The sequence below is a fragment of the Schistocerca cancellata genome, chromosome 1, assembly GCF_023864275.1.
Source record: "Schistocerca cancellata isolate TAMUIC-IGC-003103 chromosome 1, iqSchCanc2.1, whole genome shotgun sequence".
NCBI classification, from domain to species: domain Eukaryota; kingdom Metazoa; phylum Arthropoda; class Insecta; order Orthoptera; family Acrididae; genus Schistocerca; species Schistocerca cancellata.
Genome location: NC_064626.1, coordinates 1,149,932,741 through 1,150,221,098, shown reverse-complemented (window position 1 = coordinate 1,150,221,098; position 288,358 = coordinate 1,149,932,741). Strand labels below are relative to the sequence as shown.

General features: G+C 43.4%; 1 protein-coding gene and 1 long non-coding RNA gene across 3 annotated transcripts; one reads left to right on the top strand and one right to left on the bottom strand.

Annotated features, from left to right (window-relative positions):
• Nucleotides 1–121,241: 121,241 nt before the first annotated feature.
• LOC126093080 (uncharacterized) lies at nt 121,242–122,914 on the bottom strand. The gene is made up of 3 exons (XR_007521390.1): nt 122,824–122,914; nt 122,555–122,665; nt 121,242–121,409 (listed from the first exon to the last, which is right to left on the bottom strand). It is a non-coding gene; the product is annotated as an uncharacterized LOC126093080 (long non-coding RNA).
• A 513-nt stretch (nt 122,915–123,427) lies between these two features.
• On the top strand, nt 123,428–258,387 carry LOC126093054 (inorganic pyrophosphatase). 2 transcript variants are annotated; one of them, XM_049908696.1, is made up of 10 exons: nt 123,428–123,523; nt 190,418–190,519; nt 190,854–190,969; nt 191,629–191,748; nt 199,741–199,827; nt 207,136–207,199; nt 216,098–216,160; nt 224,482–224,695; nt 236,240–236,349; nt 258,136–258,387. In XM_049908696.1, exons 2-10 carry the CDS (start codon nt 190,462–190,464, stop codon nt 258,165–258,167), a joined length of 864 nt encoding a protein of 287 aa, XP_049764653.1. In that variant the 5' UTR covers nt 123,428–123,523; nt 190,418–190,461; the 3' UTR covers nt 258,168–258,387. The 2 variants fall into 2 exon arrangements, with proteins under 2 accessions (XP_049764653.1, XP_049764652.1); XM_049908695.1 differs by lacking the exon at nt 123,428–123,523 and having other exon boundaries at nt 190,339–190,519.
• Nucleotides 258,388–288,358: the final 29,971 nt, after the last annotated feature.

Here is a 288,358-nt window from a genome sequence, read left to right as displayed (position 1 = left end):
CGCCAAACACGCATACGACCATCATTGGCACCAAGGCAGAAGCGACTCTCATCGCTGAAGACGACACGTCTCCATTCGTCCCTCCATTCACGCCTGTCGCGACACCACTGGAGGCGGGCTGCACGATGTTGGGGCGTGAGCGGAAGACGGCCTAACGGTGTGCGGGACCGTAGCCCAGCTTCATGGAGACGGTTGCGAATGGTCCTAGCCGATACCCCAGGAGCAACAGTGTCCCTAATTTGCTGGGAAGTGGCGGTGCGGTCCCCTACGGCACTGCGTAGGATCCTACGGTCTTGGCGTGCATCCGTGCGTCGCTGCGGTCCGGTCCCAGGTCGATGGGCACGTGCACATTCCGCCGACCACTGGCGACAACATCGATGTACTGTGGAGACCTTACGCTCCACGTGTTGAGCAATTCGGCGGTACGTCCACCCGGCCTCCCGAATGCCCACTATACGCCCTCGCTCAAAGTCCGTCAAATGCACATACGGTTCACGTCCACGCTGTCGCGGCATGCTACCAGTGTTAAAGACTGCGATGGAGCTCCGTATGCCACGGCAAACTGGCTGAAACTGACGGCGGCGGTGCACAAATGCTGCGCAGCTAGCGCCACTCGACGGCCAACACCGCGGTTCCTGGTGTGTCCGCTGTGCCGTGCGTGTGATCATTGCTTGTACAGCCCTCTCGCAGTGTCCGGAGCAAGTATGGTGGGTCTGACACACCGGTGTCAATGTGTTCTTTTTTCCATTTCCAGGAGTGTATATTAGAGTTTTTAGTTTTTGACGTTGTCCATTATGGACAAATCGTAGTTCCTTTTATTCTGAAGAAGGTTGGGTTATGCCAACTGAAACCTAGGTAAATCTAGGTTAACATTGTAACTGAGGCTGTTCTTAATTTAAATTAACAACAGAGCCACTTTAGCGACAAATAAAGTAAACAAAACCTGCATCACGACTTCCTAGTAATCAGGTTCGTCCTACATGTTTCCTTGTATGTACATAAACAGCACAGTACATGTAACCTTGCACACTTGTTAGTTGTCAATAAGCTAGAAAACAATAGCACTAGAAAAAGCGCTAGACAATTTTACTTCCATATATCCTTAAACTGGCTTCTCCGACCTGAGGTTCCCTACCTCAAATTGTTCAGTGGAGCATTCTCTAAGTCCTGTTACATTTTTGCACGCTCTTACGGAAACACCCTGTTTAGTGAATGAAGAATGAAATGAGACAATTAAATCGGCTTGAATGGGAAAAAAAATATTCCAAACACTCTTGCAGTGCATCAAGGAAACGGTAATCTCGTTAAAACATTTAGATAATACTACTGAGAATAATACGCATTAAGTGTTAAAAATGTGCGACTTGTTTAGCATAGCAAGTTTCTGGGATACCTTATCAAAATGTCAAGTTCATAAAGTTAATACACCACTAGAAGATATCAAAATATTAACTTCAAGAACTGGATAGCGGACTAATGTAGCCCCGGAACATGTGCTAAATAAATCATACAGTTTCGACAACTGGTGGGAAATATTCTCAGTACTGATTCCTGATAGAGTTGTACGAAGACTTCAAAACAGAGAATTCAGATGACACTCTGAAATGTATGTAAGGAGATGTACTAGCACCTCCCTCCTGGCCAAGTATACCTGTGCGGACAAACTTCCCCCAGCTCCGCCCTAACTAACTGCGAACAAACAAGTGTTCTTTGGCCGCCGAAGAGCCCAGCAAGTTTTGCCAACAACAAGTTTGATTGCCAACACCGGCAATAAAGCGCTTCTCAGACATCCTTCCAAGAGACTTGTGTGTGCAAAACAAAAATCAGAGATACATTGCGCAGTTTTTTTTTAAAGTTTGGCGGAGTTATTATAGGTCGCTAAGAGAAGAATGCAACTACGATCACCAGACTAGAAAGATGGAACAAGAAGATTCAAGAATGTGCTTTGAAGTCCACAAAATATTGGTCATTTCTGAAACTACCTTTTACAGTGAGTGGGAGTTTAATATGGCATTAGTTACGCTACTGGTTACAGTACATGCTTTGTTTGGACCAGTTGAAGCATGAAATGCATCGACGCAAGAAACGTCTTCATGCACTGGATGGCCTCATAAGGACCGCAGTGCAATAGCAGGAGGAGCTTGAGTTGCACCATCTCAGTCACCGCGTGGACAACGTTCCAAGCAGTATCCAAGAATCATACTGTGCAACACGGTATTGAATACCACCCAGCAGAAGCTTTGGATTCCAATGATTTGCACGTTCGAACATACTATCCTTATTTTGGCCACTGTTTTCTTTTTATTCCAGGATGAATTTATCTTTTTATGTTTCAGAACCCTTATTCTTTTGCTCTCTGTTCCTCCTGAGTCTAAACCCTCGCACACGTTAGCAGATATGCAGGCGGTGCAAAACTTCTAGAGCAGTTTAGTTACGTCGAGAAAGTAGGCCTATATTTTCCAAGTGTCTAATTTTGCGGCATGTCCTTTACTCTATTCTGCAATTCAAGAAACCTGTGCCCATTCCATCTGCCTTAAATTCCCCATGTAGAACATCCATTTAATCCTCTCGCGTTTGAAGTTAAATTTATGTTAGCGTTTTTTGGTGATAATCATAATAAAACACGTCGGTTTACATCGATAGAAAATAAGCACCCTAACCATAATCTACAACGCTCTATGGAACAGACTGTCCGTAACAGGAAGCAAAAGCCTAACTGGGGAGCGTAACTCAGTTACAACACAGAACTACCTTATGGTGCAGTGTCTTCGAAGTCGATGCACACATCCTTGACCAGTTAAATACACCTGCCCTTCAGGGCAGCTTCTAGCACGAAGTGCTCCATCATATGAGCTCTGATGATGAATTAGTCAAATACAGCAGCACTGTCTGAGAGGCTGATACAACCGTAAATGAACAGCAAAAAAAGTCTGGTGTATCTACATCTACATTGATATTCCGCTAGTCACCGTATGGTGCATGGCTGAAGGTATCCCGTATCACTACTTGTCATTTCCTTTCCTGATCCACTCGCAAACATTGCGAGGGAAAAACGACTACCTGTATGCCTCCGTATAAGCCCTAATTTTTCGTATCTTATCTTCTTTATCCTTAAGCGCAATATACTCTACTGGCCATTAAAATTGCTACACCACGAAGATGACGTGCTGCAGACGCGAAATTTAACCGACAGGAAGAAGATGCTGTGATATGCAAATGATTAGCTTTTCAGAGCATTCACTCAAGGTTGGCGCCGGTGGCGACACCTACAACGTGCTGACAAGAGGAAAGTTTCGAACCGATTTCTCATACACAAACAGCAGTTGACCGGCGTTGCCTGGTGAAACGCTGTTGTGATGCCACGTGTAAGGAGGAGAAATGCGTACCATCACGTTTCCGACTTTGATAAAGGTCGGATTGTAACCTATCGCGATTGCGGTTTATCGTATCGCGACATTGCTGCTCACGTTGGTCGAGATCCAAAGACTGTTAGCAGAATGTGGAAACGGTGGCTTCAGGAGGGTAATATGGAACGCCGTGCTGGATCCCAACGGCCTCGTATCACTAGCAGTCGACATGACAGGCACCTTATCCGCACGGCTGTAAGGGATCGTGCAGCCACGTCTCGATCCCTGAGTCAACAGATGGGGACGTTTGCAAGACAACAACCATCTGCACGAACAGTTCGACGACGTTTGCAGCAGCATGGACTATCAGCTCGGAAACCATGGCTGCGGTTACCCTTGACGCTGCATCACAGACAGTAGCGCCTGCGATGGTGAACTCAACGACGAACCTGGGTGCACGAATGGCAAAACGTCATTTTTTCGGAAGAATCGAGGTTGTGTTTACAGCATCATAATGGTCGAATCCGTGATTGGCGACATCGTGGTGAACGCACATTGGAAACGTGTATTCGTCATGGCCATACTGGCGTATCACCCGGCGTGAGGGTGTGGGGTGCCATTGGTTACACGTCTCGGTCACCTCTTGTTCGCATTGCCGGCACTTTGAACAGTGGACGTTACATTTGAGATGAGTTACGACCCGAGGCTCTACCCTTCATTCGATCCCTGCGAAACCCTACATTTCAGCAAGATAATGCACGACCGCATGTTGCAGGTCCTGTACGGGCCTTTCTGGATACAGAAAATGTTCGACTGCTGCCCAGGCCAGCACATTCTCCAGATCTCTCGCGAATTGAAAACGTCTGGTCAATGGTGGCCGAGCAACTGGCTCATCACAATACGCCAGTCACTACTCTTGATGAACTGTGGTATCGTGTTGGAGCTGCATGGGCAACTGTACCTGTACACGCCAACCAGTCTCTGTTTGACTCAATGCCCAGGCGTATCAAGGCCGTTATTACGGCCAGAGGTGGTTGTTCTGGGTACTGATTTCTCAGGATCTATGCACCGAAATTGCGTGAAAATGTAATCACATGTCAGTTCTAGTATAATATTTTTCCAATCAATACCCCTTTATCATCTGCATTTCTTATTGGTGTAGCAACTTTAATGGCCAGTAGTGTAGAAAGAACTCCGCAAACAGCTGTATCTTGACCCAATTTTTATTAGGGTACTACCAGTTTCGTGTCTTATATCTAAATCAACAAATGCACAAAAAAATATAAACCTGATGAACAACATTGCGAAGAATATAGAATACACAACCGTCATAATTAAAATCAGACAGTGCGTAGGACGGACAGTTAGTTAATATAAAGATGGACAACGGAAAGTATCCTTGATGCAAAAGCGGGTCAGGTCAGCACAAAGTCACCCATATGAGCCTCAGCAACCACCGGCTGTACTGCGCAGTTAGTTTGCATCCATGAAGTGACAACATACCGGGATTTTCATACAACGATTTACTTTCAAACAGTGACTAGTAAAACCTGGAACCCTTAGATAAGCTTAGTGCGGCTAGTTTCCGCTACAGATTCTCTAGCCGATGAATTCTGTTCCTTTTTTAACAGGGAAGTCATGGGCTGCAAAAGATCATCGAAAGGTGAGTAGACGTCTTATTCTGTAGACGAAAATAAACACAGCACGTCGCTGCTTGACGTCGTCGTCGAAATTGGTTACAATCACGTCAGTCATCAAATAACTGTACGCTACTTTATAAATACACGAAAATGCAGAAAGCATCTAAAAGAGTTTAAAAAAAGGGTTGTTTCTCATCATTAGTTTACTGCATGTAGCGTGTTCCAGAGCATATTAATTGTCGCTTGGTTCTGCATAATGAGAGGAGAATTGTTTTGACAGAATTATGTTTCTGATTAATATCATTTCTGGACGCTCTTTTTATCGGTCCGACACAGCACAAATTGATGGCGTTAATTAATTTCTGTTGATTAACAGCAATATGCTGCACTGCTCGCTATTGTGTGAACTCTACACTTCCTCTATGAAAACTAGCTTTGATGAAACCAGCAGCCGAGGGCCAATGAGACAAGAAAATAAACACAAAATGAAGAATATTTAAAGCCTGAAACCTGATAACATTAAGTTGTGCTACAAAAGCGCAGACACGAGTACAGACGTTAAACTTATGTAATTTTGAGTGCAGCATCAGTTCTGCAAGTGTTTATCCTACACAATGTTTTCGATCCAAGATATACAGAATTTTGTCTTCAGTGGTTCTTCAATAATCGCTCATTCAATTACATTTTAGTAACCTAGGATATATTCTGACTTCTGGGCCTGCAATAAAAGTATTATTTGGACCACTTGCGTTTCGCTTCATTTTAAAGCAACTTCAGTGGTCATTGTAACAATTTGGTTTCTCTTACAAATTTTTCTGTCAAGATCGTAAGCAATTCTCGTGTTTTACATTACAATTTATAAATAGTTTTAAATTGCAGTCATTACTCATAACTATTTGCTTCCTACCTCATTCCTAATGCTCTTTCGCACATAGGCCCTCGAATTTTAGGATATTGTACTTCACAGACACTAGATATATACTGGTGTCCAAAATCAAAGAAACAAACGGAAATTTTGCAAGGTTGTGTTTATTTTGCCACAAAACAGTATAAACAGGTGATAGTAAAGTAGAAACAATGTAAAGAATGTAGAACGTAAATACACTCCTGGAAATGGAAAAAAGAACACATTGACACCGGTGTGTCAGACCCACCATACTTGCTCCGGACACTGCGAGGGGGCTGTACAAGCAATGATCACACGCACGGCACAGCGGACACACCAGGAACCGCGGTGTTGGCCGTCGAATGGCGCTAGCTGCGCAGCATTTGTGCACCGCCGCCGTCAGTGTCAGCCAGTTTGCCGTGGCATACGGAGCTCCATCGCAGTCTTTAACACTGGTAGCATGCCGCGACAGCGTGGACGTGAACCGTATGTGCAGTTGACGGACTTTGAGCGAGGGCGTATAGTGGGCATGCGGGAGGCCGGGTGGACGTACCGCCGAATTGCTCAACACGTGGGGCGTGAGGTCTCCACAGTACATCGATGTTGTCGCCAGTGGTCGGCGGAAGGTGCACGTGCCCGTCGACCTGGGACCGGACCGCAGCGACGCACGGATGCACGCCAAGACCGTAGGATCCTACGCAGTGCCGTAGGGGACCGCACCGCCACTTCCCAGCAAATTAGGGACACTGTTGCTCCTGGGGTATCGGCGAGGACCATTCGCAACCGTCTCCATGAAGCTGGGCTACGGTCCCGCACACCGTTAGGCCGTCTTCCGCTCACGCCCCAACATCGTGCAGCCCGCCTCCAGTGGTGTCGCGACAGGCGTGAATGGAGGGACGAATGGAGACGTGTCGTCTTCAGCGATGAGAGTCGCTTCTGCCTTGGTGCCAATGATGGTCGTATGCGTGTTTGGCGCCGTGCAGGTGAGCGCCACAATCAGGACTGCATACGACCGAGGCACACAGGGCCAACACCCGGCATCATGGTGTGGGGAGCGATCTCCTACACTGGCCGTACACCACTGGTGATCGTCGAGGGGACACTGAATAGTGCACGGTACATCCAAACCGTCATCGAACCCATCGTTCTACCATTCCTAGACCGGCAAGGGAACTTGCTGTTCCAACAGGACAATGCACGTCCGCATGTATCCCGTGCCACCCAACGTGCTCTAGAAGGTGTAAGTCAACTACCCTGGCCAGCAAGATCTCCGGATCTGTCCCCCATTGAGCATGTTTGGGACTGGATGAAGCGTCGTCTCACACGGTCTGCACGTCCAGCACGAACGCTGGTCCAACTGAGGCGCCAGGTGGAAATGGCATCGCAAGCCGTTCCACAGGACTACATCCAGCATCTCTACGATCGTCTCCATGGGAGAATAGCAGCCTGCATTGCTGCGAAAGGTGGATATACACTGTACTAGTGCCGACATTGTGCATGCTCTGTTGCCTGTGTCTATGTGCCTGTGGTTCTGTCAGTGTGATCATGTGATGTATCTGACCCCAGGAATGTGTCAATAAAGTTTCCCCTTCCTGGGACAATGAATTCACGGTGTTCTTATTTCAATTTCCAGGAGTGTAACTGCAACGTGCATAACGGTAGACAAAAATGTTCTTCGTTTTATCCATCTTAGAGGATTTGCAGATACATCCCGACAACTGGTAAATGTGCTCTGTATGTGGTATTACTACCTCTGGCAGCAATACAGGTCAGACAACGACGGGGCATGTTGTGAATGATGTCATCAGTCACATGTTGAGGCAATATTGCCCATTCTTCCTGCAGCGCCGCCCGCAACTCTTGGAAAGTGGTTGGTGGATGCTGTCGTGATGCAACCCGTCTCCCTAGTGCATCCCAGACATGCTCTATGGGACTGAAATAGGGAGAGCGACCAGACCACGCCATGCGTACAGTATCTTCCGTTTCCAAGAAAACATCAACTACTCGTGCTCTATGAGGTCGAGCATTATCGTCCATCAACAAAAAGTCTGGGCCCACAGCACCTCGCAACAACTGCACACGAGGTCCCAAGGTCTCGTCACGAAACCTGACAACAGATAAACCTCGCCGATTCACCCGTACAATTTCATGAAGAGGTGATCGAGTGGTCAACATAATCCCTTCCAGCACCATTAGGGATCCTCCTCGATATCGGTCTCTTTCCACAATCTCTGGGTTCCGGAATCGCGAGAACAACATTGGCCCACTGTTCGGCCGTCTAGGCGGCATATTGATGACTCAACTCTAGACATTCCCTTGTGTGAAGACACGCCAGAGGTAAACAGACAGAGGTCTCCAACAATAAAGTCCACTCTGCTGAAGCCTTTGTACACCGTTAGCCTCGATACAACACTTCCAGTGGTTGCTGTTGGGTCAGATGCCAGTTGCTGTGCAGTACTAGTATTTTCGTTCCTTAGAACCAAGTAACGGTCCTCTCTTCTGAAGTCATACGTGCTCGGCCCTGCCTGGACTTCGGATACAGTTCCGGTCTCTATAAACTGTCGCCACATCCGAGAAACAACAGAACGATTCACACTAAGCCATCGGACGACATCAGTTTGAGACTGTCCTGCTTCCTTTCTTTCTCTGGCCCTCAAAAATGGTTCAAATGGCTCTGAGCACTATGCGACTTAACATCTGAGGTCATCAGTCCCCTAGAACTTGGAGCTACTTAAACCTAACTAACCTAAGGACATCACACACATCCATGCCCGAGGCAGGATTCGAACCTGCGACCGTAGCGGCCGCGCGGTTCCGGACCGAAGCGCCTAGAACCGCTCGGCCACCGCGGCCGGTTCTCTGGCCCTCCAATGCAAAGAGGCTGGTAGACATCTTCTCTGTGCCGTACTGCAACGTCTAAAAAATGTGTTTAAATTACTAATTACTGGTTAAAGCGCAGTGTAATATCGATCTTCACGGCAGACTGAAATGCATCAACACTATGTCCCATCTTCTGAAGCAAGTTCCGTCATTCACAACTTGAAATAGAAGGCTGGCAGACAGACGTTCGTTTCAGGTTCATAAACTGACTTCTTTCGTCATCTGGCAGTTTCGCATGTTTCTTCGTTTATTTGGCAATGATTCTCGCATAATTTTCATTGTTTGAATATTCATTTCGCGACTTACCGGTACTTATCGCTTTCTAGTAAGTATTCTCTGAGACTAGATTCAGCATAGACACAGTTAGGCGATTTGTGGCTTTACTTGAAGGGCTCATTTCAATAGTGGTACAAGTCCATTTTTGTTCATTGTGAGATGCAGAGTCCTAAAGTTAAATGAACGCTGAAAAATCTGCAGTGGAGATACCAGAAATATTCAAGCATACGGCTTCTTGCTAGAGATGACCCTTTCTTTCTCTTTGTTTGGATCATTAATTTCAGAAGCATTGTAGGCAGAAAAGTGGAGGTAATGGACTTGTACCACTATTGAAATAAGCCCTTCATTTGATACTCTGATTCAATATAGTCATAGGGTCTGCTTTGCGCCCCTTCGCTAAGACCGCTGAAAAAATATGGTCAAGTAGTATAGACACTGGTAACTTACGCGAATTTTAATAATAATAACAAATTGCAATGTCATGAAATAATAATAATAATAAAATAACAAGAAGGATTTTAATATACCGATAAACTGATGTAAGCAACACCATCAAATTTAAGCTGAACAAACCGATAATTTATTCAAGTAATCGTTTCAATGAAACTATAGAAATGGTGATCCTGCAATAATTTAATTTTAATAAGAAATGAATTCACAAAATATTCAGTTGCAGTTAAGCTCGCGTGAACACATATTCTGAACAGTAGTAGATTACCCGGTTATCATTCAGTCATCGTTCCATGCTTTGACCTAGGCACAGAGAGTCCCAGAACGGCAAGTAAACAACGTTAAAGTTCTACAGTGCACATTCTGTCATGATGGCGAACTCTTGAAGTACCTCTAACTCACTGAGTCGCAGGTTACCTAGCGCAGAATTAAAGTAACAGCGAATTTTAGGATAGTCGTGTTGTCAGCTATTTTAAATTTTAGGCTTGTGGTTATTTGTTTTGTTTTCTTAAAATTTTGCAAAATTAATTTTTAAATTTATCCTTCAAGCTTAAACACTGCGGCCTTCTGCCTGTAAAGATTATGGTAATATATTTTGAAGTTTGATTGTGGCCCTCAGCCGTTGGTATTGCACCTTGCGTATGTTGTTTCTTTAAATTATTTTATTGGTATCTTAACTGGATTTTTATCTTGTTAAGATTTCTTGTTGGAGGCCTTCAGCCGTGAAAGAGTTTCTAAATTACAATATATGACAATTAGAAGCAGAAACTGACTTGAACCCTTGGCCCTTTCCATAATCCTATTACCTTCTCTGCCCAGCCGGTTTAGCGGGCGTTTCAGGAGCTTCTAGGATATAGTATTACTACAGTATCCTGGTATCCAGTGCTATTACTGTGATTGTCATTGATCGTGATGAGACCTGTAGCATTTTAAGGCAGCTAACACGAGGCTATGATGCCAGACTCACTTTGTAATGACTGCCTGTGTCTTCCTCATTCACTACTGTGTCAGTTCCTTGCTATGTGCTCTTGTGAAAGAGATAGTTTCTTGCTAAATTAGCCAACGAATATGCTTCTCTCACTTCCTTTGATTTTCTGATGCGGTCTGCTTTCTGCTGAATGTGTATTCTCACTCGGCATATGGTGTGATATGTGTCGACGATTTGAACCGCTTATGACATACCGACTGGCTTCATGCTTCCACTTCTGCCTCTGGCATGACTTGATTTTGTCCATGGCAGTGTTAATGAGTTACGGTAACAATTTCTAATTTCCTACCCATTACTAATCAGTGCCATAACAATATCATGATCTGACACGTTTTAACAGAGAACAATACGTATCACCCGGCGTGATGGTATGGGGTGCCATTGGTAACACGTCTCGGTCACTTCTTGTTCGCATTGACGGCACTTTGAACAGTGGACGTTACATTTCAGATGCGTTACGACCAGTGGCTATACCCTTCATTCGATCCCTGCGTTACCCTACATTTCAGCAGGATAATGCACGACCGTATGTTGCAGGTCCTGTATGGGCCTTTCTGGCTACAGAAAATGTTCGACTTTTGCCCTAGCCACCACATTCGCCAGATCTATCACCAATTAAAAACGTCTGGTCAATGGTGGCCGAGCAACTGGCTCGTCACAATACGCCAGTCACTACTCTTGATGAACTGTGGTATCGTGTTGAAGCTGCATGGGCATCCGTACCTGTACACGCCATCCAAGCTCTGTTTCACTCAATGCCCAGGCGTATCAAGGCCGTTATTACGGCCAGTGGTGGTTGTTCTGGGTACTAATTTCTCAGGGTCTATGCACCCAAATTGCGTGAAAATGTAATCACATGTCAGTTCTAGTATAATATATCTATCCAATGAATACCCGTTTACCTTCCGCATTTCTTCTTGGTGTAGCAATTTTAATGGCCAGTAGTGTAAATTAAAGAATTAATTGTCTCATTTTTTTCCACCTTCTTTTTGCACTGACGCACATGGCCCTGAGTCACTTTGGCTGCGCTATGAGGTAATTAAATGTTTTCGTTCCTCTTGTATGTGTGCAGTACTTTTGTTTCGTGTGCTTCACTGCCCAATTAGCACGCTAGTAGTCATTTCTCCAAACTATATCACGATGGTTCAAATGGCTCTGAGCATTATGGGACTTAATTGCTAAGGTCATCAGTCCCCTAGAACTTAGAACTACTTAAATCTAACTAACCTAAGGACATCACACACATCCATGCCGAGGCAGGATTCGAACCTGCGACCGTAGCGGTCGTGCGGTTCCAGACTGTAGCGCCTAGAACCGCTCAGCCATACCGGTCGGCTGCCAATTTAGTGTTGATGGTGTGATCAGTTTATTTTTTTACGCATATCGTGTTATGAGTTCATGTTCCTTGTTCAGTGTACCATAAGATCAAAGTATGGTATGTGAGATATTCACATAATTTCTGTTATTACAGTCGTCAGTGATTTACTCGGCAACCATACCCTACTGCACTCTTCTGATAACATTAAAGGCCTGTTTTCCAAACGGTTTCCAGAAGAAGATCTCATTGTAGTTCCTCCTTTAAATCTCCGCACGAACGACAAAATGACAGACGTCGAAATAAGTGACAGAGGGATAGAAAAGCAACCGAAGTCGTTCAACAGCGGAAAGGCTACTGGACGTGACGGGATACCAACACGATACTACACAGAGTTCGCAAAAGTACTTCTTCTAGCAGCAGTGTGCCGTTCCTAGTCTATCTATCTATCTATTTCCATGTCCCGCTCCAGCTACTGCCGGGTCTGGGTGCTGACGAGTCCTCTCCATTTGCCTCGGTCCTCCCACCATTTTTCTTCCTCCACTTGCTGCCAGATCACACCCCTCCTTTCCACAGATATTCTCATTCCCGTTTTCCACCGCGTTCTTGGGCACCCTCTAGGTCTTTTCCCATCCATCTTTAGTTCTTCCATAATTTTGGGGAGTCTCTGCCCATGCATCCTCTTAACATGCCCATACCTTCTTAATCTCTTTTTTCAATTTCTTCTCTCATACTTTCTTGTTTAATGTCCTTTCTAATCTCTACATTCCTTACTCTGTCTATTCTTGTTTTTCCCTTAACTGCTCTGAGAAATTTCATTTCCCCTGCTTCCAGTCTGCTCCAGTCCCTTTCTGTCATTCTCCATGTTTCTCCACCATAGGTGACAATAGGGAAGTAATAATTCTTATACATAAGGAGTTTTGCTTCTTCTGAAACTTTCTTATCCCAAATCAGGTGTTTTATTGTTAGGTAGAAATTTCCTCCCTTCTGTAACCTCCTATTAATTTCTTTAGTTATTCATCCATCCCTAGATAGTTCACTCCCTAAATAAGTGAAACTTTCTACCACTTTGAGAGGTTCTCCATTCAAGGTAATATTTCCGTTGATCCGAATCTCCCTTCCAGATACCATTACTTCACTCTTATCTTTATTTATTTTTAATCCATACCTTTCCATTATTTCCTTCCACGCACCAAGTTGTAGCTGTACATCTACCTCTTTATCACTCCATATTACCATATCATCTGCAAAAATCATCTTTATGTCTTTTTCTTTTACTATAACTTTAACTGCCCTATTCATTCCCTTCATCACAACACTAAAAAGTGCAGGAGATAGAATACGTCCTTGTCTTATTGCGAAGTATTCAGAGTTCACCAATGGTGTTCTAATTCTGCAATTGTGTCCTCAGTACATTGTCTTTATTACATTAATGTATCCATCTTCTATACCTATCTTCTACATTTCTTCCCAGAGTCTTTCCTTGTTAACTGAGTCATATGCCTTTTCTATATCTATAAAAACCGTTATCACCCTTTTGTCATACTCCCAACTTTTTGCTATCAGTTGACGGATAGAAAATGTCGATCGTGCTTCTTCCTTTCCTAAACCCATGCTGTTCTTCACTCAGCTCCTTTTCTATCTTTTCAATTATTCAATTTAGTAAAATTCTTTAAAAATCTTGGCTGTATGACTCATAAGGGTTATTGCTCTGTAGTTTTTACAAATTCTTGTATTGCCTTTTTTGAAGATAAGAACAATGTCTCCTCTTCTCCAACCGTCAGGTGGTGTACTATTTCTCCACACACTTGATAGTACTCTATATAGCTACTACATTCCAACTGGACCTGCTGTTCTTATCATGTCCACTGACACTTCGTCAGGCCCTGGGGCTTTCCCCCCATTCATCTTCTTCACAGTTTTTTCCATTTCTTCCAGTTTAATTTGTCCTGATACTGCTTCCCATTTCTCTCAGTTTCTCCATTATTTGTTGTTTCCTCGTGTATCTGCTCCTCAGCGTTTAACATTTTCTTAAAATGTTCTTCCCAGAGACTTTTTATATTCCCTGGATCTTCAATCATGGTACCGTCCTCTGTTTCTATCTGTACTGATATTCCGAAGCCTTCTTTTTATTTGTCATCATCTTATAGAACATTTTCTTTTTGTTCTTCACATCTTCTTCAAGTTTTTTTGTAAACTCTTCCCATGCCTTTTTCTTTGCTGTGTCCACTGTTTCTTTGCACTTCTTCTTTTCCTTTATGTATCTTTTATGGTCTTCGTCATTTTTAGTTTTCCACCACTTTCTCCATGCTCCATTTTTTCTTCTAACTGCTTGGATTGTGGTGTCATCCCACAAAGGGATTGAAATAAAGTCTAGGTCGTTCCCACAAGTATCAATGTCGGGTCCATTACGTTTCTCATTACAATGAGCGGATAAAAATCATGGGATATCTCCTAATATCATGTCGGACCTCTTTTGCCCGGCGCAGTGCAGCAGCTGGAGGTGGCATGGATTCAACAAGTCGCTAGAAGTCCACTGCAGAAATACTGAGCCATGCTGCCTCTATAGCTGTGCATAACTGCGAAATCGTTGCCAGTGCAGGATTTTGTGCACGAACTGACCTCTCGAAACGGGCCATGAATGTTGGATTCGATTCAGGTCGGGCGACCTGGGTGGCCAGATCATTCGCTCGAAACGTCCACAATGTTCTTAGAGCCAATCGCCAAAAATTGTGGCCCAGTGACATGGTGCATTGCCATGCATTAAAATTCCATCGCTATTTGGGAAAATGGTCCATGAGTCACTGCAAATGGTTCAAAACTGATCCAATGTGTGTGAAATCTAATGGGACGTAACTGCTAAGGTCATCAGTCCTTAAGCTTACACACTACTTATCCTAAATTATCCTAAGGACAAACACACACACCCATGGCCGAGGGAAGACTCGAACCTCCGCCGGGACCAGCCGCACGGTCCATGACTGCAGCGTCTCAGACCGCTCGGCTAATCCCGTGCGGCTGCATATGGTCGCCAGGTACCCGAACACAACCATTTCCGGCCAATGTTAGGTTCAGTTTGACTACAGGTCACCGTCCATACCACATGAAAACAGCCCACACCATTATGGAGTCACCATCAGCTTGCATAGTGCCTTGTTGACAACTTGGGTCCATGGTTTCGTGAGGTCTGCGTCACACTCGTACCCTTCCATCAACTCTTACCAACACGAAATCTGGACTCATCTGACCAGGCCACGGTTTTCCAGTCGTCTAGGGCCCAACCGATATAGTCACGAGCCCAGGAGAGGCGCTACTGGCGAAGTGCTGATGTTAGCAAAGGCACCCGCTTCGATCGTCTGCTCCCTCAGCCCATTAACGTCAAATTTCGCCGCACTGTCCTGACAGATACGTCCCACATTGCTTTGTGCGGTTATTTCACGCGTTGTTGCTTGTCTGTTAGCACTGACAACTCTATGCAAACGCTGCAGCTCTCGGTCGTTAATTGAAGGCCATCGCCTTCTGCGTTGTCCGTGGTGAGAGGTAACGCCTGAAATTTGGTATTCTCTGTTGTGGGTTGGCAAGAGAGCCAACCCGGTATACTAGAGGAAGCCGAAAGGCTTTAGCTCGCGCAGACTGGCGTGAGGTCTGGAACAGGTCAAGGAAATTAGACTTTAGCAAAAAACGTACGTTGCTGCTGGAATACTTAACTTTAATCCATAAATGGTGAACATCGCTCTTGATGGTACATTATTTATAAGCTCAATAGTAACTGGCAATGGCGCCTTGCTAGGTCGTAGCAAATGACGTAGCTGAAGGCTATGCTAACTATCGTCTCGGCAAATGAGAGCGTATTTTGTCAGTGAACCATCGCTAGCAAAGTCGGTTGAACAACTGGGGCGAGTGCTAGGAAGTGTCTCTAGACCTGCCGTGTGGCGGCGCTCGGTCTGCAATCACTGATAGTGGCGACACGCGGGTCCGACGTATACTAACGGACCGCGGCCGATTTGAAGGCTACCACCTAGCAAGTGTGGTGTCTGGCGGTGACACCACATTCTCACCATACACTTGATACTGTAGCTCTCGTACTATTGAATTCCCTAACGATTTCCGAAATGGAAATGTGCCATGCGTCTAGCGCCAGCTACCATTCCGCGTTCGAAGTCCCTTAAGCCCTGTGGTGCGGCCATAATGACATGCGAAACCTTTTCACGTGAATCACTTGAGTACAAATGACAGCTCCACCAATGGACTGCACTTTGATACCTTGAGTTCGCGGTACTACCGCCATCTATATGTTTGCATATCGCTATCCTACGACTTCCGTCATCTCAGTGTGTTTGTAAATGACGTGTCTCTTTTCTCATTTGATGCTCGTATTCTTCAAGGACTTTTCTAACAGGGCTCACGCCAGCTGTAACTAGGGACGAAATCTTGTTTGTGATAACTTTGTGACGTTCGCTACTTCATCTATATCGCTCCTGATTACGAACAATTATCTTGGCTAAGTGCTGATAAGCGTAGAGGCTATCTTACTCTGTGTTTGCTCCATCGTCTCCTCAATCACTGCAGGCCCTATTACTAATCTTCAATTATTACACTGCTGTCTGGACAGCACAGTAGAAATACTCATTCTCAACAAATTACAATCTTCTCTATACTACATAAAACGGCCATCTATTAAAATACATTTTCTGTCACAGGAACTCGACTTAGAACGATCTCTCTCAAAATATCAAATTACTTTTTTTTTAGAACATTAAAAGGCACTAATTGTCCACTTTCATCACAATAGCTATATTTTCCATATAGCTATCTGCAGCTCCCCTACTCAGCTCTCTCCCAGACAACTTTTCGCTCCCTCTTATCTATAGCCTCCTCTATTGAAACTTTGTTCTTTCTTAACAGGTACTGTCACTGTCACTTGAGTCTTCTCCTCTTTCATTTTCCCTTTCTGATCTCATGAATTATGGCTTCAAATGAGCTAAAGTAATCAATACTTTTTATTGTTAAAGTAGTTTACTATCATTTTTATTAATGCCAGTTATTATTATCACATTATTTTTATTCACAGTTATTTCTGTTGGTAATTGTAACTGTTCTTAAAATAATTTCTCATATGGAAACAACTGAACCAGAAGTACGAAGAGAATTCGATGATGTTTTGATGTATGTGTTGCTCCTGGTCCGATGCAAGAGAGGACTTTAAGCGCCTAATCTGGTTGGTCTAAAGAGACAATAAACGAATAAATAACAACAGTAAATTTTTGAAAATAGTCGTACTGCACCATTACTTTCAAATGTTGACAGCTACATGTATTACAAGGAAAACTGGTTGTGTTTTGACAATAGGAAGATCTCCAGGGAATAATAAACTTTATGTATTAGCAATAATTGATCTGGGCTAAGTGTTGCATCCCCATGGTAAACTGCTAAAGGATTACAGTAGAAAATAATCACTGTATAAGCAGGATATAGATACTATTCTATTGCTTTAACATATCTACCAACGTGAATTTCAGAGAATTTTGAATCGTGCTTTCAATATTTTGTCTCAACTTATTGTGTTTTTGGTTAGAACTTCACTGATCGCTCGGGAACTACACTGCCTGAAAAAAAAAAATAAAGCAGCCGAAAGGGGAGGAAAAAACGAAATAAAGCTTCACAGATTGAGATGGGACGAGACATTAGTTCAGTGATTACAGAATCGAGTCAAATTTACGGAATACTTGTGTAAGGGATCCGTGATGCCACGAACATAGATATTAGTATCCGACACCCAGGTCGACAGCAGACAGGAGTCGATTGTCGAGCGCTGCAGGAGGCAGTGAGACTAGTGTCGAGTGAGAAATAGTACTGGAGAGACGGCAAGAATGGTGGTCGAGTGAGTAGTAGACGGTAAATTCACCGGAGTATGACGAGTGAGCGCGTCCCCCTGATCGTCGTGGGTTTGACCCTCATCGATACCGATTCGCGAGTGATATGAAACAGAAAGTGACAAGTGCCGAATTACGTGTTTCGCGCCAACCGCGTCGGCCAGGAACAGTCAGGGAGTAGAGTGAGGATTGTTGTGTATGTTAACTATCATCATTGCGTACGACGAAGTACTTAAAGTCAGCAACCAATAAAAAGATATAATCGTAATTAAACGTGTAAGGTGAAGGTACCAACTGCCTCAGGATTTGCGTGTTACTAGAAAATACATATCGGTTTGTATATCGCAACTTTTATGGTATTTCATAACAGACAAACTCTCAATCATTAACTATTCCGTCTCAGAACAGCCGCACTCGGTTGAAATATCCCCGAAACAACAGCAGAAAAACCGATAGCCTTTTATCCATTAAGCACACGGTCATATAATCATAATAATTAACTGTTTGGCGGCTTCGGTAAATCACACAAAACCCAATACAGGACAAAACGGGGGTGTTTCACTTGGAAGTATGACCCGAAAAATCAGCATGGCGTTGCTCCGTCTCTGGCCTTGACGCATGCACTGTTTCGCTCGGAAAGGGTGTCATAAAGACGTTGTACGTTCTCCTGACGGAAGCTGGCCACAGCTGTTGAAATGGGTCGTTGATATCCTGGTCACTGGAGCTTGGACGGAGTTGAGTCCGTGCTGGTCCCACACACGTTCTGTCGATGACGGATGTGGGGATGTTGCTGATCACGGACATACCTCAACATTACGCAGACAGTTTTAAGGGACACGTGTAATAAATGGATGAGCATTGTCCAGTTGAAAAACAGAATCATGATACCGTCGTATGACAGGTAACGCATGACGATGCAGGTTTCCGAGACGTAGAATCGTGCCGTCAAAGCCCCCTCAGTAGGCTGCGACCTGAAGTCATACCCGACGCCATGATTAACCTCTCCAAAACAATGCAATAATGAGAACTCTCTGCAGGTCGCCAGCATACTTGCCGACTCTCGTCATCTGGATGTTGTTGTTGTGGTCTTAGGTCCTGAAACTGGTTTGATGCAGCTATCCATGCTACTCTATCCTGTGCAAGGTTCTTCGTCTCCCAGTACCTACTGCAACCTACATCCTTCTGAATCTGTTTAGTGTATTCATCTCATGGTCTACCTCTACGATTTTTACCTTCCACGCTGCCCTCCAATACTAAATTGGTGATCCCTTGATGCCTCAGTATATGCCCTACCAACCGATCCCTTCTTATAGCCAAGTTGTGCCACGAATTTCTCTTCTCCCCAATCCTACTCAATACCTCCTCATTAGTTATGTGATCTACGCATCTAATCTTCAGCATTCTTCTGTACCACCACATTTCAGAAGCCTCTATTCTTTTCTTGTCTAAACTATTCATCGTCCATGTTTCACTTCCATACATGGCTACACTTCATACAAATACTTTCAGAAACGACTTCCTGATACTTAAATCTATACTCGATTTTAACAAATTTCTCTTCTTCAGAAACACTTTCCTTGCCATTGGCAGTCTATATTTTATATCCTCTCTACTTCGACTATCATCAATTATTTGGTCCCCAAATAGCAAAATTCATTTACTACTTTAAGCGTCTCATTTCCTAATCTAATTCCCGCAGCATCACCCAAGTTAATTCGACTACATTCCATTATCCTCGTATTGCTTTTGTTGATGTTCATCTTATATCCTCGTTTCAAGACACTGTCCATTCCGTTAAACTGCTCTTCCAGGTCCTTTCCTGCCTCTGATAGAATTACAATGTCATCGACGAACCTCAAAGTTTTTATTTCTTCTCCAAGGAGTTTAATTCCTACTGCGAATTTTTCTTTTGTTTCCTTTACTGCTTATTCAATATACAGATTGAATAACATCGGGGATAGGCTACAACCCTGTCTCACTCCCTTCTTATAACTGCCATCTGGTTTCTGAACAAATTGTAAATAGCCTTTCGCCCCCTTATTTTACCCCTGCCACCCTTAGAATTTGAAAGAGATTATTCCAGTCAACATTGTCAAAAGCTTTCTCTAAGTCCACAAATGCTAGAAACGTGGGTTTGCCTTTCCTTCATCTATTTTCTAAGATACGTCGGAGGGTCAGTTTTGCCTCACGTATTCCAACATTTCTACGGAATCCAAACTGATCTTCCCCGAGGTCGGCTTCTACCAGTTTTTCCATTCGTCTGTAAAGAATTCGTATTAGTATTTTGCAGCCGTGGCTTATTAAACTGATTGTTCGGTAATTTTCACATCTGTCAACGCCTGCTTTCTTTGGGATTGGAATTATTATATTCTTCTTGAAGTCTGAGGGTATTTCGCCTGTCTCATACATCTTGCTCTGGATACATACATATATCTGGAACACAATGAGACGGCATTCTTCAGCAGTCCGTGGTTCCCGGTAACGTAACCACTCCAGATGCAGACATTTGTGTTTTGGTGTTCGGCAGCCTACGCATGGATTGCCTAGTTCGCCCATATGACGGGCGACAGTCAAGTTGGTATCATACCGAGCGAGGTCGCGCAGTGGTTAAACACTGGACTCAGATTCGGGAGGACGACGGTTCAATCCCGCGTCCGGCCATCCTCATTTAGGTTTTCCGTGATTTCCCTAAATCGCTCCAGGCAAATGCCGGGATGGTTCCTTTCAAAGGGCACGGCCGACTTCCTTCACCGTCCTTCCCTAATCCGATGAGACCGATGACCTCGCTGTCTGGTCCCCTTCCCCAAAACAGCCCCAACCAAACAAAAAGTTGGTATCCCACCAGAGTTCGTCTTAGGCCTGAAATATCACTGACTGGGGTAGTACTGTCTTCAGTGATGAGTGCCGCTTAGATAAGAGCCCCGATGCCAGTGAAGACTTGTCTGGAGACGCACTGGACAGCGCTGGGGTGCCGACATAACCGTGGCCCACGACACGGCCTGACAACCAGAACTGATGGTCTGGAGCGAAATTTCTTTTCGTGGCAGTATCCCTTTGGTCGTCATCCGCAGCACCCTTGCAACGTAATGGCACGTTGACGATATTCTAGGCCCGGTTTTGTTGTTCTTCATGGCAATCCTTCATGGGCTTACATTTCAGCAAGATAATGGAAGCCCGCAGACCTCCAGGGTTTCTACTGTTTATCTTCGTCCTTGCCAAACGCAGGAAGGTCGCCGGCTCTCTACCCAGTTGAGAACGTTTGAAACACTATTGCCATCTCCCCGAGCCAGCTCTAGACTTTTTGACGGTGTAACGCGCCAGTGGGACAGAATTTGGCACAACATTCCTCAGGAGGACATCAACAACTGCGTCAATCTATGCCAAGTCGAACAACCGCTTCCTTAAGTTCCAGCGTTGGACCAACATGTTATTCTTTTTCCAAAGCTGATTCACAGAGGAAGACTGCACTGTACTTCCTTCTCTAGATTGTCGCACAGATGACAAAATGGTAGATATCGAAATAAATGACAGAGGGATAGAAAAACAATTAAAATCCTTCAAAGGCCGCTGGACCTGATGGGATACCATTTCGGTTTTACACAGAGTACGCGAAGGAACTTGCCCCCCTTCTTGCAGCGGTTTACTGTAGGTCTCTAGAAGAGTGTAGCGTTCCAAAAGATTGGAAAAGGGCACAGGTCAACCCCGTTTTCAAAAAGGGACGTCGAACAGATGTGCAGAACTATAGACCTATATCTCTAACGTCGATCAGCTGTAGAATTTTGGAACACGTGTTATGTTCGAGTATAATGACTTCTCTGGAGACTAGAAATCTACCCTGTAGGAATCAGCATGGGTTTCAAAAAAGCCGATCGTGTGAAATAGCTCGAGCTATTCGTCCACGAGGCTCAGAGGGCCATAGACACGGGTTCCCAGGTAGATGCCGTGTTTCTTGTCTTACGCAAGGCGTTTGATACAGTTCCCCACGGTCGTTTAATGAACAAAGTAAGAGCATATGTACCATCAGACCAATTGTGCCATTGGATTGAAGAGTTCCTAGATGACAGAACGCAGCATGTCATACTCAATGGAGAGAAGTCTTCCCAAGTAAGAGTGATTTCAGGTGTGCCGCAGGTGAGTGTCGTAGGACCGTTGCTATTCACAATATATATAAATGACCTTGTGGATAACATCGAAAGTTCACTGAGGCTTTTTGCGGATGATGCTCTAGTATATCGAGAGGTTGTAACAATGGGAAATTGTACTGAAATGCAGGAGAATCTGCAACGAATTCACGCATGGTGCAGGGAATGGCCAATTGAATCTCAACGTAGACAAGTGTAATGTGCTGCGAATACATAGAAAGAAAGATCCTTTATCATTTAGCTACAATATAGCAGGTCAGCAACTGGAAGCAGTTAATTCCATAAATTATCTGGGAGTACGTATTAGGAGTGATTTAAAATGGAATGATCATATAAAGTTGATCGTCGGTAAAGCAGATGCCAGACTGAGATTCATTGGAAGAATCCTAAGGAGATGCAATCCGAAAACAAAGGAAGTAGCTTACAGTACGCTTGTTCGCCCACTGCTTGAATATTGCTCACCAGTGTGGGATCCGTACCAGATAGGGTTGATAGAAGGGATAGAGAAGATCCAATGGAGAGCAGTGCGCTTCGTTACAGGATCATTTAGTAATCGCGAAAGCGTTACGGGGATGATAGACAAACTCCAGTGGAAGACTCTGCAAGAGAGACGCTCAGTAGCTCGGTACGGGCTTTTGTTGAAGTTTCGAGAACATACCTTCACCGAGGAGTGTGTGTGTGAAATATTATGGGACTTAACTGCTAAGGTCATCAGTCCCTAGGCGTACACACTACTTAACCTAAATTATCCTAAGGACAATCACAAACACCCATGCCCGAGGGAGGACTCGAACCTCCGCCGGGACCAGCCGCATAGTCCGTGATTGCAGCGCCTGAGACCGCTCGGCAAATCCCGGGCGGCACACCGAGGAGTCAAGCAGTCTATTGCTCCCTCCTACGTATATCTCGCGAAGAGACCATGAGGACAAAATCAGATAGATTAGAGCCCACACAGAGGCACACCGACAATCCTTGTTTCCACGAACAATACGAGAAAGGAATAGAAGGGAGAACCGATAGAGGTACTCAAGGTACCCTCCGCCACCCACCGTCAGGTGACTTGCGGAGTATGAATGTAGATGTAGATGTAGATGCAGATTCACTTGATCAATTTGTCAAGCTCTTTCTCTTGGATAAACCAACTAGTTTTTCTGAAATTGTACTTATTTGTTTGACTGTACATGCACATCACATATACCGATTTCTGTGATTTCTGTCCCATTCTGAAAATTTCTTTGTAATGCGTCTTTTCTGTTTCCTCTCCTTAGAATGTATTTCAGCCCTCTCATTATCTCGTCCTGAATCAGAGCCGATCAGCTGTCTGCATCTACATCTATAATCGGCAAGGCACCTCACGGTGTGTGGCGGAGGGTACTTTCTGTACCAGTGTCAGCTCCCTTCCTTCCTTTTACTGTCGCGAAAGTTTTGCGGGAGGACCGATTGCTCGTAAGCCTCTGCGTGAGCTCGAACCTCCCTGATTTTAGCTTCATGGTCTTTCCGCGAGACATACGTAGGAGCAAGCGACGTATTCCGTGTCTCTTCCAGGAACGTCATCGAGTTCCAGCGTCTTCCTCTTGGTTTGGCTTTCGCTCTTACTAAATAAACAGAGCAAGCTAGGTTTCACAACGTAGTTATTCCCGGAACCCATGTTGGTTCCTGAAGGGGAGATTTCGGCCTTCACAATTCTACAACGGACCGACGTCAGATGTTTAGGGCTCTAGTTCTGAGCTCTCAGCATCTACCGATAACCCATTCGCGGGAGAAACTGCCTCACACTCAAGGTATGCCACGTCTAACCAGCGTTGTGTAACTGTCGCGGAGGAGATTTCAGTGTAAAGGATTCAGTCACGCGATTTGTGACGCTAGGTCGTCTCTAGCCGTCAACGTTGCCTAAACCAATTATCTCTCTCTCTGCGTCTTATACAAGTGCTAAGTTTGCTACGAACCGTGTTCCCCGTGAAGTAGTGCTCCCACGGCATGCGCTTGCTGATGTATTGTGTAACATAAATAATTTAAATACTATGTATTGATCAAGCCGCTGGAAGTGCTTGCAAGGTCACAAAAAAATTGCTGTTTGTAGCAGTCGCCAAACATGGACGAAAGTTAGTTCACACGGGAAAAGAATAGAAGGTTTTAGAGTGTGGATATCCACAAGAATGCTGAAGATTAGGTGGCTAGATCGAATAAGTAATGCGGGAGTACTGAACAAAACTAAGCAACAAAGAAATTTATGGCGCAGTTCGACCTAAGAAAAGGTTCTGCTGGTAGGACATAGCCACATAAGAGACTGTTAATGATGTTTTCCAAAGTACACCCCTGGAAATTGAAATAAGAACACCGTGAATTCATTGTCCCAGGAAGGGGAAACTTTATTGACACATTCCTGGGGTCAGATACATCACATGATCACACTGACAGAACCACAGGCACATAGACACAGGCAACAGAGCATGCACAATGTCGCCACTAGTACAGTGTATATCCACCTTTCGCAGCAATGCAGGCTGCTATTCTCCCATGGAGACGATCGTAGAGATGCTGGATGTAGTCCTGTGGAACGGCTTGCCATGCCATTTCCACCTGGCGCCTCAGTTGGACCAGCGTTCGTGCTGGACGTGCAGACCGCGTGAGACGACGCTTCATCCAGTCCCAAACATGCTCAATGGGGGACAGATCCGGAGATCTTGCTGGCCAGGGTAGTTGACTTACACCTTCTAGAGCACGTTGGGTGGCACGGGATACATGCGGACGTGCATTGTCCTGTTGGAACAGCAAGTTCCCTTGCCGGTCTAGGAATGGTAGAACGATGGGTTCGATGACGGTTTGGATGTACCGTGCACTATTCAGTGTCCCCTCGACGATCACCAGTGGTGTACGGCCAGTGTAGGAGATCGCTCCCCACACCATGATGCCGGGTGTTGGCCCTGTGTGCCTCGGTCGTATGCAGTCCTGATTGTGGCGCTCACCTGCACGGCGCCAAACACGCATACGACCATCATTGGCACCAAGGCAGAAGCGACTCTCATCGCTGAAGACGACACGCCTCCATTCGTCCCTCCATTCACGCCTGTCGCGACACCACTGGAGGCGGGCTGCACGATGTTGGGGCGTGAGCGGAAGACGGCCTAACGGTGTGCGGGACCGTAGCCCAGCTTCATGGAGACGGTTGCGAATGGTCCTCGCCGATACCCCAGGAGCAACAGTGTCCCTAATTTGCTGGGAAGTGGCGGTGCGGTCCCCTACGGCACTGCGTAGGATCCTACGGTCTTGGCGTGCATCCGTGCGTCGTTGCGGTCTGGTCCCAGGTCGACGGGCACGTGCACCTTCCGCCGACCACTGGCGACAACATCGATGTACTGTGGAGACCTCACGCCCCACGTGTTGAGCAATTCGGCGGTACGTCCACCCGGTCTCCCGCATGCCCACTATACGCCCTCGCTCAAAGTCCGTCAATTGCACATACGGTTCACGTCCACGCTGTCGCGGCATGCTACCAGTGTTAAAGACTGCGATGGAGCTCCGTATGCCACGGCAAACTGGCTGACACTGACGGCGGCGGTGCACAAATGCTGCGCAGCTAGCGCCATTCGACGGCCAACACCGCGGTTCCTGGTGTGTCCGCTGTGCCGTGCGTGTGATCATTGCTTGTACAGTCCTCTCTCAGTGTCCGGAGCAAGTATGGTGGGTCTGACACACCGGTGTCAATGTGTTCTTTTTTCCATTTCCAGGAGTGTATTATTAAGTGGTTCTCTGAAAATGAGCTGTCCCAAAATTTTGAGAAAACACAGTTTATTCAGTTCTGTACAACAAATGGAGTAATTTCAAAAACTGATGTAGCACAGCAAATAGTAAACTCCAAATTTTTTGTGTACATTTTGATGACAACTTTAACTGAAAGAAGCATGTTTTTGAACATCTCAAACAGTTACGTTCGCCTAGTTTTGCTGTTCGCATAATTGCTAGTCTTGGAAACAACCTACTAATGTATTCTGTATATTTCCTCTCAATAATGTCTTATGGAGTAATTTTCTGGGGTAACCCACAGTTTTTTTCATAAGTCTTTTGACTGCTGACTGGTTTGATGCGGCCTGTAACGAATTACACTCCTGTTCTAACATTTTCGCCTCAAAACAGCACTTGCTACCTACGTCCTCAATTATTTCCTGGATGTATTCCAATCTCTGTTTTCGTCTACAGTTTTTGCCCTCTACAGCTCCTTGCACTACCACGGAAGTCGTTCCCTCGTGTCTTAACAGATTTCCTATCATCCTATCCCTTCTCCTTGTCAATGTTTTCCGCATATTCCTTTCCTCTCCGATCCTGCGCAGAATCTCCTCATTCCTTACCTTATCGGTCCACCTAATTTTCAACATTCGTCAGTAGCACCGCATTTTAAATGCTTCGAATCTCATCTTTTCCGGTTCTCTCACAGCCCATGTTTCACTACCATACAATGCTGTACTCCGGACGTACATTCTCAGAAATTTCTTTCAAAGGGTACAGTACCGCCCGACATTGAAAATAGGTACAACATTCTTCGTTATTCTTGTCAGTACAACATATTTTTTCTAATGATAACTCAATTTCAATTGATACAGCGAAGCCGGATACCAGTGTGGGAAAGAATGACAATTTATTTATTTAATTGATCACATGTGCACACCCACAAAATAAATCCCTACATCCAGGTTGGTGACATCTGTGAAATGAATGAATGTATGGTCGTCTGCTAACCGCAGATAGTGAATGTGAATATATGATCATCTTTGAGATGATCTCTTGGTCACCTTTGGTGGAACCAAAGTGATGAAATTTACCGGAGCTTTGAGCGCCTGAAATGTGGCTGACCACTGGGTAGCATGGTCTTAATATTACTTTGCGTGTTATGTTTCCGTGTGACGCTTGATTCAAACTATAATACTGTGATTATAACGTTGTGACTATTTCTTTGTATTGTATGTTGCCAGTGTGATGTTTTTCATTAAATTTAAGTATGTGTGGTTGGCATGATAGATAGTTTCAGAGGCAGTGGGTTGTGCATGTTCCTTTTTGTACCGCTCTGTACCGCTCATTATCGTAACGATGGGTGTGAGAGTCGAAGTGTGAGGTATAGCAAAAGATCCACCATCCTATCCAGAAAGTGCACTGTAGCGATAATAATTACGAGACCATAAGATAGAGAATCACCAATGTAAAGCCATGTCCACTGGACGGAATTTCTCATGTGTTATTGTTGTAGGTTATAGAATTTGTGTGTTTTGGTTATAGAATTTATCGGAATAAATAAGATAGTGAAAAGAAAAAGATTGGTGGCCTTTTCCTTCGAATAGTGTGTTGTCATGATACCCAGGATTTATAATGTGTGCGCCATTCATATTCAATGCGATGGCCACGTGTTGATCAAAGCCGTTAAATAAGAAAGAACATGTGGTATTGCCAGTGCGTAGTGAACAGTGAGAGTTGTGTAAATTACTAATAGTCAGATGTGCATTTCCGTATCCGTTGCGTAATATCCAAACAGGAGAATAACTTTTGACTTAATTGTGAGTACTAGAGTTCATGTTACTCGATAAATACGAATGAGTCCACTCGCTTGGCAGACCACTCATCTTGCAGGCCTGACTGCTTGATGCCACAGTATGAGCAAGGCATGTGGGTGCCTCTCATCTTCCCCAAATTAAGGCCTATTTCTGATACTAGTAGGCATCTCTTGGCCACGAATGTCCTTTTTGGCAGTGCTAGTCTGGTTTTGAAGTCCTCCTTGCTCCGTCCGTCACTGTTTATTTTGCTGCCTAGGTTGCAGAATTCCTTAACTTCATCTACTTCGTGACCATCAATCCTGATGTTACGATTCTCGCTGTTCTCATTTCTGCTACTTCCCATTACTTTCGTCTTTCTTCGATTTACTCTTAATTCATATTCTGTACTCATTAGACTGATCATGAAATTCTTCTTCACTTTCACTCAGGATAGCAATGTCATCACCGAATCGTATCACTGACATCCTTTCACCTTGAATCTTTCTTCAATTTCGATCATTGCTTCTTCGATGTACAGAGTGAACAGTAGTGCGAAAGACTGCATCCCTGTCTTACACCCTTTTTAATCCGAGAATTTCGTTCTTGGTCTTCCACTCGTATTGTTTCCTTTTGGTTGTGGTAAATATTGTATGTTACCCGTCTTTCCGTATTTTTCTTAGGATTTCTAACATCTTGCACCATTTTACTTTGCCGAACACTTTCTCCTGGGTGACAAATCCTATGAACGTGTCTCGATTTTTCTTCAGTCTTGCTTCCATTATCAACCGCAACGTTAGAACTGCCTGTCTGGTGCCTTTACCTTCCCTAAAACCAAACTGAATCCTCATCTAACAGACCCTCAACTTTCTTTTCCATTCTTCTATATATTATTAGTCTCAGCAACTTGGATGAGTGTATTTTTAAGCCGATTCTGTGATAATTAATCCACTCGGTTCTTAACGTTACCGCTGTTGCTTTTATTTTCACCGAAGGTAGTTTTAACGTTTCTATATGCTGAGTCCATCCTTCTGACTATCATTTCTTTTTCGATTTCTTCACATTTTTCATGCAGCCATTTGGCCTGCGCTTCCTGTTTATTTCATTCCCGAATTTCCATGCGGGACTGCTACGGTCGCAGGTTCGAATCCTGCCTCGGGCATGGGTGTTGTGATGTCCTTAGGTTAGTTAGGTTTAAGTAGTTCTAAGTTCTAGGGGACTTATGACCTAAGATGTTGAGTCCCATAGTGCTCAGAGCCATTTGAACCATTTTGAATTTCCATGAACATTTTTTTACTTCCTTCTTTCGTCGATCAACTGAAGTTTTCTTTCTGTTACCAACGGTTTCTTCTGTGACTGCTCTTTTAAGATCTCGATTCCTCTTCAACTGAACTGCCTATTGAGCTATTCATTATCGCAATATCTATAGCCTCAGAGAACTTTGGGCATATCTCTTCATTCCTCAGTACTTCCGGACCCCACTTTTTTGCGCATTGATTCTTCCTGACTAGTCTGTTAAAGCTCAGGCTACTCTTCATCTTTACTGCTTTGTGATCTGAGTCTGTACCTGCTCCTGGGTGCGCCTTACAATCCAGTGTCTGATTTCGAAGTCTCTGTCTGTCCATGATGTAATCGTTCTGAAATCTTCCCGTATCTCCCAGACTTTTTCACATACATCTCCTCCTCTTGTGATTCTTGAACAGAGTATTCGCTATTACCGTCTGAAATTTACTGCAGAACTCAGTTAGTCTCTCTCCTCTCTCACCCCTGCTAGTAAGCTCATATTCTGCCGTAACCCTTTCTTCTAGTCCTCCTCCTACAACCGCATTCCAATCCCCCATGACTATTAGATTTTCATCGCTCTTTATGTACTGATTACCGGTTCAATGACCTCGTCCACATTCCCTATCTCGTCATGTTCTGCTTGCGATGTCGGCGTGTATACCTGAAATATCATTGTCGGTGATGGTTTGCTGTCGATTTTGATGAGAACAACCCTGTCACTCAACTGTTCACAGTAACTCGCTCGCCGTCCTACCTTCTTATTCACAACGAATCCTAGTCGCGTTATACCATTTTCCGCTGCTGATGATATACTCATCTGACCAGAAATGCTTTATTCTTCCCATTGCACTTCGCTGACGCCCACTATATAGGACGAAGAAAAATTCACGCACTCTGACTTCGCAGCGCGATTCCTCGCATATTAGCAATATAAAAATGCTTCTCAGAAAATTTCGTCCTGCGCATATTTCGGGTAGTAAATGGACGTTAAATACCGGCAATCTGGCGACACGGTAATCACATGTACGGTAACTACATATGTTAAATTGTTCAAATGGCTCTCAGCATTATGTGACTTAACTTCTGAGGTCACCAGTCCCCTAGGACTTAGGACTACTTAAACCTAACTAACCTAAAGACAGCACATATATCCATGCCTGAGGCAGGATTCGAACCTGCGACCTTAGCAGTTGCGCCTAGAACCGCTCGGTCACCACGACTGGCACATCTGTTAAAAGACAGAGTAGTGTTGTGCAGTTGGTGCAGTAGCTAGCGTTTTGGGTTAGCATGCAGGAGGTCGAGTGTTCGATTCTTGGTTGTGGTACATTTGTTTTTATTTGCTAAATGTAGTCCAAGTGGTACGGTACCTGGAGTCTTAATCGCCATACAGCGATTACAGGAGGTCTTCTGCAAAACATTTGCAGTTACGTACTACAAACAGAGAAATGGAAGTACAATCATTTTCATTGGTCGAGTTTTAAAGAAGCCTTTCGTATTTCGTGGTCACGAAATGTTTCACGCCACTGCACCTGCTAGATTCCAAACCTGTTTTCTGTGTACCCTTCCCCAATGGTCCCATCTGAATTCTTTGCAAAGCACGTTGCTAGCCCTGCGTAAGGCCCTAACGAAATGTAATGGACCAGCACGTGACAAGAAAAATAATTTGTATTAACCGATGGGAGCAATAGGAGAGGGTACACACAAAACAAGTTTGGAATCTAGTAGATGCAGTGCTGCGAAACAGTTCGCGTCAACGATGAACAAAAGGTTTCTTTAAAAGCTGACCAATGGAAACATTGTACTTTTATTTCAGTGTTAGTAGTTCGTAACTGCAAATGTTTTGTACAAGACTCACTGTAATCGCTGTATGACGATTAAGACGCCAGATGCCATACCACGTGAACTACTCGTATATTTGGCAAATAAAAATTCATAAGACTCCACCCAGAATCGAACTCTTGTACTATTGTATACTAACCCACAACGCTCTCCACTGTACCAACTACACAATGATACTACATGCTCCTGACGAAGTTAGTTACCGTACATGTAATTACAGTGTTGCCAGATTACCAGTCTTAAGCGTCCATTTACTGCCCGAAATATACGCAGGACGAAATTTTGTGAGAGACATTTTTGTATTGGTGGTATGTGAGGTAGCGTAGTCCATGTGCGAGAATTTTTCTTCACCCTGTAAATCTAGTTTGAGCCTTTGCATTTCCCTTTTCAGATTTTCTAGCTTCCCTACCACGTTCAAGCTTCTGATATTCCACGCTCCGTCTCGTAGAACGTTGTCCTTTAGTTGGTCATTCAGTCTTTTTCTCATAGTCACCTCCGCCTTGGCAGTCTCCTCCCGGAGTGCCGATTGGTGGACTATTCCGGAATCTTTTGCCAATGGAGACATTCAAAAATGGATCAAATGGCTCTAAGCATTATGGGACTTAACATCTGAGGTCATCAGTCCCCTAGACTCAGAACTACTTAAACCTGACTAACCTAAGGCTATCACATACATCCATGCCCGAGGCAGGATTCGAACCTGCGACCGTAGCAGCAGCGCGGTTCCGGACTGAAGAGCCTAGAACCGCTAGGCTACAGCGGCCGGCCAATGGAGAGCTCATTATGACACTTTTTCTTATTATAGTCCACACGTCCTGTTATGTGTCTTCAGAGCAGTGGTTCCATTGCATTCTGCATCCTCATGCCAAGGACAAGATAGTGCCCTAAACCTCTGTCTGATCCTCCTTCCTCTTTGACAAGGACGGTGTCTGAAGGAAGGCGACTTCTTGTACCGGAGTCTTTGGCACCAATTGCTGATAATTTTTGTTCAAAATTTAAGCAATGGCGGGATTCGAACCCGGGGCTGAGGATGTACTGATTGCACAAGAGCGAACAGTAGGAATAACATGTGGTGTTCACCCGCTGTCGTCATATAGGTAGCTCTTCAAGGAGTTGGGTAGTGTATCTGTATCTTCAGAATATATTTATTCGCTAATGAAATTCGTCATAAATTACACATCACAATTTGAGAACAATAGTGATGTCCATATCTACAACTCTAGAGGGATAAATGGTGTTTATTGCCCATTATTAAAGGTGTCGGTGGCTCAGAAAGGAATTCAGTACAAAGCAAGAAAAATCTTTAATCGTTTGTCCAGTAGCATAAAATGTGTGTTATCAAAATGAGTTTTAAATGTAACCTAAGATAATTTTTCCTGGACAAATCCTTCCATTGCATGTACGAATTTTTACTTAAAAAGTGGTAGCCTGAAAGAAAATTGGCTGGAGCCGAGGAGGACTCACGGACTAAAAGTTCAGTACAAATGTAATTATGTATATAGATCTTTCGTCCACTCCGGAAATCGAGAATTTCGAGAATTTTTGCCTGTAATCGACGTTGACACAAACAAGATATCGGGCCTGGGGATTCCAAGACTTCACAAATTATTTTAATTGCAGGATGTATTTCAGATGGTAAATACCAAAAAATTATATTTTTCGTGTGTCATAATTACTGATTAACAATTTTCTGGTTTTTTCTTTACGTGTGCTTCTTGCCAAATTTGATGATTCAAAGTCAACGGGTAGTACCCTGTAGATTTTGATGAGTTGGTTTGCGAGTATCGAAATACTTGAAATAAATGACCGTGTATTTAGATTCCACTGCTTTAGATGTGCTCAATAATGTTCATGTCTGGGGACTTTGGTGCCAGCAGAAGTGTTTAAACTCCGAAGAGTGTTCCTGGAGCCACTTTGTAAGAATTCTGGACGTGTGGAGTGTCGCATTGTCCTGCTGGAATTGCCCAAGTCCGTAGGAATGCACAATGGACATGAATGGATGCAGGTGATCAGTCAGGATGTTTGCGTACGTGTCGCCCGTCAGAGTCGTACCTAGACGTATCAGGGGTCCCATATCACTCCAACTGCACACGCCCCACACCGTAACAGAGCCTCCACCAGCTTTAACAGTCCCCTGCTGACATGCAGGGTCCATGGTTTCATGAGATTATCTCCTGTACACGTCCATCCGCTCCTTACAATTTGATACGAGATTCGTCCAACAAGTCCTCAACAGTCCAATGTCAGGGTTCCCCAGCCCGGGCGGGACATAAAGCTATGTGTCGTGCAGTCATCAAGGGTACAAGAGTAGGTCTTCGGCTCCGAAAGCCCATATCGATGATGTTTCGTTGAATGGTTCGCACGCTGACCCTTGTTGATGGTCCAGCAATCAAATATGCAGCAATTTTCGGTAGGGTTGCACTTTTTTATTTTACAGGTCCGTCTTGATCACACAAATTTTTACACTTCACTATTACCGGTTTCGGCTACTGCCATCTTCAGAAAATAAAAGTGCATTTACTATGTACCTACACGTTGAGATTGACGTTGATACTACACCAGAATATTTTATGGTTTGAAGATGGCGGTAGCCTAAACCGGTAATAGTGAAGTGTAATAATTTGTGTGATCAAGACGGACCTGTAAAATAAAGTCCCAAAAATAGGATCACGGACTCATTTTCATACTTCATGTCTTCAGCTGATAAGGTTGCAGTTCTGTCACGTTAAACGATTGTCTTCAGTCGTCGTTGGTCCTGGTCTTGCCGGATCTACACTCCTGGAAATTGAAATAAGAACACCGTGAATTCATTGTCCCAGGAAGGGGAAACTTTATTGACACATTCCTGGGGTCAGATATATCACATGATCACACTGACAGAACCACAGGCACATAGACACAGGCAACAGAGCATGCACAATGTCGGCACTAGTACAGTGTATATCCACCTTTCGCAGCAATGCAGGCTGCTATTCTCCCATGGAGACGATCGTAGAGATGCTGGATGTAGTCCTGTGGAACGGCTTGCCATGCCATTTCCACCTGGCGCCTCAGTTGGACCAGCGTTCGTGCTGGACGTGCAGACCGCGTGAGACGACGCTTCATCCAGTCCCAAACATGCTCAATGGGGGACAGATCCGGAGATCTTGCTGGCCAGGGTAGTTGACTTACACCTTCTAGAGCACGTTGGGTGGCACGGGATACATGCGGACGCGCATTGTCCTGTTGGAACAGCAAGTTCCCTTGCCGGTCTAGGAATGGTAGAACGATGGGTTCGATGACGGTTTGGATGTACCGTGCACTATTCAGTGTCCCCTCGACGATCACCAGTGGTGTACGGCCAGTGTAGGAGATCGCTCCCCACACCATGATGCCGGGTGTTGGCCCTGTGTGCCTCGGTCGTATGCAGTCCTGATTGTGGCGCTCACCTGCACGGCGCCAAACACGCATACGACCATCATTGGCACCAAGGCAGAAGCGACTCTCATCGCTGAAGACGACACGTCTCCATTTGTCCCTCCATTCACGCCTGTCGCGACACCACTGGAGGCGGGCTGCACGATGTTGGGGCGTGAGCGGAAGACGGACTAACGGTGTGCGGGACCGTAGCCCAGCTTCATGGAGACGGTTGCGAATGGTCCTCGCCGATACCCCAGGAGCAACAGTGTCCCTAATTTGCTGGGAAGTGGCGGTGCGGTCCCCTACGGCACTGCGTAGGATCCTACGGTCTTGGCGTGCATCCGTGCGTTGCTGCGGTCCGGTCCCAGGTCGACGGGCACGTACACCTTCCGCCGACCACTGGCGACAACATCGATGTACTGTGGAGACCTCACGCCCCACGTGTTGAGCAATTCGGCGGTACGTCCACCCGGCCTCCCGCATGCCCACTGTACGCCCTCGCTCAAAGTCCGTCAACTGCACATACGGTTCACGTCCACGCTGTCGCGGCATGCTACCAGTGTTAAAGACTGCGATGGAGCTCCGTATGCCACGGCAAACTGGCTGACACTGACGGCGGCGGTGCACAAATGCTGCGCAGCTAGCGCCATTCGACGGCCAACACCGCGGTTCCTGGTGTGTCTGCTGTGCCGTGCGTGTGATCATTGCTTGTACAGCCCTCTCGCAGTGTCCGGAGCAAGTATGGTGGGTCTGACACACCGGTGTCAATGTGTTCTTTTTTCCATTTCTAGGAGTGTATTTCCTGCTGCAGCGATGTCGGAGATTTGATGTTTTACCGGATTCCTGATATTCACGGTTCACTCGTGAAATAGTCGTACGGGGAAATCCCCACTTCATCGCTACTTCGGACATGCTGTGTCCTATAGCTCGTGCGCCAGACATGTCCGAAAGAAAAGATGCCATCTTCATATTGTTTGAGGCTAACCGGCTGATGACCTTCTTCAGTGCGGGTGCACACTATTCGCCTGAACTCTTACGGGACTCGATTGATTGTCTGCCGCGAGTAATGGGTTTAATGGCAGGAACACTACGAATGTAGTGTGTGGACTATAAGTTGAGAATGTGGGTCTCACGGGGAGCGTGCCGGCGATAAATCCCTGCAGTCGCTCTATCCTCTGTGCCCTCCGTGGCTCAGATAGATAGAGCGTCTACCATGTAGGCAGGAGATCCCGGGTTCGAGTCATAGTCGGGGCACACATTTTGAACTGTCCGAAAGAACAGATGCCATCTTCATATCATTTCAAATTCTGTCAGGTGCTGATAATACTCTCTCATACGAGTACGCGTCATCTCCGTGTCCTTCACACTGGTCATTTAACATATGGCATTGTTCACTCCCATCAGAGCCACTTCAGTCTTTCTAAAGTTGCTTAAGTCTCCTGTTGTGATTCTGAAGTGGAAACGTCAAGGAACAACCGCACCCGACCGGAGAGCAGGTAAATCAGACCTTATGCACTGAGGGCCAGAGATCGTCAAGAACTACGGAGGGCTGTTGTAAAAAATCGCACCAAATCAACGGAAGGACTTACTGGCAGCATTCCAGCTACCATGATGAATGTGCACAGTGACTTAAAAAGAACGGTGTACGGTTCTTCAGAAACTACACATTTCCGTAGTGATGGCTTGCAGCGCTGGAAAGGGTGATTGATGACTGAAATAACTGGAAACGACTGATTATGAGCGATGAATCACTCTGTACCCTGCCGAAATCTGGTGGAAGGGTTTGGATTTGGTGAATGCTTGGCGAACGAATGCTTGTATAGTGTCAACGGTGGAGTGTAGAGGAAGTTGTGTTACAGTATGTGGGTGTTTTTCGTGGATAGGATGTGGTGACCTTATTGTCCTTAAGAAAACGCTGTATGCGGAAGGATATGTACTCAATTAATAGCACTGTGTACGACGATCATTGTACCAACACGACAATCTTCCTTGTCATGAAACGACATCTGTGACGCAATAGTTTGTGGACAATAACTCATTCCTGAAATTGCCTGCTCAGCCCAGGATCCCAACATGAACTCAACATAAGACCTTTGGGAGGATTTAGAACGTTGACTTCACTGCAGACGCCAGCATCCGACATCACTGTCTTCTCCGGTACCGTCTCTCAAGGAAGAATGGCCTGACATTCCTCCACAGACATTCAGACACATCACTGAAAGTATTCCCAAAAGTTCATGGGGCCATATATTAATGTCCACTAAAAGCTGTCCGGATACTGTAAATCACATCTCGAACATAACGTTAATTAAGTCTTAATCTGTTTCAGAAAATACGTGTAAAACATTATTGACATACTGCATAGACTAAAAGTGAATTGCAGAGAGGTAGTTGTAGTTTCAACTGTCACGATTCGTTACAGATGAAACTGTGACCATAACGAAAATAAATTGCGGGGTGGGATGAAGCTAGTGGGCCAAGGAAAATCTCGCGTAACTTTCAAAGGAAGACCATGGAAGATCTTTGGTGGATCCTAAATGAAAAGACCAACACGACCAGTTAATGACAGGTAAATGGGTGTCAGAAATGAGAACAACGAGAAACTTAACACCGGGATTGATGGGCACGAAGTAAATGAAATTATGGAATTCTGATACCTAGACAGCAAAATAACCAATGACGGACGGAGCAAGGAGGACATCGAAAGCAGTCTAGCACTGGCAAAAAGGACACTCCTGTCCAAGAGAAGTCTGCTAGTATCAAACATAGGCCTTGAATTGAGGAAGAAATTGCTGAGAGTATACGTCTGGAGTAAAGCATTGTATGGTAGTGAAACATCGACTGTGGGAAAACCGGAACAGAAGAGAATCGAAGCATTTGAGATGTGGTGCTACAGACGAATGTTGAAAATGAGTGGACTGACAGAGTAAGGAATGAGGAGGTTCCGAGCAGAATCGGCGAGGAAAGGAATTTGCGGGAACCATTGACAAGGAGAAGGGACAGGATGATAGAACATCTGTTAAGACATGAGGGAATGACTTCCATGGTATTTGAGGGAATTGTAGAGGGCAAAAACTGTAGAAGAAGACAGAGATTGGAATACATCCTGCAAATAATAGAGGACGTAGGTTGCAGGTGCTACTCTGAGATGAAGAGGTTGGCACAGGAGAGGAATTCGTGGCGGGCCGCATCAAACCAGTGAGAAGACTGTTGACAAAAAAAAGTGAGTGCCTAGAAAACACGGAGAGGCAACTTGGATCTTGATAATCGAGGACCATAATTCACGAGAATGTCTAGAGGGGACATTTATCAAGTAATGGATGTTAAATGGCTACTCTTGATGGCAATAATGAACTACAGTGTACTTTTGAATAATAAAATGTAATGTTTCTTGGAGTTTGTTTCACGCCCTCATACTTTTTAAACACTGAATGTCATAACTACCAATACAGACAATATAAAATTGGGAATACTTCCTAAAGTTCCACATAACTCGTGTGGAAAACTTAAGGGCGTAAGTACATTGCGCATGGTGAGTCTGCCAGGTAACACAGCTCGATGAAATTCCTGTTGTTACAACACGCATTAATCATTCAGAAGGTGTTGTATTCGGCCACTGATAAAATCTTGCTTAGGATGTACATTTGAAACTTTAATTTTGTACCTGATCAGAGTTTTCACGTCCATTGTTTTTTACGTTTCCCTCTGTTTCCATAATACATTGGTGTCCAAATGTCAAGGACGAAAGTAATTTTCTCATGATGCGTCACTCCCTGGTTGCAGAGCTCGATGGAACTTGTACCACGCACATAAGGAACTGCTACAGTACACTTATACAGAATACAATACAGAAGGCAACTGAAAGAAATACGCAATGAAAATAACAAAAACGACACTTTTATTCAAAGACAATAATGATACTGAAGTCACTGTATTTTATGATGCCATGTTCAAAGATTCGAAGGCCGGTCTGACCATGCAACATTACACCTCCCCACACCGTAACAGCCGGACGATCAAAACACTCATGTACTACATTGCCCCTAGGTGCATTACGTACCCTCATATGGCGAAAGGTGTGAACACTTATTGTAGCTATTCTTCTCTCCCTGTTTCTCTTGAAGTTTCCACCTTACTAACGTCATTAATTTAGGTGCTAACTTGACGCTCGTTATTTACACTGACTTCTCGATGGATATATGGAAACGAGCTTCAGCTGCTTATTTCTGGAGCTGGGTGGTTTGATTAGTCGTCTCTTCCAATGATGCCGACAAAATCACAATATCGTCTGCCAATGCCGCACTGTCTACCTGTACTACTTTTTTCTTGCATCCGACTTCCCCCCCCCCCCCCAATCATCCACTTCTTTCGTCCCTCGTCGCCTATCCTGATCACGTTATTAAGGGACACAGTTTAAGGGTATTGCAGGGTATTGCACTATTACCAATGAGCATAAAATGTAATGTCGTGTGACTAGGGCCTCCCGTCGGGTAGATCGTTCGCAAATCTTTCGATGTGACGCCACTTCGGCGACTTGCGCCTCGATGGAGATGAAATGATGATGATTAGGACAACACAACACCCAGTCCCTGAGCGGAGAAAATCTCCGACCCAGGCGGGAATCGAACCCGGGCCCTCAGGATTGACAGTCTGTCGCGCTCACTACTCAACTACCGGGGGGCGGACACCAACGAGCATCAAATTCTTACAGCAAGAAACGACGAAGTAATGTATTTTTACAATAGCTGCTAAAGATGATTCGAACATCGTTCAAATTTTCTGACTTTCTCTTGTTAATGTCATGTACGTCGGAATGCCTCTCACAACAATGCTATAGTTGCAAAAACGCATGGTTTGTACTGTGCGTATGGCGATGAACTGAATAGCATCAGCTCTAAATCGGAACATCCAAGCAAAGCAAATGGGTTGGTGGTTGATTTCCTTCGCTGTTTTAAATGTATCTTTGCAATGGCCGTGGAAATGCTTTATATCTGCAATATTTATCAAGCTTCGAATTTATACCTATATTTCCAGCTTAAAATTTATAACTTAATTTCATCCATCTTACATGATATTTTATAGATAGCTTACAAGTAAGTCAGTAACGTTGTAAATTATAAAATTAAGAAATGAAAATATAACTTGCGCAGTACGTAATTATTTTAATCATCAAACTTAATAGAAGGCGGTCTTAGAATGCAGCGCTTTAGACTGATGTTGAAATCCAGACATCTATGCCTACAGATTCACCTGTACTCCAAAAAGTGCTTCATGATGTGTAGCAAAGGGCACCTTATGCACCACTGTCGTCTCGCCTTGCACCTGTTCCATTTGCGAATTGTGTGCGCTGGAAAAACGACTGCACGTGTGCTTCCGTGTGAGCTCGATTGTGTCTGCTTTTACCGCCAACGTAATTTCGCAAGGTTTATGTAGGAGGAAGTAATACGTTGCTTTATTGTTCCTGGAAAGCATGCTTCCACAATTTCCACAGTAAAGTTGATGTACAGCACCTAAGTTTTATTTGCTAAGCTTTTGTTACTAGGAAACGCACTGCAGAAGAAATAAAACTTTTGAAAGAACAAAGTACTCCGGAGAACGAATTTCCGTCTCCGTTCTATGAACTATTGAACGCCACGCCGTTAGACTCAGGGAAATAACTCTGCAACTACTTCGGCGGTGGCATAAAAATTCGTCGCTTATTCCAGTCTCTCAGTAGATAACATTGTTACTGTAGATACCTACTTTTCATCTTCGGGCGAAGATGACAAGTAGGAAACTTGTTGAAACGTTGCCGCAGAACGACGCCTTCACTCGGCTGATAACCTGAGAAGACTTCATAATTGCTGAATTTACTCCATCCGTAGCTAATAAAGATTTCACAAAAAATTCATTGAAATAACAGATCGCTGTCTTTACACTGATGATGTCAAGTAACTACAAAATGTTCCTGTATTTCTGGAAAAAGAAATGAACAGCAGTGTGGATTACAGAAATAAGAAAAGAACTAAAGCGAGAACATCAACGAATCTGAAATAATAAAGAAACTTTTTATAAGAATAAAGAATAAAATACTAAATTTAGAACGATTTAAAGGCAGGAGAAATAAGAAATCTCTGACCTAACGGACAGAAGAAAGCAAAAGACAGCATGGGGAGAAGATGGGGAAGTTGTAACGTGCGCGTGGGGCACGCAATACTCATTAAAGCCTGTACTATGGTAAGTGAGCGCCCCCATGAACCATGGACCTTGCCGTTAGTGGGGAGGCTTGCGTGCCTCAGCGATACAGATAGCCGTACCGTAGGTACAACCACAACGGAGGGGTATCTGTTGAGAGGCCAGACAAACGTGTGGGTCCTGAAGAGGGGCAGCAGTCTTTTCAGTAGTTGCAAGGGCAACAGTCTGGATGATTGACTGATCTGACCTTGTGACAATAACCAAAACGGCTCTGCTGTGCTGGTACTGAGAACGGCTGAAAGCAAGGGGAAACTACGGCCGTAATTTTTCCCGAGGGCATGCAGCTTTACTGTATGATTAAATGATGATGGCATCCTCTTGGGTAAAATATTCCGGAGGTAAAATAGTCCCCCATTCGGATCTCCGGGCGGGGACTACTCAGGAGGACGTGTTATCAGGAGAAAGAAAACTGGCGTTCTACGGATCGGAGCGTGGAATGTCAGATCCCTTAATCGGGCAGGTAGGTTAGAAAATTTAAAAAGGGAAATGGATAGGTTAAAGTTAGATATAGTGGGAATTAGTGAAGTTCGGTGGCAGGAGCAACAAGACTTCTGGTCAGGTGACTACAGGGTTATAAACACAAAGTCAAACAGGGGTAATGCAGGAGTAGGTTTAATAATGAATAGGAAATAGGAATGCGGGTAAGCTACTACAAACAGCATAGTGAACGCATTATTGTGGCCAAGATAGATACGACACCCACACCTACTACAGTAGTACAAGTTTATATGCCAACTAGCTCTGCAGATGACGAAGAAATTGAAGAAATGTATGATGAAATAAAAGAAATTATTCAGATAGTGAAGGGAGACGAAAATTTAATAGTCATGGGTGACTGGAATTCGAGTGTAGGAAAAGGGAGAGAAGGAAACGTAGTAGGTGAATATGGATTGCGGCTAAGAAATGAAAGAGGAAGCCGCCTGGTAGAATTTTGCACAGAGCAAAACTTAATCATAGCTAACACTTGGTTTAAGAATCATGATAGAAGGTTGTATACATGGAAGAACCCTGGAGATACTAAAAGGTATCATATAGATTATATAATGGTAAGACAGAGATTGAGGAACCAGGTTTTAAATTGTAAGGCATTTCCAGGGGCAGATGTGGACTCTGACCACAAGCTATTGGTTATGACCTGTAGATTGAAACTGAAGAAACTGCAAAAAGGTGGGAATTTAAGGAGATGGGACCTGGATAAACTGAAAGAACCAGAGGTTGTACAGAGTTTCAGGGAGAGCATAAGGGAACAATTGACAGGAATGGGGGAAAGAAATACAGTAGAAGAAGAATGGGTAGCTTTGAGGGATGAAGTAGTGAAGGCAGCAGAGGATCAAGTAGGTAAAAAGACGAGGGCTAGTAGAAATCCTTGGGTAACAGAAGAAATATTGAATTTAATTGATGAAAGGAGAAAATATAAAAATGCAGTAAATGAAGCAGGCAAAAAGTAATAAAACGTCTCAAAAATGAGATTGACAGGAAGTGCAAAATGACTAAGCAGGGTTGGCTAGAGGACAAATGTAAGGATGTAGAGGCTTATCTCACTAGGGGTAAGATAGATACTGCCTACAGGAAAATTAAAGAGACCTTTGGAGATAAGAGAACGACTTGTATGAACATCAAGAGCTCAGATGGAAACCCAGTTCTAAGCAAAGAAGCGAAAGCAGAAAGGTGGAAGGAGTATATAGAGGGTCTATACAAGGGAGATGTACTTGAGGACAATATTATGGAAATGGAAGAGGATGTAGATGAAGATGAAATGGGAGATACGATACTGCGTGAGGAGTTTGACAGAGCACTGAAAAACCTGAGTCGAAACAAGGCCCCAGGAGTAGACAACATTCCATTGGAACTACTGACGGCCTTGGGAGAGCCAGTCCTGACAAAACTCTACCATCTGGTTAGCAAGATGTATGAAACAGGAGATATACCCTCAGACTTCAAGAAGAATATAATAATTCCAATCCCAAAGAAAGCAGGTGTTGACAGATGTGACAATTACTGAGCAATCAGTTTAATAAGCCACAGCTGCAAAATACTAACACGAATTCTTTACAGACGAATGGAAAAACTAGTAGAAGCCAACCTCGGGGAAGATCAATTTGGATTCCGTAGAAATACTGGAACACGTGAGGCAATACTGACCTTACGACTTATCTTAGAAGAAAGATTAAGGAAAGGCAAACCTACGTTTCTAGCATTTGTAGACTTAGAGAAAGCTTTTGACAATGTTGACTGGAATACTCTCTTTCAAATTCTAAAGGTGGCAGGGGTAAAATACAGGGAGCGAAAGGCTATTTACAATTTGTACAGAAACCAGATGGCAGTTATAGGAGTCGAGGGACATGAAAGGGAAGCAGTGGTTGGGAAGGGAGTAAGACAGGGTTGTAGCCTCTCCCCGATGTTATTCAATCTGTATATTGAGCAAGCAGTAAAGGAAACGAAAGAAAAATTCGGAGTAGGTATTAAAGTCCATGGAGAAGATATAAAAACTTTGAGGTTCGCTGATGACATTGTAATTCTGTCAGAGACAGCAAAGGACTTCGAAGAGCAGTTGAACGGAATGGATGGTGTCTTGAAGGGAGGATATAAGATGACCATCAACAAAAGCAAAACGAGGATAATGGAATGTAGTCGAATTAAGTCGGGTGAAGTTGAGGGTATTAGATTAGGAAATGAGACACTTAAAGTAGTAAAGGAGTTTTGCTATTTGGGGAGTAAAATAACTGATGATGGTCGAAGTAGAGAGGATATAAAATGTAGACTGGCAATGGCAAGGAAAGCGTTTCTGAAGAAGAGGAATTTGTTAACATCGAGTATAGATTTAAGTGTCAGGAAGTCGTTTCTGAAAATATTTGTGTGGAGTGTAGCCATGTATGGAAGTCAAACATGGACGGTAAATAGTTTGGACAAGAAGAGAATAGAAGCTTTCGAAATATGGTGCTACAGAAGAATGCTGAAGATTAGATGGGTAGATCACATAACTAATGAGGAAGTATTGAATAGGATTGGGGAGAAGAGAAGTTTGTGGCACAACTTGACTAGAAGAAGGGATCGGTTGGTAGGACATGTTCTGAGGCATCAAGGGATCACGAATTTAGTATTGGAGGGCAGCGTGGATGGTAAAAATCGTAGGGGGAGACCAAGAGATGAATACACTAAGCAGATTCAGAAGGATGTAGGTTGCAGTAGGTACTGGGAGATGAAGAAGCTTGCACAGGATAGAGTAGCATGGAGAGCTGCATCAAACCAGTCTCAGGATTGAAGACCACAACAACACATGGTAAGTGAGCGGGGTTCATCTTACGAGACAGTATTTTCGTATAGATATTGACCGCGTGTACCTGAATGGTGGCAAATCAGACTTACACCCACTCTGTAATAACAATGATCCGTCAAGTAAGTTCAAAATGCAATTACACGTCAGTATGGACCAAAAGCAATACTGAAGATGCTACCAATTTGATAATAATACGGTCGCCAGCCTAATTAGGCATTAACTGAGTTTCTTCCCTGTACATGTTGGTGTATATTCATGCAAAACAACACGTAGTAACACTGCATAATATAGTAAAATTTTAGAACCAGAAAATCTATTGAACTGATAGTTTCACGTTCTGTACTGATACGGGAAAACCATGAATACATAACACTACACTATAATGTATACTACAAAACTTCGTACTGTCTATTGATCTGATTAAAATCGGGCATAGGTTACCCTATAAATATCACTTTCGTGCCACACACAAAACGTCAATTTTGATAAAGATAAAACACTGATAAATTTTGACTTTTATATTGACTTAAACTTTTGCTGGTCAAACCAATGTGGAACACTTCAGAATTCAAATGAATAAAAGGGGGGAGGGACCCTGAAACTGTTATGATCACTATATTAAAAAAATTGATTACTGAAATTATCATGCGTTCAAGATTTCCAGTATATGAGTTACTACTCTTTTTATCCTATTTACTTCTCATTTAAATACCTTTATATCTGTCTCGAAATAATTAAACTTCATTACTATATCAATATTAAAGTTATCTTTCAACTTCGTTAGACCTTCGTTATTCATTTACTGGTTCATTAAGAAAATAGTTCTTTAAACACCATTCTAACATAACTAGGTATGCAAGTAATTATTATTAACACAAAATTTAATTTTTCATTTCGGGACACTCGGATTGCACAACATTTGGAAAGGACCCTGTCTGGGTTAGTTGTGAGGACAATTAAATGAGGGGGAAGTTCTGGTAAAATTTGGGTTATTATTGAACAGTTCACTCTACGGTCCATACGAATACAGTACTAAAAGTTTCAACCTGCTTGTATCGATGCGGCGGTTGGCGAGCGGCGAGATGGCGAGGCACAGAGCACACATACAACCACAGCTATGGATCTTGACGTACCGGCACTTTAATTCTTCTTAGCGTCGCAATACTTTTCCATTTAGTGCCTATGGAATTTTTGCCATGCTGTGAGGGCGTTGGAACAGCATACCCGAGGCTCAGTGAAACTACGTCTTCCAGGAGAGCCTCCTCGCTCCAACTACTACTGCTGAGCCCGTTGTGCCGTGCAGTGCCCGTGCGCATTTCCCCGCGCCCGCCTGCCATCCACCTTTTACCGCTCCCTTACAGACAGGGTATTCACCCGAGGTTTTGCATTCTACATATCCTAACACATTGCCTACGTATGGACCAGACGCACAATTACAATTTTAAACATCTTACAACAGTTTCAACATTTGTTACATTTCAATTCTATTACAATATTGCTTGACATTTGACGTAAACATTAATATTCACATTGAAACTTGTTTACAGTTTCCTTAACACAATGGCATGAAACAAAAAAGAAATGAAAGCAGAACATTAATTACACAAGTTTATTGAAAAATCAGAAGAAAAAAAATTACTTATTTGTACAATAGTACAGCGTTGTTGTTGTTACAAAGTACTGCAAAAATAGGAAACCACAAACAAAGGAATTAAATTTGTTAGGTTATCCTAGTTGGTCAGTACGAGAATAAAAAGAAAATTGCTAGGAAGGATAGCGGGTGAATTATAGCTGCACACAAAACCGTGAAACCACAGCTCAGCTCGTCACTGGGATAACGTTCGCAGGGCAATGTATCGGGTAAGTTGACAACATCTGCCAGCCACGTATCTTTCCGCCGGCTCAAATATTTGCAGACGCGGGGACCCGCAGCGAAGGAAGTTGTCGGGCGCGGGGATTTTGAGGCCACCAATCGAGTGCCCGTAACCGCAAAGTTGCCTAATGAGTTTGCAGCCATTAAACCTGCTCCGCTCGCGGCCGGCGAAGACGTAATCCCAGGCGATGCGACCGGCCGGCCGGCGTCGCAGTGCGGCAATTAGTCCGGCTTACGGCGAAGCCCGGTAGGGCAGCAGGCATCTGACGACGTCCGGCAGTGAGCCGAAGCGCCCCAGTAAGCGCGCCACTGTGTAGGAGGACGTGGCGCTCGGCGGTCGCCCGCGCGTGGAGGGGGTACAACAAAGGAGAGTCGGCGTGACGTCACACACCTCAAGCCGGGAGACGTAGGCGCGCTGCGGTGATACTTCTCCGTGACGTCACTATGAAGTGTCCATGCCCAGTTTCTACCTTTGGTGGATACCTATCGACTTTTGTGAGGTCGTGTCGAGTTTGATTAGGTCGTTGTTGTTCAAGCTCGTAACTGATGTTTTTATAGCTTATGCTCCATAAATATTAGTCCGCCGCTCGTGGTCTCGCGGTAGCGTTCTCGCTTCCCGAGCACGGGGTCCCGGGTTCGATTCCCGGCGGGGTCAGGGATTTTCACCTGCCTCGAGATGACTGGGTGTTTGTGTTGTCCTCATCATTTCATCATCATCCAGGAAAGTGGCGAAATTGGACTGAGCAAAGATTGGGTAATTATACGGGCGCTGATAACCACGCAGTTGAGCGCCCCACAAACCAAACATCATCATCTCATCTCCATAAATACGAGGTGCATTCAAGTTCTAAGGCCTCCGATTTTTTTTCTAATTAACTACTCACCCGAAATCGATGAAACTGGCGTTACTTCTCGACGTAATCGCCCTGCAGACGTACACATTTTCCACAACGCTGACGCCATGATTCCATGGCAGCGGCGAAGGCTTCTTTAGCAGTCTGTTTTGACCACTGGAAAATCGCTGAGGCAATAGCAGCACAGCTGGTGAATGTGTGGCCACGGAGAGTGTCTTTCATTGTTGGAAAAAGCCAAAAGTCACTAGGAGCCAGGTCAGGTGAGTAGGGAGCATGAGGAATCACTTCAAAGTTGTTATCACGAAGAAACAGTTGCGTAACATTAGCTCGATGTGCGGGTGCATTGTCTTGGTGAAACAGCACACGCGCAGCACTTCCCGGACGTTTTTGTTGCAGTGCAGGAAGGAATTTGTTCTGCAAAACATTTTCGTAGGATGCACCTGTTACCGTAGTGCCCTTTCGAACGCAATGGGTAAGGATTACGCTCTCGCTGTCCCAGAACATGGACACCATCATTTTTTCAGCACTGGCGTTTGCCCGAAATTTTTTTGGTGGCGGTGAATCTGTGTGCTTCCATTCAGCTGACTGGCGCTTTGTTTCTTGATTGAAAAATGGCATCCATGTCTCATCCATTGTCACAACCAACGAAAAGAAAGTCCCATTCATGCTGTCGTTGCGCGTCAACATTGCTTGGCAACATGCCACATGGGCAACCGTGTGGTTGTCCGTCAGCATTCGTGGCACCCACCTGGATGACACTTTTCGCATTTTCAGGTCGTCATGCAGGATTGTGTGCACAGAACCCACAGAAATGCAAACTCTGGAGGCGATCTGTTCAACAGTCATTCGGCGATCCCCCAAAACAATTCTCTCCACTTTCTCGATCGTGTCGTCAGACCGGCTTGTGCGAGCCCGAGGTTGATAAGGTTTGTTGTCACACAATGTTCTGCCTTCATAAAACTGTCGCACCCACGAACGCACTTTCGACACATCCATAACTCCATCACCACATGTCTCCTTCAACTGTCGATGAATTTCAATTGGTTTCACACCACGCAAATTCAGAAAACGAATGATTGCACGTTGTTCAAGTAAGGAAAACGTCGCAATTTTAAGTATTTAAAACAGTTCTCATTCTCACCGCTGGCGGTAAAATTCCATCTGCCGTACGGTGCTGCCATCTGTGGGACGAATTGATAATGAACGTGGCCTCATTTTAAAACAATGTGCATGTTTCTATCTCTTTCCAGTCCACAGAAAAAAAATCGGAGGTCTTAGAACTTGAATGCACCTTGTATATACTGTTTCAACTGAACAGTTGGCAAATGATGAACGGCGTTATAACTGACCGTGATCGCACATGTCTAACCAAATTTTACAGTGAGTAAGGCTATTGTTACCAAAGGATGAAGGAAAAATCTGTTCTAAACCTATTCTAAATACTGATGATAATTTTGAAATCTTTGGAATATACTGCAACCATTCAGGAACCACACAGGGCGGGATAGCGTACCACGTTATATTTACTACAAAAATTACTGATAATACAATGAAAACACTGATTAGCTAAAAAGGACATGATTAAATGGTCGGCAGCCTGCTACGGCAATGAATCTCCATAATCTAAGAAAGGCAATAGCTAAGAAATTTAAGCATAGCAACAGAAGATTGTCACGATTTTCCACAGCACAACAGTCACGAGAAAATAAATGAATCAGATAGGACTGTGTTTGCAGTTGCTTATTCTGAAATTCTAAATTTTGATAGTAAAGTTAAGTGGAATTACTGGTTATATAAATGTAACTAAAACTTTGTCATGTAAAAAAAATTAATTTCAGTGACTTCAGTGTAATGTCAAGCAAAATTTAGAAAAAGGCAAGCAATTTACTTTTCATTATTGAAAGAATGAACTGAATTTACTTTAACCAAATGACAGCTGATTTTACATTTAAAATAACAACAAATAAATACATACCAAGCCAGCAGAAGTCACTTGTTAAGCTAAAGACACGATAACTTAAATTGCGCACTTTTAATTTGTGCTGTATCTTTAGTTCTTAGTTTTGCCAGTGAAATTTTACATTAATTTACGTCAATGAAGTTAATATCCAGAAATGAAAATTAGTTGAGCCTCTCTTATGAAATGCAAGAATGAACAGTTCCTGTGGCAGAATGTTTAGACTGAAACTCCTCATTAGCAAACACGCAAAACTGGCAGTAAATAGTTAAAATTATCACATTCTTACGACACTGGGTGATTGCATGGAAAGGAGGGGGACGCTGCCTGATAATAATGTCCGAGAACAACGACAACACAGGTGCCCTACAAGTTTTAACTATTGCAGGTTATTATTGAAGTTAGTCATACTTTGTGAAAGAAATGGAACTGGGTAAGGCCTCTACAGTACCGTATCTGTCAGTTAACAGTCTGATGATGTAGCTGTGCGGACGACGAAGAATGTTGCCGACGACAATGCTGAGCTGCCGCTTTTGCTGTTGCTGCTGACTGAGTGCCACGAGTATTCTCCAGAGCCACGGATAATTATGGGACAGGCAACAGTTGGAATTGTAGCTTCCTCCGCCTGTGCACTAGCGCGTCTATACCGGCGCCATCATAGCTGCACACTGGGTCTGCAGGAGCGACCAACAAACACTTCTCACTCTTTCATGACTCGGGCTACTCTGCTACCTCTCTGCTCGCAGCACAACAAACACTCTCCTTATGTAAAGATGAATAACGGGACAGCTACTGCCATTTAGTCGTTCCTATTGATACATTTAAATAAAGCTCCCTTCGCTATTACATAGCAATTTACAAGATTTTTTATTATAATTACAATCAATTATATATAGTTAGAAATAAATACACTATTACATCGGTTACGTATTAAATATAGTTTCTGTAATAAAGATTATAGATTCAGAATGAGAAGTACAGTACAAGTTATCAACGGATATTAAACGTCGGAAATTCTGGATGGTGCACAAGGTATTTTATCCGCATTTTCGGTGTTGCAAGGGATCGTTGTGTCAAGAAGAAATCTAAGAATACCAGTCAGTGAATGCTGGCCCCTATTTTGACTGGACCAGAGGTGAGACTCTTCCTACACGTCAATTAGGGGACCTGAAGATGGCAAAATGTAGCGCTGAAACTTGTTGATCATATAAAATAACAACTGGTAATTTCGACGGCTGAACGTGTTTTCATCCGAGATTTTATACTGAACGACCGAGGTCCTACAACACCTGTGAAATGGAAATGACCGTTTGCCGTCATTGGCCGGGACGCCCCTTACGGGGCAGGTCTGGTCGCCTTGGTGCAGGTCTTATTGCAGTCGACGCCACATTGGGTGACCTGCGCGCCGGATAGGGATGAAATGATGATGAACACAACACAACATCCAGTCCCTGAGAAGAGAAAATCCCCGACCCAGCCGGGAATCGAACCCAGGCCCCATAGGATGGCAGTCTGTCACGCTGACCATTCAGCTATAGGGGCGGACAACATCTGTATAAAGATGGACTTAAAGTTAATTTTGTAAACTACTCCCGTTCCACCGTGGTTGTAGTATCTGTGCAGGGCGAAGATGGCTCATGACGTTATCCAAGATGTCCGATTTTGGCGGGAAGTTTGAATTTTGGCGGGAAGATAGGTCAATTGGGCTACCTCCACTAACCTAACCCTCCAGAAAAAAATTGGCGGGAAATTCAGTTTCCAGCAGGATAATGCTTCACACCACGAAAATCTCGGGAAAATAGACCAATTGGGCTACATCCTCTAACCTAAGTCACCCGACCGCCACCTCTTCCTACGAAATGGAACCAACTTTTAATTTTTGCAGTAAACAAAATTCAGTTCCTATATGTCTACTAAGCTAACAATATGGCGCCAAAGTAATGACACTTTACTAACCTCAGTCACCAGACTGCCACTACCTCCTAAGGATTCGTGGGAAAAGGATTTTGACATGACTTTATTTAAACAATTCCATGCAGGTGTGTTCACCACAAGGTCAGAACTCCAACTGACTTAGTACACATCGCCAACACCAGAGGGCACTCTCATCTGTGACTTAATCCAAGATGGCGACACCCAGCGTATACACCATGAGGTCTGGACACCAACTGACTTAGTGCATATTGTCGCCACCAGAGAGCGCCACTGTAGCGTCATCCAAGATGGAGACCGTGACGTCACTCAAGGTGGCTGCACCCAGTGTATCCACCATGGGGTGGCCTGTCTCCACTAACCTAACCCTATCCCCAAGAAAAATGGCGAGAAATTCAAATTCCAGCACGATAATGGCGGGAAAACCGGACTTGTCTTTATTATTGTTTAAACAATATCATGCAACTGTGTTCGCCACGAGCTCCGGAGTCCAACTGGCTTAGAGATGTGGTATTTTGGTGCGAAGTTTGAATTTCGGTGAGAACGAGCTGAGCTACGTCCACTAACCTAACCCTCCAGGCAAAAATTGGCTAGAAATTCAAATTCCACACACTAATGCGTAACACCTAAGAAAATAGGCCAATTGGGCTACATCCATTAACCTATGTTGTTGTTGTCGTCATCAATCCTGAGACTGGCTTGATGCAGCTCTCCATGCTACTCTATCCTGTGCAAGCCTCTTCATTTCCCAGTACCTACTGCAGCCTACATCCTCCTGAATATGCTTAGTGTATTCATCTCTAGGCCTCCCTCTACGATTTTTACCCTCCATACTGCCCTCCAATACTAAATTGGTGATCCCTCGATGTCTCAGAACATGTCCTACCAACCGATCCCTCCTTCTAGTCAAGTTGTGCCACAAGCTCCTCTTCTCCCCAATTCTATTCAATACCACCTCATTAGTTATTTGATCTACCCATCTAATCTTCAGCATTCTTCTGTAGCACCACATTTCGAAAGCTTCTATTCTCTCCTTGTCTAAACTATTTCGTCCACGTTTCACTTCCATACATGACTACATTCCATATAAATACTTTCAGAAATCGACTTCTTGACATTTAAATCTATACTCGATGTTATGAAATTTTTCTTCTTCAGAAACGCTTTCCTTGCCATTGACAGTCTACATTATATATCCTCTCTACTTCGGCCATCATCAGTTATTTTGCTCCTAAAATAGCAGAACTCCTTTACTATTTTATTGTCTCATTTCCTAATCTAATTCCCTCAGCATCACCCGACTTAATTCGACTACATCCCATTATCCTCGTTTTGCTTTTGTTGATGTTCACCTTATACCCTCCTTTCAAAACACTGTCCATTCCGTTCAGCTGCTCTTACAAGTCCTTTGCTGTCTCTGACAGAATTACAATGTCATCGGCTAACCTCAAAGTTTTTAATTCTTCTCTATGGATTTTAATTCCTACTCCGAACTTTTCTTTTGTTTCCTTTACTGCTTGCTCAGTATACAGATTGAATAACATCAGGGATAGGCTACAACCCTGTCTTACTCCCTTCCCAACCACTGCTTCCCTTTCATACCCCTCGACTCTTATAACTGCCATCTGGTTTCTGTACAAATTGTAAATAGCCTTTCGCTCACCGTATTTTACCCCTGCCACATTTAGAATTTTAAAGAGAGTATTCCAATCAACATTGTCAAAAGCTTTCTCAAAGTATTGCCTCACGTGTTCCAACATTTCTACGGAATCCAAACTGATCTTCCCCGAGGTCGGCTTCTATCAGTTTTTCCAATCGTCTGTAAAGAATTCGCGTTAGTATTTTGCAGCTGTGACTTATTAAACGGATAGTTCGGCAATTTTCACATCTGTCAACACGTGCTTTCCTTGGGATTGGAATTATTATATTCTTCTTGAAGTCTGAGGGTATTTCGCCTGTCTCATACATCTTGCTCACCAGATGGTAGAGTTTTGTCAGGACTGGCTCTCCCAAGGCTGTCAGTAGTTCTAATGGAATGTTGTCTACTCCCGGGGCCTTGTTTCGACTTAGGTCTTTCAGTGCTCTGTCAAACTCTTCACGCAGTATCGTATCTGCCATTTCATCTTCATCTACATCCTCTTCCATTTCCATAATATTGTCCTCAAGTACGTCGCCCCTGTATAGACCCTCTATATACTCCTGCCACCTTTCTGCTTTCCCTTCTTCTCTTAGAACTGGGTTACCATATGAGCTCTTGATATTCATTCATGTGGTTCTCCTTTCTCCAAAGGTCTTTTTAATTTTCCTGTATGCAGTATCTATCTTACCCCTAGAGAGATAAGCCTCTACATCCTTACATTTGTCCTCTAGCCATCCCTGCTTAGCCATTTTGCACTTCCTGTCAATCTCATTTTTGAGACGTTTTATTATTTTTTGCCTGCTTCATTTACTGCATTTTTATATTTTCTCCTTTCATCTATACTCGAGAACCTTGATATGTCTAAAAGCAGTCAGAAAGCCTGGCAGTTGCTGCGACGCCTGAACAACGACCCTGTCCACAATCATGGCCATGCAAACATTGCACCAGATCAAATTGCTCATCATCTAGTTCAGAATGGAAGGGTCAATTGTTCTAAAGATAGAACAAAACTCAAAAGAGAACCTGAACGTGAAAACAACCATCTATCAAATGACTTCATCTTACAAGAACTCAGAACCGCAATTCAGAAATGCAAAAATGGTAAAGCGCCTGGTCTAGACGACCTAATGATTGAGCAAATTAAACATTTTGGTCCCATCAAGGAAAGATGGCTTCTGCAATTCTATAATGGTTGTCTGAAGCGGAAACAGATCCCTGCCATCTGGAGGAAAACTAAAGTTATTCCCTTACTAAAACCTGGAAAGGGTGCAGCTGATCCCAAGAACTACCGACCGATCTCGCTCCTTTGCCATTTGTATAAAATCTATGAAAGAATGTTGCTAAATAGACTCACTCCCATTGTTGAAAAACAACTCATACCTCAACAAGCAGGTTTCCGACCTGGAAAGAATTGTACAGCACAAGTCCTTAATCTGACTGAACATATTGAAGAGGGATATGAAAAAGGATACATTTCCGGGGCTGTCTTCGTGGATCTCACAGCAGCATATGACACCATTCAACATCGACAATTATTGCACAAAGTCTACTACATCACTAGAGACATTAATTTCACCAGAACTGTGCAGACACTTTTGGAAAACCGGCGATTCTATGTGGAGTTCCAAGGAAGAAAGAGTAGATGGAGAAGTCAAAGGAATGGCTTGCCTCAGGGTAGTGTCCTTTCCCCCATATTGTTCAACATATTTACAAATGACCAGCCTCAACCTTCTCTTACAAAGAGTTTCATCTATGCAGATGATCTTGCCTTAGTCACACAAGCCAGAGATTTTGACACAGTAGAAAACCAGCTTACTGTTGCTCTCAAGGACCTATCTGAGTACTACAGAGTCAATAACTTAAGACCGAACCCTGCTAAAACTCAAGTTTGTGCTTTCCACCTACGCAATCGAGAGGCCTATAGAAAACTTACAGTGGTTTGGGAAGATCAAGAGCTTGAACATTGTTTCTACCCCAAATATCTGGGTGTCACCTTAGATCGAACGTTGACCTACAGAAAACACTGCACTAACACTAAGCAGAAAGTTGCTGCTCGTAACAACATCCTGCGGAAGCTCACTGGCAGCGTTTGGGGTGCAGATCCCAAACTACTAAGAACATCAGCCTTGGCCTTGTGCTATTCCGCAGCTGAATACGCATGTCCTGTATGGTACAAGTCATCTCATGCAAAGCAGGTTGATGTGGCCCTGAACGAAACCTGCAGGACAGTAACGGGATGCCTCAAAGCTACACCTATTGATAAACTCCATAAACTAGCAGGTATTGCTCCTCCAGACATAAGGCGTGAAGTCGCAGCCAAACTTGAGAGACATAAAGCAGATCATAACACCGATCACCTGCTACATGGATACCAGCCACCAATTAGTAGACTCAAATCTAGGAGGAGCTTCATGAGAACTACTACACCCCTCACCGGTCGGACTGGAGCAGCCAGACTATCTCAGTGGACAGCAAAATCTGACAGTAATGATTGGATGACTCCTTCTGAGACCCTTCCTCCTGGTGGAAATCAAGTCTGGACAGTGTGGAAGTCTCTAAATCGGCTCAGGAGTGGCGTCGGACGAACTAAGGACAATCTGTTTAAATGGGGCTTCATGAAGGAATCTTCCACCTTGGGTGACTGCGGAGAAGAACAGACAACCAAACATTTAATTAACTGTCCTAGATGTCCTGTATTCATGTTCCACACAAGAGCTTGTTGATGTTTCAGACAATGCTGCTGCCGTTGCACAATTTTGGGCTAATACCGTTTAGTTTGTTCTTTTATGATTTGACCTGATTTGTTATATTGTATATATTGTAAATATTGTTGTAATGTTTTTGACTCGAAATAAATAAATATTTCTTCTGTCACCCAAGGATTTCTACTAGTCCCCGTCTTTTTACCTATTTGATCCTCTTCTGCCTTCATTATTTCATCCCTCAAAGCTATTTATTCTTCTTCTGCTGTATTTTTTCCTCCATTCCTGTCAATTGTTCCCTTATGCTCTCCCTGAAACCATGTACAACCTCTGGTTCTTTCAGTTTATCCAGGTCCCATCTCCTTAAATTCCCACCTTCTTGCAGTTTCTTCAGTTTTAATCTACAGTTCATAACCAATAGACCGTGGTCAGGGTCCACATCTGCCCCTGGAAATGTCTTACAATTTAAAACCTGGTTCCTAAATCTCTGTCTTGCCATTATATAATCTATCTGATATCTTCTAGTATCTCCAGGATTCTTCCATGTATACAACCTTCTTTCATGATTCTTGAACCAAGTGTTAGCTATGATTAAGTTATGCTCTGCGCAAAATTCTACCAGGCGGCTTCCTCTTTCATTTCTTAGCCCCAATCCATATTCACCTGCTATGTTTCCTTCTCTCCTTTTTCCTACTCTCGAATTCCAATCACCCTCAACTATTAAATTTTCGTCTCCCTTCACTACCTGAATAATTTCTTTTATCTCATCATACATTTCATCAATTTCTTCGTCATCTGCAGAGCTAGTTGGCATATAAACTTGTACTACTGTAGTAGGTGTGGGCTTCGTATCTATCTTGGCCACAATAATGCGTTCACTATGCTGTTTGTAGTAGCTTACCTGTACTCCTACCTTTTTATTCATTATTAAACCTACTCCTGCTTTACCCCTATTTGATTTTGTATTTATAACCCTGTATTCACCCGATAAAAAGTCTTGTTCCTCCTGCCACCGAACTTCACTAATTCCCACTATATCTAACTTTAACCTATCCATTTCCCTTTTTAAATTTTCTAACCTACCTGCCCGATTAAGGGATCTGACATTCCACGCTCCGATCCGTAGAACGCCAGTTTTCTCCTGATAACGACGTCCTCTTGAGTAGTCCCCGCTCGGAGATCCGCAGGGGGGGACTATTTTACTTCCGGAATATTTTACCTAAGAGGACGCCATCATCATGTAATCATACAGTAAAGCTGCATACCCTCGGGAAAAATTACGGCCGTAGTTTTCCCTTGCTTTCAGCCGTTCGCAGTACCAGAACAGCAAGGCCATTTTGGTTAGTGTTACAAGACCAGATCATTCAATCATCCAGACTGTTGCCCCTGCAACTACTGAAAAGGCTGCTGCCCCTCTTCAGGAACCACACATGTTTGTCTGGCCTCTCAACAGAGACCCCTCCGTTGTGGTTGCACCTACGGTACGGCTATCTGTATCGTTGAGGCATGCAAGCCTGCCCACCAACGGGAAGGTCCATGGTTCATGGGGTGATCCATTAACCTAACCCACCATATAAAAAATTGGACGCAAGTTTAAATTCCAATACGATAATCGGTCACACCAACGAAAAAATGGTCTGAAATAGGCCAATTGGGTCACATCCACTAACCTAAGTTCACCTCATCCTACGAATTCTCGCTAAGTTTTAATTTTGGCGGTCACTTAAATGTTTTCGCTGCTAAGCTATGAAAATCGCGTCAAATAAAGTACACTTGTACTAACATAAGTCACCTTCTGTCGACCGGCGGGAAGAGGACTGAAGTCTTTATTTCAAGCAGTACGGTCATCACTTTTGCTCCAACAGACTTAGCACACATCTTCGAGATGGCAACACCCAGTGCGCTCACCACTAGGTCCAGACTCCAACTGACTTAATTCACATTGTCGCCAGTAGAGGAGGCTACCCCTGGCGCCACCGGTCAGCGGTAGCCCGCGTGCTCGCCATTGGTCCAGTGGCCACTCACGTCACAGCCCTCGGGTCGGACGGCGCCCAAGTTGTTTTGCTGGAGAGTAGAATCTGCCCTGACGTCAGAGCCGCCGGTCGGTCGGCTGGCGACCGTCCACATGGCTTGGTGGACAAAGATCACTCTGCCTCCGCCACGTGGTTTCGTACACACAAAGAACGTTCTCGCTAAGTGAACTGATCACGCAAGTCCCATTATTCAACCCACTTGCCTCGATTACCTAATCCAAGATCGTCGCGAAAACACACGCGCGTATGCGTGAGCCATCGCTCGCGTGAAGCTACCCACCTCCACAAGTCTGTCTAACACAAAGTTCCCAATTCAAATCACTATCTACAAAAAAATAAGAACTACATTGTCCCACAAATAGTTAACCTTTTCTTTATTCTTACAAAAATTCGCTCCCTACCATAAACTCTTTGGCCAGCCGCGGGGGTCTAGCGGTTCTAGCGCTGCAGTCCGGAACCGCGGGACTGCTACGGTCGCAGGTTCGAATCCTGCCTCAGGCATGGGTGTGTGTGATGTCCTTAGGTTAGTTAGGTTTAAGTAGTTCTAAGTTCTAGGGGACTTATGACCTAAGATGTTGAGTCCCATAGTGCTCAGAGCCATTTGAACCATTTGAACCATAAATTCTTTAACAAGAAAAATATCTAACAATATTCATCTCCAGACTTTCTAAAAATCATTTCCTTCATATAGGCAAGAAAAGGGGCTCGTCTCCACATAGCCAGCTGCGATTTGGTGTGTCGGATTTGGTGAACCGTTAGGAATGACGTGGAGTCTGCACGCTACGCTATTCTCGGGAAGTATTTTGAAATTTCTTTCTCCGCGCTGGAGACCCACCGCAGCTATACGTAACTGCACCTACATTGGTGCCTAGGTGATTTGTAAATAGGATCAACTTTTATAGTTGGTAATTTTTCTATGTTGTAGGGGTAGACAATAATGATGTATGATGTCTGGCTGATTGATTTGAATGGACGCAGATGTGTAGTACTTGTATCTAGTTTGGCCTCGTAGGACATTGCGCGCATTTCCTTGGAATGGACAAAACACGCTCCTGTTGGAGTAACTTTGGTCTTTGTGTTTTCTACATGGAGTGCCGAATGTCTTGGGTATGTGTTTCTCAGACTTCTGCTCACTTCCGACTTAAATTGGAACTAACACTAGTGGAAGGCTGTAGAAATGGGAGCGACTGCAAGATTTGTAGGGTGTGTCTAAAGGAGGTTGTAATTTTACTGTACCAGACAGGTTCGAGGATGTTGAATCGTTTAGAGATATGAGAGTGCGTGAAATATGATTGACATGTTGGTGTGACTCTATTCAAGTATGTGCTTGAATGAAGAGACCTCATTCCAAATGATGGATATAATTTCTAATATATAGCGTAACACTAGAGATCTGAGAAGCTGGTGAACATTTTTTCCCTTTAGCACCTCATCGACACATAATCTGCTACTACTGTTTGTTCTCCTTGTCAATCAGTCATCGCCTATAGCTCAGTGGATATATCGTGGAACGTCTGATATGGTCTCGAGACAGAATACGATGGAACTAGCATAGAATTATAAGTTTGAGGGAGTCGAAAATACCGCTTACAGATCGCGTTCCGTAGCCGAATCACTTCCAAAGTTCATTGATTTTATCACGAGGTTGAATCGTTGGATAATAATACGTATTCGTACGTTCACTGCCATGTGGAGGGTCGCCAGCCTGGAAAACACCACCTCATTCAGAGGTAGTGTGGTACCTCGATTTGTAAGGCGGGTATAGCATTTAACATGGACACATGTGTGCACCTGTAGAACGAAGACTGCTTACAGTAACATGCGGTAACTGTTGGGATAGAGTTTTTTGCTTTAACATCCGGTCGATTACGTCTATGACATGGTGGTAGGACTCGCAAGAAGAACTTAACACGCATTTACACGAATTGCTGATTTTGGGTCAGTACTATTTCGTATCATAGGCAAACACTTATTCACGAAATATATAATTTTTTCGAGTGCTATACAGGTATAAAAGATTACTGCACTGTTTCTGTAAAATGTGTTTATATTTTATTTTAAAGTTATTGTGGCTTACATTGTTTAAAATGTCTATATATTGCATTGTAAAGTTAATATGGTTTATTTTATGTCCTGACTAGAGAGTATGAGTGTGTCCTATCGTGAGGGATGTATAGATTGAGCACATCGATAAAGACTAGTGTATGAGAGAGAGTTTTTAGGTGAAAAATTATAAGCGCTACAGACACTGAAGCACAGTCGTCAAGAGGAGACATTACATGTATAATGATTGGTGTCAGACTGTAACAGAATTGGTGATATTTAATCGTAGTTACATTGGTAACTCTGCAGATGACGAAGAAATTGAAGAAATGTATGATGAAATAAAAGAAATTATTCAGATAGTGAAGGGAGACGAAAATTTAATAGTCATGAGTGACTGGGTAGGAAAAGGGAGAGAAGGAAACGTCGTAGGTGAATATGGATTGGGGCTAAGAAATGAAAGAGGAAGCCGCCTGGTAGAATTTTGCACAGAGCACAACTTAATCATAGCTAACACTTGGTTCAAGAATCATGAAAGAAGGTTGTATACATGGAAGAATCCTGGAGATACTAGAAGATATCAGATAGATTATATAATGGCAAGACTGAGATTTAGGAACCAGGTTTTAAGTTGTAAGACATTTCCAGGGGCAGATGTGGACTCTGACCACAGTCTATTGGTTATGAACTGTAGATTAAAACTGAAGAAACTGCAAAAAGGTGGGAATTTAAGGAGATGGGACCTGGGTAAACTGACTAAACCAGAGGTTGTACAGAGTTTCAGGGAGAGCATAAGGAAACAATTGACAGGAATGGGGGAAAGAAATACAGTAGAAGAAGCATGGGTAGCTTTGAGAGATGAAGTAGTGAAGGCAGCAGAGGATCAAGTAGGTAAAAAAACGAGGGCTAGTAGAAATCCTTTGTAACTAACCTGTTACTACGGGTTATTACGTTATTATTGGGAATGTAAATACTTATTGCTTATGAAATTAACGTGAGAAGATTAGGGTCGCCACCGACTCTAACCATACAACTAATCAAAGGTTTGGTCGAGTCGGAAAATAAATTAATTTGATCACAGACCAAAAACTCACAAAAAAACATACGTTGTGATGTCGCTCATAGGGGATACCATGTAATTAATAGTATTCCCCGTGCACTGCTCACGACAATCAAACATTTAAAATAAAATAGCACATGCAAGAACACTGTGCAGAAGATCAGCTCCCAGCAACACACCTGAAAATAAGACTTAATCTGAGGCATTAGTCTTTAAAAAAAGGGAAACTAACCACTGGACCTGTGCGTAAGGAAACGCGTTGGATGTGCTAACAGGAAAGCTACGAGGTAAGTGGCTTAGGTGCAAAAACGTAACCTCGGAATACAAGAGGAAATTGTGGATAAAATCATTTATTTGTCAGACATGGGTGTAAAGCATGTACACAATTCCTGATAACATTGAAGAAGAGTGTCGATACGTTCACCTCTATAATCTACACCTAAAATCATTGGTGTAAATCATTCATACAACTGCTGTTGCCTGATAACTGATCGCAGTAACTCGTGAAACGGTACACGTTTCGCAGTACACCCGCGTGCCCACGTGGTTTGTGGAGACACAGTTTCTAGGTACAGTGCCCAAATTGCAACAAATCACATCACACAATCATGTTAACATTATCTAAAACAAACATGCGATCGGACAGTTAGTGATGCCGGTAGCCCAACAAACTATAATGTTCTACCACGTGGTTGGCTCCCCACGGACGAAAGCAAGGAAAATTTACTAGAAGGCAAAGCTATAAATACTTAGAAAGATGAAAGCTTATACAGGCACAGCTGAAGGCAAACAAACATTCATACAGAAGTGAGTGCTCACTTATTATCGACACCTTTGTGTGGCGCTCTTCCGGCGGATCCAAGTCTGCTACAGAAATTTACTAAAAGAAAAATCTGCCAAAGTTTTGCATTCCTTGCTGCGACAAGGCAAAGCAATCTTTCAGATTTGAAAAGCGAGTCCAAAAGCTAACAGGTCTCCTCTCGCCAAGTAACAGCGCGCCCAGCGGTCAGTCTAACTCACCCTTCTTCGACTGGAGCACAGCTGTGGACGCTTCCCGTACCGGCGGCAGACTGCCTCCCTTTTTCCTCTCCAGCCTCCTACACGCTCCGCGTGGACCGGAGAGCCCATAGATGCCATTTCCGCCACCAACCTAACGCAGGTGGATTTCTCACAAGTAGTGCAAACCTTTTTGCCTACTTGACCACTACGAGCGTTGGCTATTCTGTACAACTGCTGCTGAATCTGTACGACTATCGCAGACTTTCTGCAGCAGACTACGCCACCGTTTAGCAACGTGACACACAACCACATTCATTCAATCACGCCACTACGATAATTATGAGAAAAGAGAAACAAGGAAAAGAAAGAGAAATGCTAGTGAAAATGAAAGAGACCTTTGGAGAAAATAGAACCACTTGTATGAATATCAAGGGCTCAGATGGAAACCCAGTTCTAAGCAAAGAAGGGAAAGCAGAAAGGTGGAAGGAGTATATAGAGGGTCTATACAAGGGCAATGTACTTGAGGACAATATTATGGAAATGGAAGAGGATGTAGATGAAGATGAAATGAGAGATACGATACTGCGTGAAGAGTTTGATAGAACACTGAAAGATCTATGTCCAAACAAGGCCCCAGGAGTAGACAACATTCCATCAGAACTACTGATGGCCTTGGGAGAGCCAGTCCTGACAAAACTCTACCATCTGGTGAGCAAGATGTATCAGACTGGTGAAATACCGTCAGACTTCAAGAAGAATATAATAATACCAATCTCAAAGAAAGCAGGTGTTGACAGATGTGAAAATTACCGAACTATCAGTTTAATAAGTCATGGCTGCAAAATACTAACACGAACTCTTTACAGATGAATGGAAAAACTGGTAGAAGCTGACCTCGGGGAAGATCAGTTTGGATTCCGTAGAAATGTTGGAACACGTGAGGCAATACTGACCCTACGACTTATCTTAGACGATAGACTAAGGAAAGGCAATCCTACGTTTCTAGCATTTGCAGGCTTAGAGAAACCCTTTGGCAATGTTGACTGGAAACTCTTTTTCAAATTCTGAAGGTGGCAGCGGTAAAATACAGGTAGCGAATGGCTGTTTAAAATTTGTACAGAAACCAGATGGCAGTTATAAGAGTCGAATGGCATGAAAGGGAAGCAGTGGTTGGGAAGGGACTGAGACAGGGTTGTAGCCTATCCCCGATGTTATTCAATCTGTATATTGAGCAAGCAATAAAGGAAACAAAAGAAAAGTTCGGAGTGGGTATTAAAATCCATGGAGAAGAAATAAAAACTTTGAGGTTCGCCGATGACATTGTAATTCTGTCAGAGACAGCAAAGGACTTGGAAGAGCAGTTGAACGGAATGGACAGTGTCTTGAAAGGAGGATATAAGATGAACATCAACAAAAGCAAAACTAGGATAATGGAATGTAGTCGAGTTAACTCGGGTGATGCTGAGGGAATTAGATTAGGAAAAGAGACACTTAAAGTAGTAAAAGAGTTTTGCTATATGGGGAGCAAAATAACTGATGATGGTCGAAGTAGAGAGGATTAAAAATGTAGACTGGCAATGGCAAGGAAAGCGTTTTCGAAGAAGAGAAATTTTTTCACATCGAGTATAGATTTAAGTGTTAGGAAGTCGTTTCTGTAAGTATTTGTATGGAGTGTAGCCATGTATGGAAGTGAAACATGGACGATAACTAGTTTGGACAAGAAGAGAATAGAAGCTTTCGAAATGTGGTGGTACAGAAGAATGCTGAAGATTAGATGGGTAGATCATATAACTTATGAGGAGGTATTGAATAGGATTGGGGAGAAGTTTGTGGCACAACTTGACTAGAAGAAGGGATCGGTTGGTAGGACATGTTCTGAGGTATCAAGGGATCACCAATTTGGTATTGGAGGGCAGCGTGGAGGGTAAAAATCGTAGAGGGAGACCAAGAGATGAATACACTAAACAGCCGGCCGGAGTGGCCGTGCGGTTCTAGACGCTACAGTCTAAAACCGAGCGACCGCTACGGTCGTAGGTTCGAATCCTGCCTCGGGCATGGATGTGTGTGATTTCCTTAGGTTAGTTAGGTTTAATTAGTTCTAAGTTCTAGGCGACTGATGACCTCAGAAGTTAAGTCGCATAGTGCTCAGAGCCATTTGAACCAATTCACTAAACAGATACAGAAGGATGTAGGTTGCAGTAGGTACTGGGAGATGAAGAAGCTTGCACATGATAGAGTAGCATGGAGAGCTCCATCAAACCAGTCTCAGAACTGAAGACCACAACAACAACAACATGGTAAATATATTCCGGGCTTCGATATTCTTGTCAGTCTGGTATGTATTTGATAAGGTGGAGACAATTTTTTGGGTTTAACTGTCAATGCAATTTAGCTATCTGTGTAAAATAACGACTGGAAGTCCGAGAAAGAGTAGGTCGATGGTGCTTCGATACCTGCGGCATAAGTAATTCAGCGTGTAAATTCAGTAAGAGCCAATAGAATGCTCTATTCCTTGACATCGTTTGTGCTGTGATATAGGAGTCTCTACATAGCGGAGGGACCGTTTGCGTGTGTTGAAATCTGGAAGGGTAAGACGTTAGGATCGCTGGGGAGACTGCATTCGGCGTTATTTTCGTAAACTGCTTGTGTTAGTGTAAGAATTTCCGTGTATACAAGCTGAGGCATCAACAAAGCGAGTGTTAACTATTTCTGGGATACTATACAATTCCAGAGAGGTCGACTTGGCTTTTTTTTTTTTTTTTTTTTTTTTTTTTTTTTTTTTTTTTTTTTTTTTTTTTTTTGCACACAAAGCGATGCGACGTAAGAATAAGATTGGGAACATTGTTAGTTGAGTTTCTAATTATGCGCGTGCACTTGGTCATGTTGCGTCGGCCACGCTGGGGCGGGTACGTGCGGTTGAACGCGTGTGTCAACACGCTCTGTGCTATTCTGCCTTCAATGGTAAAGACAGGAGGCGCCTGGAGATGCCTCGAATATGAGACTGGCGTGAACGCGCTATGGTTTCCTATGACACTATAATGGTGACTGTATAGAGGGCATGCAACTTTCACCGGTGTACGGTGGCGGCGGCTGGCAGATGCGGCGGAGCGCGCGTCCCTGATCTGTCGCGCCAGGAGCTGTGTCTAGGTGAGCACGTATTTGGATAGGAATTTCTCAGAAATGATGTATGAAAGCGATGTGGTCGCCTCATGCCCGCGGGACCCGAGCGGGAGCCTGTGCGTGGTTTGACAGCTAACGAACGCATCACTTCGCTGTCCTTTGGGCAGGGTGTGGCGGAGGTTGCTTGCGCGCTTTGATTGGATTATTTTGCGAGCATGTCTGTAGGCTGTGCTATGCGTTATTTGGACAGTTTACGTGTACTAAACGCGTCTACACATCACTGTACTGCATTATTTGGGGGAAGTCTGAATGTCTGTACTTAAATTATTTGCGTAAATTAAGAGTTGTTTGCGTGTCTGCAGACTGTGTATTATGACCCCGAGCATAACATGACGAGTGTTTTGTGTCGGTGTGATAAATATATTCGATCGCTAAATAAAATGTTTCAAAGTAAATAGAGTGCACTCCTTCTTTACTCCCCCCAGCAGCCCAGCGCAGGCTGAGTCGTTTTCCCACCATTTTCCCTCACCATCTTGGTTTACGTCACGAAACGGTCGACAGCGTCCTATGCTGGTGGTAGTGAGTACTAGACCACGTGGAGAACACACTGTTTGCCATCATCATGGGTAACTGTACTTGCGTCATCATCTGGTGTCACAGAGTCGTCCTCTGGCGGCGACGAAATGTACTAAGACAGTTGGGGCCTGGAGCTCGTGGTGAACCGACTACAGGCTCCCACAACCGCACGAGTGGTCGACTGTGAAGAGCGGACAAATTGAATAGCTGGCCGGCGGCCATTAGAGTGGTAAACTGAAGCGCGGAGTTCGAATGTTTATACATCGCTTTTGGTTATAAAATGACTTCCCTTGAGTTAGGTCACAAACACAATGCCTCATTTAAATACGACACTACAATACACTTTTTAATTTATGAACAAACAGCAACTAGTCACTGTTTATGAATTTATCTTACGTACTACATGGAATCTGCCGTAGCTTCAAGTTATGTACTGATCCCCTAGCATTTTTCGTAGTTCATTTACGATAGATGAACGCAAAATACTCGAAGATTTGCCCACTATATTAATAGATATTGTGCTTTAGATTTTATGACGAGAAGTGCGTTATATATGGCATAGTGCTTTGGCAACTCACAACCAAATTATCAAGTTTCAACCTAACCTAGACCATGAAAACACTACCGATCAGCCAACTTTCTTCAAAATGATCAGAACATATAAAATGGTTTTCTGTCGGTCGGAAATGTTGCCTCCTGACAGCGTGTAACCATTTTTGTAACAGCTGTGGTTTTCAGAAAGGAAACCTGCAAATTTAATACCGTGTTACAAAAACATTTATTAAGCAAGTGCATTGGCATACAAAACAACTTAAAATATTCACATACCTGTGAAATGTAATATTCGTTCGTTTCTCGAATTTATTTGTAAAATTAATCGCTGCACAACTCTTCGCCATTGTACTTCTTTTGATTGGAACGTACACACAGTACAATTACGAGTAACAAATACTGTATCTACACCCCCAACAAACATACAACGTTGAATCAGGGTCTTCATAAACAACAATACTACACAACACATTAGACTACAACCACTATAATGGTGTCCAGCCGAAGGTTCAAATTATCCCGCGACTGCAGCGCCATCAGTGAGTCTAGTTATTTTTTACAAGGTCTTTGACCGACTAGGTGGACCATCTTAGATTACGGTACGGTCACGGTAGAGCCCTCTGGTGCCAGTACTGTGTACTAAGTCAGTTGGAGTACGGACTGAGTGGCGAATACACTAGGTGATTGTGCTGCCTCTAATTATTTAAATAAAGGCTGGTGCATGATTTCGACAGTAGACGATTAGCAAGCAGAATCTTTTAGATGGATTATTAGTTTGACAATATACGAGTTGTTTGGCTATCTGGACGTAAATGAATTGCAGTATTTACGAGTGGATCGCATGTCTGTAGGCTGTGCAATGAGTTATTTTTGACGGTTTACAATTAGCAAGCGCGTGTATAGAGCCTTATAAATGAGCTATGTAGGAGTGGTATGCAGGTCTGTATGCTGAGGGGCTTGTCAGTGCGTGTGTTCTGTGATACATATACTCCATCCCTAAATAAAATGCCCCCAAATAAATAACGTACATTCCTTCCTCTCTCCATCAGCCTAGTGCGGGCTGAGTCCTTTTACCAGCAGCCCCTAGGAAGAGGTTGCGTTCTGGAGGCTTAGGTTAGTGTTGGTGAGCTTGGTTTGCAAAATTTTTGTTAGGATGGTAGCGAAAGGGCAAATGACCTTTCTTTAGTGCAAGAATCCAAACTCGGCGCCGGATCCTAGGAAGAGGTTGCGGTCTGGTCCTTGAAAAGTAGTTGAAACAAAGTAGTTGAAAACGAAGCGAATCCCTTTCCTTACCTATACGAAGGAAATGATTTTTAGAAAGTCTGGAGATGAATATTGTTAGCTATTTTTCTTGTTAAAGAGTTTATGGTAGGGAGCGAATTTTTGTGTGAATAAAGAGAAGGTTAACTATTTGTGGGACTATATAGAATTTGAGTGAGTTCTTATTTTTTTGTAGATAGTGATTTGAATTGGGAACTTTGTGTTAGATTCACTTGTGGAGGTAGGTAGCTTCAAGCGAGCGATGGCTCACGCATACGCGCGTGTGTTTTCGCGACGATCTTGGATTAGGTAATCGAGCCATGTGGGTTGAATAATGGGACTTGCGTGATCAGTTCACTTAGCGAGAGCGTTCTTTGTGTGTACGAAATCACGTGGCGGAGGCAGAGTGATCTTTGTCCACCAAGCCATGTGGACGGTCGCCAGCCGACCGACCGGCGGCTGTGACGTCAGGGCAGATTCTACTCTCCAGCAAAACAACTTGGGCGCCGTCCGACCCGAGGGCTGTGACGTGAGTGGCCACTGGACCAATGGCGAGCACGCGGGCTACCGCTGACCGGTGGCGCCAGGGGTAGCCTCCTCTACTGGCGACAATGTGAATTAAGTCAGTTGGAGTCTGGAACTAGTGGTGAGCGCACTGGGTGTTGCCATCTCGAAGATGTGTGCTAAGTCTGTCGGAGCAAAAGTGATGACCGTACTGCTTGAAATAAAGACTTCCGCCAGTCGACAGAAGGTGACTTATGTTAGTACAAGTGTACTTTATTTGACGCGATTTTCATAGCTTAGCAGCGAAAACATTTCAGTGACCGCCAAAATTAAAACTTGGCGAGAATTCGTAGGATGAGTTGGACTTAGGTTAGTGGATGTGACAACTCTAAGCCAGTTGGACTCTGGACCTCGTGGTGAACACACTTGCATGATATTGTTTAAATAATAATAAAGACAAGTCCGGGTTTCCCGCCATTATCGTGTTGGAGTTTGAACTTCCTGCCATTTTTCTTGGGGAGGAGGTTAGGTTAGTGGAGGCAGGCCAAGTATACAATCTTACACCCCGTGGTGGATACACTGGGTGCAGCCACCTTGAGTGACGTCACAGTCTCCATCTTGGATGACGTCACGGTGGCGCTCTCTGGTGGCGACAATATGTACTAAGTCAGTTGGTGTCCAGGCCTCGTGGTATATACACTGGGTGTCGCCATCTTGGATTAAGTCACAGATGAGAACGCCCTCTGGCGGTGGCGTTGTGTACTAAGTCAGTTGGAGTTCTGACCTTGGGGTGAACACATGCGCATGTAATTGTTTAAATAAAGTGTTATGTCAAAATCTTTTTCCCACGAATCCATAGGAGGTAGTGGCAGTCTGGCGACTGAGGTTAGTAAAGTGTCTTCCCTTTGGCGCCATTTTGTTAGCTTAGTAGGCATATGGGAATTGAATTTTGTTTACTGCAAAAATTAATAGTTTGTGCCATTTTGTAGGAAGAGGTGGCGGTCGGGTGACTTAGGTTAGTGGAGGTAGGGCAAATGAACTATTTTCTGCGATTTTCTTTGCTTAGTAGAAATAAGATCGGTGTGGTGCATTATCCTGTTGGAAATTGAACTTGCCGCCATTTTCTCGGGGAGAGTTAGTGAACGTAGCCCAATTGGTCTATTTTCCCGCCATTTTCGTGGTGTGAAGGATTATTCTGCTGGAAACTGAATTTCCCGCCAATTTTTTTCTGGAGGGTTAGGTTAGTGGAGGTAGCCCAATTGACCTCTCTTCCCACCAAAATTCAAACTTCCTGCCAAAATCTGCCATCTCGGATGTCGTCATCGCCGACATCTTGAATAAATTTGGCAACAATGGAATGTGGGGTCTTACATAATTTGTCCTACTAATAACCTTCCGTGAAGGTATTAGTCTCACTGTGGCTGTATCTAAATACAATCGGACTATAGTTTTGCAATTGTGTAGTAAGTGAAACAGTAACGACAGCAAAGCAAATGGGTTTTGACCTGACACTCTACTAATGCGAAAGAAACCTGCAGTTATATACACTCATGCTCATAAATTAAGGATAATGCTGATACATGGTGAAGCAATGCTCTGGTAGGCGGTTTGCGGGTTTAAATCACCTCGGGGCATGACCATGCAGTGCATTTGACCTGCGGTCGTCGCACGGTGGCGCTGGCAGCAGTCCACATACGCAGAGGTGTGTTGGTGCATGTCAGAGTATGGTGCAGCGAGTACGTGTGCAGACGTTTTCAGACGTGCTAATGGCAACTGTGCGTTGAAAATGGCTTAAAGAACACAAATGGTTCAAATGGCTCCAAGCACTATGGGACTTAACTTCTGAGGTCATCAGTCCCCTAGAACTTAGAACTAATTAAACCTAAGTAACCTAAGGACATCACACACATCCATGCCCGAGGCAGAATTCGAACCTGCGACCGTAGCGGTCGCGCTGTTCCGGACTGTAGCGCCTAGAACCGCTCGGCCACTCTGGCCGGCTCAAAGAACACAAATTTATGATGTTATGAGGAGTAGAATACTTGGGCAACTGGAGGCTGGTCAAACACAGCAGCCCTCCGTGTGCCACAAAGTGTGATTTCAAGATTATGGCAACGATTCCAGAAGACAGGAAAATTGTCCAGGCGCTACAGTATGGGACGTCCACATTGTACAACACCACAAGAAGACCAATATTTCACCATCACTGCCCACAGACGGCCACGGAGTACTGTAGGTAGCCTTGGTCGGGACCTTACCACAGCCACTAGGACTGTTGTCTCCAGACACACAGTCTACAGACGACTGAACAGACATCGTTTATTTGCCCGGAGACCTGCAAGGTGCATTCCATTGACCCCTCGTCACAGGAGATCCTGTAAAGACTGGTGTCAAGAACACTGTACATTGTTATTGGAACAGGGGTCCAACGTTATGTTCATTCCGGGTTTTCATCTGGCATGAACCAGGAACCTGATACCAAGCCCTTAATGTCCTTGAAAAGGACCTGTATGGAGGTCGTGGTTTGATGGTGTGGGATAGGATTATGATTGGTGCACGTACACCCCTGCATGTCTTTGACAGAGGAACTGTAACAGGTCAGGTGTATCGGGACGTCATTTTGCACCATTATGTCCGCCTTTTCAGGGGTGCAGTGGTGCCACCTTCCTCCTGATGGATGATAACGCACAGCCTCACCGAGCTGCCATCGTGGAAGATATCAGGCGAATGGAGTGGCCTGCCTGTTCTCCAGACCTAAACCTCATCGAGCACGTCTCGGATGCTCGGGTCGACTTATCGCTGCACGTCTCCAAACCCCTACGACACTTCAGGAGCTCCGACAGGCACCTGTGCACGAATGGGAGGCTCTACCCCAGCAGCTGATCCAGAGTAATCAACCCGTTGTGCGGCCTGTGTACGTGTGCATGGTGATCATATCCCATATTGATGTCGGGGTACATGAGTAGGAAACAGTTGCCTTTTGTAGCTCTTGTGTTTTGGGACGGTTTTCTCAACTTATCACCAATACCGTGGACTTACAGATTTGTGTCGTGTGTGTTCACCATGTGCCTATGCTATTAACGCCAGTTTTGTGTAGTGCCACGCTGTGTGGCACCACATTCTGCAATTATCCTTAATTTATGAACATGAGTGTATACATGCGGTCGCCAGCCTAATTAGGCAATGCGATATCAAATTTCAGGGCAAAGTGGAAATAAACTTCACCTAAGACAACTAACCTAACTTGATACCCCCAATTAATCTCTTCTAACACATTTTCTCTCAATATTATACAGTTACTTGCCCTAGCAAACAATACAACAGCTAATCCTTATACAGAATATAGAATGTCCAATAAATGCAGCAGTACTCACTGTCTCACAATAACACTATTCGCAAAAACTACTATGCAGTGTAACGAACAAATGTACAGTGAAGAGCCAAAGAAACTGGTATAGGCATGCCTATCCAAATACAGAGATAGGTAAACAGGCAGAATACGGTGCTGCGGTCGGCAACGCCTATATAAGACAACAAGTGTCTGACTCAGTTGTTAGATCGATTACTGCTGCTACAGTGGCAGGTTATCAAGATTTAAGTGAGTTTGAACGTGGTGTTATAGTCGGCGCACGAGCGATGGGACACAGGACCTCTGAGGTAGCGATAAAGTGGGGATTATCCCGCCAGACCATTTCACGAGTGTACCGTGAATATCAGGAATGCGGTAAAACATCAAATCTCCGACATCGCCGCGGCCGGAAAAAGATCCTGCAAGACCGGGACCAACGACGCCTGAAGAGAATCGTTCAACGCGACGGAAGTGCAACCCTTCCGCAAATTGCTGCAGGTTTCAATGCTGGGCCATTAGCAAATGTCAGTGTGCAAACCATTCTACGAAACATCATCGATATGGGCTTTCGGAGCCGAAGGCCCTCTCGTGCACCCTTGATCACTGCACGATAAAAAACTTTGCGCCTCGTCTTGTCCCGGCAACACCGACATTGGACTGTTGATGACTGGAAACATGTTGCCTTGTCGGACGAGTCTCGTTTCAAATTGTATTGAGCGGATGGACGTGTACGAGTGGAGACAGCCTCATGAATTCACGGACCCTGCATGACAGCAGGGGACTGTTCAAGCTGGTGGAGGCTCTGTGATGGTGTGGGACGTGTGCAGCTAGAGTGATGTGGGACCCCTGATACATCTAGATATGAGTCTGACAGATGACACGTACGTTAGCATCCTGTCTGTTCGCCTGGATCCATAAATGTCCGTTGTGTATTCCGACGGACTTCAAGAATTCCAGCAAGACAATGCGACACCCCACACGTCCAGAACTGCTGCAGAGTGGTTCCAGGAACACTCTTCCAAGTTTAAACACTTCCACTGGCCACCAGACTCTCCAGACAAGAACATTATTGAGCGTATCTGGGATGCCTGGCAATGTGTTGTTCAGAGATCTCCACCCCCTCGTGTTCTTGCGGATTTATGGACAACCCTGCAGCATTCATGGTGTCAGTTCCCTCCACCACTATTTCAGACATTAGTCGAGTCCATGTCACGTCGCGCTGTGGCACTTCTGCGGGCTCACGCTGGGCCTACTCGATGTTAGGCTAGTGTACCAGTTTACTTGGCTCTTCAGTGTAGAAGGGCATGTGAATCCACTAAGAGAGTCTGACTGGTAATAGCATGAACTACTCTTTTTTTAATTAACTATCTCAAAAAAGGTCATGACTCTGAACAGCGTGGGCTTCAGAAATTTGCACGTGAAGTTATTCTATACGAATGGGCAGTAGAGTTATTATTTATAAGAAAAGTTTCGATTGCTACTCTTCCTCAGAAGGATCCTTTACTTTGATTTATCACACAAGTTAACTAGCTTAGCGGGTCCCTTAAACTGATATGGTTTGAAGAACCAGAATCAGTTGTAAACAGTAACACACAAAGTTAAGAAAATGTCAAATACCTTTAGTCACAACTTTAAGTATAATGAATAAAGCAAAATTAAAACTTCCTGGCGGATTAAAACTGTGGTCCGGCACACAGTTTTAATCTGCCAGGAAGTGTCGGTTCGCAGAAGAGCTTCTGTGAAGTGTGGAGGGTAGGAGACGAGTTACCGGCAGAATTGAAGCTGTGATGGCGGGTCGTGAGTCGTGCTTGGATATCTCTGTTGGTAGAGCACTTGCCCGTGAAAGACAAAGGTCCCGAATTCGAGTCTGGGTCCAGGATACAATTTTAATCTGCCTGGAAGTTTCATATCAGCGCACACTCGGCTGCGGAGAGAAAATGTCATTCTGGAAACGGAAAATTAGTTTAACAGTTAACAAGGGGACCTAGCAACTGGTCTCTCATTAATTAATACTGACTTCTTTTACTTGGAGACAACCGATTATTTTAACGGCAGCTTCGTATTTAATAAATAGCTTTCTTAATGAAACACTTTAGGAAACTTTAAGATGAAAAATTATGTGGAGTAAATTATTGACTACTTTACAGAAAACTAAACAAACTAAACTTAATAAAAACTGCAAAATGTTTTACTGCTAGATTTGTCAGTTTAATGAGAACAAGATAGTTGGAATTCATTCACTTGGAAAGGACCCTGTCTAGGAATGTGACTGGAGATTGTCACAGGTGTGCACACGTAAGTTAGAAGTCCCACAAAACATTATTCAGTACACAATACCTGGTCCATTGGATGTACATATTTAGATAACAGTTCTTCTGACGGTAATGGCGCTTCTGACAAATTACAGTGGCTACATAACTGGCGGTAAAGCAATCGTGGTTCTTAATGTTAGCCTCGCTCTGATATAACTCTTATTGGCGTCGTAAATTGAACCAAACAGGACCAATAACGATACTATGGTCGATATCCCATTTTACATTGCTTCCAAGGCTAATTTAAATGCTCGCAAGCTCTTCTTGCCTCTATTTATACAACCAAATTAACCGCAATAGCTGACCAAGGCTGCCGCTGACCACTCAGCATCGCAGTCAGAACTTTAATACGCTACTCGCCACAAAGGAATCAAGCGCCTTGTTCGCCAAGATCACCTTTTCCAGTCCCACCAAACTATTCTCCGTAGCGGCGGGGCTTTACTACAGTTTTTAATTTAGCTTCCCTTCTTACGGACCAGTAAAATACACAGAGTTTTTACAAATTATTACTTTCAGTTGGTATTACATATAAAACCAGAGGTATACTTAAAATATAATTTCTTAAAATACTAAAAGAATTAACATAATTATTACATATTTAGACAACCAAAGATCTTGACTATGCAGATGCAATAGTGTACAATGTCAGCAAGAACTATTACGGAATGTACATAAATCTATTGAGTATTGGTGCTACACGCAGCAGGAGCGCGCTTCCTGTACCCACGCTGTTTGCTACTCATCGGCGACGAAGGCTGGAATCTGCACGCCAGTACCACAGCTGGACATCCACTGAGTGTCGACAGGGGGCCTCTTCAGATGAACCACGTTTTATGCTCCATCCAACAGACGGCTGTTGTCTTGTATGGCCCTGTAACAATCATCGTAAAGATCCAGGCGGAGGAGGGGGCATTATGGTCAGGGGAATGTTTTCGTGGCAGTCTCTGGCTGAGCTCGTCATTCTGGAAGGCACAATGGATTAACAAAAGTATGCATCTATCCTTGGACACCATGTCCACCCCTACATGCAGTTTGTTTTTTCCTCGGGAAGACAGCATCTACCAGCAGGACAACGCAACGTTTCGCACACCTCGCAGTATACGTGCTTGCTTCGAAGAACACCGGGACGAGTTTAACGTACCAACCTGGCCACCAGACTCCCCGGATTTAAACCCAATCGAGAACCAGTGGGGCCACCTTGATCAGGCTGTTCGCTCCTAGGGTCCTCAACTGAGAAACGTAGCTCAGCTGGACGGCGCACTGGAGTCGGCCTGGGTCCACATCCCTGTCGGTATCTTCCAGAACCTCACTGGCTCGCACTGCAAAAGGTGCTTACTCAGGCTTTTCACAGGTGGTTACATTATTGTCACTGGACGTGTACAAGGACAACGATGGAAAAATAAACAATGAATGACTAAGAACAAGGGGCCCGGATTTAAAGTGACGCAGGACAAAGTTGCAGTCTTTCGCTTCTACTGTTCAGTCAGCTCATGAGAGAACCAGCGGTGGAAGTAAAACAAAGAAAAAAAAAAAAAGATTCAGTAGTGAGATTAAAATTCAGGGTGAAAGAGTATCAGTGGTAAGATTCACTGAAGACATTGCTATCCTAAGTGAAAGTGAGGAAGGATTATCGCTTTCATGGGCACATTTTTCTGAGCTTATTACAGATGACAGTTTGTAGTTCAGTGACTTGCTTTGAACCACCAGTGCCATACCATACAAAAACAAAAAAATTTTAGGCACCCATTCTTTTGAAAATTTATGTGGGAAGATGGTTTCACACGGAGAACATGTGGAGACTGAACACACTCCATAGACTGAAAAATTGTCCCTACTGAAGGGTGGATGCTCAGTATATTCCTTTCCTCATCAGTTGAAACATCGTCTGGTTCAGTGTCGAAAACTGACTCAGTCCCAGGAAATGAGAAGAGATATTCTGGCACGTCTTCCTCTCTGACAAATTAATTCTGAACTGAGAGATACCATAGCTAAGTAAATATTCCTAATAACACATCGTTAAAAACAGGCCTTTTGTCTACATTTGAAATTGTGTCAGACGTGTGGCCAACTTGGGCCATAGGAGCAAATATTCCGACATTTACAACATATTTTTGATGTGTTAGTATCGACTAGAAAATTTCTTTAATGCGTTAACATGAATAAAATTGTATAAAATATCGAATAAGTACCGTGGAGTTACTTACAAATGCCACTGTCTGCGTATATGCAAACAAAAACACGAAATTACTTCAAAACGATTGTGCACAACAGACATATAATACTCCGTCAATTGTTGCCCAAGCGACTGCTGGCAGCGGCGGGAATTTTCACGTGCTTCTAATTCTAGTCTACAGATGGCAGCACCAGCTAGACATGGGGTGTCAAGTCCTTTAACCCCTGGAGGACATTAAAGTATGTGGGAAGATATCTTACTATTGCCCATGAAAGAGTTATAGGACCTGTAGAATGCAATGAACGGTCTAATGAGTACAGAATACAGTGTTACTGTAAACCGAACAAAGACAGTAACGATGAGTAGCAGAAACAAGATTATCGATATACTTAACATTAGAAATGGTCACAAATTATACGAAGTGAAGCAATTCTGCTACCTCGGAAGCAAAATAATGATGACAAAGGAACTAGGACATAAAAGGCAGACTATCACAGATAAAGGTAGTATTCTTGAAAAAAACAAGACTATTAGCATCAAGCATTGGCCTTAATTTAAGTAAGAACTTTCTGAGAATTTGTACCTGGAGCACAGAATTTTGCGGAAATGGATCTTGAACTTATGTGTGAACTTTGAAATTGTCCTGATCATAAAACCGTTTTAGAGTCCTATCCTAAACGTGCAAAAGACCGAGTATCCTGTATCTTAATAACCAATGAATTGTTTCTAATTTGAATGTGCCGAAGTTTCAGTGATACAGTGTATAAATGTGGCTAGTTAAACCACCCACTTCACAGGTAATGAAAAAGGCACATAATTTGACTTACAGGGAATTTGATTTTGTCTTCATTATTACCATAAACTAATTTCTGAAGTTTGATTTCAGAATAACATTTGAGTAAATTGCTATATAGTACGGAAATATAAACAAATTCAAGTGGAGTTACAAATTCACATTAGTGTAATGCAATTTGTCTCTGAAATAGTTACAGAATTTGCCTGTAGAGTAAATGACAGTTTATGGGCCCCACTGTATTCTTCTCTATAATGAGAAAGTTAAACAAATTTTGGATTTGCTAAAGGAATCTGAAGTATTTCCATAAAAGAGAGAGTGTGAAAAAGTTTTGTACAGCATTATTTTATTGCATTTGTGACGTTTATGGATTTGTTAAACCAGGACTCTTTTCATGCTTCACTTAGTCTGGTGATGTCTTCGATAACATTTTGGTACTGAATTAATTAATGATTGAGATGGTAATTATTATCAATAGAAGTAAAATGCCATTTATCTTTCAGTGATTGCCAGTTTATGCAAATGATAACTACTACTATACACTGTTCAGTTCGTCTGGTAGTTGTGTGTGTTTATTGCACTTTACAAAGAGAAAAAGAATTAAAATCCCTGTTGCAAAATTATATTTAAATTCTTTGGACTTAATGTTTCAAAATTATTATGCCTAATTAGGCTGGCGACCGTTTATTATTTCATTCAAGAAAACTTTCACTACTTTCATTATTTCCAAAATTAAAGTCGCCATTTATACTAAATTCATGTCTAATACCCTCTGTCAATTAGGTAAACACATGGACGAACGTTTCAAAATTGCTCCCAGAGGGTAACATTTATCGTATGTTAAGGTCACATTTGGCACTACGTACGTATAGGTGTTATATGACTTTCGTCCGAGTTGCGACTTAGCGCTTTTCCGCTACGCGGTAACAATCTTCGGTACAGTGCTCGTTAAAATACAAAACACTTAGACTACCTTGGTCACTGAAGCACCCACCATAAGTGACTTACCTCCGTGATGGAGCACCCACAACTACACAGAACACTGTCCAGACAACGACTGACACTTCCAAAGCACTGAGGACACTGCACAGGTGGCGTTCGAGGTTAAACATACGAGGGTCACTCCAAAAGAAAGCCACACTATTTTTTCTAATCCATTTTTCATTCTACATGTTTGAAAGTTTTACAGTGTGTAGATACATCCTTTAGGAACAATATTTTCATTTCCCCACATAATTTCCATCCCTCTCAACTGCCTTAAGCCATCTTGGAACCAGCGCCTGTATACCCGCACCGTAAAATTCTGGACCAACCTGTTGGAGCCACTGTTTGGCAGCGTGCACAAGGGAGTCATCATCTTATTTTATTTTTTTCTTGGGTGAGTTTGCATGATGCCACTTCATTGATTGCCTCTTCGTCTCTGGTGAAAAATGATGGAGCCATGTCTCATCACCTGTCACAATTCTTCCAAGAAATTCATCTCCACCATTCTCGTACTATTCCAAAAGTTCGCTGCATACCGTTTTTCTTGTTTTTCTGTGAGCCTCTGCCAATATCCTGGGAACCCACCTGGCAAAAACCTTTTTTAACGCCAACACTTTCAGTATTCTGCAAACACTTCCTTCCCCTATCCCAACGTAGCGTGACAATTCGTTCATTGTGATGCGTCTGTCAGCAGTCACCAATTCGTTTGTGCACATTGTCTGGAGTGTGTGCAGTACGAGGCTTGCCGCTGCGAGGACAATCCTCAATATTGCCGTGCCCTCTTTCATCACATAACCTACTTGCCCACCGACTAACGGTACTGCGATCGACAGCAGCATCTCCATACACCTTTTCCGACCTCTTGTGGATGTTTCCCACTGTCTCGTTTTCACAGCACAGGAATTCTATGACAGCACGTTGCTTCCGACTAACGTCAAGTGTAGCAGCCATCTTGAAGACATGCTGTGACGGCGCCACTCGCGGGAACAGGTTGAACTAAGCTTGTAAACAAGCGGGAAGGATGTATCTACACACTGTAAAACTTTCACACATGCAGAATGAAAACTGTATTTTTACAAAAATAGTGTGCATTTAGTTTGGAGTGACCCTCGTAGTAGTGCTATCTGCAGGCTTGTCTGGCATGTGTATTTGTGCTGAAGCTTGCATTTCTCACAGTAATTCAATATTTTTTCCAACCCTTGTATTTTCACGTGGGTCTCGACCCACTGGATGACTGCTTACCACCCACAGACGAAACGCCTCGCAGAAGGCATAAGACATTGGCAGATATTCTCTTGATGTAAACTGATGTCGACCGGAGAGACTGGGGCATAATACTGCCCATCTTGACATTTACATACAACACAGTGAAGCAATACCGTACAGGCTTCACAGCATTCTTTCTACTCCGTTGTCGCTTGTCATACCGAAGAGGATGTGACAACAGTACCAGAACGAGAGGATCCGGCAGATGATCAAAACAAATTGCGAAATGATTTAGACTGTCCAAAAAGTGACAATTGACGCTAAATAATGCAAAGTGTAAAGTCGTCCGCACGAGCACTAAAAACAATCCACTAAATTTCAGTTACACAATTAGTCACTCAAATCTAAAGCTATAGACTCAATTAAATACTAAGGGATTACAGTTACAAATAACTTAAATTGGAAAGATGACTTACGTAATGTTGTGGGGAAAGCAAACCAAAGATTCCGATTTATTGGCAAAACACAGAAAATGTAACAGGTCTACTGAAGAGACTGCTTACACAACACTCGTCCGCCCTCTTGTGTAGTACTGCTGCGTGGGTTGACACCCTCATCAAGTAGGATTGACGGAGGACATCGAAATAGTTCAAAGAAAAGCAGCTCGCTTTGTGTTATCGCGAAATAGAGGAGTGAGTGCCACAGATTCGATACACGAATTGGGGTGACAGTCATTAAAACAAAGACTTTTTCGTTGTGGCAGGATCTTCTCATGAGATGTCAATCACCAACTTTCTCCTCAGAGAGTGGAAATATTTTGTTGGCGCCCTTTTAGATACGGAGAAATGATCGTCATAATGAAATAAGAGAAATCAGTGAAAATAAGAGAAATCAGAGCTCGCACGGAGAGCTTTAAGTGTTCCATTTTCCTTTCCTACGCGCTGTTCGGGAGTGGAACGGTATAGAAGTAGCTTGAAGGTGATTCGACGAAGCCTTGCCAGGCACTTAATTGTGAACTGCAGAATAATCGTGTAGATGTAGACCTGTTGCTACATTTCAGATTTTCCTGACAGAGTGAACTATATGTACACTCTTGGAAATGGAAAAAAGAACACATTGACACCGGTGTGTCAGACCCACCATACTTGCTCCGGACACTGCGAGAGGGCTGTACAAGCAATGATCACACGCACGGCACAGCGGACACACCAGGAACCGCGGTGTTGGCCGTCGAATGGCGCTAGCTGCGCAGCATTTGTGCACCGCCGCCGTCAGTGTCAGCCAGTTTGCCGTGGCATACGGAGCTCCATCGCAGTCTTTAACACTGGTAGCATGCCGCGACAGCGTGGACCTGAACCGTATGTGCAGTTGGCGGACTTTGAGCGAGGGCGTATAGTGGGCATGCGGGAGGCCGGGTGGACGTACCGCCGAATTGCTCAACACGTGGGGCGTGAGGTCTCCACAGTACATCGATGTTGTCGCCAGTGGTCGGCGGAAGGAGCACGTGCCCGTCGACCTGGGACCGGACCGCAGCGACGCACGGATGCACGCCAAGACCGTAGGATCCTACGCAGTGCCGTAGGGGTCCGCACCGCCACTTCCCAGCAAATTAGGGACACTGTTGCTCCTGGGGTATCGGCGAGGACCATTCGCAACCGTCTCCATGAAGCTGGGCTACGGTCCCGCACACCGTTAGGCCGTCTTCCGCTCACGCCCCAACATCGTGCAGCCCGCCTCCAGTGGTGTCGCGACAGGCGTGAATGGAGGGACGAATGGAGACGTGTCGTCTTCAGCGATGAGAGTCGCTTCTGCCTTGGTGCCAACGATGGTCGTATGCGTGTTTGGCGCCGTACAGGTGAGCGCCACAATCAGGACTGCATACGACCGAGGCACACAGGGCCAACACCCGGCATCATGGTGTGGGGAGCGATCTCCTACACTGGCCGTACACCACTGGCGATCGTTGAGGGGATACTGAATAGTGCACGGTACATCCAAACCGTCATCGAACCCATCGTTCTACCATTCCTAGACCAGCAAGGGAACTTGCTGTTCCAACAGGACAATGCACGTCCGCATGTATCCCGTGCCACCCAACGTGCTCTAGAAGGTGTAAGTCAACTACCCTGGCCAGCAAGATCTCCGGATCTGTCCCCCATTGAGCATGTTTGGGACTGGATGAAGCGTCGTCTCACGCGGTCTGCACGTCCAGCACGAACGCTGGTCCAACTGAGGCGCCAGGTGGAAATGGCATGGCAAGCCGTTCCACAGGACTACATCCAGCATCTCTACGATCGTCTCCATGGGAGAATAGCAGCCTGCATTGCGAAAGGTGGATATACACTGTACTAGTGCCGACATTGTGCACGCTCTGTTGCCTGTGTCTATGTGCCTGTGGTTCTGTCAGTGTGATCATGTGATGTATCTGACCCCAGGAATGTGTCAATAAAGTTTCCCCTTCCTGGGACAATGAATTCACGGTGTTCTTATTTCAATTTCCAGGAGTGTATTTAGCGGAATATGTGTTAGTAATTCAAACGTTTATAGGGCTGAATAAATCGCGACCTAGGTAAGCAGCTTTCACGGGATTGGCCGACAGTGGGAAAACGCAAATCAGCCAGTCGTGTTACTTTAATACGATATTGGCCCTTGTGGATCGGCGACCGTGACGTATATCTCTTTTATTGCGCTCTAACTGCTTCGCTGACAGTATTTACTGCAAATCCTCGAGCACGCCACAGCTGCAGATACCGCCGTATCTCATTCTTCCAGCACTTACTGGTCATGAATTTTGGACGTTAAACTTCCTGCAGTAGTCTCTATCTTAAGATTTACATACATCTTGTTTCTACGGTTTAAGAAGTCAAAGCGAAATATTTAATTGTCTTGTGCTTCTCTTCTTCGTAGAAGGATGTTCCATCCGTGCACATTTACTTCAAAAGACTGTCTCTCTCCATTTTAAACCTCCATATTATAACAACGTTTACTAATGTTGGTAAAACTTGCCATGATGTCACGGAAACACAGCATAATACAACGTGTACGGTGGCATACAGTATCACTTGCTCATTACAGTTCATTAACTTCCGGTATTGGATAGCAAATAATCCATTATCAAGTTTCAAAAAGAGATGAAGCTACTACTTTGTCACTGAGATTTTACAATTCGCAGATGTTTTCCAGAGAGTTTACGAGGACTGTATACATTGTATTATACTGCATTGTATTATCTTGCGAGTAACTTATCTGATGTTATTCCTGTGGCTCTTGTTTGCTTATTGAAACTGACGCTCTAGTTAATGTTTCTTACTACACCAGAGAATTAAATGTGGAATAAAAGACACTTTGCAATCGTCGTGCTCATTTAATAGTGATGCAGGCTTTTGCCTTGTGGCAGCAAAATTTTCCACCTCCTCAGGGGCATCACGTGATTGTTTCTACTCTATAAATGTCCACTGTCGCAGACTAGGTTTTTGAGACGGCTGCCATACGTAGATTTTTCGGCTTCAATTGGGTTGTTTTGGGGAAGGAGACCAGACAGCGAGGTCATCGTTCTCATCAGATTAGAGAAGGACGGGGAAGGAAGTCGGCCGTGCCCTTTGAAAGGAACCATCCCGGCATTTGCCTGGAGCGATTTAGGGAAATCACGGAAAACCTAAATCAGGATGGCCGGACGCAGGATTGAACCGTCGTCCTCCCGAATGCAAGTCCAGTGTCTAACCACTGCGCTACCTCGCTCGGTTTCGGCTTCAATACTCGCTGTCTGCTCTGTGTATCGTATTCTAAATCTCTTCCCATTTTGGCCCACCTTATCTTCGAACACTTCCTTCATTTTACACTACACACGCCGGCCGGAGTGACCGAGAGGTTCCAGGCGCTACAGACTGGAACCGCGCGACCGCTACGGTCGCAGGTTCGAATCCTGCCTCGCGCATGGATGAGTGTGATGTCCTTAAGTTAGTTAGGTTTCAGTAGTTCTAAGTTCTAGGGGACTGATGACCTCAGAAGTTAAGTCCCATAGTGCTCAGAGCCATTTTACACTACACGCTCCAGTTTGTTGAAAAGGATAATCACCTCTCCTCTTCGCAGCATTCCGTATAGTGTCTAATTTCTAAAGAGTTTAGTTATCTTATTATAATCCGTTCATCATAAAAATAAACCTGATGTAAACATTGCACTATGTATTCTTCCGCGTTTGCTGGAACCTCATTGGATTTCCGTTTCACGTATGACTGCAGTCAAGCTGTCTCGAGTACTGTCAAGTACGATAATAAGGGAACGTTTTGTGCTGTGTGTTCTGCGCACATCGACTTAGCGATAATACGGGACAACAGCTTTACCGGCGCATTTAACTTGGACAGCACTGGCCTGTCAGCTGGTACAGTTAGCCCGCAGTGACGTGTGGCCAAAGAGACGAGCAGAGGAGCAATACAGCTTCGAATGTCATTTAATTTTTAAGCAGAATGATATAATACACTGCAAATCTCCCACAATACGTTCCTTAGACGACTAGTCGAAAACCGAAACACGTTATCGTTTTTAGCTAACGTACTATTGTAATTAAAAACAAGAATAATGAAAATTCCTGACTTAGCCACAGCGTAATTTTTCTGTATAAGCTGTGTTTAACCTAAGAGAGTACTGAAGGATTTCACCGTATAGTTAAATATTGTCCGCAGCTCGTGGTCGTGCGGTAGCGTTCTCGCTTCCCACGCCTGGGTTCCCGGGTTCGATTCCCGGCGGTGTCAGGGATTTTCTCTGCCCCGTGATGACTGGGTGTTGTGTGCTGTCCTTAGGTTAGTTAGGTTTAAGTAGTTCTAAGTTCTAGGGGACTGATGACCATAGATGTTAAGTCCCATAGTGCTCAGAGCCATTTGAACCATTCGAAGTTAAATATTGAAGCCACTGAAGGTATTACTTACAGCCGATAGCCTGGTAATCTCTTAGCTCCTTCCTTATCCGAATCCGAGAAATATATTTCAGTTCTGGAAATGTCATCTGCTACGTTGATAACGGGAATATCAACAACAGACTCCACAAAGTCAACCAAATGCAGCATTTTCTCTTCTTCTTTTACGACGAGCCGTTCTATATGCCGCCAGCGTTCGGCAGTGACGTGACTACGTCTGGCAGCTTAACTGTCTTGTTACTTCTCAAGCCAAATCCTGCAGCTTGGCTCCATATCAGTTCCGTTGGCTTCACATTGTAATGGTACAGTAACAAATAAAAAAATGCAGCATTTGTATGATGTGCTCGATGCTGTGAAGGTGATTGTTTTTCATGTTTCTATGATACCTATCGACCTCTGTGGTATAAAACGATGGACATAGTCCAGATAAAGAGGATTTGGTTTTTTATTTTTGCCTTAAAATTAAATTGCGTTTTCTTACTTTGAAAAACTTTTAGGAACAGCCTTTCATAAAACATCGATAATTTTAGAATTTGTATTTGAAATGGAAACAGGAATTTCGCGTCCAGTATGTAATTAGAAACAAGACGACATACATTATTCACGAAAAATTATGATGCGTTTTATAATTACGAGATGTAGGTATTTCAAATTGAACGAGAAAAAAAAAATGATAATTGGGAGATTTGAACCAACGCACGAATATCGGCTTTGGAAGCAGAGTCCAATACGCTACCAAGTGCGCTACACATTCAATTTTGGATTGTGTATGACTGTATTATATACAAGCTGAGAAAACTTAAAAAGTGTATTATCTCCATAAATTTACGAAAATCATTAAGAACAGCGTATTTCTCGGCACTTTTTAACCGTGTTCCACGTACATGTTTCACTACAGATCAGAAAACAGCCTCAGCCATTTTTATACTGCGCATTAACAGCGCGACAATCACAGCACAACACTACAGAGCTTGTGACTGTACACGATTTTTGAAATAAAAGCTACGTAGCTAAAGCATGATTAAGAAAAACGTTGATGGCTGTTAATACGTTTGAATGTCTTAAAGTTTCATTTAACGTGACTTAGTAATAATATATGTAATACATCAGTAGGATCAACTTCCAAGAGCGTAACAACACCTTTGTACGTGTGCTACGGCTTCTGAGCAGTCATCGTGTCTGTGTTTGTTTACATCAGGTTTATTCTTTTGATGAATGGATTATAGCCACCATTATTTGTTACTTGATAACGGATTCTTTACCAGCCGAGTCGCTCCTCAGTAAATTGTAACGTGCAAGTGAGACTGTATCGTCAATACTTCCCTATGTTTTTCTTTCCCACACGCGTAAAAAATGGGGTCAGGCGACATATCAGAAACAACGCTGGTAATTAGCTTTCTACATTCCACGAGGTTTCGGCTTTGCAGCCGGGTCACGTCGAGATCTTGCCACGATATTTCCGCTAAGAACCATTCACTCATCTTCAAGTGAATTTCACACTCATCTGAAGATAGCTGAACGGTTGTCAGCCGAAACATCGCCGCAAGACAGTCGTAACCAAGGCGATCCCGTGACTTGAACATGCCTGGGGCGCGCTTGAGAGACATCGCAGCAGCAGTAAAGCCTTCCGTGGTTGTTTCATTGCAACAGATCGGTTTTCTTGAGAGTTGCTGAAATGAGGTCACGATGCCGTCAATGATGTGATTGAATTGACATTACATTGCATTGCACCTATGGATATACACGCCTCTGAATGGTGTAGAAAACTAATACTTGAATTTTTACCGCCCTAATGAGTATTCCTTGAAGTTTCAGGCTGAAACCGGATGACGTGGATATTTTGCGATGTTCTCATCATCGGCCATAGAACTGTATGTGGGCTTGAAAAATTACAGGATGCAATTTGAAAGCCTTTTCTTGTGAACACCCCACGCCCGGGTTCCCGGGTTCGATTCCCGGCGGAGTCAGGGATTTTCTCTGCCTCGTGATGACTGGGTGTTGTGTGCTGTCCGTAGGTTAGTTAGGTTTAAGTAGTTCTAAGTTCTAGGGGACTGATGACCATAGATGTTAAGTCCCATAGTGCTCAGAGCCATTTAAACCAAACTTGTGAACATAGGAGTTGTTATCCCTCTGGGTTCAAATGGCTCTGAGCATTATGGGACTTAACATCTGAGGCCATTAGTCCCCTAGAACTTAGAACTACTTAAACCTAACTAACCTAAGGACATCACACACATCTATGCCCGAGGCAGGACTCGAACCTGCGACCGTAGCGGTCGCGCGGTTCCAGACTGAAGCGCCTAGAACCGCTCGGTCACACCGGCTGGCAGCCCTCTGAGCCTGTAGATATTTACACTAGCTAATGTGGCACAAATGATGAGCGAGACGTTCACCTGTAGACACCAGGTGGAAATACGTAGTTCTTACTGCACTTTTCATGACACCTACACCGGACAATGTCCGAGAGCTTTGCCATAATACACTTAAAGAGTGAATATCATCTTCTTTCGGAGTCTGTTGTCTCCATCTATGCCCCTTCCTTCTTCCACGTTTTTACCCCTCATATCACTGACAAGTTTACTCAGCCTAGAGCTCGTTCTCTTCGTGATGCACCCCCATCAAGTTTGCTAGAAAGTAACCCACGGAATTGTCGTCCACCGATCTGGTACTGGAGTGTTGCTACAAAAATTGGGCGTGGAAGGGAGGTAGTCACACATTTAATTATTTTTCAGGCATTTCGGAGCAATTTCAACGTTGAAACTTTGTGAATTTATTCTCCATGAGTTTTACTATAAATAAAAAATAAATAGAAAAGTGAAATTTTCATTAATGCCCCCCGTTAACTCGCTGCGCACAGTCATTGTACGAGGTGCATCAAGGTCTAAGGCCTCCGATTTTTTTTTCTAATTAACTACTCACCCGAAATCGATGAAACTGGCGTTACGTCTCGACGTAATCGCCCTGCAGACGTACACATTTTTCACAACGCTGATGCCATGATTCCATGGCAGCGGCGAAGGCTTCTTTAGGAGTCTGTTTTGACCACTGGAAAATCGCCGAAGCAATAGCAGCACGGCTGGAGAATGTGTGGCCACGGAGAGTGTGTTTCATTGTTGGAAAAAGCCAAAAGTCACTAGGGGCCAGGTCAGGTGAGTAGGGAGCATGAGGAATCACTTCAAAGTTGTTATCACGAACCCAGCACACGCGCAGCCCTTCCCGGACGTTTTTGTTGCAGTGCAGGAAGGAACTGTTCTTCAAAACATTTTCGTAGAATGCACCTGTTACCGTAGTGCCCTTTGGAACGCAATGGGTAAGGATTACGCCCTCACTGTCCCAGAACATGGACACCATCATTTTTTCAGCACTGGCGGTTACCCGAAATTTTTTTGGTGGCACTGAATCTGTGTGCTTCCATTGAGCTGACTGGCGCTTTGTTTCTGGATTGAAAAATGGCATCCACGTCTCATCCATTGTCACAACCGACGAAAAGAAAGTCCCATTCATGCTGTCGTTGCGCGTCAACATTGCTTGGCAACATGCCACACGCGCAGCCGTGTGGTCGTCCGTCAGCATTCGTGGCACCGACCTGGATGACACTTTTCGCTTTTTCAGGTCGTCATGCAGGATTGTGTGCACAGAAGCCACAGAAATGCCAACTCTGGAGGCGATCTGTTCAACAGTCATTCGGTGATCCCCCAAAACAGTTCTCTCCACTTTCTCGATCATGTCGTCAGACCGGCTTGTGCGAGCCCGAGGTTGTTTTGGTTTGTTGTCACACGATGTTCTGCCTTCATTAAACTGTCGCACCCAGGAACGCACTTTCGACACATCCATAACTCCATCACCACATGTCTCCTTCAACTGTCGATGAATTTCAATTGGTTTCACACCACGCAAATTCAGAAAACGAATGATTGTACACTGTTCAAGTAAGGGAAACGTCGCCATTTTAAGTATTTAAAACAGTTCTCATTCTCGCCGCTGACGGTAAAATTCCATCTGCCGTACGGTGCTGCCATCTCTGGGACGTATTGACAATGAATGCAGCCTCATTATAAAACAATGCGCATGTTTCTATCTCTTTCCAGTGTGGAGAAAAAAAATCGGAGGCCTTAGAACTTGGATGCACCTCGTACTATGTGGACTGCTGGTAACACTTCGGAACTCACTAGTGACTCCTTCCGTTGACTTCATGTGATTTTTTACAACCATCCACTGGAGTGCTCGACAATACTTGCCATCAGTACGTGAGGTCTGTTCGGTCACGGGTTAGCTGTGCTTCTTCTTTCGTGTTTCTGCCTCACATCATCTCCTACCGACTATCTACGAGCGTTTGCCCGGTTCAGTTCTTGCAGCGTCTCCATGACTCTCTCCCATAGGTCAGACTAACATATGGCTGTTCATGCTGCTGTTCTTCAATATCCTCAGTCAGTACTTATTTTGTACCGGTTCCAAACACTTTAGCAATGCTATAGGTTTGGTCATACGAGTGTTTTATAAGCGAGTTCCTTTCTAGTATGGTTGCGTTTCCCCCAACATTCTACTAACGAACTGAAGTCTGCCGCCTGCTTTATGTACGACTGAACCTATGTGATCGCTTCGCTTCATACCCCAGCAGGGTGTTACACCCAGATATTTGTATGAGTTGACCGATTCCAACTGATATTGTTTGTAATCATTTAATACTGAAGACCACCCAAGTTTTATATGCAGCTTATACACCGCAGGGCAACCACGAAAGCGTAGTGAGCAAGTGTTTCTTACACTCATGCTCATAAATTAAGAATAATTGCAGAATGTGGTGCCACACAACGTGGCACTACACAAAATTGGCGCTAATAGCAAAGGCACATTGCAAACACACGCAACACAGATCTGTTTGCAGTTGCTTGTTCTGAAATTCTAAATTTTGCTAGTAAAGTTAAGTGGAATTACTGGTTATATAAATGTAACTAAAACTTTGTCATGTAAAAAAAAATTAATTTCAGTGTCTTCAGTGTAATGTAAAGCAAAGTTTAGAAAAAGGCAAGCAATTTACTTTTCATTACTGAAAGAGTGAACTGAATTTACTTTAACCAAATGAGAGCTGATTTTACATTTAAAATAACAACAATAAAATACATACCAAGCCAGCAGAAGTCACTTGCTAAGCTAAAGACACGATAACTGAAATTGCGCACTCTTAATTTGTGCTGTATCTTTAGTTATTAGTTTTGCCAGTGAAATTTTACGTTAATTTACGTGAATGAAGTTAATATCCAGAAATGAAAATTAGTTGAGCCTCTCTTATGAAATGCAAGGATGAACAGTTCCTGTGGCAGAATGTTTAGACCGAAACTGCTCATTAGCAAACACGCAAAACTGGCAGTAAATAGTTAAAACTATCACATTCTTACGACACTGGGTGATTGCATGGAAAGGAGAGGGACGCTGCCTGATAATAATGTCCGAGGACAACGACAACACAGGTGCCGTACAAGTTTTAACTATTGCAGGTTATTATTGAAGTTAGTCATTCTTTGTGAAAGAAATGGAACTGGGTAAGGCCTCTACAGTACCGTGTCTGTCAGTTAACAGTCTGATGATGTAGCTGTGCGGACGACGAAGAATGTTGCCGACGACAATGCTGAGCTGCCGCTTTTGCTGTTGCTGCTGTTTGAGAGCCCCGAGTCGTCTCCAGAGCCACGGATAATTATGGGACAGGCAACAGTTGGAATGGTAGCTTCCTCCGCCTGTCCACTAGCGCGTCTATACTGGCGCGATCATAGCTGCACACTGCGTCTGCAGGAGCGACCAACAAACACTTCTCACTCTTTCATGACTCGGGCTACTCTGCTACTTCTCTGCTCGCAGCGCAACAAAGACTCTCCATATGTAAAGATGAATAACGGGATAGCTACTGCCATTTAGTCGTTCCTATTGATACATTTAAATAAAGCTCCCTTCGCTATTACCCAGCAATTTACAAGATTTTTTATTACAATTACAATCAATTATATATATTGTTAGAAATAAATACACTATTACATCCGTTACGTATTAAATATAGTTGCTCTAATAAAGCTTATAGATTCAGAATGAGAAGTACAGTATAAGTTATCAACGGATATTAAACGTCGGAAATTCTGGATGGTGCACAAGGTATTTTATCTGCATTTTCGGTGTTGCAAGGGATCGTTGTGTCAAGAAGAAATCTAAGAATACCAGTCAGTGAATGCTGGCCCCTATTTTGACTGGACCAGAGGTGAGACTCTCCTACACGTCAATTAGGGGACCTGAAGATGGCAAAATGTAGCGCTGAAACTTGTTGATCATATAAAATAACAAGTGGTAATTTCGACGGGTGAACGTGTTTTGATTCGAGATTTTATACTGAACAACTGAGGTCCTACAACATCTATATAATGGAAATGAGCGTTTGCCATCACTGGCCGGGACGCCCCTTACGGGGCAGGTCTGGTCGCCTTGGTGCAGGTCTTATTGCAGTCGACGCCGGATAGGGATGAAATGATGATGAACACAACATCCAGTCCCTGAGAAGAGAAAATCCCCGACCCAGCCGGGAATCGAACCCGGGCCCCATAGGATGGCAGTCCATCACGCTGACCATTCAGCTATAGGAGCGGTCAACATCTGTATAAAGATGGACTTAAAGAAAATTTTGTAAACTACTCCCGTTCCGCCGTGGTTGAAGTATCCATGCAGGTCAAAGATGGTCACAGACGTTATCCAGGATGGCGGATTTTGGCGGGAAGTTTGAATTTTGGTGGGAAGATAGGTCAATTGGCTACCTCCACTAACCTAACCCACCAGAAAAAAATTGGCGGGAAATTCAGTTTCCAGCAGGATAATTCTTCACACCAAGAAAATCTCGGGAAAATAGACCAATTGGGTTACATCCTCTAACCTAACCCTCCTCCCTGACAAAATGGCGGCAAGTTCAATTTCCAACAGGATAATACAACACACCGCTCTTATCTCTACTGAGCAAAGAAAATCGCAGGAAAATAGCTCACTTGGCCTACCTCCACTAACCTAAGTCACCCGACCGCTACCTCTTCCTACGAAATGGAATCAACTTTTAATTTTTGCAGTAAACAAAATTCAGTTCCCATATGTCTACTAAGTTAACAATATGGCGCCAAAGTAAAGGCACTTTACTAACCTCAGTCACCAGAATGCCACTACCTCCTAAGGATTCGTGGGAAAAGAATTTTGACATGACTTTACTTAAACAATTCCATGCAGGTGTGTTCACCACAAGGTCAGAACTCCAACTCGCCAACACCAGAGGGCGCTCTCATCTGTGACTTAATCCAAGATGGTGACACCCAGTGTATACACCACAAGGTCTAGACACCAACTGACTTAGTACATATTGTCGCCACCAGAGAGCGCCACTCTGGCGTCATCCAAGATGGAGACCGTGACTTCACTCAAGGTGGCTGCACCCAGTGTATCCACCACGGGGTGTAAGATTGTACATTAGGCCAGTCTCCACTAACCTAACACCATCCCCAAGAAAAATGGCGGGAAGTTCAAATTCCAGCACGATAATGGCGGGAAAACCGGTCTTGTCTTTATTATTATTTATACAATATCATGCAACTGTGTTCGCCACGAGGTCCAGAGTCCAACTGGCTTAGAGACGTGGTATTTTGGCGCGAAGTTTGAATTTCAGTGAGAACGAGCTGAGCTACGTCCACTGACCTAACCCTCCAGGCAAAAATTGGCTAGAAATTCAAATTCCACACAATAATGCGTAACACCTAAGAAAATAGGCCAATTTGGCTACATCCATTAACCTATGTTGTTGTTGTCGTCATCAATCCTGAGACTGGCTTGATGCAGCTCTCCATGCTACTCAATCCTGTGCAAGCTTCTTCATCTCCCAGTACCTACTGAAACCTACATCCTCCTGAATCTGCTTAGTGTATTCATCTCCTGGCCTCCCTCTACGATTTTTACCCTCCATGCTGCCCTCCAATACTAAATTGGTGATCCCTCGATGTCTCAGAGCATGTCCTACCAACCGATCCCATCTTCTAGTCAAGTTGTGCCACAAACTTCTCTTCTCCCCAATCCTATTCAGTACCTCCTCATTAGTTATTTGATCTGCCCATCAAATTTTCAGCATTCTTCTGTACCACCACATTTCGAAAGCTTCTATCTCTTCTTGTCTAAACTATTTATCGTCCACATTCCACTTCCATACATGGCTACACTCCATATAAATACTTTCAGAAGTCGACTTCCTGACATTTAAATCTATAGTCGATGTTAACAAATTTTTCTTCTTCAGAAACGCTTTCCTTGCCATTGACAGTCTACATTACATATCCTCTCTACTTCGATCATCATCAGCTATTTTGCTCCTAAAATAGCAAAACTCCTTTACTACTTTAATTGTCTCATTTCCTAATCTAATTCGCTCAGCATCACCCGATTTAATTCCACTACATTCAATTATCCTCGTTTTGCTTTTGTTGATGTTCATCTTATACCCTCCTTTCAAGACACTGTTCAGCTGCTCTTCTAAGTCCTTTGCTGTCTCTGACAGAGCTACAATGTCATCGGCTAACCTCAAAGTTTTTAATTCTTCTCTGTGGATTTTAATTCCTACTCCGAACTTTTCTTTTGTTTCCTTTACTGCTTGCTCAATATACAGATTGAATAACATCGAGGATAGGCTACAACCCTGTCTCACTCCCTTCCCAACCACCGCTTCCCTTTCATACCCCTCGACTCTTATAACTGCCATCTGGTTTCTGTACAAATTGTAAATAGCCTTTCGCTCACTGTATTTTACCCCTGCCACATTTCGTATTTGAAAGAGAGTATTCCAATCAACATTGTCAAAAGCTTTCTCAAAGTATTGCCTCGCGTGTTCCAACATTTCTACGGAATCCAAACTGATCTTCCCCGAGGTCGGCTTCTATCAGTTTTTCCATTCGTCTGTAAAGAATTCGCGTTAGTATTTTGCAGCTGTGACTTATTAAACGGATAGTTCGGCAATTTTCACATCTGTCGACACGTGCTTTCCTTGGGATTGGAATTATTATATTCTTCTTGAAGTCTGAGGGTATTTCGCCTGTCTCATACATCTTGCTCACCAGATCGTAGAGTTTTGTCAGGACTGGCTCTCCCAAGGCTGTCAGTAGTTCTAATGGAATGTTGTCTACTCTGGGGGCCTTGTTTGGAGATAGATCTTTCAGTGCTCTGTCAAACTCTTCACGCAGTATCGTATCTCCCATTGCATCTTCATCTACATCCTCTTCCATTTCCATAATATTGTCCTCAAGTACGTCGCCCTTGTATAGACCCTCTACATACTCCTGCCACCTTGCTGCTTTCCCTTCTTTTCTTAGAACTGGGTTTCCATATGAGCTCTTGATAGTCATTCATGTGGTTCTCCTTTCTCCAAAGGTCGTTTTAATTTTCCTGAATGCAGTATCTATCTTACTCCTAGTGAGATAATCCTCTACACCCTTAAATTTGTCCTCTAGCCATCCCTGCTTAGCCATTTTGCACTTCCTGTCAATCTCATTTTTGAGACGTTTTATTACTTTTTGCCTGCTTCATTTACTGCATTTTTATATTTTCTCCTTTCATCAATTAAATTCAATATTTCTTCTGTCACCCAAGGATTTCTACTAGCCCTCGTCTTTTTACCTATTTGATCCTCTGCTGCCTTCATTATTTCATTACTCAAATCTACCCATTCTTCTTCTACTGTATTTTTTTCCCCCATTCCTGTCAATTGTTCCCTTATGCTCTCCCTGAAACCCTGTACAACCTGTGGTTCTTTCAGTTTATCCAGGTCCCATCTCCTTAAATTCCCTCCTTTTTGCAGTTTCTTGAGTTTTAATCTACAGTTCATAACCATTAGACTGTGGTCAGAGTCCACATCTGCCCCTGGAAATGTCTTACAATTTAAAACCTGGTTCCTAAACCTCTGACTTGCCATTATATAATCTATCTGATATCTTCTAGAATCTCCAGGATTCTTCCATGTATACAACCTTCTTTCATGATTCTTGAACCAAGTGTTAGCTATGATTAAGTTATGCTCTGCGCAAAATTCTACCAGGCGGCTTCCTCTTTCATTTCTTAGCCCCAATCCATATTCACCTACTATGTTGCCTTCTCTCCCTTTTCCTACTCTCGAATTCCAGTCACCCATGACTAGTACATTTTCGTCTCCCTTCACTGCCTGAATAATTTATTTTATCTCATCACACATTTCATCAATTTCTTCGTCATCTGCAGAGCTAGTTGCCATATAAACTTCTACTACTGTAGTAGGCGTGGGCTTCGTGTCTATCTTGGCCACAATAATGCGTTCACTTTGCTGTTTTTAGTAGCTTACCCGTACTCCTATCTTTTTATTCATTATTAAACCTACTCCTGCATTACCACTATTTGATTTTGTATTTATAACCCTTTATTCACCTGATAAAAAGTCTTGTTCCTTCTGCCACCGAACTTCACTAATTGCCACTATATCTAACTTTAACCTATCCATTTCCCTTTTTAAACTTTCTAACCTACCTGCCCGATTAAGGGATCTGACATTCTACGCTCCGATCCGCAGAACACCGGTTTTCTTTCTCCTGATAACGACGTCATCTTGAGTAGTCTGCGCCCGGAGATCCGCAGGGGGGACTATTTTACCTCCGGAATATTTTACCCAAGAGGACGCCATCAGCATTTAATCATACAGTAAAGCTGCATGCCCTCGGGAAAAATTACGGCCGTAGTTTCCCCTTGCTTTCAGCCGTTCGCAGTACCAGAACAGCAAGGCCATTTTGGTTAGTGTTACAAGACCAGATCATTCAATCATCCAGATTGTTGCCCCTGCAACTACTGAAAAGGCTGCTGCCCCTCTTCAGGAACCACACGTTTGTCTGGCCTCTCAACAGATACCCCTCCGTTGTGGTTGCACCTACGGTACGGATATCTATATTGTTCAGGCATGCAAGCCTGCCCACCAACGGCAAGGTCCATGGTTCATGGGGTGGTCCATTAACCTAACCCACCCTATAAAAAATTGGACACAAGTTTGAATTCCAGTACGATAATCGGTCACACCTACGAAAAAATGGTCTGAATTAGGCCAATTGGGTCACATCCACTATCCTAAGTCCACCTCATCCTACGAATTATCGCCAAGTTTTAATTTTGGCGGTCACTTAAATGTTTTCGCTGCTAAGCTATGAAAATCGCGTCAAATAAAGTACGCTTGTACTAACATAAGTCACCTTCTGTCGACTAACGGGAAAAGGACTGAAGTCTTTATTTCAAGCAGTACGGTCATCACTTTTGCTCCAACAGAATTAGTACACATCTTCGAGATGGCAACACCCAGTGCGCTCACCACTACGTCCAGACTCCAACTGACTTAATTCACATTGTCGCCAGTAGAGGAGGCTACCCCTGGCGCCACCGGTCAGCGGTAGCCCGCGTGCTCGCCATTGGCCCAGTGGCCACTCACGTCACAGCCCTCGGGTCGGACGGCGCCCAAGTTGTTTTGCTGGAGAGTAGAATCTGCCCTGACGTCAGAGCCGCCGGTCGGTCGGCTGGCGACCGTCCACATGGCTTGGTGGACAAAGATCACTCTGCCTCCGCCACGTGGTTTCGTACACACAAAGAACGTTCTCGCTAAGTGAACTGATCACGCAAGTCCCATTATTCAACCCACATGGCTCGATTACCTAATCCAAGATCGTCGCGAAAACACACGCGCGTATGCGTGAGCCATCGCCCGCGTGAAGCTACCCACCTCCACAAGTCAATCTAACACAAAGTTCCCAATTCAAATCACTATCTACAAAAAAATAAGAACTACATTGTCCCACAAATAGTTAACCTTCTCTTTATTCTTACAAAAATTCGCTCCCTACCATAAACTCTTTGGCCAGCCGCGGTGGTCTAGCGGTTCTAGCGCTGCAGTCCGGAACCGCGGGACTGCTACGGTCGCAGGTTCGAATCCTGCCTCGGGCATGGGTGTGTGTGATGTCCTTAGGTTAGTTAGGTTTAAGTAGTTCTAAGTTCTAGGGGACTTATGACCTAAGATGTTGAGTCCCATAGTGCTCAGAGCCATTTGAACCATTTGAACCATAAACTCTTTAACAAGAAAAATATCTAACAATATTCATCTCCAGACTTTCTAAAAATCATTTCCTTCATATAGGTAAGAAAAGGGGCTCGTCTCCACATAGCCAGCTGCGATTTGGTGTGTCGGATTTGGTGAACCGTTAGGAATGACGTGGAGTCTGCACGCTACGCTATTCTCGGGAAGTATTTTGAAATTTCTTTCTCCGCGCTGGAGACCCACCGCAGCTATACGTAACTGCACCTACATCGGTGCCTAGGTGATTTGTAAATAGGATCAACTTCTATAGTTGGTAATTTTTCTATGTTGTAGGGGTAGACAATAATGATGTATGATGTCTGGCTGATTGATTTGAATGGACGCAGATGTGTAGTACTTGTATCTAGTTTGGCCTCGTAGGACATTGCGCGCATTTTCTTGGAATGGACAAAACACGCTCCTGTTGGGGTAACTCTGGTCTTTCTGTTTCTACATGGAGTGCCGAATGTCTTGAGTATGTGTTTCTCAGACTTCGGCTCACTTCCGACTTAAATTGGAACTAACACTAGTGGAAGGCTGTAGAAATGGGAGCGACTGCAAGATTTGTAGGGTGTGACTAAAGGAGGTTGTAATTTTACTGTATCAGACAGGTTCGAGGATGTTGAATCGTTTAGAGATATGAGAGTGCGTGAAATATGATTGACATGTTGGTGTGACTCTATGCAAGTATGTGCTTGAATGAAGAGACCTCATTCCAAATGATGGATATAATTTCTAACTTTTAGCGACTCACTAGAGATCTGAGAAGCTAGTGAACATTTTTCCCTTTAGGACCTCAATCGACACATCATCTGCTACTACTGTTTGTTCTCCTTGTCAATCAGTCATCGCCTATAGCTCAGTGGATATATCGTGGAACGTCTGTTATGGTCTCGAGACAGAATACGATGGAACTAGCATAGAATTATAAGTTTGAGGGAGTCGAAAATACCGCTTACATATCGCGTTCCGTAGCCGAATCACTTCCAAAGTTCATTGATTTTATCACGAGGTTGAATCGTTGGCTGATAACACGTATTCGTACGATCACTGTCACGGTATCTGCCTGGAAAACACCACCTCATTCAGAGGTAGTGTGGTACCTCGATTTGTAAGGCGGGTATAGCATTTAACATGGACACATGTGTGCACCTGTAGAACGAAGACTGCTTACAGTAACATGCGGTAACTGTTGGGATAGAGTTTTTTGCTTTAACATCCGGTCGATTACGTCTATGACATGGTGGTAGGACTCGCAAGAAGAACTTAACACGCATTTACACGAATTGCTGATTTTGGGTCAGTACTATTTCGTATCATAGGCAAACACTTATTCACGAAATATATAATTTTTTCGAGTGCTATACAGGTATAAAAGATTACTGCACTGTTTCTGTAAAATGTGTTTATATTTTATTTTAAAGTTATTGTGGCTTACATTGTTTAAAATGTCTATATATTGCATTGTAAAGTTAATATGGTTTATTTTATGTCCTGACTAGAGAGTATGAGTGTGTCCTATCGTGAGGGATGTATAGATTGAGCACATCGATAAAGACTAGTGTATGAGAGAGAGTTTTTAGGTGAAAAATTATAAGCGCTACAGACACTGAAGCACAGTCGTCAAGAGGAGACATTACATGTATAATGATTGGTGTCAGACTGTAACAGAATTGGTGATATTTAATCGTAGTTACATTGGTAACTCTGCAGATGACGAAGAAATTGAAGAAATGTATGATTAAATAAAAGAAATTATTCAGATAGTGAAGGGAGACGAAAATTTAATAGTCATGGGTGACTGGAATTCGAGAGTAGGAAAAGGGAGAGAAGGAAACGTCGTAGGTGAATGTGGATTGGGGCTAAGAAATGAAAGAGGAAGCCGCCTGGAAGAATTTTGCACAGAGCACAACTTAATCATAGCTAACACTTGGTTCAAGAATCATAAAAGAAAGTTGTACACATGGAAGAAGCCTGGAGATACTGACAGGTTTCAGATAGATTATATAATGGTAAGACAGAGATTTAGGAACCAGGTTTTAAATTGTATGACATTTCCAGGGGCAGAAGTGGACTCTGACCACAATCTATTGCCGGCCGAAGTGGCCGTGCGGTTAAAGGCGCTGCAGTCTGGAACCGCGAGACCGCTACGGTCGCAGGTTCGAATCCTGCCTCAGGCATGGATGTTTGTGATGTCCTTAGGTTAGTTAGGTTTAACTAGTTCTAAGTTCTAGGGGACTAATGACCTCAGAAGTTGAGTCCCATAGTGCGCAGAGCCATTTGAACCATTTTTGAACCACAATCTATTGGTTATGAACTGTAGATTAAAACTGAAGAAACTGCAAAATGATGGGAATTAAAGTAGATGGGACATGGGTAAACTGACTAAACCAGAGGTTGTACAGAGTTTCAGGGAGAGCATAAGGAAGCAATTGACAGGAATGGGGGAAAGAAATACAGTAGAAGAATGGGTAGCTTTGAGAGACGAAGTAGTGAAGGCAGCAGAGGATCAAGTAGGCAAAATAAAGAGGGCTAGTAGAAATCCTCTGTAACTAACCTGTTACTACGGGTTATTACGTTATTATTGGGAATGTAAATACTTATTGCTTATGCAATTAACGTGAGATTAGGGTCGCCACCGACTCTAACCATACAACTAATCAAAGGTTTGTTCGAGTCGGAAAATAAATTAATTTGATCACAGACCAAAAACTCACAAAAATGCATACGTTGTGATGTCGCTCATAGGGGATACGATGTAATTAATAGTATTCCCCGTGCACTGCTCAAGACAATCAAACATTTAAAATAAAATAGCACATGCAAGAACACTGTGCAGAAGATCAGCTCCCAGCAACACACCTGAAAATAAGACTTAATCTAAGGCATTTGTCTTAAAAAAAGGGAAACTAATCACTGGACCTGTGCTTAAGGAAACGCGTTGGATGTGCTAACAGGAAAGCTACGAGGTAAGTGGCTCAGGTGCAAAAACGTAACCTCGGAATACAAGAGGAAATTGTGGATAAAATCATTTATTTGTAAGACATGGGTGTGAAGCATGTACACAATTCCTGATAACATTGAAGAAGAGCGTCGATACGTTCACCACTATAATCTACACCTAAAATCATTGGTGTAAATCATTCATACAACTGCTGTTGCCTGATAACTGACCGCAGTAACTCGTGAAACGGTACACGTTTCGCAGTACACCCGCGTGCCCACGTGGTTTGTGGAGACACAATTTCTAGGTATAGTGCCCAAATTGCAACAATATCACATCACACAATCATGTTAACATGATCTAAAACAAACATGCTAGCGGACAGTTAGTGATGCCGGTAGCCCAACAAACTATAATGTTCTACCACGTGGTTGGCTCCCCACGGACGAAAGACACATAAAGCAAGAAAAAATTACGAGAAGGCAAAGCTATAAATATTTAGAAAGATGAAAGCTTATACAGGCACAGCTGAAGGCAAACAGACATTCATACAGAAGCGAGTGCTCACTTCTTATCGACACCTTTGTGTGGCGCTCTTCCGGCGGATCCAAGACTGCTACAGAAATTTGCTAAAAGAAAAATCTGCCAAAGTTTAGCATTCCTTGCTGCGACAAGGCAAAGCAATCTTCCAGATTTGAAAAGCGAGACCAAAAGCTAACGGCTCTCCCCTCGCCAAGTAACAACGCGCCACGCGGTCAGTCTAACTCACCCTTCTTCGACTGGAGCACAGCTGTGGACGCTTCCCGTACCGGCGGCAGACTGCCTCCCTTTTTCCTCTCCAGCCTCTTACACGCTCCACGTGGACCGGAGAGCCCAAAGATGTCATTTCCGCCACCAACCTAACGCAGGTGGATTTCTCACAAGTAGCGCAAACCTCTTTGCCTACTTCACACTACGAGTGTTGGCTATTCTGTACAACTGCTGCTGAATCTGTACGACTATCGCAGCCTTTCTGCAGCAGACTACGCCACAGTCTAGCAACGTGACACACAACCACATTCATTCAATCACGCCACTATGATAATTATGAGAAAAGAGAAACAAGGAAAAGAAAGAGAAATGCTAGTTAAAATGGGCTACCGGACTCAGCGCAGGCTGAGTCGTTTTCCCACCATTTTCCCTCACCATCTTGGTTTACGTCACGAAACGGTCGACAGCGTCCTATGCTGGTGGTAGTGAGTACTAGACCACGTGGAGAACACACTGTTTGCCGTCATCATGGATAACTGTACTTGCGTCATCAGCTGGTGTCATAGAGTCGTCCTCTGGCGGCGACGAAATGTACTAGGACAGTTGGGGTCTGGAGCTCGTGGTGAACCGACCTTTTTTTTTGTTTTTTTTTCTAATTTTTTTTTAAATTCATTTTGTTCGATATTGTTCGTTGCGTTTGGTCTGGGCGGACGTCACAAGACATCCCTTCATTCTTTGACTCAGTGTTTTTATTACAGAGAGCACGCAGCCCGCTGACCGAACACGCTGAGCTACCGTGCCGGCTATAAAGAAAGTAAACTTTTTCACTCCAGGGAAGACTTGAACCAAGCACCTCTCCCTCCGCAGTTGCTCATGCTAACCACGGGACCATGGCGCTCCCTTAAATTTTTCACTCGAGGGTAGACTTGGACTAGGGGGGCCATCTTAGATTACGGTACTTATGTCACGGTAGAGCCCTCTGGTGCCAGTACTGTGTACTAAGTCAGTTGGACTCTGGACTGAGTGGCGAATACACTAGGTGATTGTGCTGCCTCTAATTGTTTAAATAAAGGCTGGTGCATGATTTCGACAGTTGACGATTAGCAAGCAGAATCTTTTAGATGGATTATTAGTTTGACAATATACGAGTTGTTTGGCTATCTGGACGTAAATGAATTTCAGTATTTACGAGTGGATCGCATGTCTGTAGGCTGTGCAATGAGTTATTTTTGACGATTTACAATTAGCAAGCGCGAGTGTAGAGCCTTATAAATGAGCTATGTAGGAGTGGTATGCAGGTCTGTATGCTGTGGGGCTTGTCAGTGCGTGTGTTCTGTGATACATATACTCCATCCCTAAATAAAATGCCCCCAAATAAATAACGTACATTCCTTCCTCTCTCCATCAGCCTAGTGCGGGCTGAGTCCTTTTACCAGCAGCCCCTAGGAAGAGGTTGCGTCCTGGAGGCTTAGGATAGTGATGGTGAGCTTGGTTTGCAAAATTTTTGTTAGGATGGTAGCGAAAGGGCAAATGACCTTTCTTTAGTGCAAGAATCCAAACTCGGCGCCGGTTCCTAGGCAGAGGTTGCGGTCTGGTCCTTGAAAAGTAGTTGAAACAAGGTAGTTGAAAACGAAGCGAACCCCTTTTCTTACCTATACGAAGGAAATGATTTTTAGAAAATCTGGAGATGAATATTGTTAGATATTTTTCTTGTTAAAGAGTTTATGGTAGGGAGCGAATTTTTGTATGAATAAAGAGAAGGTTAACTATTTGTGGGAATATATAGAATTTGAGTGAGTTCTTATTTTTTTGTAGATAGTGATTTGAATTGGGAACTTTGTGTTAGATTGACTTGTGGAGGTAGGTAGCTTCACGCGAGCGATGGCTCACGCATACGTGTGTGTGTTTTCGCGACGATCTTGGATTAGGTAATCGAGCTATGTGGGTTGAGTAATGGGACTTGCGTAATCAGTTCACTTAGCGAGAGCGTTCTTTGTGTGTTTGTGTGTACGAAACCACGTGGCGGAGGAAGAGTGATCTTTGTCCGCCAAGCCATGTCGAGGGTCGCCAGCCGACCGACCGGCGGCTGTGACGTCAGGGCAGATTCTACTCTCCAGCAAAACAACTTTGGCGCCGTCCGACCCGAGGGCTGTGACGTGAGTGGCCACTGGACCAATGGCGCGCACGCGGGCTACCGCTGACCGGTGGCGCCAGGGGTAGCCTCCTCTACTGGCGACAATGTGAATTAAGTCAGTTGGAGTCTGGACCTAGTGGTGAGTGCACTGGGTGTTGCCATCTCGAAGATGTGTGCTGAGTCTGTTGGAGCAAAAGTGATGACCGTACTGCTTGAAATAAAGACTTCAGTCCTTTTCCCGCCAGTCGACAGAAGCTGACTTATGTTAGTACAGGTGTACTTTATTTGACGCGATTTTCATAGCTTAGCAGCGAAAACATTTAAGTGACCGCCAAAATTAAAACTTGGCGAGAATTCGTAGGATGAGGTGGACTTAGGTTAGTGGATGTGACAACTCTAAGCCAGTTGGACTCTGGACCTCGTGGCGAACACACTTGCATGATATTGTTTAAATAATAATAAAGACAAGTCCGGGTTTCCCGCCATTACGTGCTGCAATTTGAACTTCCTGCCATTTTTCTTGGGGAGGAGGTTAGGTTAGTGGAGGCAGGCCAAGTGTACAATCTTACACCCTGTGGTGGATACACTGGGTGCAGCCACCTTGACTGAAGTCACGGTCTCCATCTTGGATGACGTCACAGTGGCACTCTCTGGTGGCGACAATATGTACTAAGTCAGTTGGCGTCTAGACCTCGTGGTGTATACACTGGCTGTCGCCATCTTGGATTAAGTCACAGATGAGAGCGCCCTCTGGCAGTGGCGTTGTGTACTAAGTCAGTTGGAGTTCTGACCTTGGGGTGAACACACGTGCATGGAATTGTTTAAATAAAGTCTTATGTCAAAATCTTTTTCCCACGAATCCATAGGAGGTAGTGGCAGTCTGGCGCCTGAGGTTAGTAAAGCGTCTTCCCTTTGGCGCCATTTTGTTAGCTTAGTAGGCATATGGGAACTGAATTTTGTTTACTGCAAAAATTAATAGTTTGTGCCATTTCGTAGGAAGAGGTGGTGGTCGGGTGACTTAGGTTAGTGGAGGTAGGGCAAGTGAACTATTTTCCGCGATTTTCTTTGCTTAGTAGAGATAAGTTTTAATCTACAGGTCATAACCAATAGATTGTGGTCAGAGTCCACATCTGCCCCTGTGTGGTGCATTATCCTGTTGGAAATTGAACTTGCCAACATTTTCTCGGGGAGGGGGGGTAGGTTAGTGAACGTAGCCCAATTGGTCTATTTTCCCGCCATTTTCGTGGTGTGAAACATTATTCTGCTGGAAACTGAATTTCCCTCCAATTTTTTTCTGGAGGGTTAGGTTAGTGGAGGTAGCCCAATTGACCTCTCTTCCCGCCAAAATTCAAACTTCCCGCCAAAATCTGCCATCGCGGATGTCGTCAAAGCCGCCATCTTGAATAAATTTGGCAACAATGGAATGTGGGGTCTTACATACTTTGTCCTACTAATAACCTTCTGTGAAGGTTTTAGTCTCACTGTGGCTGTATCTAAATACAATCGGACTATAATTTTGCAATTGTGTAGTAAGTGAAACAGTAACGACAGCAAAGGAAATGGGTTTTGACCTGACACTCTACTAATGCGAAAGTAATCTTCAATTATATACACTCATGCTCATAAATTAAAGATAATGTTGATGCATGGTGAAGCAATGCTCTGGTAGGCGGTTTGCGGGTTTAAATCACCTCGGGGCATGACCTGCAGTTGTCGCACGGTGGCGCTGGCAGCAGTCCACATACGCAGGTGTGTTGGTGCATGTCAGAGTACGGTGCAGCGAGTACGTGTGACGACGTTTTCAGACGTGCTAATGGCAACTGTGCGTTGAAAATGGCTCAAAGAACACAAATGGTACAAATGGCTCTAAGCACTATGGGACTTAACTTCTGAGGTCATCAGTACCCTAGAACTTAGAACTAATTAAACCTAAGTAACCTAAGGACATCACACACATCCATGCCCGAGGCAGCGGTCGCGCTATTCCGGACTGTAGCGCCTAGAACCGCTCGGCCGCTAAGGTCGTCTCAAAGAACACAAATTGATGATGCTATGAGGAGTAGAATACTTGGGCAACTGGAGGCTGGTCAAACACAGCAGCCCTCCGTGTGCCACAAAGTGTGATCTCAAGATTATGGCAACGACTCCAGAAGACAGGAAAACAGTATGGGACGTCCACATTGTACAACACCACAAGAAGACCAATATTTCACCATCACTGCCCGTAGACGGCCACGGAGTACTGTAGGTAGCCTTGCTCGGGACCTTACCACAGCCACTGGGACTCTTGTCTCCAGACACACAGTCTACAGACGACTGAACAGACATCGTTTATTTGCCCAGAGACCTGCAAGGTGCATTCCATTGACCCCTCGTGACAGGAGATCCTGTAAAGACTGGAGTCAAGAACACAGTACATTTTTATTGGAACAGTGGTCCAACGTTATGTTCATTCCGGGTTTTCATCTCACATGAACCAGGAACCTGATACCAAGCCCTTCATGTCCTTGAAAAGGACCTGTATGGAGGTCGTGGTTTGATGGTGTGGGATAGGATTATGATTGGTGCACGTACACCCTTGCATGTCTTTGACAGAGGAACTGTAACAGGTCAGGTGTATCGGGACCTCATTTTGCACCAGTATGTCCACCTTTTCAGGGGTGCAGTGGGTCCCACCTTCCTCCTGATGGATGATAAAGCGCAGCCTCACCGCGCTGCCATCGTGGAAGATATCAGGCGAATGGAGTGGCCTGCCTGTTCTCCAGACCTAAACCTCATCGAGCACGTCTGGGATGCTCGGGTCGACGTATCGCTGCACGTCTCCAAACCCCTACGACACTTCAGGAGCTCCGACAGGCACTGGTGCAAGAATGGGAGGCTCTATCCCAGCACCTGATCCAGAGTATCCAACCCGTTGTGCGGCCTTTGTACGTGTGCATGATGATCATATCCCATATTGATGTCGGGGTACATGAGTAGGAAACAGTTGCCTTTTGTAGCACTTGTGTTTCGGGACGGTTTTCTCAACTTATCACCAATACCGTGGACTTACAGATCTGTGTCGTGTGTGTTCCCCATGTGCCTATGCTATTAGCGCCAGTTTTGTGTAGTGCCACGCTGTGTGGCACCACATTCTGCAATTATCCTTACTTTATGAACATGAGTGCATACATGCGGTCGCCAGCCTAATTAGGCAATGCGATATCAAATTTCAGGGCAAAGTGGAAATAAACTTCACCTAAGACAACTAACCTAACTTGATACTCCCAATTAATCTCTTCTAACACATTTTCTCTCAATATTATACAGTTACTTGCCCTAGCAAACAATACAACAGCTAATCCTTATGCAGAACATAGAATGTCGAATAAATGCAGCAGTACTCTCTGTCTCACAATAACACTATTCGCAAAAACTATATGCAGTGTAACGAACAAATGTACAGTGAAGAGCCAAAGAAACTGGTATAGGCATGCCTATCCAAATACAGAGATATGTAAACAGGCAGATTACGGTGCTGCGGTCGGCAACGCCTATATAAGACAACAAGTGTCTGACTCAGTTGTTAGATCGATTACTGCTGCTACAGTGGCAGGTTATCAAGATTTAAGTGAGTTTGAACGTGGTGTTATAGTCGGCGCACGAGCGATGGGACACAGGACCTCTGAGGTAGCGATAAAGTGGGGATTATCCCGCCAGACCATTTCACGAGTGTACCGTGAATATCAGGACTCCGCTAAAACATCAAATCTCCGACATCGCCGTGGCCGGAAAAAGATCCTGCAAGACCAGGACCAACGACGCCTGAAGAGAATCGTTCAACGCGACGGAAGTGTAACCCTTCCGCAAATTGCTGCAGGTTTCAATGCTGGGCCATTAGCAAATGTCAGTGTGCAAACCATTCTACGAAACATCATCGATATGGGCTTTCTGAGCCGAAGGCCCTCTCGTGCACCCTTGATCACTGCACGACAAAAAACTTTGCGCCTCGCCTTGGCCCGGCAACACCGACATTGGACTGTTGATGACTGGAAACATGTTGCCTTGTCGGACGAGTCTCGTTTCAAATTGTATTGAGCGGATGGACGTGTACGAGTGGAGACAGCCTCATGAATTCACGGTCCCTGCATGACAGCAGGGGACTGTTCAAGCTGGTGGAGGCTCTGTGATGGTGTGGGGCGTGTGCAGCTAGAGTGATGCGGGACCCCTGATACATCTAGATATGAGTCCGACAGATGACACGTACGTAAGCATCCTATCTGTTCGCCTGGATCCATAAATGTCCGTTGTGCATTCCGATGGACTTCAAGAATTCCAGCAGGACAACGCGACACCCCACACGTCCAGAACTGCTGCAGAGTGGTTCCAGGAACACTCTCCCAAGTTTAAACACTTCCACTGGCCACCAGACTCTCCAGACAACAACATTATTGAGCATATCTGGGATGCCTGGCAATGTGCTGTTCAGAGATCTCCATCCCCTCGTGTTCTTGCGGATTTATGGACAACCCTGCAGCATTCGTGGTGTCAGTTCCCTCCAGCACTATTTCAGACATTAGTCGAGTCCATGTCACGTCACGCTGTGGCACTTCTGCGGGCTCACGCTGGGCCTACTCGATATTAGGCTAGTGTACCACTTTACTTGGCTCTTCAGTGTAGAAGGGCATATGAATCCACTAAGAGAGTCTGACTGGTAATAGCATGAACTACTCTTTTTTTAATTAACTATCACAAAAAAGGTCATGAGTCTGAACAGCGTGGACTTCAGAAATTTGCACGTGAAGTTATTCTATACGAATGGGCAGTAGAGATATTATTTATAAGAAAAGTTTCGATTGCTACTCTTCCTCAGAAGGATCCTTTACTTTGATGTATCACACAAGTTAACTAGCTTATGGGGTCCCTTAAACTGATATGGTTTGAAGAACCAGAATCAGTTGTAAACAGTAACACACAAAGTTAAGAAAATGTCAAATACCTTTAGTCACAGCTTTAAGTATAATGAATAAAGCAAAATTAAAACTTCCTGGCGGATTAAAACTGCGGTCCGGCACACAGTTTTAATCTGCCAGGAAGTGTCATATCAGCGCACACTCCGCTGCAGGATGAGAATCTCATTCTGGAAACATTCCCCACGCTGTGGCTAAGCCATGTCTCCGCCATATCCTTTCTTCCAGGAGTGCTAGTTCTGCATGGTTCGCAGAAGAGCTTCTGTGAAGAGTGGAAGGTAGGAGACGAGTTACCGGCAGAATTGAAGCTGTGATGGCGGGTCGTGAGTCGTGCTTGGGTATCTCAGCTGGTAGAGCACTTGCCCGTGAAAGACAAAGGTTCCGAATTCGAGTCTGGGTCCAGGATACAATTTTAATCTGCCTGGAAGTTTCATATCAGCGCACACTCGGCTGCGGAGCGAAAATGTCATTCTGGAAACGGAAAATTAGTTTAACAGTTAACAAGGGGACCTAGCAACTGGTCTCTCATTGGACTCAAAGTGAAACTGGCTTTGTAAATGACTACCCAAATACAAAAAAAGTACTTTAAAATAACATAAACAAACAATTAAAAGTTTACAAACCTGTTCAAAGTAAATTAATACTGACGTCTTTTACTTAGAGACAACCGATTATTTTAACGGCAGCTTCGTATTTAATGAATAGCTTTCTTAATGAAACACTTTATGAAACTTTAAGATGAAAAATTATGTGGAGTAAATTATTGACTACTTTACAGAAAACTAAACAAACTAAAGTTAATAAAAACTGCAAAATGTTTTACTGCTAGACTTGTCAGTTTAATGAGAACAAGATAGTTGGAATTCATTCACTTGGAAAGGACCCTGTCTAGGAATGTGACTGGAGATTGTCACAGGTGTGCACACGTAAGTTAGAAGTCCCACAAAACATTATTCAGTACACAATACCTGGTCCATTGGATGTACATATTTAGATAACAGTTCTTCTGATGGTAATGGCGCTTCTGACAAATTACAGTGGCTACAAAACTGGCGGTAAAGCAATCGTGGTTCTTAATGTTAGCCTCGCTCTGATATAACTCTTATTGGCGTCATAAATTGAACCAAACAGGACCAATAACGATACTATGGTCGATATACCATTTTACATTGCTTCCAAGCCTAATTTAAATGCTAGCAAGCTGTTCTTGCCTCTGTTTATACATTCAAATTAACCACAATAGCTGACCAAGGCTGCCGCTGACCACTCAGCATCGCAGTCAGAACTCTAATACGCTACTCGCCACGAAGGAATCAAGCGCCTTGTTCGCCAAGGCCACCTTTTCCAGTCCCACCAAACTACTTCCGTAGCGGCGGGGCTTTACTACAGGTTTTAATTTAGCTTCCCTTCTTACGGACCAGTAAAATACACAGAGTTTTTACAAATTATTACTTTCAGTTGGTATTACATATAAAACCAGAGGTATACTTAAAATATAATTTCTTAAAATACTAAAAGAATTAACATAATTATTACATATTTAGACAACCAAAGATCTTGACTATGCAGATGCAATAGTGTACAATGTCAGCAAGAACTAATACGGAATGTACATAAATCTATGGAGTATTGGTGCTACACGCAGCAGGAGCGCGCTTCGTGTACCCACGCTATTTGCTGCTCATCGGCGTCGAAGGCTGGAATCTGCACGCCAGTACCACAGCTGGACATCCACTGAGTGTCGACAGGGGGCCTCTTCAGATGAACCACGTTTTATGCTCCATCCAACAGACGGCTGTTGACTTGTATGGCCCTGTAACAATCATCGTAAAGATCCAGGCGGAGGAGGGGCCATTATGGTCAGGGGAATGTTTTCGTGGCATTCTCTGGCTGAGCTCGTCATTCTGGACGGCACAGTGGATTAACAAAAGTATGCATCTATCCTTGGACACCATGTCCACCCCTACATGCAGTTTGTTTTTTCCTCGGGAATACAGCATCTACCAGCAGGACAACGCAACGTTTCGCACACCTCGCAGTATACGTGCTTGCTTCGAAGAACACCGGGACGAGTTTAACGTACCAACCTGGAAACCAAACTCCCCGGATTCAAACCCAATCGAGAACCAGTGGGGCCAACTTGATCACGCTGTTCGCCCCTAGGATCCTCAACTCAGAAACGTAGCTCAGCTGGCCGGCGCACTGGAGTCGACCTGGGTCCACATCCCTGTCGGTATCTTCCAGATCCTCACTGGCTCGCACTGCAAAAGGTGCTTACTCAGGCTCTTCACAGGTGGTTACATTATTGTCACTGGATGTGTACAAGGACAACGATGGAAAAATAAACAATGAATGACTAAGAACAACGGGCCCGGATTTAAAGTGACGCAGGACAAAGTTGCAGTCTTTCGCTTCTACTGTTCAATCAGCTCATGAGAGAACCAGCGGTGGAAGTAAAACAAAGAAAGAAAAAAAAAGATTCAGTAGTGAGATTAAAATTCAGGGTGAAAGAGTATCAGTGGTAAGATTCACTGAAGACATTGCTATCCTAAGTGAAAGTGAGGAAGGATTATCGCTTTCATGGGCACATTTTTCTGAGCTTATTACAGATGACAGCTTGTAGTTCAGTGACTTGCTTTGAACCATCTGTGCCATACCATACAAAAACAAAAAATTTTAGGCACCCATTCTTTTGAAAATTTATGTGGGAAGATGGTTTCACACGGAGAACATGCGGAGACTGAACACACTCCATAGACTGAAAAATTGTCCCTACTGAAGGGTGGATGCTCAGTATGTTCCTTTCCTCGTCAGTTGAAACATCGTCTGGTTCAGTGTCGAAAACTGACTCAGTCCCAGGAAGTGAGAAGAGATATTCTGGCACGTCTTCCTCTCTGATAAATTAATTCTGAACTGAGAGATACCATAGCTAAGTAAATATTCCTAATAACACATCGTTAAAAACAGGCCTTTTGTCTACATTTGAAATTGTGTCAGACGTGTGGCCAACTTGGGCCATAGGAGCAAATATTCCGACATTTACAACATATTTTTTATGTGTTAGTATCGACTAGAAAATTTCTTTAATGCGTTAACATGAATAAAATTGTATAAAATATCGAATAAGTACCGTGGAGTTACTTACAAATGCCACTGTCTGCGGATATGCAAACAAAAACACGAAATTACTTCAAAACGATTGTGCACAACAGACATATAATACTCCGTCAATTGTTGCCCAAGCGACTGCTGGCAGCGGCGGGAATTTTCACGTGTTTCTAATTCTAGTCTACAGATGGCAGCACCAGCTAGACATGGGGTGTCAAGTCCTTTGACCCCTGGAGGACATTAAAGTATGTGGGAAGGTATCTTACTATTGCCCATGAAAGAGTTATAGGACCTGTAGAATGCAATGAACGGTCTAATGAGTACAGAATACAGTGTTACAGTAAACCGAACAAAGACAGTAACGATGAGTAGCAGAAACAAGATTAGCGATATACTTAACATTAGAAATGGTGACAAATTATACGAAGTGAAGCAATTCTGCTACCTCGGAAGCAAAATAACGATGACAAAGGAACTAGGACATAAAAGGCAGACCATCACAGATAAAGGTAGTATTCTTGAACAAAACAAGACTATTAGCATAAAGCATTGGCCTTAATTTAAGTAAGAACTTTCTGAGAATTTGTACCTGGAGCACAGCATTTTACGGAAATGGATCTTGAACTTGTGTGAACTTTGAAATTGTCCTGATCATAAAACCGTTTTAGAGTCCTATCCTAAACGTGCAAAAGACCGAGTATCCTGTATCTTAATAACCATTGAATTGTTTCTAATTTGAATGTGCCGAAGTTTCAGTGTTACAGTGTATAAATGTGGCTAGTTAAACCACCCACTTCACAGGTAATGAAAAAGGCACATAATTTGACTTACAGGAAATTTGATTTTGTCTTCATTATTACCATAAACTAATTTCTGAAGTTTTATTTCAGAATAACATTTGAGTAAATTGCTATATAGTACTGAAATATAAACAAATTCAAGTGGAGTTACAAAATCACATTAGTGTAATGCAATTTGTCTCTGAAATAGTTACAGAATTTGCCTGTAGAGTAAATGACAGTTTATGGGCCCCACTGTATTCTTCTCTATAATGAGAAAGTTAAACAAGTTTTGGATTTGCTAAAGGAATCTGAAGTATTTCCATAAAAGAGAGAGTATGAAAAAGTTTTGTACAGCATTATTTTATTGCATTTGTGACGTTTATGGATTTGTTAAACCAGGATTCTTTTCATGCTTCACTTAGTCTGGTGATGTCTTCGATAACATTTTGGTACTCAATTAATTAATGATTGAGATTGTAATTATTATCAATAGAAGTAAAATGCCATTTATCTTTCAGTGATTGCCAGTTTATGCAAATGATAACTGCTACAATACACTGTTCAGTTTGTCTGGTAGTTGTGTGTGTTTATTGCACTTTACAAAGAGAAAAAGAATTAAAATCCCCGTTGCAAAATTATATTTAAATTCTTTGGACTTAATGTTTCAAAATTATTATGCCTAATTAGGCTGGCGACCGTTTATTATTTCATTCACGAAAACTTTCACTACTTTCATTATTTCCAAAATTAAAGTCTTTCTACTAATCGCCATTTATACTAAATTCATGTCTAATACCCTCTGTCAATTAGGTAAACACACGGACGAACATTTCAAAATTGCTCCCAGAGGGTAACATTTATTGTATGTTAAGGTCACATTTGGCACTACGTACGTATAGGTGTTACATGACTTTCGTCCGAGTTGCGACTTTGCGCTTTTCCGCTATGCGGTAACAATCTTCGGTACAGTGCTCGTTAAAATACAAAACACTTAGACTACCTTGGTCACTGAAGCACCCACCATAAGTGACTTACCTCCGAGATGGAGCACCCACAACTACACAGAACACTCTCCAGACAACCACTGACACTTCCAAAGCACTAAGGACACTGCACAGGTGGCGTTCGAGGTTAAACGTACGAGGGTCACTCCAAAAGAAATGCACACTATTTTGTATTAAATCCATTTTTCATTCTACATGTTTGAAAGTTTTACAGTGTGTAGATACAGCCTTTAGGAACAATATTTTCATCATCATCATCATTTAAGACTGATTATGCCTTTCAGCGTTCAGTCTGGAGCATAGCCCCCCTTATACAGATCCTCCATGATCCCCTATTCAGTGCTAACATTGGTGCCTCTTCTGATGTTAAACCTATTACTTCAAAATCATTCTTAACCGAATCCAGGTACCTTCTCCTCGGTCTGCCCCGACTCCTCCTACCCTCTACTGCTGAATCCATGAGTCTCTTGGGTAACCTTGCTTCTCCCATGCGTGTAACATGACCCCACCATCTAAGCCTGTTCGCCCTGACTGCTACATCTATAGAGTTCATTCCCAGTTTTTCTTTGATTTCCTCATTGTGGACACCCTCCTGCCATTGTTCCCATCTACTAGTACCTGCAATCATCCTAGCTACTTTCATATCCGTAACCTCAACCTTGTTGATAAGGTAACCTGAATCCACCCAGCTTTCGCTCCCATACAACAAAGTTGGTCGAAAGATTGAACGGTGCACACATAACTTAGTCTTGGTACTGACTTCCTTCTTGCAGAAGAGAGTAGATCGTAGCTGAGCGCTCACTGCATTAGCTTTGCTACACCTCGCTTCCAGTTCTTTCACTATGTTGCCATCCTGTGAGAATATGCATCCTAAGTACTTGAAACCGTCCACCTGTTCTAACTCTGTTCCTCCTATTTGGCACTCAATCCGTTTATATTTCTTTCCCACTGACATTACTTTCGTTTTGGAGATGCTAATCTTCATACCATAGTCCATACATTTCTGATCTAGCTCTGAAATATTACTTTGCAAACTTTCAATCGAATCTGCCATCACAACTAAGTCATCCGCATATGCAAGACTGCTTATTTTGTGTTCACATATCTTAATCTCACAATATTTTCATTTCTCCACATAATTTCCATCCCTCTCAACTGCCTTAAGCCATCTTGGAACCAGCGCCTGTATACCCGCACCGTAAAATTCTGGACCAACCTGTTGGAGCCACTGTTTGGCAGCGTGCACAAGGGAGTCATCATCTTCAAACCTTGTTCCACGAAGAGAGTCTTCAGTTTCCCAAAGAGATGATAGTCACATGGAGCCACGTCAGGACTGTAAGGCGGGTGTTTCAGTGTTGTCCATCCGAGTTTTGTGATCGCTTCCATGGTTTTTTGACTGACACGTGGCTGTGCATTGTCGTGCAACAGCAAAACATCCTGCTTTTGCCGACGTGGTCGAAAACGATTCAGTCGAGCTTGAAGTGTCTGCAGTGTCGTCACATATGCAACAGAATTTATGGTGGTTCCACTTGGCATGATGTCCACAAGAAAGAGTCCTTTGGAATCGAAAAACACCATAGCCATAATTTTTCCAGCAGAAGGTGTGGTTTTGAATTTTATTTTTTCTTGGGTGAGTTTGCATGATGCCACTTCATTGATTGCCTCTTCGCCTCTGGTGAAAAATGATGGAGCCATGTCTCATCACCTGTCACAATTCTTCCAAGAAATTCATCTCCACCATTCTCGTAATATTCCAAAAGTTCGCTGCATACCGTTTTTCTTGTTTTTCTGTGAGCCTATGCCAATATCCTGGAAACCCACCTGGCACAAACCTTTTTTAACGCCAACACTTCCAGTATTCTGCAAACACTTCCTTCCCCTATCCCAACGTAGCGTGACAATTCGTTCACTGTGATGCGTCTGTCAGCAGTCACCAATTCGTTAACTCTGTGCACATTGTCTGGAGTGTGTACAGTACGAGGCTTGCCGCTGCGAGGACAATCCTCAATATTGCCGTGCCATCCTTCATCACTTAACCTACTTGCCCACCGACTAACTGTACTGCGATCGACAGCAACATCTCCATACACCTTTTCCGACCTCTTGTGGATGTTTCCCACTGTCTCATTTTCACAGCACAGGAATTCTATGACAGCACGTTGCTTCTGACGAACGTCAAGTATAGCAGCCATCTTGAAGACATGCTGTGACGGCGCCACTCACGGGAACAGGTTGAACTAAGCTTGGAAACAAGCGGGAAGGATGTATCTACACACTGTAAAACTTTCACACATGCAGAATGAAAACTGTATTTTTACAAAAATAGTGTGCATTTCGTTTGGAGTGACCCTCGTAGTAGTGCAATCTGCAGGCTTGTCTGGCATGTGCATTTGTGCTGAAGCTTGCATTTCTCGCAGTAATTCAATATTTTTTCCAACCCTTGTATTTTCACGTGGGTCTCGACCCACTGGATGACTGCTTACCACCCACAGACGAAACGCCTTGCAGAGGGCATAAGACCTTGGCAGATATTCTCTTGATGTAAACTGATGTCGACCGGAGAAACTGGGACACAATACTGCCCATCTTGGCATTTACATACAACACAGTGAAGCAATACCGTACAGGCTTCACAGCATTCTTTCTACTCCGTTGTCGCTTGTCATACCGAAGAGGATGTGACAACAGTACCAGAACGAGAGGATCCGGCAGATGATCAAAACAAATTGCGAAATGATTTAGACTGTCCAAAAAGTGACAATTGACACTAAATAATGAAAAGTGTGAAGTCGTCCGCACGAGCACTAAAAACAATCCACTAAATTTCAGTTACACAATTAGTCACTCAAATCTAAAGCTATAGACTCAATTAAATACTAAGGTATTACAGTTACAAACACTTAAACTGGAACGATGACTTACGTAATGTTGTGGGGAAAGCAAACCAAAGATTCCGATTTATTGGCAAAACACAGAAAATGTAACAGGTCTACTGAAGAGACTGCTTACACAACACTCGTCCGCCCACTTGTGGAGTACTGCTGCGTGGGTTGACATCATCATCAAGTAGGATTGACGGAGGACATCGAAATAGTTCAAAGAAAAGCAACTCGCTTTGTATTATCGCGAAATAGAGGAGTGAGTGCCACAGATTCGATACACGAATTGGGGTGACAGTCATTAAAACAAAGACGTTTTTCGCTGTGGCAGGATCTTCTCATGAGATGTCAATCACCAACTTTCTCCTCAGAGAGTGGAAATATTTTGTTGGCGCCCTTTTAGATACGGAGAAATGATCGTCATAATGAAATAAGAGAAATCAGTGAAAATAAGAGAAATCAGAGCTCGCACGGAGAGCTTTAAGTGTTCCTTTTTCCTTTCCTACGCGCTGTTCGGGAGTGGAACGTTATAGAAGTAGCTTGAAGGTGATTCGACGAAGCCTCTGCCAGGCACTTACTTAATTGTGAACTGCAGAATAATCGTGTAGATGTAGATCTGTTGCTACATTTCAGAGTTTCCTGACAGAAGGAACTATGTATGTATTTAGCGGAATATGTGTTAGTAATTCAAACGTTTATAGGGCTGAATAAATCGCGACCTAGGTAAGCAGCTTTCACGGGATTGGCCGACAGTGGGAAAACGCAAATCAGCCAGTCGTGTTACTTTAATACGATTTTGGCTCTTGTGGATCGGCGACCGTGACGTATATCTCTTTTATTGCGCTCTAACTGCTTCGCTGGCCGTATTTACTGCAAATCCTCGAGCACGCCACAGCAGCAGATACCGCCGTATCTCATTCTTCCAGCACTTACTGGTCATGAATTTTAGACGTTAAACTTCCTGCAGTAGCCTCTATCTTAAGATTTACATACATCTTGTTTCTACAGTTTAAGAAGTCAAAGCGAAATATTTAATTGTCTTGTGCTTCTCTTTTTATAGAAGGATGTTCCATCCGTGCACATTTACTTCAAAGGACTGTCCCTCTCCATTTTAAACCTCCATATTATAACAACGTTTACTAATGTTGGTAAAACTTGCCATGATGTCACGGAGACACAGCATAATACAACGTGTACGATGGCATACAGTCTCACTTGCTCATTACAGTTCATTAACTTCCGGTATTGGATAGCAAATAATCCATTATCAAGTTTCAAAAAGAGATGAAGCTACTACTTTGTCACTGAGATTTTACAATTCGCAGATGTTTTCCAGAGAGTTTACGAGGACTGTATACATTGTATTATACTGCATTGTATTATCTTGCGAGTAACTTATCTGATGTTATTCCTGTGGCTCTTGTTTGCTTATTGAAACTGACGCTCTAGTTAATGTTTCTTACTACACCAGAGAATGAAATGTGGAATAAAAGACACTTACTTTGCAATCGTCGTGCTCATTTAATAGTGATGCAGGCTTTTGCCTTGTGGCAGCAAAATTTTCCACCTCCTCAGGGGCATCACGTGATTGTTTCTACTCTATAAATGTCCACTGTCGCAGACTAGGTTTTTGAGACGGCTGCCATACGTAGATTTTTCGGCTTCAATTGGGTTGTTTTGGGGAAGGAGACCAGACAGCGAAGTCATCGGTCTCATCAGATTAGGGAAGGACGGGGAAGGAAGTCGGCCGTGCCCTTTGAAAGGAACCATACCGGCATTTGCCTGGAGCGATTAGGGAAATCACGGAGAACCTAAATCAGGATGGCCGGACCCGGGATTGAACCGTCGTCCTCCCGAATGCAAGTCCAGTGTCTAACCACTGCGCTACCTCGCTCGGTTTCGGCTTCAATACTCGCTCTCTGCTCTGTGTATCGTATTCTAAATCTCTTCCCATTTTGGCCCACATTATCTTCGAACACTTCCTTCATTTTACACTACACACGCCGGCCGGAGTGACCGAGCGGTTCTAGGCGCTACAGACTGGAACCGCGCGACCGGTACGGTCGCAGGTTCGAATCCTGCCTCGGGCATGGATGAGTGTGATGTCCTTAAGTTAGTTAGGTTTCAGTAGTTCTAAGTTCTAGGGGACTGATGACCTCAGAAGTTAAGTCCCATAGTGCTCAGAGCCATTTTACACTACACGCTCCAGTTTGTTGAAAAGGATAATCACCTCTCCTCTTCGCAGCATTCCGTATAGTGTCTAATTTCTAAAGAGTTTAGTTATCTTATTATAATCCGTTCATTATAAAAATAAACCTGATGTAAACATTACACTATGTATTCTTCCGCGTTTTCTGGAACCTCATTGGATTTCCGTTTCACGTGGGACTGCAGCCAAGCTGTCTCGAGTACTGTCAAGTACGATAATAAGGGTACGTTTTGTGCTGTGGGTTACGCGCACATCGACTTAGCGATAATACGGGACAACAGCTTTACCGGCGCATTTAACTTGGACAACACTGGCCGGTCAGCTGGTACAGTTAGCCTGCAGTAACGTATAGCCAAAGAGAAGAGCAGAGGAGCGATACAGCTTCGAATGTCATTTAATTTTTAAGCAGAATGATATAATACACTGCAAATCTCCCACAATACGTTCCTTAGGCGACTAGACGAAAACCGAAACACGTTATCGTTTTTAGCTAACGTACTATTGTAATTAAAAACAAGAATGATGAAAATTCCTGACTTAGTCACAGCGTAATTTTTCTGTATAAGCTGTGTTTAACCTAAGAGAGTACTGAAGGATTTCACCGTATGGTTAAATATTGAAGCCACTGAAGGTATTACTTACAGCCGATAGCCTGGTAATCTCTTAGCTCCTTCCTTATCCGAATCCGAGAAATATATTTCAGTTCTGAAAATGTCATCTGCTACGTTGATAACGGGAATATCAACAACAGACTCCACAAAGTCGACCAAATGCAGCATTTTCTCTTCTTCTTTTACGACGAGCCGTTCTATATGCCGCCAGCGTTCGGCAGTGACGTGACTACGTATGGCAGCTTAACTGTCTTGTTACTTCTCAGGCCAAATCCTGCAGCTTGGCTCCATATCAGTTCCGTTGGCTTCACATTGTAATGGTACAACAAATAAAAAAATGCAGCATTTGTATGATGTGCTCGATGCTGTGAAGGTGATTGTTTTTCATGTTTCTATGATACCTATCGACCTCTGTGGTATAAAACGATGGACATAGTCCAGATAAAGAGGATTTGGTTTTTTATTTTTGCCTTAAAATTAAATTACGTTTTCTTACTTTGAAAAACTTTTAGGAACAGCCTTTCATAAAACATCGATAATTTTCGAATTTGTATTTCAAATGGAAACAGGAATTTCGCGTCCAGTATGTAATTAGAAACAAGACGACATACATTATTCACGAAAAATTATGATGCGTTTTATAATTACGAGATGTAGGTATTTCAAATTGAACGAGAAAAAAAAATGATAATTGGGAGATTTGAACCAACACACGAATATCGGCATTGGAAACAGAGTCCAATACGCTACCAAGTGCGCTACACATTCAATTTTGGGTTGTGTATGACTGCACTATATACAGGCTGGGAAAACTTAAAAAGTGTATTATCTCCATAAATTTATGAAAATCATTAAGAACAGCGTATTTCTCGGCACTTTTTAACCGTGTTCCACGTACATGTTTCACTACAGAACAGAAAACAGCCTCGGCCATTTTTATACTGCGCATTAACAGCGCGACAATCACAGCACAACACTACAGAGCTTGTGACTGTACACGATTTTTGAAATAAAAGCTACGTAGCTAAAGCGTGATTAAGAAAAACGTTGATGGCTGTTAATACATTTGAATGTCTTAAAGTTTTATTTAACGTGACTTGGTAATAATATATGTGATTAGATCCATTATAAATGGTTTTTGAAAGCCTGCGACTATTATAATAATATATGTAATACATGAGTAGGATCAACTTCCAAGAGCGTAACAACACCTTTGTACGTGTGCTACGGCTTCTGAGCAGTCATCGCGTCTGTGTTTGTTTACATCAGGTTTATTCTTTTGATGAATGGATTATAGCCATCATTATTTGTTACTTGATAACGGATTCTTTACCAGCCGAGTCGCTCCTCAGTAAATTGTAATGTGCAAGTGAGACTGTATCGTCAATACTTCCCTATGTTTTTCTTTCCCACACGTGTAAAAAATGGGGTCAGGCGACATATCAGAAACAACGCTGGTAATTAGCTTTCTACATTTCACGAGGTTTAGGCTTTGCAGCCGGGTCACGTCGAGATCTTGCCACGATATTTCCGCTAAGAACCATTCACTCATCTTCAAGTGAATTTCACACTCATCTGAAGATAGCTGAACGGTTGTCAGCCGAAACATCGCCGCAAGACAGTCGTAACCAAGGCGATCCCCTGACTTGAACATGCCTGGGGCGCGCGTGAGAGACATCGCAGCAGCAGTAAAGCCTTCCGTGGTTGTTTCATTGCAACAGATCGGTTTTCTTGAGAGTTGCTGAAATGAGGTCACGATGCCGTCAATGATGTGATTGAACTGACATTACATTCCATTGCACCTATGGATATACACGCCTCTGAATGGTGTAGAAAGCTAATACTTGAATTTTACCGGCGTAATGAGTATTCCTTGAAGTTTCAGGCAGAAACCAGATGACGTGGATATTTTGCGATGTTCTCATCATCGGCCATAGACCTGTATGTGGGCTTGACAAATTACAGGATGCAATTTGAAAGCCTTTTCTTGTGCACACCCCACGCCCGGGTTCCCGGGTTCGATTCCCGGCGGAGTCAGGGGTTTTCTCTGCCTCGTGATGACTGGGTGTTGTGTGTCTCGAAATTTGGCAGAAAATCCGAAGAAATTCTGGTCGTATGTAAAGTACACAAGCGGCAAGACCCAGTCAATACCTTCGCTGCGCAGTGCCGACGGTACGGTTACCGACGACTGTGACGCTAAAGCGGAGTTATTGAACGCAGTTTTCCGAAATTCCTTCACCAGGGAAGACGAATGGAATATTCCAGAATTCGAAACACGAACAGCTGCTAGCATAAGTTTCTTAGAAGTAGATACGTTAGGGGTTGCGAAGCAACTCAAATCGCTTGATACGGGCAAGTCTTCAGGTCCAGATTGTATACTGATTAGGGTCCTTTCAGATTACTCTGATACAATCGCTCCCTACTTAGCAATCATATACAACCGCTCGCTCACCGATAGATCTGTACCTACAGATTGGAAAATTGCGCAGGTCGCACCAGTGTTTAAGAAGGGTAGTAGGAGTAATCCATCGAACTACAGACCCATGTCATTGACGTCGGTTTGCAGTAGAGTTTTGGAGCACATACTGTACTCAAACATTATGAATCACCTCGAAGGGAACGATCTACCGATACGTAATCAGCATGGTTTCAGAAAACATCGTTCTTGTGCAACGCAGCTAGCTCTTTATTCGCACGAAGTAATGGCCGCTATCGACAGGGGATCTCAAGTTGATTCCGTATTTCTAGATTTCCGGAAAGCTTTTGACACCGTTCCTCACAAGCGACTTCTAATCAAGCTGCGGGCCTATGGGGTATCGTCTCAGTTGTGCGACTGGATTCGTGATTTCCTGTCATGAAGGTCAGAGTTCGTAGTAATAGACGGCAAATCATCGAGTAAAGGTATCAGGTGTTCCCCAGGGAAGCGTCCTGGGACATCTGCTGTTCCTGATCTATATAAATGACCTGGGTGACAATCTGAGCAGTTCTCTTAGGTTGTTCGCAGATGATGTTGTAATTTACCGTCTAGTAAGGTCATCCGAAGACCAGTATCAGTTGCAAAGCGATTTAGAAAAGATTGCTGTATGGTATGGCAGGTGGCAGTTGACGCTAAATAACGAAAAGTGTGAGGTGGTCCACATGAGTTCCAAAAGAAATCCGTTGGAATTCGATTACTCGATAAATAGTTCAATTCTCAAGGCTGTCAATTCAACTAAGTACCTGGGTGTTAAAATTACGAACAACTTCAGTTGGAAAGACCACATACATAATATTGTGGGGAAGGCGAGCCAAAGGTTGCGTTTCATTGGCAGGACACTCGTTCGTCCTCTGTTAGAATATTGCTGCGCGGTGTGGGATCCTTACCAGGTGGGATTGACGGAGGACATCGAAAGGGTGCAAAAGAGGGCAGCTCGTTTTGTATTATCACGTAATAGGGGAAAGAGTGTGGCAAATATGATACGCGAATTGGGATGGAAGTCATTAAAGCAAAGACGTTTTTCGTCGCGGCGAGATCTATTTACGAAATTTCAGTCACCAACTTTCTCTTCCGAATGCGAAAATATTTTGTTGAGCCCAACCTACATAGGTAGGAATGATCATCAAAATAAAATAAGAGAAATCAGAGCTCGAACAGAAAGGTTTAGGTGTTCGTTTTTCCCGCGCGCTGTTCGGGAGTGGAATGGTAGAGAGATAGTATGATTGTGGTTCGATGAACCCTCTGCCAAGCACTTAAATGTGAATTGCAGAGTAGTCATGTAGATGTAGACACGGATGGCCCGTGCTACAACCTGCTGTGTTTGACCAGCCTCCAGTCGCCCTAGCATTCTACTCCTCGTGACGTCATCAATATGTGTTCTTTGAGCCATTTTCAACACACAGTCACCATAGCACGTCTGAAAACGTCTGCACACTTACTCGCTGCACCGTACTCTGACATGCACCGAGACACCTCTGAGTAGTGGTGGGCAGGAAATCGCGTATCTGTTAGAAATCACAGTGACTGAGAAGTCACAGATATCACAGTAGCAACTTTACAGAATCTAACTGCGATTTCAGTCACAGTTAGCAGTCGCAAGTAGTATTTCATATTCAAAGACGTGAGCCATCTATTGGTCGAATTTAGCACTGCTTTCTGCGATTTCAGTGACAAGTCGCAACTAAGAGTCGCAAGTAGCAACTAAAAAGCGCGGTTAACAGTGGCATCTGTTGGCTAAAGTTCGTACTACGTCCATCTCTGCGGTACGCTATGGAGTCTAACAGCGATTTCCGTGACAAGTCGCAACTAAGAGTCGCAAGTAGCAACTAAAAAGCGCGGTTAACAGTGGCATCTGTGGGTCAAAGTTTGTACTACGTCCATCTCTGCGGTACGCTATGGAGTCTAACTGCGATTTCCGTGACAAGTCGCAACTAAGAGTCGCAAGTAGCAACTAGAAAGCGCGGTTAACAGTGCCATCTGTGGGTCAAAGTTTGTACTACGCCCATCTCTGCGATACACTATAGAGTCCCAACTGCGATTTCCGTGACAAATCGCAACTAAGAGTCGCAAGTAGCAACTAAAAAGCGCAGTTAACATACTTTTCCTAGTGTCATCTGTTGACCGACGTACGTACTTCGTTATTGAGGCCTTGTGCCTCACGAGATCGATGTGCTGTGTGTGCATATGAAGGCCTTATTTCAATAGTGGTACAAGTCCATTTTTGTTCATTTTGAGATACAGAGTCGTAAAGTTAAATGAGCGCTGACAAATCTGCATTTGAGATACCAGAAATATTCAAGCATATGGCTTCTTGCTAGAGATGAAGCTTTATTTATGTTTGTTTGGATCATTAATTTCAGAAGCATTATAGACAGAAAAGTGGAGGTAATGGACTTGTACCACTATTGAAATAAGCCCTGCACATTCAGCATCAGTTATGGTTGGTCAAATAGTGCTGTGACTCTGAATGTATTATATTAATAAGAAGCAACATTGCCTTTTTCTCCTGAAAATATCAAGTAACGTAACAAATGTGTTTGATTCTGCTTCCAATATGACAGTTTTGGTTAATACTCCACATGCCTACCGGACTTTGCAATGTTAACGCAGCAGAACTCAGACATCTGTATAAGTGTAGAGAAATGAAAACAGTCATATGAATGCCTCACTTTGGTTCCGACACAGTTCAAGACTCGGGAGAAAAGTTTTACACCTGGTGTTCTACATGGCAACTTCACACACAAGAACTTTTTGCCGACACTACTACCACCTACATAAGTAAGTTTTTCCTGTGTTGCTTTCAAGGAATTCACTTAAGCTATTCCTGATTTAACTGTAAGATCTGTACTTCCCACTTTCGTATCAACAGCCTCAAAATGCATATTGTAGACTTCGGGATATGTTACAGGTCAGTGTCACAACAAGATTGTGGAGAAAGAGGGGGGGGGGGGGGCGGCATTTCACTCTCCAACAAGTGTTTACCAATAAATATGTGGCGGAAAATTAAGGGTATAGGACGGCTTAACATGTGGAAAATGAGATTTTCATTATTCGCTCATTGTATTTAACATTTATTATTCCTTTAAAATCGCACAACAACTTCAATAAAACACAGTTTAATCACTCATCTGCACACTTATTTCGCAATAATGTCACTTTTAAACTGCAAATCCTCTAAGAGCTCTCTTGAATCTTCACGAGTCTCTCCCTACAGCCTTGATGTGGATAGATACGTACAGCAACCAGAACTGTGTCTGCAAAATCACAAGGATTATTAAACAATTTTTGCTGTCACTAATTACAAGCAATATAATTGGCAGAGTAGATTGCTAATATTTGCTGTAATGATAGCCACTCAATGGGGTATATTTCACATTTGCAAGAACGATCTCACTTAAGTAATTAAGTCCATCGAAACACTTACAAGGGAACATCCCCATCGCACCCCCCTCAGATTTAGTTATAAGTTGGCACAATGGATAGGCCTTGAAAAACTGAACACAGATCAATCGAGAAAACAGGAAGAAGTTGTGTGGAACTATGAAAAAATAAGCAAAATATACAAACTGGGTCGTCCATGCGTAAGATATGCAATATAAAGAGGACTGTGAAGCGACGAGCGCCGTGGTCCCGTGGTTAGCGTGAATAGCTGCGGAACGAGAGGTCCTTGGTTCAAATATGCCCTCCAGTGAAAATTTTGCTTTCTTTATTTTCGCAAAGTTATGATCTGTCCGTTCGTTCATTGACGTCTCTGTTCACTATAATAAGTTTAGTGTCTGTGTTTTGCGACCGCACCGCAAAACCGTGTGATTAGTTGACGAAAGGACGTGCCTCTCCAATGGGAACCGAAAACATTTGATCGCAAGGTCATAGGTCAACCGATTCCTCCACAGGAAAACACGTCTGATATTTTGTATACGACACTGGTGACAGCATGTGCGTCACATGACAGGAATATGTTGTCGACCCACCTAACTAGTACACTTGGCGAATGGGTGAAAAGTTTCTTCTATCTTGCCCGATTTAGGTTTTCTTGTGGATGTAATAATCACTCCAAAAAAAAGTGATGAAAACATAAGAGTTTTTCACATAAACTGAAAATAAAAAGTTAAAATTTTCAGTTGAGGGAAGATTTGAACCAAGGACCTCTCGTTCCGCAGCTGTTCACGCTAAGCACGGGACCACGGAGCTCTGCACTTCTCAGTGCCCTAAATATTACCTATGTTACTCATGGACGACCCAGTTTGTATATTTTGCTTATTTTTTTCGTAGTTCCACACAACTTCTTCTAGTTTTCTCGATTGATCTGTGTTCAGTTTTTCAAGGCCTATCCACTGTGCCAACTTATAACTAAATCTGAGGGGGGTGCGATGGGGCTGTTCCCTTGTTAGAAACTAACCTCTCGTCTGACGAAAACGGTCTAAAGACGCAGTGGCAATTTCTCCAGATCTGCTGACAATGATATTTTGAGTTATCAGTTTACTGAGTGACTGAAATGTAGTTCGGGTACCTGGGAACATAACAATACGTTAGAATTCATTTTCTAAACACGAACTATTACGGTACTGTATGGCTACTTACATATTAATTACACTATTAATATTTTCACAGTTGTTTCTTTAATACAAGATTAAAGCCAACGGAAGAACAAACGTAAAACATACTTACCAATGACATGTTTGTTGAGATGCAATTTTCTGTGTGGACAGATGTAGCTTTTTCATGCGGTGGTAAGTCGCAGAAATCGCAGAAGTCACAGAAGTAGCAGAAGTCACAGAAATCGCAGAAGTAGCAGAAGTCACAGAAATCACAGAAGTAGCAGAAGTCGCAGAAATCGCGGAAGTAGCAGAAATAGCAGTGGCGGAGGGATACGCGACTTGGTTCCTTAACTGCGACTCTTAACTGCGACAAATCACAGTTAAGAATAACAGATACTGAAAAGTAGCATTCACAGAAATCACTGATATCGGAAAATCGCAGTTTAGCCCATCACTACCTCTGAGTATGTGGACCGCTGCCAGCGCCACCGTGCGACGACCGCAGGTCAAATGCACCGCATGGTCATACGCCGAGGTGATTTAAACCCGCAAACCGCCCACCAGAGCGTTGTTTCACCATGTATCAGCATTATCCTTAATTTATGAGCATGAGTGTATTTCTGACACTTTGCGAGACGACAAGTTTAGCTCGGAACCAGAGCTGCGGTATGCGGAAGGTAGCCTTGTTGGGCGGGGTATTGAGAGAGGAAGGGGGGACCGGAGAAATCGGCTGAGTGCCGAGCGAACGGTCCACAGATGCTTCCCCTCTCACAGCTGCAGTCAGCTGCGCACAGAGCCACGTGAACACGCGGACCCAACAGCTGTAGCAGGTGAGTAGCCATAAGCACTGGTGATTGTGTGTTTTTAAAGATGCCAATCGATTTGCAAAAAGCAGTACACTTTCTTGATGACTGTGCTGCTGCATTGATAGTGCATATACAATCGTTTCGTTCGTAACAACAAAACCGCAAAATAAATTCAGTATACGTATCAACACATCGCACCATTGTTTTCAGCAAGAGACAGTATGTTCAGACAACAGAAGTTTGCTGTATTTCTATTTTTTTAACTTACTGTTGATTGAGATACTGAAAAAATATTATTTCTGTGAAATGGAACGACGCATTTTTCTTAATACCTTTTGAATCCAGTATTGTAACAAAATCCGCTGTGAACCGTTTCGTAAAAGTAACTAAGGAATGCTAAAACGTGAAGCCTAAGTAAGAAGGTTTAGCGCAAATTCAGCACTGTTATTCCGCATTTGCGTGGGAATTGTCGTTAAATGCTCCTCTTTGTTTCAACCTCTAATTTTTACGAAACTGTATAGCAATTTTTGTGATATGATTAACTACACCCTGATAAGGGTACATCAATTTTCCTCACAAGGCTTACTGAATACCGGTTTTAAAAAAAGTTACTTTATTGTCTCTGTAATAAAAATGTTACAAATATTAAGCAGTTTCATGGAGGGAAATAAATATCTTTATTCGCTGTTTCATCTTTATATATCCAGCTTATACATTCAACTGAATGTACAGTTTTTCAGTTTAAATGCTATCGATTTGGAAGCAACAAAGCTCCTCTTCAGACACGAGGATGCGGGAAGCGATGTACATCTGTAACATACCTAATGTGATCGAGAGATGATGGAAACTTTTCAACTGTCCATGTATCACCTATGAATGCACAAGAATTCTGTCTGGACCTGCCAGTAATGTGTATTCCTACCTGTTACATGCTCTCAGATGATATACGAAGCCTTGTAGCAAATGGCTCAAATGGCTCTGAGCACTATGGGACTTAACATCTGAGGTCATCAGTCCCCTAGACTTAGAACTACTTAAACCTAACCAACCTAAGGACATCACACACATCCATACCCGAGGCAGGATTCGAACCTGCGACCGTAGTAGCAGCGCGGTTCCGGACTGAAGCGCCTAGAACCGCTCGGCCAAAGTGGCCGGCCCTTGTAGCATTCAACAGCATTTAAACTGGAAAACAATAAATATAGTACTAAAATGTAGACTTTCACGGCCGGAAATATCATGTCCATTATAATTATACGACCGCTTACTTCAAGTGGAATGAACAGTTTTATGAGCAAACGGATGGCGTGGCTATGGGAAGCCCCCTAAGTCCCGTAATTGCAAACTTCTTTGTGGAGAAATTCGAAGAACAGGCCTTAGGTACTGCCAGCAAAAAACCAAATGTATGGTTCCGATACGTGGATGACACGTTTGTGCCGTGGAGACATGGTAGGGAGGAACTAAATCGGTTCCACGAACATCTGAACAGTATAAACTCGAGAATTCAGTGTACAATGGAGGAGGAGGTAGACGGCAAGTTACATTTCCTCGATGTGCTTGTTTTTAGAAACGAAAATGGTAGTTTGGGCCACTCAGTATACCGCAAACCCACGCACACGGACCGTTATTTGCACCGGGATTCGAACCACCACCCGCAACGTTATCAAGACGCTAGCGGACAGAGCTAGAAATATTTGTGAACCTGAGTTGCTCGACGCTGAGATGGAACATCTCCACAATGCACTAATGAAGAACGGATATTCGTCCGCCGAAATAAAACGTGCGTTGAGGCAGCCACGCAGAAATCATACTGACGTACAGGCTACTGCAAAATCTAAGGTTTTCCTGCCGTTTGTTAAAAATGTAACGGAAAGAATAGGGAGAATCTTGACGAAGCGGAATATTACCGTAATTTACAAGCCCACCAGGAAGATACAGGAATACCTTATGCCTGCCAAGGACGCTCGCAAACCACTGGAAAAAGCTGGAGTGTATAGGATCCCATGCAGCTGTGGTGATGTTTATGTGGGTACCACTGAAAGAACTGTTTCTAAACGTTTGGAAGCGCCTAAGGGAAATTGCAGAAGAGGAGAAACGGAACGATCAGCTGTTGCGGAGCATGCTTTCCAGCCAGGGAACCACAATATTCGTTTCGAGGAGACGCAAGTACTATCGGTCACAAGCGGATATTACGAAAGGCTCTACAGGGAGGCAATCGAAATCGCTAAACACCCAAATAATTTCAACCGTAAGGAGGAGGGTGTGAAATTAAACGGCATATGGATGCCGGTGTTAAAGATGTGTACTGCTGGGTGATGGCAACGGCGATCGACGGCGACGGACAGCGGCCAATTGCACTGACGTTTTCAAAACACGTGACGTCACGCCGCGGCGTGGGAGCGCGCGGACACGGAATTTAGCGGCAGTCAGTAACGAGCCAGTGGGTGTGTTGGACGTTCCATTGAATTACGGACCCCCTTGAAGATGTCTCCCGCAGTCGGAGACGAAACGTTGGGAATCGACACAGAATTCATCAACCGACCACGGCATAACAGCCCGGATAATTATAATGGACATAATAAATATAGTCTAGTGAATCGAGGAAAAAGCATTTATTTTCTTCCACGAACTTTTAGCAGCCGATGTACCCTCCATCCTCCATCACTATGGAAGCAACATGCCGCAATTTACTCGCACTGTTACACACTTGCAGTTGCAGAATACGTTGCCTCTATAACAAGCACCGTTAGTGAAATATTAGCAGAATCCGTGCTACGTCTGATGTGCTATAGAATTTCCTCTTTGGAGAAAACGGAATTATCAGCCAAAAATCATTTCTAATTGCTTTTAAAATTGTTTTGACTGTTTATCATTACGTGAAGCTGCTCTTTTCTGTACAAAATTCAGCATACATTATGACTAGTGAAGTTCATTATTTTATACAGCGTTGTATTCGCGAACACTAGTGTATTCTTCAGACTGTGACCCCAACCTTAGCGCCATAAATTACACTGGGGTAAATGTACTGTGAAGTTGGTCTCAGTATTTCCAGTAGAAATTAACTGAACTTTAGGGTTTAACATCATGTCGGCACAACAGAGTCCTAAGACATGACCACAAGGTCGGCATGGACTAGATGAATGAGGAGGAAAATCGGGCATGCCCTTTTCAAAGTTCTGAAGTGGTTCGGGATAGCGGGTCTTGCTGTCGAAAGGGAATTTTGTTGTTTGAGTTAACAGTGACAGCACACGCCACATTCGTGTATGTGAATGTAAAAGTGCTTCCAGAAATTTAAATTTCAGTCTTCTTATTTTCTTATTGAATTGCAGTGAGTGTATCAAGGCAATACTGTCTGTAGCAAGACTATACTGCTTGAGCTAAGAGCAGTTAGGTGCAAAAAGTTCAAGGTGGTCCCACCGAATGGAAAGGTCACGCGTTCCACTGTGAGACAAAGCCTACATTTTCTTATTGTAGCTGTCACAAACGATTAGAAAACACAACTTTCACGATTATATCACGGAGGCTGCAGTAATAAATAAATGCGTTCCAAGGCTAATTTCATTCGCCCCTTCATTAGATTCTGGTTCTTTCACGAAAAATATATTGTTTAGGAACTGTAAATTAATATGAATTTCAAATATTCTGTATCAGATACAAATTAAAATCAGTTACTAATTAAAATAAGTTTAAGTTTTAGCGGAACTCGTGGAGCAATATTTCTTATGCTAAACATCAGACAGTCTGATTACGAACTCTGGACGTGAATATGACCTTTGTCGTGAGTGCCACTTTATAACGTTCCCAATGGAACGATTCGACGCTAGTCTTTTCATCTACGCGTAACAACCTCATCCAACGTTCTGGATGACATCTGTTACACATTCCAGTCTTCGTCGGGCGTTAAATATGTTTTCTTCTACTGCTCTATCTTCCCTAATTTTTATATCTTCTTCCGATTTCGTTCTTCGCTTTGTCGCATCATTTTTAACTGGTCTCGTGGTTAACGTTTGAACTGAATACTGTGCTGTACTCCAGTACTTCCTCCTCCTTTTTACCACAGTTTTTTTTATCACTAAACCTATTTTCTTGAGAGAGGTTATTATGTGATTAAAGTACTTAAAAATCGGTTGCTGTTTCAGTGGTTCATTTCCCATTACAACGCTAATTTCTATTAGTCTAAGCTTAGTAAAAACTAATTTTAAATTTCGTAATTTCTATTTCAACTTATTAGTGCGGATTTTACATTGGTTGATAAATGGAACTGACATCACTTCTCTTCTAATTATCACTTTTGCAAGTATCATTTTGATGTTTATTTTTAATCATATCATTTGTGACCCTAATACTAACTTGACTTAATCGCTTCTTTAACAGGTATACTGTTCGTCTGTGTTAGAGTTCTATTGACATTATCGTAACAAGTAATTTTACGAACATCGTCTTCTTCGCACTGTCGTTTCCATGTATTTATTTCACAGCTTGGAGTACATGCCTGAGTGGGTTAACTTTTAATCATAAGTTTCCATAAACCTTCGGCCACATTAATGGAACATTTTCACTCCCCATTTCCATAGATATTTAACCTAAGAGCTCAGTGCCGTGTTCTATATACGTATGTCTGGGAGGTACACGAGTTTAAGTAAGGTATCCACTTTTTTAGAGTGAAGCTATTTTGCAACGCTGGTGAACTTCGGAGCACAGAGAAGCGCGTTTCTTATTGTGACTTAACTGAGAAGGTACTCACATTACTTTAGACTCACTGGAAAGAGAGAAGCAAGAAGCGCTTCCCAGGAGTACCGACAGAACTAATAAACGGAGCTGACACGAGGGTTTCCGGTTTATGAGAGCGAATCCGCTGCGTTGTGCTCTCTTTTCCTTCTTCTTGTGACTGCATTGTAAGCCTGCTCTGTTTGTCGAAGGTCACGGCTGCCCCTGAAAATGAGTCAAGACAAGGCAACGGATCAATGCCGTACACAAAAAAAGAAGACATTTCCCGTGAGCTGCCTTTGCTTTTCTTTCATTTTTCTCGTTTTTCACCTTGTATATAAGCAGCATTGTCTTCTGATACAATGGCAGTAGGCCGGGTATTGTCATAATGGCTCTGTCGGAAAGAACAGTTCCGCGACGAAGAAGTCCTAAGTGACACAGGATGACACACCTTAACATTTCGGCGCGCAGGGCCTAACCTAACCTAACCTAAAACCACACTGACAAAGGAAGCGTATATCCAAAGGGACACCGAGTTCTTTCATTTTTCGCACGATTGTAGTGGATACTTAGATGTAACGAACGCTGCTCTAGAGGCTGTTCGAAGTTACTTTAGGATTGACATATAGCTGGGCATTAGATATCGATTTATCAAAATACCGAGATGTTTTCATAATAATATCGATGCGTATAGCCCTTATCTAAACTGTATACACACCGATTGATCGATGTCATATACTGCGTATGGAAAAAAAAATTATTGTCGGTCTTTTCTTGACTCATAGGCACTATAGTTCTCATTGGTAGATTTCTTGCAAATTCGAGGTACGGTATCTTTACAATATAACAGTAAATATCTTACAATGGGCTTACTTCAGTTTCATACTGAGTACTAAAATGTGCGCCAGATTTGAACATGAATGTATCTGCACAGCATATTCACGGAAGTTGGTTACTTCTATCATTTCTACCATTGCAAATGATAGGTATCAGGTGTAAAACGAACACGTTTGGTGACAGCACTGTATGAGAATGGTGGAAATTACCACTCCAGGCTCCTAACTATGAGGCATAATCTGCTGTCTCCTTACCTCCTGAATGCGTGGATCAAGTAATGACAGATTCACGGTAGAAATAACGTAGACTCGGCACAAACTCACACACATTACTGCAATGGTATTTAATGGAAAATAGATTCTTCTTGTCTGAAATGTTATGGGAAGTACAATATTTCATGCTCAGAAAACGTATCAGAAGACTTCTCTCAGGTAGGCATGGGCCAAAAATATCGTTGTATCAAAATATCGATATTTTAGTCGCCATAATACCGATGTCTTATAAATACCTACAATGTATGTCGCTATTTTTAAATGTTTGAGCATCCCTAAATTGACAGTTCGGCAGGAGCACATGGAAGCATAGCAGAGTTGTGGCACTTGACGCACAGAACACACATGTAATCATACATTCCATTGAATTCGCTAACTATTCAGTGTACAGTTAAGGACCTGGCATTAGTGTGGTCTGGGATTGTTCCACTATGTTTTCGTGTTAGTTTTATTCACGGCAACAAATTATTAAGATGGTATACAGACAGTTTACGAAAATGCGTTTTCGGAAGCCGTTATCGAATTTTCGACATGCAGAGAACCTTTTTTGTTACTGAAGACAGGAGAACATATTATACAAACAAGATCTGTAGAATACATCATATTTGCAGGTACTCCAAACTGTAACTCTGTCAGAGTTAGAACTCGAGATAATTTCAACTACAATAATGTCATTTATTCTCAACACTTTGGAGAGATTCATTGACTATTACATTCAGGAATTTATTTTTGTTGAAGTATACATTATAATTTGTCGCAGACTTAGAGGATACATGCCCTAATATCCGCTGTTTGAAAATTTGGGTTAAAATATTACTCTCCAATGCTAGACAAATAGCAAAAATATCCACACCACATCTTGCAGTTCTTGAAGAAACAATGAATCTGTTGTCTAGTGCTCTATCAAAGGCAACTCAAATTGCTTAAATAACCAAAATACCTCACTACATACAATATAAAGACAAATCTGTGTTATCTGGCAGCCCAGCACAAACTGAGTGCTTCCCCACCAATTTCCAGACAGGGTATGGGAGGATTGGGCAAGAGAGGGGAGGGCAGGGGAGGTGACAGGAAGGGAAAGGGCTGTGGGGGAGGGTTAACAGCACCCTCTGGTTGTGGTGTTGCAAACTAGGCCAGCTGGTCTCTGGATCTCAAGGCGAACACACAAAATTTAATATTCTTGCCAATAAGTTTGAATTTCTCAGTATTTTTAAATTTCCCACGAAAATTTAAATTCCCCACCATTTTCAGGGGTGGGGGAGAGGGGTAGGGAGGGGGAAGAGACCCACGTACCATCTGGGAAAACTCATAATGACATCAGGAGTGAGGAGGAGGAGGGAGGGGCTGGATGTTTGCTTGGCTCTGATGTAGGCAACCTGCACTAACAAATGTGCTAGAACGAACTTTATCCCATTAATGGTAGCAGTGGCGACGGTTGCGGAAATATGGGCGAACAGATGTGCAGCTGTTGGACCAGTGACCGCCTAGATCAAGCAACAAACATTTTGCGTACGGGCCTTCTCAGAAGATGTGTGGTTCACGCACCCATGCTGACTGCTGTTGACCAACGACGAAACCTGAAGTTTTCACGCCAGTACACTGAGTGGCGACAGGTGGTGTTTTCTGATTAATCACTTTTTATGCTTCATTGGACAGATGGCCACTGCCATGTAGAGAATGAAACATCTGGAAGCAAATACCCTGCAGTTATGGCCTGTGGAATATTTTCGTGGCATTTCCTGGGTAATCTCGTCATTCTGGAATGCACAGTTTACCACAGAGTATGCACCTATCTTTGGTAATCATGTCTATCACTAAGTGCAATGCTTTGTTTCCTCGGCACGATTGTATATAGCAACAGGACAATGCCACAGTGGTTCGAAGAGCACCAGGCATACTCCCCTGGCCACCAAACTGCCCGGATTTAAACCCGGTCGAGAAAATGTGGGATCGCCCTAATCGGACTTAACACGCCATGGATCCTCAACCTAGAAACCCTGTCGGCACCTTCCAGAACCTCACTGACTCTCTTCCAGCACGTGGCACAGTGGTCCGCACTGCAAAAGGTGGTTATTTAGGCTTTTTCTTTCCGTCGTTACAAGAAAATGCGTGTTTTTCTCACCAGAGGCGTTTCGTTTTATTCAGGTAAAGCAACATCAGTGGTGGTGATTTCTGGTTGGTTTCTCGCCTACATCAGGATATGCCATTTGTAGCACCTTCTTTGGTGTCTTTCTTCATTAGACACTCATATTTGGAGTCTCGCAGTCTCACTTTTCCCCGCTCTACAGAACTGTACATTTTTTTACGTTCCACGCAGCACACTTTTTTGTATACAAATGTTTACTTTTTATTTTTATACTTCGACTACACTTATCAGCGTATAATGAAGAAAGCCACCCAAGAAGTGCTAGCAGGCGGCATTTCCTGATGTAGGCGAAAAACCAAGCAGAAATCACCACCACTGACGATGCTTTACCCCAACAAAGCGAAACGCATCTGGCGAGAAAAACGCATTTTCTTGCAGCTGTAACGACGGAACGCAAATATCCTCAGCAACTGTAAAGCGGCTATGGGCAATAAGGTCACACAAATGAAGAATTGTGACAGATGATCACATTAATGTAACTGGACAGTGTAATTTTGTCGCTTCCAAAAATGCTGATCTTAGTCTTGTCGTTCCAAACGACCCAAGCCCAGTTTTCTTGGATCCGTTCCTGTGTCCAAACCCCGTTGACTACGTTTCTCCCTTTGCATATTGTTCAAATAAGGCATCTTTTCTAGATTCCCTGTTCGCAAACCATATTCACAAAGTTTTCGTTAAACTGTTCGATCAGAAACCTCAAAGCTTGGAGCTCTCAAGATGGCATTTAAATCCTTTCCGGCACGCCAACGATCTTTGCAGAAAAAGCATATTCTACGACAGTCTTTATCACTCAGTATTGGTTTTCTGCTGATTCTTGCACCAGTTTTTGTTTGACCGAGTTTCTTCATGTCACTCGCACACTTTCCTCAGCATACAGAAGTTGGAAATATTGGTCTGTAATTTGGCGGGACCGTTCTTTTACAATTTCTTATACATTGGAGTCACCTACGTCATTTTACCAGCCGATTGGAACTTTGTGCTAGGGAAGGTAATCCGAAAAGTACCAGCTACGTAAGGGGTCGATGCCGTATAGTAGTCTTTATAAAATCGTCGCTATCCCTGGAGCGTATTGTGACTATTTCTGTGGAAGTTTTAACATTCTCAATGCAATTTTATTGGCTTAGCCCTTTCACTTCGTAACCAGTCAGAACTTTCCGGTACAGGAGGTATTGTTTTCAATATTGCTTTCCGTCGCAGCGCACGTTAAACATATCTTATACCACAACAACAACAAAGTGCTGTTGACTACTACATTTACAACAATGAGCGGTATGGCTTTTCTCGCCGGATAAAGCAATATTCAGTGTTCGATCTGTAGGGGCAGACCAAATGAAAAACTTGCTTTGCAGCAGCACAAACATATATAATAGAGAAGTGTTCAAACCATTGTCAGTTGGGTCTATTTATTTATTTTTAATAAAAATATAACATACACCATTTTCTAAAAATGATAAATATCCAGTATACAAATCACAAGCAAAAAATACAACCATAATTTATTGATTTAGTATATCACAACATACGTACACCTCGTGACGTTAAAATGAACGAACATTTCAAGACTATGAAGAAACTGTAGGACAATTGCCTAACCCACAATCCTTTATTGGGTACATGTACGGTTTCGGAACATGGACAGTTCCATCATCTGGTGTAAACTGCAATTACAGAGATATTCTATTACAAGCGAAAGAAAGGGAATCTTCAAGTCTGAAATATCAGATGACAAACTATGCGGATGAAATTTCAAAAGTAAAACAAATTAAAAGAGAGAACAGAATATTACTTACAAACAAAATCCAAAAAAATGAAAACATTGTGGTTAGGATGACCCCAGATAATTAAGTGATTTTATTCGTAAGTAACATCCTGTTCTCTACCTTAATTTGTTTTTATTTTGAAATGTTAGCCGCATAGTTTCTTATCTCAAACAGTTTCTTATCTGATATTTCAGACTTGAGAATCCCCTCCCTTTCGCGTGTAAAAAAATATTTTTACTGTTCCATTTTTCACCAGATGATGGAACTGTAACTCTTCCAAAACCGGTCGTGTACCCAATAAAACACTGTGGATTAAGCAACTGCCCTGGGGTTCTTCATATTTCAAAATGGACTTGTACCGTTGCAGCTGCCCCATAACTATTGTAACATTCCTGGCTCTGTGAGCCATAGTACTCATTCCCAAACTTCACTTCATTGTTTAGAACATAAATGCTAGCTGAGGTTCAGACAAACTTTCATTTGTTAATTTTCTTTTTTTTAATAATTCAGATTCTGTTGATGATAGCGGCGATCCTCAATAGTAACCTGTCACATACAATATTCGTAATCTTTCATAACCATTTTTTTATTTAATTTCTTTAGAATTACGAAGCACTTCGTAAGCCTTCGGCTCACGCCAGTAACGCAGGCCCGTAACATATAGAGCGGCTGCGCGGTGCGATTGTAGGTCGATGACCGTACGTTTAACATCTTAGGTTAGTTGGGCGCCGACTGTGTAATTATCTGAAGCAATGCGGGGTGGAATGTCATTAGGAAGTTTATTTTCGTACATGACTGTGATATATGCAAAGTATTTTATGCACATTCTGTTATATAGCTGAACTGTATTACGTGTGACATTGTAGTCGAGCAGTTATTACATTATTTTTAGCAGTTCGTGGTTTTGTCTGCCTCGTGATTCGTTAATTAAAAGCCACTGGCATCCCCGATTGAAATTAGACTCATTTAGTAGCGCTGGAGAGCCTTACGCCACTCACTAGACGGTTTCTTAAATAAATAATCATTTCATCACAACTGCTTATTATATTTTGACTACACTTCGCCGCAAGTGCACCACAGTTATCTGGCTTGCTTTTTTCATGCGTCTGTCTTATAGGTGGTATCGACCAGATGCTGTTCACTTCTTCCTTAGTGTGCTCCTAACTTCATCCATTTTTAATATCATCCAGCACTCCAACACTTCCTCTTCTTCCTCTCAGTCTCTTCTCTGCAATGTTCCATTTCATCACTCTTCATTGAAATCAATTCGCGATATATATCTCCCAGTTAAGATGCTTTCATCATTCTTAGCATTTTCACTATTTTTTTTCTTTCCACTCTTATCCTTAGAAGCACTTTTTCATTCGTCATTCTATCAGTCCAGTTCTCTTTGAGTATTCTTCTCCACAACCACGTTCCAAAAAATAGCCAAGCATATTTGCCCTATTATTTTTGCTGTCCATGATTCGAGGTCATTTTTGACCACGCTTCAGAGAATATACTCGCTAGTCCTAATGAAATTCTATTTGCTGTCAATGAACTTTCCGCGCATTCAAAACTTCTTTTACTCATAGAAATTCTTTTCGCATTTTCCTCTACATAGCTTCCACTTTCTGTCTTCAAACATCCGAAGTACCTAACAGTTACTGTTTAGTCCAAGGTCTTTCCTTCCAATGATATTTTGATTTAATTTCACGTTTGTTGATTCTCATCACTGTGCTTTTCCTATATTTATCCTCTTTACATATTCTCTATCGTAAAGTATATTTTTTCCTCTGATACATACAACACTGATTGATCATAATTGTCTTCATCATTCCTCCTCCTACTACCATGCCTCTTACTTTTTCTAATGCTTTGTCTACTATTTTTAAGGAGTTGGGCACTCTGGCTACTGCTTCACAGTATTTTTATTCCCCCATGAAATTCGTTGTAAATAATTCAATGCAGTTCAAAAGGAACAATGATGTACATAATTACAATACCAGAAGGAAAAACGACTTTCATTACGCCACATTAAGGCTGTCTTTGGTACAAAAAGTGTTGATCAATGCTGCAACTAAAATTTTGGATCACTTACTGGTCGATATAAAACGTCTGAAAGAAAGCAAAGTAAAATATGAAAACAACCTGAAAAAGTTTCTCCTTGACAACTCCTTGTATACCATACAAGAATTTCTATTACTCCAATATGTGAAAGTTGGTGGCTAGAAATTACTAACTCACATCATCATATTTAACAGTAATAATAAAAAAAACATAAAAATTAAAAACACTTATAAATTTTCAACTGTAGCCGTATTTACAAAATAATTTGGGATGTGGATGTAAAATAACTCGTTCATCGTCACTACGTTTCATCGTGCAAATGATCCATGAACATGAAAATAACTAGTTTTCTCAGTATATTGAAAAGCGTCGATGATAAATAACTTCCTTGTCTGGTAGCTCTTCCAATATATCTGTTTCCTCATCACCAATCATTACCTCTATCTCTCTTCATCTTCACCTGCATCTACATGACTACTCTGCAATTCATTCTTAAGAGCTTGGCAGAGGACTCATCGGCCACTTTCAAACTATTGCTCTAATGTTGCACACTCGAAAAGTACGTGGGAGAAACAAACACCTATAGGTTTCCGTGCGAGCGGTTATTTTATTACGACTGTAATTTCTCCCTACATAAGAAATAAAATATTTTCGCTTTCGGAGGATAAAGTTGGTTTTAATGATTGCAACCCCAACTCGCGATCATGTCCTTGACACTCTACCCACTATTTCACGACAATACGAAACAAGCTGTCCTTTCTTAACTCTTTCGATGGCCTCCGTCAGTCCTACCTCGTAAGGATCCCAAAGGCGCAGTACTACTCCAGAAGGGAACGGAGAAACTTAGTGCAGGAAGTCTAGTAGATTTGTTGCATCTTCTAATTGTAAGTGTTCTGCCATGTCCACAAGGACCATATGATCGTCCCAGTTTATGTAGTTCGTAACTGTAATTCCTAAGTATTTAGTTGAATTGACAGCCTTTAAACTTGTGTGATTTATCGTGCAACCAAAATGTAACGGATTCCTTTCGGTACACATGTGGATGACAACACACTTTTTATTGTTTAGAGTCAATTATCATTTATCGCACCATACAGATATCTTGTCTTATGTAGATTTCCTTCATCAATCTTCTATCCTTTCAGTCAACATCAACATCTGTCAAGGTCTTCAAGAGATTCCCCAGTCAAACCACCAAATGCTTTTTTTCCTACTCATTACAATAAACAGACGCCAGGTTTCCTACTCATTAAAATAAACAGACGCCAGGTAATCAGATAATATCTAAACGAAAATTCTTGTTTGTAGATAAATATCCATGTTATGAATGATTAACACGCGACTCTTGTGTAATATTGTGCAAGACTTATTGTTTAACTAATCGATTTCGACTGTTAGGCTGTTATCAGCTGTATGTAGCTGTTAATTTTTATGAGAGCAAGGATTTCAAACTAGTTGCATCCAAAAGTCTCTCAATTGGATGTCAAAGAAGAAAATAATTATAGTTCGATATAAGACTAAAATGAGAGCAGTCATTTGGATAAAAATGTGAAGCGTTCCCAGAAAAGAGTTTACATTGTTTGGACTTAAATAACTCGAACAAAAATAACAAAAACTCTTAATTTTTAACTCACGTAGATGGTCACGACGTTACTGATGATTTTTATGTTGAAAATGTTCAAAATGTCCTCCATCGGCAGCAGAATAGCGTCTGTAACGACGCGAAACAGAATGACACACATGTGTTATGGTTGCCATTGTGATGGATTCGCAGGCAGTAACAGTCGCCTCTCTCATGTTATTCAGCGTACTTCGCTTTGCGGGGCATACAGCGCAGTTGGTGAACAGCTGGTACAATTCGTTCACACATGTTCTTACAAAACAGAAAGGCCTTACAAATCCTCTGACAGACATACCACATCACATTGATAACCCAGGAAGATTAACAGTTCGTTCATCCGTAACACAGGGATTATCTCTTGCCCACTTCACACAGTTGTGGCGATCGATTGTTCCATTCAGGTTAAACGCCCCCTCTTCAGACCAGATAATGACATCAGTCAACTGTTCATTATCAGGAACACATTCACAATACTCGAGACGCCCTTCAGGATCGTCCTCATTCATCGCCTGAGGCAAAATGCAAATGTAGAGTTTCCACTCTGCTTGCTTTAAAATGAGGTGTACACTTGATTTGCTTCCACGTGATTCAAACGCAGCTTGCCGTGTGGTCTTCTTTGAGGATCTTGTGAAAGCATGCACCTCTGCATGCAACCCTCTTTCGTCCGCTACTGATTTCTTCCTGCCACACTGGCCCTTCTCCAGATCACGCACACTTCCTTCTGTCTCGGATTTTTGCGTAATTTCGTTATTGTTACTCGTGACGGTGGTGCAGTATCAAACTCTGCACGCCATCGCCTCCGTACTTGCTTCATGTTTTCACATTTCCTATAACACTTTAAAACCCGCTTTCTTTGCTCTAAGGACAAGCTTCCAGCCATATTGTTATTTACGTGTGGTTACTGGCAACAGAAAGTAAACAAAAGAAAAACAAATGAATGGCTACAGACGCTAGTCATGAGAGTATCATACAGTCACAACTGGATCAGGTTATCACTAATATTTCCTCAGTTTTTGAATTTCAAACTGTGTACGCCATTTTGTGGGACAGCGTGTGTTTAGCTTAGATAAAAGGCACATTGCGTTAATGAACTACATGACAAATTACGACAATTTATTCAGAGAAGAAAATAAACTGAGCAAAATGTCGTTAGCTTTGGGAACATGTTTCAAACAGATGAATAAACAAGACTGGTCTTAAATAAGTGTAATACTACAACTGAGACACATGATGAGACTAAACTAGGAAGTGAGACAACTGTAGTAACACAAAGTAAAATTGTAGGGCAAGTAACCACAGCACCATAACTGAAATGGAGTAAAATACGAGGCATAAAAGTAGGACAGGCAATTTAAAAAGTATTCTAGATAGTTGGATTTGCAGTACCTGCACTAAGAATTGATGAGTGAGGGAACTTTCAACATAGGATTAAACAGCCAACCGGTTACACACAAACGGTAGGTACACTGACGTAGGTTTCGACACCTACTAGGGGTGTCTTCATCAGAATAAATGTTGCTAAATCCTACAAAATAATACATAGGAAATGAGGTATAACCAAAAATACGGTAACTGAGATGACAATTTCCATGACGCACAAAGTCTACTTACGTAAAATTACATTTGTTGTGGATGGGTGCCAGGAGGTGCCGTATTAAAACTCGCCGAGAAGTTTCCAAATGATCTATTCGTTTCCACTACAGAGCTTCATTCACCTCAGTCCGCGTCACAGGCCCCACATTGCTGAGGAAGTACCCCAAGCGGCCTGTGCAACACAACGCTGTGTCGTGCCGGCCTTGTTCGACAGCTGTAGAGTTACGATTGCGTCAGGATGGCTGCGCCAGCAGCCGACTCGGCGACCACTGTTCCCATTGACTCCGCACTACTCTGCCCGGAGCCCTAGGCCGGCCCCGTTGCTGCTTCTTCCTCGGCTGGCGAAGCTGGGAACGCGGCAGCAACGACCGCCCCCGTTCCGGCGTCCGAACCGGTGGCCCTCGCCTTGTAAGTCTCCGGCCTGTGTCGGGAGACGAGAGGACTGCCCGCAGTAGCGAGCCAAAGAGTGGCCCGCCGCTGGCTGGCTGCGGACCCCGCACCGGCCTCAGAGGGTCGAACCAACGACTGGCCGTGAACTGGGATGTTGTTGCTCCATCTGTTGCCACGTGTAGCCTGGCGGTGTGACATGTGCTGCCGTCCAGGAGAGCTGCCACACTTGAATGAATCTCGTTAGACAATGGCACCTATTTATACACAGCTGCGTGCCTCTGTTTCGCTAACGCAGGGGCGGGCAAACGTTGCACGCGGCTGCTCGCGTGGAATCGTCAAACGGGACAGTGACGACAGACTGCAGGTTACGGCAGTGTAGTACCAGGCTAAGCTGCGGACGTTGAACCGAAGCGACCACTACGTACTGAACTTTGTATTTCAAGAACCGGAAAATGCAGAGTGAATCAAGGAAACGGAGAAGTGGAGAGATGCTATCTTTTAAAAAGGATTGGGAGAATCGCCGGCCGGTGTGGCCGTGCGATTCTAAGCGCTGCAGTTTGGAACCGCGAGACCGCTACAGTCGCAGGTTCGAATCCTGCCTCGGGCATGGATGTGTTTGATGTCCTTAGGTTAATTAGGTTTAACTAGTTCTAAGTTCTAGGGGACTAATGACCTCAGCAGTTGAGTCCCATAGTGCTCAGAGCCATTTTGTAATAGATTTTTGTCACGACTTTCCACAGCGAGAGTTTCCTCGTCTCCATCGTAAAGCCGCGAAGATAATGTCAATGTTGAGCTCGACATACGTTTGTGAGAGACTTTTTCTGTTATGAAAATTAATAAGTCTCGGTTAACTGCAAATATCAGTAATGAAAATTTATGTAACTGTTTGCGTTTCTCTGTATGTAGAAATTCTGTTCCAGACATTAAATGTATTGTAAACTCCACCTGTGATAATTAAATAAAACGTATCGTAGGTAATAGGTACTCTTTCAAACCACGATTTCTTTCAAGCACTCCTACTAACCTTATTCCTTCATTCAATAAAACAGGCCAGGAAACAAAACGCATTACAGAGGAAGAAACGGAGAGACGGTATGGTGGGAGTGGAGAGAAGCGGGTGGCCAGCTTGCCCCTGTGTGCACGCAGAACACCTGTTAACTGCACACGTGCAAGTGCATCGCACACGTGCTGGATTCCTGCCCGCCCCTGCGCTAACGGATCGCTCCGAGTCACGTACGCCCCGCCCCACACCCGGGTTGTGTCAGTGGGCCACTTCTGTCTATAGCTAGCAACATGCGAACCGCTGCGTTTACTCTTTTCAGCGGTTCCATAGCCCCTGTGGCCTCCATTCCATTTCGCAACTGCTGGTCAGAGTAACTTACTGCAATCCAGCCCGCACCTGACCGTAGCTTGTGCACTCCGAAATATTGCACCAAATTTAACTTCTCTATCTTAAACTGTGGTGCCGCTACACATTGCTAAAAAGCAATAGTCAGAATTTGCAGCAGCTATACTCCTGTAGAAAGTAAAATATAATGTTCTAGCCTGTGCCTAGCTGGGAACAATATCAGACCGAACGTCTGCCGGCCGCTGGTGGCCGTGCGGTTCTAGGCGCTTTAGTCTGGAACCGCGCGACCGCTACGGTCGCAGGTTCGAATCCTGCCTCGGGCATGGATGTGTGTGATGTCCTTAGGTTAGTTAGGTTTAAGTAGTTCTAAGTTCTAGAGGACTGATGACCTCAGATGTTAAGTCCCATAGTGCTCAGAACCATTTGAACCATTTTGAGCCGAACGGTCCAGGGGCTTACATTGCTGGCACAAAAACACGAGTTGCAACGCCTTTCAGGTGTGGACAGTAAAATATGAACTGTCTGATCAATCAGTAGCAACATTGTGAAGCAGCCGTATGTTCATTAATTTCCATTATCTCAAGAGGTTTGACCTTCCTCCCTTTTTGGGTGTTGCTTAGGACCTCATGCTGCACCTTGCAATTGTGGCCTTCATTAGCAGGTTGCCTGCAAAGGTAGAGTCTCCCTTTTACAAGTCTCCAGCTTCTGCGATATCTGTGGTGTTCTTTCAAGAGGGTCAGTGTGTCATACGCTGATTAGCCACAACATTATGACCAGCAACCTACTATCGATATGAACCTGTCCAGACGATAGCAGCGTCACCTGGCCAGGAATTACTGCTAGTCAGACACAGGTGCGGTGCATCTGGTAACAGTGACGTGCTGTCTGTGTGTAATCTACTGAGTTTGACTGAGGACAGATTGTGATGGCCCGAAAGCTCGGCACGAGCATTTCGGAAAATCCGTGACTTGTTTAGTGTTCGAGGAGTGCTGTGGTGAGTGTCTTCAACACGTGGCGCAACCTAGGTGAAACCAAGTCCAGACGCCGTGGGGTTGATTCGCCGCCCCTCACTACATATGTCGAACGTCGTGGGTTGGGCAGGCTGGTAAACCAGAACAGACGGCAAACTGTGGCGGAATTAACATCAGACTTTAGTGCTGAGCGGATTACAAGTGCATCTGAACACGCAGTGCACCGAACGCTTCTAACGATGCGCCTCTGCAACCGACGACCCACCAATGTTAACACCAGGACACCGGCAGCTAAGGCTGAAATGGACATGTGACCATTAGCACTGCACGCTGGCGCAGTGGCAGAGCGTTCTATGGTGTGATAAATCCCGATACCCATCATGCTGATGGGAGGGCGCGAATCCGTCGTCTCCCGAGGCAACAGCTCCATGACACCTGTACTGCGTGGAGCTCGTGCAGGGCACCGTGACGGCCAAGGAGTATCGTACACTGGTTGCAGACCAAGTGCACCCCTTCATGACAATCATGTTTCCGACAGCAGTGGCATTTTTCAGCAAGATAATGCGTCGTGTCACAAGGCTAGAAGTGTGATGGAGTGGTTCGAGAAACACAGTGGCAAGTTCCAGTTGATGTACTGGCACCCCAACTAGCCATATCTCAACCCGATCGAACACACCTGGCATTTGATTGAACGTTGCGTCAGAGCTCATTCCCCCCCCCCCCCCCCCCCGGAATTGAAGGGAAGTAAGTGACTTGTCTCTCCAGATGTGATGTCAACTCCCTCCAGCGACCTACCAAGGCCTCACTGCCTCCATGCCAAGGTTCTGAGGTCTGGAGAACAGCAGCAGACACGCACCTAAAAAAGATTCAGGGCTCTCAGGACCGTCACCGGCGCGCCCTGGTTCGTTTCTAACAGAGCCGTCCACCAAAACACAAGCATACTCACTATCACCCAACTCTTTCAACAGACAACTCAATCCTTCACCACATACTCCGGGACTTCGCCCCACCAACTTCAGTCTTCTCTAGGTAAATTACATGAAAATTACAAACACCCCAAAAACACGCTAACTTGCCACCTCAGAGTATAAACAAATGTACACAGGAACAAAACACAAACACAAAACACACTTAAAGGTAACACAAGCATTAACAACGTCACTTCAAAACCCCTTAGCTCAGAAAGAAGAAATAATGGGAAAGTCCACTGACCCTTCAAATAATACAAGCATAATTGCCCATCATGAAAATGGCAACTGACATCTGGCAGTCGTGTAAGTGGACAAAATTTTGTCGCATCCTGGCACGGCTCTGCCGGCCTCAGTTCTAAGAATCCACCACCCAGGTCGCTGGTTTTTGCTCCCAACCGGTTATATTTGACCGTAGCATTCCCTGCTCGTTTGTTGAAATGCAGCGCGCTGTATATTTGCTTGCACACCAAAAATATGCACTAATCAGTGAGCGCGTCAACGTGTTAATAAAGGAAAGAAAAGAAAATTTTACATAGAGCACCGTAGTACCAGTCACCATGATTCCATATCGTCAATAAACATTCTCATTCAGTACTGCCGTCTTGTTACTCTCTGAGTTACAAAATCAGGCTATAATTTTGATGAAAACGGCATGAGGAATTGCCTGCCACATTTCTGATTATTCCAGTGAATCTCATTTCGACTGCTGCCTTTCTTGGAATTATTTTACTGTTGTCTTATCAGTTTAAGTAGCACGGTTCGCTATTTTCCGTGCAAAAGGTGGACATACCGCCTATTATGTAGGTGGTCACAATGTTCTGCCTGATCAGTGTATATTTTTTGTACACTAAGCTTTGGATGCATCTCTTGTGAAATCTTTGGTCCCACAAAAATTCGCTGACATTCACACTCATCTTTGAACCCCATGTTGGCCCTTTTTTTGTGGTCATCAGTCTACTAACTGGTTTGATGCGGCCCGCCACGAATTCCTCTCCTGTGCTAACCTCTTCATCTCAGAGTAGCTAAAACGCTCACATGGTCACTCGGTCTCATTTGCAGGTTACATATCTACCGACTTCCAGGACCAACACGAATTTGATTTTCAGTACCTAATACACAAAAATTGATGTTTTTTCGTTTTCCATGCGTTCCTATGTCATTCATCTAATTAAGACGAAACTTTGGTGAGTCGTTGCGCGCGCACACCCGCGAAGGTTTCTGTGGGATTTAAGAACTACCTATCGCCCAGAGGGGTGGGGGTGAAAAGGGGGTGACATAGAAGGTTAACTCAGTAACGTCTGGAGCAATTTCAGTCGCTGGCCGAAGTGGCCCATCGGTTCTAGGCGCTTCAGTCTGGAACCGCGCGACCGCTACGGTCGCAGGTTCGAATGGTGCCTCGGGCATTGACGTGTGTGATGTCCTTAGGTTAGTTAGGTTTAAGTAGTTCTAAGTTCTAGGGGACTGATGACCTAAGATGTTAAGTCCCATAGTGCTCAGAGCCATTTGAACCATTTGAACCAATTTCAGTCAAATGTTGTATATTAATGGCTCAATTATTCTGGGGATAATATAGCCAAAGCACCCCTAGGAATGGGAATAAGGGCGAGAATATTCGATGACATGAGAATATTCGTGACATGAGAATATTCGATAACGACCTACATTAGAATCAAATCTATAGTTTTCTGGGTCGCTGGACTTATAAGCGATTCTTATACGGTTGTAAGAGGTATGTGCTGCCTGCGATATGTAAGCTATAAGAGAATCTGAGACCAAAGAGCAGTGTTGACTGCAGTACGAACTGTGTAGCAGTAGCAGTAAGTTGTTGCTAGCGAGCAGTCGCCTGTCTGCGCTTGTCAGTCCTGTCTGGTGTATCGTGTTGGCTGGGCAGGTCGCGGTGCAGCGATGCCGGAGTCTGAGTATTATTGTATAATGTAAAAAAGCAGCCTCGCGCATATCTAGTAATATTATGTAAACTCACATGTAAATCTTTTAAAAAATGTCCTAAAAATAATCTTTGTCTAATTTCTAACAAGCATTCATTTCAATTTAAAGAATTTAATTTTTTTAATGCATGATCATTCCGATTGTTGCAAAAGAAAAATCATTTGCTTCCTTTCATAAATAACAAATGTATAGGCCAGCATTGCACAGAGCAGTGCCGGAAAAGAGCTTTTGTAAGAGCAGATAGTTGCCGACTTCATCGAGGTGAGAATTTTTGCTTTTTATTCAGAATGATCTTACAGGGCCATGACGCAGCACTGCTGTCGTCCAAATTTTACCAGGTTACTGAATTTATTTTTTATTACGAGGTTTAGGCATTTTTCTGTTTCGAGCTTATTCTAAATGAGAAAAGAATTTTGTGGGTACATTAAATGGGAACCAATTTTGTTCAGAAGTTACACAAAAAATAGAATCATATTATTATTATTATTAATTAAGTTTTTTTGTGAGGTTACACAAAAATTAGAATCATTAACCAAATAATATTCAATTATTTCGTGTGGGGAGGTTACACGGTTAATAACACCGTGCAGTAACATTGTGCCATGTTATCGGCGTTCTCCCTATACTGTTCAATAAAATTGTGCCAATAATATTGTGGTTCGGAATGTAGTCGACAAACACGCAGCTACTGTGATAACTGCTCTGCTTTGCTGCAAGTAGAAAAAAAAGGTGGCTGAAAAGTTGGATCAGGGAGCGACAATGATCTTTCACGACAACTTGTTGAGAGAATACAGGTTGACTTTTTGTGTGTTGATTGTCCAACATTTGATACATTACTGGACTTGGTTGTTAACATGCAAAAGCGTCGCTAAACTTCTCGCCTAGCAAAACGTAGCAACACGCGACTGATCGCAGGGGGACAATCTATGGATTCAGCATTTGCTGTATAATCGTTTATTTGTTGTTTTAAGTACGGTGTCGAAAAATGTACGCGTAACATATATTGAAGGGATAACCATCAGTTCTCTGAGATAAAATATTTTTGGCGTTGCCTATAAAATTTAGTTCTTCAGTGCATGATATGACTCAAAACTGGGGAACTCATTTACATCAAAAATATAAATTTTAGTTTCTTGCAACTTCCCTCCCCGTGGTTAAATTTCTGCAGACGCTCAAATCCCCATGAGAAAAAAACGAAAATACTACAATAAGAGACGTGATTCCACAAAGTGAGCGTTTACCTGTTACGCTACAGTGCCTCGCAACTGGGGGTCCTTTCGAAGACTTTCAATTTACAAGCGCAGAATTTCACCTTAAAGTATTTGACACATAGTTGTTGAAAACGTGTCATGCAGTATTAAGTGCAGTGAACGATTATGTTCGGGAAGGTAATGTACATACACACATAAATACCCACCAGTACTTATAGCGATGATTTTGCATTAATTAATTTTTAAAAAGCCCACCTGTACTTTTATTGATAATTCTGCATTAATTACTTTTTATAAAGCATCGTCCCTCATTATCTTTCCCCTTATTTTTTTGTGTAACAGATCACAGGGATTCATTTGTGTTTTTGTACTCATCTGCCCTAACATCCCACAATATCGGCAGTTATTTATATATTTCGATGCATCGCTCTTTCGTCTTGTTTTGAACTCATTTACAACACCGCACCACCAACGAACGGTGAATACAATGATTTCCATAGTCTGTAGCACAAGAGAGAAAATTGGAAATTTGTGCTAAGGACTATGGGTCTAAACTGCTGAGGTCATCGGTCCCTAGGCTTACGCACTGCTTAATCTAACTTAAGCTAACTTAAGCGAAGGACAACGCACACACCCATGCCCGAGGGAGGACTCGAACCCCCGACGGGGAAAGCCGCGCGAACCGTGACAAGGCGCCTTTGACCGCACGGCTACCCCGCGCGGCACAAGAGAGACTGGTCAGGATATAATCAATATCGCCCACAGACGGCAAAATATCTTCGGGCTGCGCAGAATATTTGAAAAGTTATTGCTGTCCTCAGTATTATTGTGCAACCTCTCAATCTCACTCCTAGACGCTTAATATTATTGCTCTTGAGGAAAAATTGTGCAGTATCATTGACCGCCTAGGGGGCGCTTTACTGGTGACAGCCACGATGTCGTTACACCCCTAGAGTTTGAGGTGGGTGAGTTTTGCAAAGACAGTGACGTATCGGCATACGTCTGAGATGCCTGAAGGAATTTCTATCATAACTGGCACACAGATCATTTGCTGCCTGGAAAATTTTACTGTGACAGGAAGACGCCTCTGGCACCCATATGGCTGAGGGTTTAGGGTGAATAGGCGTGCACAAAAACATAACTCAGCACGACTTGGAGCAATGTGAGCCAAACTTGGTTAATACATGACTTATTATTTGTATAAAAATTTCGTGGAAGTAAAATACACCTACTACAACGTTAGGAATGGGGGCGACAGTGAGAATGGGCGACATGCAGAAACGTGAGGAAACGACTGTTAGCTTTTCTTTCCCATGATTGACTTTGAATGGTTCAAAAGTTTGAAGTGCAATCTGTCCCTTACATTTGCGCCGTTCAGTGCATCAAACACATCGTGGGAATGAGCGCTGCAATGAACCAGTAACTTTGCCAGCGCGTTTCTGGGCCAAAGATCAAGCCGTACGGCAAAATACCGCAGATACGAACTTCCGTAGAATCACGTGGTGTAAAACAGCAGACAGTTGCCAGCGACAGTCTTTTTTTTTCTCGAAACGACAATCACTTACGGACAGAACTGCAAGTTTCCTCACAATTCGGATGAGACTACAGGACGAACTTTGCTACACACAGTGTTGAAATACACTACTGGCCATTAAAATTGCTACACCACGAAGATGACGCGCTGCAGACGCGGCATTTAACCGACAGGAAGAACCTGCTGTGATATGCTAATGATTAGCTTTTCAGAGCATTCACAGAAAGTTGTCGCCGGTGGCGACACGTACAACGTACTGACATGAGGAAAGTTTCCAACCGATTTCTCATACACAAACACCAGTTGACCGGCGCTGCATGCTGAAACGTTGTTGTGATGCCTCGTGTAAGGAGGAGGAATGCGTACCATCACGTTTCCGACTTTGATAAAGGTCGGATTGTAGCCTATCGCGATTGCAGTTTATCGTATCGCGACATTGCTGCTCGCGTTGGTCGAGATCCAAAGACTGTTAGCAGAATATGGAATCGGTGGGTTCAGGAGGGTAATACTTAACACGGTGCTGGATCCCAACGGCCTCGTATCACTAGCACTCGAGATGACAGGCATCCGCAAGGCTGTAACGGATCTCAGTCTGGAACCGCGTGACCGCTACGGTCGCAGGTTCGAATCCTGCCTCGGGAATGGACGTGTGTGATGTACTTAGGTTAGTTAGGTTTAAGTAGTTCTAAGTTCTAAGGGACTGACGACCTCAGATGTTGAGTCCCATAGTGCTCAGAGCCATGTGAACCATTTTTTTGTAACGTATCGTGCAGCCACGTCTCGATCCCTGAGTCAACAAATGGTGACGTTTGCAAGACAACAACCATCTGCACTAACAGTTCGACGACGTTTGCATCAGCTCGGAGACCGTGGCTGCGGTTACCCTTGACGCTTCATCACAAACAGGAGCGCCTGCGATGGTGTACTCAACGATGAACCTGGGTGCACGAATGTGAAAACGTCATTTTTTCGGATGAATCCAGGTTCTTTTTACAGCATCATGGTGGTCGCATCCGTGTTTGGCGACATCGCGGTGAACGCACATTGGAAGCGTGTATTCGTCACCGCCGTAGTGACGTATCACCCGGCGTGATGGTATGGGGTGCCATTGGTTATACCTCTCGGTCACCTCTTGTTCGCATTGACGGCACTTTGAACAGTGGACGTTACATTTCACATGTGTTACGACCCGTGCCTCTACCCTTCATTAGATCCCTGCGAAACCCTGCAATTCAGCAGGATAAGGCACGACCGCATGTTGCAGGTCCTGTACGGCCTTTCTGGATAGAGAAAATGTTAGAGTGCTGCCCTGGCCAGCACATTCTCCAGATCTCTCACCAATTGAAAACGTCTGGTCAATGGTGGCCGAGCAACTGGCACTTCACAATACGCCAGTCACTACTCTTGATGAACTGTGGCATGGTGTTGAAGCTGCGTGGGCAGCTGTACCTGTACCCGCCATCCAAGCTCCGTTTGACTCAATGCCCAGGCGTATCAAGGCCGTTATTACGGCCAGAGGTGGTTGTTCTGGGTACTGATTTCTCAGGATCTATGCATCCCAGTTGCGTGAAAATGTAATCACATGTCAGTTCTAGTATAATATATTTGTCCAATGAATACCCGTTTATCATCTGCATTTCTTCTTGGTGTAGCAATTTTAATGGCCAGTAGTGTATATGCACAAATATGTGTGGAGTACGTTAAATGTACGAGGGTTGGAACTTAAATAGTGGCGACTATTTATTCACAACCGATACAAAAGCGTTACATGTTTGCACCTGAATGGCTCTGAGCACTATGGGACTTAACATCTGAGGTCATCAGTCCCCTAGAACTTAGAACTACTTAAACCTAACTAACCTAAGGACATCACACACATCCATGCCCGAAGCAGGATTCGAACGTGCGACCGTAGCGGTCGCGCGGTTCCAGACTGAAGCGCCTTTAACCGCGTGGCCACACTGGCCGGCCATGTTTGCACCTGTTACTGTCCTTCATAGTAGTCACCAGCGTTGTGTAGAACCCGTTGCCAGCGATGTGGAAGGCGTAGTATACCGTTAGCAGAGCCTGTTCTGTTGATGGTACGAATGGAGCGGTCTACTGCCTGTCGAATGTCTGGAACAGTTCCGAAGCGAATGCCACGAAGTGGTTCCTCCATCTTCGAAATCAAATCAAAGTCACAAGGACTTGAGTCCGGGGAGTGTGGTGGATGGTACAGTACTTCACAGTCCCATCCGAACAGAGCAGCCACAGCTTGCCCTGTATGCGCTAGCGCATTGTCGCGCAAAATGATGGGTCGGTTGCGCAGAAAGCGTCGCCGCTTCTTTCGCAAAGCTGGTCGCAGGTGACACTCCAAAAAAAGAACAGTAATACTGTGCACTGAGGGTCAGTCGTGGAGGAACGTAGTGCTTGAGGATAACACCATCACAGTAGTACACGAGAATCATCGTAACTTTAGACCGCTCCAATCGCACCATCAACAGAACAGGCTCTGCTAACGGTATACTTCGCTTTCCACGTCGCTGGCAACGGGTTCTACACAACACTGCTGACTACTTTGAAGGACAGTAACAGGTGCGAACATGTAACTCTTTTGTATCGGTTGTGAATAAATAGTTGCCACTATTTAAGTTCCAACCTTCATATGTAACAGCTGAAAATGTATTTACTTTTGTTCGACTGTCTGACTGTGTGTGAATGTCTAAGGGCCGAAACTGCTGAGGTCATCGGTCCCTAGACTTACACACTATTCAAACTAACGTAAACTAACTTATGATAAAAACAACACACATACCCATGCCCGAGGGAGGACTCGAACCTACGGCGGGAGGGGCCGCGCAATCCATGGCATGGCGCCTCAAACCAGGCGGCCACTCCGCGCGGCATTTATTTTTGTGGAAGATGGAAAAACAAAAAATATTTTTTATTGCAAAGCACTCGAATAAACTTTTTGAAATTGAGTTAAATGCACTAAAAATCATTGTCTTCCACTTATTTTGTACCGTTAAATGTGTATGCTTTGTATGTGTGTATCTATTCAGAAAGAAAAGGAGCCAATGCACCAGCTTCAGGGGACAGCTAGTTCCATACAATTACTGAGCGAATTTAAAAAATTTAAAATGGTGTCACAATCTGCTCATTACAAAATACAGTCTTACGTTAAAGATTTACAACAAGGAGTCATGTATTAAAGTTAGAAAATGTATATATGTCCTGAGCGTGTGGCACTGTTGGCCAGGCCCCATCCGGGGAAGTTCAGCCGCCGAGTTTAAGTTTGGGCGACGTGCGTGTCGGTGATGAGGATAAAACGATGTTGAGGACAACACAACACACAGTCCATGAGTGCAGAAAATTTTGCAAAAACAGACATAATGTCTTATGGGATAACAGCAATCAGTGATTTTAAGTAACAGTGCAGAAAATCTCCAACCCAGTCCAGAATCGAACCCGGGCTCACTGCACAGAAGGCAGGTACACTCCTGGAAATGGAAAAAAGAACACATTGACACCGGTGTGTCAGACCCACCATACTTGCTCCGGACACTGCGAGAGGGCTGTACAAGCAATGATCACACGCACGGCACAGCGGACACACCAGGAACCGCGGTGTTGGCCGTCGAATGGCGCTAGCTGCGCAGCATTTGTGCACCGCCGCCGTCAGTGTCAGCCAGTTTGCCGTGGCATACGGAGCTCCATCGCAGTCTTTAACACTGGTAGCATGCCGCGACAGCGTGGACGTGAACCGTATGTGCAGTAGACGGACTTTGAGCGAGGGCGTATAGTGGGCATGCGGGAGGCCGGGTGGACGTACCGCCGAATTGCTCAACACGTGGGGCGTGAGGTCTCCACAGTACATCGATGTTGTCGCCAGTGGTCGGCGGAAGGTGCACGTGCCCGTCGACCTGGGACCGGACCGCAGCGACGCACGGATGCACGCCAAGACCGTAGGATCCTACGCAGTGCCGTAGGGGACCGCACCGCCGCTTCCCAGCAAATTAGGGACACTGTTGCTCCTGGGGTATCGGCGAGGACCATTCGCAACCGTCTCCATGAAGCTGGGCTACGGTCCCGCACACCGTTAGGCCGTCTTCCGCTCACACCCCAACATCGTGCAGCCCGCCTCCAGTGGTGTCGCGACAGGCGTGAATGGAGGGACGAATGGAGACGTGTCGTCTTCAGCGATGAGAGTCGCTTCTGCCTTGGTGCCAATGATGGTCGTATGCGTGTTTGGCGCCGTGCAGGTGAGCGCCACAATCAGGACTGCATACGACCGAGGCACACAGGCCAATACCCGGCATCATGGTGTGGGGAGCGATCTCCTACACTGGCCGTACACCACTGGTGATCGTCGAGGGGACACTGAATAGTGCACGGTACATCCAAACCGTCATCGAACCCATCGTTCTACCATTCCTAGACCGGCAAGGGAACTTGCTGTTCCAACAGGACAATGCACGTCCGCATGTATCCCGTGCCACCCAACGTGCTCTAGAAGGTGTAAGTCAACTCCCTGGCCAGCAAGATCTCCGGATCTGTCCCCCATTGAGCATGTTTGGGACTGGATGAAGCGTCGTCTCACGCGGTCTGCACGTCCAGCACGAACGCTGGTCCAACTGAGGCGCCAGGTGGAAATGGCATGGCAAGCCGTTCCACAGGACTACATCCAGCATCTCTACGATCGTCTCCATGGGAGAATAGCAGCCTGCATTGCTGCGAAAGGTGGATATACACTGTTCTAGTGCCGACATTGTGCATGCTCTGTTGCCTGTGTATATGTGCCTGTGGTTCTGTCAGTGTGATCATGTGATGTATCTGACCCCAGGAATGTGTCAATAAAGTTTCCCCTTCCTGGGACAATGAATTCACGGTGTTCTTATTTCAATTTCCAGGAGTGTACGTTACCACTCAGCTAAGCAGGTGGACTGCACAAATGTTCTGAGCGAGCATAAATCCAGCGGCGCTATACTCGTTCAGTATCTGGGAATGAGAGGACTTAGCGACATGCAATGACTTTACACATAATTTGAAACTTTTTTCGAAACTTTTACTACCTGACACCCCCGCAAAATAATGAAAGGAAAAATGGTTATCGGTTTCTACATTTTCGGTGTTCAGGCAGCAAAACTTCAGCTCAGATATGAGTTTTTAATTTCTTAATTCCTTACAGCTACCTATAATCTCAACACATTTTGCAGACACTATCCAATCATACCACTGAATGTCGCTCTGAAATCATATCACTACACGACAAATAGTTCAGGAGATATGGCGTCATAAACAATGAGATGCGTCTAAAACTGGATTTTCTTAAAACGGACTGGCAAATTGTTCCGGTGTAACGTCAAGCGCCGACACGTCAGGCGGGAACGTCAGAGCAGAGAAGGCTGTGAGACGGCGTCCGCCAATAGTACGCTGACCGACCCCTCTCTAGGACGGCAACTAGAGAGCCTGTATAGGGAGAGAGTGGCCAACCGGACGATACGGCGGCCACTTTTCTGCCAAACTGCGGGCGGGACTTTTGAATGGCCAGTAGTGGAGTACACACTCACCGAATCAAAAGCACGAGACAATATGGCGAAATCATCCGTTAAACGCCTTTCTTTACAGCTATAATATACTCATAGTAGCGTACTACGTACAGCACAGGACAATTTGATACAGTGGCTGTAAAAATTATTCGTTACTTGCATTTATCTCCTTTAAAGTTCGTTTACTACACATATTGCAATGAAAGTAACGTTAATAAAAAAATATAGTGTATATCATTTGTTTTGTATCGGAAGTGCATAACGCTAAAGATTTAACGTACCTGTATTACGCCAGATGAATGAAAGTCTTAACCAGTTGTTTACTTGGGACATGCAAAAAGTATGAGACGTATTAGTACTTCTTGTCACTTCAAACTTTTCGTATGTCACAAGTAAACAACTGCTTACGACTTTCTTTCATATATATACACTCCTGGAAATGGAAAAAAGAACACATTGACACCGGTGTGTCAGACCCACCATACTTGCTCCGGACACTGCGAGAGGGCTGTACAAGCAATGATCACACACACGGCACAGCGGACACACCAGGAACCGCGGTGTTGGCCGTCGAATGGCGCTAGCTGCGCAGCATTTGTGCACCGCCGCCGTCAGTGTCAGCCAGTTTGCCGTGGCATACGGAGCTCCATCGCAGTCTTTAACACTGGTAGCATGCCGCGACAGCGTGGACGTGAACCGTATGTGCAGCTGACGGACTTTGAGCGAGGGCGTATAGTGGGCATGCGGGAGGCCGGGTGGACGTACCGCCGAATTGCTCAACACGTGGGGCGTGAGGCCTCCACAGTACATCGATGTTGTCGCCAGTGGTCGGCGGAAGGTGCACGTGCCCGTCGACCTGGGACCGGACCGCAGCGACGCACGGATGCACGCCAAGACCGTAGGATCCTACGCAGTGCCGTAGGGGACCGCACCGCCACTTCCCAGCAAATTAGGGACACTGTTGCTCCTGGGGTATCGGCGAGGACCATTCGCAACCGTCTCCATGAAGCTGGGCTACGGTCCCGCACACCGTTAGGCCGTCTTCCGCTCACGCCCCAACATCGTGCAGCCCGCCTCCAGTGGTGTCGCGACAGGCGTGAATGGAGGGACGAATGGAGACGTGTCGTCTTCAGCGATGAGAGTCGCTTCTGCCTTGGTGCCAATGATGGTCGTATGCGTGTTTGGCGCCGTGCAGGTGAGCGCCACAATCAGGACTGCATACGACCGAGGCACACAGGGCCAACACCCGGCATCATCATCGCTGATAACCGCGCAGTTGAGCGCCCCACAAACCAAACAAACACCCGGCATCATGGTGTGGGGAGCGATCTCCTACACTGGCCGTACATCACTGGTGATCGTCGAGGGGACACTGAATAGTGCACGGTACATCCAAACCGTCATCGAACCCATCGTTCTAACATTCCTAGACCGGCAAGGGAACTTGCTGTTCCAACAGAACAATGCACGTCCGCATGTATCCCGTGCCACCCAACGTGCTCTAGAAGGTGTAAGTCAACTACCCTGGCCAGCAAAATCTCCGGATCTGTCCCCCATTGAGCATGTTTGGGACTGAATGAAGCGTCGTCTCACGCGGTCTGCACGTCCAGCACGAACGCTGGTCCAACTGAGGCGCCAGGTGGAAATGGCATGGCAAGCCGTTCCACAGGACTACATCCAGCATCTCTACGATCGTCTCCATGGGAGAATAGCAGCCTGCATTGCTGCGAAAGGTGGATATACACTGTACTAGTGCCGACATTGTGCATGCTCTGTTGCCTGTGTCTATGTGCCTGTGGTTCTGTCAGTGTGATCATGTGATGTATCTGACCCCAGGAATGTGTCAATAAAGTTTCCCCTTCCTGGGACAATGAATTCACGGTGTTCTTATTTCAATTTCCAGGAGTGTATATATATATATATATACACTGACTACCTCTTGTAGATAACAAACGAAAAAGATTACAAAAATCAGGTAATGTTAAATGTAGGCTACTGTAATAACGACCAAATATAACAAGAAAACTACCGTATCCCTTCTACCCCACAGTAAGTAGGCCTATTAAAAACTGTCTTCAAGAGTACCTACAGTTATTTACTACGAATAATGTCCCTGAGCACTATGGGACTTAACATCTGAGATCATCAGTCCCCTAGACTTAGAACTACTTAAACCTAACTAACCTAAGGACATCACACACATCCATGCCCGAGGCAGGATTCGAACATGCGACCGTAGCGGTCGCACGGTTCCAGACTGAAGCGCCTAGAACCGCTCGGCCACACCGGCCGGTCTACGAATAATGTTTCAGCAACCACGACAACTGCGGAAAACGTGCTTACCACGTGCCTGCGTCAACAGTCAGGCAATAATACTGAAACCAAAATAATGCCTAGTGTTCTGATTCGGAACGAAATAAAGTTTGACGCTATAAAGTCGAATGGAAATGCACAATTTCAGGACCTTACCGTTTCCAGTAAGGACTGTCAGATATTGGCTTCAGAAAAGCTTGTGATGCTACCAGTATGCACGAACTGTTAAAGAAATCACAAAACGCTTCATTATTTCAACTCGTATTTAAGATCGCAAACGCTAATTACGTACTAAAAACGATATACAACTAAATCGAACATGCATGCACAACGCATAACAAGTCTCTCAATAATTAAAACACCTTTTAATCGTTTCCAAAAGTCCTCTGAACTTCAATTCAACTCAAAAGCACGGCGAACATAGGAAGCGCGAGAGACATTTGGCAGAAAAATGGCGCCAAAGCTAATCAACCAATCACGAGCAACTTCACCTATGGCCACTCTCTCTGTATACAGGCTCTCTAACGACAACGAGATAGCAGCAGCCTCTAGGCGAAGAGGACATAAGCGCCGCGCCGCTTGGTCGCGTCCGAGTTGAAGACTAGCCGTTGTACGAGCTCTATAGCAGCGACTTGGTAACTGTATTGTTTCGCTTGTGTTAGATTCTTGATATGTCTGTTGCCCTTTGCTTGCGACACCTCCTTGTAGTTTTGCAAAGTTAAGTGTTGTCATTTATTTTCTGGAGACTAGAAATCTACTCTGTAGGAATCAGCATGGGTTTCGTAAAAGACGGTCGTGTGAAACCCAGCTCGCGCTATTCATCCACGAGACACAGAGGGCCATAGACACGGGTTCACAGGTAGATGCCGTGTTTCTTGACTTCCGCAAGGCGTTCGATACAGTTCCCCACAGTCGTTTAATGAACAAAGTAAGAGCATATGGACTATCAGACCAATTGTGTGTTTGGATTGAAGAGTTCCTAGATAATAGAACGCAGCATGTCATTCTCAATGGAGAGAAGTCTTCCCAAGTAAGAGTGATCTTAGGTATGCCGCAGGGGAGTGTCATAGGACCGTTGCTATTCACAATATACATAAATGACCTTGTGGATGACATCGGAATTTCACTGAGGCTTTTTGCGGATGATGCTGTGGTGTATCGAGAGGTTGTAACAATGGAAAGTTGTACTGAAATGCAGGAGGATCTGCAGCGAATTGACGCATGATGCAGGGAATGGCAATTGAATCTCAATGTAGACAAGTGTAATGTGCTGCGAATACATAGAAAGATAGATCCCTTATCATTTAGCTACAAAATAGCAGGTCAGCAACTGGAAGCAGTTAATTCCATAAATTATCTGGGAGTACGCATTAGGAGTGATTTAAAATGGAATGATCATATAAAGTTGATCGTCGGTAAAGCAGATGCCAGACTGAGATTCATTGGAAGAATGCTAAGGAAATGCAATCCGAAAACAAAGGAAGTAGGTTACAGTACGCTTGTTCGCCTTCTGCTTGAATACTGCTCAGCAGTCTGGGATTCGTACCAGATAGGGTTGATAGAAGAGATAGAGAAGATCCAACGGATCGATACAGGATCATTTAGTAATCGCGAAAGCGTTACGGAGGTGATAGATAAACTCCAGTGGAAGACTCTGCAGGAGAGACGCTCAGTAGCTCGGTATGGGCTTTTGTTAAAGTTTCGAGAACATACCTTCACCGAAGAGTCAAGCAGTATATTGCTCCCTCCTACGTATATCTCGCCAAGAGACCATGAGCACAAAATCAGAGAGATTAGAGCCCACACAGAAGCATACCGTCAATCCTTCTTTCCACGAACAATACGAGACTGGAATAGAAGGGAGAACCGATAGAGGTACTCAAGGTACCCTCCGCCACACACCGTCAGGTGGCTTGCGGAGTATGGATGTAGATGTAGATGTAGATTTTCTGTAAATAAAATTCATTAATACGATGTGATTGAAATTTTGTCCACCGATCCGAGAGAGCAGGTTTTCTACAAAAAAAAAAAAAAAAAGAAGGTGGGGGAGGGGGGGGGCGGGCCATATTTTTCGTGTTGTAGAATATTACACAAGTGTGGTGTGTATTTCACATGTAATGCATAAAATATCCTTTCAAGAACGAACAAGTCAGTTAAAGCAAACATCGACGGCTTGCTTAGTGAAATGTCTACGCAGCACCGCAATTTATTCTGTATTCTGGATGACTTTTCGGGAATATGCGTGGAAGAACGCTGCAAATTTTTGCAGTCTCGTCCAGTGTGCCGTTATACAAAGCGGACATTAATCTCTTGGCGGCCACTGAAGCCTCACGCCACTCGGTGTTACAGACAAATGCTAGGACGCCCATAGCGATGACAGTTTCATACGTTCTGTAACTGTGACCTCGTCCCACATCCCAACACGGCGCCGCAGGCATCACAAAGACATCAAAAAGGTCTGCCCGTCCTTTCGCCGACAGAAATAGAATGAAAACTCGCTGGCGGGCATCCATTTTGTGGGCTATATTTATGAAGCAATCTGTATGAATCGTCAATGAATTTCGTCGGTCGTGCGAGTGAGCTCTTCCGCGAATAACAGTCGATATTACTGACGGAGCCCTTCTGTCGGGCAGCCTTTGAAAGGACACGCCAATTTAAAGAGGACTTCTGCCTCAGGAGCGTCCGAGTGCCTTTGAATCAACGGACCTAATTACTTCGGAATAGGAGCTACGGGGGAAAGGACAGCGTAATTTTGTTCAGAATCGAAAGCCGCAATGACGGATTACGAAGTTCGAATGTAATTGCTCTTCTACATCTACATCTACATAAACAGTCAGCAAGCCACAGTACGGTGCATGGCGGAGGGTACCGTGTACCATTCGTAGTCATTTCCTTACCTGTTCGCCGGTTGGGGTGGCCGTGCGGTTCTAGGCGCTACAGTCTGGAACCGCGCGACCGCTACGGTCGCAGGTTCGAATTATGCCTCGGGCATGGATGTGTGTGATGTCCATAGTTTAGTTAGGTTTAAATAGTTCTAAGTTCTAGGGGACTGATGACCTCAGAAGTTAAGTCCCGTAGTGCTCAGAGTTATTTGAACCGCCGGCCGCGGTGGCCGTTCGGTTCTAGGCACTTCAGTCCGGAACCGCGCGACTGCTACTGTCGCAGGTTCGAATCCTGCCTTAGGCATGGATGTGTGTGATGTCCTTAGGTTAGTTAGGTTTAAGTAGTTCTAAGTTCTAGGGGACTGATGACCTCAGATGTTGAGTCCCATAGTGCTCAGAGCCATTTCAACCATTTGAACCAACCTTACCTGTTCCACTCGTAAATAGAACGACGGAAAAACAGCTATCTATTTGCCTCCGTATGAGTTCCAATTTCTCGTATACTGTCTTCGTGGTCCTTACGCGAAATGTACCGGGTGGTTATAATCAAACCTGGTAGCATTGATGTCCAGAGTATGGGGTGTATGATTTTCATGCGTCACAGCGCCACCGTCCAGTTCCAACTATGGCCACCAGATGGCGTGATCAGTCACCGTGATTCATAGCATGGGCGTACCCAGCGAGGGGCAGGGGGGGGGACAGGTGCCCCCCCCCCCCCCCCCAGAAGATATTCGAACTCGTTCGCGCAGTTCCGGGAGTAATTTTTTCGTCTTCAGCACGTTACTGTCGGCAGGGAAGTTCATAGAAATAATAAATTTAGCGATAAGCAATCCGCTCTGCTATTCGCAGCCATGTTACGTCGCCAAGGAACAGCGTATTCACTTGTAGGCAGTAAGGGATCATGACTATGTGAAGTTTCTAACGAACAACATCGTTTCGCCTACCATATTCAAATGCAAAATGCTTTTCTGTTCCTAGACTATTAATTTTTTAGTTACAGCTGACGCTAACTGTAGATTAATAGCGGTTGATGTGCAGTTTATGACAAGCAGTAGATGGCGCGACATTTAGTGCAAGTGATTTATAAAATAATTTTTAGAACGTTCCACAAAACTGGCCATCACCGAAAAAACTACCGGGCACTTCAGTAAAAGCCCCATTAGGGCTGCCTGAAGCCCTTGCTCACTTGCATAATTTAATGAGTCCATTTTCTGGATTTTTACTAAGTGATGAAGAAAGATTATTTACCAAGAAATTATCGGCGGCTAGAGTGCTAGTGGAACGCACGTTCGGATTTTTGACGAGCAAGTTGCATATTCTCCCAAAGAAAAAAAACTCCTTTAGAACACGAAGACATTGTTATTCAGTGCATCTCCTTCTTTCACAACATATTAATCGATAAAGGTAGACCCAAAATCTCCCTTCAGTTGAGTTTTTACCAGGACATAATCGAAAACAGCGCTTTGAAGCATGCTTTCAGAAGCAAACAGTGGAGTTTCAAGAAGGATGAGGAGCGGAGGAGATGTGTTAAAAAGCTGTCAACTGTCATTATTGTAAATTTACCTCATGAATCGTTTATTGAATACTGTAACTACTGGGGCTATCATTTCTTTATTAAAATGATAAAATTTGTACGTAACTCAAATACACTCCTGGAAATGGAAAAAAGAACACATTGACACCGGTGTGTCAGACCCACCATACTTGCTGCGGACACTGCGAGAGGGCTGTACAAGCAATGATCACACGCACGGCACAGCGGACACACCAGGAACCGCGGTGTTGGCCGTCGAATGGCGCTAGCTGCGCAGCATTTGTGCACCGCCGCCGTCAGTGTCAGCCAGTTTGCCGTGGCATACGGAGCTCCATCGCAGTCTTTAACACTGGTAGCATGCCGCGACAGCGTGGACGTGAACCGTATGTGCAGTTGACGGACTTTGAGCGAGGGCGTATAGTGGGCATGCGGGAGGCCGGGTGGACGTACCGCCGAATTGCTCAACACGTGGGGCGTGAGGTCTCCACAGTACATCGATGTTGTCGCCAGTGGTCGGCGGAAGGTGCACGTGCCCGTCGACCTGGGACCGGACCGCAGCGACGCACGGATGCACGCCAAGACCGTAGGATCCTACGCAGTGCCGTAGGGGACCGCACCGCCACTTCCCAGCAAATTAGGGACACTGTTGCTCCTGGGGTATCGGCGAGGACCATTCGCAACCGTCTCCATGAAGCTGGGCTACGGTCCCGCACACCGTTAGGCCGTCTTCCGCTCACGCCCCAACATCGTGCAGCCCGCCTCCAGTGCTGTCGCGACAGGCGTGAATGGAGGGACGAATGGAGACGTGTCGTCTTCAGCGATGAGAGTCGCTTCTGCCTTGGTGCCAATGATGGTCGTATGCGTGTTTGGCGCCGTGCAGGTGAGCGCCACAATCAGGACTGCATACGACCGAGGCATACAGGGCCAACACCCGGCATCATGGTGTGGGGAGCGATCTCCTACACTGGCCGTACACCACTGGTGATCGTCGAGGGGACACTGAATAGTGCACGGTACATCCAAACCGTCATCGAACCCATCGTTCTACCATTCCTAGACCGGCAAGGGAACTTGCTGTTCCAACAGGACAATGCACGTCCGCATGTATCCCGTGCCACCCAACGTGCTCTAGAAGGTGTAAGTCAACTACCCTGGCCAGCAAGATCTCCGGATCTGTCCCCCATTGAGCATGTTTGGGACTGGATGAAGCGTCGTCTCACGCGGTCTGCACGTCCAGCACGAACGCTGGTCCAACTGAGGCGCCAGGTGGAAATGGCATGGCAAGCCGTTCCACAGGACTACATCCAGCATCTCTACGATCGTCTCCATGGGAGAATAGCAGCCTGCATTGCTGCGAAAGGTGGATATACACTGTACTAGTGCCGACATTGTGCATGCTCTGTTGCCTGTGTCTATGTGCCTGTGGTTCTGTCAGTGTGATCATGTGATGTATCTGACCCCAGGAATGTGTCAATAAAGTTTCCCCTTCCTGGGACAATGAATTCACGGTGTTCTTATTTCAATTTCCAGGAGTGTATGATAATATACCAAAGTTTATGCATTTCTTGTCTGTAGTATTTTTGGTAGTTATTTATTTTAATTTTTTGTACTTATACAGTTCATTCCAAGCTCGGCATACGAGACCTCTGTCGTGGCAGTGCTTGTTTTTCTGTTCCCACAACACGGGATGTTGACGTACATATGGGACTTTCGATGTCCATCGCAAGAAATCGCATCCAACGATCGCACGAAACAAAACTCGGAGCTACCGTGCAGCACTGTTCTGCATCGCTCTGCTCAGCCCGCAGTCTAAACGGGCGCCTCGCTATGCTACTGTTCTTATATTTAAAATTTTTATTGAAAGCAGTTTTTCACTAGTTTACTGTTTTATTTACTAAGAAATGCTGTATGTTGTCTCGAGTCGTTTCCTGAGACTAGTATGACCTGCCCCCCCCCCCCCCCTCGTAGTTCAGATCCTGGGTACGCTCTTGATTCACAGTCTCACACACCTAACCGGTCGCAGTGCACTTGTTGACGTGTCAACATGAGCTGGGCAAAAGGAGCAGGACAATATTGGTGAAGCTCTGTTATCAAAACAACAGTAATGCTGCAGCTGCACTTCGAGAATATCGCCGGCTGAAAGGATTACGGAAAGGTCAGCTTTCTCCACCTGCTGTGAGAAGCACGATGAAGAAGTTCGAATCATCTGGAGAACTGGGCGTCGCTCCCGAAAGAAGTATCTTAGATGGTTGATAAAATCGCTGTTGCTGCGGCAGACAACACTGCGCACAATTCCTGATTGTCAGGCAGTGCGCGTGCTGTGTGAACATCCCTTCGTCCACTTTATGAAAGGTGCTTCGAACCATTCTCAAATGGTATCCACACAAGTTCCGTATCGCACAGCAGCTTGCACCACAGCACGCACAACGACGTGTCGACTTCGCTCTCCACTTTCTTGAAAGAATTGAAAATGACGAGGGTTGGCCCTGGACCATCCTATGGACAGATGAAGCTCAGTTTCCTCTGACGGATGAGGTGGACACACAGAATTCCCACCGAGCGGGGTGGCGCAGTGGTTAGACACTGGACTTGTATGCGGGAGGACGACGGTTCAATCCCGCGTCCGGCCATCCTGATTTAGGTTGTCCGTGATTTCCCTAAATCACTCCAGGCAAATGCCGGGATGGTTCCTCTGAAAGGGCACGGCCGACTTCCTCCCAATCCTTCCCTAATCCGATGAGACCGATGACCACGCTGTCTGGTCTCCTTCCCCAAACCAACCAACCAACCAACAGAATTTCCAAGTGTAGGGACCTTCACCTCCAGTCACGCTGCATGAAGTTCCTCTGTACGGTGAACGTGTCACCGTATTGTGTGGCTCCACGGCTACGTTCATCATTGGCCCATTCTTTTTTGAACAGCATGGTGCCCAAGGACCAAAGACGTGAAGTGCGAATGGCCAGCGTTACTGCGATATGCTTCGCCAGCCTGTAACACCCGCCCTGCAGGAGAGAGACACATTGGACTCAACAGTTTTCATGCAAGATGGGGCCACACCGCATATCGCTCTTGAAGTTCACTTACTTCTCCAAAACATGTTTGAAAACGATCGAATTATCAGCGGATCGTTTCCAAATGCTTAGCCGGCACGATCACCTGATCTCGCTCCTGTGATTTCTGCTTGTGCGGCTACGTGAAGGATAGGGTTTACCAGGGGAACATTCATGCATGTGCTGATCTGAATCGCAGCATATCAAGAGAGGTAGTCAGTATACCTACGGACATGCTTCATTCTGCTGTGCAGAATGCAATCCTGTGCATTCAGACTCTTCTGGATCCTAATGGGCGCCATATTGAGCCCTTTTTGTAGCAGTAATGGTACCGGTATATAATACTATGATGTATCGTAGCAGCACATTAAAAGTGTTTCAATTTAACCGATTCTGCATTATTTCTCTTCCCCGTGTATCCCAAAGAAAGCAGGTGTTGACAGATGTGAAAATTACCGAACAATCAGTTTAATAAGCCACAGCTGCAAAATACTAACACGAATTCTTTACAGACGAATGGAAAAACTAGTAGAAGCCGACCTCGGGGAAGATCAGTTTGGATTCCGTAGAAATACTGGAACGCGTGAGGCAATACTGACCTTACGCTTATCTTAGAAGAAAGATTAAGGAAAGGCAAACCTACGTTTCTAGCATTTGTAGACTTAGAGAAAGCTTTTGATAATCTTGACTGGAATACTCTCTTTCAAATTCTAAAGGTGGCATGGGTAAAATACAGGGAGCGAAAGGCTATTTACAATTTGTACAGAAACCAGATGGCAGTTATAAGAGTCGAGGGACATGAAAGGGAAGCAGTGGTTGGGAAGGGAGTAAGACAGGGTTGTAGCCTCTCCCCGATGTTATTCAATCTGTATATTGAGCAAGCAGTAAAGGAAACAAAAGAAAAATTCGGAGTAGGTATTAAAATCCATGGAGAAGAAATAAAAACTTTGAGGTTCGACGATGACATTGTAAGTCTGTCAGAGACAGCAAAGGACTTGGAAGAGCAGTTGAACGGAATGGATGGTGTCTTGAAGGGAGGATATAAGATGAACATCAATAAAAGCAAAACGAGGATAATGGAATGTTGTCGAATTAAGTCAGGTGATGCTGACGGAATTAGATTAGGAAATAAGACACTTAAAGTAGTAAAGGAGTTTTGCTATTTGGGGAGCAAAATAACTGATGATGGTCGAAGTAGAGAGGATATAAAATGTAGACTGGCAATGGCAAGGAAAGCGTTTCTGGAGAAGAGAAATTTGTTAACATCGAGTATAGATTTAAGTGTCAGGAAGTCATTTCTGAAAGTATTTGTATGGAGTGTAGCCATGTATGGAAGTGAAACATGGACGGTAAATAGTTTGGACAAGAAGAGAATAGAAGCTTTGGAAATGTGGTGCTACAGAAGAATGCTGAAGATTAGATGGGTAGATCACATAACTAAAGAGGAAGTATTGAATAGGATTGGGGAGAAGAGAAGTTTGTGGCACAACTTGACCAGAAGAAGGGATCGGTTGGTAGGACATGTTCTGAGGCATCAAGGGATCACCAATTTAGTATTGGAGGGCAGCGCGGAGGGTAAAAATCGTAGGGGGAGACCAAGAGATGAATACATTAAGCAGATTCAGAAGGATGTAGGTTGCAGTAGGTACTGGGAGATGAAGAAGCTTGCACAGGATAGAGTAGCATGGAGAGCTGCATGAAACCAGTCTCAAGACTGAAGACCAACAACAACATGTTGTTCACATTAATGCTACCAAGTCTGGTACTCGAACGGCAATCAGTTTCTGTATTATAAAATGTTATATAGGGAAAGTTTAATTGTAACCAGCCAGTATGTTGGCAGCAGTAGAATCGTTCTGCAGTCACCTTCAAATACCGGTTCTCTAAATTTTCTTAGTAGTGTTCCTCGAAAAGAACTTCTCCTTCCCTCCTGAGACATTTCGGTAAAACATGCGTGTTGTCTGAACCTGCCGGTAACAAATCTAGCAGCCCATCTGTGACTTGATTCAACGTCTTCCCATTTCATCCTACCTAGTGCCGATCCCAACCCAAACACTCGACCAGTACTCAAGAACAGGTCGCCGCAGCGGCACCACCGTTTAGGATAGGGAAAGTTAGTTTTATGCGATATTAGGAGCACGAGTTTGTGATGTTACAAAATAAAATTGATGTTGTTATTCAATGGAAAATTGGAAATTGAGATTTAGCTTACTGTTTTATCAATCACAATTGGCGTAAGAATCATGGATTGACCATTGTCATAAAATATTGCATTATGAGATGTGAATAGTTTTTACTTGCAGTTTCGCGTGGCTTGAGGCTGTCACAACTAGCGTGCTAGTGATTAAGAAATTGCGTTATCGTCTTTCTAATTACTTCATGATCGTAGATACGATCATACCCGGTTGTGAAGTTATTGTTATGACAAAACTATTTCCTAAGGGACCAGAAAGTTCTTAAGGGCGCAAAAACAAGTGTAACATCACACAAAAGGGAAATTCAATATTAAAGCTGATGCAAGAAGACGATAAAACAGTTTTCTTTTTATCAATGTAACACGCACATTGGACTGCTGATCTTGGTGTCTGTAATATTAGCAAAATACATAATTAAAATGAAAATAATACTGAGGAGATAATAGGAATGAGCACTGCTAAATGATTCAGTATTCCCAGAACAAATATTTATTATAACTAAAACCTATATCGTACCTTAAGCTTAGAACTACAATGACGGTAGATTTTTATGTCCGTATCATGTCCATTGAGCGTTCTTTTATATAGCCATTGTCTTCTTTGAGTCGCTCGTGCGTCGTCACGGTAAGTTATAACAGTTCTTTACACTTCACTCAAACTTAGACATAACACGTTTTTATACATTTAGTAAAAATTAGATCAGACTTCCACAAATCTGCGTCCGTCTTACTTGAGAAAAACAGTACAAGTCTTTAGCGCTCAAGGCTTCATTTGTTCTCCAGCGAACAAAATAGTGAAGGCTCGCATATCTATCCGTATTTTTCTGTTTATATTGCAGCCCAAAGACGACGAATTACATTATTTAGAAAATTCCACCGTCGCCATGCGACGCCTCATTATACATTAATCATTATTTATAAACAAGTATTTGCCTTCTGGCTGAAAGTATTAACTACTCGTATTTGCTGTTTTAATGAATTCAAAAATAGCGAATATCACAAGTTACAGTCAGGCGCAGGCCGGATTGCAGTAAGTTACGCTGACCAGCAGTTGCAAAGTGGAATGGAGGCCACAGGGCCGTCGAACCGCTGAAAAGAGTAAACGCAGCGGTTCGCATGGTGCAAGCTATAGGTAGAAGGGGGCAGACTGGCGCAGGGGGTGTGTGGCGTACATGACTCCGAGCGGTGCGTTCATGAAACAGAAGCGCGCAGCCGAGTATAAATAGGTGTCGTTTTCTAACGAGATTCATTGAAGTGGGACAGCGCTCCTGGACATCGGGGCGTGTCACTCCTCCAGGCTACTCGCAGAAACAGATGGGCGACAGTATCCCAGTCCGTGGCAGGCCGTTGGTTCGACCCTCTGAGGCTGACACAGGGTCAACAGCTAGCCAGGGCGGCCCACTCTTCGCCTTGCTACCGTGGGCAGTCGTCTCGGCTCCCAACACACGCCGGAGATTTCAGTGGCGAGGGCCGCAAATTCGGACGCCCGATCGAGGATAGTCGTTGCCGCCGCATTCCCAGCTATGCCAGCCGAGGAAGAAGCAGCAGCGGGGCCGTCCTACAGCTCCTGGTGGAGCAGTGCGGAGTCAACGAGGACAGTGGTCACCGAGTTGTCTGCTGGCGTAGCCATCCTGATGTAATTGGAACTCTGCAGCTGGCGTACAAGACCGGCTCGACACAGTGCGTTGCACAGGCCACTGGGGTGCTACCTCAGCATTGCAGGCCCTGTGACACGGACCTTGGTGAATGGAGCTCTGTTGTGGAAACAAATAAATCATCTGCAAAGTTCTCGCCGAGTTTTAATACGGCACCTCCTGGCACCCACCCACTACATTTGGTGTCTTCACACCACATTTGGCGTCGGGCACCACAACAGTCACACTAGCATCCTATATGCGGTCTCTTTTGCAGATGGACCACACTTTCCCAAAATTCTCCGAATAAACTGAATTCGAACATTCGCCTTGCCTGTCACAATAGTCACATGCTCATACCATTTCTCATTCCATTTCATATCGCTCTGCAACGCTACGCCCAGATACTTGAACGTGACTGTGTCAAACAGAACACTGCTAATGCTGTATTCGAGCTTTACGGTTTTTTTTACCCGTTCATGTACATTAACTTATATTTTTCTACGTACACAGCTAGCTGTCGTTCACCAAACAACCAGAAATTTTGTCTAACTCGTCTTGTTTACTCCTACATTCACTCCACGACGACACCATCCGCTGCACCACAGCATCAGCACACAGCCACACATCGCTGCACACTCTGTCCGCCACATAATTTTTGTATCGTGTGTTCGTAATTAAAGTTCGTTTCAAAATGCTGTAGAAAGAGAACCACTGCTCAGAGTGACGTCAAGTTTCAACAGCATATTATTGATGCAGAGAGAAACATCATGGAACAAAGCAATAGACGTTGCTGTAAGTGCCGGCCGCTGTGGCCGAGCGGTTCTAGGGGCTTCAGCCTGCAACGGCGCGACCGCTACAGTCGCAGGTTCGAATCCTGCCTCGGGCATGGATGTGTGTGATGTCATAAGGTTTGTTAGGTTTAAGTAGTTCTAAGTTCTAGGGGACTGATGACCTCAGATATTAAGTGCGATAGTGCTCAGTTTCTTTTTTTTTCTGTAAGTGTGAGAATACACTCCTGGAAATGGAAAAAAGAACACATTGACACCGGTGTGTCAGACCCACCATACTTGCTCCGGACACTGCGAGAGGGCTGTACAGGCAATGATCACACGCACGGCACAGCGGACACACCAGGAACCGCGGTGTTGGCCGTCGAATGGCGCTAGCTGCGCAGCATTTGTGCACCGCCGCCGTCAGTGTCAGCCAGTTTGCCGTGGCATACGGAGCTCCATCGCAGTCTTTAACACTGGTAGCATGCCGCGACAGCGTGGACCTGAACCGTATGTGCAGTTGACGGACTTTGAGCGAGGGCGTATAGTGGGCATGCGGGAGGCCGGGTGGACGTACCGCCGAATTGCTCAACACGTGGGGCGTGAGGTCTCCACAGTACATCGATGTTGTCGCCAGTGGTCGACGGAAGGTGCACGTGCCCGTCGACCTGGGACCGGACCGCAGCGACGCACGGATGCACGCCAAGACCGTAGGATCCTACGCAGTGCCGTAGGGGACCGCACCGCCACTACCCAGCAAATTAGGGACACTGTTGCTCCTGGGGTATCGGCGAGGACCATTCGCAACCGTCTCCATGAAGCTGGGCTACGGTCCCGCACACCGTTAGGTCGTCTTCCGCTCACGCTCCAACATCGTGCAGCCCGCCTCCAGTGGTGTCGCGAAAGGCGTGAATGGAGGGACGAATGGAGACGTGTCGTCTTCAGCGATGAGAGTCGCTTCTGCCTTGGTGCCAATGATGGTCGTATGCGTGTTTGGCGCCGTGCAGGTGAGCGCCACAATCAGGACTGCATACGACCGAGGCACACAGGGCCAACACCCGGCATCATGGTGTGGGGAGCGATCTCCTACACTGGCCGTACACCACTGGTGATCGTCGAGGGGACACTGAATAGTGCACGGTACATCCAAACCGTCATCGAACCCATCGTTCTACCATTCCTAGGCCGGCAAGGGAACTTGCTGTTCCAACAGGACAATGCACGTCCGCATGTATCCCGTGCCACCCAACGTGCTCTAGAAGGTGTAAGTCAACTACCCTGGCCAGCAAGATCTCCGGATCTGTCCCCCATTGAGCATGTTTGGGACTGGATGAAGCGTCGTCTCACGCGGTCTGCACGTCCAGCACGAACGCTGGTCCAACTGAGGCGCCAGGTGGAAATGGCATGGCAAGCCGTTCCACAGGACTACATCCAGCATCTCTACGATCGTCTCCATGGGAGAATAGCAGCCTGCATTGCTGCGAAAGGTGGATATACACTGTACTAGTGCCGACATTGTGCATGCTCTGTTGCCTGTGTCTATGTGCCTGTGGTTCTGTCAGTGTGATCATGTGATGTATCCGACCCCAGGAATGTGTCAATAAAGTTTCCCCTTCCTGGGGCAATGAATTCACGGTGTTCTTATTTCAATTTCCAGGAGTGTATTATTGATGCAGAGAGAAACATCATGGAACAAAGCAATAGACGTTGCTGTAAGTGCCGGCCGCTGTGGCCGAGCGGTTCTAGGGGCTTCAGCCTGGAACCGCGCGACCGCTACAGTCGCAGGTTCGAATCCTGCCTCGGGCATGGATGTGTGTGATATCATAAGGTTAGTTAGGTTTAAGTAGTTCTAAGTTCTAGGGGACTGATAACCTCAGATATTAAGTGCGATAGTGCTCAGTTTTTTTTTTTTTTTTGTTTTCTCTCTGTAAGTGTGAGAATATGTACACCAACAGTCGCGCGGCACACGGTGTTCCTCAGTTTGCGTCCGAGAGGCCCAACTTGTCTCCATGGAGGTTTTCGCACTGCTGCTAAAGCTCCTTTACAAGAGTAGTGACTGTGCACCAGTAGCCCTGCAGAAGTTCCGGTCTCTCAAAGGTATGAAAAAAGGGAATTGGTCCTATGTCGACGATGGGGTCTGGAGAAAAAAACTACAAAATTTCAAAAGACAGTGAAATGTCCCCTTTGAAGAGTTATGAATGACAATGTTATTTGATATACAAACAGCTGAGTAATACACAACGTACTCAGACAGGTCTCTCTTTACTAATTCTGATCATCACTAAGCTGACACACAATATCTGTAGCGCAACGCAATCTGACTTTCAATAATCCCTACAAAAGAAAGGCCCTGATTAACAATAACCTATACCTTTCATGAATCACTTACATCACAAAAACCTTCGTTACTCGAAGTACTGCAATACAGCGAGCAGCATTACTGCCAGCTAAATAAAAGTTTCTAACGACTGAAGGCACTAACTACTGATAGGCATAGTTAGCAAATGAAAGTTTTTGATAGAGAACAAACAATGTATTTACCTTAATTGCGTTCAAAAGTGTGACATCCAATTTTAAAAATTTCCTTTTTCTGATGGACACACGTCAAGATCGTCGGCTCAAAACTCTTGCATCTCTCTCCCCACATCCACCACTGCTGGCGGCTCACCTGCGACTGCCCAACGCTACGCGCTGTTCACATCCAGCTGCCCAACGCTACAATAGCGAATATTCCAACGATGAGTCCAACCAGCCACAGATTGCACACAGCGCAGTCAGCGATTTTCATACAGAGCACTACGTGGCGTTACCAACATGAAAAGCTAAACAGCCTACTTACAACAGGTTCTTTTGAATTGCAGTGTGGCAGAGGGAGGAAATCAGTTCATGCGACATCTGTCGAAGATGTGGCCACAGCATTACAGAAGGGTCAAATGGTGATGTGCAAACAGGCAGTGCACGGGGAATTACCCGTACGATGGACATGTCTGCGAGTACATTGTGTAAAATCCTACGAAACATCCTGCGTTGCAATCCACACAAAATCGCCCAAGTTCAGGTGTTGCTTCCTGCTCACCTGCCAGCAAGACAGACACTTGCTTTGGAATTTCTTGCTCGCATGGAAACGAACAATAAATGGCCATGGAACATTCTGTGAACAGACGAAGCGCATTTCCATCTCCAAGGGCATGTCAGTACTCAGAATTGCCGAATATGGCAACGGAAAATTCACACGCTGGTCAACCGGTACCACTTCAATCTGCGAAGGTGACTGTGTGGTGCGGGTGGGCGGCATCGGTTTTCGTAGAGCCGTAATTTGACCGGCACTGGTAAACACTATGAGGGTCTTTTGCGCCCAACGTCTTTTTAACCCCTTCAACAGAGTGGGTGTGTGCTTAGGTTCATTTTTATGCAGGATGGCGCTCCTCCACAAGTTTCACAGCGACTGCTGCAGAGGCATTTCGGGAATACTAGAATTATCAGCAGTCATTTCCTTACAGCCTGGCCATACACTACCGGCCATTAAAATTGCTTCACCAAGAAGAAATGCAGATGATAAACGGGTATTCAATGGACAAATACATATTATACTAGAACTGACATGTGATTACATTTTCACGCAATTTGGGTGCATAGATCCTGAGAAATCAGTACCCAGAAGAACCACCTCTGGCCGTAATAACGGCCTTGATACGCCTTGGCATAGAGTCAAACAAAGCTCGGATGGCGTGTACAGGTACAGCTGCCCATACAGCTTCAACACGATACCACAGTTCATCAAGAGCAGTGACTGGCGTATTGTGACGAGCCAGTTGCTCGGCCACCATTGACCAGACGTTTTCAGTTGGTGAGAGATCTGGAGAATGTGCTGGCCAGGGCAGCAGTAGAACATTTTCTGTATCCAGTTAGGCCCGTCCAGGACCTGCAACATGCGGTCGTGCATTATCCTGCTGAAGTGTAGGGTTTCACAGGGATCGAATGAAGGGTGGAGCCACGGGTCGTAACACATCTGAAATGTAACGTCCACTGTTCAAAGTGCCGCCAATGCGAAAAAGAGGTGACCGAGACGTGTAACCAATGGCACCCCATACCATCACGCCGGGTGATACGCCAATATGGCGATGACGAATACACGCTTCCAATGTGCGTTCACCGCGATGTCGCCAAACACGGATGCGACCATCATGATGCTGTAAACAGAACCTGGGTTCATCCGAAAAAATGACGTTTTGCCTTTCGTGCACCCAGGTTCGTCGTTGAGTACACCATCGCAGGCGCTCCTGTCTGTGATGCAGCGTCAACGGTAACCGTAGCTATGGTGTCCGAGCTGATGATAGTCCATGATGCTGCAAACTTCGTCGAACTGTTCGTACAGATGGTTGTTGTCTTGCAAACGTCCCCATCTGTTGACTCAGGGATCGAGACGTGGCTGCACGATCCGTTACAGCCATGCGGATAAGATGCCTGTCATCTCGACTTCTAGTGATGCGAAGCCGTTGGGATCCAGCACGGCGTTCCGTATTAACCTCCTGCACCCACCGATTCCATATTCTGCTAACAGTCATTGGATCTCGACCAACACGAGCAATAATGTCGCGATACGATAAACCGCAATCGCGATAGGCTACAATCCGACCTTTATCAAAGCCGAAAACGTGATGGTACGCATTTATCGTCCTTACACGAGGCATCACAACAACGTTTCACCAGGTAACGCCGGTCAACTGCTGTTAGTGTATGAGAAAGCGGTTGGAAACCTTCCTCATGTCAGCACGTTGTAGGTGTCGCCATTGGCGCCAACCTTGTGTGAATGTCTGAAAAGCTTATCATTTGCGTATCACAGCATCTTCTTCCTGTCGGTTAAATTTCGCGTCTGTAACACGTCATCTTCGTGGTGTAGCAATTTTAATGGCCAGTAGTGTAGATATCATTGTTGTTGTGTTGGAAACTTTTCAAAACTAGACGAAAGAGCATTATTATTAGAGTGCATAGAAATATGTAAATCAATGCAGGAGTTGTGGAATGTTAGAGCAAATAGGTACAAAAATAGAAACACTAGGAATGAATAGTATGAATTGTCACTTGGATGCTGTCTTACAGCCAAGAAGGAAAATGTTTTTAAAAATTTAATTAACGCGAAGCTATGAATATATATTTCGATATTTGTCTGTACATATACATTACTTACCCGAATATAACCCTTTAGTGCATGTGTTATTGTGTGACACGTCTCCACAACTATGTTTCAGATATTGTAAGGTGAAACTGCGCTTGTAAATTTCAGTTGACAGAAGCTTATTATATCCCAAAGAAGTGACGTTTATCTACTCAATATTTGTTATAGGTAATTATTTTGATACCTAAAACCTTAAAACAAACATTGAAATGAAATGAAATGATCGTATGGCATTGTTGGCCAGGAGACCCCGTGCGGTGGAGTTCGGCCGCCTTATTGCGAATCCTTTTTAGTTGACTCCACTTCGGCGACTAGCGGGCCAATGATGATTGTACTGCAACTGCTGTATTATTGCCTTAGTATTGTCTCGCTGCGATCAGCCACACAACGCTACATTGGACTAAACGAAAGGTTTAGCGGAATCAAGGGAAATGACTTCCAGAACTGTATGTTAATATTTTTATGCATATATTGTACTCCAGATTTCAGGGGAGAGGGACAGGACTAGTGTTTTTGTATGAGGACGACCATTTCCGATAATGTATTAAATGGTGGACCATCAACACGTAAACACCTGACGCTCCTTGAACCAATTATTCATCCATATTTCTTTTCTGTTTGCGACAAAGTAGAGCAATTAGCGCAGCAGCAGTGTCTTCATCGTCCATCATACCAAACCACAATGTTAGTACACAATGTTACTGAGCTGTGTATGGGGCACTCTATTTCATGCAGCATAATGCAACAGCGCACACCATCAATGAGTCCATGGCAGCATTACGAAACGTTTTCCGTGAAAGGATAGCTGATTGCCTTCCTCGTTCCGCATAACTAAACCCCCATACTCTCGAACAGTTAGAAGACGTATCAAGAATTTCAGTAGCCAGAAGTCAATTAGCGTTCGATAAGCCGATCGGAGGGGTCAGGCTGCTCTTGCCACAGAGGGAAGCCATCAGCCGGCCGGAGTGGCCGTGCGGTTCTAGGCGCTGCAGTCTGGAGCCGAGCGACCGCTACGACCGCAGGTTCGAATCCTGCCTCGGGCATGGGTGTGCGTGATGTCCTTAGGTCAGTTAGGTTTAATTAGTTCTAAGTTCTAGGCGACTGATGACTTCAGAAGTTAAGTCGCATAGTGCTCTGAGCCATTTGAACCATTTTTGAAGCCATTTTGACCGTAAGCTGGAAATCGAAGTTACGCTGAATGTAACAGCGTCTCAATTTTTGCTCAACAACCCAGGAAAGGCGCGCCGTGGCAGTTATACGGAGGTGGCAGAAGTGATGATGATGACGATGATGTTTAGTTTGCAGGGCGTTCAACTGCGCGGTTATCAGCGCCCGTACAAATTCCCAACCTTCGCTCAGCCCAGTCTCGCCACTTTGATGAATGATGATGAAATGATGAGGACAGCACAAACAACCAGTCATCTCGAGGCAGGTGAAAATCCCTGACCCCGCCGGGAATCGAACCCGGTGAGGTGTAGCGCCGTATACCGATCCTGCCTTGGAGGTGGTTAAGCCGGAGATGTGACTCACAAGGGAACCTTCCCATCGCACCCCCCTCAGATTTAGTTATAAGTTGGTACAGTGGATAGGCCTTGAAAAACTGAACACAGATCAATCGAGAAAAGAGGAAGAAGTTGTGTGGAACTATAAAAAAAAATTAGTAAAATATACAAACTGAGTAGTCCACGCGAAGATAGGCAACATCAAGGACAATGGGACTCTAGGAGCGCCGTGGACCCGTGGTTAGCGAGACCAGCTACGGAACGAGAAGTCCCGGGTTCAAGTCTTCGCTCGAGTGAAAAGTTTATATTTTTATTTTCAGTGTATGTCACAAACTCTTATGTTTTCATCACTTTTTTGGGAGTGATTATCACATCCACAAGAAAACCTAAATCGGGCAAGGTAGAAGAATCTTTTTACCCATTCGCTAAGTGTACAAGTTAGGTGGGTCGACAACATTTTCCTGTCATGTGACGCACATGCCGTCACCAGTGTCGTATAGAATATATCAGACGTGTTTTCCTGTGGAAAACACCTATGACCTTGCGATCAAATGTTTTCGGTTCCCATTGGAGAGGCGCGTCCTTTCGTCTACTAATCGCACGGTTTTGCGGTGCGGTCGGAAAACACAGACACTAAACTTATTACAGTGAATAGAGACGTCAATGAACGAACGGACAGATCAAAACTTGGCGAAAATAAAGAAAGTAAAATTTTTAGTTGAGGGAAGACTTGAACCAAAGACCTCTCCTTCCTTAGCTGCTCACGCTAACCACAGGACCACGGTGCTCGTGAACTCAACGTTTCCTTGATGTTGCTGATCTTGCGCATGGACTACTCAGTTTGTATATTTTACTAATTTTTTTCGTAGTTTCACACAACTTCTTCCTGTTTTCTCCATTGATCTGTGTTCAGTTTTTCAAGGCCTATCCACTGTGCCAACTTATAACTAAATCTGAGGGGGGTGCGATGGGGAGGTTCCCTTGTCAGAGACTGGACGCGCACGTAGTTTATGAATCAGCCGATAGAGGACAATATTGGATAGGGGACTGATTTAGTTTCGATTGTGCCCACTAGAGTGCACTAAAGTAATAGAATGTTTTTCATAAACTGTTCTAGTATTTTCATAAAGTGTTATTATGTCTTTTTTGTGTAGGTAGAATGTTATATATGTGTTTTAGCGGTATGAATGATGCGTGAGTGTAGTTTAAGGTTAATATGAAGACAATTGTTTAACGAGTTATGTAGTGTTATTTAGTGTGGGAACATTACGAAGAAGTATCTATGTGGACAAAGGGGATTTTTGTAGAATAGATTTGTAAAGTAAGTTTATGGTAAAGGGAAAGTTCATTCAGGTATAAATAACAATAGTAAATAACTTTTTGGTTATTGATGAAAAGCGCGGACTGACGCGGGAGAGTGTTGTTTTGCTATTGGCTGTTGGGTAAACGGACCAATGGTAAAGCAAATTCTTCGCGCGCCTTTCTCTGCTGGTAGAGAAGACTTAACGTCGGGACACACATGTCCGGACCGTGTCCGTGCCGAGACACGTCCGAGTATCGGCCGTCACCCGGACTACGAAATACATCATTAAAACAAATGAAGCGGGCCCCACTTGACCGGGCCGTGCACGGGGAACGTCAACGGGCCGGGGCCGGGCCAGGCGGGATTCGCCGTGTTTAATTTTTCACGTGACGGACACGGCCTGACGGTAGAGTTGTGTTGTGAACTGTGCAACTGCGCAAGACTGTTATGTGTACAAAACACGGATGTGGAACGACTAATAGAAGAATTTCATAAGTTTCCTGTTCTTTACGATCAGGGAAGTGAAAACTATAGGAATATCGAGTACAAAGACAGAGTTTGGAAGACAATTGCAACAGATCTACAAGCCAAAGGTAAGATAAAAACTATACAAGTTTTAATACCCGAAAGATATTTATTTACTTTTTATTTTACAAACAGATGTTTGGTTTATGTCATCGTTACATTGCCAAGGCGACATGTTCTTGCCATTCCACAGTCCCTTGTGGAGAATTCAGTAATTTTTTGAGTTGTTCTCGTACAGCAAATGCAGCATCTGTTGAGCTCCCACGAATTCGAGGTAGGTTTCGAAGATTTGATGATCTTCCAGATCACTCAGCAGTTTCCTTTTGCCTCTGTTCGGGCACCCTATAATCTTCCATTTTTCGAATAAAGTTGTACAGGACACACGCAGCCGTCACAATCATTGCAAGGTTATTAGGATCTCCCTGAAGGATTCTTTTAAATAATCGAAATTTCTGTTGCAATATACCGAATGCATTTTAAGATATTCTTCTTGCCCGACTCAAACGATAATTAAATATAGACTTATCATTTGTTAAGTTCCTGCCAGGATATGGTCACATCAAGTATGTTTTGAGAGGAAAAGCTTCATCGGCTACAATTACCATTGGAAATTCAACATCAGTTCCAGGCAAAGTTTTACTCTTTGGGACGCTAAGCGTATTGTTTTCCAGTGACTTTCCAAGGTTTGAATTTACTGGAATGCCACCATGAGAATTTTTTCCGTACGCTCCCACGTCTATTGGAATAAAATTATAACATGGGTCAACCAGAGCAAGAAGCACAATGGAATATGTTTTTTTGTAATTCCAATAGAGACTTTCTGAGTTGTTTGGAGCCTGTATTGTTACTTGCTTTCCATCTAAAGATGAGATGAGAAAATAATGTTCGAAACTCTCCCTGTACTGGTCTTGTTCTCCACGCACTGTGGTCCATAAATTTCTTCTTCTTGTTTGCCTTCGTTCTTTTTCCTCTTCGTCTAAACCAAGTGCTGTAAGTCTGAATTGACTATTATGAAAATTAGTGAATATGTTTTACAGCTTTCACAAAGAGAAACACAGATCAGCGCGTCCGAGTCACTACAAGGAACAACAAAGACACGGACGTGCCCCGGTCATGTGTGGCCCCTGCAGGAACGGACCGGAGCACGGCCGTCACTCGTCCGACGCTCGGCCCTGACACGGCCCGGACGTGTGTGTCCCGACCTTTAAGGTCGGGACACACATGTCCGGACCGTGTCCGTGCCGAGATACGTCCGAGTATCGGCCGTCACCCGGAAACGAAATACACCATTAGAACAAATGTAGCAGGCCCCACTTGACCGGGCCGTGCACGGGGAACGTCAACGGGCCGGGGCCGGGCCGGGCGGGATTCGCCGTGTTTGATTTTTCACGTGACGGACACGGCCTGACGGTAGAGTTGTCTTGTGAGCTGTGCAACTGCGCAAGACTGTTCTGTGTACAAAACATGGATGTGGAACGACTAATAGAAGAAGTTCGTAAGTCTCCTGTTCTTTACGATCAGGGAAGTGAAAACTACAGGAATATCGAGTACAAAGACAGAGTTTGGAAGACAATTGCAACAGATCTACAAACCAAAGATAAGATAAAAACTATACAAGTTTTAATACCTGAAAGATATTTATTTACTTTTTATTTTACAAACAGATGTTTGGTTTATGTCATCGATAACGTTCTTTTTGCTCTTCGTCTAAAGCAAGTGCTGTAAGTCCTAATTCACTATTACGAAAATTAGTGAACATGTTTTACAGCTTTCACAAACAGAAAGACAGGTCACCGCGTCCGAGTCACTACGGACGTACCTCGGTCATGTGTGGCCCCTGCAGGAACGGACCGGAGCACGGCCGACACTCTGCCCTGACACGGCCCGGACGTGTGTGTCCCGACCTTTAGAGTATTCTAGAGAGGAGTCAGAGCCGAGCCATGAAGCAGTTCGGAAATCATTAGAGAATTCAATATTCCGAGATACGCAATGTCAAGAGTTTGTCAAGAATATCAAATTTCAGGCATTACCTCCCACCACGGACAACGCAGTGGTCGACAGCTTTCTCTTGACGAGGGAGAGCAGCGGCGTTTGCGTTAAGTTGTCAGTGCTAACAGACAAGCAACACTGCGTCAAATAAGCTGTGGGACGTACGACGAACGTATCCGTTACGATAGTGCGGCGAAATGTGGCGTCAGTGGGCTAACGCAGCAGACGACCGATGCGAGTGACAGACTCTCCTGGGCTCGGCCACATCGTTGGACCCTAGACGAATGGAAAACTGTGACCTGGTCACATGAGTCCCGATTTCAGTTGATAAGAGCTGATGGCAGAGTTCGAGTGTGGCACTGACCCCATGAAGCCTTAGACGAAAGATGTCAACAAGGCGCTGTTGACATCTCCATAATGGTGTGGGCTATGTTGACATGGAGTGGACTGGGTCCTCTGGTCAAACTGAACCTACCATTGACTGGAAGTGGTTATGTTCGGCTACTTGGAGATCAGCTGCGATCACTCATGGATCTCATGTTCCCAAACAGCGATGGATTTTTTTATGGGTGACAATGCGCCAGGTCGCCGGGCCACAATTGTTCGCTATTGGTTTGAAGAAAATTTTTGGCGATTTGGGCGAATGGTTTGGACACCGAGATCGCTCGACGTGAATCCCATCGAAAATTTATGGAACATAATCGAGAGGTCAGTTGCACAAAACCCTGCACAGGTGGCTCGATATTTCTGCAGGAGAGTTCCAACGGCTTGTTGAGTCCATTCCACGTCGAGTTGCTGCTCTATGTTGGGCAACAGGAGGTCCAACACGATATTAAGAAGCATCCCATGACTTTTGTCACCTCAGCCTTTGCTCAACCCATAAAATTGAGGGCATGCGTTTGCACCATACGTAAAAACCCTGTATGGCGTGAAGCAGATATCGAAGTACTAAGTTTTGAACAGGTTTGGGAAGTATGCGTTCTCCACTGGTATTGGTTAACGCCGTAACGTTATTAAGGAATGTCATCAGCCTCGGCAATCGCACTATGACATGTTAGTCGCGCATTTACGCGATGTACACTCCTGGAAATGGAAAAAAGAACACATTGACACCGGTGTGTCAGACCCACCATACTTGCTCCGGACACTGCGAGAGGGCTGTACAAGCAATGATCACACGCACGGCACGGCGGACACACCAGGAACCGCGGTGTTGGCCGTCGAATGGCGCTAGCTGCGCAGCATTTGTGCACCGCCGCCGTCAGTGTCAGCCAGTTTGCCGTGGCATACGGAGCTCCATCGCAGTCTTTAACACTGGTAGCATGCCGCGACAGCGTGGACGTGAACCGTATGTGCAGTTGACGGACTTTGAGCGAGGGCGTATAGTGGGCATGCGGGAGGCCGGGTGGACGTACCGCCGAATTGCTCAACACGTGGGGCGTGAGGTCTCCACAGTACATCGATGTTGTCGCCAGTGGTCGGCGGAAGGTGCACGTGCCCGTCGACCTGGGACCGGACCGCAGCGACGCACGGATGCACGCCAAGACCGTAGGATCCTACTCAGTGCCGTAGGGGACCGCACCGCCACTTCCCAGCAAATTAGGGACACTGTTGCTCCTGGGGTATCGGCGAGGACCATTCGCAACTGTCTCCATGAAGCTGGGCTACGGTCCCGCACACCGTTAGGCCGTCTCCCGCTCACGCCCCAACATCGTGCAGCCCGCCTCCAGTGGTGTCGCGACAGGCGTGAATGGAGGGACGAATGGAGACGTGTCGTCTTCAGCGATGAGAGTCGCTTCTGCCTTGGTGCCAATGATGGTCGTATGCGTGTTTGGCGCCGTGCAGGTGAGCGCCACAATCAGGACTGCATACGACCGAGGCACACAGGGCCAACACCCGGCATCATGGTGTGGGGAGCGATCTCCTACACTGGCCGTACACCACTGGTGATCGTCGAGGGGACACTGAATAGTGCACGGTACATCCAAACCGTCATCGAACCCATCGTTCTACCATTCCTAGACCGGAAAGGGAACTTGCTGTTCCAACAGGACAATGCACGTCCGCATGTATCCCGTGCCACCCAACGTGCTCTAGAAGGTGTAAGTCAACTACCCTGGCCAGCAAGATCTCCGGATCTGTCCCCCATTGAGCATGTTTGGGACTGGATGAAGCGTCGTCTCACGCGGTCTGCACGTCCAGCACGAACGCTGGTCCAACTGAGGCGCCAGGTGGAAATGGCATGGCAAGCCGTTCCACAGGACTACATCCAGCATCTCTACGATCGTCTCCATGGGAGAATAGCAGCCTGCATTGCTGCGAAAGGTGGATATACACTGTACTAGTGCCGACATTGTGCATGCTCTGTTGCCTGTGTCTATGTGCCTGTGGTTCTGTCAATGTGATCATGTGATATATCTGACCCCAGGAATGTGTCAATAAAGTTTCCCCTTCCTGGGACAATGAATTCACGGTGTTCTTATTTCAATTTCCAGGAGTGTATTTGTGGAATGTTTTAGTTCCTGTCGAAATATCGAATACATTCTTTAGCTTGTTCAGCTTTTAAACAGACTCTGGTGACCTAAAAAATCCAAGAAACTACCACACCGTACACGTCTCAAACACAGCGAAATATGCTCTGTTTTCGCATGTTTCTGTCAAAGTGAATGTCGGAAAAGAGCACACAATTTTTTGTTTTCTCTGGGAAAAGTTTTGTTGAAAAACATAACATCTACGTACCTCAATTTGCTCTCTGTATGCATCAGAAGATTAAAACACTTCAGCTGTCGTTTCCAAAGCTCTAATCCTTCAAAACATTTGAGCTAATTGATCTAATTGCCGTACACATTTTTTATACTTTTAGTCACACTGATACCCGTCCGATTTTTTATCAAAGTGAGGAGAGAATATTGATCCAAGGTTCTTAAATTCACGCATACAGGTTGTAAAGGGTATAGTGCAAATATTTCTATCGGCGACTGAAGACAGTGTGCCAAACAACATTACATTAGTATTCACATAATTTTCAGACTAATAATTATAACTATTAAGAGTAGTATGTTTTTAGGTTGGTTAGAACCTCCAAGTACGTGTTGCAAGAGCAAGCCATTAATACTTATTTTTCCCTTGGCAGCAGGTCAGGTGATGTAGTGCGACTTGGGAACCCAAAACGGTTAGCCTATACTAACAGGTGCACTTAACGGAGCAGTTACAATCATGCAGAAAATATGAAGTAGTAAATTAAGTGACGTGTTGTTTGTTAGAAGAGTGTTAGACGCAGAGAAAAAACAATCATGACACTGACATGTGTACATGTTAGTGTACCACATACAAAAATACTTGCACTTAACACTCCTTACAGCCAGTATGAAAGGGAATTAACTCGAGAAATTAAAACTCCACAGAGTTGTTTATCTTCTGTCAGTAATCTACGTTGCAACACAACTTAATTTACATAAAAATAGCTCAGTTCTACTCTAAAGCGAGGACAAACGCCACTTCCCTGCTTTCTGATGGTGAACTGCCTGTGCTTTCTTTGCCTTGCCTTTTAATGACAGCCATTGTAAATGGATAAATCGTCGAGTTCTGACGTAAATTTTGATTATTTCTGGATCAACAATGTCGCTAGCAATTCTATTAACTATCTTTTTCTGAGGAATACAAACGACTCAAAAATGAAATCGACAGGAAGTGCAAAATGGCTAAGCAGGAATGACTAGAGGACAAATGTAAGGATGTAGAAGCATATACCACAAGAGGTAAGATAGATGTCACCTACAGAAAAATTAAAGACATCTTTGGAGAATCTGTACGAATATCAGTCCTAAGCATAGAAGGGAAATAAGGAGGTTGGAAAGATCTTTATAGGGTAGATAGATCGCCCTTGTATAGAGTGTCTATACAAGGGCGATGTACTTGAGGGCAATATTACAGAAATGGAAGCGAACGTAGATGGAGATGAGATGGGAGACATGATACTGCGTGAAGAATTTGACAGAGCGTTGAACGACCTTAAGTCGAAACAAGCCCCCAAGAATAGACAACATTCCGTAAGAACTACTGATAGCCTTGGGCGACCCAGCCACGACAAAACTCTTCCATCTGGTGAGCAAGATGTATGAGATAGGCGAAATACCCTCAGACTTCAAGAAGAATATAATAATTCCAATTCCACAGAAAGCAATTGCTGATGGGTGTGAGAATTACCGAACTATCAGTTTAATAAGTCACGGTTGCAAAATACTAACACGAATTCTATACAGGCGAATGGAAAAGCTGGTAGAAACTGACCCCAGGGAAGATCAGTTTGGATTCCGTAGAAAAGTAGGAACACGCGAGGCAATACTGACCCTACGACTTATCTTAGAAGAGAGGTTAAGGAAAGACAACTACGTTTATAGCATTTGTAAACTTAGAGAATGCTTTTGGGAATGTTGACTGGAATACCCTCTTTCAAATTCTGGAGGTGGCGCGGGTAAAATACAGGGAGCGAAAGGCCACTTACAATTTGTACAGAAACCAGATCGCAGTTATAAGAGTCGAGGGATAGTTATGAGACATTTTTTGGAAATTTGTGGTAAGTTCCCATGGGACGAAACTGCTGAGGTTATCGGTCCCTAGGCTTACAAACTACTTAATCTAACTTAAGCTAACTTACGCTAAGGACAACACGCACAACCATGCCCGAAGGAGGACTCCAACCTCCGATGGAGGGAGCCGCTCGAACCGTGACAAGGCGCCTAAGACCATGTGGCTACCGTGCGCGGCGGCAGTTACAAGAGGCGAGGGAAGCGTGGAGGGTCAAAATCGTACAGGGAGACCAAGAGATGAATACACTAAGCAGATTCAGAAGGATGTGGGTTGCGGTAGTTACTCGGAGATGAAGAAGCTTGCACAGGATAGAACAGCATGGAGAGCGGCATCAAAACAGTCTTTGGACCACAACAAACGACAACTTTTTCTGAAGTTAAACGAACAACTTCATCAGTAAATGTACATTTATTAGCAGTCTCTTTTCGGGGTGAAAGCTTTTCGTTCCTTCTTTTCTTCATTTGCATGTGTCGTTTTCTACTACAACGAATATTAAACGATGGAAATGCATCAACGGTAAATTTAGAAAGTCTCTCATACAGCTTCTCTGAAATGGCAAGGGCATATTTGAGCGTTTACAACGTCCACAGAGTTTTTTCTACAACTTTTCGACAGCTAGATAATTGCATATTGCATCGCAAGAGAAGTATGAAGAACTACTTAAGTTCGTTTTGTATTACGGTTGTTGGCATTACAGCTAACAAAATCATAAAATCTGGCATCGCTTACATACACGCAAAACGCCGGTCCCTGAACAAAAGCGACTAAACGAAAACGATGACACTCACAAAATAAGTCCTTCAACACCCTAGTGTGGGCGCCAAGAATTTCTCATGTATTTTAAAGTGGTAATATCCGCTCGCTTCTCTTACATGAAGTGAAAATTTTTTCCAGGTCATGGCAGATAAAGTTTCTTCTTTCCAGGCTTCTATCTTGGGCAACAACGTCGCCGCTAGCAAACATCACTTGTCCCATTAGGCAGCCGACCTTGAAGTGTATTTGAAGTCAACAGAAGTATGACGCTACCTGGAATCGAAAACAAGGCTGAGTTTCTTCTTTCAAAACACACTGAAAGGCCCATCCAAATTCATAACGTGACGCAAATATGATGCCTCAGTTCGGGATGCTATTACAATTTCTTCGCAGTCTTAATCTAGTCTTGTAGTCTGCAAGCCACTGTGTGGAGTGCGGCGTGTGGTGGAAGGTATTAGAAGGTATATAACACCTTTCCTCCTTCTCCTCCTATTTCATCGAGCGAGGTCTCACAGTGGTAAGAGACACGATTCGCAATCGGGAAGACGTCGGTTCAAATCCCCGTTCGGCAATGCAGAATCAGGTTTTCCTCGGTTTCCGTAAACTGCTGGTAACAAATGCCGGGATGCTTCGTCTGAAAAGGACACGGACGGTTTCCATTCCCATTCTTCTCTAATCCGACTTTATGCTCATTCTATAATGACTTCGTCGTCGACGGAGCGTTCAACACTAATCCTTATTCCTGACTGAATCTTGCACTCTGTTGTGCAGTGTGCTCTCTTATGAAACTGCCTGGTAGCCGTAAAACTGTGCCGAACCGGAACGGCAAACTGGAACCTTGCCTCGACTGAGCTATTCAGGCCGGCCGGAGTGGCCGAGCGGTTCAAGGCGCTACAGTCTGGAACCGCGCGACCGCTACGGTCGCAGGTTCGAATCCTGCCTCGGGCATGGATGTGTGTGATGTCCTTAGGTTCGTTAGGTTTAAGTAGTTCTAAGTTCTAGGGGACTGATGACCTCAGCAGTTAAGTCCCATAGTGCTCAGAGCCATCTGAACCATTTTTTGAGCTATTCAAGCACGACTCACGATCCACCTTCATAGCTTTCCTTTTCCAGTACCTCTCTCGTCTTTTCCAAGCCACGCAGAAGCTGTAATCTTCCTTCCTTGTTTCTGTCTATTCCGTTGGACGGCCACGTAAAATACCGAGAGTAATTCTTGCTGAGAAACGAAATGCAGCTATCAACTGTTTCTAAAACAGATGATTCACAGCTAATATCAGTCTTTATATCTCTGGTATTGGTCCCACTCTGAGGCTGAAACTGGTTGTAAAATAAAGGTTTGCTAAACAGCTGAAAAGAGTGAGCTGAAAAGAGTGCCTGTCGATACATCTCGGTACAAACACTCGTTTTCTAGGACTACATATATAATTCTCAAGTCACTGTACAGTGATACAGTAAATGTGGGTCTGCGCTTATTGCTCCCATTACGCACTTTTCTCTCACAACTGAGTTAAAATAATTGCATCGGCCCGGCACAAAGTTTTAATCTGCCAGGAAGTTTCATATCAGCGCACACTCCGCTGCAGAGCGAAAATTTCATTCTGGAATTGCATTATTGTTGTTAATCCTAGCCGCGCGGAGTGGACGTGCGGTCTGAGGCGCTATGTTCAAATGGTTCAAATGGCTCTGAGCACTATGGGACTTAACATCTGTGGTCATCGATCCCCTGAGGCGCTATGTCACGGACTGCGCGGCCCCTCCCGCCAGAGGTTCGAGTCTTCCCTCGGGCATGGCTGTATGTGTTGTTCTTAGCATAAGTTAGTTTAAGTAGTGTGTAAGTCTAGGGACCGGTGACCTCAGCAGTTTCGTCCCTTAGGAATTCACACACACACACACACACACACACACACACACACACACACACACACACACACACACATTTGTTGATCTTAGGATGCTACCTACTGAGTCCGACTAACAGTTCAGCAGTGCGTTCATCTATGGATTGTAAATAAATTGTTTCTAAATGTCGAAATTTCTTAAAAGGTAATTTTTGTCATGCTGATATCTCAAGCGGCTTTATAATAGAGCATGTCTGTTTACTCGGTTTCACCGTCCACATGATCGTCCTCTGCCAAAGGGTCAACATGTCCAGGTCCAGATCCCTGAAGCGAACTTGCAGTTTTCAGTTGGTTGAAGAAAACTCGGTGCACCGGAGGGATGTACAGGAGAAGTGTCATCATGGCTTTCGTTTTTGCCTCGGTTTTTGCTCCCGGGTTCGATTCCCGGCGGGGTCAGGGATTTTCTCTGCCTCGTGATGACTGGGTGTTGTGTGATGTCCTTAGGTTAGTTAGGTTTAAGAAGTTCTAGGGGTCTGATGACCATAGATGTTAAGTCCCATAGTGCTCAGAGCCAGGTCGCACAGCATTGTTGAGAGGGATGCGTTTTATGGTTTATGTATTTAATGTGGGATATCACTGCTTGATTTGTCAAGGCTTTAACCTAGACTTCAACATGAAGTGCAAACTCCCCTTTTAAAGACAATTTCTAGTTTAATAACATCTGGATATTACCAATCTAAAGAAAGAAAACAATGCTAATACTTACTAGCACTGTTACAATGCCTTTTTGATTTTAGACCATAAGTAAACAAGCAAAACAACACGGAACAACAAGACCACGTGGCCTTGCCGCTTCACTTATACCACAATCCCCGCGAACGCACTTCACTTTAGCGTGAGAGGAAGAATGCATTTGGAGCTCTAAAGAGGCTCCAGTAGGAGTTATCGTTATAACACTTCTCCTCAACAGATTTCCGTGCATTGTGAATAAACTGAGTGGTATAATTCAAAAACTAAATTTTTTTTTTACTTTGATTACTTTGGTTCTCAGCGGCTCGTATGCAAGTCCGGCCTGTCGAGGTTTTGTAAGGCTTTGTAGGTAGAGAACGCACAACTAAGGTCCAGTCAAAACCAATGACCTTCATTTTGTGTAACTTAAAATTATTCCGTCAAGAGTTCCACCTAATGATTCCCAAGAAAGTTATGTACTTGATAAAGTCGGTTCAAATGAGAAATATTAATATTCAGCTATAGATTACTGGTATTTCTTTGTAAGTATGACCGAAATTACCACAGTTATTGAGTATCTCTTCATTTTCCAGCCCAGAAAATGATCGTTTTTTATTTTGTTTAACAAGGACCTTTTGGTTTAATCTGACGTGAGACTTTCCTAGGAAGGAGACTGAGCAATTAGGAAGACTGAACACTTATTTACTATCAAAACTGCCAAATTCTAAGGCTGTTTATTGACTGTATTTTTTTCGTTTAAGCACATTTAAGCTTGACCTGACAAGAAACTGACTGCAATTGATTGATAATGAATGACTGAAAATACCTATTTGTTTTATTTCCATTCGATACAGGAAGTCTGGCTTTTAGGATAAAATGTCCCGCTAAATACAACGCCAAGTTCGGCTTTTCTACTTTTGGACCTGACAACCATAGCGCGGGTATCTATCGTGCAAGCCCTAATCTTATTCTTATCGTACCTACTCGAGATATAAACTAAATTCGTTCGACGTATGCTACCACGCCTAATTGGAAGAGTTTCAACCGCTAGAATAGTACTCTAGAACTGCGTGCACTGGCGATTTCGTTACAAGGATCATGCCACTGCTGCAGAACACTTCTCCTCTCCTACTACTTATTTTCGGTGTTCGTTCCAATGCATACTACTTCTTAATATTACCACTGAATATTTATACAACGTGACGAGCTCTGGAAGTTTATCACTAACTCTCCTTCTGATTTCGCGTGTGTCTGTGGAAGTAAGTAACAAGTTTCTTGACTTTAAGAGTAAGCCCTTCTGATGTACGCCGGCCTGAGTGGCCGAGCGGTTCTAGGCGTTACAGTCTGGAACCGCGCGACCGCTACGGCCGCAGGTTCGAATCCTGCCTCGGGCATGGATGTGTGTGATGTCCTTAGGTTAGTTAGGTTCTAAGTTCTAGGGGACTGATGACCTCAGCAGTTAAGTCCCATAGTGCTCAGAGCCATTTTGAACCTTCTGATGTACAATACCTTACCTTGAAATGTTTGTAACATTAGTTGTTGACGATTTTAGTGACGCTCTCGCAAGACTACGTAATCTCGTGTCGAATTGGGCATCCATTCTTCGAATCTCGCCTGTCCCTGTTCTGTCAGTCCAACAAGAGAATTTTCCTGCATTGACGATCAGTACTCAACAAGGCGCGCGATCTGCCTGAGTTTGACCGGGAGCAGATTGTAATGGCCCGGAGGCTCGGCACGAGTATTTCAGAAACTACACGACCTGTCGGTGATTTTATTTATTTATTTACATGTCAAGTTCCGTAGGACCAAACTGAGGAGCAAATCTCCAAGGTCATGGAACGTGTCAGTACATGAACTTATAACATAAAAGTAATAACAGATAAAAATAAATGTTCATGAACCTGAAAGAAAATCAGCCCATAAGTTTAAGCAAACGCTATCAGCAATACAAAGAGAATCAGCTTAATTTTTCAAGGAACTCCTCGACAGAATAGAAGGAGCGACCCATGAGGAAACTCTTCAGTTTCGATTTCAAAGCGCGTGGATTACTGCTAAGATTTTTGAATTCGAGTGGCAGCTTATTGAAAATGGATGCAGCAGTATACCGCACACCTTTTTGCACAAGAGTTAAGGAAGTCCGATCCAAATGGAGGTTTGATTTCTGCCGAGTATTAACCGAGTGAAAGCTGCTTATTGTTGGAAATAAACTAATATTGGTAACAAGAAACGACAATAAGGAATATACATATTGAGAGGCCAATGTCAAAAGACCCAGACTCGTGAACAGAGGTCGACAAGAGGTTCGTGAACTCACATTACTTATTGCCCGAACCGCCCGTTTCTGAGCCAAAAATATCCTTCTGGAATGGGAAGAGTTACCCCAAAAGATAATACCATACGACATAAGTGAATGAAAATAAGCAAAGTAGACTAATTTACGTGTCGAAGTATCACTCACTTTCGATACCGTTCGAACAGTGAAAATGGCAGTATTAACTCCTTGAACAAGACCCTGAACGTGGGCTTTCCACGACGGCTTACTATCTATCTGAACACCTAGGAATTTGAACTGTTCACTTTCACTAATCATATGCCCGTTCTGTGAGATTAAAAGTCAGGTTTTGTTGAATTGTGTGTTAGAAACTGTAAAAACTGAGTCTTACTGTGATTTAAACGTTAGTTTATTTTCTACAAGCCATGAAATGAGGTCATGTACTGCACTACTTGAAACCGAGTCAATGTTGCACACAACATCCTTTACTACCAAGCTAGTGTCATCAGTGGTGAGTGTCTTCAACACGTGGCGAAACCAAGGTGAAACCACGTCCAGACTTCGTGGGACTGGACGACCACCCCTCATTACGGTCATCGGACGTCTTAGGTTGGGTAGACTGGTAAACCAGGACAGGCAGCCAACTGTGGCGGATCTAACATCAGACTTTAATGCTGGACACAGTACAAGTGTGTCCGAACACACAGTGCGCCGAACAATCCTAACGATGGGTCTCCGCAGCCAGCGAATCATGCATGTGCCAATGTTATCACTACGACTTTGGCAACTCCGACTGAAATGGGCACGTGACCATCGGCACTGAAGGTTGGCACAGTGTCAGAGCGTTGCGCGATCTGATGAATCCCGACACTATCTTCATCATGTCCATGGGAGGGCTCGAATCCGTCGTCTTCCAGAGAACAGCTTGACATCTGTACCGTAGGACGGTGACAAGCTGGCAGCGGCTATATTTTCGCTCTGGCAAACATTCACGTGGGTATTCACGGGCCCAATAGAGATCGTGCAGGGCGGCATGGCGTACTCAGGTTGCAGACCACGTACATCCCTTCATGACGATCGCGTTTCCCGAGGCAGTGACATTTTTCACCAAGATAATGCGCCATGTCACAAGGCCATGAGTGTAGTGGAGTTTCAGTTGATGAGCTGGCCCTCCAACTCTCCAGATCTGAACGCGATCGAACACATCTGGGATGTGATTGAACGTGGCGTCAGAGCTCGTCGGCCCCGTTCCCGGAATTTACGGGAATTAGGTGACTTTATGTGTGCAGATGTGGTGCAAGCTCCTTCCAACGACCTACCAAGACCCGACGTATCGCCGCTGTTATTCGTGCCAAAGGTGGACATACCGGCTATTACAGGGAGGTGGTCATAACGTTCTGACTGATCAGTGGAAATGCAGTAGAAGGATACTCGTGGATATTTTTACTATTGTGTCTGATTCCAGTGAGTGATCGGGTCTGCACTCCTTCCATTTACGTTTATCAAAATTACTCATATGTGACCATATTCTGTGAAAATTCCTCACGGTACATAAATTATAAACCCAGCTGTCTGCTCCTGCAGCTATGATCTCCGTTTCACTGTAGGTTGTCCACTTGGTTAACATTTTATTAATGTGGCAATACATTGATTATTCTCAAACGAGTATCAAGAGAGGAACGAGATTTAGACCTCAACCAATAAATCGCAAAAAAAAGTTCACGCATCAGTGTCACATAGCTTACTGCGTGATGGTTAAGTACTATCCAGACGACGATAAGGATGACATTGACCAGAGTGCCATTTACGTACTGGGCCATCACGAAGATTTTATCGCTGCAACAATTTTATCTCACTGATAACACTGCTATTCTCTGACACCGTTCCATCTTCCGGATTTAGTGACTGTGACAACGAGTCGTGCTTTCCGGTAAGATCTAGCCGATTTTAGTAAAACTAGGTATTGTCGAGAGAAAATATTTTACAATTTGTTTACTTAAAGAATTATCGCTATCTAAGTACGCAGATATAATGAAACATTGTGTACTTACAATATTAGTATGCAAAAAGAATGACTTCCGTTTTCATTTAAGCCGCAGATATGTAAACTGGCGTAAATTTACACATAATTGTTATTATTTTTAATAGGACCATTGAAACATACAAAATCCTATTACGTTACGTGAATAATAATTAAAATCATTTGACAATCACAGTGACAGTTTGTGGACCAGGTAACAACAATTGTGAGTCCATTAAATTCCCGTTATCTTAGTAAAAATCATAGTTAAATGAACTTTAGATTTACCTGCAGGGAATGGAAGTTTTCCGCGAAAATATTCTCTAAGTCGAACTAGAAACTATGACAGGTGTCAGTAATGGCTTAATGGAATTCCGCGTCGTTACTGCTTTTTAACAGTTCCATGTGGTACCCTGATGTTGATTCAAAAACTCTCCTGCATGTTCCGTCGTGAGTTACAGAGCGTCACGATTGGATTCCGAATCCTCAGAGTGGTGAAAGTAAAATACTGCATTAAAAATTAAGGCCGTCGTAGGATGCTTACACTACTTTAAAGAATTAAATAAGCTGCCGGAAGGAGTAGAACAGAAAAACAAAGACTGTAATGATATTTGAGTGAGACGCCTTACATGCAGCATCATTCGCAACTATACTTCTCGGAAAAGATACACGTCACATTAAGGATAACACTCGTTTTCTCGTGGGTAAACCTGTTGTCGTGATATGATATCGTTTGTTTCTAACTCTAGTAATCAGGTTCGACAGATCAATTTGAGATGCTAAATTGTATGCAACTACTGACAAGAAGATAACGAATCAATTCCCATTGGTCGGTCGATGTTACAGCTGTCGGTCGACCTTGTGAAGCAAGATAGTGCCACTAGATGGCAGGATGCTCAGAACTGTTACGCACGTGTTAGCGGACTGTGCTAAACAGCGGTGTGTTCATTTGTCCGCAGGTGGTGCTGTGGCTGGTGTACTTGTAAATTCGTTGAGAAGAAAAATGTATTCTACAGTAGAACGAGGAGCTCCAAACAGCTTGGAATATAGGATATATTTCAGTAAGTATTAACGTTGCTTGGTCATACGGGATAAGTGTTATCATATGGAACCCGGTCTTGACAAGTAGACCAATATGTACATTTTGATAAAATATATAGTTCAAGGCCATATGTACTCAGATGAAGGACATGACTTGACAGAGCTCGTAAAGTTCTGCTCTGAAAATATCGACTTACTATTAATATTTGGTAACACAATGAAGGTGTGTACATGGTTCTATTGCCGTTTTAATATTCATACTAAATTCTAGTGCACCGATGTGACTGTTGTTAGTATAATGTAGTGAAGTATAAAAACCGTAATGCTATACTAAAGTTGTAAATTTTTTTGCAGAAAATGAGAAAGGCCCTATTTCTCCGTTGCATGACATTCCTCTTTATGCCGATGCCGGTAACAAAATATTCAACATGGTTGTGGAAGTTCCGAGGTGGACAAACGCGAAAATGGAGGTAATTATTTCTGTGCCAAGTTAGATATCTATCTAACTAAAGAGTGACTTTAATACAGCAGCTATACCGTGTGGATACAGGTTTGCAGAATACAGTGCTGATCCTTAGTTAACTTTTTGTTAAAATTTCAGATGTAATCTTGGAGTAATAAACTAGCAGAGTTGGAAGAACACAAAATGTTAACTCTATATCCAGAGGCTTGTCAAAATATACCTAATTTCGTTGGTGTTCGTGAAGTTCATTTATGTATCTCAGAGTAGCTTCGCTCTTCATTAAATACTTGTAGTATGTAAACTAATAAATTAGACAGCTATTTAATAATAAAACAGTTTAATAGTGACATTGATAGCCTATAATTAAGGCTAATAAGTTCTTAAACATGTTACTTGCTAGTAGTTTGCCAGCCCGAGTGGCCGTGCGGTTCTAGGTGCTACAGTCTGGAACCGAGTGACCGCTATGGTCGCAGGTTCGAATCCTGCCTCGGGCATGGCTGTATGTGATGTCCTTAGGTTAGTTCTAAGTTCTAGGTGACTGATGACCTCAGAAGTTAAGTTGCATAGCGCTTAGAGCCATTTTGCTAGTAGTTTCAAATGACACACAATTCTCTAATTTGTGACTGACAAGATTCGAATGTATAAACAAAACTCTTATTTTTGTAGATCAATCTGAAGGAAGTTCTGAACCCTATTAAGCAAGATGTGAAGAAAGGGAAACTCAGATATGTGGCGAACTGTTTCCCCCACCATGGTTATATATGGAATTATGGTGCACTTCCACAGGTAATTCTTCCATTCCACACATAGAAGCTACACACAATAATGAGGTGGTACTGAAACTGGCCATCTACTTTGTGACAACATAGTTGCAAATATCAGTACGACATGTAACCTTAGTATGCTGTTTCTGAATTGCTGCTTAAGGCCATTCAGTAATCGTAACAAAGGATCTTATGTCGTAGGTCAGTTGACTGTGAATGATTCAATTGCCATAACTTTATACATGCTGCCATAATCCGTTGTTACTGGTCAAAGCTGATGGTCAGTTTGAAGTCCATTTGCTCTCTTGCATGACTAGTTCTAAATAAAGGGAATCTGTTTGAAATGCTGTGCTGGGTTATAAAGTAAAAATTTATTTTTTGTGTGGTACTGAATTATTTTGTTGGGCAACTGCTCCTATTCCATTGCTGAGAATCTTCATAGCAACTGAATGTTTGGGGTGGCTAAAGTACATTTATAGTGTTCACATCTCGTTCATTGCATGCGGCTATTGGCAGTTTTGTTGGTTATGGCCATTAAGGTACTAGTATATGCTAGCCATTTACTCACCCAGTCATATAATGTTACCACAAATATTTGGCTGCTCTTTCTAAATATTTCAAGCTCTTCAGAGTTGTGATTTAGTTTAGATTGTTGTAAGTGATACAAAATACCAGCTAACTTTATTTACTAATCGTGAGAAACTACAAACAGTGTGATTTGCTGCCCACATCAGACTCATGCCTTCAGTTATTCACATCTCACAACCTATGCCAACAGCAGAAAACTCTAGCGTAAGCTGCAGACACTGTACGTGCATTTACACCTGCGTTATGATTTACATGGTCTCTGCAATACACTAATTTCATTATATTGCATTTAAATGAAATGTACCTCTATCACCAGAATATGGATACAGCTCAGATGAATGATTTAACTGTGGCATTGTTAAAGATATCAGTACTGTCAGAATTTGCTGGAATTATTCAGAGACCATAGAAACCTGAATTAGCTGGAAAGTGACCAGAATCTTTCCAGCTCAATAAATAGTTTCAACTGCTTATGGTCTGAAATTTGCACATCCACTGAGATTCAGTACACTGTGTTTCTGACCAGGGAAACACCTCATTGCACACACACCCCCCCCCCCCCCAAATTTAGTTGTAAAATGGCCCATTGAATAGTCTGTCAAAAACTGAACACGCATCAAGCATGAAAACTGGCAGATGTACTGAAACATGATAAAAGAAGCAAAATATAAACAGTGAATGGTCGAAGCTCAAGGTCTGCAACATCGACCACATTGCAAGAATAATGGTGTCAGTGTTGTATGGTCACGGTGTTGGACTGCAGAGTGGGAGTCTGGGTTCAATGTCCCTCATGCCCAAGTTTTTTGTCACTATTTTATGAACCGCCGGTGCAGTCATTGATGGGTCTGTTCTGCTCTTATTGTCTTGGAAATGTCATACTGTACACTCAGTATAAAATGTCATGTAGTAAGAATATGTTACCACTGCAAGTAAATGTATTGAATAGTGAGAGCAGGCAAGAAGCAGCTTACCTCTCCCACAGAAATGAAAACTATGTTACAACAAAGGAATTTGTCAAAACCTCCAAAACAGACTGCAAAACTCAAGTGTTACTTGTGTGGGGTCGACAGAAGCGTCCGATCCCACGCGTCGGCTTTGACCCTTGACGTAAGGGTGTTGTGTGTGACGTCATGACGGCGCGGAGTTTGGTTTGAGTGTGGCTGTCTCCAGTTCTGTTTTATCTTATTTTATTTATCTTTCTGATCTGTTCGTTCTATCCCGTGAGATTTTTTTAAGAAAGACAAAAAACACTAATCGGCTACTGAAGCATCTTTATCTTCTATGGGTTGCAGGGGTTACGACCCTTGGGGAGGTGGGTGGGTATTCATGCATGGCTGTCTTCACCTACACGTTGTAGCTACGCAAGGCGTATAAATTTATTTATATTTAGTTTTCCCCCCACCCAAAACACCCCATTTCCCACACTTGTCCTGTTAGTGTCATTAGGCTTCTTGTGGAAAGTGTGTGTTTTTGTTTCCGCCATATTTGTGACGTCATGGGTCAAAGCAGACGGGCGGGATCGGACGCTTCCATATTTCCGTTGTGTGGAACAAATGGAGGTAAGTACAGCTCGTGGTCCCTTCCTTAAATCTCACTGTTGCAAACAGATGTTGCACCACAGCGTACACACACAAATTTGAATACAGTGAACACACACGTCAATGATGGACAGCTCATAATTTTAAGAAAAGAGTAAAAGGCAGATATGAAGATTTCCTTCGCAGTCGAACAAAGTGACCACATAACCACAATGCCATGGTTATTCAGATTTCCTCTGCTGCACATTTTGAGCTTGGACCATTCACTGTTTATATTTTGCTTCTTTTTTCACATTTCAGCTCACCCACCTGTTTTCATGCTTGATGTGTGTTCCATTTTTATGGGCTTCCCACTGGGACATCTTGCCCTAAACCTGAGGTGTTGCGATGGGGAGCTACCCTTATGAGTACTTACATCCACAATTACATTTTTGTAATAATTTGTCACTAAATGAGTTATTTTCTTGTTCCAACCTTCCAGTCCTTGTCGGGGTTCAGCTGAGTAAAATTTGTATTTGATTTTTGTACTGTGTGCAAAAAACTGTTGCAGTAATAGTGATTTTGAGGACAGTATAATAACTTTCTGCTCCGGTACTCAGTTTTATGATTCATAAATATTCACATCATATAGGCTGTTGAAAAAGACTTGTTGACAACAATGGAGAAAGTAATGAGGTGAGGTGCACAAAGGGGAACAGCTTGGACTAGAGGCTGCAGCAGCCATCTGCAATTACCAGACCTTCACCCCCAGAACAGCAGTAACCATTTGCTCTTTGCATCATGCAGCTTGCTGTCCTGTGCCACTGTTGTGCGCTGAGATCTTGTTTCCATTTATTAGAGTCCCAGGGTCAGTATTTTATCTGTAACGACTGTTGTGTATTGTGTGATACAGAACAGCATCAAAAGCAGTTTCCTCAAATGTTGTTCAGTGGAAAAATTTGCCTTTATTGTCTTGACCAGGGGATTGACGTACTGGGTCAGCTAACAAAAATGGTTTGGGCGTTACATGCCTACAGTATCAACAGTTCTTGGTAACGCTCCTAAACACTGTTATTCACAAGATGTGCACAGTGGCACAGAAAGGAGGAGATGATTAGTGTCGTAATGTCCAAGTAAGTGATGAATTTAAAAACTTAGCTCCTACAACTAGGATCCCACCATAAACCATGCTTAACCATGTGCGAAAAAGAAGAGCTGGCAAAACCATATAGGCATATTCATTAGATTGTCACTTTACCACAACTATTTCAACACAACGGAATATGGCTCAAAATAAAAGGTTGTGTTGCTACAATAATAAAAATATTATTGTGCATGCAAACTTCTTGGCTGGTTAAAACTCCACGCCAGTCCTGGACTCTAACCTGGGACGGTTATCCTTTGCAGGCACATACTGAGCTATCCAAGGGCAACTCGAAACCCACCCTCGCAGCATTATTTGTGCCAGTACCTCATCTTGTACCTTCCAAACTTCACAGTACTCCTGCATACCTTGCAATATTACTACTCTTGGAAAAAAGGTTACTACAGTGACAAGAGGATGATTTGAGTCGTGTTTGGATAGCTGTCAGTAGAGCATTTGCTTGCTAAAGACAAAAGTCCCAAGTCGGAGTCACAGTCTGGCACACGGCTTTAATCTGTCAGGAAGTTTCAGAGCAATGCATACCTGCCATAGAGTGAAAATTCATTCTGGAAACTCTGCAGGTGACTTTCTCATCAAAAAAACTTGTAGCAATAGTCACCTCTGAAGACTGAGAGAAAGCTAGTCACATGTTGTCCATCAAGGGAAAACTTCACAGAATGGAGTTGTTTTAGGAAATTCAGTAGAAGAATGACTACATCATAAACATAAAGTTTTTACCAATAATAAGAAAGCTATCAGCAACAGTCAAAATGAAATTGTCTGTATCACAAAATAAAGCTCTCTGTTCACAAAATAATTGCTGTAATACTGAGGTGTATGTAGTATTACTGTTCTTCTTTCTTCCAAACTGGCAAGTTTCTTCTTGATTACAGACTTCTTTCCATGTTAGAAATAAATGGGAAGTTGATCTGAAGATGTTTAATTATGAACCCAGTGATCAGTGCCTCGTAATGAAACTTCATAGTTATGTCCTACAGTAGTTAAATCTGGATTTAGTTTGAGATACCTGTGGTTCAAATCATTTTCCTGGGCATCTTGATCTAAGCCCTTTCAATACATCACACTGAACACACTACCATTTTTAGGCGTGCTTCCAGAATGTCATCACTCCCTATTGCTCTGTCTCATCTCTAATGACAACAGTATCAAAATATGAAATAATCATTGGTAAATTATAAAAGGAAAACGTATCATATTGAGCGTCACCTTGAAAGTTTGTTCACTTCACATATTGTCAGTCGTGGCATGTAATAAGTAATTTTCAGTTGATGTAATACACTTCCTTCAAATAAATATGATCTTATGTAGGAAAATGTTTAATTTGCTAATTTTTGATGTCTTATGAGACAGCAGAATGAGATGATAGTGTTCAGCTTAAAGCTCTGTTTCGTTAGAGGAATCAAACTCCAGTCTGGCTATCATATGTTATATAGGTTATCTAAACCAACTAAGGCAAATACTGCAAAGACCCTTCAGATAGCGAATTTGTAAGTTGTGCCCTCCCAGATTTCTTCTGAAATCCAAGCTATTGCTTAATCTCCAATGACAGTAGTGATGACCCATTACTCATTCCTTACTTGTGAAACAAAGAATTTGACACTGGTTTTATCAGAACTTAAATCTAATTAAGAGGACATTCTTTGCTAAAAGTATCTGTAATGAGTACCTGCGCCTTCTGAAGACAAAAATGTAACTAAAACCTAAACAGAATCATGAGTTGCAAATGGAAATGAATGAAAGGCAGGGAAATGTTGAGAAATTTACGGATAAATGGTGAAAAGGTAATGAGGAAAGATTAGGTGATACTTAGTAATAAAGTTTTAAGAGAACAGAATTGATAATACTGAGAATGCAGATTGTAACTGGAGTAATATAATACGGGATGAACAAAGAAGAAATACACAAAAATAGCAGTGGATGGCCATAGCAGCTCATGCTGCAAAGTGTTGACTTGCTAGAATTTGTAAAAATTGTTTTTGGGATGGTTAAGAGTGGCGGCACAAGCACAGCCTCACTGCCCATATTTCAACAGGTGCACACCCTATCATTTTCACTATCAAGAGTCTTAATTATTATTGTGCTGACCCCCACTACATAAGGCCTTCAGAAGAGGCAGAAGGGCTCCTCTCTTGGTCCTGTTTCCAGTAACCTTGATGCTCTGGCTTACTGCATAGCAAAACACCTTGCTGCTATTGTTTTCTTCTTCTTCTTTGATACTGTTATTATGTGGCATCATGAAGGTGAAAATTAAGTGGATTTTTAGAACATTGGAATTAAATCCACTTGAATGTTAGTTTTTCATGATGAAAATGCTGCAGGGTGGCTGCCTTACCATCCTTCATGTGTTTGCTAGGGGGAAGGTTGGTGGTACAGGGAAACATGCCATTCATAGGAAGCCAATGCATACTGATTTGTATCTACAGGCTGGTGGTTGTCACCATCCGGCTCAGCAGGGATGGGTATTCCGGACCATGACAAAGAGGGCCCACATCATCTCAGACCCAGAAATTGTCAACGGAGTTAGACCGTTTTTCCTTAGAATGGTTGTTATAAAAGATAGATGAGATGTACATTATATTATTGACCAACCATGAATCACGAGTGATAATAGGGCACCAGAGTTTGTGGTACTTTATCGTAAGCAGGTGTTATTTGCAACTGGAATGGCCATATTCTGTGAAAATTTTATAAAAAATGTGCTTTTCAATCATTATCAAAATTTAGGGACCTTTTAGGAATGTACAGAAATACCTTGGTTTGCGTGAGGTGGATGTCTATCGTATCCCTTGGAGTTATTGCATGTTGTATTCATCAGACCATGAGGACTGTGAAAGCCTGGTGTATTGAGCATGAATGTCACACAAGATTGAAGTTTTTGCTTGATTCTGTGCATGCACACCCTGAAAATGACAGGCTGTGCACCTTTCGAAATATCGGTAGTTGTCAGACATCCCCATGTGACAATTTTGTGAGAAGGAAAGTTGCCACTCATCATACAGTGGAGATGCTGAGTCACAGATAGGCACAACAAAAAGACTCACAGTTCTAGATTTCGGCCATTAAGGCCCCGTCTGTTGTTCACGAGGGCCTTAATGGCCGAAAGCTACAATTGTGAGAGTTGTTTTGTTGTGCCCATCTGCGACTCAGCATCTCTGCTATATGGTGAGTAGCTTCCATGCTGGATTTCCCATTGTTTGACATCCCCATGTGAGGTATTTGGAAATCAGTAGTTTCACATTCCCCACTGTTTTGCAACTTTCTCAGAAACTAGTAGATAGGGCATTGTTGATAGTTCTTAGTTCTTAAGTGGCAGCTCATTACATGTGGGAGTTGGCTAATGGTCATCTATCCTACTAAACCGTTATCTGTCCAAACAAGCTAATCTCCAAAACTACTAGACAAATCTTCATAGGGTTTTTACAGGTTGTTAGTGTAGCTTGGGGTAATGTGCAGGCTTTATTTCATCAGAATAGGGCCATGGGAAAAAATATAACTTGAAGTTTCACTGGAAATTCTCTCCTCAGCTTAGTGGCTTGGATGTTTAATCATAAAGGCATAATACACCAGAGGACCAATGGATGGCAATGTTAATTTCTTAACTCGGTGTCAGATGCATTTTCAGAAGTTCATGTCAGTGGCAGAAATAAGTGCCACAATCTTAACTTTATAAATACAAACTAGCAGTGAATTTACTTGGCTAGGACACACAGCTTAACTTATTTTTGCTTTGTTGTAAAAATTTGACATTGCCTTGGGTCCTTTGATTCTTTATTTATATTCTTTGCTAGGAAAAAGACTTTATTAAGTTAGCTTTGTGATTTGGTAGCTATTCATTACATTTTGATTTTGTTTTGTTTATGAATTAAAAAGGCTAGAAAATAGTAGTCTTTCTGAATGCACCAGCGTAAAAAAATGCTGAAGATGTTGCCCTCTGATGAATCCAGTGAAAATATCGAGGTGAGACTTGCTGTGAATTGAGAAAAGTGAGGCTTCAAGTAACTTTTTTGAAACACTGTCGGAAAGTAAGGCATGACATAAATCTTATCAAGAGTGTCATGCATTATCTCGCTCATCAGAATTCTTCACTCGCAGAGCCTTAATTTTCCAACAAAACATCATAGAAGTGGAAATTTTGACAGGAAGTGACCCAGGTATTAGATATTTTATAGTATAAGTCCTGTTTCTTTCTAACAATTCATTATTTCACTTTAAACATGTACAGTACCTGGTAAACTTAAATTCATGAGGATAAATAAAGCACCAGGCTGCATGTTGTAGATGTGAACCTTAGTGTCGGTTACTTTTTGCACAGATAGCTTTAAATAGCTCTCCCCCATGTTTGTGAAGCAAACTAGCGCTTCATGTCCTCGATTGTACTGCGTGAAATGTTCCATAGAAAGAAGCTTTGAGTCAAAAATAAAGTCCACGCTTACCAAGTCTCGACCACAACTCTAAATACCTGTGTAATGCCGGGTTTCTCAGTTAGCAATTAAATGAAATGTAAAAGTAGCCTTCTAAATCAGTTGCTCTCTCTCTCTCTCTCTCTCTCTCTCTCTCTCTCTCTCTCTCTCGTGAATGCTTCTGTCATGAATAGCATTTTTATCACTTTGCATTCTTAGTTTTTTTGTCATAAATAAATCCCAAAACGTGAATTAAATGACATACTATAATAATAATAATCTATATTGCTTCTCTCTGACATGTGGAACATTGTGTTATTACACCTTCTGATTTTTGTTTTCAGACATGGGAAAATCCAGAAGTCCTAGACGAATCTACTGGCTGTAAAGGAGATAATGACCCAATAGATGTTCTAGAAATAGGTTATAGGGTGAGTAACTGCTGTGTAGCGCTTGGATACTTTGCAGACAATTTTTAATGTTTCAGTAACTATATTTCCTATGTTCAGCATCACTATTAATTTTTAAATCAAAGATTAAACTTAAATATAGGTTGTCCCATTAGAATACTGTTTCAGCTCTTCATATTCACATAAAATGTAATTTATGCATCACATTTTTTGTGTTTAGCATTAAATTTTTGTAGATAAGACTGTGGCTCTTCATATCCTCAGTGCTAAAGAGACTAAAGTTTGGGACAGCAGAACCATAATGAACATTCACAACTCCGTGCATGCTTCAGCATTCATGATGAAAAGTGGTGTGGCATATTGTAATGTGAAGTAAATGTTCAAACATAAAGAAGCAAATCAGCAACAGATATTTCATTTATGTTGAGCTTTCATTGGTAAGCTTGTAGAATGCTGTGAAAAGTTACAGATTTGCGATAATTTGACTGTTAACCCACTACCAGTGTGTTTTTTTTAATTTAACTTTTGTAATTTAAAGCCTACCCTTGTTACAATAAAATGTCAACTTTTCTTGCCACATAAAATTGCAGTATGAGCACAAGCAGCTTTGCCACAATACAGAAGGCTTTCTGAAACGTTATTCACACTGACCTAATGCCACTTGAAATTCTTAAGAGATTCTGTTGCACTGACATGACGCGAAACCTTTTGTAGACACTCATATTTGTTTTAATATCTTAGACGGAGACTAGCTTCATTCAGCCTATGAAGTATGTCATGATAAAATCTTTTCTATAATAACTATGTTCCTTATGTTATTCATTAATACAGGATTAAATTAAATGCTGTTCTGTGTGAGCAGTTTTGCATATAGTGCACAGATTAAAAGCACAACAGGTGGCTGAAACTGCCATAATGCTTTCGATCATTGAGAATAATTTTGTCAATTGTATTCAGTACATAGTGCCATACACCATTTTATTATTATAAAGACTGATTTTTACTCACCCTCGCCATGAAGAGATGACAGACACACACACACACACACACACACACACACACACACACACACACACACACACAGAGAGACAGAGACCTGTACATTTAACAGTTTGTATATGCCACAGGACATACAGGAAATCTGGAGAAAACCCAAGAATTTTTTTCATCCAGAAGGAAACTAGGAAAAACCTCAAATTTTTAGAATTCCAGGTAGCTTTCAGTGGTTTAGCCTTCAGTTACATTTTTGGCATTTTGAAGGGTAAGAACTGATAAACAGCAAAGTGTATTAAAAGTGTTAAGACTACTACTGGAATACTTCATAACAATAAACTGCTATCGTGAGTGTGATGTCAAGCTCTTTTGAGCTGTTGCTCACGTGCATGCGCAGTTGAATTGCATATGGGTGTACCTTCTTCTGCTTCCGGCTATTTGAAGTGTGGCTATTAGATGGATCAGCAGTAGCAACAAGAAGCCAGATGCTATCCGGGAAAAATTTTTGTGGTGTGCTCGAGCTGCCAGAATGCCACATGCACATAGCAGTTTGGGTTGTGGTGGGGAAGGGATTAGTCTCCACGTAAGCCATGTTTACGTTTAGTGATTTTGCTATTACACTTCTCACATCAAATGAAAACAAAACAGGTTTCTGAGGTTGGAAGCTATCAAGTGAATAAAAATACATTCAGATAATTACAGAAGACTAACATGTTAGTTTATTTTCTGATTTTTATTTTGTTTCCACATTTTTGACAATCTCCTTGCAGTACAATAGAGTTATTTTTGCCAATTTGTAAATAAATGCGGCTTTTACTAATCTTTCCTAAGAGACAATAAATTTATTAGGAACGAAATGTTTTATTCCTCACTATTGGCTAGTTTAAACTGTTCACTGAATTTAAAGTGCACGTTTTCGTCTTCTGGCACGTATGGCATTATACTATAATAAAGAACCAAACATGAGACAATATAGTACTGGTACTCCAAAAAATTTGCATCTTGAAAACGCATTGAAATCTTATCAGAATGGGACCTATTTCATTGCGAATCTGGACATATGAATGTGCACTTTGACGAATTATGCATTTTAGTATGGTGTAAGAAATTCTGATGCTCTTGGAATATCCTATTTGTTTTGACGTCATGTAAGATCTCTTAATACTACATATGTACGAACATATGGGCTTCCTTCGTCATTGTAGCTGCCCACGTGCACTACTTACCACGGTAATAAAATGATATCATTTAGGTATAATTTGTAGCTTTCACTGCTCATTCTTTGTAAGTCGAATAATACAGTGTTGCTAACTTTTCAAATTTTTTACTACAAAATTTGTAAAATTTGTACATTACTTTTCCCTTCAATTATTAGACAGACATGGTGGTCCAATAGTTATTAGACATTATTTGCTGTTGCTTGTTCATGATAAACATTAAACTTCTGAGTGTTTAAAGTTTGGGATGGGTTTAGGATGTGTGAATTCCTTTTATTGGCCATATAAAGGTTGAAGCCTACTCTTCCCCATGAAGGGACTTTCAACTGGTAGATCTTGTGGGGGGGGGGGGGGGGGGGGGGGGGGGGATAAGCATTTCAGAATTTCTGACTTGGGGGGAGGTCTAATCTGTAAAGTGCATTAATTCCTTGGTCCTACTTTTTTGTCATTGTGTTGTCTTTCAGATTGCCAGGGGTTGGAAACCATAACATCTCCTCTTCCCTGTCTTTCCATGTTTCTCTCTCATCACACATTGTCACTCCAACGATCCATTTGTCTCTCGGTCTTCTTCTAGTCTCTGGCCTGTTATTGTCATTTCATGGGCCTGTCTTGGTACCCCAAAAACTTGCATTCTTCTTACATGCCCATATCATTTTAATCCTGTTTTTTTTTTTCTATGCTATATTGCCTGGGCTTCTTTCACTATTTCTCTGCTGCTTTCTTTACTAGGTACATTCTATTCTACTTCTATGAAATTTTATCTTGCAAGACTGCATCCTGCTCACCTGTCATCTTCATTGCCCATGTTTTGGAAACTTAAGAGAAGGTTGGAGAATAAAACAGTTGACACAACATTTGCTTGAGTTTTGGCAATACCTCCTTGCTCCACATCAGGCTTCCTGCGCTCTGCAAGAAACCATGGGCTTACCTCCTTGTCCTACCATTCTGCTGTCTTCTATTATCCTCCCTAAGTACTTGAAACCTTCCACCTTCTTTATTACTTAAAAAAACTACCACCACCACCATTGCTTTCATATTTTCATTTCTTATTTGCACTGTCATCCTTGTCATAATCTCATCCATTATGGTGATGGAAAGTAGAAGAAATTGTACACTCCCTTGGTTCAGACCATTTTTCTGTTTAAACAAGCCTGTTTTCTGACCTACTTCTACACAACTCATATTTTCTTAATTATTTAGAGTCAGCATTCAAATTCCTCTTTCCTAAAGGGTCCCACTATTTTTCACACTATCACATGCCTTCTCAGTGTCAAAGAGCACTACTATTAAATCTTTATCAAATTCTTTGTCTGTTGGTGCTGCCTCACAGTAGTAATTAGATCAATATTTGACAAGGTCTAAACTGGGGATGGCCAAGAATTCTGCACACATGCAATGCTTTTGCTTATATGCAAATTTTCACCCTCTGCACATCCCTCCCTCCCACCCCCCCCCCCCCCCCCCCTCCTTCTCCACTATTGTCACACTAAGCGGGAATGGGGAAATAGCAAAAGCACTGCATTTAAGAGGCAGTGCAGTCGTGCAAGGAACACTAAATGCCACGCATGTGAAACTTCCTGGCAGATTGAAACTGTGCCAGACTGAGACTTGAACTCAGGACCTTTGTGTTTCACAAGCAAGTGCTTTACTGACTGAGCTACCCAAACATGACTCACGACCTGTCCTCACAGCTCTATCAGTACCTTGCCTCCTACCTCCCAAACTTCACAGCACTCCTGCGAAACGTGCAGAACTAGCACTCCGGGAAAAATAATATTGTGGAGACATGACTTAGTCACAAGCTGGGGATTTTTCATTCTGGAGCCATGCATTTGGCTTTGTTTCCTGTTCTGTAACAGTGTAGATCAGACTGAAAAAAATTTCAGTATTCAAAAAATTTTAGTCCACTGAAGACGTAATAAAATTCACATCTGGTACAAAAGGTCAGCATATGGGCAAGTGCAGACAATTCCACAGATTTTTGTCGTTTGAGTTTCCACATAACTGTGATAGTTAGTTCCATAATCGAAAGTCTTTCACACAGATACATAAATTAGTACATTGCAACAAGTTTGTAACCTTATTTTGGAGACCAGGAAACTCTTCCCTGTTTTTATCATAAAAGAATTTGTATTTTAAACAGGAACTGTGTTGCAAATCAATCAATTTCATCTGCACATGCACTGATAAGCCAAAACATATGACCATTGCCCATCGCAAAGTTGGGTGCTGCCTGGTGGCATTACGGGCACATGAGGTAACAAAAGTAAGAGAAGGCATAGGTGGGTGATCACCTTAGTGAAAAATATGGGCTCAAATGGGGAAATCCATTGAAATAAGTGACTTTGAAAACAGGCAGTTTGTTATGCAGAGCCTGTGAACAAATATCTCAAAAATGGCAAAGCTGGTCAAATGTTTGCGTACTACTATCCAGCATCTACAAAAAGAGGTAAGACAGTGAAAGTACTCCTAGGCACTACATGGTTGGACGTCCACAACTCTTCGCAAAATGTGAGGTATGAGACTTGTCTGCTCTGTAAAGTGAGGTAGATGGTGATCTGTGACATCTTGTCTGAAAGAGAACAATGCTGGTGCATGCACAAGTGTTTCGGAACATACTGTTCATTGTATATTGTTGAACGTGAAGCTCCGCAGATGATCACACCTACATGTTCAAATGTTGACCCAAAGACATAATCATTTAAGATAGCAGTGTCCACACAACCATTGGGATTAAACTGTCGATAAATGGAAACTTGTCAGCTCTTAGAGTTCTTCTACACTAGTTTGATAGTCAACTCAACTAATGCTGTTTACCAATGACCTTGCTGTTTGGTCCTGTCCCCTGAATCAACCAACAAATGCCATCATCGAGGTGAACAGCAGCTCGAAACGTGCAGCACTCCATGGACGCAGGCTGATGGGGGCAGTATTATGCTGTGGGAGACTTTCTCCTGCAGTTGCAAGGGACTGTGGTATTAATCGAAGACACTGACATCTGCGAACCACCTGCATCCCTTTGTGCTTGATGTTTTCCCCAATGGCAATGTCGTCTTCCAGAAGTATAATTGTCCGTATCTTGGAGCCATGCTTCATTGGTTTGAGGAGAATTATAGTGAGATCGTGTTGATGTCTCAGTGGCCAAATGTGCCTGATATGAATCGTATGGAACCCATCCCGGTTGTTTTCGGGTGCCATCACAACATATGCGAATCAGCAGTCTGTTGTTTGCACAAATTAGATGACCTGTGCGTAGATATTCAGTGCTGCTTACCTCCACAAACCCACCAACAAACTCAGATCCCTGATACACAGAATCAGTGATCTTCCATTCCAATGATGGACAAATAAGCTATTAAACAGGTGTTCTAAAGGTTTTGGCTTAACTTGTATCCAGGGGTGCTTTCAGCAGAAACGGCAAACCTGTCTCGGAAACAGCTCAGAAACAGTTGTAAAACTGGCATTATCCTCGGTGTTTAGAAAACTATTCCTATTATTCTTTCAGTGCAGCAGTGAATTATTCAAAGTTCATGTTTCCCATAATACCAGTGAGCTCAAGGAAATTGATGTTTTTGCGTCAGAAGTTGCTACTTCCCTAATTTGTTTTGCTTTTTAAATACTTTCTCACAAAATCAAAAATAAGATGTTTCTCACCTTGCAGTGCCCTACTGTGATTAGTGTGCAGTCGAGTCCACTTGAAGTGAGGTCTGCAATCCATTTTTAACAATTTCTTGCTTGCTATTTCTGCTATCCTTCAGAACTCAACAGTAGTGGATATTAAATCAAAAAATCATTACAGGCACACCTCTTGGCTTAACCAGCATTCTTTGCCGTAATTTACTATTCATACCACCAGTTTCGTAAAGTACTATGTGCCTGCTAATTCAGCATGAAGTGCTTCTTGATGTACAGAACATTCTAGCCCGTATAAATCGTTCATCAGTAATTTTTTTTCTGTTTTATAGTCAGTCTTTAAATTCTTTCTGCATGGTATTGCAATGTCATTCCATAGCAAATCTGCAGTACCCACCGATTGTGACTGCACCCTTCCCTTCTGTGATTCTCATTCATTTTTAAAGGATTGTATTTCCAGCATGCAAGTAGCAACTTTGGCTGTTTCTATATTGAACTGCTCAGGTTTCACTTTATGCCAGGTGCTGAACTTGTATGTTCACATACAGTATGTACATTAATAGTACTTCCAGCTTAATTCCTTGTATGTATTGGTGAAGTGAAGAGTGCTATGCAGAATGAATTACATGAAACTTTCTGATGTCCAATTTGACTGTACTTCGAAGTCAGTACTCCATTCCCATTACACCCTAGTTTGCAGGTCAGTTGAAGAGGCAGTCAGTCATTTTCTAGTGCACCAAAGAATTGTTTCCAGTAAATACTTACTGGCCAAATTGCAAATATTGGCAAGTGTTTCAGAGAGTTCCATTTAATATAGATTGACACAAAAGAATAGAATTGGAGAACCTGTAGAATAGCACGCTAATGCATATTTCTGCCATAATATAACAATGTTAGATATATTCAAAATTCATTGATCTAATACAATGGAATGAACACTGTTCAGTGTGGAGTAACTGAATGATATAGTTCCATAAGCAAGAGCTGAAACATCTGCTTTTTGCATGCATGTGAGAACTTGAACAAGGATCTAAAAGTTGGGCTGCTGTGTTAGTTGTTTGTGGTAATCTACTGCTCAGTGTATCCTGTAAACATTTTTAGTGTGTGTGGATGTGCCAGATTACCTAAACAGCTTAGTGTAGAAGGTGCTAGTCACGCCAGTAACAGAGGTTTCAATTTTAATTTTTCTTTATTTTAAATTATGTATCTTACAGACTTAGTAATGGATACTCACTGTGAAATGTTCAGAATGTAATGCTGTTAAATTTAAACATGTTCTGTGAAAATGAAGTCTGCAGTGACTATACTTGTGTGAGCACCCATATTTGTTGCTATGAAAGTGTAGATACCATTATGTGAGAATGTAGCACCAACTTCCATAACTTTTGAGGAGTTGTTCATATCTACATGCACTTGTTACACTGAAGTAATGTTTTGAATGGCCAGTTTCCATTTTCCTTCAGTTTGCAATTCCTTTCACTTGCAGGTGGCAAAGAGAGGAGAAGTGCTGCAAGTGAAAGTTCTGGGTGCCATCGCACTTATCGATGAAGGTTAGTAAAAACATTAAAGTTTCTTGAATTCCTGTGCTTGTGACTACTTCGCCTTACTTACTGGACACTATTAACTCCAAATAACAGCCTCTGTACAGAATGCGCCTTTCACTCTGCAATGAAATGCCTACTATAATGGAACTTCATGGACAATTACACTCCTCGCCCTTGCATTGAGGGCAGTATAAAGTAAGGGAGGTATGGATATATTGATATGTGGGGTTGGATGATGATACTTCCTGCTCAGTGAAGTTGGTAAAGGCAATGTACAATATGACTACGTCATAGTGGTGTGCTTGTTTGAAGGTGGCTCAGTGCTACGGACACACTGGAGGGGAGGGGGGGGGGGTGCAGCAATGTTGCTCTCTGCATACTGACAAATAGTATATAGATTCTGACTATCTGGATCTCAGTTGACATTTTATAAAAAGCAGTTTTTGAAAAAACTAAAGAAAATCAAAGACTCTTCATTTAAAAGTAGACCAAATAAATATTTCAGAGAATAAATTATCACATGTGTAAATCACGTTCTATTGTGCACGTAGGGTGACTGAGATGTGTTGATCAATTATTAGAATATATGTGATAAAAGTAGCCTACATTGAGGCCCTGTCTGTCACTAAAATAACTGCTGTCAGGATAGAGTGAATGAATAAGAGAAATGAAAATGATAATTTGAAATAAAATTGTACAAACTAGACCTTTTAAGTGTAAACAACTTGGCCGAAAAGAAATTGCAAAGAACTAATTTTGGCGAAAAACACCTTGACAAATACATTCACATAAACAGCAAATGTGAAGCTATGTAGTAATTGATTATTGTGTAATAACTCTGAAAAATGTCTGGCTCAGAGTATAGACATTTTGTGTTGCTGTGGACAGTGTGCATATTTATTTATTCGGAAATAATGCAATTTTATAATCCATGCATGTGCTTCATATATTCAAATGAATCTTTGTAACAAGTTGGCTCTGAGTATTATTGTGGAAAATAACCTGTTTTTGTAAAATAGATTTTAAAGTGCACTCATATGACACTATTGAAAATTAATTCGCCTCTACATGAACAGAAAAAATTTTGTGACAACTATTCCTTAAGCACTACATGGGATGCATTGGCTGTCTGTTTCACTCTTTCACAGAAATTACACGTAGATCATGGTTCTGGATTGTTCTTGTAATATTTGATTCTCCCTCACATTCTGTAATGCATACAAAACAATAAAGCTATAAACACACATGCACAACAGTGAAAATCCCACTTAATGTTCAAAGCACACTCAATTACCAATAGAACAGGCAGAAGTGGTATAATGACACTCCTAGTTGTGGTGTCATACGGTGTACTTCTCCAGTTATTGCACATTGGAGGCAGTATGCCTTGTTTTCCTCTGTTTACTGAACAAACTTAGAGATATTATAAGCAGATCTACAGTTTAATTTGATCACCAAATCAGAATGCAACTTAGTGCTTCTGTGCTATATAAACAGTCACTCCCTGTCCCATTCATGAATGTAGAGTGAGAAGAATGATTGGCTAAAAGGCTGTCTGCTTTCTATAATTAGTCAAATCTTACGTTGGTGGTCTTTATGAGGACACCTTGAGTGTTCCCCAGGGGGGTCTCAACTCATTTGTGGCTTCTTGCTTGGCTACCACAGGGCCTCAGCCTTTGCAGCATTTGTTCCTTTCCAAGCTGCAAGCTTACATTTCCACAATTCTTCCTCCCCCCCCCTCCCCCTCTGCCTCTCTGTTGGATGTCCCCCCCCCCCCCCCCCCCCAGATCCTGCTTGGACCTGGTTTATGATGGAGACATGGATTTCCACTCCCCACATTTCCTAAAACTTTTCATTCAATAAACACAAGGTCCCCATTGATGTGTGACCTGCCACCAATTTTCAGAATTCTGCAGAAGTGCGAACCTTGTAGGGAAGATCACCCAGTGTGGTGCCTGCTGCATCTTTGAGCATTTCCATTTTTGCAGTGTTCCCTTAAATAATGTAATACATCCAAAACCCAGCACAGTAGTCATTGCATTGTGGGGGTCATAAAGTATCTGCACAGTAGTAGCTCCCTGACCACGCAGTGCTTGCACTGTTGGTGCCTGAGGAGCTGAAAACTATCTACGTACACCAAGGAGTATGCCTTGTTTGGAGTGGGGGCCCCATGGTGGATAAGCTGCAAATGAAACAGATGTTTCCCCATTAGGCTGCGTCCTACGTAAGCGACAGAAGTGACAGACAGCACGCGGCAGCTCCAAGTGACAAAACAACCGCAGGTGTAGTTACGGAAGTCTCATACATGAGTAACATCTGTGTCACTGCCTGTCTCCTGCTGCAACTGGAGATGTTTGTATTCAAACATGTTTGAATCTTGCTGCTGCAGCACGCGTGACAGAGAGCGACAGCCACGTGTCTTCTCACAAAGCAGTGGAGCGGACAGGACAGCAGCTATGAATTACTTAACATCAGATGTTAAAAACGTGTTCGGTAAAAAAATTTGATTCTTTCACAACCTGTAGCTTGAAATCTTTAAACGATAAAGTTCTGAATTTATTTTCGTTATTCGTCATAGTTACTGTGCTGCACAAAATTAAGTACATGCGTGCATGAAATTTTTAAGAAACTGCAGAGGTAAAATCACATAGTGTAGACTTTCTGTATAGTTCATTTAAGGCCATGCATTATTGGGTATGAAATGTAACCAATATATGTGAATTGTATTTAAAGTTTAGACAGGAATGCTACCTCTCTTCATTCTTAAGATATTGGTTGTTATATCCGTGGACGGGTTGTTCACGGCACATACGAACCTTTCCTGCACTTCAGGAATAAAGTTGTCATAAAAATAATTGTATCTCAGAAATGGTTCAAGGTATCGAAGCGGATTTTTGGAAATGATACCATGCAGAAACAACTCTTTTATCGTATGATTAACACTAGATACGTTTTTAAATGCATGAGCAGAGTGAAAACAAGACTCCCTATAAATTACACTGAGATTTTGTCCAAATTTTCATAGTCAAACAGAGAGAAACAAGTAAACAGGGTATCAAAGTGACCAGTGTGAGGTCTAGTTTTGCATGAAAATACTTAACTGCTTAAAAGTTATCAAGTTAATTGACAAAAAATTAATGAGTTCAGTAAAATTGAAATATTTCACAAAAAGCTGCTGCCAAGCTATGTAAATGAAGTGTCAAAAATTTCAACTGTTCAAGACCTACTTATTTTGCACACAAAAACACACATTGGTGCAGTATTTAAATGTCGAAAAGGCTTCCTTCGATTAAAGTACGTTAGGAAGGCAAATGAAGAGTCAGGGAAACCATGCTTTCTGAAAAAAATCTTGAAAATAAAAACTGGAAGAAATCAAATATTTTATGAAATGAAATGATTTGTGTAAAAGAAAAAAAGTAGATCAGAGGAACATTCTGCATGTCTTTCAGTGATGCTTGAAATCATGAACAGAAAATGAGGTGCACCAAACGTTTCTCTAATATTTTTAATTCATACTTACAAATCATTACACAAAACGTTTGACTTTCTTTTCAAAAATTTTGTATGCTTTACTATTACAGACTATTTAGAGTAATTGAAACACTTTGGCTTACACACTGCTGATGAATAACGTTCATAATTTATTAAGAATTTAATGGGATAGGTGTGTGTACACTTACAGATCGATGCAGTGTAAACAGCATACATATAACTTATGTATACAGAATTGTAACTGAGTCATTTAAAATATAAGAACAACGCTGAACCGAACCCAGTACCTTAATGCAGCATGGAATTACAATCTGTAATGCTACAGCTACACCACAGATACTTATTATAGTTGGTTCACAATCTGTGTTTATAAGTGTATTTAGGGTAGTTAGTCATGTAGTCAGCCATTCTTCCTCATTTATTGGCTATTAAAAGTTCTTGATCATGTAAAAAAAGCATTCATATTTAATTTATTGTGAGGTAGTAGTGCTCCTCCGCTCATTCATGTGTAATCTAAGAATTTCTGGTGATCTTTGTTGTTCGTCATATTTATGAAATTCTCCATGGAGATTCCTCCCTTTCTAAATTTCATGCACAACATTTGCTTTCGCTTTATTTTCTTAAACGTAATTTTGTAGCCTTACTCTTCAGCTACAGTTTAGGGCAGTCGTTTTGTAGAAACACCTGGTTGGCTCCAAGTAGCCATCTTGTAGTGCGACATGGTCACTCGCACACGACACCTGAGCTTTTCGCCCATTGCTGTTGCTTGTTGCTGGAGTGTCACGTATGCAGAAGTTATCCAGAAGTCGCTCACTGTCTGTTGCTTCTGTAGCTCATGTAGGACAAGGCCTTGGTGACCACATGGCCCCAGAAGTGTCTGTGGAAGGATGGTAGTCCTTCAATGCAGAGTGATAAGACCCTAAAATGTTTGCTTCCCTGCCTACGCCATGGGACGAACATGGAGCTAAGTGGCAAACTGAGAAATACTCATACTTACCTTACACACAGACTGATGGGATTCCTTCCTGGCCACAAAACTGTTATTCCTTCTGGAGAACTTAGAAGACAATTATGGGAAGTGACAGCCATCTGTAAAATGAAATGTGGGTCAGTTTTGATCAAAACAGCATCCCCTCCTCAGTCATGGGCACTGCTAAGTTGTAACAAGCTGGATGATGTTCCGGTGTCTGTCGCTCCCCATAAGTCTAAATTTAGTTCAGGGCATCATTTTCCACTGAGACTTGTTCTTGCAATCTGATGATGAGCTAAACACAGACTTAAAGCGACGGAGTGCATACTTCGTCATGGATGTAGGGGGCCAAAGGGCAATAGGGTTGCTACCAGTGCCTTCATCTTGGCCTTGAAGAGTGATTCAAATTTGCCAAAAATGTCAAGGTGATGGTATAATGTGTGTGTGTGTGTGTGTGTGTGTGTGTGTGTGTGTGTGTGTGTGTGTGTGTGTGTGTTGTAATACGGTTCTAAAGTGTTTGAAAATTGGGCACATGTGTTAAGAGTTGCAGTGCTAGGCCCATCCGTAGAGATTGGGGATGAATGCTGCATGCGAGTGCCCCTTGTGTAATTTATGCAGATTTTTAATTAAGGGCTTATTGAGTGAATGGTATCTGATTCAGAAAAATTTGGGCAACAAAAATGTACAGACAAATCCTGAAATATAAAAAGCATAATAGTTTAAGTTGAAAAAGTAAGCTTGTGAAAAAGATAGGCTGCTATTCACTATACAGTTTAAACTTGGAGTTGCAGACACACAACAAAAAGGCGACTAAACATGTTTGCTTTTGGCCAGAAGGCCTCCTTCTCAAATGGGCCACATACACATGTGCGCACCCATGCGCTTGTGGCTGCCAAGGCCAGATCCACAAGGCTGTGATCATGTGTGTGAGAGCTGCATTTACATGAATGTGAGTATCTGTTCAAGTGGTGGTCTTTGGATGGAAAGATAATATGTTTAGTACCTTTTTGTAGTGCCTGTGTGCAACTCTGCATTTCCATTATATGGTTAGCAACTATCTACCCTTTGCATAATACTCTCATTACACCATCCTCGATTTTCCATAGTTTGTTAAAAGTAAGTTTATATGTGACCAGTCTGCAATAACTGCAAGGCTCTTTATCCCTGAACTACTGCAACCTACATCCTTCTAAATCTGCTTGCTGCATTCCCATGATGTCTGAGGATGTCATTTCAACTAATCCCTTCTTTTAGTCAAGTTGTGCCCTGTATTTATTTTCTTCCCATGTCTATTCAGCACTGTCTCATTACTTGCATGATCCTTTCATCTAGTCATCAGCATTTTTCTATAGCACCACATTTCAACAGCTTCTATTCTTTCCTAGTCTATCGTATTTACTCAAATCTAAGCTGCATCTGAAAAATGAGACTCGAAGTCAGGGGAAAAAAGTGAGACAATTTACGTCGAATGGATGAAGATACAGCTACAGTAGGTTGGTTAGATTAGTAACCTTAGCAGTTAAGCTTTACCAAGTAGCCATTGCCATGTGGCAGGTGCTCTGTCCGTACTTATATGGGTACCCTTCCTTTTACACGTGCTTTGTCTGGTTTGAATCGATTGCTTGTTTTGCTTTGATCTGGTAAGTGCTGTTTTCTTTGTTATCGATGTTTGTCACTCTAAGCTGAAAATGCATTATTGTACTGTCCTGCGTTGCTTGTCGCATTCTGATTGAGAGTATTTATGGCCTGTTGCCACTTGCGGCATGGCTTGCTACACTGCTGCTTTCTTTGATAATGCTCAACAAAAACCAAATAATAGATTGTATGATAGATGATGATCTGAAGGAGAGTTTAGTGAAATTTTTTCGCCCTTTGAAAATCTTTGCAGGCGCCTCTTTAGTATATTACATTTTGCACAGAAATTAGTTATCTTAGATTTAAAAGTCTAGTCAGTTGCTGTGCTTCATTTCTGACCGTATAACTATTCAGCATAAGAATAATATGAATACAAACATAACATGATATGTATCTTGTTCCACGTTTGCTGTTGTCTTACTCTAGTTCCGTAGTGTATTAGGCAGACAGAATTTAAATAAGATAGCAGCAAACATGAAAGAATATGTGGCATAATGTTTACATTCATATTATTCTTATGGTGAAGAGAATACTGCATGACTGCATGTGATCACGATTCATAAGTTACTGTTAGCAACCATCTCTCATCACTGGTAGGAAAAAATTCAGAACGTAGAGTTGGCCATATTGACATACATCACAAATAGACTTGCCAGTCCTATTTTTGTAGTAGATTTTTAGTGATGACTTTAAATGCAGAGTGCGTTATTGTTGTCTTCAGTCCGTAGACTGGTTTCGTGCAGCTCTCCATGCTTTTCTATCATGTGCAGAGTAGCAACACTTACAAAATAAGAATGAACGTAACTTTGAAATTAAATGCTGAAATTTGAAACAAAATTTATTAGGTTTGTAATACATCTTAAATGAAATGTTTAAAATATCAGTCATGATTCTGAATCACTATCACTCAATTCTTTGTTGCTCATTTCTTTATACAGAGCATCGTCCTCCGTACCATCTAGTGCATCGCATATGGAACATTTTTTAAATGCTTGTTGCATAGTCTTATTTGGAATACACCTCCATGCTTCATAAATCCATTGGCACACTTGTGACAAACTTACACGTTTTACACGTCCTGTTGGTGTCGGTTGTCTGTCGCTTTTCGAAAGCCGGTCTGTGTACATGCGTTTAAGCTTGTCGTTAAATGGTTTATTCAAACAGACGTCAAGTGGTTGCAGAATTGACGTCATCCTGCCTGGAATTACTGGCAAGTCCATTTTGCTTTCCTCTAGTTTTCGTTTAAAATTTAGACGTCACAGGCAGTAATTTCTGACGCTATTGCTTAACAAATTCATTTAAGATCACTTCTAGTGCATGATATTGCCCACACTTCGGCCCACTAAATGCTCTCCTGCTACTGGAACATTCAAATAATTTGTCGTTCTGCAGTCGCCATCGCCTGACATTGCTCTCATCAATCCCGTATCGTAGACCTGCAGCAAGATTAGAACTTTGTGCCACAAAAGAAATAACTCCCCTCTTGAATTTGGCACTATAATGAAAGCGCTTCATTATGGTTCACTAAGACTGTCCAGCACTTCACAAAATTCCACGAAGCAATAGGTGCTGATACGTGAAATCTTAATGCGCCCCAGCATATCAACTTGTGGAACAATCCTAAAGCCTTGTGCATTGTTGGTATTTTTGTGTAAAGAAGTTTATTTTTGTTGCTACGAATATTTGAGACTGCTACACTCAAAGATGAACAATACAGAATTTCTATTTACTTTGTTGGATAATGTATGAAAATGCAGTGGTCGAAACTTGGGGTGGAGAAGAAAGCTCGTCTTATACCTTTTTTTAAATTTACTGATGCAGAGGTTGTGGCACCAGTATTTATCTTTGTGCCTGGTAAGCATGCCTGTGTAGCGTTACATATATTAGACGGCAGAAGTTAGTTGTAGCGGCACCTACCAACATTTCTCAGGACTTTGCACTTAATTCTAAGCCGCAGACGCTTTTTTGGATTACAGAAGCGGAAAAAAAGTGTGGCTTAGATTTGAGTAAATACGTTGAACTGTGTATTGTCCATGTTTCATTCCACACAAACAACTTCAGAAGAGATCGTCTAAAACTTCATTTTATATTTGATGTTAACAAAGTTCTCTTCAGTAATGCTTTCCTCGTCACAGCCAATCTGCATTATACATCCTCTGCTTCAGCCATTATCAGTTACTTTGCTGTCCAAATAGCAAATTTCATCTACTGCTTGGTCTTGTTTCTTAATCTAATTCCCTCAGCATCACTTGATTTAATTTTACTAAATCCATTTATCCTTGTTACTAGAAGTAATGAAATAAGAGCTTGTTGTCATTAAGACTGCTTCCAACGAAGCAAAATTCATCATTGTAATTATTGGATTGAAAACCACTGCCTTACTAGTAAATGGATGAGAAATGTGGTATGTTCAATATTTTGGTTAGTTAGCGAGTTCTGTTCGTGCAATGTGTTTTGTAACACAGTGGAATGTAAAGGAAAAGAATTATTATTGGACAGGAGCAGAATGATAGCAATTGGAATAGTTCAAGATTTCCATATTCTGACTGTAGATTAAAATTTAGATCCACTTATAGACATACATGTAATAACTGTGGGGGGGGGGGGGGGGGGAGAGAGAGAGAGAGAGAGAGAGAGAGAAAGAGAGAGAGAGAGAGAGAGAGAGAGAGAGAGAGAGAGAGATATACATTAAATGTTGTTTGCATAAAACGTTACATTTATGAGATGTTTGAATGTGAATGTGCAGTGACAGGTATATTGAAATCACATGCAAGTTTGATTGTTAATTTAAATGTTTGTATTGGCAGGTGAGACCGACTGGAAGATCATTGCAATTGATGTTAATGATCCTGCTGCTGATCAGCTGAAAGGTAGGCTTGTGTTGTATTGGAGTGTATTACAGAAATATGTGTAGTAAATATTTTTATTAATGTTACTACAAGGAAGTATCTAGAACAGTATAGAAATAATTTGATTTTGAGACTTAAAAGTGTTTTATTTTTTAGAATGTCATTGACTCGAGCATGGTTTTTGTGTGATACGTGGAGAATGTCTCATATACCCCTGTTTGCATTCTGTTTTGTTCTCCTTACTTTACCTTATAACAGCAAAAAAAGTCTCAGCAGTTAGGACATTTGTTCTTAATTCTGTTAAAGGGCATATTCCTCACAGTTCTTTTTTTACACGAATAGTGCTACACAGAACTTCCTATTGAAATAAATTTTGGCAAGCAAATTTGTAGTTTCAAATCTCTTTTCAATTTAGATCTCAAGAAAGAAAATGAATTTTTTGAAAATACAGTATAATTTGATAAACAAAAAAATCTGCTCACAAAGTGGTAGCAGGATAAAACAAGAGTCAGCGAAATGTGCAAGCTTTCAGAGCCACTAGATCCCCTGCTGGTGGAGGAAGGAAGAGGGATGAAGGAAAAGAACTGACAAGGTTTAGGAAATAAGAATTACGGAAAAATGTCCCAGAACCCTGGGTCAGGGCAGGCTTACCAGAAGGTTCTGCACGGCTGTCAACTATTACGGATTGTCCGTAATTGTTGTGGATATATCACCTTAATTACAGAGTTACAGGAAGTTACTGAAAAATTACACAAACATCTTACAATTTGACTTTCAAAAAACTTGAAAAAGGTACTGATTTGTTTCATTAATAGTAAGCTAATAAAATGATTTATAGTGTGTAACAATTTCCTTCCTGAGTATGCAATAAACCTGTCGGCGAACCATTTCGTCACCGCAGTTCACTAATGGTGGGTGTACATAGAGTTCGAAACATGCTCCGAAACATTGTTCGAAGCCAGTACTGGCTAACGATGTTTGCAATATGTTGTCAACATGTTATCAATGCAAAACAAGTCTTCTACGGCTGTGTCACTACAGATCAAAGAGACAATGTTCCTGGTCTGCTGTTGCCAAATGCTGCTGCCTGTAGTGTTGTTTGTTGTCTTTTCCTGTGTTCCTTTACAAAATAGTGGACAACAAGCAAAATTACAAATTTGCCACTATGGGGCAGAGCGCCCCTCCCCCCTCCAAATGAACCATGGACATTGCCGTTGGTGGGGAGGCTTACGTGCCTCAGGATACAGATAGCTGTACTGTAGGTGCAACCACAATGGAGGGGTATCTGTTGAGAGGCCAGACAGATGTGTGGTTCCTGAAGAGGGGCAGCAGCCTTTTCAATAGATTCAGAGGCAACTGTCCGGATAATTGACTGATCTGGCCTTATAACATGAACAAAAACGGCCTTGCTGCAGCTGAAAACAAGGGTAAATTACAGCTGTAATTTCTCCGGAGGGCATGCAGTTTTACTGTATGGTTAAATGATGGCATCCTGTTTGGCAAAATATTTTGGAGGTAACATAGTCCCCTATTCAGATCTCTGGACAAAGACTACACAGGATGTTATCACGAGGAGAACTGCGTTAACACGGGGTATAGATTTGTCAGGAAGTCCTTTCAGAAAGTATTTGTATGGAAGTGAAACATGGACAATAAAAAATTCAGGCAAGAAGACAATAGAAGCTTTCAAAATGTGATACTACAGAAGAATGCTGAAGATTAGATGGGTAGATCAAGTAACGAATGAGGAGGTACTGAATAGAATTGGGGAGAAGAGGAATTTGTGGCACAACTTGACTAGGAGAAGGAATCTGTTAATAGGACACATTCTGTGGCATCATGGGATAACCAATGTAGTATTGGAGGGAAATGTGGAAGGTAAAAGTTGTAGAGGCTGTAACGAAGCAGGGTTGCTCACTGCTATCTTGTTTTGGTTTTACACTCGTTCAGTAACTTAGTTACGCAATGAACTTCTTTCTTTCTTTCTTTCTTTCTTTCTTTCTTTCTTTTCTACTACTCAGATTCCGACTAATGATTCTGTGGCCTTCAGCCTCATAGCACAGAATTCAGAAATAGTTTAAATAAAATTCCCCTTGTAAAATCTGTTTATTTCAGTACATTCTAATGTCTATTCTGAAAGTAATGAGCTAATTAGTTTTATTGGAAATGCATCCTATTAAAAGTTACGAACAATGACGTATATTGTGCAATACATATTAAGTAAAATTTGAGTGAGCTAATAGATCAAATTCAGCTATAAGACTGCATCCAAAAGAGAGCCTAAATTTTACTGATTCCAGCAAAGTGTTCTAATTAACCCAAAGTCTATTAGTTAAATAGATATTAAGACTTGAAATTGCTCGCCTGTATGACTGTCAGTGCCAGTTGTGACAACTACTGAATAATTCCAAGATCTGTTTTGATACTTTTGCTACCTATTATTTTTCTACGTAAAATTACTCCAGTCTCAACTTCGTAAGTGCATTAATTAATAATTACGTAAATTTGAATAAGTAAAAATTAATGTTAAAGAGTGCTGCCATGGTTACATGTCGGGAATTCCCACTGCAGATGCATAAATTAGTTCTGCGTATTTAAATTGATACAGCTCACTCATGTTATTTAAGTAATAAAACCCAATGGGTAACTTCAAAAACAATTAGAAAGGATCATTTTAACACTGGGAAATTATAAAGTATAATAAACAGAAATAGTAAAATATTCAAGCACTCGTCTTAATAAGATCCGAGCTGGTTCAGTTCTCAGTTTTCGGTCAGATTCTCATGGAGCAAAAGTGCGGCAAGCCGGTGCTGGAATGTGATGTGATAATACTTGAAACAGAAGCTTAACTTTTCCGGTCAGTACCAAAAAAGTGTAATTGTATTCGGCTTTGAACATTTAACACGTATTGTGAACATTGTTAAAGACTGGAAGTTTTTGACCTACCTAATGTGACGATTATTAAGTGTAAGAGGCCTGGTCACATGAATATTGTGTGTGTGAGTGATAACAAATAAATCGCACTGTGGTTATCATAAGTGTTCAACAAGGAATATGGTCCTGACTTTTGATTTTGGAAAACATAATCTAGGATCCTGGCTTTTTAATTGCAGTGTGATTTAGGTGAGACGGACGCAGCTACTGAGAAGACAATATTGAATAAACAAAGCAAAGCAAGGTAGGTCAAGAACACTGCGCACTATCTACTGGGTGAGGAAATGTTTCACTGCATCCGGTTGTGACGTGAAGTTGCACTAATACAAGGATTCAGCCTGGCATGTTAAAAGGCACACTAAGGGATGAATACACTAAGCAGATTAGGAAGCATGTATGTAACAGTAGTTAATCAGATAAGCAGCAGCTTGCACAGGATAGGATAGCACAGAGAGCTGCATTAAACCAGTCTCTTGATTGAAGACCTTAATGAGGCAGAGGAGTGGCTCGGGAACTTTAGGAGTTGGTTTCCAAAATATTAAACAGAAATGTTACTCCCTACAAAAAAAATGCTGCGTTGCTTTGCACAGCAGCAGTGAAATAGATTAAAAAAGTAAATCAGTGGAAAATAACAGTCAATACTGTCACTGTGCAGTAGCGATCGAAATGTCACTGATCATGGTGTCACTAAAGCGGACTTACTAAATACAGTTTTCCATAATTCCCTCACTAAAGAAGATGAAGTAAATATTCCAGAATTTGATTCCAGAACAGCTGTCAACATGAGTGATATAAAAGTAGATACCTTAGGTGTTGCGAAGCAACTCAATCACTTGAGAAAGGCAAGTCTTCCGGTCCAGTTGGTATACCAATCAGGTTCCTTCCAGAGTATTCAGACCCAATAGCACCTTTCTTAGCAATCATATACAACCGCCCACTTGACGAAAGGTCTGCTCCTAAAGACTGGAAAGTATAACAGATCACACCAATATTCAAGACAGGAAATGGGAGTAACCCATTGAATTACAGATCCATATCACTGACCTCAGTTCGCAGTAGGATTTTGGAGCAAATGCTGTACTCGAACATTATGAATCACCTTTAAGAAAATGACTTACTGATACACAACCAACACTGATTCAGAAAATATCGTTCTTGTTCAACACAGCTAGCTCTTTATTCCTGTGAAGTAATGAGTTCTGTCGACAAGGGTTCTCAGATCGATTCTATATTCCTAGATTTCCAGAAGGCTTTAATACAGTTTTTCTCATCGACTATTAGTCAAATTGCGTGCATATAGAGTATCTGTTGTGTGACTGGATTCGAGACTTCCTCTCAGACGTCACAGTTCGTAGCGATAGATGTTAAATGATTGAGTAGAACAGAAGTGACATCTGGTGTTCTGCAAGGTAGTGTCATAGGCCCTCTGCTGTTCCTGATTTATATAAATTTTTAAATTTTCTGGTGCATTGGGAAGTTGGGGGCAGGCAGTGGAGGGGGTCGCATCTCCCATCCGTGTCTGCAATGTGATCACTAGCAGCCTCTTCTCAACTTTGACAGCTATGGTTCTGGGCGACTTCTCCATAAATCTGTTATTTTCTAAACATTGACGGTCCTTTTCCATCATCTTTCTTCTTTCCCTTTAACCCTTCTGCCAGGAGGAGGAGCCACCACTGGATCCGAAAGCTTGGAAAGCTTGCACATTTCAGTAACTGTGTGTGTGTCCTGCTGCAGTGTGATGTGTGGATTTATCTGCTAGTTCTATTATTAGACACTTTCACATGCATTTTAATGCATCATAATTTCCCAAATCATTTAAGTTTTGTAAATTACCAGGTCTTCAGTAACAACTCATAAAAATTTGTTTCTCTAAAAATACTCCATAAAAATGGATGTGACAACACATAAGGAGTAACCAGATTTGAATTTTCCCTTAAGTTACCCAGAAGCCAATCTCATAATATATGCTTTAGTGTTTGTAAGGTACAGAACATTTGTAACTCTGAATAAACCTTGTTGACACTGGGCATAAGCACACATGCCATACAAATATATAAGAAATGGTGCACAGTATAATTCCTAGTATCACATTGGTAAGAAATTACTTGTTATTAGTAAAATCAGTATTAGGTACAACTAGCTGTTGGCTTGTCAGATAATTCAAACATGGCTGTGTGGTTCAGATCACCCTGGCAGACTATTTTGTTATTGCTGTAGTGTGTTGCATATCTCGAGCATAAAATTGACAGAGCAAAGAGATTGCAGTTCTTACAATATTTTTGAGCCTGAAAAGGCCTTGCGCTTAAATGACTTCTGCATTTTGCAAGGGAGAAAAGTAGGAATAGGGTTTGAGTGACATTTCCAAGTTTCCTTGGAGTTCTCGGTGTGGGGTCAGGCCACTTACCGGGCATAGTGCTGCAGGTGGTAATTAGTCAAGAAAAATAACTTTATGATCTGAAAAGTATCCCTGCACCGTAACTGACTTTCGCACTGGACCTGGTTATGATGGGGATGGTTTCCTACCTCAGGACATAGTTCCCACATTGCTAATATTTTTGTTATTTCTGATCTTCCTCATGAACCATTGAGTCCACAAGAGGAGATCCAGCTCCACATTACCAAACACACAGGGTCAATGCAAGAAGACTTGTTCATATATTTAATGTCTAGACAGTCTCCGTCTACCCTGTATACTGTAAGATAATTGTCTGCTGAGGAAAATACTGATTTGTCAGAAAATGTTTTGTCAGTTACGATTAACATGGTCCCCTGCAAACAGGAGGTACCTGTCATTATTACTTTGATGACCATACTTTTCCTTGTAGCTCCATCTTTACCAAACCTTTATCCACCAACATGCAAAAAGTGGTTGTGTTCCTACTGTGCTTCATTTAACAAGTTTACCCCAATTTATTCACAACTTGACTATAAGTCAGTGTTGAAACAGGCCAGAGTCAGATTGTTGCATACCTACTGGATTCTCCAGTTTCAAGCTAAAATTTTATCTTCTAAAAAGCAGAGGTTTTAGAAATGCCATACCATGCCATAGACTGAACTCCAATGCCAAATAATTATCTCCTTCAAGAGCAGTGATGCGTTTGTGAATAGGACATTGATTCTAAGGTATGACTCAAGAATAAAGTGCCTGGAGTCTCAGGTTGAATGGGTTTCTCACCTGGACTTAATTACTTGTCATTTTCTACCATACAAGAATGATGTACTTCCACGCGTGTGTAATTCACCATGTTCCTGTGATAAGACCACCATGTGAGATACACAAGATAAATACACCACACTATTCTACAGGAAAACCCTGTGCAATTAAATTATTGTTTTGCCAAGGTGGCCACATTTTCTTTCACAGATCTGCAAAAACACACATTGACTACTTGCTTATCATTGGCTAGAGGCAGCAAACAAGTTTTGTGGAATTGTGTAAGGGAGCAGTGTTGGTTCTAAACTATATAAAGTTATGTGGTGGAATCCCTGCAGTACTTCATTTCTGTATTAAACTAAATGTTGTGTTGTGAAGGTTGTTAGATTGCTTTAAATAAACATTCAGGGTATGTTACTTCAGAACCGTTTACAAAAAAATTAGGAGTTGAATCTGGAAAATTTCACATAATTACTTTACCCTGCTTTTTCGTGTCCAGAGATGTCAATTTTTTGGCCCAGTACTGGGCTAAGTCAAAAGCTTCAGGCTTGCTTACTCAGATCATCTAAGGAGCAATGTGCAGGAAAATTTCAGCATGTTAAATGATGATCCATGTTTCATATTTCTCCGCTGTTGCACTTATCAGGTTCTAATAGGCCCCATTTTATCAGATACGTTTTCCAGGGGTTCGGATACAATTTTGCATTTCCCACGACACGTAGTGTCATTCAACATCACTTGGTGGATGTTCTGAAATAGGGTATCAGACAGGGGGTTCATCGAAGATGTAACTGAGGAACTGATGTCTTGATTTTAGTCTCTCTAATCCATAGAGGCTACCATAAAGTGGATAACACCATATGTCCCTTTGAGCTGCTCATTACATTCATGAGCTACCTTCGGGACTGCTGAAACCTAAAGCTTGGTAGAGTTTTTCCAGTGAAATGCACTTCACGTATTCTGTGATTAGCCTTGGGGTTTCATTAAGGATTATATCGATCTTCTTTGCATACGCTGGTCTAGACCAGACAGAGCAAGTGTAATTAGTTGTGGAAAAGTGCTAAAGCGATGGTTCTATGCACAGTAGGTTTGACGTCCCACTTAAGTGCCATTAGCTTTCTAAGAATTCTGCTTCGTTCAGTTACCTTATTTTATGTTTTATCACACTGATTATATATGAAGTACATGCCAAGCATCACTGAGAAGTATGTTAGCTGGTCTGTGTTCTTGAGGGTAGACACATTCCGGTTAATGTGCAGTTACTATGTTGTGCCTTCGGCTGTAGAGGGCACAAGCAAATACTCTCATATTCAGTTTGCTCCCCTCAATAACAATCTTGAATTTTATTTGGATGAAATTTTTGTGTTACTGGTATAGTTTTAGAACATTGACAGTATTATTTTCTCATTCCAAGTAAATTTTGTCACTGTTTCCTCCAGTCTGATACCTTACATGTTGCATTTCAGTTTTCAGTGCTGTGCTTGTCTTCAACTCAGTTGTCCACTGCTTTTTTTGTGTTGTGAAGGTGCTTCATGTATAAAAAGATGACAGAGAATAACTCCAAAGACTGTGTTTTAATTCATGCCTGCATCATAGTGTAATCAGGATGTTAAGGAGCTTTCTCTTGATGGCTCTGTGGTTTCTTGTGTAAATAAAAAAATTATTTTGATGTTCATGACAATATTACGCTGTAATAGTACATAGAATAGTAATACTTCAAAGTGAATGAGTAATATCTGAAATTTTCACTTTGCAGTGGAGTGTTGATACCAGTCCTCCTGGGAGATCAAAACTGCATGACAGACTGGAACTCAGGACCTTGGCCTTCTAAAGGGAACTGCTCTACTGACTGAGCTACCGAGGCACATTCTCTCTGCTTTGCTTCATCTCATACCTTCCAATCTTCACAGAAGCTCTCCTGTGAAGGTAGATGAGTTATGGGGGAAAGTATAGCTGTGAGGATGGTTCGTGAGTTGTGCTTTGGCAGCTTAGTCAGCAAAACTCATCTGCAAAAGGCAGAGGTCCCGAGTACAAGCCTGGCACAAAGTTTTAATTTGCCAGGAAGTTTCAGACTGACTCCTCATGTAGATCATTTGTCATTACCTTTAAAGCATTTGTCATTCTGCTACAGTTGTACCATATATCTATTTCTACTGATTATAACATATTATAATTATAACAAATTATGTTTCTGTGATTGAGGTTTTTTTTATCATGATGAGCTGAATAATGATAAATTCTAAATGTGTCCTAGATGTTGGAGATGTAGAGAAACATTTCCCTGGCCTGCTGAAAGCAACAGTAGAGTGGTTTAAGATTTACAAGATACCAGATGGAAAACCAGAAAATCAGTTTGCATTTAATGGTGAAGCAAAGAATCAAGAATTTGCTCATCATGTAATTGAGGACGTTCACAAATACTGGCAAGGTTTGGTGAAAGGGGAAGCTGAAGCAGGAGGCATATCATGGTATGTTCAAAGAAGTCGTATTTTCTTATGTATTGCACATTACAAGAATTGTTGTCTAGTACTTAGCTTTAGGAGATGAAATTTTTGTTATAGCTAAAAAATAGTTCCTTTTTAGGGCAAGAGGAAGGATAGGTAAAAAGGGACAGGCAGATCAGTTAGACCTCATAAGAGGGTCCTGTCTGTTGTGATTCTGAGGAGAGATAAAGATCTTCACTATGCATGGAAATATTGCAATATAAATTTCAATGAAGTGATCTTCCATTAGGTTTTTTTGTAGTGTTTCATGTAGATATGGCCTTGTTCCTCAGCTATCTTCTAAGTTCTTGATGTTCTAGTAATGGAATTTGTCTCGCTTACAAGGTCCATTGTATTAACTAACAGTGGTGCAGTTGTCATTAAAGTTTGTATGTCAGTGATGGCTACTTCCGGAAGACATAAGCCTTTAAGTGGTATATTCTGATGTTAGGGTAACCAAGCATACCTGCCCCCCCCCCCCCCCCCCCCGCCCTCTCTCTCTCTCTCTCTCTCTCTCTCTCTCTCTCTCTCTCTCTCTCTCTCTCGTGTGTGTGTGTGTGTGTGTGTGTGTGTGTGTGTCACAATATATAAATATAACAGAGGGAAACCTTCCACATGGGAAAGATATATCTAAAAACAAAGATGATGGGACTTACCAAACGAAAGTGCTGGCGGGTTCATAGACACACAAACATACACACAAAATTCAAGCTTTCGCAACCAACGGTTGCTTCATCAGGAAAGAGGGAAAGACGAAAGGATGTGGGTTTTAAGGGAGAGGGAAAGGAGTCATTCCAATCCTGAGAGCGGAAAGACTTACCTTAGGCCAGTATAACACTATCAAATTTCTTTGTCCAATTTCTTTGTTAAAGATATTTGATGGTGTAATAGGGACTTTGTCAAATGTCGTCCAATATTTGATCAAATCTAGGGCCTCGCTGTAAATTTGATCAAAGAAATTGCTTGTCTTCTGTTCACACTTCACTGCAATGTGACATGTTACCACATGGAGCGCTAGCATCGCTGTAGCGTTGTGTCGTCTGTAGTGTTTTTATAAACATTGCCAATAAATACAATTTGTGTGTGCCGACAACTACAAAATTAATAGAGATGTATGAAGCTGATGAGGCGCTTCAGAACGTGAGGCACCCTGAGAACAAAAATAGATTAAGAAGATTGGAGACTTGACCTGACCTGACCTGACCTGACCTAACCTAACATAACATAACCCTCTCCTGTAGCAAGGAATCGGAGTGTTACAGTGAGCCTGTCTTTTGAAGATGGGCAGTTCTTAAGTGAATATTGTGCTTTGTGATATGAGGATACACTTCATTGAGCACATACAGAAATGCATGCTCATCCATTCTTAAGTAATTGATGTACAACTTGACGTCATCCACTGTAAGCTCACATAAGTTTTGTTGAATGCTGTTATCGTGTCATCGTAAAACCCACGGCTTCACCCAGATTAGATTAGTTTTTCGTTCCATAGCTCCGTGCTGAGGAGATCCTCGTGGATGTGGAACATTTCCATTTTTTAAAGCTGAAATAACGATACTAATGGTATGAATAAATACATAATTTGTTTCTATTAAAAATTTCATCAATGGAGTAGAATGAGTTGGCCACTAGTAAGTCTTTCAGGCTACTTTTAAACTGATCTTTATTTGTAACTAAATTCTTTATGTTTGCTGGCAAATTATTGAAGATGAGTGTTCCTGAGTAGTGGACCCATTTTTGAAATAAAGTGCTTTCAAGTTCTTGTTCAGATCATTTTTGTTCCTGGTATTGTATGTATGAACTGAGTTGTTCGTTGGAAAAAGAGATATATTATTTAGGACAAATTTCATTAAGGAGTAAATATACTGAGAGGCAGTAGTTACCGTATTTACTCGAATCTAAGCCGCACTCAAATCTAAGCCGCACCTGAAAAATGAGACTCGAAATCAAGGAAAAAAATTTTCCCGAATCTAAGCCGCATCTGAAGTTTGAGACTCGAAATTCAAGGGGAGAGAAAAGTTTTAGACCACACCTCCAAATCGAAACAAAGTTGGTCCATTGTAATATGAGACACAATTTAGGTCGAATAAATGACGATACAGCTACAGTAGTTTGGTTAGAGTCATAAGCTTAGCAGTTAAGCTGCACCAGGTAGCCATTGCTATGCGTCAGTCGCCCCGTCCGTATTTATACGGGTACCCTTCCTTTTTCACGTGCTTCGTCTGGTTTGAATTGATTGCTTATTTTTCTTTGATCTGATAAGTGCCGTTCTCTTTGTTATAGGTGTTTACGTCACTCTAAGCTGAAAATGCGTTACTGTATTGTCATGCATTGTTTGTCGCATTCTGATAATGAGTGTTTACGACCTGTCACCGTTCGCGGCATGGCTTGCTTTTGTGCGCGCTACCGCCGCTTACAATTTTTAAAAAAAGAGAGAGTAATCGTCTCATTATCGAAACAATGGCAAGAGACTGCTATTTGTTGTTACTTACACTGCTGCTTTCTTTGGTAATGATCAACAAGAACCAAATAATAAGCTGCGTATGATAGATGATGTTCTGAACGAGAGTTTAGCGAAAATTTTTCTCCGTTTGAAAATCTTTGCAGACGCCTCTTTAGTACATTATATTCTGCACAGAAATTAGTCATCTTAGATTAAAAAATCTAGTCAATTGCCGTGCTTCAATTCTGACTGTATCACTATTAGGCATAAGAATAATACGAATATAAACATTACATGATATGTATATTCTTCCGCATTTGTTGTTGTCTCACTCTAGTTTCGTAGTTTATTAGGCAGACAGGATTTAAATGCGATAGCAGCAAATACGAAAGAATGCATGGCAAAATGTTTACATTCATATTATTCTTATGGTGAAGAAAATACTGCGTGTGATTCACAATTCATGAAAGTTCCTATTAGCAACCATCTCTTCTGACAGGTAGGAAAAAATTCAGAACGTAGAGTTGGCCATATTGACAAACATCCCTAACAATCTTGCCAGTCGGATTTTCGTAGTACATTGCAATTATGCTACATTCGAAGATGAACAATACGGAATTTGTATTTACTTCGTCGGATAATGTACGAAAATGCAGTGGTTCGAAACTCGGGGCGGAGAAAAAAGCTCGTCTTCCACCTGTTTTAAATTTTTTTACTGGTGCAGAGGTTTTGGCGCCAGTATTTATCTCTGTGCCTGCAAAAGCATGCCCGTGTAGCGCTACACATATTCGAAGGCAGAAGTTAGTTGTGGCGGCACCTACCAACATTTTTCAGAACTTCCACTTACTTTGCACTCGATTGTAAGCCGCAGGCGGTTTTTTGGATTACAGGAACCGAAAAAAAGTGCAGCTTAGATTCGAGTAAATACGGTAGTATACCCAGTTCTTTGAAGAGGTTTCTACAGGACGTTGGTGAATTTACTCCACAAACAATACGTATTACACGCTTTTGGACTCTGAAAACTTTTGTTTGACTTGAAGATTTACCCCAAAATATTATCCCATATGTCATTATGGAATGAAAGTAAGCAAAGTATGCAAGCTTTTTCATTTTTATGTTGCCTATGTCCGCTATTAACACCCGAATTGCAAATACAGATTTGTTAAGGCGTTTCTGCAGTTCTGTGGTGTGCTCCTCCCAACTGAATTTATAATAAAGTTGTAATCCCAGGAATTTAAGACAGTCAACCTCATATGTATGGTTCCTTTTTTTCCTCCACTTCTTTTCCGCATGTGCACACAATGCAATTGCGGTATGTGCAACTGCTGCGGTTAATAACAAGTTGTTGTCAGCCATCTTGAACTTTGACGAAAAATTTTATGACAGTGTAATACCCCTTCTAGCGCTACGTCAAAGATCTTTGTCAAATATATTTGACGGAATAATTGATCACATCTTTGATCAAATCTTTGGCAAAGAAATTTGATAGTGTAATACCGGCCTTAGGGGAAAAAGGACAGGAATACACTCTCACTCACTCGTGTGTGCGCGCGCGTGCGCATGCACACACACACACACACACACACACACACACACACACACACACACACACACACACAGACAGACATTTGTAAAGGCAAAGAGTTTGGGCAGAGATGTCAGTTGAGGCGGAAGTACAGAGGCAAAGATGTTGTTGAGTGACAAGTGATGTATGAGGGGCGGCAACTTGAAATTAGTGGAGGTTGAGGCCAGGTGGGTAACGGGAAGAGAGGACATATTGAAGGGCAAGTTCCCATCCCCGGAGTTCTGATAGGTTGGTGTCTCTGGGAAGTATCCAGATAACCCGGACTGTGCCAAGATGTGCTGGCTGTGCACCAAGGCATGTTTAGCCACAGGGTGATACTCATTACCAACAAACACTGTCTGCCGGTGTCCGTTCATGTGAATGGACAGTTTGTTGCTGGTCATTTCCACATAGAAGGCTTCACAGTGTAGGCAGGTCAGTTGGTAAATCACGTGGGTGCTTTCACACATGGCTCTGCCTTTGATGTACACCTCCCGGGTTATAGGACTGGAGTAGGTGGTGGTGGGAGGGTACATGGGACAAGTTTTACACCGGGGGCAGTTACAAGGGTAGGAGCCAGAGGATAGGGAAGGTGGTTTGGGGATTTCATAGGGATGAACCAAGAGGTTACGAAGGTTAGGAGGACGGCGGAGAGACACTCTTGGTGGAGTGGGGAGGATTTCATGAAAGATCTCATTTCAGGGTGGAATTTGAGGAAGTTGTATCCCTGTTGGAGAGCCACATTCAGAGTCTGATCCAGTCCCGGAAAGTATCCTGTCACAAGTGGGGCACTTTCAGGGTTCTCCTGTGGGAGGTCCTGTGTTTGAGGGGATGAGGAAGTGGCTCTGGTTATTTTCTTCTGTACCAGGTCGGGAGAGTAGTTGCAGGATGCGAAAGCTGTTTTCTGGTTGTTGGTGTAATGGTTCAGGGATTCGGGATTGGAGCAGATTCGTTTGCCACGAAGACCTAAGCTGTAGGGAAGGGACTGTTTGATATGGAATGGGTGGCAGGTACTGGAGGTACTGTTGCTTGTTGGTGGGTTTGATGTGGACGGATGTGTGAAGCTGGCCATTAGACAGGTGGAGGTCAATGTCGAGGAAAGTGGCATGGGATTTGGAGTAGGACCAGGTGAATCTGATGGAACCAAAGGAGTTGAGGTTGGAGAGGAAATTCTGGAGCTCTTCTTCACTGTGAGTCCAGATCATGAAGATGTCATCAATAAATCTGTACCAAAATTTGGGTTGGCAGGCCTGGGTAACCAAGAAGGCTTCCTCTAAGTGACCCATAAATAGGTTCGCATAGGAGGGGGCCATCCTGATACCCATGGCTGTTCCCTTTAATTGTTGGTATGTCTGACATTCAAAAGTGAAGAAGTTGAGTTAGGATGAAGTTGGCTAAGGTAATGAGGAAAGAGGTTGTAGGTAGGGTGGCAGGTGATCGGCGTGAAAGGAAGTGCTCCATCGCAGTGAGGCCCTGGACGTGCGGGATATTTGTGTATAAGAAAGTGGCATCAGTGGTTACAAGGATGGTTTCGGGGGGTAACAGGTTGGGGAAGGATTCCAGGCATTCGAGAAAGTGGTTGGTGTCTTTGATGAAAGATGGGAGACTGCATGTAATGGGTTGAAGGTGTTGATCTTAAAACTCACATCCTTTTGTCTTTCCCTCTCCTTCCCTCTTCCCTGATGAAGCAACTGTGGGTTGCGAAAGCTTGATATTTTTGTGTGTTTGTGTGTTTTGAGGGAAACGTTCCGTGTGGTAAAAATATATATAAAGAAACAAAGATGCTGTGACTTACCAAACGAGAAAGTGCTGGTAGATACACAAGAAAACACACACACACACACACACACACACACACAAATTTCAAGCTTTTGCAACGCAAGATTGCTTCATCAGAAAAGAGGGAAGGAGAGGGGAAGACGAAAGGATGTAAATGTTTTACGTGTGTGTGTGTGTGTGTGTGTGTGTGTGTGTGTGTGTGTGTGTGTGTGTGTGTGTTTCATTGAATTTATATTGTGCGCATGCTTTCTACCAGCTTGTATTTACTGTAAGTGGTATCCTGTCTTCGTAGCAATTAATTTTCTAATCCAACAACATACTGAAACAGGGTGTATACGACCCGGGACAATCGGGAGATCTGGGAATTTTTTCATCCAGGAGAAAACCGGGAAAAATCTGGGAATTTTTTAGAATTTCGGGAATTTTTCGTTGTTTTAGTTTTCAGTTAAATTTTTGTAATGTTGACTGGTAAGAACCGTTACTCTAACAATGGATATTACTGTATCCCACTACTGCAGAATGATACGGCAGCATTAAAACATGAACGAGAGGAAAAAAACTGAAATAAAACTTAAATTTCAAAGGAAATGCGCCACATGAAATAACACAGTGCTCGTACAAGCATCTGCCAGCAGCAAAACGTGTCAACGGCTTTCGGAAGACTATGCAATGCTTCATAACAACAAATTGCCTTCGATGAGCGTGGCATCACAACTGTTTACATTACTCATTTAATCAGTTACGAGCGGGCTCATGCACATGCACAGTTCAGAGTCGTATATGAGTAGTACCTTCTCCCACTTCTGGCTACAGGAATATGGCTGTCGGCTGTGTAAGCAGCAGCAGTAGCAGCTAGCCACATGGTACCCAGAAAAATTTTTTAGTGTCGCGCCCAAGCTTCGAGATTCACGTGTGTGCAGCAGGCCCATATCTAGTTGGGAGTGAGGGCAAACCGGGGTATCTGAACCGGGTGGCAATTTCATGGGGAGTGGGCGAATGCATATTCTTGAGAAAAAAAATCTTACTTCACAAAGCAGCTAGCATCCAGAGCATGTCTATCTATCGATTATTCAGATGATTTTGAAACACATCCCTGCTGGTTTTTGAACACATTCTAAGTTGATTTCTGAATGAATTATACATTTTTTGAATGCATGCATAGTGTAAACCATGGGAATCCTCGTCACATCTAGAAATAAACTTTCCTGCTGACAAAACGGGACGGGGGTATATGAGCTGAGCGGAATAAGGCCGAACCGGAGAATGCCAACTGCTGCTTGTTTATGTGGTTGATTCGGTTTGCGAATGGTCAGCGTTGTTATAATTACTAGCGAAATCCATAGATTCAGACTACCAGAGTGGAAATAAAAGACTAACAGGTAAGAAAGATCACGTATAATCTTCTCGGTGTATCCAAGAAAGTGAAATTTTGACAAATTTTTTGGCCAGATCGCTACATGAGACAGGGCCAGTTGTAGTCCCCTTCTAGCAGTCACTTAAGTTCTATTCTGGGCGTAGCGAGGAAAATAATCACTGGATAACTAAACCGGTGATTGTGGCAGGGTTAGTGAAGTTAACCAGAGAATGACAGTGGTAGGAATAGTTACAGAATTAGTGATAAGACTGTTTGTTAGAATGAGGAAGGAGAAGAAACGGGGACTTCACACAAATTATGGAAGAATATGATGATTCCAAATTTATACAAAAATTTCGTTCTACTGCTTTTCGGTCTCGTGCATGAGAAACTGGAGCGTAAGAATGAAATGTGAAACTATTTCCTAACGTAAAGCTTTTTGCTTATAATAGGCCAAATACGTATTTTGTATTGGTACTTTGTGACGTATAATAAAAATTGTTGCCAAAAAAGTCTCGCTTATTTGGTGTGTGTTACAATTGCTGAAATATTAGAAAGGCCTATTTTGTTTTCTCCAGCACACAGTGACAAAATAGACGTAATCAGACCGAGAATCCACACCAGTCTTGGGTACTATTTGTATTGACAGCTTTTTTAGTATTAGGCAACGACATTTCTATTTTTCATGTAGCGAAACATTTGACGAACTTTGATAAGGTAATAGTCCTTTTTCTGAAAGGAAAGCACGCCATGTAAAGCTATAGCAAGATCAGAGAGAAAAATCGCTAGGACCTAAGGATTGAAGAAATGTGTACTGTCTTGCCTGTCTCTTGTCTTTACTGGTTTTAGGTGTCCTATATTTAATTTTATGTCAGCAGGAGAGGCGTTACAGGACATTTTAATTTCCACTGTCCATTACGAAATATACACGTTTGAGTTCCACAGAGCGAAATACAGTGACTTGCGGTATAACAATGTCGTTTGAAGATGTGTGGCACCTCACTGCACACTTAAGACCAAATAACGTGTCTTAAATTTCCTCGAAGATACATCAGACTCTTCAGAAAGACGTGCTAAAGATGACTCTTTTAAAACGTTCGGACGTGCAGAACAGTCTGAGTTATAGTTGGGATTTTGGGGGGGGGGGGGGGGGGGTGTTGTCTCCACGTGACCCGTTTTTACATTTAGTGATTTTTCTGTTTCCTCTTCGTTTACTGCTCTCACGTCTAATGAAAACAAGACTGATTTCTGTGGCTGGGAGCTATCAAGTGAATTAAAATACATTCACATAATTACGGAAGGGTAAACTATGTTGCTAGTTTCAGATTTCATTTTATTTCCACCTTACTGACAGTCAAGCATTAATCGCCTTGCAGGACACTGAAGCTTTTTTGTCAGTTTGATAAATAAATTTGGCTTTTATTAAGCTTCCTGCTTAGGCTGTCAATTTATTCCACACTATTGGCTAGTTTCAACTGTTCGCTGCATTTCAGGTGCACGTTTTCATCTTCTAGCACGTATGGCACTATGCCATAATAAAGAACCAAACATGAGAATACAGTACTGGTACTCCAAGAAAATTTACGTCCGAAAACCACACAGAAAGCGTCATATCTGGTAGAGCCCTATGTCATTGAGAATCTGGACATACGAATGTGCACTGTAAGGTGAACTATGCATTTTAGTATGTTTCACGAAATTCTGACGCTCTGAGTACCCTCTGATGTCTTGTTTCTTTTATGACGTAATGTAAGATCTTTTAATGTTTTACACGTACGAACATACGGGCTTCCTACATCACCGTAGCTGCGCAAGCACGGTTGACGCCTCTTATCTGGCACACTCTGACAACTGCTGAAATGAATCATTTCTAACAGTTCACAAGAAAATATTGTGAATTGTTGTTCAGAAAGTGTTATTTTCAAAGCAAGGTGAACTATGTGCAAGAAAGTTCAATGGATTTCTTAGTGTTTGGTCTCTCTTAAAAAATCAGTTCTTTGATGACGAGCCATTTAGAACAACTTCGAGCCCAGAAGATCAGAGATTCATGTCGGTATTAAAAATTTTGCTAGCGTATTTGTGTGATGTATCTTAAAGTGTAACGTGCGCTAAACAGATCAACATTATAAGTGAAAGCTTAGCTTCTCTTGTAGCTTATTAATCTTGGAGACAAATATTATATGCGAAACCTTTGCTTTTCCTGTTGGTTGAATTCGAATTTAAACTTTTGTAATACGAGAATATGCAGCGTGCACATTGCTGCACATCAAAGATCTTCCCAAAACGTGTTCTTTTCCCCCGAGTATCGTTTTCTAAAGTTCCGGGAAATTCTACGCTGCTGTATAAAGCAATATCCTATAAAAGGATAAGTTTTACAGTTCCGAGGGAATGTATACTGTCACATAATATGGCAAAAGTGTATTTTCACCTGGGAGAAAATGTATTTTTAACCGGGGAAGATCAGTTTGGATTCCGTAGAAATACTGGAACACGTGAGGCAATACTGCCCTTAAGACTTATCTTAGAAGAAAGATTAAGGAAAGGCAAACCTACATTTCTAGCATTTGTAGAATTAGAGAAAGCTTTTGACAGTGTTAACTGGAATACTCTCTTTCAAATTCTAAAGGTGGCAGGGGTGAAATACAGGGAGCGAAAGGCTATTTACAATTTGTACAGAAACCAGATGGCAGTTACGAGTCGAGGGGCATGAAAGGGAAGCAGTGGTTGGGAAGGGAATAAGACAGGGTTGTAGCCTCTCCCCGATGTTATTCAATCTGTATATTGAGCAAGCAGTGAAGGAAACAAAAGAAAAATTCGGAGTTGGTATTAAAATCCATGGAGAAGAAATAAAAACTTTGAGGTTCACCGATGACATTGTAATTCTGTCAGAGACAGCAAAGGACTTGGAAGAGCAGTTGAACGGAATGGACAGTGTCTTGAAGGGAGGATATAAGATGAACATCAACAAAAGCAAAACGAGGATAATGGAATGTAGTCGAATTAAGTCGGGTGATGTTGAGGGTATTAGATTAGGAAATGAGACACTTAAGTAGTAAAGGAGTTTTGCTATTTGGGGAGCAAAATAACTGATGGTCGAAGTAGAAAGGATATAAAATATCGACTGGCAATGGCAAGGAAAGCGTTTCTGAAGAAGAGGAATTTGTTAACATCGAGTATAGATTTAAGTGTCAGGAAGTCATTTCTGAAAGTATTTGTATGGAGTGTAGCCATGTATGGAAGTGAAACATGGACGGTAAATAGTTTGGACAAGAAGAGAATAGAAGCTTTCGAAATGTGGTGCTACAGAAGGATGCTGAAGATTAGATGGGTAGATCACATAACTAATGAGGAAGTATTGAATAGGATTGGGGAGAAGAGAAGTTTGTGGCACAACTTGACCAGAAGAAGGGATCGGATGGTAGGACATGTTCTGAGGCATCAAGGGATCACCAATTTAGTATTGGAGGGTAGCGTGGAGGGTAAAAATCGTAGGGGGAGACCAAGAGATAAAGACACTAAGCAGATTCAGAACGATGTAGGCTGCAGTACGTACTGGGAGATGAAGAAGCTTGCACAGGATAGAGTAGCATGGAGAGCTGCATCAAACCAGTCTCAGGACTGAAGACCACAACAACAACAACCAGGAAAAATCCGGGAATTTTTTCTCCTTGTGGGAATTTTTTCTCCTTGTCCGCATATACACCCTGTGAAAATTCAAATAAGCCTTTGTGTATTTGGATTGTTTTTGAAGCATTTCTGGGAAGTTCGCAATTGTTTTACAATGTATAATCTTGATGAAGTTTGTAGTCTGAATTTAATGACTGTTTCCTGTTAGACATTTTTAAAGCAGTTGCATGTACAGTGTGCAGCTGTTTGTATAAACATTGAATGTCCTGGAATGCTGGTATTTATGCAAACATTCAACATTCCAGAATATACAAACATAAGAAAATAAATTCTAAATAACAAATAATTGGTGCTGGTTGGGTTTGAAACAATACACTAGCCAGCAACCGTAACCACTGTACTGCATGTGCCAAACCTTGCAGCAGTATCATTGACACTGAAATGTAAAGTTCAAAAAAAAATTTGTACGTTGGTTGTCAGATAATCCACAACAGGTTATAACTTGCTATATTTTAATATTTGGACATCTACAGCCCACTGATCTGTACCTTTCTCAAAACAGTATTTCCACCTGCTCCTGCAGATTTTTTTGAGTCTGCCTCCCTTACACTATTATTGTATATTATTACATGTAGAAAGTACATAAGTTTGTTAGATGTAAAAAATTATATGATAAATGATCCTGGAAGAATGGTTTTTGTGAACCATAGTAGAATTTCTGTTGTACATATTTTAATGCTATTTATTTTTTCTGTTTTTCAGTGTTAATGTTACGATAGCAGACAGTTCTTTCAGAATTGAAACGGAAGATGCTGAGGAAGTAGTATCGAAAAGCCCAGCACCAAGTGCGGGATCAGAACCTGAACCTATTGGTAAGAATGTTACATGGAAGTAAAACTATCAACATCATAAGGAAAAGGATAGATTGTTACTCACTGTGAAGATGACATGTTGAGCTACAGACAGACACAATGAATAGACTGTTACACATTTAGCTTCGGACCAAAGCCGCCTTCTACACACACACACACACACACACACACACACACACACACACACAGCCCATTACACCAGCAAGCGCACCTCACCTCGTGCACACATAAAGTAACTCTAGCAGCTCGTACTGGAATATAGCTGTCATGTTGAATGGAAGCAGCAGTCTGGAGGGGTTGGGGGAGGTATAGCAGGGTACGGATGGAAGGAGAGAGGAGCACTATCTGCAAGTGTGTCCAGGCACTAGACTGCCAACAGGAGCAGTGTCAGGAAACTGTGGATCAGGGGGTGGGGGAGGGGGAGCAGCGAACAAAAAAAGGAGTGGAGCAGGGAAGGGGAAAGACTGGTGGTTGTTTTGGCAGAGGGCAGGCCACAAGGGGAATGAGGAGACGTTAATAGGAAATATTCACATCCCCCTCCTTTTGTGTGGCCTTCTGCCAATGCACCAGCATGTCTTTCCTTGCTCATCTCCTTTTCCGTTCCCCCACCCCCCACCCCACGTCCCTGCCCAATAGCCTCCTGATGCCACACCTGGTGGCAGAGTTGGCATGTCTCCTAGTCCCTGCACACATTGCCTGCCACAAAGTGCTCTTCTTTTTTCCCACCTGTACCCAGCTATCTTTCCCTCTTCCCCACCCCCACCCCTTCACATTACTGCTTCCATTAAACATGACAATTGCATTCCAGTCAGAGCTGCTGGAGATAACTGTACTGTGTGTGTGTGTGTGTGTGTGTGTGTGTGTGTGTGTGTGTGTGTGTGTTTCCTTTTCTGAAGAAGGCTTTGGCTGAAAGATAAATGTGTAACAGCCTCATTGTGCCTGTCTGCAACTCATTGTGTCATCGTCACAATGTGTAGCAGTCTATCTCCGTCCTTACATTAATGTATGGAAAGTTCTGGTTCAAGATTAAGAATTATTTAGAAATGAAGGACACGACTCACCAAAGGCAGAACCACTGAGTCAACAGGTATACGAACGGAAAGGTACAGAGATGCATTCTGAAAGGTAGCCAAGTGCCGTACCTTTTGTTTGTGTACCTGATGGTGATGCAGCACTTCTGCCTTTCAGAGAGTTGTCTCCTTTATTCCTAAACAATTCATATATTTCCTTATATTGTTGAAATTCCAACTTGGAGTTTCCATCGTTTCATTTAGAACTAAAACTATCACATTCTACACATGGAAGATAATGTTGGGCTGGTCAAAATATTATTAACTGTGATAGAAACACCTTATTTATGGAGTTAGCTTACTTGTAACATAAAAACGTTCAGATTCTCTTTTTGTAATATATTGTTTCTAGACATGTACTCAGCCACCATTAAGTCTGTGTTGCCCTGATCCACTGTCCTGTCATACTATATGCAAATTACTACAGCAAAATATAAACTAAAATTAGTGAAATAGGTAGACATGGAAGGTCATTGTTGCCTATAGGAATAAGGAAAGTGACAGAAATTCATCTGCATCTACACAGATGTCCACAAGCCACCGTATGATGGTACCCTCCTGTATCACTACTGGTCATTCCCTTTCCTTTTCCACTCGCAAATAGTGATGGGAGACAACTATCTGCTTGCCTCCATATGAACCCCAATTTGTCAGATCTTATCTTCATGGTCCTTACATGCAATGCATGTTGGCAGCAGTACAATCACTCGGCAGTCAGCTTCAAATGTTTGTTCTCTAAATTTTCTCAATAGTATTCCTTGTAAAGAATGTCATTTTCCCTCCAGGGATTCCCATTTGAATTCTCAAAGCATCTCCGTAATGCATGCTGTTAAAACCTGCCAGTAACAAATTTAGCACCCTGCCTCTGAATTGCTTCAATGTTAGCTTTCAATCTGACCTGGTACGGATCCCAAATACTACAGCAGTACTCCAGAATAGGTCACACCAGTGTCTCATATGCAGTCTCCTTTACAGGTGAACCACCCTCCCTAAAATTCTCCTAATAAAGGTAAGTCGACCATTTGCCTTCCCTACCACAGCTCTCACATGCTTATTCCATCCCATATCACTTTGTAATGTTACACCCAGATATTTAAATGATATGACTGTCAAACAGGACCTTAGTAATAGTGAAACAAAACTTTATGGGTTTAATCTTCCTACTTGTCAACATTAACTTACATTTTTCTACATTTAGGACTAGCTGCCATTTATTACAGCAATTGGGAATTTTTTCTAAGTCGTCTTCTCTTCCTACCATCTCACAGCTTCAACACTCCTTATCATACACCAAGCCATCATCAGTAAACAACTGCAGATTGCTACCCACCCTGTCCCCCAAATCATTTGTGTATATAGAGACAGCAGTCCTATCACACTTCCCTGGGACACTCCTTACAATAGCCTTGTCTCTGAACACTCGCCATAAAGGACAACATACTGGGTGCTGTTATTTAAGAAGTCTTCCAACCACTCACATAACTGTGAACTTATTACATATGCTCGTACATTCGTTAACAGCCTTCAATGGGGGCTTATGTCAAATGCTTTCCAGAAATCTAGAAGTATAGAATGTGCCTGTTGTCCTTCATCCATAGTTGTTCTCAGTATACCACGTGAGAAAAGGGCAAGCTGAACTTCCCCATGAGCTATACTTCCTAAAACCCTGCTGATTCGTGCACACAAGCTTCTTAGTCTGTCAAGTTCATTATATTCCAACAACAGTTAGGGATATTGGTCTTAATCATTCGGATCCTTTCTTTTACCTTTCTTATATACTGGGGTCATCTGCACTTTTTTCCAGTCACTTGGGACTTTGTGCTGGGCAGGAAATTGACAGTAAATGCCAGCTAGATGAGGGGCCAGTGCCACACAGTACTCATTGTAAAATTGAACTGGGGTCCCACCTGAATCTTGTGATCTATTTGCTTTTAAATCTTTCAGTTGTTTCTCTGTACCAGGTATGCTTATTATTGTCGTTCACACGGGAGTCTGTTCAATGGTCAGACGCTATGTTTGTACAATTGTCCTGTGTGAACAATTTCTTGAACATGAAATTTAAAACTTAAGCTTTTGTTTTGCTGTTTTCAACTGCCACACCAGGCTGGTCAACAAGGGACTGCATGGAAGCCTTGTACCTGTTTAGTGATTTTACATATGACCATAATTTTCTGAGCTTATCTGCCAAATCTTTTGCTAACGTGTGATTGGGGTAATTGTTGTTTGCTTCGTGCATAGATCTTTTCGGATTCACAAATCTCTACTAACCTTAGATTGTTGTTATTTGTGTGTTCCTTTTGAACCAAGAGTGCAACAACCTCTTTCTCCTTAGCATCTTACAGATTTAGTTATTAAACCATAGTGGTCTTTTCCATACTCTATTCACTTACTAGGTATGTAACTCTGCAGACCACAATTTACAACCTGCTTAAACTTTGCCCATAATTCCTATGCATTCATCTTAGTGGTACTAAGTGATCACTATTTACTCACTAAGTGAGCTGTTAATAACTGCTTATATGCTCTATTAGCAGAAACACACTCCTAGCCTTCTCAGCTGATTCATTAACTTTTGAAATCATTGTTACTCTAATGACATCATGATCACTAATCCCTGTTTTTGTACTGACTGTGTTTGTAAGGTCTGGTGTATTCTGTTCCATGGGGGCTGCCAAGCTAGCTACTCAAGACAGTTATCAGAAAACACATTGAAAGTATTTCAAATCACTGTCTGTACCCTGCCCCCCCCCCCCCCAAACACACACACACACACACACACACACACACACACACACACACACACAGAATCCATAGACATCCCAATCTCTGCTCGGTATGTTAAAGTCACTTCCAACTAATGTTGCGTGATCTGGATATTTACACACTGTTATAGCACAAGCACGTGGCTGGTACAAAAATCAAGCAATTAACTTGGTTTAACCTACACCTATTGTAAGTGACAAGATAACTTCTGTCAAACTCAACTTCATCCTCACAAGACAGTTTTTTTCAACTGCAGTTAACACTCCCCTTCCTATGATGTCTAACTCATTTTTACGATACTCGTTCCGTGACTCACTAAATATCTCTCAGCTTTCCACTTCAGGTATCAGCCAGCTCTCGGTCCCAAGAATAAATTGAGTGCGAGAACTTTCATGTAGGGCAGTAAATTTGGCAATCTTATTACAAATGCTTAGACAGTTTACTGATAAAATTGACATCGAAGTGTGTCTATTCCGAATGCCATTTGATTTTCCTTGCTGCGTATCAGAACACTTCAAACTACCGCCTAGCCTAAAAAACCCTCATGTGCACTCCACAAGTACTCTGCTACCCAAGTAGCTGCTTCCTTTGTGTAGTGCACCCCTGACCTATCAAGGGGTATCCTACAAATCCCCACACAATAATGCAGGTCTAGAAACCTGCAGCGAAGATAATCAGTCGACGAAGCCTGTGATTGAGACCCTCCTCTTGGCTCCAAACCAAAGGACCCCGATCAACTCTGGGAACAATGATGCTAATTGCAAACTTTGCGTCCACCCCATGCACGAGGCCAGCAGTCACCACCACCTCTACCAGCTGCCTGTAAGAACCGAGGATCACCTCAGACTCCATGTGACAGGTGTCATTGGTGCCGACATGAGCCACAACATGCAGACTGCTAAAATAAAACTTAACTATAAACTAGGTACACCCACCAGTATAGTTAGTGCAAAGGCCACGATGACACTGATACCATGCACCTCACCCATCCAGTGCTAGAATGTCGCATACAACCAGTACAAAGTCTGAAGGTGCACTACATGTAACAAGGTATCATTACTGTTCAGTTGGAGTGCACTTTCTCAGGCACAGCAACTTTCTCTCATTAAATTGCTCATAATTGTATAAATTAGTCGTTCAGGATTCCAATTGTGTGATTTTTATCTTCAAGAGCAATATAATAAAAAGGACCAAGATTCAAGGTTTATTTTCCCTATGTACTTCAGTTCTTTGATAGATCACGAATTTTAGAATAATAATGATGAAGTGTAAAAGGTGTGTGAGAAAAGTAATGAGACTGACAACACTGCAAGCAATCTCTCAATGCTGTGTTTTACTTGTGTGTACCATGTGTTCTGTGTCATCCCTTCCAGATGCTCAGTTTCAGCTCCGTATAGCCATCAGGCGATTTTTGAGAGTGCCATCAGTGAAGTTATGTTTTTGTTGATGTTACAAAAAAGGAATGGTGGAATTTAGAGCAATTTTGTACAATCAGGTTTTGTGTTAAACTTGGGGAATTCACAAGTGCGACTTTTGAAAAGTTGAAACAAGCCTATGAGGAACATTCCTTATCAAGAGCACATGTTTTTGTCTGGCAAAAATCATTTTTTAGAAGGCCGAACACATTGAAGCTGAACCTCCTTCAGGGAAATGTTCAATTTCAAAAAATGTTGAATGTGTGCATGCTCTTGTGAGATCAGACTGACATTTGACAATAAGGCTGATGGGTTACCTACTAAGGTGATGAATCCTGGGTTCTTGAGTACGATCCTGAGACAAAGCAGCAAAGTGAGGAGTTGTGCACAGACATCTCCTCAACCAAAAGAAGCTCAAATGAGCAAGTCAAAGATCGAAACAACACTGACCTGATTTTTTTTGACAGTAGTAGTATCAGGCATAAGGAATTTTTTCTTCCAGGACAAGCTTAAAACCAAGTGTTTCACAGAGATGTCATTGAAAAAGCTCTGGAAACGGGTGAATTGATTGAGATCGGTCATTGCAGACAAGTCGATGCTGCATAATGATACTGTCCCATGTCATACTGCCATTACCGTCATGGAACTTTTGACCTCCAGAGGCAGTCCTGTTGTTCCAAAAACCCCTATTCACCTGATCTGTGTCCTTGTGGTCTTTCTTTTTCTGATGTTGAAAAATGTCTTCAAAGGATGTAATTTGCGGACTCTTGGACATTTAAAAGAATGTGACTGACATGTTACAAGGCCCTACCATTTGCAGATTATCAGCTCTGCTACCAAGACTGGGAAGAAAGACTGCCAGTGTATAGTTGCCTAAGGGAACTACTTTGAAGCTGATAATGTTGTTGTTTGAAAAAATAAGTTTTCCCTGAAAATTCCTCAGTTCTTTTTAAAAGAACAAGATGAAGTTAAAACAAACTATTATTAAAATGATAGTACTAGCTCAGGAAGAAAGTCTAATCAGATCTAGGGCTTTCTCTTATCAAAGTGGGAAATTTTCTTCAATCTTATCTCTTATCCAAAACCCAGCTCATTAAATTGGATCTTGATATTTATCAAAAACTAAAGGAACATTTTCAATTACAGAGTGAGGTGGCATGGTGCTTAGCACACTGGACTTGCATTCGGGAGCATGGCAGTTCAAAACTGCATCTGGCCATCCTGATGTAGGTTTTCCGTGATTTCCCTAAATTGCTTCAGGCAAATGCGAGGATAGTTCCTTTGAAAGGGCATAGCAGATCAACTTCCCCCCCCCCCCCCCCCCCTTCCCTCACTCGATGGGACTGATGATCTTGCTGTTTGGTCCCCTCCCCCAAATCAACTTACATTTGCAGTTAAGGCTTTATTGAAAGATAAGACATGAGTAAACACCATACAGTAAGAGGGACTCGTCCCAAGGAAATGCCTGTGATGTTTGCAACGGGCAGTTCTCACACACCAGTGCTTTGCTAAATTCCTCCAAAACATAATTCACAAATTAATGAATCGGTAAGTTACTTTTCCTTTTGATGCGAGGGCTTCTCCTCATGTGATGAATCAGTTTGGTTACAAACAGTCAAACCGGAGCTATCAAACAAATACTTCACATGTCAGCAAGTGGAGACATCCATCTAATAAATACCACATGCAGGCTACCAAAACAGACAAATTTAACATGGAATCACTGCCATGCTTTCACCACACTTGTATTCTGCAGTCGTAGAGGGGTGATGTAATACTTCCAGGCAGAAGTTGCGCAATAACAGATTCCAACATTTGACTATCACAACATAAGAGTAAATACAGCTGAAGCCACACCTGAATAGAAATAAATGTAACACATGGCCATAACTAAGTGAAGACACTTTATTGTTAGATTCCATGTTTGGCGACAAATCATTGAAACAGTGTTTATAGTAAAACACTCAGTTCTAAACTCAGGTCTAACCATTCAGTGTGACCTGAAGTCGAATAATCATATGTGCCAGCCTGAGATGTTTTTGGAGGGTCTTGGAGAAATGTAAGCCATTCACGAAAGGAGTGGCTTACAAACACTTGAGCAACTGAGTGTTGAGTATTGGCCATCAGTACAGGACCTTTAGATTCAGATTAACAACAGAGATGGAGAACATCTCTCGAAGACCCCCCAGGGGGTCCACAACTCTTTTGTGGATACGTGCGTAGCGAGCACGGGACCCCGAGCTAATGTGGCCTTCCTTCCTTTCCGGGCTGCATACCTTCCCTTTCCGCATCCTTCCCCATCCCGCATCTTCGCCCCTCCTCCCCTCACCTCTGGCTCTTTGCTTCCCTTTCTCCCCATCTGGGAGTATGGTGTGTGCCTATGTCCGGAGACGGACGCTCGAAACTGTTCAAACTTCCTTGCTTTCTACACTTGAAAGTCGTCGTCCTTCCTCTGTCCTTTTCTTTTCCTTTCCTCTTCTCTTTGCCCTTTTCTCCGCTGCGGCGTTTGAGACCCCTCTTCTTTCCTTTCCCTTTTTCTTTTTTCCTCCCTGTGCGTGTCTGAAGGCCGACCCACGCACTTCCATGCGTAGCCAGTGACGGGGTAACGCGTAATTCCCCGCCCCGGGTAGACAGGTAGGACACGTACGTACCACCTGGTAACGGCCAGGCCCAGGGAGGTGTGATTACCCGAGCTGATACCTTCCGAAAGTGCCGATTGGTCCCTCCGTCCGTTTGTCGGGAGGTGTGACCTGAGGTGTGAACAATCACATAAGGCGGGAGTGCCCTCAGTGAGGGCCCCCACAAGGGAGGAGCGCGCCATCGGAGACGCCGGTAATCATGGGGGATTCTTCCGCAATGGTTTCCTCACCTTCCACTATGTCTGCTCACAAACGTAAGTTCACTGAGTCTTGGCCACAGACAGTTCTTCCATCGTTGCCACAGTTCCTTGTTGTTTCTCGGTCTGACGAAGGTCACGACTTCTCCACGGTCAACCCTTTCATTATTCAGAAAGGTGTCGACGCAATTGCAGGTCCTGTAAAGTCTTGTTCCCGATTGCGGAATGGCACCCTGTTGTTAGAAACTAACAGTGCCCTCCAGGCACAAAAATTGCTGCATACTTCCCTGCTCCACACCTTGCCTGTCCGGGTGGAACCGCACCGTACCTTAAATTCCTCGCGTGGAGTCGTTTATACACGATCCCTCGATGGATTATCTGACAAAGAAATTCAGCACTACCTGTCTGACCAGGGCGTAACGGCTGTTCATAGAGTTATGAAAAGGGTTGACACGAACATCATTCCAACCTGCACTGTCTTCTTGACGTTTGACGAAGTTCAACTCCCATCGAAAATCAAAGCGGGCTATGAGATAATTTCCTTTCGCCCTTACGTCCCAAACCCTACGCGTTGCTATCAATGTCAGCGGTTCAATCACACCAGCCAGTCCTGTTCCAATCCGGCCAAATGTGCTACGTGTGGCAAGGATGCCCATGAGGGTGCTTGTCCACCTCCATCCCCTCGCTGCATCAACTGTATGGGTGACCACGCTGCTTCCTCTCGAGATTGCCCCGTTTTTAAGGACGAAAAGCTCATCCAGGAAATCAGAGTGAAGGAAAAGGTGTCGACCTTTGCTGCTCGAAAATTGTTCGCCAGTCGACAGCCCACCGTGCCTCAGACAGGAAAATGCAGCACTGTCCTTGCTTCTCCTCGGCCAACAAAGGAGGTGGCCACGCAGACTTGCGACCTCACCTTTAGTGCCACGGTCGTCAGATCGGCCAGCGCAAAGATCGCCCGTTCAACCTCACCACTTTCACCTGCCCACTCTATGGTTCACCTTTCGTCGGGTTCTGCTAAATCTCGAACCCAATTGTCAGACACCAAGTCTTCGAAAAAAGAGCATACTCGTGAAGAGTTTTTACGTACCGCAACTTCACAACCATCGGTTCCTCCTTCATCTAAACATCGTACTTCCAAGAAGGCTACAAAGAAACCCAGTTCCTCTCCTTCTCCGCCAAGGCGTGTCCCATCTTCAGCACCACCTGGCGGAAATCGCCCTCGGCCATCTTCTGTGTCGCCGAGGCGCACTGCTGGTGGCCGGTCAACTGGCCGATCGCTGGTGGCAGGAGCTGCTCCTGACCAACCTATGGATCAGGATCTTCTGCCTTCGGCTGAATGCCACTCCATGCTGTCGGTCGCAAGCTCTGAGCAGTCGTTGAGTTAACAGCACCCTTGGTCACATTCCTTCATTTTCTGTTCACCCTATGTCCATTATCCACTGGAATATCCACGGCATTCGAGCCAATCGGGATGAATTGTCGATCCTCTTACGATCCTACTCGCCGGTCATCTTCTGTCTTCAGGAAACAAAGCTGCGTCCCCATGACCGCTTTGTTCTCCCTCATTTTCAGTCCATCCGATATGACCTCCCCTCTGTTGACGGCACTCCCGCCCATGGAGGACTCATGATTCTTCCCCATGATACTCTCCATTATCACACAATCCCCTTAAACAGTTCCTTCCAAGCTGTCGCCGTCCGCCTTTCCCTCTCTGGATACACGTTCTCTCTTTGTACTGCATACATTCCATCGTCCACACCAATGGCACGAGCTGATCTCCTTCAACTTCTTGGTCAGCTTCCACCCCCCTATTTGCTGGTTGGGGACTTCAATGCCCACCACCCGCTTTGGGGATCTCCACATCCTTGTCCACGTGGCTCCCTATTGCTAGACGTCTTCCACCAAGCGGATCTAGTTTGCCTCAACACTGGGGTCCCCACATTTTTGTCTGCCTCCACGACAAATTTATCTCATTTGGACCTTGCGGTTGGTACTATTCCGCTAGCTCGGCGCTTCGAATGGGTCGCCCTTGATGATACACACTCGAGTGACCACTTTCCATGTGTCCTTAGACTGCAGCCTCAACTGCCATATATGCGCCCGCAACGCTGGAAGTTTGCCCAAGCCGATTGGACACTTTTTTCGTCTCTAGCGACATTCGATGACCGTCGCTTTCCCAGCGTCGACGATGAGGTCACACATATTACCGACATTATTCTTACAGCTGCGGAACGTTCAATACCACGCACCTCCGAATTGCCCCTGCGCCCCCCAGTTCCTTGGTGGAACGAGGCATGCCGTGACGCAATACGTGAGCGGCGACGTGCTCTTCGCATTTTCCGTCACCATACTACTTTGGCCAACTGTATCCGCTATAAGCAGCTCCGTGCGCGATGCCGTCGCGTCATCCGCGATAGTAAGAAGGCAAGCTGGAAATTCTTTATTAGCTCATTCAACACCTTCACTCCCTCCTCGGAAGTTTGGAGTCGGCTTCGACGGTTCTCAGGCGCGCCTAGTTTCTCCCCGGTCTCTGGGCTCACTGTTGCGCATGATACATTAGTGGACCCCGTCGCAATTTCTAACTCATTGGGTCAGCACATTGCTGAGATTTCGAGCTCTTCCAATTACCCGCCAGCGTTTCTCCCGAAGAAACGTGCAGCGGAAGTGCAACCTCTTGCTTTCTCCTCTCCAAATCGCAAAAGCTACAATACTGTTTTCTCCATGCGGGAACTTCAACATGCACTCTCTTCTTCTCGCTCCTCCGCCCCAGGACCGGATGGTATCCACGTCCAAATGTTGCTGCATTTATCAACCCATAGTCTGTGTTACCTCCTTCGCCTCTGTAATCGAATTTGGACCGATAGTACTTTTCCCCGACGATGGCGGGAAGCTGTCGTCGTTCCTATTCCGAAACATGGAAAGGACAAACATCTCCCCTCTAGCTATCGCCCCATTTCTCTCACGAGTAGTGTCTGTAAGGTTTTGGAGCGTATGGTGAATTACCGTTTAGCTTGGTGGCTGGAATCCTGCAGTCTTTTAACACCTGCCCAATGCGGATTCCGAAAGCATCGTTCTGCGGTTGACCATCTTGTTGCTCTCTCCACTTATATCATGAACAATTTTCTCCGGAAACGCCAAACAGTAGCAATATTTTTTGATCTGGAGAGAGCATACGATACCTGTTGGAGGACAGGCATCCTCCATACACTGTTCTCTTGGGGCTTTCGAGGTCGGCTGCCCCTTTTTCTTCGCGAATTTATGGCAGAGCGCACATTTAGAGTGCGGGTGAACACTACTCTCTCCTGTACTTCCTCCCAAGAAAACGGGGTACCCCAGGGCTCCGTGCTGAGTGTTGTACTGTTTGCCATTGCCATCAATCCAGTTATGGATTGTCTCCTTCCTGATGTCTCGGGCTCCCTCTTTGTGGACGATTTTGCGATCTACTACAGCTCTCAACGGACCAGCCTTCTTGAACGACGTCTTCAAGGATGTCTCGATCGCCTCCACTCTTGGAGCATCGAAACCGGCTTCCGTTTTTCTCCCAGTAAGACCGTTTGTGTTAATTTTTGGCGACGTAAGGCGTTTCTTCCACCCTCCTTACATCTAGGACCTGTCAACCTTCCGTTTTCAGACGTCGCTAAATTCTTGGGTCTTATGTTTGACAGAAAACTATGCTGGTCCTCCTACATTTCGTATCTTTCGGCTCGCTGTCTGCGATCCCTCAACACCCTCCGTGTCCTGAATGGTACCTCCTGGGGAGCGGACCGAGTGGTCCTTCTCCGCCTCTACCGCGCCTTAGTGCGCTCGAAATTGGACTATGGAAGCATAGTCTACTCCTCTGCTCGGCCGTCTATTCTTCGGCGTCTCGACTCTATCCACCACCATGGATTACGTTTAGTGTCTGGAGCTTTTTACACCAGCCCTGTGGAAAGCCTTTATGCTGAGACTGCTGAACCTCCGCTGTCCAATCGGCGAGCAGTCCTTCTGAGTCGTTATGCCAGCCATCTGTCTTCCATGCCTGCTAATCCAGCCCATGACGTATTTTTCGACGCCTCCTTTGATGTAGGATATGCAGGCCACCCCTCCTCCCTACTACCACAGGGAGTCCGTTTCCGTCAACTGCTCCATTCTTTTTCCTTCCGCTTTCCTAAAACCTTCTTGACAACTTGGGGTACAGCACCGCTTTGACTCTGTCCCTGGATCTGCCTGCTCCGTGACCTTTGTCGATTTCCCAAGGATGGTACCCCTTCATTTGTTTATCGTCGGGCATTTGCTGCTCTATGTGCACAAATGGCGGAAGCCACATTTATTTACACCGATGGCTCGAAAACATCGTTAGGTGTAGGGAGTGCCTATGTTGTTGGCGACACCCCAAATCACTTTCGGCTTCCCGACCAGTGTTCGGTCTATACTGCGGAGCTTCACGCTGTTCTCGAGGCTGTCCACTACATCCGCCGCCATCAGCGGATACAGTACGTTATCTGCTCCGATTCTCTCAGCTCTCTCCTCAGTCTCCAAGCTCTTTACCCTGTGCACCCTCTGGTCCACCGGATTCAGGACTGTCTGTGCTTGCTCCACCTGGGGGGCGTCTCGGTGGCGTTCCTCTGGCTCCCGGGACACGTTGGTATCTGCGGAAATGAGGCGGCCGATATTGCAGCCAAGGCTGCAGTCTCTCTTCTTCGGCCAGCAATTCAATCAATTCCCGTCGCCGATCTCCGGAGCGTTTTATGTCGTCGTGTTGTTCATTTATGGCGCGCGCACTGGTAGACACTTCCCCAAAATAAATTGCGGGATGTAAAAACTCTTCCTTGTGCTTGGACCTCTTCCTCCCGAACGCATCGTCGGGAGGAGGTAATTTTAACTAGACTCCGGATAGGGCACTGTCTTTTTAGCCATCGACATCTTTTAAGCGGCGATCCTCCCCCACTCTGTCCCCACTGCTCTCAGTTGTGGACGGTAAGACACCTTTTAATTGAGTGCCCCTATTTTACTCCGTTACGCGCCCGTCTACAGCTGTCGCCTGATATATCGTCAATTTTAGCAGATGACACGCGATCGGCCGATCGCATTCTAGAGTTCATTCGTGCCAGTGAAATGACGTCAGTCATTTGAATATTATTTTTTTTTTTTTTTTTTTTGGGACAACCAACCCCCTTCTGTAGTGAATTTTTAAGCCTTCCTTCTGCTTTTAGTTTCTCCAATTTTATGACTTTTGTTCCCATTGCTGCTGGTTTCCGTTTTCGGTTTTTTACTGCTTCCTAAGTCACAGACCGGGCGCTAATGACCATAGCAGTTTTGTGCCCTAAAACAAAAAAAAGAAAAAAAAAAAACCTCGAAGAGAGCGGCACATTTGAGACCAATCATTTCAGGAAGTATAGGACAACATACTTCTTGTTCCACATACCTCGCAAAACTGCTACGGGAGAGTGTCGGAGATAGTTGGAGCTTGTATGAAGGTTTACCAACAGTCGTGCCATCACACACGCTTCCTGAAAGGAACAGGGAAAGGGTAAAACTTACCTGAATGATCCTCTGCCACATGCTACAAGATGGCTTAAAATATAGATGTAGATTCTGCAAGTCCTCCAAAATAACTATTACAGCATACCATTGGAATGAACACATTTCCTTTTACAAATTATTCTAGATTTTGGAGTAATGGGAGTTGGAAGGTGCCAAAACTGTAAAAGAGTGGGTTCCCCCAAAGACTCAAAAGTTTCCTGTTTTGCCATTTCCAAAAACCATCCTTGTGGACAGGTGGTGATTGTCTGCTTCTCTTCTGCTGCACAATCTGTGTGTGTCTCTTTTTGTCCAGTTGTCGTAGTAGACACATGTAGTTTACAACAGTTGTTGCCCTTTGTAAGAAATTCATAATGAAGTCTGTTTTGCATATCAGAAAATATGGGCAACCTTTTTGGTATAAGAAATTCTCACTTTATTTGGTGCATGATGTCACCTGCTACTTCCTCCTGCTGTTCAATTTTTGGCAGGAGCTGGTGGACCCAAGTCATATTTGCAGAACTGAACTGAAACTATAATATTTTTTTCTTGTTGGAATGCCCATGCTCGTGGAGGGACTGGGTGTTACTATGTGCATTGTTAGTATATACCATTTTATGTACAAAAAATTACCGTTGAAGTTCTTCAGAGTATATTTGAATACCTGAAGATTTCTAAGCTTTCAGAATGAGTACTGATAAGTTCTGGAGGCAACATTCACAAAACTTTAAATTGGGTTTCTTGTACATTTATTTGTAAAGGCCACCTCAAATGGCCTGTCCAGCAGAGTAGTACCCAATTTCAAAATTAAATATCTCGAAAACTAAGATTGATAAATCAGTGGAACAAATGAAATGTTTATTTTGAAAGCTGTAAGAATTTCATACAGAAGTTTTGAAATAGTTCAGAAAGCTAACAGATAATAGCAATGTGTAATGCATTTAAAGTGTGCTGCAGCTCAGAGCAATGAGTTCCACTATGGAAACTTGAAAGAATGTTAGCATAATGGAAGAAGAGATTGAAATTAAGTACTCCATAGAACGTGTCTTTCTTGTAATGGAGTACTGTGGCTAGCACACAGTCCTACATCAGCAAGGTGCAGTTTTCAAACTATGTATAATGTTACAAAAAGACCCAATGTGAAAACCACTCGCAACCTCTTCACCAAATTCCAAGAGACAGGCAGTGTGGCTGATGACCTGGCGGGGAATGTTAGTCCCAGGGAAACTGTAGTCACTCCTGAAAATATTGGTGCAGTGTCCAGAATTATTCAGCAAAATCAAAGGAAATTAGTCTGGAGAATTGCAGCAGACTGATTGGAAGTGTTCCAGCATGAAAAAAAATACCAAGACAGCTTAAACATGTTTCCATTCAAAATCCAAAGCCGCCCGGCTATACCTCCATGAGCTGTGTGATTGAGGACCGACAGTTTGAAACATTCCCACAATTACTGATACGAAGCAGGTGATATTGGCTGCATATGGTTCAGACGATACACACTTCCACATGAATGGTGTCATTACTAAACAAAACTGGTGATTCTCTTATTTGAAGCAGAGGTACAATTGGCGCTCTTTTCATGCAAAAAATGATTACTAGTGAACAACATGTTGTAATTTTGGAACAGTTTGTCTCGACACATGTGGCATTGGAGGACCAACTGGGCACTGAGTTGTGCATGCTAGATGTTGCCAACCACATGGCACAAGTTAGGTGTTTCGCTCTCTTGATGAATACTTCGGGTATAGTCATGGTTGGATTATTGCAAATTTACTGGTGCAGGGTTAGAGTGGCCTCCATATTTGCCCGATCTGACTCATGAGTACTTTTTGTGAGGCACTTCAAAAGGCACTGCCTCAAAACCATGGCCACCCAACTGGACGAGCTCGAATTGACAATTTTTGTGACTTTGAATCCATTTCCATGATACACTAAAAGATGTGATGGCAAATCTTGTTAATTTGTGTCACCTCTGTACTGCAAGTGGTGGACATTTTGATAAGACTGTGATGAGATTGCAGGGACTGCTTGCATAAGATGAGTCAAATTATGCACACCGCTACTGTAAGAGCTTCACAGTGTACAGCACCATTTGTTAGCAACGAAACTTCCATATAAAATTCATACAGCTTTCACAATAAATGTACCATTTGTTCCACTCAATCTTTCGACCTTGGTTTTTTTGAGATTAATTTCGAAGAAAGTTGGTTGCTGGACATCCCATATAAACAGTGCAGTGTGTGTGTGTGTGTGTGTGTGTGTGTGTGTGTGTGTTGCTACAAAGGCTGTAATTTCATTTTTGGTGTCTGTTACTTGTGTGAAATACAGTCAATTGTAAATCAATGGAAAATGAACGATGGAATAGCAATAACATTATGGAAAAGACTGGCCCATCACCCTCTCTCTCTCTCTCTCTCTCTCTCTCTCTCTCTCTCTCTCTCTCTCTCTCTCTCCCTCTCTCTCTCCCTCCCCCCCCCCCTCCCCCCCCCCCCTCTCTCTCTCTCTCTCTCTCTCTCTCTCTCTCTCTCTCTCTCTCTCTCTCTCTCTCTCTCTCCCTCCCCTCTCTCTCTCTCTCTTAGTGTCTCTGGCCTCAGTGGCCCGTATTTCTGACTTCAGAAGAAGGTGTTTTGTCTGATTAAAGCTCAAATATGTAGCAGTCTTTTTGTTGTGCCTGTCAGTGACTCGGATTCCTATGAGATGAGTAGCAATCTATCCTCATAATATTGTCATTAGTCAATTGTGACTTGTAGATACATATATGGCTATCCATTTAATTAATTTTATCTTGGCTATTTTTGTGCATTGGGTATGTTCACTGCTATATTAATTTTGCTTCTTCTATACCTAAACACCTTAAAAATGTTATTAATGTGTTGTGGGACTGAATAAGCATTTGCGGAACAAACTGAATCATTTGTACAGAATGTCGTGATTGGAAGAGCTTCCTTCTTCAAAATATGTGGCATACTACCATGAACACTTAGTACCGGGTGGTTATAACTAAAATGCAGCTACTCGCAGAGGTCCAGTGTAGGCTGTAACTATCATATTGCAGTGAAACTTGGTAGATATGTTAATAAGTTAATGTGGAAATGATTTACACTGGAAAAAAATTAGTTTTGACCATCAGGTGTAAATCTGGTTCTGTACACTATTTGTATTGCAGTATGGCATCCACACTGTCATTTGACAAGCTATGACATGAGTGTATGGTATGGCTATCGAGAAGACCGTTTCACTGCTAGTGAAACTGTTCGATGTAAACAGTACCAATTTCTGTGCTGCATTGAGATAGCATTGCAGACTGCAAGGTCTGAGGAGTGGTCCGATGTACCGCTCGTGTGGTATTGCAAGAATTATCCATCCCATGGTCAGCAGTATGGAACTTTTTGTATTCTGTTTTACACTGGTACCCATAAAAGATCCAGGTGGTGCAGCAACTGAAACCTCACGATCCTCAGCAATGTTCTGAACTTGCTCTCCAGTTTCTGGTGTGGATTGAAGTTATGACTTATGGACAGGCAGTATTCTTTTGAGTGACCAGGCACATTTATCACTACAGGGTGCAGTGAATACACAGAACTGCCAAATATGGGGTACTGTTAAATCGCGTGTTGTGTACGAAGAGCCATACACCCACCATATGTGACAATGTGGTGTGGATTCATAAGCACATTTTGTCTCAATCCAACAATGTTAAGCAAAGAATAGGTTGCTACACGCTGTAAAGATTGCCCGTTGAGCTGCAGACAGGCACAACGAAAAGACTGTTACTCATTGTAGACATAGTAGCTTTCAGCTAAAGCTGCAGCAATCTATCCTTTTCATTACATCTTTGATATTCCAACCTGGAGTTTCCATTGTCCTGTTTTCAGTCTGTTGTTCTATGAAAGGAATACACCCAGGGAATCTTTATCAGGTGTGCCATGTTATCTGCACTGTATCAATATCTCTTTGTGCAGCATGTGATTCCTACTTTGAAAGAGTGCAGCTGTGTGAAAAGTACTGTTCGTTTTCATGCAAGATATGGTAACACCTCATGTCGCTCACCCAGTGAAAGGTATGTGTAATGCAACCTGCCACACATGTGTTGTCTCCAGAAGTTTCCCAGATGCATGGCCTGCAACGTAAACTGCTCTGAATCCATGTCACATTTGGTTCTGGAGACATGTAAAAGTTTTTACCAGGAAGTCACTTGGTCTCCAACTGACCTGAACATGGTGCCCAGTTTCTACCGGAACTGTTGTGAAAAACTGTTGATCACATTGTTTTAGGGATGCAGCATCACTTTGAGGTCTCTGGTGGCAGTTAATAATAAAATCAACAGTATGCCTTTCTCATGTTGGACGTTCCTTGCCCTTTCTTGCATTCAATGCCAGATTTGCACCTAGTGGCCAAAATTTGATGTAATTTTTGTTTCCATGCATATGGTTCTGCATTAACAGATTAGAATATCTAAAATGTTTCTCTGCTATACAATAATTACAGGCCACACTGGACCTCTGTGAGTAGCGGCAAACCACTGAGTAGTTCTAAGATTAAGTCTACTGCAACACTTGTAGCATTTTATTCCTGTACTGAGTCTTGTCTGTTTTGAATGATCATTTTTGTTTACTTGTCAGTGCTAAAACTGTGTATGTTGAGAGACCTGTATGCTGTACAATTTGGCATCTGAATAGTAAAGTTAGTTATGAGGCTACCCTTTTTGCAGAAAAAATTTGAAGTATAGAGACAAGTGATAATTATATAGTTCATTAATGACAGATGCAGAATTCATAGTGAAAATAATTTTCATAGTCTGTGTGGCAAATTCTTTACACTCATGAGAACTGAAAGAATAGGAAAAGCATCATCCAAATGCCTTTTGCTTTATCCTTTGTATGTGGTTTTCTTGTTGAGTGCCAAATAACAATGAAAGTAATTTTTCTCAATACAATTGACTTCCACTGTGAAACTATTTTCATTAAAAACATTTATCTGTTTACCTGAGGTGACAAGTCATGTGATATCTCCTAATACTGTGTCAGGTCTCCTTTTTCCCGGCCTAGTGCAGCAACCCAACATGGTATAGGTACAAGTCATTTGAAGTTCCCTGCTGAAATACTGAACCATGCTGCCTTTGTAGCCATCCATAATTGTAAAAATATTGTCATTGCAGTATTTTGTGCATGAAATTCCCTCTCATTTATGTCCCATAAATGTTTGATGGTATTCTTGTCTGGCAATGTGTGGGGCCAAATCAGTCGCAAACAGTTTTGGCTCGGTGCCATGGCACAGTTGTTAGGGAATATGAAGTCCATGACTGGCTGCAGATGGTCTTCATGTAATCAAACAACAATTTTCAGTCAATGATCAGTTGAATTGGACCCATACCATTATGGATCCAACCTCAGCTTGCACAGTGTGTTGTTGAAAACTTTGGTCCATTGGCTTGTGGGGTCTACACCACTCAAACCTTATCAGTTCTTGACAACTGAAATCAGGACTCACTTGACCAGGCCACAGTTTTCCAGACACCTTGGGCCAACTGATACAGTAATGAGTACAGGAGAGTCACTGCAGGTGATGTTGTACTGTTAGCGAAGGCACTAGAGTTGGTCGTCTGCTGCCGTAGCCCCTTAACGCCAAATGTTGCCACATTGTCCTAATGGATACGTACATTGTATGTCACGCATTGATTTCTGTGATTATTTCATGCAGTGTTGCTTGTCTGTTGGCACTGACAACTCCTCCCAAGTGTCACTGCTCTAGGTCATCAAGGGAAGGCCGTCGGCCACTGCATTGTCCTTGGTTAGAGATAATGCCTGTAATTTCAGACAGTGAAAACTCCAGGTAGGAATATCAACAATGTAGGGAAAGATAAATGGCTTCTTCCTGTAAAGAAGACACATCAGGTTGCAGACAGGCTTGATTAAGACACACTCATAAAGCTTTTGGCCACGCACACACAAGAAAGCAGGCACACGTTATGTGCACACAACTGCCAACTCCATTTTGGACCGGAATGCATGGCTATTCCACCAATTCGAAAACAAAAGCTTTTCCCCTTACCTGATGCTCCACCATCCCACTGTCAGTTGCCCTCTACCTGAGTCATCTTTTCTGGCACTAACATTTAGGTTCTCTTTTATCTGCATAACTACAAATGGAACAATTACCTAATATAACAACCTCTTCATGATTGGCCGTGCTATTTCATCAAAGAGTCTTCACACTACATTTTCAGGCTACTGTGAAAAGGCAGTGTGGCTCATTCATCCTTCAATCGTACAAGCATCTTGGGAAGCACTATTTCTTGAATTACTACCACTGTGTGTCCTACGAATGAGAATAAGGCATGGTTCTCACCAAGGCAATACAATATGAAATTTAACTCATTGCTGTGAAGGTCACATGATGCAATGGGACAGTTATCCATGTGACACTTGGGTCCCCACAGGATAACCAGCAAGACAAAGCAGGTGACAATATTGTCGCTTGTCACTGCCAGCCTTGCGGCAGAAAACTTCGGTATATTTTGCACATTTACTGGAGAGTGGAAAGTGGTATGGCCTTCCAGTGTTGAAAACAATTTTGTTATGTTAGCTGCATTTGGTATTCACCATTTATCGTAAAATGGGCCAAACATGAACTGGACAGTGACCGCATTTTTTTACTGCAGATTTCTCAAAAATAAGTCCTGTTCTATTTAATTTGGAGTATCACAATAACTGTGGGCAATGGTGAGAAGAAAACCAGTTCCTTATCAAACTTCCTGGAAGATTAAAACTGTGTGCCGGACCGAGACTCGGACTCAGGACCTTTTTTTGCGGGCAAATGCTCTGCCAGATGGTCCGGCACACAGTTTTAATCTGCCAGTAAGTTTCATATCAGTGCACACTCCGTTTCAGAGTGAAAATCTCGTTATAGTTCCTTATCAAGCTATCAGACTGTAAAATGCAAAAATTCACCTTTTTTATCAAGTACAGTCATGAAATTGTAAGAGAGAGACTGCACAGCAGACAACATGCACAAATCCCAGAAGAGTAGTTTTTGATGTTGTACATGAAAGGTAAAGTTTACTTCAAAGCTGACTACAGAGATGGATGTAGCATTGCATCATGTCCATACAACAGATTTTTTATGGACATCAGATGACTTGAAATCTACCTAGCCAAGTATTATATGATAGTTGTGTGGAGCAAAGAGCACTCCATTTTGTGCCAGAGGATTGTATTGGATTGTGTTGCTATTGTCCCAGTGTGAATTGTAACATACGTGGTTAGTGTGCACTCCACCAGTGTGGGTTGCTTCTATGTTGGATCAAGTTTTTTATTGGGGGGGGGGGGGGGGGACTTAAATTTCCCATTTTGTACAAGTTTTTGGTATCACTGATTTTGAAAGTGTCGTAAATTCACTTGGCCAAGAGCTTACATGTGATTACTACAGAGAGACTTGTGGCTACGGATTCTCTCTCTCTCTCTCTCTCTCTCTCTCTCTCTCTCTCTCTCTCTGTCTCTCTGTCTCTGTCTCATCAACTGGGAACTTCTATGCTAAAGAATTTACACATTACATATTGCACTTTTGGCCAAAGCCTTCTTCAGAAAGGGAAACACCCACGCATTCCCACAAGCAAGTACACCTCACACTCATGACCACTATCTCCAGCCTGTTGTTTCTGTTTCTGAAGATGATTTCGGTTGAAAGCTCAGTGTGTATCTCTCTCTTCATTTTACTGGTATGCAAACTCAGTGTGTCTACATTACAGTGAGTAGTAATCTATCTGTATGAGATCTGTGAAATGCTTGTGCCCAAACGAAGCACAGTTTGAGAATATGCAGTAGTTTTGAGTTGCTTATCAGTTCATAATAATTCATAGCGATAAAATGTAACAGAGAAGCAAATACTCAGAATTGTAAATCAGCGACAAGTGAATCAATAGGAAAAAATAGCGTAACATTCTGAAGTGTGTTACATGTCTCACTGTTTACTAATGCTACTCTTTCTTTTGCAGTTAATAAATGGCATTTTATACGCTTGCAAAGATTAAAATCCAAACTTTGAAGAAGCAAGAATTAATATAATCTATATCCATTTAATGAAAGAAGTTTTTATTAACTGTATCAAAGTTCCTGTATCATTCTTTCATAAGGAAAGTTGTAAAAATTGTCAACAAAAATTAAAATATTAATGAATTTTCTAATTCAACTTTTTTCTATTCCAGTTGATAAGTGGCACTTCATTCATCTAAAATGATTGCTTTGTGGTGTGTATATCGGATCCAGAGGGAGTGGTGGTGTAAGGTCGCCTGTGTAGCAACTTCTTGAAGGAACTCCGAAGATTTAATTTCAATCTGCCTGTGATTTTTAAAACTTGCATAGTTTTGCTGCCTGTGAAAAGAAGCAGTTTTGTATTATATACAATTTCTGTGTTTTTAAGAAAATTGTTTATCTAATACAATTTCATATGGACACCATTTTTTGCTTTTTTCATCTGTTCACCCCACCCCATTCCGTCTCGTAGTCCCTTCTTAACCTCAATATGTTAGTCACAAACCTCTTACAAGTTCCCAAAGTGTGATTCTTCTTCTTTCCCTTCCTCCTATGTCAGTCCTACTCTGCTCCGTCTCCAGCTGTTGGATTTGTTTTGTTACCTAGAATCTTCTTACATACTGTATTGCCATTGCATTATGGGTTGTTTCTGCAAAATACGATGTACTATTACCTTAATGTGGCTGGTGCAGTCAGCTATCACAAGTTTTTAGTAGCTGCTAAGAGTTTGTGTTGGAAGTGAGACTGATTGTGTGATCATTTCGACAATGGATATGCTTTATGAGAGTTGAACTGCCCTCTCCTGGTAATGGGGATCCCTTGTTTCCTGTATCAGTTCAGAGAACTCCGGGATAGCTAATTTTCAAAAAAGTTGTAGCCAGTAGCTTGCTATATCCTATTCCAGTTACATTGCTGTATGTCAAATGATCTCAGTGTGAATGAAGTGTTGATTGCAATCTACCTTTCTCAGTGTGTTGTATTCGGATAGCAGTTTTAACACTGTTTTGAAGTTTGCACTTGGTAGGAAATAGCAATTACTGTAGTACTTGTATAGCTACTGCCAAAATTTAGTTCATAAATGGTGGACAGTGTTCCATAAATTATTAATATGACATAATAGAGCTGGAAAGAATGACTGTGTTGTAAGAGGAACAGGATTTTTGTAAAAGTCATAACCTGTTGTAAATATACCTTGGAGAAGGAGCATGCAGTGACAGCTTATGCCTGTTAATGTATAATTATTCTTTCCATATCCATGACGGCTCTTCTTCGTGAAGATGCATACATCCCACTATGTGTGAATGAATGAGTATCTTGAGCCAGTATCTGAACGTACAATAGTAGTTCTATGAATTATAATGAAATTCACTAAATGTTTCTCAGGATATGTTACTAACAGCAAGGCTGAAATAGTTGTTCTGTCATTAGTGCTAGTGTTCTGTGTTTGCCTTAGATATATCCAAATAATTGGATTGTTGTTTTGAAGTGACCTACACTTAACAACGCTCTTGCCCTGTGCAAATTGAGGAACTGGGACATTAATTCTTATCGTGCTTAAAGTAGTGTTTTCTTGGTTTCCTTTTCCCATAATCTTTCAGGTGTCCCTGTTACTAGCTTCATGTTAAATGATGCTATATATAATTGGTATTTAATTCCATACATTTAACCCTTAAGTGGGCGCAAGTGTGTGTAAAGTGCGCCAGTCACAAACATTGTTTCGTTTTGTTACATTGTTGTTTTACAGTTACCAGCCTGTACCTATTCCTTCATTATTGCTTCTGCTAATGCAGTACTAAGTTCTGTAGTCATATGTGCAAATTAGCAGCAGTAATATAAAATAAACCGCAACCTAGGTGAGAAAAAACTGTGTTCTGTGCAAGAAAATGCCCAGATTTCCAAGCTAGCGATACAGTTCTGCCATCAGGCAGTTATCTAAAAGATAATTGGTAATCAAATAAATGGTGGACAGCAATCAGAGATCTGATCCATCTGTGCTGTTTAATCCATGAAGTGAAGTGGGTCATTACTGTGGGGTGACACTTGTATTCACCAACATTGATACAATGAAAGGTTTATTGTTTAATTAAACAATGGTTTATCTCATATAATGTAACTATCATTGCTTAATTAAACTAAGATTAAACTGTGACTTCAATGATATTATGTTTACATTGGTAACAGAAACACAACTATTCTTCACATTTGTCGAAAGTGTCACCCACCCTCTTGGGTTACGAAAATTGGCTCAAATGGTCCGCACAGATTTTTTGTTTCATTTAATCAAGTTTTTATGTCCACAAATTGCAACACCTTGTGAACTGTTCACACTAATTAAGGCCATAGGAGGATAGTCCTTCCCAAATATACTTCTGACCACAAAGCAATATTGACAGCTTGAATCAGGGGGGTGGGGTGGGGTGGGTAGGTGTGTCTTTCTTGATCATCTTGTTTGAGTTCTTGTGGTGATATTCCCATAGAAACTTCCATCGCGTAACACACATTTTCCTTAGAAGTCAAATAACAATTATCATAGATTTAGCTTCAAAAACGTTTGATCATATTAAACATTTCATAAAATGTTTAATCCCTTGTTTCACCCCGTTAGCAGTTGAATTTCTGAAAAAACCACTGCAACACATTTTTTATTTCTAACCAAAAAGTGAAATACAAATTTTCTCAGAGACTTCGTGTCAGAAATGTTTCCATAAATATTTTAAAGCCCTTTCTCATCCCCTCAGGAGTTTGGTATTCATAAACACTGAAACTTGTTTTTTTAATTTCTAAAACAGAAGTCAAATACAAAAACTCGTTTACTCACTTTTCACCCCCTTAGTAGTCGAATATACAAATATGCTGAAGTGTTTTTATTCATTTCTGACTGAGAAACTAAATACCAGTCTTCATAGTTCTAGCATCTCCAAAAAGTCTTCGGCGCCATATCACCTTGTAGGGGTGAAATTTCGAAAAGTCTCTCTTTAAACGATGCCTACACTAGAAGATCATGACCCTCTTCAAATTCAAAGTTTCTATCCTTAACAGTCCGGGCTGGGCGATGGTGAGTCAGGACATTCTGTATATACACACATCAAAAAAACATTTTGCATCGCCCTGGTTCCCAAAACTCCTGAAGATAGACGTTGACTATGGATATTGTATCTCACAGTCCCTTTGACTGTTCAGAGATATCACTAAACCTGCTCAAAGATGCAAACAACAATGCATGAGCAGTACCTGTGAGATGGAGGGGGTCCGACAGCCCACAATTAGTCATTTCACCAGGAAGGGGGAACATGGCTCGATTTGTCCGCAGTTCAATCCGCATTGTTACTTTGTGCCAGGAAGGGCTCTCAACAAGGAAAATGTCCAGGCATCTTGAGTAAACCAAAGCGATGTTGTTCAGTCATGTAGGAGGTACAGAGGCCGCCCAAGGGCTACTACTCCAATGGATGACTGCTAATGATGGATTATGGCTTGGAGGAACCTTGACAGCAAGGCCACCATGTTGAGTAATGATTTTCGTGCAGGACATCGTGTTATGACTCATACTGTGAGCAATAGGCTGCATGATGCGCAACTTCACTCACGACATCCATGGCGAGGTCCATCTTAGCAATGTCACCATGCAGCGTGGTACAGATAGGCCCAACAACATGCCAAATGGACCACTCACGATTGGCATCATGTTCTCTTCACCGATGAGTGCCGCATACGAAAGCGCAGTAACTGCTGTACAATACGTGAATGCCATTCTCAGACAGATGGTGCAACCATATCAGCAGCATATTGGTGAGGCATTTGCCCTCATGGATGACAATTCGCGACCCCATCGTGCCCATCTTGTGAATGACTTATGGTGATGTAACAGCATGCTTCAGAACATAATCAGTATTATGCTTTCCATTTATAGATTGATTCAGATTGTTGTTGCTTTCAATGTTCGTGGTTGGTAGAGCAAATAGTGATGCTACATAACAACTTATCAGGAGACACAAAGTTGCAGATAATGCATGCAGTGGAAATGAACATTATCAGTTCTGACTTCATAACGTGTTATGAATTACTACAGAACTCTGTAAACAGACACTGTACGTATTGGTTGAGTGAAACATCAGCTGCATTATGCACATGCATGAAAAAGTTTTGCATCGCCTCTGTTCCCAGAGTTCCAGAAGCTGTTTAGAAAATTTAAATTGAAATAGAAATCCACATAACATCATTTTTGCCCTTTTTATTGCTCATGAAAGCCAGACATTGCGTGTTGTACCACAAAACAGTGAGACCTTCAGAGGTGGTGGGCCATATTGCTGTACACACGGGTACCTCTAACACCCAGTAGCACGTCCTCTTGCATTGATGCATACCTGTATTCGTCGTGGCATACTATCCATAAGTTCATCAAGGCACTGTTGATCCAGATTGTCCCACTCCTCAACGGTGATTCGGCATAGGTCCATCAGAGTGGTTGGTGGGTCACGTTGTCCATAAACCGCCCATTTCAATCTATCCCAGGCATGTTTGATAGGGTTCATGTCTGGAGAACATGCTGGCCACTCTAGATGAGCGATGTCATCCTGAAGGAAGTCATTCACAAGATGTGCATGATGGGTGTGCTTATTGTCGTCCATGAAGACTAATGCTTTGCCAGTATGCTACCGATATGGTTGCACTATCGGTCAGAGGATGGCAATCACATATCGAACAGCCATTACGGCACCTTCCGTGACCACCAGCGGCGTATGTCAGCCCCACATAATGCCACCCTAAAATAATATGGAACCTCCACCTTGCTGCACTCACTGGGCAGTGTGTCTAAGGCATTCAGCCTGTTAGAGTTGCTCCCAAACATGTCTGATGATTGCCTGGTTGAAGGCATATGCGACACTCATCGGTGAAGAGAAAATGTCCATTGGACCCATCTGTACCGTGCTGCAAGGTGTCGTAGTTTCAAAGATAGACCTCACCATGGGCATTGAGAGTAGAGTAAAGTTGTGCATCATGCTGCCTATTGCGCACAGTTTGAGTCATAACACGATGTCCTGTAGCTGCACGAAAAGCATTATTCAACGTGGTGGCGTTGGTGTCAGGGTTCCTCCAAGCCATAATCCATAGGTAGTGGTCACCCACTGCAGTAGTAGCCCTTGGGGGCCTGAGAGAGGCATATCATTGGCAGTTCCTGTCTCTCTGTCTCTCCTCCGTGTCCACACGTCACTTTGATTCACTCAGACACCAGGACACTTCCCTCGTTGAAAGCCCTTCCTGACACAGTTACAATGCAGACGCAATCGAACTGTGGTATTGAACATATAAGTGTGATTGAACTACAGACAACACGAGCTGTGTGCCTCCTTCCTTGTGGAATGACTGGAACTGACCGGCTATCGGACCTCCCCCATCTAATAGGGGCTGCTCATGCTTGGTTGTTTATATCTCACCTTTGGGCAGGTTTTGTGACATCTCTGAACAGTCAGAGGGACTGGGACTGTCTGTGGTCTGTGATACAATAGCCACAATGAACGTCTATCTTCGGGAGTTCTGGGAACCAGGGTGATGCAAAACTCTTTCTGGTGTGCGTGTGCGGTTGAGTGTGTATCTGGCAGTGAGAACTGGAAATCTGGTCATCGGGGCAGCACTGTTGCGCTTTTTTCCCTGAGGAAAAGGGAGGGCAGCTAGTAACATCATAAAACAGTGTTCTTACAACTGGAGCATTTTGTCAACTTACATTTTCATATACCAACGCCCTGCATAGCATGAGTGATCTGCATGTTTGTATGACAGCATACTTCACCTGGTTTTAATGTGACCACATTTATCAACATTGCAATGTGTGTGAATAAACCTCTTACTACTTTCTGTTGCTTCGTTTTTCCATAAAAATCTGACTTCTTTGAAACTGACGTTGTTTATGCATAACGTCCTTATTCAGGTAATTTCTAAAACCAAATCCTGTAGAAGGAACAACTTTCATTGAGTTTTCCATGCTAGTGTTGTGGAACATCTGAAATTTTTTTTTGCAAAGTTGGTGGTTTGAGTTTGGCCAGTATTACACAGAACTTGGCAGGCAAGACTCTCACATAATGCCAATGGGATACTTAATATGTGCATTTTGCTGCTGCTGCTGCTGCTGCTGGTGGTGGTGGTTATGGTGGTGATTCTTTGGCATGCATACTGGAACAGCTCTTCAGTCGATATTGTTTTGCTCCTTCAGCAGTTTGCATACAGACCTACTAACTTTGAACATCTCGCCTGTACATTCCATCAATTCTCTCCCCCTCCCTCTCCAGTAATGTCGCTCGTTTATGCTTCTCATTCCAGCAAGCTATGTCAGCTGTCTGTTTGCAAGGTAACCATGTCCACTATGTGCAACTGGAATGAAGCAGGACCAGTCACAACACTCCTTTGTTAGACACAGCAACAGCTGTGAGCCAAGCAGACAGTAAGATACACTGCTGAAAAAGGTGCCGGATTAAACTGAACAGAATTGTTAATTTTTATTTGTAACATCACTCATAAACAGGGGAGAGTATATCACACAGATTGTAGCAATAACAGACTCCCAATTTGGCATTTTGTAGGTACCTAATCGCCACAAGAGATGTAAACAGCAAATTGCAGGATAGTATGGTTAAGATTTTCTTGTAATCTACAGGCATCTACTGAAGAGGACAGGATAGTAAAGGAAACATGACTTGCAGTAAGGCATCTTATATCTACACAATAATGTGAAGTTTCATTTACTATTATTAAAACAAACCAGTTTGCGAATGTGTAAAGTGGGAAACTGATACCAAATGCAGTACTTACTTAATTCAATATGCTAGATGGGTCAGTGTAAGTGTAGCTGATAAGAAGACTACCATACAGGTATGATAAAACAAAAATCAAACTATTTCCTGACTGAAAGGAATCCAATTCTGCAAGCCATAGCCACAAACAGAATTTTACAACAGACCTCTTTTGAAAGTAGTGATGAGATTAAACAATTACTTGTGAATTATAAAGTTCAATGGATGGTAACAAATAGCCAAACTTTGGAGGAAAGGGAAGAACCTTTGTGTCAAGAGCTCTGGTAGCTAGCCAGTGCTAAGCAAACGGAAGGCTGTAGGTTGGAAAGAATACATAAATAGTTTCTAAAGTGAAAGTAAAAAGTGAGAGTGCTGGTGGTCATAACAAGCAACTTTTACATAGCACCCCATGCCTGCATCCCTTAGTGTTCAGCAGTAGGTGTCATTTAACAGTGACACACAATGTAGAAGGTAGGCATACAAGCCACCCTCGGCCAAAATGGTTGCAAGTATTCCAGGTGGGACAACACCAGAGGTTCTTCCTGCATTTGCCGGGAAGTGAATGTGTTGTATCTGCTCGGCAGACGCATGTTTGATATGTCCCACAGAAGGTGGCATTAGTGTATGGTGCAGTGTCTGGCTCATATTACATTAGTAGGTCAGTAAACTGGGACACACTTTGTGTTTGGAACTGTGAGTAGTTGGTGGGAAATGGAGTGATTTTCTTAGGATTAAAAGGCTGACATGCACTGTGCTTATGGGGCAGCAGATGGAAATGCTGTCACACCTTAACAGGTGTACATTAAGTGGTTTTCAAATAGAGTGCCAGATTGAAGTACATTCACCGCCATCTGTAGGTCCCTAACAGAGACAGGTGAACTCGAGGTGTTGTAATGGCACATGTGCATTCATTTTGTGGCACATGTGCGAAGGCCGGACAGATGTGGTTGTCAGTGCATAGTGTGTACACCAGAGTTTAAGGAGGGGCATTAGCACTGCTGCAAAAAACTGTCAAGTTGTCGACTCTTACTTGAGAAAGAGGTGTAAGCCAATTGGTGGTCTTGCATGTACGGAATGATGATGATTTGCACTATTGTCACCTTCAGAAAGTTCAAATGATTAATCCAGAAGACTTTCCCTGTTGCAACTTCTGTTGATGGTTTCTACAGAAGTGGGCTATTCAGCCTCTGTTCCCACACTTCGTACTTTCTGCGAATGAGGCATTCGCTATGTGGGGGTGTGCGTCCAACAGCCACAATCAACGTGTATGAGCACATGAAAATCCGCACCCTGTATTTTGTCGTGCTCACCAAGAGCACTTCACCATCAATAATTGTGCTGGTTTGGTAGGCGATAATCTGATTGGACCGTCCTGTGGACGAAGAGGTGACATGCGAATCATGGCAGCTTGTGATGCAGCCCACAGGATATGGCAATCAATCTGGCATCATTGCAGGGTGTGCATTCAGGCAGGAGGGTGTAATTCAGAGCAGTTTTTGTAACTGTTTGCAAGTAAAGATCATGATACGTCAACCCACCCCTCTGCCCCTATGAGTTAGAAATTTAAATTGTTGCCCTGCAGACCTGCTACCATGTCAATTTGGATGGTGGGTTATAGGCTTGCCTTACCCACAGCGTGTGGTGGTGTTAAATGACACCTAGTGCTGAATGCTAAGGAGAGCCAGCTGTGACAAAATTACTCCACCTGGTGTGCAAAGTATGAGACAGATGAAATGCCCACAGACTTCAGGAAGACATATTAATTCTAGTTCCAAAGAAGGCAGTTACTGACAGGTGTAAAAACTGCCAGACAAGCAGTTTACTAAGCCATGGTTCCAAAACATTGACAGGAGCTATTTAGAGAGGAATGTAAAAGCTAATATAAGCCTACCTCGGAGAAAATCATTTTGGATCTCTTAAAACTATAGTGACACACAAGGTGGTACTGACCCTATGATTTACCTTAGAACATAGACGTTAGAAAAGCAGACCAAACAATAATGTCCAGGATGAAATAAGAATGTTATGAAAAGGTTGGATTGCTACTCACCACATAAGTGACATTAAATTGCAGACAGATACCATAAAGAGACTGCTGAACATTTAAGCTTTCGAACAAAAAGCCCTTCTTCCAAAATAGAAAACATACGTAGTCTCAAGGCTGCTGCTGGAGCCCAACTGTGCCTTTGCCTGAAGTGTGCAACAATCTTGGGTGAGTGGTGGGCTGTGAGGAGGCAGGATGGGGCACAGAGTGAAGAAAGATGTGTTGCTTGTGAGAGCATTGAGGGATGTGGTGGGAACAGGAGAGGCTGCTTGGAGCAGTCGGAAGGCTGTTCTGGAGGAGGAGGAAGAGAGAGAGAGAAGGTGGAAGAAATGGGGAGGGGGTGGGGGGGAGATGGAGAGCAGAGACACAGAGAAGGGAAATAGACTGCACGTGTGTTAGTGGAATGTTTAGTGTTGGAATGGGAGCAGGGGTGAGGACAGGTAGGGAGAGGACATGGACTAGTGAAAGTTGAGGCCAAGCGGGTTGTGGGAACAAAGAATATATCTACAGAGTTCCCACTTGTGCAATTTAGAAAAGTTAGTGTTCGTAGGAAGGATCCAAATGGAACATGCTGTGAAGCAGTCATTCAAGTGAAGTACATTGTGGTGGCAGCATATTTTTCAACTGGTGGTCCAAGTGTCATGCCCACAGTTTGGCAGTGACCATTCATGCAGACAGGCAACTAGTTAGTTGTCACACCTCCATAGAAAACAGCATGGTGGCAGCAGCTTAGTTTGCAATCACACAGCTGCTTTCAAAGTTAGCCTTGCCCTTGATGGGATAGGAGGACAGGACTGGAGTAGGCGGCGGCAGCGGGCTGTGGAATACGTTTGGAAGAGGTGTGGAGGATAGTGAGTAGGATATTCCTCATTTTTGGTCACAATGAGAGGTAGTCAAAACCCTTGCAGCAAATGATTCAGTTTGTCCTGTTGTGGTGACTCATGAGAGGAGTGCTCCTTTTTGACTGGACATTGGGTATGTGGGAGGTAACCGGAGAGACAGGGCACAGGACGTCTGTTTCAAGACAAGGTTGGAAGGGTAATTTTGGCCTGTGAAAGCTTCAGTAAGAGGCTTAGTATATTTGAAGATGGACTGCTCATCACTACAGATGCAAATAACGACAGGTGGCTAAACTGTGTTGGGGGGGGGGGGCTTCTAGGTATGGAATGCTTGGCAACTATAGAAGTGGAGGTATAGTTGGTGGTTGGTAGGTTTGATGTGGATGCAGGTACTGATGTTTCCATCCTTTAGGTAGACGTCAAGGAAGGTAACTTGTTTGGTTAAGGAGTCACAGGAAAAGCAAATTGGAGAGTGTCTTAAGGTTCCTGAGGAATTTGGATATGGTATCCTTATCTTCTGTCCAGTAGAAGAAAATATCATTATTGTCACTAACCTACTCACTGGACATCAAAACAATCCTTCCTAACCATCCAGAACCCAAACCCCTCACCTGATCCAAATTTATTGATGACATCTTTATGATCTGGACTGAGGGTGATGACACCCTGTCCACATTCCTCCAGGACTTTGAGACTACCTCCCCTATTGGCTTTCTGGTTCTCCTCAACCCAACAAGCCACTTCCTGAATGTTGACCCCGTCAGAGATGGCTACATCAAAATTTCCACCCATGCCAAACCTACTTACCACTAACAATACCACCTCTTTGACAGGTGTTACCTATTCCGTAGCAAGAAGTCCTTTTCATGCAGCCTGGACACCTTCTGACACGTTTAGTGATGATGAGCAATCCATTTCCAAATATGCCAAGGCTCTGAGGCCCTCAGACTGAAATTACTCTCTCAACGTAGACCACAAAGAGATCTCCCACACATTCTCTCTCCAGTTACCTACAACCTTTCAGATACCTATCGTCAAGCCACAAAGGAGCACTCCTCTTGTGACTCATTACTATCCATGACAGGAACAATTAAATCACATTCTCTTCCAGGATTTTGACCACCTCTCGTCATCCTCTGAAACAAGCAATATCGTATGCACCATCCTGCCCGCCCTTCCCTCAGTGGTAGTCTGCCATCTACCGAACCTATGCAGTATCCTCGTCCAACATTACTCCACCCTGCACGCCTCCCCTTGCCTCAGGGCTCTTAAACCTGCAATAGATTTCGAAGCAAGAATTGTCCCATATCCAATTTATCTTCTCACCACCACATACTCCAGTCCTGTCACAGGCATCTCCTATTCCATAAAAAGCAGAGCTACCAGTGAAAGCAGCCATGTCATCTACAAACTAAGCTGCTACCACTGTGCTATTTTCTACCGAGGCATGACAACTGACAAGCTGTCTCTGCATAAATAGCCACTGCCAAACTGTTGCCAAAACACAGCTGCATGACCCAGTTTGAAATGTTTCCTCTTTTGGCTGGGATCAAATGCTTGAGTTACGTGCTTTGTAGAGGTGATTTGTTGCTGTTGCTGTAGAGAAGAAGTAAAGTCCTGGTGTAACAAAGACTGAGCATGTGGGGAGTAGTGCCCACATTAATTCGGACCAGACGTGGTTCTGAGTTGTAATGTTTATTTCTGTGTTGAAGTCATTCCAATTGTAAGACAAGGCATGCTACAAAGCTGGCACAGCATGTGCCTTTAAGAATCTGATTACGTATTTACAAATCAGATCAGCACAGGGGCCACCTCAAAACTCTAAGAAAAGCTGGGGAACTCAAGTCGTTCTGCGTCAGCTTACATACATTATGCTACGACGACATGATTGTACTTCTGTAATTTTCTGTTTTTAACAATGAATTTTGACAGACACCAGGACAATTAATAACACTGTGTGAATTGAATTGTAAAATAAAATTACTTTATATAGTATATGAATTTGATTACAGATAGTCTCATCACAATGGAAATAGTCATATGTAAATGTAACAATACAAATTACATTTTAGTGGTTTATTCATATAAATTAATAAAAATGTGCTTCATTTCAGTAATAAGTCTTTCGAAAATGACCCTGGCAGACAGGATAATGCTTTGCAATTACGTAGTAAGGCCTATGTTTTTAATTTGATTTTTACACATTTAAAATATGTTAAAAAAAAATCGTAACCATTTTAGTTTGGTTTCGAACATTCCTACGGACAACAGTGTCTGCTTGAGTCATAAGGAATACATTGTATAGGCTTATGTCATGGTGGTTCAAAAGTATAGTTTTACTTACATGTCCATATTTGGCTATGCTTAGGATTGCTGTCTACATACTGTCAGCTTTTCTATTAGTTAATGTGAGATAGAATCTGTTTGTAACAGACCTTAAAGAAGTAGAAATGTCTTACACATTTTTGTAAGTTGCAAGTGGAAGTGACAATATAAATCTTCTGCCGTGTATTTATGATACAAATTTACATGATCAGAATACCACTGGCATAAAATTTTTTTGTGAAAGTTTACTGGTTGAACAAAAGATGGGTCGCATGTTTCTAACTTGGAACAAAGTTGCAAGACACACAGTTAAGTAATACATCAGTAATATCATTCTCAGCTAATTATGCTGATCAGGTATGAATCTTAGTATGTAAAGACAAAATTAAATGTTTTTAGTATATTAATATTATACAATATTTAAAGAAGTATGACAGTGTTTAAGTCAAAGTAAATACTGAAGTACAATTACCAATACTGTCCTGCATATACACACAGGTACATGTAATAATGCAATACATCTATAAGTAACAAGTATTGGATTTCAGGTAATGCATTCCACTGTAGTTCAGGTGAAAAGACATTTAATATGCCAACAAGCACAAATGTTAAGTGTAAAATAAATTACTCGTACAAATTGAGTTTCCATAATATGACAGAGGTAATAAATCTTTGCAAATAAATGTTAAAGGCAGTTAAATAGCTGTACAAAGAAAGTCCGTAGAAGAGAAATATATCAGTCTGAGGAGACAGGAGGCAAAAAGTTAAGTCATTTCATTTCTAACATATTTCATTATACAAATGTTTTACTCTCAATTTTTCTTACATTTTCCATTTCAAGATTTTTTTCTATCCGAAGAGGCAGGTACAATAATCGTACTTACAAATACGTTACTTTCAGTCTACGTTTTGCCAAGATTCTGAGCACAGGCTTGGATTCGCGGAGAAAAACCTGGTGGTCATCTTGAATTCAATGCTTCATGCACTGTCAAGTTAATGAAAGTAGATCAGTTGCACTAACAAGGATTTCATGTCAGTTAATTCGTAGGACAACATCCCTACATCCACAGTGACATCAGGGGGAAATCCTCTAGCGTAAGTGGGCGATTTTCAAATTCCTGCCAAATTTGAATTTACATCTATTTTTTAATTTTGCCCCATTTTATGGAATCCGGCGACTATCGATTTTGTGCCCGAACCTGCACTGTCTTAACAGCCGCATTTCCAGAGTGAAGTGACAGGAGCGGAGAAATAATCTAGCACAATTGGGCTGTTCTGAAATTACCACCAGTTACTCAATTTCCTGTCTTTCGTACATAGGGCAATCTGGCAACAAGCCATGACATCATCGGAAATCAGGCACCTATGGATACGGTGCAGAACTCCCACGTGGTGCTCAACACTCACAGGCAATTTCATAAACATCAGTAATATAAGCCTTAGAATGCAATTACGTTTCCCAACGTCATCTTAAAATAGTACTGACATGAATGTTAAGGCTATCCTAATACGAACCATTTATGATCCAGAATGAAAAAAGAACCGGCGAAATTTTTTTCTCTTTGCTCTGTTCTACATTTTTGTGCACACACAGGGACGCGTGATAACTGTAAGACGAATAACAATAATGGATTTAATGATAAATATTACGATATATTTTCCCCTCAATTTCCGCATACCTTTTTGTACTGCTTTAATTTAAAAGCCTACAATTTAGAACCCTATTACTAAACTCAATAAAAAACTAGGAACAATCTTCCCTGCATGTAACCTCTAACGAAGCCTAATTATAAGACACAGCCTTTCCCTGATACCTCCATAAAGCAAGCTACCGAGCTTTAATGACAACCGAGCAATAAAGCTTCGCGAAAATTGGTTGCCTACGTACAGCAAGGGCTATTAAGGGATGCTATGCTTTGAGGGCTCCCAGGATCTCATGACAGTGGAAGCCTGTGAGAAATTCATTAAAGGTAGTACATAACCACACCACAAGTTATTTGGATAATCGAATTTGCACACTTTGTTTACGCGCTCAAGTATATTTCTACTGCGTGTTGATGTGCAGTCAAATTGGTTCTCAATTCAGACTCCAGAAATAATGAGGTAGCTTCATACGAGATGATAATTGTTTCGCATGTTTCACAGCATATCGCAGCCGACTCTGAAATATTTCACACAAGAATAATACACCGAAGGAAATGTAGTTTCAAAATTTTATCTGCTAAGGCGCACCGTAAGTGTTTTTAAAATATGTTACTCATTTTTTGCCGCATTAAGGATGTCCTATAACAGCGGTTTGTACAGCCCTTCGAACCCAGCGTGCAAGTCTGCGAATAAGCAGTCGCAGCTGTGACGAAAGAAAGTAGCGCGAAGTCCAAAGTGCACACATTCGAATTTTAAGAACTTAACCCATATAAACTTTTTTTTAACAACTTGCAGTTCACTTCGACAGCTAAAGTATTGCTGCCGTAATTGTTACACAAGTGACTAGCAGAGGAAAGGAAATGAAGGCTGTGTTTGATGTTATATTGCAGACGACTTCCATCAGGAGATTTTAATTTGACATAAAATATTTTATAACAATTCCTCTAGCACAGTTGTTATAATTTTTCAATAATATATATTTTACTAAGTATGAAACAGTTCCTTGTTTATTCCCTGTAGTCACAAAAATGCGAGGTCTCTATTGGATGACGAAAACACATTTTCCTTGTACGAGGCACACCTTATAAAAGAAAAATTGAAGCATTCAAGAACTTTACAGTAATTACTAGTTTTATTTAAACAAAATTGGGATGGAGTAAGAAATCTATATGGCCGTTGTTATGCATAGTGGGCTGTGTACCGGACGTACTCGATCAAATTCGTAAAACATGATGATCCAAACTGATGGTGTACAAACGACTGAAGTTTGACAATAGTGTTCCGCTGATAAATCTGAAAGGAGACAGATCTAGCGGAAATTATATTGTCCGATAATATTTTTCAAAAATGCTTTACACTGTCGAAAAATATTTTTGATACATATGTTTTTGGATAGGATCCTCCTTTAGCAAAATGCAATTTTGCTAAAGGCGGACCCTATCCAAAATGCAATTTTGTTAAAGGCGGACCCTATCCAAAAACATATGTATTGTTAAAGCAAACACGGAAAAAACAGCTTCAATCCTAAGATGGTTATCTTTATTGAGTTCTTGCACGAAACCTGAAATGTAAGATTTATACACAGCATTTTAGAGGATACGTCCTCTTCAATTTCCATAACATTGCCCTCAAGTACATCGCTCTTGTATAGGCCCTCTATATACTGCCTCCTCCTTGCCTTCCCTTCTTTGCTTAGAATTGGTTTTCCATCTGAGCTCTTAATATTCATACAGGTGGATCTCTTTTCTCCAAAATAAGAAAAGACGACGAAAAATGTAGTAGTGAAAATTCGCAGTAAATGTACTTTAGAGGGGTCTCAGGAAACCAAAGAAAGGCGTCCGTCCAAAAGGGAGCAGGTAAAACACAGTAAGATAGTTGTAGAAACGATCGGTATTGTAGTTGTAAATTGTAGCTGTGTTGGGAAATAACCAGAGCTCCAGGCACTAATAGAAAGCGCTGAAGCTCAAAATAGTTACATGCACGGGAAGCTGGCTAAAGCCGCAAGGAAGTTCAGCCGAAATTTTTTTTTTAAATGACCTAACAGTGTTCAGAAAGGAGATACTAAATACAGTTGGCGGTGGAGTATTTTTTGCTGTCAGACGTAGTGAAATTGAAGGTGTTAGTTTGTGCGAAAGACTATGGGTATAGGCTAAACTTGACAATCGGACTGAAATATTAATTGGATCGTTTTACCGACCCCCCCCCCCCCCCCCCCCCGACTCAGAAGATGTAGTTGCTGAAAAGTTCAAAGGAAACTTGTCTCATTTCAAATAGGTACCCCACTCATACAATTATAGTCGCAGACTTCAATCTACCCTCGATATGCTGGAAAAATTGTACGTTTAAAGCCGGCAGCAGGCATAAAACGTCATCCGAAATTGTACTGAAAGCGTTCTCAGAAAATTATTTTGAACAATTAGTTCATAAGCCTACTCGAAGCGCAAATGGCTGCGAAAGCATATTTGACCTCTTAGCAACAAATAGTCCTGGACAAATAGGAAGTATCATGACAAATACAGGGATTAGCGACCACAAGGCAGTTGCTGCTAGGCTCAATACCGTGACACCCACAACCACCAAAAAGAAACGCGAAGTAAATGTATTAAAAAAAAAAAAAAGGCTGACAAAAATTTCAGAGAGATAGTATCGGCGGCACCTGAGAGATATACACCACATAAATTAATAAGTGATGGTACTGATCCCCCATGGTACACAAAAAGGGTCAGATCGTAGTTGCAGAAGCAACGAAAACAAGCATGCCAAATTTAAAAGAACGCAAAATCCCAAGATTGGCAAAGTTTTACAGACGTTCGAAATATGGCTCGTACTTCAGTGCGAGATGCTTTTAATAATTTCCACAAAGAAATTCTGTATCGAAATCTGGCAGAAAACCGAAAGAGATTGTGGTCAAACATAAAGCACACCAGTGGCAAGACTCAATCAATACCTTCACTGCGCGATAACAACGGTGAGGTCACTGATGACAGTGCCACTAAAGCAGAGTTTTTAAACACGGTTTTCCGAAACTCCTTCACCAAAGAAGACGAAGTAAATATTCCCGAAGTCCAATCAAGAGCAACTGCCAAGATAGAAACAAAGAAGTAGATCCCCTCGGTGTAGCAAAGCAGTTTAAATCACTTAATAAAATCAAGGCCTCCAGTCCAGGTTGTATACCAGTCAGGTTCCTTTCAGAGTATGCTGATACAATGGTTCCATATTTTTATTAGTAGCTAGTTTCCTAATGGAAAAAATAAAAGGTATTCGTATGATGCGGCCTATAAATGGAAAGTAATAGCATATGCAGAAGAACATGGAAACAAAGAAGCTGAGCGGCATTTCGGCCCTCCACCAACAGAAAGAATCGTTCGCGCTCGGCGGGCTAGTAAAGAAGAATTGAAAAAAAATGGAGAAGACTAAATGTGCAAATAGAGGACTGAATGAAAAAGGTTAAGACTAGAAGATGACGTATTGAAACGGATTCAAGGACACCGTCAAAATGGCACTGGAATGAATAAAAAAAATGATTGAAATACGCGCTCGTAAGCTAGCGCTACCGTGGAACTTTAACATACTATAAGGGTGGAGTTGGTGCCAGAGGTTTGTGAAGCGTCATGGACTTTGCATGTGAACCAAATCCAAAATAGCTCAGAAAATGTCACAAGAGTATAAAGAGAAAATTGTATCTTTCCATCGCTTAATGAACATCGAAAGAAAACCGGTGTGGAACTAAGCCAAATAGTGAATGTGGACGAAACTCCTCTGACATTTGATGTGCCGAGTAACAGAATTGCCGCCATGAAAGGTGCTAAACTGTAACTGTAAAAGCAAGTGGACTTGAAAAAATGAACTACACTGTTGTCCTTTCATGTTGTACTGACACTACTAAACTTCATCCAGCGATCATTTTCAAACACAAAACAATGCCAAAGCCTTCTGAAATACCGCCAGATGATGATGTTCACGTACAAGTGTTGGATGGTCGAGGCTGGTATGAATTTTTGGACCCCAAATATTCTGTGAAAGAGAAATTAAGACAGAGAAATACAGAGCTTGCTGTTATACCGGGAGGACTTACTTCACAACTGCAACCTCTTGATGTCTCGATAAGTGAACCATTTAAAGTGTATATGAGGTAGGACTGGAACAAGTGGATACTATGTGAAACGCAACACGAATTCATGCCGAAGGGAGCTTTAAAACGACCTACAATGAAACAACTGTGTCAATGGATAAAACAGTCGTAGTCTAGAGTGAGAGAAGATATTACTGTTAAATCTTTCAAGAAGTGCGGCTCTCGATGACAGTGGAGACCATCTTATATGAAGACGACAACGATCACGGCGAAGAAGAAGAACAGGAGAAAGAGGAATAAAGTTCAGATGACGATTTTCAGGGATTTTAAAGGTCAGTTCAGTTTTATGAACTAAGATTTTTTTTAGTCTGGATTTGCAATCTAATAATAAAAATGTTATTTTTTTAAATTACTTAAAAATTAAGTTGCGCCTTATACTCCTTATCCTATTATAGTTGGTAAAATACGGTATCTCTTACATGAAGGGCGAACAAAAAGTTTCCATCTGAAAGCTGTACAGTCCATTATAGGTATGCCTACCAGGCAAAACCGCGCTGAGACGGTCATCCCGCCGATGCACAATGTTAAAGACACCCATTTGGAAAACTGCCTGCTGCACATTCTAGTCCGACAGGAATCGTCGAAAATTCAAGCCATTTGGTAAGGGACCGATGGTGTGATAATCGCATGGGGGGAGACCAGGACTGTAGGCCGGATGCTCGAGTGTCTCCCACTTGGGTTGCGTAATTTCTGAGTTAAGTTGTTTGCAATATTGAGATGTGGTTATTGTTGTAACTGCGACCAGAACGATCGCGGGGTTGAAGTGACGGAAAGCGCGGCGGGGCCCGCGGAGCGGCCCGCGAACAACAACACATCTGGAGAGGACGGACACGACCAACGAAGGACAGAACGAACAACAACAAGACTGAAACAACGGAGTCACAAGGAAACCTAACAAACACGTCCACTCGTACACAGAACAAGAAAGTAAATAAGCTGTCTAACACGAGGCGATGTGTCCAGAGACGTACACATGATTAGACTCGCTTCCTGAGTTTTTTTCCCCTTTATTGATTTACAATTCTCCCCGAAGGGGGCGGGCTGGCAGCAGCTTAGTACGCTGCTCTACAGCCTTGGCTGAGTTTTTTTTTTTTCTTTATTGTAATTTTAAGCATCTCATACAAGGCGGGCTGTCAGCAGCATATTACGCCGCTCTTCAGCCTGAAGTGATACAATAAGACGACAGATAGGTGACACAAACAATACAATAAAAACGGCGGGCAAAAATGTAGATACAAAAACAAGAAACATGAAGCCGTTCACGCTGGACGAAAAAAACACTAACACTTGTTGACACGGCCCACATAACACGGACGACTGCGACGGCACACGTGAACGGTGGAGGCGTGACGACGAAAGAACACTAAACGCAGACGAAGGCACACACACGAGACACTGATGGCGATGATCTCCGGCGTGCGAATGTTCACTGAGCGTGTGCGAGTCCGGGGACCTGCCAAGAGAGGAGGAGGAGGAACGGGAGTGGGAGAGGGAGAGGGGAGAGCAGAGATGCCATGGGCAGGGGAGAGTGGGGGAGGGAGGAAGGGGGAGGGGAAGCCCGGGGCAAGAGGGGCGGAGGAAGGGGGACGGGAGAAAAAGGAAAGAGAAGGGAGGGAGGGTGCCTAAAGGAAAGGAAACAGGAAGTGAGGGGGGGGGAGGATCAAAGTTGATAGGAGGGGTAAATGGAAGGGAGGAGGACATCATCAGAGAGGGGGAGCTGGCGGAAACCACCTCGGGAGAGGGTAAGGAGGGTGGAGAGATGGAGACCGAGTGGGACATGGGAATACAGGCGCGGCAGCGGGCGGGGGTGGGAGAGGATCGGGGAGACAAGTGGGTGAGGAAGATCGAGTTTATGGGAGGTGTACAGGATCCGTATCCTTTCAAGGAAAAGGAGAAGGTGGGGGAAGGGGATGAGATCGTAGAGGATCCACGTGGGGGAGGGGAGACAGATGCGATAGGCGAGGCGGAGAGCATGGCGTTCAAGGATTTGGAGGGATTTGTAAAAGGTAGGGGTGGGCGGAGATCCAAGCCGGATGGGCATAACAAAGGATAGGGCGGATGAGGGATTTATAGGTGTGGAGGATGGTGGAGGGGTCCAGACCCCACCTACAGCCGGAGAGGAGCTTGAGGAGACTGAGGCGGGAGCGTGCCTTGGCTTGGATTGTCCGGAGGTGGGGAGTCCAGGAGAGGCGACGTCGAGGGTGACGCCAAGGTACGTAAGGGTGGGAGTGAGGGTGATAGGACGGCCATAGATGGTGAGATAGAAATCAAGGAAGCGGAAGGAAGGGGTGGTTTTGCCTACAATGATCGCCTGGGTTTTGGAGGGATTGATCTTGAGCAACCACTGGTTGCACCAAGCGGTGAACCGGTCAAGATGGGATTGGAGAAGGTGTTGGGAGCGCTGCAGGGTGGGGGCAAGGGCAATGAAGGAGGTGTCATCGGCAAACTGGAGAAGGTGGACGGGGGTGACGGCTGCGGCATGTCCACCGTGTACAAAAGGTACAGAAGGGGGGAGAGGACGGAGCCTTGGGGCACACCGGCAGAGGGGAAAAAGGTGTAGGAATCTGTGTTATGGATGGTGACATAGGAAGGACGGCAGGAGAGAAAGGAGCCAATCAGACGGACGTAGTTGATGGGAAGGGCGAAGGTTTGGAGCTTGAAGAGGAGACCGGAATGCCATACACGGTCATAAGCTCGTTTGAGGTCCAGGGAGAGGAAGATTGCGAAGCGACGGTAATTAAGCTGGTCGGAAAGGAGATGAGTGAGGTGAAGGAGAAGGTCGTCGGAGGAGAAGGACGGCCGAAAGCCACACTGGGTAACGGGAAGGAGGCGGTGCTGGCGGAGATGCTGGTGGATGCGTCGGGTGAGGATAGATTCCAGGACCTTGCTGAAGACTGAGGTAAGGCTGATGGGACGGTAGGAGGAGATGGCGGACGGCGGTTTGCCAGGTTTTAGAAACATGAGGATACGGGAGGTTTTCCACAGGTCGGGGTAGTAACCGGTGGACAGGACTACATTGTAGAGCCTGGCCAGGATGGAGAGGAAAGACAGGAGCATCACGAAGGTGATGGTAGGTGACACGATCGTGACCAGGAGCGGTGTTGCGTTTTGTGCGAAGTGTATCAATGAGATCCTGTGTAGTGATAGGGGCATTGAGTTCCGTGTGTGCAATGTTGTCCAAGTACTGGAAACCAGGAGCGAGGGGAGGGACAGAGGTGTCAGTTCGATCACGGATATCCGGGAAGAGGGAGTAATCGAACTGGGGATCATCGGGGATGGAAAATACATTGGAGAGGTAGGAGGCAAAGTGATTGGCCTTACTAAGGGTGTCAGGGAAAGGGTGATCATCATGGAGAAGAGGATAATAGGGGGAGGGGTTAGTTCCGGTAAGGCAACGGAAGGCCGACCACAACTTGGACGAGTTGATTGGTAGGGTAGCATTTAAACGGGTGCATGTCTGTCGCCAGTCCCGGCGTTTCTTAGCCACGAGCAAATTACGAATGTGTCGCTGGAGTTGCCGGTGGCGTCGTAGTGTGTCCAGGTCACGCGTGCGGAGGAAGGCACGGTAGAGACGACGGGATTCATGGAGGAGGAGGACGGCCTGTGGGGGTAAGGTAGGACGGTGGGGGCGGATGGCGACAGTAGGGACGTGGGCCTCCACGGCCTCAGACAAGGTCTGCTGGAGAAAGGAGGCGGCATGGGTGACATCATCTGGGTGGTGGTAGGTGAAAGGGTGGCTATCGACCTGGGTGGAGAGGGTATCCCAGTAGGCATTCCAGTTGGCACAGGAATAGTCATGGACGTACTTAGGGGGAGGCTCATTACGAGGGTCGGGTCAGGGGCGACGTCCGTCTGAAACGGTGAGGAAGACAGGGAGATGGTCACTACCAATAGGCTCCAGGACATCCACTGTTATGCGACCAAGGAGGTTGGGGGAGGAGAGAATAACATCGGGAGTGGAGTTGGATCGGGACGGGTGTGCTGGGGGATGGTGATGAGGTCGCCTTGAAGGGTGGAGAGGAACCAATGCCACCGCCGTAACTGGGCAGCGGAACGACTATGGATGTTGAGGTCGGCGGCGATCACGTAGGAGGAGAAGGTACGGTCGATGTGGGAGAGGAAGTCGAAGGGAATAGGAGCGTTGGGGCGGACATAGATGGTGGCGCAGGTAACGTTAAGGCCGGGGAAGAAGAGACTAAGGATCAGGTGTTCGGTGGGGTCGGGAAGGAGAGGTTGGAGCCGAACGGGGATCTGGCGGTGGTGCCCAATGGCAACTCTGCCACGCGCAATCGGGAGGGGATTATCGGAGCGGTGGAGGAGGTAGGGCAAAGTGTGGACTGTGTGGTGGGGTTGCAGGAAGGTTTCATTGAGGAGGAAGGCATCCACGCGGTGGGTGGCAAGGGTGTGCAGGAAGAGGTTCTTGTTGGCGAGAAGGGAGCGTATGTTGTTGAAAAGGATACGGTGCTGTCGCGCCATGATAGGGATTTAAACGAGGGTGTCAAGATGGGAGAAGGTGAAATTGGCCTGGTTGTTGGAGTGGGTGGTGTACATTTTGAGCTGGAAAACGGAATGGGCGGCGAGAGAGATCTGTTGGAGGGCGTGCGGGCGCCGAAAAGGATGGACATTCTGAAGGACGATGGTGAGGAATCTGATGATGTCCTCAGCGGTAGGGGGTGGGCGAAGGGAGTTGCCGGGAGGGGTGGGGGCGTCCAGAGGGCGGACGGGAATGGTGAGTTTGGGAGTGGTAGGAGGGGGTTGGGCCTTACACTTCTGGGAGTAGGTGGGATGAGGGAGGTTACAGGTATTACAGGAGGGGGGGGGGGGACTGGAGATTGGGGCACTGCCGTAAAAAGTGGACTTGCCGTGGCTGAGTAGGAGGCAGGCGCTTAAATACTCTATCGGGGCGCTGCTATTGACCGCTAGAACCATGTGTTCCAGTGTGGCGCCCTCACACTAAATGCAGACCAGGAGGCGCGTGCCGCCACAGCTTATGGCGCGATGGTGCAGAGACCTCTAGGGGTCTTCAATGTCCATGACGTCTGGCACGGATTCAAATTTCGCGGCACGCGATACCAGATCCCTCCCCCAGAAACTTGCGCGTAGGAGCGGAAACGCCCCGGACGGTGCCGAGGCGAGCGGCAGTGGGAAGAGGGGCTGGGCTCATCAACCACTATTGGCGGGGAGGAAGGGACGCCCAAGGTATCCATGACATCCGATACAGAGTCCAGGGCGGGAGAGGGAGCCGCCGATCCACCCGGGTGCGGAGAGGACCAGCAGCAGGCCCGTGGGGAGATGGCAACCGGGGGCAGGGATGGTGACTCGAGGACCACGTCCACGCCCAAAGGATGTAGGGGGAGAGGCGGCGGCACGAGTCCTGCGGGGGTACACGGGCAGAGCTGATTATAATGGCGGCGCTCCAACCCTTTCAACGTCTGCACCGACGTCACACGCCGCCCACGGGGCTCGATGACCGTGGTAGGTGTCCAACCCACCTTGCGCCCGTACTCGCGGGCCCACACAGCCGTGCCAGGGGCATACCGCTGCGAGGGCCGGGAGTGGGGGCGGGAGGAGGATGGCATCAGCAAATGGAGCAGGGTCCAGGGCTGTCGCCCATGAAGGAGCTCAGCCGGACTGCATCCGTCAATTGGCGTAGTGCGATAGGTGCTCAAAAACAAGGTGAGGGCCAATGAGATTGGAGATGCGTTGATCGCCTTAGTCAACTGGTGTTTAAAAGTGTGGACGAGCCTCTCCGCCACTCCATTGGACAATGGGTGGAAAGGGGAGCTACGGATATGTTTGATACCATTGGCCTGACAGAAGTCGTGGAAGGAGGACGCCGTGAATTGGGAACCATTATCGGAGACCAATGTGGGTGGCAGGCCCTCAATGGCGAGAACCTGGGCCAGGTCGATGAATGTAGCCTCTGTGGTGGTGGATGCCATGCGGACAACATATGGGTATTTGTAGTGGACATCAATGATGAGTAACCTCATGGACCCCAAAAATGGGCCCGCAAAATCGATATGGATGCGGTCCCAGGGCCGGTGAGGCAGAGGCCAGGTTGCAAACGACTGAGGGGGGCTTACCTGGTGACGCGCACAGACAGTGCCCCCACGGACCAGGCACTCAATATCGCCATCGATGCCGGGCCAATACACGTGCCGGCGAGCCAAAACTTTCATACGGGATATACCCAGTGCCCGTGGTGTAACAAACTGAACACCCGAAGCTGGAAGTCCAGAGGGATAATCACCTGATGGGCATCTGACTCCGTGGCCGTGGAGAGTCCGTGGGACAGGTGGCGCCAGGGGCTGAAATCTGATTGCAACTGACGAGTAACATAGGAGGGCCACTCGTGGACCACGTAGTGGAAAACCCGCCGCAAGACAGGGTCGCGGCGGGTAGCCGCAGCAACGTGAGCAGCCATGAGACGCAGTCCATCCAGCACATCCCAGTGGGCGGAATCAGTGCGAAAGCAGAGGACATCCTGTTGGTCAAAGGCAGGGTTGGGGCCTGCTAGGAGACATGACAAAGTATCCGCATTAGCATGGTGTACACATTATTACATAAGAACAACGCACAGTGCTGGAGACGTTGAGCTGCCCACTCTGGAAGGTGAGAGTGGGGTCTGAAAAGTGTAACCAAGAGTTTATGGTGTGTGAGGAGGCTGAACTTTGCCCCCAAGAGATAGATGTGAAATTTTTGGACGGCGAACACGATAGCCAGGGCCTCCTTTTCAATCTGGGAGTAGTTCCATTGTGCTAGGGTCAATGTCTTAGAGGCATAAGCGATGGGCTGTTTGGAGCCATCGGCATCCCAGTGTGTGAGGATGGCCCCAATGCCGTATGCCGACGCATCAGTTGCCACAAACAAGTGGCGGTCTGGAGAGAATGGAGTAAGGCAAGGGGCATACTTCACATCTCCTTTAAACAGAGAAAAGCCTGGTCACAGGCAGGAGTCCAAGCAAAAGGTACCCTTTGCAACGCAAGTGATTGAGCGGTTGAGCAATGGAGGCAGCCTGGAGCAAGAACTTTAAGTAATAAGTAACCTTGCCCAAAAACACCTGCAGTTCAGGAAAGTCCTTGGGACGAGGAATGGCCTGAATGGCCATGACATTACAACTCGAAGGGCAAATACCATCTTTGCTAAGCCAGTGGCCTAGGTATTCCACTTCCGGTTGAAAAAAACAACACTTGTCCAGCCGACAGCGTAAACCAGCAGATTGCAAAGCGTGGAATAAGGTGCTGAGGTTTTGCAAATGTTCCTGGCAGGAACACCTGGTGACCAAGATGTCATCCAGATAATTCACACAGCTGGGGATAGGCTGTGTAAGATGCTCCAGGAATTTCTGGAAAATGGCCGGCGCCACGGAGACACCAAAGGGAAGGCGCTTGTACTTATACAATCCGAAAGCCGTGTTGATAACCATTATGTTCTGACATTTGGCATCCAATGGCAACTGGTGGTATGCCTCAGCCAGGGCGATCTTTGAAAAATACTCTCTCCCGGCAAGCTTGGCAAGAAGGTCTTCCTCTCTGAGAATGGGGTAAGTCTCAACGAGGGACTGAGCATTGACTGTAGCGCCGAGGTCCCCACACAGCCGAAGGGACCCACTGGGTTTCTGTGTGACCACCAATGGCGTCGCCCAGGCACTGTAAGTTCCTGCTTGACCACCGGCCGTAAGGTCACCAGAAGGGGCTGGGCCTGGAAAAAGAGAGGCTGTGCATCCAGCCGGAGGGAGATGTGCGCCTGAAAACCGGAAGCCCATCCGAGATCCGTTCCAAACAACGACGCAAAAGCGGATGACAGATCGTGCAAGTCTTGAAAAAGGAACAGCTGTGGACACGACCTTAACTTTGTCGGAAATTGAAAAACCAAACAGTTGGAACGCATCCAGGCCAAAAATATTCGAAGCCGACGGATGGTCGACGACGAAGAGGGTAAGGAGCTGGGGAACACGCTTGTACGTCGCCTGGACGACGAACCGCCCATGAAGGGGAATGGAACTGTCTCCACAGGCGACCAAACGGCGAGAGGGAGGTGACAAACCAGGAGAGCCCAGCCGGGTATATGTCGCCATATTAATCAGGGAGACGGTGTCCCCAGTGTCGACCTGAAAACGGACATCCTGAGTGAAAAGGCGGAGCGTGAGTAATAGCTTCCGTGCAGACGGGTTATCCTGTGGGACAACCGATTGAAGAGCATGGACTGTATCTTGAGGCCTAGGAGGGCGCGAGTCAAGCGACTACGACAAACCGATCGGATGTGGCCCACCTTGTTACACAGCGTGCACTTTTCCAAGTGGTGGGGGACAATCAGCCCGCGAACGTGCAGTGTGGGCAAGATGGAATGGGCCGCGAGACCGGCGACGAGGGGCTACCGGAGACGCCGATGCCATAGAGACGTTGGACAGCGAGGAGTCCCGACGGCGCTGGCCCTGGTTGGCCGGGCCACATCGACGCAGCGAGGGCGGAATCTGCCGTGACGCCGCGATCGCCGCCACCTGCGGTCGCGCCATAAGACGCTCGTTAGCCGCCTGAGCAATTTCAAAGGAGTGGGCAATGTGGAGAATCTCTTCCGAGGAGGGTTTGTCGAGTTTCAACGCCGCAGTACGGACCTCAGGATCTGGAGCCAGCTGAACCACCACATCCTGGATCAGGGAGTCCGCATACAAAGCCTTACACTGCTGATTGGTGCACGTAAAATCGCATCGATGGCTGAGACCCTGCAAGTCCATGACCCAGGAACAATACGATTGACCAGGCTGTTTTTGGTACTGGTGGAACTCCATTTGCGAGGTGACCACATGGTAGCGTTGGGAATAATAGTTCGTGAGCAAAAGGCATATCTCCTGGAAAGAGAGAGCCACAGGATCGGAGAAGAAAGAACGTGTCTGGGGAGGCCCAAGACAAAAACAACGACCGCTGCAAGGAGTCGTCTGTGACTTGAAAAGCCGTAAATGTTGTTTCAGCCAATGTAAGTAGGTTCCCCAGTGCCCTTTAGCGTCATTAAAGGGTGGAAACGACGGCGGACGCGGGAAAGCATCGGAAACCCGAGGACTCGGAAGCTGTTGTGGTAACGCATCCTGGGCATTGACTTTGTCTGTTAGCAATCGCAGCAACTGCTGTAAGATGTCTAACTGGAGCTGCTGATGCTGCATGAGCTGCTGCTGTTGCTCCAGCAGACAGACCAACTTCACCTCCATACCAACAATGACCACCATTTGCAAGTGGTGTGTACTTGATTCTAACCAACACCAGGGAGGCAGACTCAGAATGTTACATACTCTGCAGCTGATTTCTCATACTATGGCAGGTGGCTTCCCTGACAACCTGAGTAAAGCTAACCGTCTGGTTCCCACCTCTCTGACGTCTTCTCCATACCTGATGACCCTCACTTTGGTTACTTCCTTTTCCCCAATCTCCTTGATCACACTGATACCACTGTCCCACTGCTCGCTCCCAGCTTCCGGTACTTGGACTTGTTACTGCCCTCAGAACTGAGCACTGCTATCACAGCACAAAATACTAATCTCATCCTCTGCTCCAAACGCAACACCACCCCTGGTCACGGTTACGTCACCTACCACCACCTCAAGGAAAAGCCCTCTCTCCTTTCTTGCCACTCTTGCCACCTTGCGCAACACCATCCTCTCTCCTGGCTTTTACCCCCACCTGTGGAATGCTTCCCATATCCTGATGTTCCCTAAACCTAATCAAACCCCTTTCTGACACCACCTCATATAACCCCATATGTCTAACCTCCATGTTCAGTAAGGTCTTCGTGTCCATCCTCTCCCACTGTATCCATCACCACCTAATACAACACCACTTACTCCCTCTTACCTAGTGTGATTTCCACTCCCCCCTCCACTGACGATCAGCTTATTAACCTTAGCCATCTCCTCTCCCTCCAACTTAACTCCCATTGCCCTGCTATTTTTGTTTTCCTCGACCGCCAGAATGCCTATGACTATCTTCAAGCTCCAGATCTACTCCCTTCGAATCAACTTCATCCATCTCATTGCCTCCTTCCTCTCCAACCATCCTTCCTATCTCACAATTCATAATACCAATTCATGTACCTTCTACGTTACTGCAGGTGTGCCCCATGGTTCTGTCCATTCCCCTCTCCTATATCTGCTGTACACTGCTGCTGTGCCCAGACCAGACCACCCCACCTGTCCATATCCTTCAATATGCTGATGATACCACCTGCCTTGCTCACTATCCTACCCTTCAACAGACCCAGAACTCCCTTCAAACCCACCAAAACCAGTTTATCACTTGGTGCAACCAGTGGCTCCTTCACATCAATTCTTCCAAAACCCAAACAATCACTGAAGGACATAGAACCCGCTTCTTCTGGTTCCATGATTTCTACTTCACCATCTATCACAGTCCTATCCAGCTTACTCCCACCTTGAAATAACTTGGCCTCACCTCGACCAACACCTCACCTGGACCCCCCACCACCTTACCATCCAATGCAAAGCCCACAATAGACTCCACCTGTGGAAACTCCTATCCAGTTAGATTTGGGGATTGCTTCCTCCCACCATCCTTCATACCTACAAAACCTTGATCAGTCCAATCCTTTGTTACACCAGTGTCACCTGAATCTCTGCCCCTCCTAAATTCTATAAAGGTCTCCAAATCCTTGAATGCCATGCAATCTGCCTCACTTTCTGTGTCTGTCTTGTGTCCCCCACGAGGTTCCTCTATGAACTCATACCCCTCCCACATCACCTTCTTTTCCTTGAACACATGCATATCCTCTACACCAACCTTGATCCCCCTCACCCCTGGTGTCTCCTCTCCTCTCTACCCCTTGCCTGATTCCATTCCCCTACTGCTGTGTCCCACCCTTTCTCCATTTCCACACCCTCCACTTCCTCTCCCAAAGTAACTTCCAATATCTTCCAATCCAAGATTATGTGCTTCACCCTGATATTTATCCTTCCTTCTAACTCTGACCCTCCTCTTCCCCTCACCTCTTCCCCAGAGCTCCCTCTCCTTCCCCTCCTCCTCTGCCATTTCCTTCCTCCTATCCCACAGTCCTTCTTACTTCTCCTTTACCAGTTCTTGCTCTCATTCCTGGGCTGCTGCCTCCCTAGCCTTACCATCTTGTGCCCCTTGATGTGCTACCGGCTCCCCATTTCCACCCCTTTCTGCGCCCCTGCCTCTGCCGGCCCTTTCCCCACATCTGCATTCCTCTCTCCCTCCTCTCTGACCACCTCTCCCTGAGCAGGTCCTTCCAATTCTAATCCAGTTACTTTGTCGTGTTTCGGTGCTCGCTTTGTATGCAACATAAGTGCAATGTGTGTTCACTGGCAACGTGTGTTCACTGTCGTCGTCCCATACTGTGAACACCGTTTTTAATTGATATAAATTGACAGGAAATATGATGAAACATTTATTTGTACATATAGTTTGAATCGAAGAACGTGGTGATACAGATGCCACATTAAGCATAAGCAGACAAGTGACTTACATGAAACAGATGTAGTCGATATCGAATGTAAGTGTTACAAGGGGAGTGTTGGGGCTAAAAATTGCGGACGGAGACCAAGCTTGGGTGCAATAATCAGGTACAAGTGGATGTAGGTTGAACACAGGCTACCACAGAATGGACTAGCGAGGAGAGCTGCATCAAAACAGTCCGAACAACAACACCAGTAGCCAAGAAAATTACGTCTGAAGATGCCTTTAATTCACCACTGAACCAGGAGACATAGTCCCAATGTCACCATTGCCGTCATGGACTACTTTTCGAAACGCTTGTTTTTGACTATTGCCTTGGTTCTTGGTGAGATATGTTATACATTATGCCTGAAGAAACGCACGACTCTGGTGCAATATAGTGGACTAAGCTGAAAACAACAGAGCACCAGCTTGGAATCATACGAACGTCTGACGTCTCTTAACGCACCAGCCAAGACTCACCAGAGCTATTGGCGACAAGTCTCCCCTTCAGCTGAGTATATTTCTTTTACTGTAGAGGTTAGTGACACCAATCTCATGGCATCAGATGAACTGTACGTCTGAATCACATGTCTCATGATTCGAATTAAGAATCGCGTAAATTTAACTTACGTTGAGGGTTAACAATACAGACAGTTCAGTGCATCTGAATGACGCTAGAAGTCCCTCACAAATTCCCAGTTCTGGTCGCTTGCAAATTGTGCATATAAGATATTGACTGAACCGGCTTAAAAGAGGTTAGAAGGGCTAAAGCCATACAAAAACAAAAGTCATTAGAAAAATATCAAAATAAAAATCAAACAGAATTTTGTTATTAACTTTGTATTGGAACAGTATTAGGAAAGTTATTCACACTTCTTTATCGATGTTTTAGTTATTAATAGTCATTAAATCTTCGTATTTTAACTGAAACTAATTGTCAGGTGAGAGGTATTTTGACCTTCTTTTCGACTGAAATACAGTGTGTTAACTGTAAGTTGGCCGATGTCAGAGGAGGGTTTGGGGAGCGGAGGAATCAATCCTGGCCTCCACAGGGATGGGGAGCCCGTCTGCCTTCCGTAGTGTTAAGCACCATAACCTGCGGCTCGTGCTACTGCGGGAGCAGAAGCCACACTCTGATGTTGCTCATATTCAGAACTGAAAACGT

Bases quoted from the DNA above. Each gene is read 5' to 3' on its own strand.
- LOC126093054 (XM_049908695.1), top strand. From the start codon at position 190,351: ATGCTCAGAACTGTTACGCACGTGTTAGCGGACTGTGCTAAACAGCGG. The intron at 191,749-199,740 runs GTAATTCTTCCA...TTTTGTTTTCAG, and splicing joins ATTATGGTGCACTTCCACAG to ACATGGGAAAATCCAGAAGT. The intron at 216,161-224,481 runs GTAGGCTTGTGT...AATGTGTCCTAG, and splicing joins TGCTGCTGATCAGCTGAAAG to ATGTTGGAGATGTAGAGAAA.